Source organism: Pan paniscus, chromosome 18, assembly GCF_029289425.2.
Source record: "Pan paniscus chromosome 18, NHGRI_mPanPan1-v2.0_pri, whole genome shotgun sequence".
Taxonomy (NCBI): Eukaryota; Metazoa; Chordata; class Mammalia; order Primates; family Hominidae; genus Pan; species Pan paniscus.
Window position 1 is genome coordinate 5,298,209 of NC_073267.2, and position 279,404 is coordinate 5,577,612.

The following is a 279,404-nucleotide window of genomic DNA, read 5'->3' on the forward strand; positions in this document are numbered from 1 at the left end:
TCATCCAGGCATAATAAATGCATAAAGGCTGCACGTTGAGTCCTCCCAACTGCCCCCTTAACTAGGCGCTCGGGTGATGGAGTGGTGGCAGGTGCCTGCTTTCATGGAGCTTGCCATGAGAGGCATACAGTGGACAAAATTACCATGAGAGGCATACAGTGGACAAAATTGCACGAAGAATTGTTTAATCACTTCTTTGGCAAATGTTACCAAGCGGCGTAAAAGAGGGAACCTGATACCTTCAGGGTGGAAGTGACAGTTGAGCAGTCTAGGGTTAACCTGGGGAACCGGTGGGGAGGATTCCAGACAGCAGGAGTGAAAAGTGCAAAGGTCCTGGGGCCGGAGAGAACACGGTGCGTTTGAGGGACAGAATGGAGACCAGAGATTGGGAGATGTGGCTGGAGGGATGGGCAAGGCCTGACCATACTTGGAGACTCTGGTGAGGATTAAGGATTTTATCCTTGGAGTCAATAGAGTTTGGGGTTTTAAGTAGGATAGCATCGTGATCAGATAAGAAGCTTTGTGGAGTACAGATCTCAGAAAGACTGGAGAGGAGCAGTGAGACTAGCTGGAAGCTCCTGGAGTGGTCCAGAGTTGGGGTAACTAGTGATGGTGGTAGTCACTGACAAGGATCTGGCCAAGATTCCTGGAGCACATTCAACAGTGCTTGGTGGTTGATTAGCTTGGGGTGGAGGAGGGAGACAAGGATAAGTCCTTTGTAAAATGGGGATGGTAACATCACCTGCAGTAGGCACCATTATGGTTAAGAGACAGAACAGAACGTCAGACACATATAGGCTTAATATGTCCTAATTTTGTAAGTAATAAAGACTACCTCCATGTTCAGGGCAGTGTTGTTTGTAATGGCAAAACCGAAAACAGTCTAAATGTTAGTCAACAGGAGAATGATGGATAAATCTCACGGAGGCTATGCCAAGCAAAAAAAGGCAAGTGGCAATATGATACAATTTTCATAAATTTTGAAAATGCAAAACAATTCTACATATGATTTAGAGACATGTATGCGGTTCAAAGAAATGTTTGGGACTTGGATAAACACCAAATTCAGGATGGTGATGGGGCAAGAGTTGAAGAGGGATGTGATGGGGGGAAGGTTCAGGGGGCAAAAACTGCAAGTTTTAATGTGATTTTTATTTATTTTTAATTTATATATTTATGTATTTATATTTATTTATATTTTTTATATTTATTTTTACTTATTTTATTTTATATATTTTTTTTGAGACAGACTCTCACTGTTGCCCAGGCTGGAGTGCAGTGGCGCAATCTTGGCTCACTGAGACCTCCGCCTCCTGGGTTCAAGCGATTCTCCTGCCTCAGCCTCCCAAGTACCTGGGATTACAGGCATGCACCACCACACCCAGCTAATTTTTGTATTTTCAGTAGAGACGGGTCTTCACCATGTTGGCCAGGCTGGTCTTGAACTCCTGATCTCAGGTGATCCACCCTCCTTGGCCTCCCAAAGTGCTGGAATTACAGGTGTGAGCCACCGCGCCTGGCCATTAATGTGCTTTTAAAAAACAACAACAAAAGCCATTATTTTGAATTTGTATTCATGAAGTATTAAAACCTACCAAATGTTTTAATAAATAATCTTAAATAGGCCAGGTGCGGTGGCTCACGCCTGTAATCACAGCACTTTGGGAGGCCAAAGCAGGCAGATCACTTGAGGTCAGGAGTTCAAGACCAGCCTGGCCAACATGGCAAAACCCCGTCTCTATTAAAAATACAAAAAATTAGCCAGGCATAGTGGCACACACCTGTAATCCCAGCTACTAGGGAGGCTGAGGTAGAAGAACAGCTTGAACCGGGGAGGCGGAGGTTGCAGTGAGCCGAGATTGCACCACTGCACTCCAGCCTGGGCGACAGAGCCAGATTCCGTCTTAAAAAAAAAGCCAGGCACGGTGGCTCACACCTGTAATCCCAGCACTTTGGGAGGCCGAAGCAGGTGGGTCACGAGGTCAGGAGATCGAGACCATCGTGGCTAACACGGTGAAACCCCGTCTCTACTAAAAATACAAAAAATTAGCCGGGCGTGGTGGCAAGCGTCTGTAGTCCCAGCTACTTGGGAGGCTGAGGCAGGAGAATGGCGTGAACCCAGAAGGTGGAGCTTGCAGTGAGTCAAGATCGCGCCACTGCCCTCCAGCCTGGGTGACAAAGCGAGACTCCGTCTCAAAAAAAAGAAAAAAGAAAAATTAGAAGGCCAGGTGTGGTGGCTCACACTTGTAATCCTACCACTTTAGGAGGCCGAGGAGGGCAGATCGCTTGAGTCCAGGAGTTCAAGACCAGCCTGGGGCTGGGCGAAACCCCATCTCTACTAAAAATGCAAAAATTAGACAGGCAGGGTAGTACACGCCTCTAATCCCAGCTACTCGGGGGGCTGAGGCAGGAGGATTTCTTGAGCCTGGGAGGCGGAGGTTGTGATGAGCTGAGATTGTGCCACTGCACTCCAGCCTGGGTGACAAAGAGAGACCCTGTCTCAAAAATAAAATAATTAAATCTTCAAAAAGAGCCTCCAGAGGCTGCAGGGCTCTGTAGACACCTTGATTCTGGCCCAGTGATATTGATCTCATACTCCTGACCTCTGGAGCTATAGGAGGATAAACGTGTGTTGTTTTAAGCCTCTGCATTTGTGCTAATTTGTTACAGCAGCCACAAGAAGTGAAAACATATGGAATGTAGTGCTCTGGGTGGCCAGGGAGGCTGTTTCCCCTCCTTTACAACACTGGACAGCCTTGGGGGATCCCCTAACACATGCGCATAACAGTCAGTGGTGCACAATGTGGGGGTGCTATGCTTCCCCCAGGGGACATGTGACTTGTCCTGGATAATTTTTTTTTTTTTTTTTTTTTTGAGACAGAGTCGTGCTCTGTCACCCAGGCTGGAGTGCAATGGCACGATCTTGGCTCACTGCCACCTCTGCCTCCCGGGTTCAAGCAATTCTCCTGCCTCAGCCTCCCGAGTAGCTGGGATTACGGGCGCCTGCCACCACGTTCGGCTAATTTTTGTATTTTTACTAGAGACGGGGTTTCACCATTTTGGCCAGGCCAGTCTCAAACTCCTGACCTCAGGTGATCCACCCGCCTCGGCCTCCCAAAGTGCCAGGATTACAGACTTGAGCCACTGTGCCTGGCCCCAGGATAATTTTTAATTAGCAACAAAGTGAGAGTTGCTACTGGTGTCTGGTGGGTGGAGGCCAGGGATGCTGCTAAACATCCTACAGTGGACAGGACAGTCCCCACCACAAAGAATGATCTAGACTGGGTGAGGTGGCTCGTGCCTGTAATCCCAGCACTTTGGGAAGCTGCAGCAGGAGGATCTCTTGAGCCCAGGAGTTCATGACCAGCATCGGCATCATAGTGAGATTCTATCTCTACAACACCAGATAAAAATTAGCTGAGGGGCCCAGTGCGGTGGCTCAAGCCTGTAATCCCAGCATTTTCAGAGGCTGAGGCGGGCAGATGGCTTGAGCTCAGGAGGTCGAGACCAGCCTGGGCAACACTGTAAAACCCTGTTTCTACCAAAAATACAAAAAAAAAAAAAATTAGCGGGGCATGGTGGTATGCACCTGTGGTCCTAGCTACTTGGGAGGCTGAGGTGGGAGGATTGCTTGAGCCCAGGAGGCAGAGGTTGCAGTGAGCTGAGATCATGCCCACGGAATTCCAGGTTCAGTGACAGTTAGACCCCATCTCAAAAGAAGAAAAAAAATCTTTGGCTGCTTTGCCTGTGGAGTAGTCATTCTTTTATTCCTTTGCTTTCTTTCTTTCTTTTTTTTTTTTTTTTTTGAGACAGAGTTTCGTTCTCTCGCCCAGGCTGGAGCGCAGTGGCGTGATCTCCACTCACTGCAAGCTCCGCCTCCCAGGTTCACGCCATTCTCCTGCCTCAGCCTCCTGAGTAGCTGGGACTACAGGCGCCCGCCACCATGCCTGGCTAATTTTTTGTATTTTTAGTAGAGACGGGGTTTCACCATGTTAGCCAGGATGGTCTCGATCTCCTGACCTCGTGATCCACCCACCTTGGCCTCCCAAAGTGCTGGGATGACAGGCATAAGCTACCGCACCCGGCCCCTTTGCTTTCTTAATAAACTTTTTTTGAGGCAGAGTCTCACTCTATTGGCCAGGCAGGAGTGCAGTGGTGCGATCTTGGCTCACTGTAACCTCCATCTCCCAGGTTCAAGCGATTCTCCCGCCTCAGCCTCCCTAGTAGCTAGGATCACGGGTGCGTGCCACCATGTCCGGCTAATTTTTGTATTTTTAGTAGAGACAGGGTTTCACCATGTTGGCCAGGCTGGTCTTGAACTCCCGGCTTCAGGTGATCTGCCCACCTCAGCCTCTCGAAGTACTGGGATTACACAGGCATGACCCAGCCTTCTTGATTAACTTTCAAAAAAAAAAAAAAAAGCCTGGCACTGTGGCTCATGCCTGTAATCCCAGCACTTTGGGAGGCCGAGACGGGCGGATCATGAGGTCAGGAGTTTGAGACCAGCCTAGTCAACATGGTGAAACCCCGTCTCTACTAAAAATACAAAAATTAGCCGGGTGTGGTGGCGGGAGCCTGTAATCCCAGCTATTCAGGAGGCTGAGGTGGGCAGATCACCTGAAGCCAGGAGTTCAAGACCAGCCTGGCCAACATGGTGAAACCCTGTCTCTACTAAAAATACAAAAATTAGCCGGGCATGGTGGTACGCACCCATGATCCCAGCTAGTAGGGAGGCTGAGGCGGGACAATCTCTTGAACCCGGGAGGCAGAGTTGCAGTGAGCCGATATTGTGCCATTGCATTCCAGTCTGGGTGACAAGAGCGAAACTCCATCTCAAAAAAAAAAAAAAAAAAAATTAGCTGGGTGTGGTGGCATGTGCCTGTAGTCCCAGCTACTCAGGAGGCTGAGGTGGGAGGATCACTTGGGCCTGAGACGTTGAGGCTGCAGTGAACTATGATTGAGCCACCGCATTCCAACCTGGGCAGTAGAGCAAGACCCTGTCTCAAAAAGAAGAAGAAGAAGCGGAAGAAGAGGAAGAAGAAGGAGAAGAAATAGAATGATCTAGCACAAGTGCTGGTGGTGCAGAGGTTGAGAAACCTGGTCTGTGAGATGTATTCCTAGAAATGCAACGGCTGAGCCAAAGGGTGTGTGCTTTTGAAATGCTGTAGATGTTTCCATATTGCCCAGGGCTAATCTTAAACCTTGGGATGTGCTGTGACGTGGGCCAGTGTCTCAGCCAACTCAGATGTTGGTCGTGGGTGGTTTGAGTGCCCACGGGTTCTGGAAGCTCCCCAGTCCTGGAGTCAGCCTGCGGTGTGGGTGGAGAAGCTGGTTTGTGAATTCAACCAGCAGATCACTGTAGGGCAGGCAATGCAGGGTCCGTTCTGTTCAGTCAGCAGCCGTGTTCTTACCACCTGCCATGCACTGGATGCAGGGATGAAACTGACATATCTCTGCCCTCACTATGTTTCCAGCCTAATGGGGGAGACTGACCAGGAAACAAACTAGGTGACACACATTCAGAGGGGGCAGTGAGTGGGTTGCCTGGGGAAGGCAAGGAGGGCTTCAGGGAGAAGGTGACTTTTAGTTGGAACAAAACTGCTACTCATTGTTGTCATTTGTTGAAGGCTCACCTTGCACCCAGCTTCCTAGATTAGAGGGGTAGCCCCTTCTTTTATTACCAAACTAATGACTAACGTAGCTTTGGCCCCCATGGTGTGGGATTCTGTGAAATCCATTTATTTTCTAGCATTTTTGTTTTGTTTTGTTTTGTTTTTGAGATGGAGTCTCGCTCTGTTGCCCAGGCTGAAGTGCAATGGTGTGATCTCGGCTCACTGCAACCTCTACCTGCCAGGTTCAAGTGATTCTTCTGCCTCGGCCTCCTGAGTAGCTGGGATTACAGGCGCGTACCACCATGCCCGGCTAATTTTTATATTTTTAGGACAGACAGGGTTTCACCATGTTGGCCAGGCTGGTCTCGAACTCCTAACCTCAGGTGATCTGCCCGCCTCGGCCTCCCAAAGTGCTGGGATTTCAGGTGTGAGCACCGCGCCCGGCCTATTTTCTAGCTTTCTGGAGAGTCCCTGGGCTGTGGAGCTCACACATTCTGCAGTAGGTCCTCCACCCTGAACTGCTGCTCCATCTTGATCATGTAGCCTCTGTCTTCATGCCATTTCTCCAGGTTGTGGTCGGCACATCCTAGGGAGTATTTTATTTTGTCTGAACAACCGTGCTATGTGCTTGGTACCATGATCCCCATTTTACAGATGAGGAAAGTGAGGCAAGGGGAGCATATGTTACTGACTTGCCTGCTGGGATTTTCACACTGGCATTGCCAGGCTCCACAGTGGGAGCTGTTTGCTGGCCATGCTGGCCCCTGGGGCAGGGGAATGAGGAAGGTGGGGGATGGTGGAACACAGAGATCAGGTAAGACAGCCAGAGATCAGGCCACAAAGATAACGATTTTGAAAGTGTTCTTGGCCTGTGGGCCTAGCCCCGGGCCAGGAGTAAGGGGCTGGGACAGACGGGACAGCTGACTTTGTCACTTGGGTCTGGCTCTGGGGCAGAGGGGGCTGGTTGTCCAAGGCATGCCTTCCCAGGCCTTCAAGATTCCTAGGGCCTTGGGTCTCACACTATTCAAAAAGAAAGCTGGGTGCTGTGGCTCATGCCTGCAATCCCAGCACTTTGGGAGGCTGAGGCAGATGGATCACTTGAGATCAGGAATTCGAGACTAGCCTGGCCAACGTGTTGAAACCCCGTCTCCACTAAAAACACAAAATTAGCTGGGCGTGGTGGTGGGCACCTGTAATCCCAGCTATGCAGGAGGCTGAGGCAGAAGAATTTCTTAAACCCGGGAGGCAGAGGTTGCAATGAGCCCAGATCATGCCACTGCATTTCAGCTGGTGCGACAGAGTGAAACTCCATCTCAGAGGCTGAGTGCAGTGGCTCATGCCTGTAATCCCAGCACTTTGGGAGGCCGAGGCCGGTGGATCACTTGAGGTCAGTTCGAGACCAGCCTGGCCAGCATGGTGAAACCCCACCTCTACTAAAAATACAAAAATTAGCCAGGCATGGTGGTGTATGCCTGTAGTCCCCAGCTACCTGGGATGCTGAGGCAGGAGAATGACTCGAACCCAGGAGGCAGAGGTTGCAGCGAGCCGAGATCACGCCATCGCACTCCAGCCTGGGCAACAAGAGCGAAACTCCATCTCAAAAAACAAGACAAAACAAACAAAAAAAAACCCCAGAAAACTCCATCTCAGAAACAACAACCAACAACCACCACAAAAACATACTTGGTTGGCAGCAGTGTTAATCCCAGTGTTTTGGGAGGCTGAGGCGGAAGGATCACCTGAGGTCAGCTAAAGACCAGCCTGAGCAACCTAGTGAGGCCTTATCTCTACCAAAAAAAATGGTAAAAATCAGCCCATCAAGGTGGTGTCATGCCCATAGTCTTGGCTACTTGAGAGGCTGAGGCAGGAGGATCGCTTGAGCCCAGAAATTTGAGGCTGCAGTGAGTCATGATTGCGCCACTGTACTCCAGCCTGGGTAACAGAGTGAGACCCAGCCTTTTTATTTGTGGATAGTTCAAAGAAGTCATTTACAAAATGCCTTTTGTTTTCAAAGCACAGCTTTTCATAAAAAGCAAGGCTCACATTTAATAGATGCTCTGGTACATAGGTGTGTGTTGAGAGCCGCTGGGGACTCAGGAAGCCCAGCAGCCCCGGGATCCGCCGGTGGTCAGAACTCATCATCAGAATCGTCATGGGCCCCCCTGCAGACCTTGAAGGTCCGGGGGGTGGTCAGCTGTCCTGGGGAGGCCGGGGCCAGGTTCACCCAGCCGGGCCCGCGGGGCAGCAGGTGGCTTTCATTGAGTCTGATGACGCGGTAGTTCTCATAGTGGATGTTGTGGGTTATGTCCTTCAGGTCTTGGAGGTGGGAGCTGGGGGACCGGAGACGGTCAGCCCCGATGGTGGTGTCCCCAGGGCCCCTCGCCAGCCCCCTAGCCCCGGGCTCCCCACACCCTCACCGGATAAGCAGGTCTCTCAGGAGAGGAAATTCACAGTGCGCCATGTTCTCCACTGCAAGACATGGGACTCAGTATGGGACGGCTGCTTAGTGAGCACTGAGTAAGTGCCTACTATATGCACCACCTGACGCCACTTCCCTTAACCCTTTTTCCACATTTCTCTTTATCCTATCCTGCCTTCCCTTTGTTGGTTCATTCATTCATTCATCCACTGTTGTGTCCCCAGTGCCTGGTACAGGCGGCTCCCACAAATAGCTGTAGAATGAATGAATCCACCAATCATTATTGTATTATATGTACACTCGGCCTCTGTATCCATGGGTGCCCACTGTGGGACTTGAGCATCTGCCAATTTTGGTATCCCTGGGGGTCCTGGAACCACCCTCTGCAGATAGCATGGGTGCTATATCATAGGCAATAGTATAGTATATTTCTGGCTGGGCACGGTGGCTCACGCCTATAATCCCAGCAGTTTGGGAGGCTGAGTTGGGTGGATCACCTGAGGTCAGGAGTTTGAGACCAGCCTGGATGACATAGTGAAGCCCCGTCTCTACTAAAAATACAAAAATTAGCCGGGTGTGGTGGTATAATCTGTAGTCCCAGCTATTTGGGAGGCTGAGGCAGGAGAATTGCTTGAATCTGAGAGGCGGAAGTTGCAGTGAGCCAAGATCGCTCCACTGCACTCCAGCCTGGGTGACAAAGCAAGACTCTGTCTCAAAAAAATATATATATATAGTATAGAATATTTCTAATAATTATAATAATACATCATCTGACCGGGCGCGGTGGCACACGCCTGTAATCCCAGCACTTTGGGAGGCCGAGGCGGGCAGATCACGAGGTCAGGAGTTTGAGACCAGCCTGGCAACATAGTGAAACCCCGTCTCTCATAAACATACAAAAAATTAGCTGGGCGTGGTGGCAGGTGCCTGTAATCCCAGCTCTTTGGGAGGCTGAGACAGGAGAATCACTTGAACCCAGGAGGCGGAGGTTGCAGTGAGCCGAGATCACGCCACCGCCCTCCAGCTCGGGTGACACTGCGAGACTCCATCTCAAAAAAATAAAAATAAAAAAAAAATAATAATACATCAGGGGCTACATCCTGGCTGCCCCTCCTGTGTCACTTTCCCTAGCTCCCTAAGGCGGTCTCCTCTCCCTCCCGCCACAATCGCCTTCACTGTGCCTCCCCGACCTGTCCTTGTCCCGTCAGCTCTATGGGGACAGGGACCCTGTCAGTCCTCCCTTTACCGTGCACTGCAGTAAGTGCACATAGCGGTGGCTGATACACAGTAGGCCCATCGTAATTTCCGGCCAGCCACTAGGGCAGCCTTGGGTATTGGGCATTGTGCAAAATGGTGGTTCTCCCCGCTCCAACACCCTAGGAAGTTGATGCACTGTGATGCCCACTTTACTGTGAGGAAACTGAGGCCCAGAGGGTCCGGAAACTTGCCACAGCCTCCCAGCTGAAAGGAGGGACCGTTCCCCAGGGCTCTTTGTCCAGTGGGCTTCACCTCTCTGTGCCCTGTGATGGGTGCGAAGGTTGCCCAAGGCTGCTCTGGTTTCCAAACTGACCCCACCCGCATCCTACCCAGGGGCCCCGCACTGACCTTCAATGATGCCCCACTTGGTCTTCCGGCCCAGGACACACCTCCCGTTCACCAGGTGCTCTTGGTCAGCCCCTACCACGGCAAAAGGGATTCGGTCCTGGGAAAGGAGAAGACACAGAGACGGGAGGATTGACTTTGCTGGGGAGAAGAGAAGAAAAGTCAAGGCACCCAGGCAGGAGAGGGGAGTCCTATCCTTTTCGAGGAGGGAACATGGTAGAAAGTGCACAGAATTCCCAAGTTCAAAGACATAAAGTCTAATTGGTGCCTCTGGCTGAGTGAGGTAGCTCTTGCCTGTAATTTCAGCACTTTAGGAGGCCGAGGTGGGAGGATCACTTGAGCCCTAGGAGTTTGAGACCAGCCTGGGCAACATGGTGAAACGCCATCTCTGCAAAAAATAAAAAAATTAGCTGAGCGTATAATCCCATTATATTATATAGCGTATTATATAGCTCACACCTATAATCCCATAGCTCACTGCAGCCTTGACCTCCTGGGCTCAAGTGATATCCCCGCCTCAGTCCCCTGAGGAGTGAGGACCATAGGTGTGCACCACCATGCCTGGCTACTTTTTAAACATTTTTAGTAGAGATGAGTTCTCTGTGTTGCCCAGGCTGGTCTCTAACTCCTGGGCTCAAGTGATCCTCCTGCCTCTGCCTTCCAAAGTGGTGGGATTATAGGAGTGAGCTACCACACCCAGCCTGCCTGTCTTCCTATATATAAAGTTTTATTGGCACATAGTTGAGCCTATGAGTCATTTTTGTCTATGGCTGCTCTTGAACCATGACATCAGAGTTGAATCATCACAACAGAGACCCTATGGCCCAGAAAGTCTAAAACATTTACTACCTGACCCTTTGCAGAAAAGGTGGTTGAACCCTATCGTAAACTCCGGTTGTTTACTTGCTCATGGCCAGAAGCAGAAATTCAAACTTGTAAACTCCGAAGTGACATATATGGGTTTTTACTTCTGAATTCATCTGTGATGGGGAGTAATGTGGATGTTGATAATATTGGGCGTGGTGGCTCACACCTGTAATCCTAGCATTTTGGGAGGTGAAGGCAGGCAGATCACCTGAGGTCAGGACTTCAAGACCAGCCTGGTCAACATGGTGAAACCCTGTCTCTAGTAAAAATAAAAAATTAGCTGGGTGTGGTGGCTCATGCCTGTAATCCCAGCTACTCAGGAGGCTGAGGTGGGAGAATCACCTGAACCCAGGAGGTTGGAGGTTGCTGTGAGCTGAGATCCCGCCACTGCACTCCAGCCTGGGCCACAGAACAAGACCCTGTCTCTGCTGGGCACGGTGGCTCACGCCTACAATCCCAGCACTTTGGGAGGCTGAGATGGGTGGATCACAAGGTCAGGAGATCGAGATCACCCTGGCCAACATAGTGAAACCCCATCTCTACTAAAAATACAATAATTAGCCAGGCGTGGTATTGTGCACCTATAGTCCCAGCTACTCAGGAGGCTGAGGCAGGAGAATCGCTTGAACCCAGGAGGCAGGGGTTGCAGTGAGCGGAGATCACGCCACTATACTCCAGCTTGGGTGACAGAGGGAGACTCCATCTTAAAAAAAAAAAAGACCCTATCTCATAAAAAAAAACATTAAAAATAAAACAAACGAAACAAACAAAACATTGTACAGTACAGTGGTTTTTAGTATTTGACCAGGGTTATGCAACCATCATCACAATCTAATTTCACAACGTTTTCATCACACCCCCCAAAAAAACCCCATACCTTTTAGCAATCACTCCCCATTTCTCCCTTCCCCACAGCCCCTGACTACCACTAATCTACTTTCTGTCTCTATAGATTTGCCTATGCCTATTCGGGACATTTCATATAAATGGAATCCCATAATACGTGACCTTTTGTGTCTGATTGATTTTTGTCTGAGAAACATGTTTACAAAGTTCCCCCACGCTGTAGCAGGCAGGTGACAGGGTGACAGTGCTTCATTTTTTTTTTTTTTTTTTGAGACAGGGTCTCACTCCCTTGCCCAGGCTGGGGTGCAACGGCGTAATCTCAGCTCACTGCAATCTCCACCTCGGTTCAAGTGATTCTCCTGCCTCAGCCTCCTGAGTAGCTGGGATTACAGGCATGCACCACCACACCCGGCTAATTTTGTATTTTTAGGAGAGACGGGGTTTCTCCATGTCGGTCAGGCTGGTCTCGAACTCCCGACCTCAGGTAATCTGCCCACCTCAGCCGCCCAAAGTGCTGGGATTACAGGTGTGAGCCACCGTGCCCGGCCTTTTTTTTTTTTTTTTTTTTTTTTTGAGACAGGGTCTCACTCCCTTGCCCAGGCTGGAGTGCAGTGTCACAATCTCTGCTCACTGCAACCTTCACCTTCAAGGTTCAAGCAATTCTCCTGCCTCAGTCTCCCCAGTAGCTGGGATTACAGGTGCGTGCCACCACAAGTGGCTAATTTTGTATTTTTAGTAGAGACAGAGTTTCACCATGTTAGCCAGGCTGGTCTCGAACCCCTGGCCGCAAGTGATCTGCCCACTCAGCCTCCCAAAGTGCTGGGATTACAGGCATGAGCCACCGTGCCCAGCCTTGAACTGTACACTTTTAAAGGGTGAACTTCATTGCTTTTCATGGTTAACGGATAGTCCATGGTAGGGAATAGGCCGCAGTGTGTTTCCCCACTCATCTGTTGATGCATATTTGGGTTGCTTCCACTTTCGGGGCTAAAATAAATAATGCTGCTGTGAACATTCATGTACACATTTTTCTGTGAATGTACATTTTTGTTTCTTTTGGGTACACACGTAGGAATTCAGTTGCTGGGTCATAGAGTAACTGGATGTTTAAGCATTTGAGGAACCACCAGACTGTTTTCCAAAGTGGTTGAGCCATTTTACTTTCCCTCCAGCAGTAGGTGAGGGTTTCAGTTCCTCCACATCTTCCATAGCATTTTTTTTTTTTTAAGCTGGAGTTTTGCTCTTGTTGCCCAGGCTGGGGTGCAGTGGCGCTATCTCGGCTCACCGTAACCTCCACCTCCAAGATTCAACCGATTCTCCTGCCTCAGCCTCCTGAGTAGCTGGGCTTACAGGCACCCACCACCACGCCCGGCTGATTTTTTGTATTTTTAGTAAAGACGAGGTTTCGTCATGTTGGCCAGGCTGGTCTCGAACTCCTGACCTCAGGTGATCCACCCACCTCGGCCTCCCAAAGTGCAGGGATTAGAGGGCTAAGCCACTGCGCCCGGCCAACACATTTTTTTTTTCTGAGATGGAGTTTCACTCTTCTTGCCCAGGCTGGAGTGCAATGGCGCCATCTCAGCTCACTCACTGCAACCTCTGCCTCCCAGGTTCAAGCAATTCTCCCGCTTCAGCCTCCTGAGTAGGTGGGACTAAAGGCGTGCACCACCAAACCCAGCCAATTTTTTGCATTTTTGGCAGAGACGAGGTTTCACCATGTTGGCCAGGCTGGTCTCCAACTCCTGACCTCAAGCGATCTGCCTGCCTCGGCCTCCCAAACTGCTGGGATTACAGGCGTGAGCCACTGTGCCCAGCCCAATGTTCTCTATATATTCAGGATACAAGCCTCTTATTGGGTATGTGATTCACAGACATTTTCTCCGATTCTGTGGGTTGTTAGTGTGAGCTGTTATTTCTTGCTCACCTTGAGCTTGTGGATGCGTGGAGAATCATATCTGTTAGGAACATGTGCACATTTCCCTGAGATGTAGAGAAAGATGAGTCTTTGGATGGAAAGGATGTGTGGGAAGGAAATCACCTCGCCCGCCTCCCGCCCCACAGCCTCTCACCCGTAACTTGCTGTTGAGGATTTTGTCATTGATGTCCTCGTCAAAGCACATCTGGGGGTAGACGTCGATGCAGTGGGTCCTCAGGTTCTGCTGGATCTGGAGATCCCGCACAGGTGACCTCAGCCCACCCTGCCCACTCTGCCCTCTGCCCCCGCTGACCCCAGCCCTGCCCGGGCACCCAGATCACCCTGCGCCTGAAGGTCTCTCGCTCCTCCATGGTCAGGCTGTCGGCCCGGGCAATCACAGGAACCACATTCACAGTCCGGCACAGCCGCTGCAGGAACTCAATGTCCAGGGGCCGCAGGCTGCCGGAGGCAGGGCAGTGATGGGGGTGGCGGTGGTGGTGAGTGTATAAACGACAGCAGCAGGGCAGGGGGGTGGGGGCAGCCGGCAGCCCATGGTGGGGACCCCTTCTCCTCCTCCCTGCCCCATGCAGGTGGTCCTCGCCTTGCAGGTGCAGCCCCCTCACCAGTGCCCAGTGGGTGGTACAAAGTACACGCAGCAGTGCACCCGGGTGTCTGGGATGTGGCGCTGGCGGGTGATGAGGATCTCCTCCTGCAGGTACTGCTCGTATTGCTCGTTGATGTAGCCCAGGATGGGGTCCCAGCTGAGGCGGGAGGTGGACCCTCCCCTCAGAACTGTGCTGTGCCCAGAGAGCCCCACCCCTCTCCTCTGTGTCCTCTGGGCGGTCCTTCCTTGGGACGACGAATCGTCCCGGTTGGCCCGGGACCTCTGGGTCACCCCAGTACTTTCCCCCACTTCCCTGCATCATCAGAGAGACATAGGGAGACCTCCTGCCATTCTCGGCTTCACTGTCGGTAAAATGGAGACAATAGTAGCACCTACGTTGCAAGTAAGGGAGGGGTGAGCATTAACTGTGTTGAAGGGCCACAGCTGGGCCCAAACCACCAAGGACTCGCGCCTGATGGTTGCAGGGGTCTCCCTCCTCCTCTTCGAGTCCCTTCCCCTCTTGGGTATTGTCAACACTGTAAGTAGCCAAACAGATCCTTTTAAAAACAGGTGTCAGGCCAGGCCCGATGGCTCATGCCTGTAATCCCAGCACTTTGGGAGGCGGAGGCAGGAGGATCGCTCGAGCCCAGGAATTCGAGGCTAGCCCGGGCAACATGGGGAAATGCCAACTCTACAAAAAATACACAAATTAGCTGGGTGGGGTGGCACGTGCCTGTGGTCGCAGCTACTCAGGAGGCTGAGGCAGGAGGGTCCTTGAGCTTGGGGAGGTCAAGGCTGCAGTGAGCCATGATCTCGCCACTGCACTCCAGCCTGGGAAACAGAGTGAGACACTGTCTCTAAATAAATAAATAAATAAATAAATAAAATGAAACCAGGGCCAGGTGCGGTGGCTTATGCGTGTAATCCCAGTGCTTTGGGAGGCTGAGGCAAGTGGATCACCTGAGGTCAGTAGTTCGAGACCACCCTGGCCAACATGGGGAACTCCCCGTCTCTACTAAAAATACAAAAATTGAGCCGGGTGCGGTGGCTCACACCTGTAATCCCAGCACTTTGGGAGACTGAGGTGGGCGGACCACCCGAGGTCAGGAGTTTGAGACCAGCCTGGCCAACGTGGTGAAACCCCGTCTCTACTAAATAAATACAAAAAAGTAGCCGAGCGTGTTGGCGGATGCCTGTAATCCCAGCTACTTGGGAGGCTGAGGCAGGAGAATTGCTTGAACCCCGGGAGGCGGAGGTTGCAGTGAGCCGAGATTGTGCCACTGCACTCTGGCCTGGGTGACAAGAGCGAGTCTGTCTTAAAAAAAAAAAAAAAAATTAGCCGGAAATTGCTTGAACCCAGGAGGCAGAGGTTGCAGTGAGCCGAGATTGTGCCACTGCACTCTGGCCTGGGCGACAAGAGCTAGATTCTGTCTCAAAAAAAAAAAAAAGATCACACAGCCTGGCTGTTCCAGGTCTGGGGTGTTTCCCAAAGGTTGAAGGGGGAGGGGCAGGGACAGGAGGGGACAGCCATGGCTTGGCCCCCACCTTTGAGAACCTACCACTTGTCGCCGGGCACAGTGGCTCATGCCTGTAATCCCAGCACTTTGGGAGGCTGAGGTGGGTGGATCACCTGAGGTCGGGAGTTTGAGACCAGCCTGGCCAACATGGTGAAACCCCAACTCAACTAAAAATACAAAAAAAATTAGCTGGGCGTGGTGGCGGGCGCCTGTAATCCCAGCTACTTTGGGAGGCTGAGGCAGGAGAATCACTTGAACCTGGGAGGTGGAGGTTGCAGTGAGCCGAGATCATGCCATTGCACTCCAACCTGGGTGACAAGAGTGAAACTCTGCCTAAAAAAAAAAAAAAAAAAAGAGAGAACCTACCAGTTGTCATTGTTGATCTGGTCCCCGAAGCCGGGCGTGTCCGTCACCGTCAGCTTCAGCTTCACACCCTTCTCCTCTATGACTGTGGAGGGAGAGCAGAGTCGGGAGAGATTGGACCCGGGTGGGATGGGGTGGGGCAGGGTGGGGTGAGGTGTGGGCAGGGGCTCACTCACCATGGGTCAGTGAATGCAGCTGCAGCGTCTGGGGTGTGGGCACCCCCAAGCCCGGTGGGTTTGACTTCCACACTTTGGACTTGAACAGCGTGTTCACCATCGTGGACTTGCCCAGCCCGCTTTGCCCTGGGAGTGGCAACCGGATGACAGCAGTTAGGGTGGGCGTTTTAGGCAGTTTTTCTCTAACTCTTTACTTTTCTATTTTATTTTTGGAGACAGGGTCTCACTCTGTCACCCAGGCTGGAGTGCAATGATGCAATCCCCGTTCACTGCAGGCTCGACCTTCCCAGACTCTAGTGATTCTCGCACCTCGGCCTCCCTAGTAGCTGGGACTGTAGGCACACGCCACCACAGTCAGCTGATTTTTGCACTGTTTTTTTTATTTTTTGAGACGCAGTCTCGCTCTGTCACCCAGGCTGGAGCGCGATGGTGGGATCTCGGCTCACTGCAAGCTCCGCCTCCCAGATTCCCGCCATTCCCCTGTCTCAGCCTCCCAAGTAGCTGGGACTACAGGCGCCCGACACCACGCCCGGCTAATTTTTTTGTATTTTTAGTAGAGATGGGGTTTCACCGTGTTAGCCAGGATGGTCTCGATTTCCTGACCTCATGATCCGCCTGCCTCTGCCTCCCAAAGTGCTGGGATTACAGGCGTGAGCCACCACACCCGGCCTTGTACTGTTTTTTTATTTTTAAGACAGGGTCTCAATCTGTCACCCAGGCTCAAGTGATCGCAGCTCACTGCAACCTCCACCCTCAGGTTCAAACAATCCTCCCACCTCAGCCCCCCAAGTAGCTGGGATTCAGGTGCATGTCACCATGCCTGGCTAATTTAAAAAAATTTTTTGTACAGATGGGGTCTTGCTGTGTTGCCTAGGCTGGTCATGAACTCCTGGCCTCCAGGGATCCTTCTGCTTCAGTCTTGCTCTGTCACCCAGGCTGGAGTACAGTGGCGCAATCTCGGCTCACTACAACATCTGCCTCCCAGGTTCAAGCAATTCTCCTGCCTTAGCCTCCTAAGTAGCTCCTAAGTACAGGCGCCCACCACCACGCCTGGCAAATTTTTGTATTTTTAGTAGAGACGGGGTTTCCCCATGTTGGCCAGGCTGGTTTCAAACTCCTGACCTCAAGTGATCCTCCTGCCTTGGCCTTTCAAAGTGCTGGAATTACAGGCTTGAGCCACCACGCCCGGCCTCATTTTTGTACTTTTTGTAGACATGAGGTTTTGCTAGTCTCAAACTCCTGAGCTCAAGTGATGCACCCACCTCAGTCTCCCAAAACCCTGGATTATAGGTGTGAGCCACCGCTCCAGGCACATTTTTGTCTTTTAATGACTCAGCATTTCTTAAATTTTCAATGACAACATCCCTGTGAGGTGCTATTATCAGGCCCACCTAACAGATGGGGAGGGGCGACAGGCTGCCAAAGGTGAGGCCACACGCCCAGGCTTGCGTAGCACTGTGGGTCTGTCCTGCCGTGGGCCCTACCTCTCACTCACCCACCACCATGATGTTGAACTCAAACCCCATCTTCATAGCCTTGATCTTCAGCTGGTCCAGCACAGCCTCAATGCCCACAGGACCAAGCATCTCGCAGGGTGGTGTGCTGGGGCTGGAGGGCCGCGAGGACAGGCAGGGAGAGGGGGAGCGCCTCAGGGGGTCCATGGGGGCCGAGGGTTCGAGATGCCTGTCACCAGGTGGGTGGGGAGAAGGGGGTCACTGGGGCTCAGAGGAGCCCACATTGACCTCTCATATCTGAACCCCTATTTGAGCTTGGCCGTTGGCCAACCCCCTCCACACTTCACGCCTCTGGTGTACCCTAAGTGCCTGTAGTCCCAGGGGTATGGCAAGGGTGCCTGTGGGGAGCCGTTTCTCCAGGGTGCCTCAACACCCATCCAGAGAGGCTCCGCTGCCCAAGGGTCTGCCCTGTCCCCACCTACAGCCCAGGCAGGGGCTTCTCAGGTCGCTTCCCCCAGCAGAGCCTGGAGGGCCAGGCAAAGTCCAGGATGAGTGTTTGCAGCCAGGCTGGAGTCCTGGAGGGGCTTCAGGGAGTGTGTATGGGGTGAAGTGGCTCCCGTCCCAGCAGGGAACTTGGGCAGGGGGCTCAGGAGGAGGTGCCCCCACTTTCCCCAGGGGGACACACAGCAGAGTTGATAGAGAGCGAGAAAGACGGCACAGGCGTGAAGGTGACGGAGACAGAGAGAGAGAGACCAAGGCCAGGCAGGGAAGATGGCTGGGAGGGAGCGGAGCAAAGAGCCCACAGGGGGGCAGAGAGAGAGAGAAGCAGCCTGCTGTGACACCTGGTGGACGTGGGTCCTGGTGGAGCTTCCAGGAGCTGCCTTGTCCTGGCAGGGCCTGGTGTGTGTGATGGGGGAGGGGAGAGGGTGACAGTTAACCGAAGAATCTGAGCTCCATCTGCACTTGCTGTGACCCCCCCCCTGGAGGCTTCTCTGCAGCAGGAGCAGGAGCTATTACCCTTCTAATCCCCACAATGACCCCAGCCCAATAATACAATGATCCCCAAGTAGAACCAGGGGCCCAAGGCCCCCTCGTCAGCTGGGCTTCCACCTCCAAGCTGACGCCCTCAACCACTCTGCTGGGGTGAGCAAACCCAGGCCCCACAGCTGGCTAGCGGGACATCCGTGTCCACGATTGGCGCCATGTGTTTTAAGTTGCAGGGTCAAAAACATGAAGAGATTGCTTTAGCAAATATTTACCCAGTCCTGACTCTGCACATGGCATCGTTCTAGGAGCCCAAAGATGTTAACTTGTTTAATAATCAAGCCCTGTGAATTAAGTGCTGTTACTACCCCCAGCTGATAGATAAGAGAGGGTCAGGTGAGGAGGTGGCAGAGGTGGGACTTACCCGCTCTGAGTCTGTGTGCTCACCCTCTACTGACTTTTTCTGGTTTACAGAAACATCTAGATTTCCGGTGTATCTTAGAGATTATCACCCTGACTTGAGATGCCCTCTTTAAATAGGCCATGTGCTTTCCAGACTGTGGTCCTCACCCCTGCCTTACTGTCTCTCTGATAAGCTGTTTCTTTTTTGTTGTTTGTTTTTGAGACAGCCTCGCTCTGTTGCCCTTGCTGGAATTCAGTGGCGCGATCTCGGCTCACTGCAACCTCCGCCTCCTGGATTCAAGCAATTCTCTTGCCTCAGCTTCCCAAGTAGCTGGATTACCGGTGTGCACCACCACGCTAATTTTGTATTTTTAGTAGAGAAGGGGTTTCACCACGTTGGTCAGGCTAGTCATAAGCTTCTGACCTCAAGTGATCCACCAACCCTGGTCTCCCAAAGTGTTGGGATTACAGGCGTGAGCCACCATGCCTGGCCTTTTTTTTTTCTTTTTTCCTTTTTTTCTTTTTTTTTTGAGACGGAGTCTCGCTCTGTCACCCAGGCTGGAGTTTAGTGGCATGATCTCGGCTCACTGTAAGCTCTGCCTCCCGGGTTCACGCCGCTCTCCTGTCTCAGCCTCTTGAGTAGCTGGGACTACAGGCGCCCGCCACCACACCCGGCTAATTTTTTCGTATTTTTAGTAGAGACAGGGTTTCACTGTGTTAGCCAGGATGGTCTCGATCTCCTGATCTCGTGATCTGCCCTCCTCGGCCTCCCAAAGTGCTGGGATTACAGGCGTTAGCCCCTGCGCCCAGCCCTTTTTAAAATTTTTTTGAGACAGGGTCTCACTATGTTGCCCAGGCTGGTCTCAAACTCCTGGGTTCTAGTGATCCTCTCACCTCAGCCTCCCTAGATGCTGGGATTACAGACGTGAACCACCATGCCCAGCCTGATAAGCTGTTTCTTATACCAAGTTCATCTCACACAGTTAATTCTTTCTTGTTTCCTGGTACTTGACTTCACAAGGCTTAGGCATTCCTGTGTCGTTGGTATTGGCAAATGTTTTCTCTTTCTTTTTTCTTTCTTTTCTCCTTTCTTTTCTTTTTTTTTTTTTCTTTTTTGGGACAGGGTCTCACTTTGTCACCCAAGTTGGAGTGCAGAGGCACAATGACAGCTCACTGCAGCCTCGACTTCCTGGGTTCAAGTGATCCTCCTGCCCCAGCCTCCCTAGTAGCTGGGACTTCAGGTACGTAGACCATGCTGGGCTAAATTTTTTACTTTTTGTAGAGATGAGGTCTCCCTATGTTGCCCAGGATTGTCTTGAACTCCTGGGGTCAAGGGGTCCAGCTGCCTCAGCCTCCCAAAGCGCCACCACACTCAGGCTGGCAAGTGTTTTCTGTAAAGGGCCAGATGGTCCCTATTTTAGGCTTTGCTGGTCCTAAGTTCTCTGTTGCAACTACTATGCAACTTTTCATTGCAGTGAGAAAGTTGCCACAGACAATAGGTAAACAGATGGGCGTGGCTGTGTCTAAGTAAAACCGTATTCACAAAAGAAAGGTGGCCGTGGTTCCAGCTTTCCTGAGCCCCAGGCCGACTTCTGCCCTTTGCTGTCCACTACCTTCTGCCAGTTCTTCCTCCTGGGGAACTCCCGCTCCTTCTTGGAGGCTTAACCTTAAAGGCTTAGAGGCTAGGGGTCAGCCAGGTGCGTTGACTGATGTTTATAATCCCAGCACTTCAGGAGGCCGAGGTGGGCAGATCACTTGAGGTCTGGTTTGAGACCAGCCTGGCCAACATGGCGAAACCCCATCTCTATTAAAAATACAAGAACTAGCTGGGCTTGGTGGCGGGCACCTGTAGTCGCAGTTACTTGGGAGGCTGAGGCAGGAGAATAGCTTGAACCGAGGAGGTGGAGGTTGCAGTGAGCCGAGATCGTGCCATTGCACTCCAGCCTGGGCGACAGAGTAAGACCCTAGCTCAGTAAATAAATAAATAAATAAATAAATAAATAAGTAAATAAATAAAGGCTTAGAGGTTAAGGGTGGGTCAGGCAGGGCCCAGGGTGGCAGGGACGATGGGGCACAGCCTGTCCTGGAGCACAGTTTGTTGTCGAAGGTGAAATCTTAAAAGCCACAACTCCACAGCCCTTGAGGGATTCAGCACGGGGGCCTCCTCCCATAAGCAGCTGAGGATGTGGTTAGTGGATGAACAAACGGCTCTGGTGATGGTGACGTGGGGACTGCGTTTGAGCAGTAGACGTACCTCTGGGGATGTCCCCAAAGGAAATGCGCCTCTGTGCAGAGAAAACACTTTCTCCAGGAAAATCCTCCCATGTGAGCGATGGTCTAGTTCTGAAAATCGTGGCGGTGAGGGGAGGAGCCTCACTGGGTGCCAGTAGGGACTGCACCATGTAAGTGCCGTCAAAGGAGTAGTTTGCAGAAAGCGTGCTGTCATCTGGAAGGTGCTCCCGGTGGTGTTGACTGGCAAAAGCCAGGGAAAAAACGATCTATGCAGCGTGACTATGGTGGAAGAGGACAAAAGCCTGGAGGGAATCACACGTGGACACAGCGATAATAGCACAGGGCATTCAGCGCACGTTTCTGTGAGCCTTCCATCATGCTTCGACGGCTCTGACATCGATGATCAGTTCATTTCGTCCTCACGACACTGGAAGGAGGTGGATACTATTCACATACCCATTTTACAGAGGAGTATACTGAGGCAGAAGGGCTCAAGCTCACACATTGGTGGGTCTTATGGCATGCAATCGAACCTGGGTCCAGAAGTCTGACTCACCGGAACCACTCCCTGCCACAGCCTCCTCCTCCTGTTACTGTCCTGCCTGGGACTGGGCGGGGCTCTGTGACTTTTGTCTTTTTTTTTTCTGAGACGCAGTCTCACTCTGTCACCCAGGCTGGAGTGCAGTGGCGAGATCTTGGCTCCCTGCAACCTCTGCCTCCCGGGTTCAAGTGATTCTCCTGCCTCAGCTTCCTGAGTAGCTGGGATTACAGGCACCAACCACCACGCCCGGCTAATTTTTGTATTTTTAGTAGAGACAGGTGTCGCCATGTTGGCCAGGATGGTCTCGAATTTCTAACCTCAGGTGATCTGCCCACCTCGGCCTCCCAAAGTGCTTGGATTACTGGTGTGAGCCACCGCGCCTGGCCTGACTTTGTCTTTTAACAACTTGGTGGTTTCCAGATCTTCTTTAAGAGATAGATATGACTTTCATAATAGTAACAACAAACATTAGAAACAAGGTACCCAGAGAGACAGGAAGACTGAGGGCCAGAGGGGAGAGGAGGGGACAGTGTGCCTCCTGCCCACCCAGCCAGGCCAAGAGCTGGAGCAGGGGCCACAGTTGTTCCCCTGCATTTTTTTTTTTTTTTTTGAGACAGTGTCTCGCTCTGTCGCCCAGGCTGGAGTGCAGTGGCGTGATCTCAGCTCACTGCAAGCTCCGCCTCCCGGGTTCATGCCATTCTCCTGCCTCAGCCTCCCGAGTAGCTGGGACTACAGGCGCCCGCCACCATGCCTGGCTAATTTTTTGTATTTTTAGTAGAGACGGGGTTTCACCGTGTTAGCCAGGATGGTCTCGACATGCTGACCTCGTGATCTGCCCGCCTCGGCCTCCCAAAGTGCTGGGATTACAGGCATGAGCCACTGCGCCCAGCCTCCCTTGCACTTTAAAAATAGAAGTATGTCTGCTGGGCGCGGTGGCTCATGCCTGTAATTCCAGCATTTTGGGAGGCTGAGGGGGGAGCGGATTGCCAGAGCTCAGGAGTTCAAGACCAGCCTGACCAACATGGTGAAACCCCGTCTCTACTAAAAACACAAAAATCAGCTGGGTGTGGTGGTGCACGCTTGTAATCCCAGTGATTCAGGAGGCCAAGGCAGGAGAATCTCTTGAACCCAGGAAGCGGAGTTTGCAGTGAGCCGACATCGCGCCATTGCACTCCAGCCTGCCAGCCTGGGTGACAGCAAGACTCCGTCTCAAAAAAAAAAAAAAAAAAAGGCCAAGCATCGTGGCTCACACCTGTAATCCTAGCACTTTGGGAGGCCAAGGTGGGTGAATCACCTGAGGTCAGGAGTTTGAGACCAGCCTGGCCAACATGGTGAAACCCAGTCTCTACTAAAACACAAAAGTTAGCTGGGCGTGGTGGCAGGTGCCTGTAATCCCAGCTACTTAGGAGGCTGAGGCAGGAGAATCGCTTGAACCCGGGAGGCGGAGGTTGCAGTGAGCCGAGATGGCGCCACTGCACTCCAGCCTCAGCAAAAAGAGCGAAACTCTGTCTCAAAAAAAAAAAAAAAAAAAAAAAAAAAGGGAGGGAGGAGGATTAGAGTCAGAGGAGGAGACATGAGCCTGGAAGCAGAGGGTGGAGGGATGGGAGACCACAAGCCCAGGAATGCCACCACCCTCTAGAAGCTGGACAAGGCAAAAGATGGACTCTGCCCTAGAACCTTCAGGATGAACACAGCCTGGTCGACCCATTTTAGACTCTGACCTTCAGAACCATAGGGCAATACATTTGTGTTGTTTGAAGCCACAGAGTTTGTGGTAGTGTTACGGCAGCATTGGGACATGGATACATTAGGTGTGTGACGGGCTAATGGCTAAACTTCTCTAGGCCTCCGTTTCCTCATCTGTAAAATGGAAAAAGCAATAATACCCACTTTAGGATTGCTATGAGGAATAAACCAGGTGACACAGCACAGTGCTCGATGCAGAGCCCCACATTAGCTGATATTTTCAAGTAGTAAAATAGAGAAAATAAGGCGGTGAAGACTCCTAGTACAGCTGGCCTTCCGTATCCACAGGTTCCACATCTGTGGCTTCAGCCAACCACAGACAGAAAATATTTGGAAAAAAATCACATCTCTATTGGACATGTACAGACTTTTTTGCTTACTGTTCCCTATACAATGTAACAATTATTTACCTAGCATACATTATATTAAATAAATATATGTATATAATTTTTTTTTGAGATGGAGTCTTGCTCTGTCACCCAGGCTAGAGTGCAGTGGTGCCATCTTGGCTCACTGCAGCCTCTGCCTCCTGGGTTCAAGCGATTTTCCTGCCTCGGCCTCCCGATTAGCTGGGATTACAGGAGTGTGACACCGCACCCAGCCAATTTATTTTTTTTGAGATAGTCTTGCTCTGTCACTCAGGCTGGTGTGCCGTGACATGATCTTGGCTCACTACAGGCTCCGCCTCCTGGGTTCAAGCGATTCTCCTGCCTCAGCCTCCCAAGTAGCTGGGATTACAGGGGCCCGCCACCACAGCGGGGTAATTTTTGTATTATTATTATTTTTTGAGATGGAGTCTTGCTCTGTCACCCAGGCTGGAGTGCAGTGATGTGATCTCGGATCACTGCAATCTCTGCCTCCAGGGTTCAAGCAATTCTCCTGCCTCAGCCTCCTGAGTAGTTGGGACTATAGGTGCGTGCCACCATGGCCGGCTAATTTTTTGTATTTTTAGTAGAGATGGGGTTTTACCGTGTTACCCAGGATGGTCTTGATCTCCTGACCTTGTGATCCGCCCGCCTCGGCCTCCCAAAGTGCTGGGATTACAGGCATGAGCCACCACACCCGACCAATTTTTGTATTTTTATCTTTTTTTTTTTTGAGATGGAGTTTTGCTCGTTGCCCAGGCTGGAGTGCAATGGCGTGATCTCGGCTCACCGCAACCTCTGCCTCCCGGGTTCAAGTGATTCTCCTGCCTCAGCCTCCCTAGTAGCTGGGATTACAGGAATGTGCCACCACACGCCTGGCTAATTTTGTATTTTTAGTAGAGACATGGTTTCTCCATGTTGGTCAGGCTGGTCTCAAACTCCTGGCCTCAGGTGACCCGCCTCTGCCTCCCAAAGTGCTGGGATTACAGGCGTGAGCCACTGAGCCCGGCCCAATTTTTGTATTTTTAGTAGAGGTGGGGTTTCGCCATGTTGGCCAGGACGGTCTCAAGCTCCTGATCTTAAGTGATCTACCCAACTTGGCCTTCCAAAGTGGTGGGATTACAGGTGTGAGCCACAAGGCCAGGCCAAATATATTAAGTATTATAAGTAATCCAGAGATGATTTGAAGTACAGAGTATATGCACAGGTTATATGCAAATACTGCCTCATTTTATATCGGGGACTTTATAGCATCTGTGGATTTTGGTACCCACGGAGGTGCTGGAACCAATAGTTGAGGATTCCAAGGACAACTGTATGATGCAGGCACACCTGTCCTAGCTGCTCAAGGCTCGTTGGATGCAGGCAGTTTTTCTCCCCCTTCCCCCTCCCTCCCACCCACCTTCTCTCCCATCTCTCTCTCTTTCATTCACGAAGTCAGCAGTGGCCAAGCACACAGGTGTTCCCAGCTGCATATCTGGGATACTGAGGAAAGGTAGGAAGTCTCAGGAGTGAAGAAGCCACAGGCCGGCGTCTTCCTCCCTGGGCCTCCAGCAGTGGGGAGCCAGGGAGCGCACCTGCTGCGCCTGGGCCCTCTCCCCTGGGCTGGGCGGCCTCTGCTAGCCCTGGGGAGGGCGGGGCTGGTTGCCAAGGCCTCAGGTGGTGTGGAGCCGGAAGCAGGAAGCAGCCTGTGCTCCCCAGGACCTGCCTGGTTGGGGGAATCGGAGGCTTCTAGGAGGTAGGTGGGGGCCTGGGGGCTGGGCTGCCAGGGGGAGAGAGAGGGGAGATGACAGTGGCTGGGGAGAAGGTTGTCAGGGTAGGGACCACAGAGCTGGGCAAGGAGAGAAGCTGGGCCTGGGGCCGAGGGAGAAGTGGAATGGGAAGGGGTGGGGAAGCTGGCGCTGGGCCAGGAGCGGGCAGTGGCTGGGCTGTGGGAAGCCTGGATGTGGTCCCTGCTGAGCTGAGCCCAGGGTCCTGATGCAGCCTCTGGGGGACCGGGGCAGGTGGCACTGTGCACGCCAAGATGGCTGTGTCCACAGAGGAGCTGGAGGCCACGGTTCAGGAAGTCCTGGGGAGACTGAAGAGCCACCAGTTTTTCCAGTCCACATGGGACACTGTTGCCTTCATTGTTTTCCTCACCTTCATGGGTAAGTGTGGCTGTGGCCTCTGGGTCCTCCCAGCCCCCTGCCCTGGGCTCCAGGTTGGGGCCACACCTGGACGCCTGTCCTGTCCCCAGGCACCGTGCTGCTCCTGCTGCTGCTGGTCGTCGCCCACTGCTGCTGCTGCAGCTCCCCTGGGCCCCGCAGGGAAAGCCCCAGGAAGGTGAGCCCCTGGAAGGTGAGCCCTGCCGGCCTCCGGGACCTGCACGGAACTGTACTGGGGGTGGAGGCGGAAGGTGAGGGGAGTGGCGGGAAGGGTGCTCATCCCCCTAGGGAACAACGAGCGAACCTGCTCAGTCCCACTGTGCTTCTCGTGCAGGAAAGACCCAAGGGAGTGGATAACTTGGCCCTGGAACCCTGACCCTGTGTGTCCTGCCCGGTGGCAGTAACAAAGCCTTCTGTCTGCCCAGAGCCTGAGTCTGCAGTGTCTTCCAGTCCCCGTCTGGGTGGGTGACACGGGACTCGCCGCCCCACTCAGGTGGCCACCTGGCCTCTCCAAGCCTTCAGTCAGCACGACTGTGCCAGGTCATCCTGAGTCACCTAGCTGGGAGGGGAGCTGGTCTCAGGCCGGGCGCGGTGGCTCACGCCTATAATCCCAGTACTTTGGGAGGCCGAGGTGGGCGGATCACGAGGTCAGGAGATCGAGAACATCCTGGTTAACATGGTGAAACCCCGTCTCTACTAAAAATACAAAAAATTAGCCGGGCGTGGTGGCGGGCACCTGTAGTCCCAGCTACTCGGGAGGCTGAGGCAGGAGAATGGCATGAACCCTGGAGGCGGAGCTTGCAGTGAGCCGAGATCGCGCCACTGCACTCCAGCTTGGGCGATAGAGCGAGACTCCGTCTCAAAAAAAAAAAAAAAAGACTCGGTGGCCCAAAGTCCCAGGTACAGCTCTTGTCGCCACCCCATGGGCTTCTTGGCAGCCTGAGGGTCCCCTCTCGACAGTAGGTTCTGTGCCCTGCCGTGGCATGGCACAGGGAACGGGGAAGCCAGGCTCCGGGAATAGGGGAGACTGCTGGCTCCTGAAGCTCATGGCCACTAACTACCAGAGACCCCCTGCCTGGGTTCCCACTCAGACAGACAAGACAGGGGCTCCAGGTGGAGTCTGATGATCTTTATTTCTTAGACAGCCCTGGATTGGGGCTATGGAACACAGTCACCAGCACTATACTCACTCCTAGGGTGGCTCTGTCTGTGGCGTTCCTCACCATCCCCGGGACTCATAGCTCAGTGCCACCCCCCCACCCCATGCCCTCCAGGGGGAGGGGACAGCGAAGGGGAGAGGAGGGAGAGCCCTGGGCCTGGCCCTGTCCTGAGTCCAAAGATTCCCATGGTGATCAGAGGGCGGTGTTGGGAATGTGGGACACCCTTGGCCCTGCCTCCCTGACCTCCCCACTACCCCACCAAACCAGCCTTCCTTCCTCCTGGCACTTCCAGTGTCCATTCCCGGCAGTGCAAATGTGTTAGGTGGGGTAGGGGGTGGGATAGGGAGATAAATAGCAGCCTGGCGTTGGCACTGGCTGGTGCTCTGTGGTGGGTATGAGTAGGGGACGGGGCCGCCTTCCTGGAGACAAGCTCCTGGGTGCTGTGATCAGAAGGGTCTGTAGCTCCAGTAGCTGGAGAACACGGAGATCTGCAAGGGGAGAGGGTGTGGTGAGTTGCTGGAGGGGGATGGGGTAGCCCAGGGGAGATGTCAAGGTCACCCAAGGACAATATGTCAGGACAGGGCATTGCTGCCTAGCAGTACTGTGGGGTACACCAGACCCCAAGACTGGGGCGCTCTGAGGGTGTGGCAGGGCCCTCAGAACCCCTGCCCACTGTGGGGGTACACCAGACCCCAAGGTTGGGGCGCTCTGAGGGTGTGGCAAGGACCCTTAGAAGTCCTTCCCCTAATGAAGGCGCTCGGCCCGGGCCCCACCTTGTCCTTGAGCTGCTGGCAGAGCTGCAGGGAGACGGTGAAGTAGACCAGGGCGTCGTTGAGCCAGGGGATCACGCACTCCACTTTGTGCACGTGGCTCACCTCCAGGCGCTGAGAGCCCCACTCGCTGTGGGCAGTGAGAGGGTCCCTGAGGAGGGTCCCGGCCCTCCAGGTGTGGAGGGATGGGGTGGGCGTGCCTGGACCCCCCCCCCCCCCCGGCCTACTTACAACATGGCCCCGGGGCTATGCAGCACCGCGCCCCCAGCTGGGCGGAAGTTCTAGGGAGAACAGCACCAGACCCGTCAGGCCTTGCAGGGCGTGTGCATGGCGGGCAGTGGGCCAGGCAGGGGTCCCTCCTCACCTTGGTGGAGTTGGGCTGCAGGGCATGCAGCTGGTACACCGTGAGGCAGAGCTTGTTGAGGTTGATGTAGACGTTGACCAGCAGGTCGGATGGCAGGGCAGGGGCGAACATCCGCTGCGGGAGGCAGGTGGGATGAGGCCCACGCAAGCCCCCAGCCCAGGCTGGATGGAGCGGGGCTGTGCAGTCACTCATGGAGTCTGCAGGGGATCCCAGTCCCCACCCTAGAGATGCTCTTCTCATCAATGGGGGCTTCCAGACTTTTCCCAGGTGCCCCAAGTATCTCCTGTGCTGTCAGGTTTGGGAACCACTAACCCGAAACAGGGTTAACGTATTTTAGGGGCACAGGACAGAAGCCAAGGACCCCATCCCAGAAACCTGCCTAGACAGAATATTCCACCTATAATCTGGGAGTGGCACCCCTCGGCGTCCATCCTGAGGGCAAGCTGGGACCCACTGTGGGACCCCTCTCCTGGAGCAGGGACTGGCAGGGGCACTGACCGTGAGGCCGCTGGCGGCGATCTCGGGGAGGGTGAGGGTGGCGGGGGTGGTGAGCCGGTTTCGGGCTCTGGTCAGCTGCAGCATCACTGCGTCCATCAGCTGCAGGGAGAGGCGGGGTTGGCTCTGCTTCCTCCCGTGTCCCCATGCATTAAGGAACAACAGACATGGTAGCTCCCACTCCCACCCAGCCCAGTGGCTACTGTTCCCAGGTCCCGAAACTCAGCAGCAGGGGCCTGTTAAAGACAGGTAGTTGGGCTCCAGCTGGGTATGGAGGAGGGCAGGATGTCTGCACTAATGTCAATCAGGATGGGGCTGATTCACTGCACGGGGATCCCGGGCGCTGGATCAATGGGGAATGGAAGGTCCTGGGAGGTCAGTCCCAGGGGCACAGGCTTTGTGGACAGGGGTACAGGCAACAAAGGTTGGCTGCAAAGGGCCAGAGAGGGCTTCCTGGAGGAGGCGATGGATGACTGGGTTGAGGTTTTCAGGGGGGTAAGCCAGGGTCACGGCTGGTGGATGGTGGGACCACCTGGAGCCCATCCCTTCCCTTTGCCGTGGAGCAGAGCCCTGGCAGACTCCTCAGAGCCCCAGCTTTCGTGCCATTCAGCCGTGGCCATGAGTACCAGGGTGATGTGGCTCCCAGGAAACACGTAAGAGCTGACTGGGGGTATAGGGCCTGCAGCACCCTAGGGTGGTTACAGTTCTCGAAGGGATCTTAGTCTGTCTTGTCCTAAGTGTGAGGAAACAGAGGTCCAGAGAGGGCAGGTGAACCACCGGAGGACACACAGCAAGTCAGGGGCAGAACTCAAGCATGAGGTCAGGTGCCCAGGTCAGCTCTTCACATGTGCCACGCGGTTAATGTGAAGGCTTTCACTGCTGCTACCGGCAGTGGTGTGTGCCGAGTGCTTACTGGGGGCCCCGTGACCTGAATTATTATGGTGAACAGTCACTCCAGCTTGCCCCTGACCCCACAGGTAGAAATGGAGACACAGAGTCGGCAGGTAAGTGCTTACAGGTTGCACAGCTCAACGTGGAGGCCCTGGGATTGGAACCCAGGTGTGATTCCGGATCAAGGACGTGGGACTAGGCCCAGGAGTCAGGCCCGGGGGCAGCTCACCTTGAGGACCTCAGCGCCCGTCTTGAACTGGTAGCTCTGGTCCCGGCTGGTAAGCAGGTAAATGGCTTGGCTCACATGGTTTCTGGCATCCTGGATCTGGAAGCAGGGGTCATCCAGAGGGGTCACGCCAGCTTCCATGCGGCCAGGAGGGGAGAGTGGGTGCTGCCTGCCTGCCTGCCCCATGTCATTCCACTCTCCACACTGTCATCCCTGTGCCCCAGAGGGCCAGGTCCACGCCAGGTGATGGGCATCTGGCATCACCTGGGGCAGGCCTGGTCTCTGCCCAAGCTGACTGCCCCCTCCTTTCTAAGGGATGGACACACAGTAATGCCCAAGACAAGAGTCTGTGCGAGTTGCGGAGGGAAGCAAACAGGGCGACAAGGCAGGGGCAAGGGCGCTGAGATGGAGACAGTCGGGGTGGAGGGGGCAGGGGAGGAGGCTGGGGCCCATTGGTACAGGAGCTGCCAGGGAGCATGGGCCTCATCCCCAGAGCCATGGCAAGTCCCTGGAGGCTCTGGGCAAGGGAGTGACTTTTCAGAGGGCTTCTGAACCATCTCATCCAGCCAGCTGCTGTGGGGACTCCACAGTCCCGATGTGGCCCTCGGGGCTCTCAGGCCAGGTTCTCTACCTCCCCACATGGCGCAGCCTCCAGGGCTTCAGGAAACGCCTGCCCCCAGCTTTGCTGTTAGGAAACACCCTCCCAGGCTTGCTGTGGCCACAGATCCCCAGGGCTAGTCCCTCTCCACGGAGGCCCCGTGGCAGGCCTGCTGCCGCCTGTCCTTGTGGCTGAGCACTAGCCAGGAGGGGCGGGGTCACCTGCTGCAGCTTCCACTGCTTGTCCTCCCGGAAGGCGAAGTGCAGCAGCTGGTTGTTCCGGGGCATCTTCAGGTTCACATCCTGACAAGCAAGAGTGGGGTGAGCTGGGCAGTGAGGGGGCGCCTCCTGCCACAGCCACTCTGAGCCCTTAAGCCCAGGGCAGAAATGGGGTGTGTGGTGGCTCAGGCCTTGGCCGCTGTATAGGGCAGAGGGTCTCCCAATGCCTTGGCCGTTTGGGGGTTGAACAGGGAGGTCAGGAAACAGGAAACCAGGCCCAAGAAGAGCCACAAAGAAGTGAAATGGAAAGAGGTGAAGAAAGGGGAAGGGGAAGAGGAAAGGCAGCCTCTGTGAGGCTCTGTGCGAACGGGGTGCATCTAGTGTCTACAAAGGGCAACAGATGGAGCCCAGGAGGGGGGCCTCCCCCCACGCCTTGGTGCCTGGCACAGAGTCGGGTGCAGACTGGAGTTCAGGCATTGGCTGATTCAATTGTGATGTGTGGCCAGCCTAATCCACCAATGCCCATGTTTCACTGGTCCGGACGCCAGGCCAGGCCGTGTGCAAAGAACCCCTCTCCTGCACCTCTTACTGAATCTGCACACCGATCCCGGGAGGAGGTGTGAGGGTTGCTGTCATTTTCCAAAGGAGAAAACTGAGGCCAGAGAGATCAAGGGTCCCGCCCAGAGTCGCAGGGCTTGTACAGAGAGAAAGTGGGAGCTCCCATGCTCTTCCCCATTGGCAGGATGGGAGGGGACAGGGCCGGGGGACTCACCGCCTGGCTGAGGGCATCCCCCTGCAGAGTCAGCACACCCTTCACCTGGTCTGTGCTGTAACATGTGGCGTCAGAGCGGTGCCTGTGGTCACCCCCCCACCACCCAGCCCTCCCTCCCGGCGGGCTGCCCCTCCTGTCCCATTGCACAACCAGCTGGTCTGCAGGACAGGGCTATGGCCATGCCTCCTACCCCCCAAGGTACCCATTTCCCCGGTTTCCGCCTAGCCCAGGCTCACCCACAGCTGCCTAGGATGAAGTTCTCTTGCTTGGCGGGCCCCTCAGTGCCGGAGCCCGGCAGAGTGAAGCGCAGAGAGGCCTCCTGTGGAACAGAGAGAAGGAGGGGAGCTGGTAGCGCCCACTCAGGCCCGGCCCAGTGCTCCTTCCAGAAGCCCCCCTCCCTCCAAGTCAGCGGGGGTAAGGAACAACGTGGCCTGGCCTCACCTGGGTTCAGCTGGGGTGGGAAGACCCTGCCCAAGCCCCCAGGGCACCTAACCGTGAGCCCGATCTCTGCTTATCCCACATTCCCTGAACACCTCCTGTGTGCCCGCCTCGGGGAATACAAAACAGACAGGGGCAGCCTCCCAGCTTGGTTGAGGGGGAAAGGGGCAAGGGGCAGAGTCAGGGAACAAGGCAGTAGTTATGGTAACCCGCGGTCCTGGGCCACAGCAAGCACTACGCCGGTTACTTCTGTGAGCTGCCTGGCTCATTTATCTACACCCCAGCCTCGCGAAGCGGGTACTGTTATCTCCCTTTTGCCAATGAGAAAAGGGAGGCCCAGGGAGGTTCAGTGACTTGGCTGAAGTCACACTGCCAGGCAGAGGCAGAATTCTTCGGCTCCCAGATTGGATGCCGCTGCTCCCAAGGCGGCCTTCCCCGACCCAAGGCCGGGCGGGACTCAGGCCCTTGCTAGCACCCTCGTCGGGACTCGCCCCTGCCCGCACACAGGTACTTATATAATGAGGTCGGCTCGAGTTCGCGGAGGCGGGGCCCTGCCTGAAAGCCGCGGCAGCCGCACACTGTAGGCGCTCAGGACGCAGCCGCGCGGCCCCAGGTGGAGCCAGGGAGATGAGGAGGGAGGGTCGCCACGCCCGGCGGGGCAGGGCGCGGGTCGTTACCTTGAGGATGTCCTGCAGCTGCTTCAACACAGCGTGCACCTCGTCGTGCAGCAGCCAGCGGAACTCCTCCTCCTGCGGGACAGACCCGGCGGTCACCCCCGGCCCCGCCGCCCCGCCGGCCCGCCCGCTGGCCCGCGCGCCTTACCAGCACCGCCCGCTCCGCCGCCGTCGCTGCCATCACGGTGGCCATGGCCGCAGGCCGCCGCCGAGCGCCCTCCCCACCGGTCGCTGCTCCTGTCCACCAATCTTCCTGTCCTCGGTCCTCCAGTCCTCCCGTCCGCCCCCGGCGTCTGGCTCCGCCCCCACCCGATTGGCGGAGCGGGTACCACCCCGCCCCCAGGCCGGCTCCGTGCTCGCGATTGGCTAGCGCCTGTCGGTCCGCCTCGGCTCCCGAAACCTGCGGGAGCCCTGGAACGAGACTGGCGGCTGCGGGAGTGAGGCTCGCTCCGGCTGGCCAGGGACGCGGCCGGCGGCTGCACGAGTCAGGCTTGCTCCGGCTGGCCAGGGACGCGGCCGGCACCAGCCCGGGGCGCCCCCAGGATATGATAGGGCGCTCTGCTCCACTCGCGCTCACTCATTGGCCGGCAGGACAGTCTGTCCCCGCTCCTCCTCCCTATTGGCCCGCTTGGCTCCGTTGGTCGTGGTTCCAACCCTGCCGCGGACCTCGCCGCCACTCGCAAGTCCGTCTCACCCCGGACGTGGAGGTCCCGAAAACCCACCCCGGCCCCGCCGCTGCCTTCTCCTCCCACCCATCTCGCCGAGGACGAGGGAAGCAGGACTCCTGCGGCACAGCTGTGTTACCAAGAAGTGTTTTATTTTTCTTGCAGTAGCTTTGTTAATTGCACAAAATCATGTTTTGTTTTTGCCATTTAAACATTATCACACAATCCTATTCTGAAAGACAAATGTTCATTAAAAACAAAGCAAAAATAAAAATTCACAACCTTAATTACCTAGATTTGTCATTTAAAGGTTTAAAGAAAAAAGGGAGGGGCTTTCTTACAAGCTTTTTCACAAGTGTCACATTTTCTCCTTAAAAGGGAAGGATTTCAAAAGAAAGGTGAAATAGCTTAAACAGAAATATTCATAAAAAGGAACTTTACAGAATTGTCAACAATATTAAGACAACATTGACTAACCGGTTTCATTACCGCATCTTCCCCCGCCCCCACCCCCAGTGTGTTCCGCCAGGACTAGAACAGGCTTTGTGTTCAGACAGAAATGCTTCAAAATCCCAGTGAAATGAACTGTGCTAAAAACCCGACAGGCATCTTCCCTGCCCTCCCCCCACTCGTCTTCTGCAATCCTCTAACCCAGTTTCTAATCTCTGAAAGGGGCCAAAGCTGTGAGGGGGGAAGGACCCCGCCCTAGTGTGGCCACCCTATATATAATTACATATTGCATCATAAATGCTGGCCTTCCTTCTGCAAATTATGATTTTGGAAAATCCAACCCATGCAGAGGGATAAAAAACTGACACCCCTTGGGTAACTTTTTTTTTTTGCAACATCCCAAGCCCCCCCCGGTCCCCTATCCAAGGACAAATGTAGGGCCTCTAGGATGTCCCAGACCCACCTCGGAGGGCCAGTCAGTTCAGGTAGGTCAGGCCCAGTTCTCTTCCCTCCCGACAGACCCCGGGCCCGGGAAGCACCGAAGACCATGATGCTGGCTGGAGTGAAGACACTCGTTTCCGTATCAAGAGCTGAGCCTAAGAAATGCTCATCGTTGGTCAGGCTGGGTCTGGGCCAAAGGGACAGACAGAAAGAAATACTGTCTCCATGGAAGGAAGAGGGAGAGGAGGGAGGATGGAGAGCGGTGGGCATGCAGGGGACTTGGCAGGGCAGGCTGGAGAAGGTGGGACCACTGGGAGGGGACCGAGGTAAGAGTGGCTCTTCAGAGCCAGGTGAAGTCTGTGGCCTAACGGAAACAGAAAGGAGCGCCCCCAACCCCCACTCCTCTTGGCTCATCACTAGTGGCCCTGAGGACCCCCTCCCAAGGGATGGAATGCAAATCCAAATACTAAAACAGCCTAGGGAGGAGCGAGCGCCCGCTGTGGCAGTGGCATCTGGGGCATGGCTTCGAGGCGGTGAGGGCCGGGCCTCCATGCTCACCTGCAGGCCGGCTGCTTGCTGCACTCCCTGGAAAGCCAGGGCCCCATCTTCTCGGGACTCTGCCAGTCTCTTTTCAGTTCACAAAGGCGTCTATGGAGCGCTGGGTGCACACTGGACGCTTAGACGTGAACATCTTTCTCAGCTCATCACCTGAGGTTGGAGGGCCCCAAGGGCCCCTCTGTCTGGAGTCTGTACTGGCTCATCTGGGCCCAAGGCCTCTCCTTGTAGGGAATCCAGTGGGGGATGTGGACATGACTACAGCCTCTTCGCTCTGGGGGAAGCTGTGGGAAGGCTTCCAACTCTCGTTGCTGATTCTAGTTCCTTGACTGGAAGGGGTTTGAGATAAGACAAGCTCGGAAGAAAAAAAGCCAGGCAGCAGTTTCTGGGCAGCTTCTATCCTGGGGCGAGAGCCTGTGTGTGTGTGTGTGTGTGTGTGTGTGAACACACAGCCACCTCGTCCGGGGGGCCAGTGCCCAGCTCAAGAGCTTTCCCACACGCCAATCCTGCTGACACTTGTCCCCTCCCCACCGGCCTCAGGGGAAGGGTGCTGCTGTGTGCTGTGCTGATGGCAAGTCTCAAAGTCTGTATAAAAGGAAATGGAGATAGGTGGGCTGGTCCAGAATGAAGTCCCAGGCCCCTGACCCCATGTGAGGAAGAGGGGGTCAGAGGGGGGATTGGAGGGGTGAGGGCGGGGTGTCGACAGCTTAGTGTATGTAGGCTCGGTACACGGCGGACATATCGTTGTCGGACTGGTCCAGCGCCTTGGCTCTTTTGTACACCTGGAAAAAAAAGAGATGGCTCAGTCTCTGGCCCCAGAGCTGCCTTCAAGACCTAGACCTGATTCCTGGAGGCAGTGGTGGATGTGGCTAGCAGGCAGTGCTGGAGCCCAGGCTGTCTGGTTAGGAATCCTGTTTTGACCTTGCATGAAGCACCTCCGTTTCTCTGGACCTCAGCCACTGTGCTTCTTGCTCTGGGAGAAGGAACAGTACCCGGGGGATCTTGTGAGAATGAAGTACACTATGGGATATAAAACATTCAGCATTGGCTGGGCACTGCGGCTCATGCCTGTAAGACCGAGGCGGGTGGATCACCTGAGGTCAGGAGTTTGAGACCAGCCAGGCCAAAAAGGTGAAACCCCATCTCTACTAAAAATACAAAAATTAGGGCCAGGCGCAGTGGCTCATGCCTGTAATCTCAGCACTTTAGGAGGCCAAGGTGGGTGGATCACGAGGTCAGGAGATCAAGACCAGCCTGGTGACCATCGTGAAACCCCTTCTTTAAAAAAAAAAAAAAAAATTAGCCTGGCATGGTGGCAGGTGCCTGTAATCCCAGCTACTCAGGAGGTTGAGGCAGGAGAATAGCTTGAACCTGGGAGGCGGAGGTTGCAGTGAGCTGAGATCACAACACTGCACTCCAGTCTGGGCGACAGAGCGAGACTCTGTCTCAAAAACAAAAAAAGAGCAAAACTGTCTCAAATAAATAAATAAATGAATAAAAAATAAAACAAGGGCAGATGAAACACCCAGGACACCTATACCTCAGAGTGAGAGTTCTCACACCTGTGGTGCTTCTGCCCCCAGGGGACATCTGGTAATATCTGGAGACATTTTCTGTCACCTGAGGAGGAGCTATGTCACTGGCGTCTGGTGGGTGGGCCACCCAACATCCTGCAGTGCTTGGATAGCCCCCCCACACAGAATGGCAGCAGTGCCGAGGTTGAGAAACCCTGCCTTAAAGGATGAGGGAGAGGGAGGGGGAAAGAAATGCTTCTGTGTGGTTGCAAAGTTTTTACATTTAATGGGAAATGGTACAAGATTAACTGTTTTTTTTTTTTTTCTTGAGACAGGGTCTTGCTCTGTTGCCCAGGCTGGAGTGCAGTGGTAGGATCATGGCTCATTGCAGCCTCGAACTCCTGGGCTCAAGCAATCCTCCTGCCTCACCTGCCTCAGTCTCCCAAGTAGCTAGGAATAGGGTGCTCGCCACCACGCCCAGCTAGTTTTTTATTTTTATTTTTGTACAGATGGGGGTCTTGCTATGTTGCCCAGGCTGGTCTCAAACTCCTGGGCTTAAGCAATCCTGCCTCGACCTCCCAAAGTGCTAGGATTACAAGGATCACAAGTATAAGCCACTGTACCTGGCAAGATTAACTCTATCTTAAGGATTTATACCGCAATCTGTAGAGTAACCACTAAAAAAAGAATGCAGAGGCAAAGTAAAAAAGAAAATAGATAAATGAAACTGGAATTCTTTTTTTTTTTTTTTTGAGATGGAGTCTTGCTCTGTCGCCCAGGCTGGAGTGCAGTGGTGCGATCCCGGCTCACTGCCAGCTCTGCCTCCCGGGTTCACGCCATTCTCCTGCCTCAGCCTCCAGAGTAGCTGGGACTACAGGCGCCTGCCACCACACCTGGCTAATTTTTTGTATTTTTAGTAGAGGCACGGTTTCACCCTGTTAGCCAGGATGGTCTTGATCTCCTGACCTCGTGATCCACCCGCCTCGGCCTCCCAAAGTGCTGGGATTACAGGCGTGAGCCACTGCGCCTGGCCTCTTTTTTTTTTTTTTTGAGACGGGGTCTTGGTCTGTCGCCCAGGCTGGAGTGCAATGGCACGATCTTGGCTCACTGCAACCTCCGCCTCCTGGGTTCAAGTGATTCTCCTGTCCCAGCCTCCGGAGTAGCTGGGATTAATAGTGCCCGCCACTATGCCCGGCTAATTTTTGGTATTTTTAGTAGAGACTGGGTTTCACTATTTTGGCCAGGCTGATCTCGAACTCCTGACCTCAGGTGATCTGCCCGCCTCAGCCTCCCAAAGTGTTGAGATTATAGGTGTCAGCCACCGTGCCCAGCTGAAACTGGAATTCTAAAAAGAAAGTAAGAAAGGAGCAACAAACAAAAGACAAAGACAACCAACAGAAATCAAATGATAAAATGGCAGCCCCAAATCGAACCACATATCAATACAACTACTACAGGTCAATGCACCAGTTAACCTTCAGAACCTGACCTCTGAACTCCTAACAGTATAGAGCCTAAGCTCATACCATCCAAACGACCTGAAAGCAGCGAGCTGCATTGAGAAATTAACCTAAAACCTCTGCTTGCAAGCCAATGAATCCTGTAGTCAGGGTGGAGGCAACTTGGAAGTCACTTCAAAGAGAACCTTTCCCAGCCCAAGCCACATGAAACCCTTGGGAAATAACTATAGTCAGAAATGAGCTTTCATCAAAAAAGACTTATAAAATACACAACGAATTCTACTGTCCAGAGAGAATCCACTGGTAGAATGAACAGGGGGGACTTGAAATAGTAATGTAATCTGAAAAAGTCATGAAATAAGTACTCTGAAATGTTGAAACAGACAAGAGACAGAAGACAGAATTTAGGAACAAGGCTGCATGCGGTGGCTCATGCCTGTAATCCCAGCACTTTGGGAGGCCAAGGCAGGCGGATTACTTGAGGCCAGGAGTTCGAGTCCAGCCTGGTCAAAATAGTAAAACCCTGTCTCTACTACAAATACAAAAATTAGCCAGGTGTGGCGGTGCATGCCTGCGGTTCCAGCTACTTGGGAGGCTGAGGCAGGAGAATCACTTTAACCCAAGAGGTGGGGGCTGCAGTGAACTGAGATCATGTCACTGCACTCCAGCCTGGGCAACAGAGTGAGACTCTGTCTCAAAAAAAAAAAAAAATAGAATTCAGGAAGAGAGAATTATACTATGAAAAGCCAGGTGTCAAAAGAACAGTACTGGCTGGGTGCCATGGCTCACGCCTGTAATCCCAGCACTTAGGTAGGCTGAGGTGGGTGGATCACCTGAGGTCAGGAGTTTGAGACCAACCTGGCCAACATGGTGAAACCGTATCTCTACTAAAAATACAAAAAGTTAGCCAGGAGTACTGGCAGGCACCTGTAATCCCACCTACTGGGGAGGCTGAGGCAGGAGAATCACTTGAACCCAGGAGGCAGAGGTTGCAGTGAACCAAGATTACACTCCAGCTTGGGCAACAAGGGTGAAACTCTGTCTCTTAAATAAAATAAAATAACATAAAATAAAATAAAATAACATAACATAACATAAAATAACATAAAATAAAAGTGTATCAGCTGATAGTACTTTAAAAATACAGCTGCTGTTTCACAAAGTGTCATTTTTATTATAATAATATGGTAAAGACAAATGTTTTTCAGTTGTTTTTTTTTTAGATTCAAATTCTATGAAGATGAGCTAAGAAAGCGGAACTTCTACCCTAAAAAACTTTTCGAAAGTGTATGTGAAGTTGGATACAGTTGTGCACGCCTATAGTCCCAGCTACTCGGGAGGCTGAGGTGGGAGGATTGCTTGAGCCTAGGAAGTCAAGGCTGCAGTGAGCTATAATTGTGCCACTGCACTTCACCTGGGCAAGAGAGTGAGACTGTGTCTCAAATATAAAAAAAGTGCACGTGTTAAGTGCTTAAAACATCATTTGAAAAATGCTAATAGACATGCTAATTAAAAGGCAGATACCGTCAAAATGGATAAAAATCCAAACCCCAATTACATACTGTCTATCAAAGCCATAATTTAGACATAAATAAGAGAGGAAATGGATGGAAAAATATACATACCATGAAAACAATAAGCCTGAGAAGGCTGTAGCAGCTTTCTTTTTTTTTTTTTTTTTTTTTTTTTTGCGACGGAGTCTCACTCTGTTGCCCAGGCTGGAGTGCAGTGGTGCGATCTAGGCTCACTGCAACCTCCCGCCTCCCAGGTTCAAGCAATTCTCTGCCTCAGCCTCCTGAGTAGCTGAGATTAAAGGTGCCTGCCACCATGCCCAGCTAATTTTTTGTATTTTTAGTAGAGATAGGGGTTTCAACATCTTGGTCAGGAGAATGAGACCATCCTGGCTAACACAGTGGAACCCCGTCTTTACTAAAAATACAAAAAATTAGCCAGGCATGGTGGCAGGTGCCTGCAGTCCCAGCTACTCAGGAGGGTGAGGCAGGAGAATGGAGTGAACCTGGGAGACGAAGCTTGCAGTGAGCCGAGATCGTGCCACTGTAATCCAGCTTGGGCGACAGAGCGAAACTCCGTCTCAAAAAAAAAAAAAAAAAAAAAAAATCATACAGGCAGCTGGTTGTGGTGGTTCATGCCTGTCATCCCAGCACTTTGGGAGGCTGAGGTGGACGGATCACCTGAGGTCAGCAGTTCAAGCCCAGCCTGGCCAACATGGTGAAACCTCATCTCTACTAAAAATACAAAAATCAGTTGTGTATGGTGGTGTGTGCCTGTAATCCCAGCTACTCAAGAGGCTGAGGCATGAGAATCGCTTGAACTTGGGAGGCAGAGGTTGCGGTGAGCCGAGATCGCGACACTGCACTCCAGCCTGGGCGAAAGAGCAAAACTCTGTCTCCAAAAAAACCAAAAAAACAAAAAACAAAAAAACAAAAAAAAAACCAATACAGGGCAGGGCATGTTCTTTGATCATAGAGCAGTAAGTTAAAAATCAATAATCATTAGATATCTAGGAAGACCCAAACACTAGATAAACTTTTAAGTAATTCATGGGTCAAAGAAGAAATCAGAAAACAAATTAACATGGCTTAGCGGACATTTAAAGATTTATATACTCATGTTATAAAGAAAGCAGGTTTAAAATAAATGATTTAAGATTCCACTTTAAAGGGTTTGAAAAAGAACAAAGAGGCCAGACGCAGTGGCTCACACCTGTAATCCCAGCACTTTGAGAGGCTGAGGCAGGTGGCTCTCCTGAGGTCAGGAGTTGGAGAACAGCCTAGCCAACATGGCAAAACCCCATCTCTACCAAAAATACAAAAATTAGCCGGGCAGGTTGGGGCACACCTGTAATCCCAGCTACTTGGGAGGCCGAGGCACAAAAATCTATTGAACCTAGGAGGTAGAGGCTGCAGTGAGCTGAGCTCACATCACTGCACTCCAGCCTGGGCGACAGAGTGAGATTCTGTCTCAAAAAAAAGAAAAAGAACAAAGAAAAGCTAAACTAAGTAGAGGGAAGGAAACGATAAAAGAAAAAGAAACTTGGCCAGGTGTAGTGGCTCACACCTGTAATCCCAGCACTTTGGGAGGCCGAGGCGGGCAGATCACGAGGTCAGGAGATCGAGACCATCCTGGCTAACATGGTGAAACCCTGTCTCTACTAAAAAAAAAAAAAAAAAAAAAAAAAATTAGCCGGGCATGGTGGCGAGAGCCTGAGGCGACAGAGCAAGACTCTGTCTCAAAATAAAAGAAAAAGAAAAAGAAAAAGACACTGAATAGCTGGGCGTGGTAGCTCATGCCTGTAATCCCAGCACTCTGGGAGGCAGAGGCGGGTGGATCACCTGAGGTCAGGAGTTCGAGACCAGCCTGAACAACATGGAGAAACCCCGTCTCTGCTAAAAATACAAAAATTAGCTAGGCATGGTGGTGGGCACCTATAATCCCAACTACTCAGGAGGCTGAGGCAGGAGAATTGCTTGAAACCAGGAGGCGGAGGTTGCATTGAGCCGAGATCGCACCAGTGCACTCTAGCCTGGGTGACAGACAGAGCGAGACTCCGTCAAAAAAAAAAAAAAAAAGAAAGAAAAAGAAACTGAAGGGCCTTGGGGCTTGGGCCACATCTACCCTACCTCATTTGCTGCAGCTGCCATGGGAGTTGGATGGTTGACCGCATCACCCAGCGCAATGGCTAAGCGGAGATCCTTCTGAATGTATTTCAGGTAGAAATCAGGCTTAAAGTTTCCTTGCAGGATATCTGAGGAGAAAAAGCCAGTATCAGACAAAAGCCAAGGACCTGAAACTAAAAACTACCTACGGTCCACCAGGTGTCAGTACCTAAAACATACTCAGGGCTCAGTTCCACATAGCCTAGGCCTCTTGGCTCCTCACTCACCCTTAGACACCTGAGGGCTGGAGCTCCCAGCCTATATCCCCAAATTCCGCCCACTGTGTTTCTGAACCTCCTCTGGCCAGGGTCAGGGACTGACTGGGGAGGGGCACCTTTCACGCTCACTAAATCCCTGACCTAGTACCCTGCTCTAATCAAACACCAAATGCAAGAAGAGGGGCCAAAAACAACTCACTTTGGCACTTCTGGTCCAGGAAGATGCTGGCCAACTGTCCCTGATTGAGGATGTCCAAGAGTGTCTGCTGGGACTGGCCTGTCACCTGGGCCAGGGTCAGCCCCTCGGCAATAGTGGCCATGAAGCTCCCTTGGACCATGTTCACGATCAGCATCATCTTGGCTGCATTGCCCACTTCACCTGCCCAGGGTAAAGACTCACGGTCACAGCCCAAGAATGCCACAGACAGGGCTTCTCTGTCCACCCTCACCTCTGCTCAGACCCACCTCTCTCCAGGGGAGGCCCCCTTCACCTGCCCCCGACAGACTGGCTCTTCCTCCTTCCACGCACTGACTATGCAGGTGAAAGGAAACCTTCCCCAGGGTCCCCGGCAGAAAGGCCGTGTGGGACTGACGCTGTCATCAGTGTGAAACAGAGGAGATGTGGCCCCAGGCTCCAGGCCTGACAGGTGCAGGCGTGTTACCTAGGAAGAAGGAGGTCTTCCCCATCGCCTGGAAGCAGCTGCTGCAGTCCTCATATAAGCCCCTGTCTCCAGCCGCTAAGATCACCAACATCCCGTCATTAGACAGCTGCTGATTCCCTGAGACGGGGGCTTCCAGAAAGCGCCCCCCCCTGGACACAATCACCTGGAAAGAAAAGTCACAGCTTCTGGAGGCCTCCCCTCTCCCAGCGCTCTCTGGGCAGGACTCAAGGAGTGTTGCTGAGTGGCCACGGCTGCTCATCACCTTCCAGAGCTGGAGGGGACGGCCACCCATACCAAGGTCCTTTAGCTGACACCTAAACTCAGGAGCTAACCATGTGCAGGTCACACAGGCTGAATCACAGCAGTGATGAGACGCTGGGGTCTCCACACAGGAACCCAACTGACTTGGAATTTTTTTTTTTTTTTTTTTGAGGTGGAGTCTCACTGTTGCCCAGGCTGGAGTGCAGTGGAGCGATCTCAGATCACTGCAAGCTCCGCCTTGCGGGTTCATGCCATTCTCCTGCCTCAGCCTGCCAAGTAACTGGGACTACAGGCGTCCACCACCACGCCCGGCTAATTTTTTGTATTTTTAGTAGAGACAGGTTTCACCATATTAGCCAGGATGGTCTTGATCTCCTGACCTCGTGATCCGCCCGCCTCGGCCTCCCAAAGTGCTTGGATTACAGGAGTGAGCCACCACGCCTGGCCGGAATTTTTTTGTTTTGTTTTTTTGAGACAGAGTCTTGCTCTGTTGCCCAGGCTGGAGTGCAGTGGCGCAGTCTCAGCTCACTGCAAGCTCTGCCTCCCGGGTTCATGCCATTCTCCTGCATCAGCCTCCTTAGTAGCTGGGACTACAGGCACCCGCCACCATGCCTGGCTAATTATTTTTTTTTTTTGAGACGGAGTCTTGCTCTGTTGCCCAGGCTGAAGTGCAGTGGCACGATCTCAGCTCACTGCAAGCTCCGCCTCCTGGGTTCATGCCGCTCTCCTGCCTCAGCCTCCCAAGTAGCTGGGACTACAGGTGCCCGCCACCGCATCCGGCTAATTTTTTTGTATTTTTAGTAGAGATGGGGTCTCACCATGTTAGCCAGGATGGTCTCAATCTCCTGACCTCGTGATCCGCCCACCTCGGCCTCCCAAAGTGCTGGGATTACAGGCTTGAGCCACTGCGCCCAGCCACGCCTGGCTAATTTTTTCGTATTTTTGGTAGAGATGGGGTTTCACCATGTTAGGTAGGATGGTCTCAATCTCCTGACCTCGTGATCCGCCCGCCTCGGCCTCCCAAAGAGCTGGGATTACAGGCGTGAGCCACCGCGCCCGGACTGGAATTTCTTAGAGACCAACAACTAGAACCAGATGCGACCATGTCAATGGCTCGGCTGAACACACACCTCCCCTGTGGATGCTGCCCTCCCCTCAGAACATATGTGGGTCCCAAAGTCCCCACTCCCTTATTTGGGCCAGATGCTCGGGGAGGAGGGATGCTTTGCCAGTGTCAAATGCAGACAGCTGCTCAAACCCCAATGCCAGGCGGGCGGCCTGGGTTGCTTCTCATCATAAGTGGCAGCTCCAGGACTTGATGCCCATCCCAGCCATGCAGCGACTGCCCATGGCTGTTCAGACTAGCTGCGGTTTGAAGGTGGAGCACGGGATAGGCTAGTCCCAAGGCTACTCGCCTCTCCTCTTCCCTCTCTGGCTTTGGCTCTAGAGTAACTTAACTGCCCACTCTTGTAAGCCTGGGTCTTGGGCTCTGATAGAAAAGATGCTGGAGAGCCAGCCCAAGGAAGGCTGCTACCTGGGCCAGCTCAGTGACGGTGTCAGCGTCCACTGTTGACATGTCCACGTAGCACTTCCCAGGGCGGATCCCTTGCAGCACACCACTGGGGCCCAGCACCAGCTGTGGGGACACAAGGGAGAAGCAATAGCCCAGGCTCCCGGGCAGATGCTCAGGAGCCCTACAGACCTCAGATCAGAATCCTGCTGCTGTTTTGGCTCATTTCCTGATTTCTATCAAGCTGAAAAGGGAAGAACAATGAAATAAGCAAGGGATAGAAAAGTACTTCCTGCATGCTCCCATTTATCTTTAAAAAGAATCTATGTGAGTGTGTGCATTTCTTTTTATTTAAAAAAAACAAACAAACCCCATTTAAAAGAATGAACCTCAGCATTTACTTTGGGGACTTCTTTGGATTTACTTGGATTAGGCTAGTCACCAGTTTAATAAGATGACTACCGCACTTGAACTTCTAAAATATACAAATACAGTGACAGCTAAACATAGAAGCTTGGCACCTGGACCAAAGGCACATTCAGTTCCAAAGCTTCTAGTTCAACAAGAACACATGAAGCCTGTTCAAGACACATTTCAGCACAGACTTCAAGGGCCCTAGTAGTGTTCATTCTTTGATCTGAATTAAAGGAAGTCTGTATTCAATTAATGCAAACACCCTTCACAATGGGAGATGGCCCCTGATGGGAAATTCAGCCCCCCACATGTGGACACTCACTTGGTGTGCAGGGGAGGAGGGGAAGAGGCCAGCCAGCAATCCTGGCTGTGACCCGGAGTTGCTGAGGGGAGGGAGGGGGTCCTTACGTCCTTGGCCGCCTTGGGATCCGACACGCAGGCGAAAGTGATGTCGCAGGTTGAGACGACTTCAGCGGGGGTTCTTCCCAGACGGGCCCCCTCCTGGATGAACAAATCACACTGCAAAAGTCACAGATCCTAACGTGAGCTGCAGGCAGTGCACAACAAACATGCCAGCCAGGCCAGAGAATTGCTGACCAGGCCTCCTGGCTGGACTACCAAGGCAGGAGGCTGAGGCCGGGAGCCTGGGTCATGGAGATAGGAGCCCAACTTTTGGGGAAGTGCACGGGGCCTTTTACTGGCCATCTTCAGTTTTTGCATGACGAGTGCCTAGGATGATGAACTGCTTCACAAGTGTCTGCTGAAGGTATGCTGTTTCAAGAATGGGGTATCAACAGTACCTCTCCCCAGCCCCCGCTGTGCTGTCCTGGCTGTGGCCCTGAGCTATCAACACTCTGCTGGGAACGTGGGGATGTGGTTGGAAGCCTTCCGCCTGGTGGCCATTCGTTTTTGGGTTGTTTCTCAACACTGTTGTCAGGTTAGTAAGACTTCTGGAAGTGCCTAAAAACACTACCATTTTGGCTTTTTTTTTTTGAGACAAGGTTTTGCTCTGTCACCCAGGCTGGAGCACAGTGGTGCAATTATGGCTCACTGCAGCCTCAACCTCCTGGACTCAAGTGATCCTCCTGCCTCAGCCTCCTGAATAGCTGGGACTATAGGTGCATGCCCCATGTGTGATTTTTTTTTTTTTTCTGTAGAGACAGGGTTTCACCATGTTGCCCAGGCTGGATGGGCCTACTATTTTCTATCAGACTTTTAATGTTGTTTATGATTCACATTTATCTATATTGTTGTCTTTCATAATTCTGGCATAATTATGGTTTATAGTGGTTGACTATGGAAAACTTCACTGAGAGATATACTGTGATTTACCTAATGGCTGACCTGTAGTTTGACACTTAGCCCACTTTCAATTGTAAAATGACATCACCAAACATCTTTACGTACAAAACTTCTCTATGTTTTAAATTCAGGTCTCCACAAATAGAATAAAACAGGTTCTAAAAGTTTTAAGGCTCTCAACAAATGTAGACAGATGACTTCCCAATGACACTATGTCACTTCATAAAGATCACCAGCAAGCTCTCCTATTATGCCAGTACCAAGTATGTAATTTAAAAACTACAAATAAGTGCCCATAAATACATGTAAAATTCTTCCTACCTGATCATTTAACCAGTCAAAAAAGGCAACTGTTTGATTTTTTGAGACAGAGTCTCGCTGTCGCCCAGGATGGAGTGCAGTGGCACGATCTCAGCTCACTGCAAGCTCTGCCTCCCAGGTTCACGCCATTCTCCTGCCCCAGCCTCCAGAGTAGCTGGGACTACAGGCGCCCACCACTGTGCCCGGCTAATTTTTCGTATTTTTAGTAGAGACGGGGTTTCACCGTGGTCTCGATCTCCTGACCTCGTTATCCCCCAGTCTCTGCCTCCCAAAGTGCTGGGATTACAGGCATGAGCCACCGCACCCGGCCTTGTTTGATATATTTTAATTACTCCTGATTACTGAATATTTTTTATGCCTTTGTTTCCTCTTTTGTGAGCAATTTTTTTGTCCTTTTTCTTTTCTGAGACAGGGTCTTGCTGCTGCCTAGGTGGGAATGCAGTGGTATGATCACAGCTCACTGCAGCCTCTACCTCCTGGGCCCAAGAGATCTTCTGGCCTCAGCCTCCCAAGTAGCTGGGACTATAGTAGGCAGGTGCCACCTCACTCGGCTAATATTTTATTTTTTGTAGAGATGGAGTCTCATGTTGTCCAGGCCGGTCTCAAATTCCTGGACTCAAGCAATCCTCTTCCGTCAGCCTCCCAAGGTGCTAGGATTATAGGTGTGAGCCTATTCTTACATCTAAAATTATTAATTAGCACCCTACTAATTTTTTTGTCTTAATTATCAAACTATGTTTAATAAAATCAACATATTACCCTTCTTACGTATTTGCTACAAGTACTTCTAGTTGGTATTCCTTTGAATTTTATTTTTTTGTTGTTGGGGAGTATTATCAAAAAAAATCAACTGATCTTCTTGTGTGATTTTTATTAGTTCTAGATTTACAAAGATCTATGTTAGTATTTATTTTCTTCTGGCTTTCTTTTAAAAAATTACTTCTGGGCCAGGCACAGTGGCTCACACCCGTAATCCCAGTATTTTGGGAGGCCAAGGCGGGTGGATCACCTGAGGTCAGAAGTTCGAGACCAGCCTGGCTAACATGGTGAAACCCCTTCTCTACTAAAAATACAAAACATTAGCCAGGTGTGGTGGCGCACGCCTGTAATCCCAGCTACTTGGGAGTCTGAGGCAGGAGAATCACTTGAACCTGGGAGGCGGAGGTTGCAGTGAGCCGAGATTGTGCCATTTTTTTTTTTTTTGAGACGGAGTCTTCTTCTGTTGCCAGGCTGGAGTGCAGTGACACGATCTCAGCTCACTGCAACCTCTGCCTCCCACATTCAAGTTATTCTCCTGCCTCAGCCTCCTGAGTAACTGAGACTACAGGTGAACGCCACCATACCCAGCTAATTTTTGTATTTTGTATTTTTTTTTTTTGAGACGGAGTCTTGCTCTGTTGCCCAGGCTGGAGCGCAGTGGCGCGATCTCGGCTCACTGCAAGCTCTGCCTCCCGGGTTCACGCCATTCTCCTGCCTCAGCCTCTGGAGCAGCTGGGACTACAGGTGTCCGCCACCACGCCCGGCTAATTTTTTGTATTTTTAGTAGAGACGGGGTTTCACCGTGTTAGCCAGGATGGTCTCGATCTCCTGACCTCATGATCCGCCTGCCTCAGCCTCCCAAAGTGCTGGGATTACAGAGTCAGCCACCGCGCCAGGCAAATGTTTAGGTTTTATAATAACATCCTAAGTTTAGGCATCTACATCTCTACCTGCCTGGACTAAAAGCTTGGCTTCTATTCTATTGCACGCAGAACGCTGAGACAACAGGGGGAGATGTCCACTCTTAGGGTTACCCCAGACTCTGCCGATCCAACAGGCACCACCCCTGAATGCTTACTTTCTCTGCAGTGCGGTTCCAGACAGTCACTGTGTGACCCATTTTTAGCAAGTTGGAGACGATTCCACTTCCCATGAGACCAAGGCCCAAAAATCCTATCCTGAAACAGAGAGAGACTGATGAGTTCAGGGTGGAACGGGAGGGTCACGGTGATGATGATTCCATGCAGCACAAGGCTCGCACCCTTATACAGCTTGGGGTAGGGGAATTCAGACCGCCAGAAACAGCAGTGTGCCAATCTACCTGCAGAGCCAGGGGCGTCACGCACATGGGTCTTTTCTTATGCCATGGTCTAAAGCTGTCCCAGGATGTAAACAGGCATTTTGAAACCCCTGACTGTCACAGAAAAAAGTATGATGTGTATGGTTCAGGGCCAGTCTCCCAGGGCAAAGTCCCCTTGCTGCCCTTTTTTTTTTTTTTTTGAGACAGTCTTGCTGTGTTCCAGGCTGGAGTGCAATGGCGCGAACTCAGCTCACTGCAACCTCTGCCTCCTGGGTTCGAGCGATTCTCCTGCCTCAGCTTTCCGAGTAGCTGGGATTACAGGCGCACGCCACCATGCCCAGCTAATTTTTGTATTTTTAGTAGAGACAGGGTTTCACCATGTTGGCCAGGCTGGTCTCAAACTCCTGACCTCGTGATCTGCCCGTCTCAGCCTCCCAAAGTGCTGGGATTACAGGCGTGAGCCACCATGCCCGGCCTCACACTTTACTTATTTTTTGAGATAGTGTCTTGTTCTGTTGCCCAGGCTGCAGTGTAGTGGTGCAATCATGGCTCACTGCAGCTTCGACCTCCTGGGCTCAAGTAATCCTTCCCCCTCAGCCTCCTGGGTAGCTGAGACTACAGGCATCTGTCAGCACACCTAATTTTTTGTGGAGATGGGCTTTTGCCATGTTACCCAGGCTGGTCTTGGACTCCTGGGCTTAAGGGATCCGCCCACCTCAGCCTCCCAAAGTGCTGGGGTTGCAGGTGTGAACCACTGCACCCGGCCCTGGATACTACTTTAAAGCCCAACAGAATCCACCACAAGTCACTGAAGCACTGTGTTTAGAGCCAGGCAACTTCCTTGACTGCATGAACCGGGACGGCAATTTTCACCTCTCTTTCCCAATTTCAATTCTCTACCCACACCCTACCTTTCCCGTCTTCCCGTTATCAACAGAATGGGCCTTGCCTCTCCTCTCCAAAGCTAAGTCCTTCACCTGAGCTTGGAACCCAATCTTTCCCAGTCCACAAATCCTTCTCCCCATGCCTGCCTTCCCCCAAACCTCTCACTGCTCCCCCAGCCCTTCCTTCCACAGGTCCTTCCCAATCCTTGTGACAGAAGCACTCACTGGCCAGTCTCCTCCACACACATTCACATACTCCGCCTGCTCCTCCCTGCAACCCTGAGAGCTGGGGGCTGGATGCCACTGCTGCTATTTCAACATGCTTTTAAGGATGACTTTTAGCTTGCCAAAGTGTCTTTTCTTGATTCTTGTACTTCTTCACCTCTCTTTGCAAGTGACAATGGTGCAAAAGAATGCCTTTCCTCATTTCTGATCATATCATGTTCTTGTTTTTATAGTTTTTAATTTTTATTTATTTATTTATTTAAAAAGAGAGATGGGGGGGGTCTTGCTATGTTGGCTAGGCTGGTCTCGAACTTTTGGTATCAAGCAATCCTCTCACCTCAGCCTCCCAAAGTGTTAGGATTATGGGCGTGAGCCACTGCACCCAGCCTCTTTTCTTTTTTTAGAGAAAGCATTATGCTGTCTCCCAGGCTGGAGTGCAGGGGGGTGATCATAGCTCACTGCAGCCTCAAACTCCTGGGCTCAAGTGATCCTTCCACCTCAGTCCACCTGAGCAGCTAGGACTATAGGTGCATGCCACCATGCCCGGCTAAGTTTTAAAATTTTTTTGTAGAGACGGGGTCTTGCTGTATTTCCTAGGCTGGTCATGAACTCCTGGCCTCAAGGGATCCTTCTGCTTTGGTCTCTCAAAGTGTGGGGATTACAAGGATGAGCTACTGCGCTTGGCCATGTTTTCAATTCAGAATTTCTCTGACTGCTGGATGTCCCCTGCAGCTCCTCCACTTTGACCCTGTCATTCTTTCCATAGTTTTGGTCTTCTGGAACCATCTCTACAAATGGACCCCTAATCTCAGCTGGAATATCAGCTGCTCACATTCTCCCTGACCCAGCCTGTATTAAGTAATTTGAATCACATGTTGAAAATGGAACCCACCAACTTTCTCACCAAAATAGACCTCCTTGCTAACTGCTTCAAGTTGTGGCTTAAAAACAAGGAGGTACCTTTTTGTCACTCATTATTTGGGTAGTACAATATTCCCCCATGATTCTAAATCATGACAGGCGAATTCCCTTTCCTTTCTTGGTGTTCTAGGAAGTCCAGTAGACCTGGGATAAAGCTTCTGGATTTTTTTGAGACACAGTCTCGTTCTGTTGCCCAGGCTGGAGTGCAGTGGTGTGATCTTGGCTCACTGCAACCTCCACCTCCCGGGTTCAAGCGATTCTCCCACCTCAGCCTCCCAAGTAGCTGGGATTAAAGGCACCCACCATCATGCCTGGCTAATTTTTGTAGAGACAGGGTTTCACCATGTTGGCCAGGCTGGTCTTGAACTCCTGACCTCAGGTAATCCGCCCACCTTGGCCTCCCAAAGTGCTGGGATAACAGCCATGAGCCACCATGCCCAAGTCAAGGTTCTGGATTTTTAACATGGCAACTGAGAGTCCTTCACACTGTGTCTCAGACAAAATGGAAATGTGGATTAAGGTGGGTTGGGCAACAACAGAACTGGTTGGTTTTGATGCTGGCTTCATACTCTTTTATTAAAAGTTTGACTAATGGGCCAATAAATGTGTTGGGTAAAAACATCAGGACTCTGTCCTCACCCCATCCTGATCATTTTTTTATTTTTTTTTTTTTAACACAATCCTCCTCCCCTTTGTTTGCACCTAATATGCCCTTATCTCCTCCACTCTACAGAGACAAGTTCACCAAAAATAACTGGTAGCATTAGTGATTTAAACAGTACAAAAATATCACGTAAAAGATGCACTGTTTTTAGTCTGGGGAAGACCATGTGAAAGGTACAAACTGGAAACTGACTTTAGCTAACTTGCTCCAGAGAATGTGTTTTCCTAGAAAAGGTATCTTTTTGCCAACAAGACTCTGCGGAGGAGACAGGCCTACAGAGCAGGCACAGAGGCAAGGCTGGGTGCAAGTTGGGTCTGGGAGCATGTCCAGGATCGCCCCACCCACACCGGGCAGGGTGCAGGACAGCCAGCAAGTGCTCAGTGAGGATCCCCAAGCACTTTCATCTCCCTTCCCCCACCTGCCCCACCATGGCCAATTTTGGGGCTTCATCATGATTCTACTCAGCCAGTGGTTCTCACAGCGTAGCTCTGACCAGCAGCAGCAGTATACCTGGGAACTGGTTAAAAATACAAATTCTTGGGCCCCACCCGGACATATTGACTGAGAAGCCACCTTCCAGATGACTGTGAGGCACAGGAAAGTCTGAGAACCACTGAGCCAAGTGCTCCTTGCTCTTGAGTTCTGGAGCCAAAAAAATCCCTCAGCTTATGCCCAAGGGAGACCCGACCACAGATTTATACAGCTTTTGACTCCTGTCTTTATCGATAAGAGTTACAACATCCCCCCACCTTTTCCATTCAATGCCAGCAATGGCTGGGACACAACCCTTAAAGAACCCCCCTGGGGTCACCTTCTCCCCACCCTCAGCAGAACCAGAGCCACTGGAGGCCTTTTCATCAAAGGTCCTACTTTTTGTCTGTGGGTGTGATGCTGCCATTCACGGCTGTGCTGTCAGCTGCCTGGATGGAGGTGGAGCCAGTTTCCTACGGACAGGAAGCACACATCATCAAGTCAGTCTGCCTGCAGTTTAAGGCCCCAGGTGAAAATTAAAATGGGGAGGCATGGAGCCTACATACCTCTTCACATATTTTCAACTTCTTCGTGATTGCCTGGTAACAGACAGCTGGCTAATGAAGGAGGAGGAAAGAGACTACTTATGCTACTGCAGGCTTAACCAGTCTTCATAATAATCCCCTCAAAGGTTAGACCCAAAGCGGGAAGTTAACATCAAATATTTGTTTTATACTTTAGTGAACTCCAAATTTTACACTAGAAAGTTCATACACATTACCTCATTCAAGTCCCCATGCAATTCTACTAGGTCTTTTTGCTGACCATGGTGTTGAGAATAAGAGTCATAAGCTTGGAACCCACATCTATCCAACTCTAAAGCCACAAACTCTCATGAGATCCTAGCACGGCTCAGCCCACCCCATAACCTTGCAGACCTTGGGAGAACCTCCCTCTGCATCCGCAGGACTTGGAGACTACCTCTTGGAGTGAGCTTGAAGATGTGTCTGCCATGCAATTTCATGGGGTGCTGACAGCTTATGATGTTTGGTTTCTGCCCTAAACTCTAAAGGTCACTGTGACGGTCTCAACTACACAGCTGGCTGAGTTTTAAATGCTCTTTTTGTGTTATCTATTTATCTATCTGAGATGGAGTCTCGCTCTGTCGCCCAGGCTGGAGTGCAGTGGCACCATCTCGGCTTGCTGCAACCTCTACCTCCTGGGTTCAAGCGTTTCTACTGCCTCAGACTCCCAAGTAGCTGGGATTACAGGAATGCACCACCATGCCCAGCTAATTTTTGTATTTTCAGTAGAGATGGCGTTTCACCATGTTGGCCAGGCTGGTCTTGAACTCCTGACCTCAGGTGATCCACCCGCCTTGGCCTCCCAAAGTGCTGGGATTATAGGCATGAGCCACCATGCCCGGCCTTTGGGTTTATTTATCTTTTTTGAGACAGAGTCTTACGCTGTTGCCCAGTCTGGAGTGCAGTGACGCAATCTTGGCTCACTGCAACCTCTGCCTCCCGGGTTCAAGCAATTCTCCTGCCTCAGCCTCCTGAGTAGCTGGGATTACAGGCACGCGCCACCACGCCAAGCTAATTTTTGTATTTTTAGTAGAGATGAGGTTTCACCATGTTGGTCAGACTGGTCTTGAATCCCTAACCTCGTGATCCACCTGCCTTAGCCTCCCAAAGTACTGGGATGACAGGTGTGAGCCACCGCGCCCGGCCTGGATTTACTTTTAATCTTAACAATGCTTGGCTCATTAGCGGGCCCATATGGGGGTTTCTGGGCTAGTTGCTCTGGGCAATACACCGGCAGAGCCTAACTTTTCAGATGGCCAGGCCAGGACCCAGTGGAGGAGCACTCCTTGGCCAGTCCCTGACCAAGGGCCAAGAGCCTCAAAGGCAACTCACCTTCTCTGTTTGGCTTAGCAGGAAATGATGGAAATGAGGATCTGCATCTTTAACAGGCTGAAACCAGAAAACAGTGAAATAAAACCAGTTATCTGCCACCAAAGGTCACTTCCTTCTCCCTGGTAACTGGACTCTCCTCTGGCTGCAACACCTCTGGATTCTGGTCTCTTTTTCACAATTGTCTGGAAACTCTTTTCCCATTTTGGCCTAAGCCTTTTTATAAACAAGCCCCATTCCAGCTAGAGGAAAACTGGCTTTAAAGTGTAAAAGAATAGATGATTCTGCTAGGTTGGTACACAAATTATTCCAAGGAGCCTGTGGGAAAATATTAACAAGCATACTTGTGCTTTATAAATTCGGTACTTATCAGGCACAGCAGATAACCCAGCAAACTAAGTCACATCTATTCTGGAATTTCAGGGTTTTGGCCTACTTGTGTCTGGTACCAAGCCCTTGGCGATCTCATCTTACTGAGCATATTAACAGAAACAGAGTAGCCACGACAGTGGACCTTCATGGGCTTTCCATAATTATGCCCAGCAACAGGTGCAGCTGCACCAAGGATAATAAAACTAAACATAAAAGTTGTATTTATGGACAATAAGAGGGTGTTTATAAAATATTAGGGGAAAAAAACTTGTGGAATCATCCCACTTTTGTGAAAAAGAGCCCTGCCCAAAATAAAAAAAACTAGACATAGGTCTATAATCATGTAAATGAATGCTAAGTGGGCATCCCAAAGGACTAAAATCCGTCACCTCGAGCCTCACAGTGCTCACCCTAGAGGGAAATTTTTAATTTTTTATTTCATAGACTTCTGTACTGTTTTGTAATAATAAATTAAGCCTCACACACAAGAAAGGGACAAAAAAAAAAAAAAGGATCACACAGGAACCTCGCCCTAAGCCACAGCTTGTCCTGCCGGCAGGAGAGCTCCTTACCTCGCTTGCGGTTGGCTGCCATTTAAACGCGGCCATCGGTCCGGCCATCATCCCCTTCACGGTACTAGACTCCGGGATGGTGAGATCCTATAGAGGGAGGGGCAGGGCATTTTAAAATTACATTCAAACCCCAACAAAACCTCTTGCAAGCTCCACAGTCTAAGGGAAAGTTCAAGCCAATCCCCAACCACTGTTCTGATGACCGTCCCTCGGGAGAAACAAGCCAGTTCTTCCCATTAACACAAAGTGAGTCTTTCTTCTCAATTCTGGAAATAATAAAATGTGTGCTTATGTCTAAATTTCACAAAGATGGAGGTAATTAGAAAGCCCAAGTACGATCTGCAGTACTGTCTGCAAAGTTTCAGAGTAAATGCCTTATGGTGAATACCAAACATTAAGAAACAGTTGTGGTGGCTGGGCGTGGTGGCTCATGTCTGTAATCCCAGCACTTTGGGAGGCCGAGGCAGGCAGATCATGAGGTCAAGAGATCGAGACCAGCCTGGCCAACACGGTGAAACCCCGTCTCTACTAAAAAAATACAAAAATTAGCTGCACCTGTACTCCCAGCTACTCCAGAGGCTGAAGCAGAAGAATCGCTTGAACCGGGGAGGTGAAAGTTGCAGTGAGCCGAGACTGCGCCACCGCACTCCAGCCTGGAGACAGAGCAAGACTCCATCTCAAAAAAAAAAAAAAAAAAAAAAAAAGAAACAGTAGTGGCTTCAGAAGGAATCCACCATATTTCAAAGAAACGAATAAAACCACATGGGGCTGATGAGATCTGCCCACATTTTACAGCTATCATGACAAAGGCAGAATTAAACTCCAGGGTGGCCAGAGCCCAAGAGCCTGAGTTCTCCTGAGACGGACACAGGAGGACATGGTGAGATGAGAAGCTCCTCTTCATCGATGGCCCGGCTCACCTTCTTCCTGGGCAAAGGGTCCTCTTTCCAGTTTTAACACTGGTCTGGTCCCTCTCGACTGCTCTGATGTTACCTTGCACTCCCTTTCCCCAGTCACTCCCTTCCAGCCACAGTGGCCCTCTTGACACCCCCTGCCTAAACTACTCCTGAGGTTTTCTCAGTCTTAGAAAACGCCTGCTCCATTCTACTAGGCCGATATCTTTAGAGCCCTTCTTTACCCCTCTCTTCTCTAATCCACTGGCAATGAATGGGGCTTTACAGTTGGCGATCTGCCCAACCCCTTCTTCTCACCATCCCTGCTACTAATACCTAAGCTCAGGCCACCTGGACAATTGCAAAAATAAATCTCCCTGCTTCCACTCACAGTCCAGTCTCTACAAAGCAGCCAGAGTCAGCTACCAAAAGGGCCAATCAGATTATGATGCTTCTTTGCCTTAAACTGGCTTCCAGTCTCACATAGTAAAGCTACGGGCTTTATGAGCATGGTCTATAGGGAGGGTCTTGCAAGTTCTGCCGTCTCCCACCCATCCCATGCCAATCTCCAACCTCAAGTCCTATTTCTTCCCCCGTCACTGCTCTCTAGCTCGTTAGCACCCTGCTGGCTTTTCCCCCCCGCACCAAACACACCAAGCATGTGCCTGCCCTGGCACCCTTGTGCTACTTGGAACGTTCTTCTGACAGTTATCTCCTTGGCTCAGGCTCGCTTTGGGACTCTGTTGAAATGTCACCTTATCAGAGTGGCTTCACCTGACCTCTTTTTATGTTTGCCCATAGAACATGATGCTGATGTGGATTATAATGAGAACAAATGCCTTCATAGGGCTTACTATGAGTCCTATTTCATACATACATTCTCATGTAATTCTCGCCCCTTCATGAAACAGAATTATTATCATCTTCTTTTTTTTTTGAGACGGAGTCTTGCTCTGTAGCCCAGGCTGCAGTGCAGTGGCACAATCTTGGCTCACTGCAACCTCTGCCTCCTGGGTTCCAGCGATTCTCCTGCCTCAGCCTCCTGAGTAGCTGGGACCACAGGCGCGCGGCCACCATGCCCAGCTAATTTTTTGTATTTTTAGTAGAGACGGGGTTTCACCATGTTAGCCAGGATGGTCTCGATCTCCTGACCTCGTGATCCGCCCGCCTCGGCCTCCCAAAGTGCTGGGATTACAGGCGTGAGCCACTGCACCCAGCCCTATTATAATTTTCTTTTACAGAATAGAAAACTAAGGCACACAGAGCTTAAGTAACCTTGCTTAAGGTCACCGAGTCAGTCACTGGTGTGGTAGACACAACTTATTTATTTATTTGGAGGCACAGTCTAGCTGTCACGCAGGCTGGAGTGCAGTGACTCAATTATGGCTCACTGCAGCCTCAACCACTTGAGCTCAAGTGATCTTCCCACCTCAGCCTCCTGGGTAGCTGGGACTACAGGTGTGTGCCACTACGCCCAGCTAATTTTTTATTTTTATTTTTTGTAGATTATTTATTTGCAATTATTTGTTTTCTGTAATTTCTAATTTTTTGTTTTTTATAGGGTCTTGCTATGTTGGCCAGACTGGTCTCTAACTTCTGGCCTCAAGTGATCCCCCTACCTCGGCCTTCCAAAGTGCTGGGATTATGGGAGTGAGCCACTGTGCCTAGCAGACTGACAGAATTTGGCTCCAGGGTCTGTCATATTAGAAGCACATCCTAGAAAAGCAAGAACTCTGCCAGTTTGGCCTACTCTACAACCCATGCTGCCATACAGTCCAGGTTCAATTCTTACTGAAGGAGCCTCGTCTGACTTTTATGCTGCTTTCTCTCCAGGCATTTGGCCTATAGGAGAATTACTCAATAAACATTTGTTGAATGCAGAGGTTTTTGGGGGAAAAGAAAAGGCCCAGCCCAGAGCTGCCCAAAAGAATATTCTGCAATGATGGGCATGTACTCCATCTGCACTGTGTGATAGAGCAGGCGCCAGTCAAGCGTCACTGTGGAGCATCTCACACAATAGGGTGATGGAGAAGCTGCATTTTAATGTGCATTTAATTTCAATTTAAATGGCCAGTTGTGGCTGGGGCAGCACAGCTGTCTTGGGTGGTGCAGCCCTAGGGCTCACCTAAGGCCACAATGACCCAATGGAAACAAGGAGGAGGCAGCTTGTAGCTCTCAGTATGGCACTAAGGAAGGGCCCCAACTCCTAAACTTCTGCTCCTCGTGTGAGTATGGGATTTTGGGAGAGTCACAGAACTAACAGCGCTACTTTGATCCCGGTGGGCTGTGCCCAGAGTTCATCCCCAGAAAGAGGGTGGGTGGGCGCTGCTGGGGTGCAGCTCTTACATGCAGGTCCAGACGCAAACCCAGTCTTTCCCTGCCTGCCTCCGCCATCAAGGTCAGCTTTTTCCATTAATCCTCACGGGGCAGGAGATTATGTCCCGGAATGGCACTCAGCTGGGCTTTGCCCAGTTATCAGCCTATGTGACTGCTCAGTGTTTCTGAGAGGAGCTCGCCAGCCAAATGACAATTACTATAGCAACACACACACAAACACCCTCCTCTGAGACTACAGGATGTATCGCATTTAAAACACACCCAAATTCCAAAGCCCAGGCACCGATTCCCTACCTGTCTGAAGGTGCTGAACTGAAACGGCTATCTGTCCTGTACCACATGCCAGCTCTGTCCTCTCCTGCTCATACGTCCTTTCACTATGGGCCAGGCCAAGCACAAAGAACAGGCAGGAAGGACACCTCGAAGGGTCAATAGCAGCTAGAGCTCCTGGAGCACAGACACACCTCGTTTTATTATGCTTTGTTTTATTGTGCTTCGTAGGTGTTGCACTTAAAAACAAACAAACAAACAAACAAAAAAAACGGGCCGGGCGCGGTGGCTCACGCCTGTAATCCCAGCACTTTGGGAGGCCGAGGCAGGTGGATCATGAGGTCAGGAGATCGACACCATCCTGGCTAACATGATGAAACCCTGTCTCTACTAAAAACACAAAAAATTAGCCGGGCGTGGTGGCGGGCACCTGTAGTCCCAGCTGCTCCAGAGGCTGAGGCAGGAGAATGGCATTAACCCAGGAGGCGGAGCTTGCAGTGAGCCGAGATTGCGCCACTGCACCGCAGCCTGGGCGACAGAACGAGACTCCGTCTCAAAAAAAAAAAAAAAAAAAAAAAACCAAAAAACCAAAAAACGAATCGAAGGTTTGTGGCAACCCAGTTATCAATCAAATCTATGGGGGACATTTTCCCAACAGCATGTGTTCACTTTGTGTCTCTGTCAGCATTTTTTTTTTTTAAGCAATGAAGTATTTTTAACTTAAGGCATGTATATATATATATTTTTTTGAGATGGAGTCTCGCTCTGTCACCCAGGCTGGGGTGCAGTGGCATGATCTCGGCTCACTTCAAGCTCCTCTTCCCGGGTTCACGCCATTCTCCTACCTCAGCCTCCTGAGTAGCTGGGACTATAGGCGCCCACCACCATGCCCGGCTAATTTTTCGTATTTTTAGTAGAGACGGGGTTTCACCGTGTTAGCCAGGATCGTCCTCCATCTCCTGACCTCATGATCCGCCCGCCTTGGCCTCCCAAAGTGCTGGGATTACAGGTGTGAGCCACTGCGCCCGGCAAAGGTATGTACATTTTAAAAGGACATATTGCTATTGTGCCACTTAATAGACTACAGTATAAACCTAACTTTAACATGCAATGGGAAACCAAGACGTTTGTGTGACCTGCAATGATCTGGAATCGAACCTGCAGTATCTCCAACGTATGCCACACTACTCCCCAAATTAATAATTCAGACCCAAGGGCTGTCTGCAGTTTATTGGGAGCTTGTGAGACGAGTTCCTGTAAGCCTGGGCAGTGGCCTCTGGGGTTCTCACTGTACAAACGGCTACTGTCTGCGAAACAAACCTAAGAACTGATCAAATGCCTTGTACACAGGCACTGTTCTAAGTGCTGTGTCCATGTCACTCATTTAACTCACACAGTGAACCTATGAGGCACGTACTGTTGTAATTCCTAACGATGAGACAAGGAAACTGAGGCAAAGGTGCTTTGCTAAGGTCCTATATACGTGATTCAAACTCCAGGCCCTCGTCATAACCTCTCCTTTGTACTTCCCTTCATCCAACGAGAAGGTGTTTCTTTCCAGGGTGGCACAGGCACCGGTGAGATGCATGGCTTCACATACCAGACAATATCAATTTGGGAAATAGCATAAAATCTGACAGCCCAGATTCCTTTTGGATTCCAGGAAATAAACTCAGAAGTCACATTACATTTTTTGTGGGTCAATTTAGATCATGTTCCCTATAAAGTTCTCTCTGCACTGCAGCTGGCAGCTTTTCCAAACCTTGGGCTCACAGTATGCAGGGACAGCACTGCCACCCTTGCTCTCACCACTCCCTCAGCCTGAGGTCATCTAACAGTGAGAAGGGCTGTCTCTCACCAGAGGCCTCACACTGGCAGCCCACAGAGATGTTTCTATGGCCCCAAGACATATTTTTGAACTAAGCACATTTAAAATTGGGATATTTCACATAAAAACCTGTATTTCCAGCTTCTCTCTTTTTTTTGAGATAGGGTCTCACACTGTTGCCCAGGCTGGAGTGCAGTGGTGGAACTGTAGGTCACTACAGCCTTGACCTCCTGGGCTCAAGTGATCCTCCCACCCCAGCTTCCCAAGTAGGTGGGACTACAGGTGTGTACCACTATGCCCAACTAGTACTTTTTGTTTCTTTTTTTGTTGTTTTTTTTGAGACAGGGTCTCTCTGCGTCACCCAGACTAAAGTGCAGTGGCATAATCTTGGCTCACTGTAACCTCCACCTCCTGGGTTCAAGTGATCTTCTCATCTCAGCTTTCTGAGTAGGGGGGACTACAGGCACACACCACCAACCCCAGCTAATTTTTAATTCATTTATATTACATTTTTTTTTTTTCTTTGAGACGAAGTCTCACTCTGTCGCCCAGGCTGGAGTGCAGTGGCGCAATCTCGGCTCACTGCAACCTCTGCCTCCCGGGTTCACGTGATTCTCCTGCCTCAGCCTCCCGAGTAGTTGGAATTACAGGAGCGTGCCACCACACTTGGGTAATTTTTGTATTTTTAGTAGAGACGGGGTTTCTCCATGTTGGTCAGGCTGGTCTCGAACTCCCGACCTGAGGTGAACCACCTGCCTCGGCCTCCCAAAGTGCTGGGATTACAGGTGTGAGCCACTGCGCCCAGCAAAAAAAATTTTAATAGAGATGGGGTTTCCCTATGTTGCCCAGGCTGGTCTAGAACTCCTGGGCTCAGGGGATCCTCCTGAGCTGGCCTCCCAAAGTGCTAGGATTACAGGTGTGAGCTACCATGCCTGGCCAATTTTTTAGTTTTTGTAGAGCTAGTCTTCAACTCCTAAGCTCAAGCAATCTCTTCACCTCAGCCTCCGAAAATGCTGGGATTACAGGCTTAAGCCACTGCACCTGGCCAACTTTGTCTTTTTTTTTTTTAAGGGAAAGGGTCTTACTATGCTTCTCAGCCTGGTCTTGAACTCCTGGGCTCATGTGATCTTCCTGCCTCAGCCTCCCAAAGTGCTATGATTGCAGGTATGAGACACCACAACTGGCCTTCCCAGCTTCTCTTGAGAAAAAACAGACAATTTGGCAGAAGCTGGCTAGAACCCTGTGGACAGAGCATGACCACCCCAGACTCCCTGACCATGGCCAGCGCTGCTGCTCTGAGCACCAAGGCAGGTCAGCTGGGGTGCCTGGCACCCGCGCCACTGCTTCTTAGGTCCAGTCAGCTACAGTTGCTTCCATTACCTGCCTGGGCTCGCTGGTGTCTGAATTTTTGAGCCTTGATCCAAGGTCTAATGTTCCATCATGGCCTCATCACCCAACTGTTGCTGCCAGCCATCTGGCTTCTGTTCTCTTTATCCTGCTGTTGACAATCCTACCGCGTTCGTGACACAGGCCCCTTCACTTTGAAATTCTTCTCTGTGGCCTTCTAAGACCGGCCCCAAATCTTGTCAGCAAGAAGGCGAGAGAGGCACTGTCACTGCTTTATCTCATCTTGCTAGCTCCTCCCGCTCCTTCCTGCCCCAAGCACGGCATTCTTGTGGCAATGCAGGCCTCCGCGCTTCCCTCTTCTCCCTCTCTTCCTGAAACAAACCCATTCCACTGCCTGGACTCAACTACCCTTTTACAAATTCACCTCCCAAATCTACATTTCTAGTCCTGAGGTCACACCAAGCTCCCAGGCTGTCTAGGCCTTGCCTCAAGTTCTTGCCATTCCAAACAGAACTGGTACTCTTTCTCCACAAGCCACCTCTACATCCCCACTCCTCTACTTTTAAGAAAGTGATGACCACTTTCCCAGGAATGAAGATGGAAATCCTCTTTTCCTTTTTCTCATTCATCCTCTATATAACCAGTTATGGAATCTTAAGAACTCTTCCTCTGAAGTGCCTCTCACCTCTTTGCTTGCAATATTTGCAATTACCCCCTTATGAATGCACGCCTAGACTTACCTTCTAATTGGCTCTGAGACTTTCCCCTCTGCACTCTGTGACTACTGGTGCACACACGGGAAGCACACACTGCCACTGGCTCAATCACCTTCACGGGCCCCCACTGACTCCAAGACGCTTTAGTACCATGCTGCTTCAGTAGACCTTCAGGCCCTCCATGATCCAGGGACAAGCTTCCTTTTTCTCAGCTTTCCTCACTATCCTCTCCCTGTTCGAGAGTATCTCCACCAGCACCGAGCCTCACATGGGCTGTGCCCTCCATCTTTGGAATGCCTTCCCTTCTTTCTTGCTAAGCCCCTCCCAGGGCCAGCCCTTGTGCACCGGCTCAAGTGGACTGCTCTCCTGCCTCGCGCTCCTACTTTACACCTGCATGCAGGCCGTGTCTCTCACCTGGTCTATGGGATTCTTTATTTTTTAAGTTTTTAAATAAGAGTCGGGGTCTCACTCCATCACCCAGGCTAGAATGCAGTGGTGCAATCGGCTCAATGCAACTTTGAGCTCCAAGGCTCAAGCCATCTTCCTGCCTCAGCCTCCTGAGTTGCTGGGATAAAGCATGAGCCACCGCACCTGCCCTGCAGGATTCTTGAGCACAGAATTCTGCTCCCACTCCATGAGCAGAGTATAGATAAGCATACTACATAAGCATACTGTAGAGCTTAACTCTACCTTGTACTAAAAGGACATCACTAATCCCGGAAGCTGCAGAGAGAAAACAAACCTTCTCATCCTTTGGGGGCCGACCCCGCTTCCGGGGACTTTGCTCTTGGGCTCTTTTCAGAGGGGATTTGGAGCCTCTCTCTGAAGAGCCTGAAGACACCCTCTTCTTTCCTTCTCCCATGTTCTTCTTCACCTTCCCTTCAGACAGGCTAAGTTTGCGCTTCTCATCACCTGAGTTTGGCCTACTTCTCTCCTCACTGGAATTACGTCGATTCTTGTCATCAGAAGAATTGTGGGATGACGTCTGAAAGTTTAATAATAATAATGATAACTACCACCACAGCTGCTGCTGCCATCGCCACCATCATTTACAGGTGCCATGTGCTGCTACAGGCACTCTGTGTGGTCTCCTCACAATGACCCTAGAAATAGATTCTGCTGTCGTCCCAGACATTGGGAGAAGCAGATTTAAAAAAAATATATATCAAAAGTCACTTTCCCTATGTCCCAAAACTAGAAGAAAGGATTTAAATCTAGGCAGTATATGTATTTCAGAGGCTATGCTCCTAATCTGTGTGCTATGAAAGGAAGAAATGGCCTGTGCTAGACTCAAATGCTGAGATATTTCTCCTGGGTCCAAGCAATTTTCCTAAAAGCAACAACCTACTCCAGAAAGGTTAGCTGCATGGAGTTTCAAACTGATAAGCAAAACGCTGACACCTTAGAACTGAAGTAGCTTTCTCCAGTGGCATTTCAGAAGAACAAAGGTTTGCGTTTGGGTGACATTTAATCTGTTAGTTGCTATGCAAAAATCACCAGTCTGGCATTGGTAGAAAGTGAACATTGTGTCTCTCACCTGGTCTTTCCCTTTGGCTCTCCTGAGGAACTCTTCGACAGCATCTACCGCTTGCTGGAATCGTTTACCCTTGTTAATTTTTATCATTTCCTCTTTATGAGCATGATATGGCTTCAGCTGTTCCACTTTGATCCAGGCACTAGCAGAAAACAAACACAAAAAGGGTGTGATCCATATAGCATACGCCCTAAAGTATCAACAACCTCACTACGGCACGGTGTAAATATCCATTTGGTTTAACTGGACTTTGCAATAGGCCTTGCTATTTTTTTCAAAACATGCTATCAACCATCTCAGAGTCTTATGTCTAAAGTATATTTTCTTGAAACAAGTCAAGCAGAACAACCATCACCACCACTGCAGCAACCACAAATCAAGTTCCTCCAGTGAAAGCACTGTGTTATAGATTATTTATTTCCACAATCGTCTATCAGCCTCCAATGCCCAACCACATATACCCTGCCACTTGCTCAGGGCAGAAAGAAATCTGGAGACCCTTTCCCATTCTCACCAGGCAGCACAAATGGCCACACACAGATCCCTGGGAATCAGGGTACCTGGAAACGTGATAGATGATAGCAGCATTACTATGCAGGAAAATGCCTGCTGCCTGTCAACAATGGGAACCAGATTTATGATCTGTTGATCAACAGAGAGTCAGGGATGTTACAGAGCTGAAGAAATGCAACATCTTCTAAAATTTGTGGTTCCTATGGATATTCACAGCCACTGAGCCTATATTTGTTCATAAATGATGGTAACCATGGCTACTAAACCACACAAAACACGGAACACATGGTTTGGAATAAGGGCAGCAGTTACAAAAGGAGGCATTTAAAAACAAGATGGCATGCTGTTTTATGATGTCTCGAAAAAAAAAAATAGAAACAAGATGCTTGAGATTAAAGGTAGAAGAACATACACCTCCAATATGTACTTTTTAATTTCAACCATCAATGTGTAACACATGAAAGTGAAAGTAGTCAGCTGTCAATTCTGGGGTATCTGATCTGCCACACTAACCTCAACAAATCTGCTGCAGCTGGCTTTCTATGGCTTCCCTGAATGGCATGCAGCTTATAGAATCCAAGCACAAAATAATTTTATAGGCTTGACAAGGTATCAGTTAATTTACATGTTTTAGCCTGATACAGGTTTCACAGCATAACCTTCAGAAAAAGTAGGTCAGGTTAAGGATACAGAAACCCAGCTATCTCACAAGCTTCAGGTTGTTTTCTTCATAGAAAGCTAGAGAATATTCACTAACAGCAACAGTGTTAACCTTTGCACATAAAAATAATGTTACTAACCCTTCACCAGCTACCTGGACTTTGAGTGTGCTGCTGGTAGTTGTGATAATGGGGTCTGTGCAAAAACACAGACCTGGGATCATCGGCCTGCAGATGTCAGGCAGCGAACCACTATCAGGCATGCCACCATGGCTAAGTGAGACGATGAATGGAGATACAGAAGCTGGTCTCCCTGGCACAGCTCCAACTAGAGGAGTTAGGCAAATTCCTTTTTTTTTTTGAGACGGAGTTTCACTCTTGTTGCCCAGGCTGGAGTGCAATGGGGCGACCTTGGCTCACTGCAACCTCGCCTCCTAGGTTCAAGTGATTCTCCTGCCTCAGCCTCCCAAGTGCTGGGATTACAGGCGTGAGCCACCACACCTGGCCTTTTTTTTTCCTTTTTGAGACAGAGTCTCATTTTGTCACCTAGGATGAAGTGCAGTGGCACGATCTTAGCTCACTGCGACCTCCGCCTCCACCTCCCAGGTTCAAGCAATTCTGCCTCTATCTCCCGAGTTGCTGGGACTACAGGTATGCACCACCACACCCAGCTAATTTTTATGTTTCTAGTAGAGACGGGTTTCCCTGTGTTGGCCAGGCTGGTCTTGAACTTCTGGCCTCCAGTGATCCACCTGCCTTGGCCTCCCAAAGTGCTGGGATTACAGGTGTGAGCCAGCAAACTCCTTTCCAGTGACCAACTCATCTTAAAGTTTGAAATTCAACATGAGAGCGCCAATGAGTCCAATCTGCTGGGAGGAAAAGTGGAAGGAGATTTCGACCCCAGATTTTCTGGCAAGAATATCCCTGAACCAACTCCCTTCCCTCTCCTTACAGGGATGCTAATGACAAGCCAGAGCAATCAGATGCAAAGTCAGACCCAGCCCCAAAAGCCAGTGAAGCTACCATACTAACCCGTGGGTCTGAGATGACACAACCAGTATCAGGGATGAAGCTTAAGGAGTCGTGACCAGCCAGTTCTTCCTAGGAGCTTCTGGTCAGAAGCTGAGAACCACACAAGTTCCCAATATAGGACCAAAAAGGTGATTTTTATGGAACCCCTTGAGATGGGACAACAGACTCCGAGACTTGCTAATCCCACCCACGCCATCCTGTTACCTCCATCCCTGCCTCCCACTACCCAGCCTCACAAGAACCCGATTCTGAGGGAACAGAAAGGTGAGGATGTCTGTGAAGTGCCAAGGAATCAACCCCATTTTTTGTTGAAGCATCTTACAAGGTTTACTGATTTCTGCTAGAAGGAACTGTACAGTCAAAATTCCACTCACTTTAAAGCATTTGAGATACTGAAATTTTCCTCTTTACAACCATCTTCGAAACATTAAAATGGCTAAATGAACTGACAGTATGAATAGGATGGTAAATCCAAGAAATGTTAATCTATTTAAGGAATCAACTTATTGCTGGAGAAGCATCCTGTTACATCAAAAAACAGCCATAAAAAACCAGCTTGGCTGGGCACGGTGGCTCACACCTGTAATCCTAGCACTTTGGGAGGCCGAGGCAGGCAGATCACCTGAGGTTAGGAGTTTGAGACCAGCCTGGCCAACATGGTGAAATCTCGTCTCTACTGAAAATATAAAAATTAGCTGGGTGTAGTGGCACGCAGCTGTAATCCCAGCTACTCGGAAGGCTGAGACAGGAGAAACACTTGAACCCAGGAGGCGGAGGTTGCAGTGAGCCAGTATTGTGCCACTGCACTCCAGCCTGGGCAACAGAGTGAGACTCCACCTCAAAAACAGTAACAACAAAAAAAACCCAGCTTACCAGAGCTCTATGGGGATTACCTCTTGAAAGCAAACCAAACTTAAATCACTTTGGCTATCTGAATACAATTTTTTCTCTAAAGGTTACACTTCTTTCATCTTTTTTAAATTTATTTTTTATAGAGATGGGGTTCACCATGTTGCCCAGGTTGGTCTCAAACTCCTGAACTCAAGTAATCTGCCCACTTCAGCCACCCAAAGTGCTGGGATTACAGGTATGAGCCACTGCAACTGGCCTACCTCTGTCTTTTTAATGAGAATATGCTTTTCAGTTGGTGCTTCAACAATGCACCACTGTCTAATTCACGGAGGCACATCAGCCGGGCCTGGCACGCCACTGGTCCTCAATAAATAATCACTGGGTAAATTATTCCTTCCCAGATGTTCAGGAGGATGTACTGCTCACCAGTGAGTTAAAAGGTGCTACAATGCTCCAGTGCGTAAGGCTTTAGTGTTTTTGTTGTTGCTACTGTTGGTTTTTTAAGTGACTGTTTCTTTCCTTGATAGAAGCTGTAACTTTTGATTTTCCTATCATCCTCCCAAGACTTAGATGGAGCTATATCTTTCAGCCCAATTGTGGCTGGGAAGTCAGAAAAATCAAGCTTATTCAAGCTGTATTTAAAGTAGGAGGCTTTGCTTTTTATGTACAGTAGAATGAATGACACATTGTGATAGTAAATACCTGAAAACAGGCAAGGTCATTACAGAGAAGGAAAGCGGATGTCTCGTAAGATATCTGGCTACGTGGAGATGAGCAAGATAAAAAGCAATGCATGTTGTGTGCTACCACTCGTGCAAAGACAAGGAAAATGGACTGACCACACACTGATATCTCTGGAGGGACACACCATCAGAAACTGGTCTAACTGGGTGGCTGTGGGATGGGGATGAATGCAACTGTTTCAATGTTGACAGGTTTTTGTTTTTGAATGGTGAACACATATTATCTTGGAAAAAAAAAACAAAACAAATCAATACTAAAGGCCGCTGCCCTAGAACACAGGCTATTCCGACTGCCCAGAGGGTTTCCTCCATGACTTCCTGGTTTGCAGGTTTGCTCTGGTGGGTTGCTGCTGCCTGGCTGCTGGCATAACTGCACCTGTAACACAGCCAATTTACCCTGGTGACCTGACACTCTTCCTATAAAAAGTCTCTTCATCTATGAATACAGAACCGCCACTAAGCCACTCTCAGATTACTCCAATCAAAATGAATTAAAATCTGGTATTTTCAAAAACTTGCACACTTCTGATTTGCTTTCCTCTTAAATGAAAATCATACATGTAGGGCCCGGTGCGGTGGCTCATGCCTGTAATCCCAGCACTTTGGGAGACCGAGGCAGGTGGATTGAGGCCAGGAATTCGACACCAGCCTGGCCAACATGCCGAAACCCCATCTCTACCAGAAAACACAAAAATTAGCCAGTTGTGGTAGCACACGTCTGTAATCCCAGCTACTTAGGAGGCTGCGGCAGGAACTGCTTGAACCCGGGAGGTGGAGGTTGTAGTGAGTGGAGATCGTGCTACTGCACTCCAGCATGGGCAACAGAGCAAGACTTGGTCTTTAAAAAAAAAAAAAAAAGAAAATCATACATGTAGATACTGTATATTAAAGATGTCAGCCTATGACTAATCTTGAACGCTGTCACATGTGTTTTAGCCTTCACATAGACAGGTGACCCCGGCTGAAGCCGTGAAGCTAAGAGAAAGAGAAAAGGAGAAAGGACGGGGAGAAGATGGCAGGGGGAGGGAGACAGACAGAGAAAAAGCACACACACACAAGCATAGAGTATAAAGGTGAGAACAAGCCGGCATGGTAGCTCACGCCTATAATCCTAGCACTTTGGGAGGCCGAGGTCAAGAGATTGAGACCATCCTGGCCAACACGGTGAAACCCTGTCTCTACTAAAAATACAAAATTAGCTAGGTGCGGTGGCATGCGCCTGTAATCCCAGCTACTCCGGAGGCTGAGGCAGGAGAATCGCTTGAACCCAGGAGGCGGAGGTTGCAGTGAGCCAAGATCGTGCCACTGCACTCCAGCCTGGCGATAGAGCGAGACTCCGTCTCAAAATAAATAAATAAATAAATAAAGATAAGAATAAAAATACAGGTGAGAACAAAGATGGGGCCAGAAGGTGTGGGTTTGCTTCTCCATTTGGATTTGGTGAATACTTAGTAAACAATTTCTATGGGTGCCTTTTTAAAATAAATCCATCCAAAGGGGCTGAAGATTACTGAGGTGTTACAGGCCAAGTTCTTCAGAAATAAAGGCACCAGAAAAAAAACACAAATCAGGTGCCAGGTGAAACGAAAAAGGGATGCTTCCAAGCTGCTATGCTTCTAATTATTAACCACAAATTCTTCTAGAGCAGCTACTTTCAGTACTGACTCAGACACCTCACATCCAGCGAGACCTGTCCACCTTAGATGTGGCTTGGTGGAAAAGGACCACTGGTCTCTCAGTTTCCTCATCTGTGAAAAAATAAGAACCAGAAAGATGACCCTGTGCACTTCCTGAAAGGGCTGCTGTGAGGACTGGAGGGGAAGACTGCTACGGAAACTCGCAGGTAGGCACTTGCAGCTTCTCCACTGTTTGTCCACAATCTGTTGAACCGGTTGGTTTCTGGTGGCTTCTAAGCACCTGTAATTTAAATGAACACTCCCTCCATTCCATCATCATCCACAGCCACTGATGAAACTTTTCTCTCTTTTTTTTTTTGAGACAGAGTCTCACTCTGTTGCCCAGGCTGGAGTGCAGTGGCGCAATCTCGGCTTACAGCAAGCTCTGCCTCTGGGGTTCACGCCATTCTCCTGCCTCAGCCACCCGAGTAGCTGGGACTACAGGTGCCCGCCACCACGCCCAGCTAATTTTTTTGTATTTTTAGGAGAGATGGGGTTTCACCATGTTAGCCAGCATGGTCTTGATCTCCTGACCTCGTGATCCGCCTGACTTGCCCTTCGAAAGTTCTGGGATTACAGATGTGAGCCACCGTGCCTGGCCAAAACTTTTCTTTTTTAAAAGACAGGGTCCTGCTCTGTCACCCAGGCTGGAATGCAGTGCCTCAATCACAGTTCACTGTAGCCTTGACCTCCCAGGCTCAAGCGATCCTTCTGCTTCAGTCTCCCAAGTAGCTGAGACTACAGGTACATGCTACTACGCATGAACCCTCTCACCTGTGTTTCAGCCTTTGGATAGACAGGTGACCTGGGCTGAAGCCGTGAAGCTAAGAGAAAGAGAAAAGGAGAAAGGGCGGGGAGAAGATGGCAGGGGGAGGGAGACAGACAGAGAAAAAGCACACACACACACACACAAACACACACACAAGCATAGAGTATAAAGGTGAGAACAAGCCGGCATGGTAGCTTTAAATTTTTTTATTTTTAAATTTTTTGTAGAGATGGGTCTTGCCATGTTACCCAGGCTGGCCTTGAACTCTTAGGCTTGAGTGATGCTTCTGCCTCTGCCTCTTGAAGTGTTGGGATTACGGGTGTGAGCCATCACGCCTGGCCCCGATGAAACTTTTAAACCGTGAGCTCTGTCTCTACTCTGATGGGGGGGTCACCACTAATCAGACCTGTCAGAGAGGGACCCTCCTGCACTTGACACATAATCTTTGGTTGTAGTCACCAAGTGAAGCCGGCAGGGTTTTGCTGAAATTATATCCCCTTCGTATTTCCATGAAAATACAAAAATTACGTGGGCAGTTTTGTCTTGGCCATCTCGCTCAGGGAGCCGAATCCGTATAATGAAGTCCTCCTCTCACCAGGACACCTGATTAGGAAGGTCTGGCCCTCTCCTAACAGTGGGATGTCAACACAATTTGTTAGATATTTTGGCAGAGATGGGGAGAGAGAAAAATCAGGTTTCTAAAAGATTATAATCACTGATTATCTTGTCATAAGGAGCCGTTCTTTCTACTCTTTAATAAAAGACCTTGCAAATATTAAAAAGTATAACTACACTTTTTTTTGCCTAAGTAGTGTGTCAATTTTGAAACTGAACATCTTTGACCAAATCCTGTATTTCTCAGGAACGGAGGACACTCCACTGGGTCAGACCCTATCCACCTGGGCCAGGGTCCAGTAACCAATGGTGCCCCCACCCAGGATGTGCCTGGACCACATGCCCCCTCCCTGATGTCAAGTGTTAAAGGCGAGGTGCAGTCCAGCTTCTACAGGAGCCACTTATGGCTTTGTCTTCACAAGTTAGTTCTCATCCCTAAAAAATCCCCTTGCAATACCTGTCTACACCACCTCTTAAACGCCCATTTCATCCAGTGCTCCTCACCCTGGTCCTAACACAGTCATACCACAATCCACTTGCAGTGCCCATCGCCAAACTCCTCTAGGCCATTCGCTGTTTCCTACCTCCTGATCCCGTGATTCCTTCAGTCTTTGCTTTTCCACATTAAAGAGTCCTGCTCTTTTGTCTGACTCAGTTCCCTTTTCTGGATCTTGGCCAATTCTAAGAGATCCCTTTGAAAGCATGATCTGAAGTCCATAGAGTATTCCTGACGAGGCGCATACAGTTTTACATAAAGGTGGAATGATGCATGGTTTTGTACTCAAAGCCTTTTTGGTAAAAAGAGCAAACCTGGCTGACATCCTTTAGGAACTTCCAACTCTCATATTCCTTTCTTTTCAAACAAACACACACACACACACACACACTCTCTCTCTCTCTCTCATAGGGAGAGTCTCCATCTCTCTCAGTTTTCGATACTTAAAGGCATCCTGGACCAATGTGTGCTAATACCTGCTGTATGGCAAGCCACACTCTACACAAGAGATACTACTTTTCCTTCCTAACTATGAGGTAGGGGGTATCATCCCCTTATGTAGAGGACACAGAGGCTAAATCAGGGAGCAAGGTGGAACTGGTACCTGAATGCACATTAGGCTGGTAACCAATCCAGAGCTCTTTCCCCAAAGTAATCTGCTGCCACCAGCCAATCTGGAGATCTTACCTTCATAGAAAAACACAAAATAAAATCTGCCCCAGCACTGATCACTAAGGAAGTGTTCCTTCTTTAGAGAAGTACTGTACCTCTTTACCCTTCATTTCCTTTCTCTAAGTTAACTGCCTACCCACAAAAAGATAACATATTAGTACCACAGTGACTTCATTTTTATAGTTTAAAATGTAGAACTCTAGCAAAGGAGTTTAAAAGGTTAAAAATATTGCATTTAGCAGTTGCTTTGTATCCCACTTGTTTACAACCCTCCAAAGAACCTTAGTCAGTTAGAAATTATATCATCACCACCACCATCAGGCTATTTTTGTCTTGAGCAAGCACATCACCACTGGCTTCACCTGTTTGCCTGGTTAAGCTCTGAAATTAACTCAACTCCAATTTTCTGTGTCCTATTTCTAGCACTTGTTATAAACAAGGATCACAGTTTATTAATCTAGTCTTTTAGCATTAAAAAAAAAATCGGGGATCGGCGCTGTGGCTCATGCCCATAATGCCAGTACTTTGGGAGGCCGAGGCGGGAGGATCACTTGAGCCCAGGAGTTTGCGACCAGCCTGGGAAACATGGCAAGAACTTGTCTCTACAAAAAAAAAAAAAAAAAAAAAAAAAAAAAGTAAAAAATTTAGTAGGGCATGGTGGCACACAACTGTGGTCCCAGCTACTCGGACTGCTGAGGTGGGAGGATTACCTGAGCCTGGGAAGTCAAGGATGCAGTAAGCCATGTCCGTGATACTGCACTCCAACCCTTTCTCAAAAAAAAATCAAGAAACGAAAAAAGAACAACAACAGCAACAAAAAACAAAAGGAAACAATGGCTTTCAGGCTCCTTATGAGACTCAGTTCCCATTTTTGTTTAGACTTGTGTAATTATTCATTTAGCTAATGAAGTTTGGGCCAACCATATTGCCTCTGTTATTCCTAAGCACAAGTTACCTCAGGCAGGGAGCCTCTTCCTTTCCATAACACCCAGCTTAATGCCAATTGTTCATGGTATCCCCACTGTCTGAAATGCCCCTATAGTCCCCATCTATCCAGATTCTATGTATCTTCCAGAGCTGGATTCAAATCCCATCTCTGGCTGGGTGCGATGGCTCACGCCTGTAATCCCAGCACTTTGGGAGGCCGAGGTGGGCAGATCACGAGGTCAGGAGATCAAGACCATCTTGGCTAACATGGTGAAACCCTGCCTCTACTGAAAAATACAACAAAAATTAGCTGGGCATGGTGGTGTGTGCCTGTAGTCCCAGCTACTCGGGAGGCTGAGGCAGGAGAATGGCATGAACCCGGGAGGTGGAGCTTGTAGTGAGCCAAGATCGCGCCACTGCACTTCAGCCTGGGCAACAGAGCGAGACTCCACTTCAAAAAAAAAAAAACAAAAAAAAAAACAGAAAAACAAATCCCATCTCTTCAGTCAGTCTTCTTGGTTCTCATGGCTCTCCACTGAGCTCTCCCTCTTCTAGAATTCTTTTTCTTTTTAAGACAGGGTCTAGCTCTGTCACCCAGACTGGAGTGCAATATTGTGATCATGGCTCACTGCAGTTTTGACCTCCTGGGCTCAAGCAATCCTCCTGCCTTAGCCTTCTGCATACCTGGGACTACACTTGTGTGCCACCATGCCTGGCTACTGAAAAAAAAAATTTATTTTTTTAAGTAGAGACAAGGTCTTGCTATGTTGTCCAGGCTGGTCTCTGGCTCCTGGGCTCAAGCAATCCTCCTGTCTTGGCCTCCCAAAGTGCTGGGATTACAGGCATGAGCCACTGTGCCCAGCCTAGAATTAACAATTATCTGCCATCATTCATTCTGCACATAATCTTTATTTATTTTTTGAGACAGAGTCTCGCTCTGTCACCCAGACTGGAGTGCAGTGGTGCGATCTCAGCTCACTGCAACCTCCACTTCCCAGGTTCAACCAATTCTCCTGCCTCAGCTTCCTGAGTAGCTGGGATTATAGGTGTGCACCACCACGCCCGACTAATTTTTGTATTTTTAGTAGAGACAGGGTTTCACCATGTTGGCCAGGCTGTTCTCAAACTGCTGGCCTCAAGCAATCTGCCTGCCCCGGCTTCCCAAAGTGCTGGGGTTACAGGCATGAGCCACCATGCCTGACCATCATTGTGCACATCATCTTATCTGAAATGTTTACAACTTGTCACTTGACTGAGCATCTGGAAGGTGGGAACTATAATACTTGCTTTCTTATAAATTCCCTCAGTGTCAAGCAATTCAGAAAGTGGACACATAACACTGATGTTATGCATGAGGACAATCTTTCCTGTTTTTGTTTTGCTTTTCTGAGACATAGTCTCAGTCTGTCACCCATGCTGGAGTGCAGGGTCTCGAACAATCTCTGCCTCCTGGGTTCAGGCAATTCTCGAGCCTCAGCCTCCCAAGTAGCTGGGATTACAGGTACACGCCACCACTCCTGGCTAATTTTTGTATTTTTTGTAGAGACGGGGTTTTGCCATGTTGGCCAGGATGGTCTCGAACTCATGACCTCCAGTGATCCACCCACCTTGGCCTCCCAAAGTACTGGGATTGCAGGCCTGAGGCACCATGCCCGGCCAAATCTTCTTTTTAAATCCATGGAGTTCTAAGAACATTCCCTCTTCCAGAAGCTCTGGCTCCACAGCTCCAGGCCAGCGATCTCCTTGAAATACTGCCACCACAGGCTGCTAAGCTGGCTTGTGATAGAGAAATGGGGCTGGGTCTATCTGTAAACATGAAACCAGGAAGAGCATCTGACATATAAACTCCTGGATGAGTGAAGAATACTGTTTATAATATATCGCTTTCTAAGTAGAAATACTTTAACCATCAGAATTAGATTTACCAGAGAAGCCACAGACATTTTTTTCAAATCTAAGGCTGTATTTTCCTATAAGAATAATAAATAGAAATACAACTACTTAAAGAAATCAAACCGGCTGGGCATGGTGGCTCTTGCCTGTAATCCCAGCACTTTGGGAAGCTGAGGGGGTTGGCGGGGGGGGGGGGGGGGAGGGGCAGATGACTTGAGGTCAGGAGTTTGAGACCAGCCTGGCCAACATGGTGAAACCCCGTCTCTACTAAAAATATAAAAAAAATTAGCCGGGTGTGGTGGTGTGCGCCTGTAGTCCCAGCTACTCGGGAGGCTCAGGCACCAGAATCACTTGAACCCGAGAGGTGGAGGTTGCAGTGAGCTGAGATCATGCCACTGCACTCCAGCCTGGGTGACAGAGTGAAACTCCATCTCAAAAAAAAAAAAAAAAAAAAAATCAAACCATCTAGCTAGACCCAGGTAAGCAACTTGACATAGTGATGAAAAAGCTAAACAAATCACTAGTAACTCAAGTTAATACAGGTTCTTCACGTTCTTCCCCTCACTGTGACATGTTATATGGTCAAAGAGTCTCAGATTAATGGTCCTGGTTTCCCCAACTTAGGACAGATCTGGTAAAAAGACTTACTATAACAATGTCAAAGCAAATCACTTAGTTTTACAAATGAGAACATGATTGAACAATTACTTTTATTAACATAAATAAAAGTTTCCACTGTATACCCCAAGCATGAACCATAATGATATATGGCATTAAAAGAGAACTTAACATGGCTTTTATAAAAATAATTGCCAGCTGGGTGCAGTGGCTCACGCCTATAATCCAGCACTTTGGGAGGCCAAGGCAGGTGGATTGCTTGAGTCCAGGAGTTCGAGAACATCCTGGGCAACATGGTAAAACCCCCTCTACAAAAAATTAGCTGGGCATGGTGGTGCACACCTGTGGTCCCAGCTACTCGGGAGGCTGAGGTGAGAGGACCGCTTGAGTCAGTGAGGCAGAGGTTGCGGTGAACTGAGACTGCCTCTGCACTCCAGGCTGGGTGACAGAGTAAGTCTCTGTCTCAAAAATAAACAAAAAGGAACTGCCTTTGGAGTTGGGTAAAGAAACATGTGAGAAACTATTTCAATGTGATTGTTATAGTTAGAAGGTAAATGAACCTAGTTCTTGCCTGACTTAGTTATAGACCTAGGACAGTTGTCTAGGGCAATTTCTGCAAGAAATTGCACCTTTATTTAGGTATGAAGGCAGAATGAGATGCCAGTATTATACATTATAAGAAGACTGAACTAAGGATCCTTAGAATATTTTCAAAGCAGCTCAGACTCCAGGTAACACAGAAAGAAAGGCGAAGGGAGACTCCTGGTGAGTACTACTCACTGATCTTCTGTTCCAAAAAATTTCACAAAGAAGCATTTCTTTCCGCGAGGTTTCTTCAAGTCCTTTGGTGGATTAACAATCTGGAGGATAAAAGGGGGGAAAAAGTTTGGCTGGCAACACAGCAGCCCACTTTCTAGTGGCTCCACATTGCTCTACACAGTTCTACGTTGCTAAGAAAAAAGTAAATTAAAAGGACTTACTTACAAATAAATTTATTTATATACAAAACAGAACCCAAGGCCTAGTACTTGTCTAAATCTCCCATTTTTCTATTGAGGTGTATGGAAATGTGTAGATATTCTAGAAGTTCCCAATATTTAACATGTAGCACAGTGCTCAGTAGACACAATATCCCTTTTACTGCAGTGGCCCTGTTTTACAAGCAGTTAAAACTAAGATCAACAGCATCCCCTGCCCCCCACCACCCCACCCCTGCCCCAATGTGACCCCATCATTACTGAAAAAATGCAGACGACACTCTTTGAAATACTTCCTGTGCAGGAAGGGTTGACACAGGACATAGTGAAAACAAAGGACAACCGAGGCACAGAAAACACCATATTGCAAAGAGACCATCTAAAGACACTTCCCGGGCTCCAAGCAAGAATATAAAAACACAACATTTGGAAAGCAATGATGGATCACCTCATGCAAAATCTGGAATGCCAACTTCTGCAAAGAGGCACTGGAGTAGCACATATGGTAACATGGAAGAAGATTTAAACTTAGTTGGGACAAAAATACTTTGGCTTTTCACTAACCTACATTTAGACTTTCTTCCTGGATAATTTATATTTTCTTCTCCTTTTGTTACATTTAAGCATGAAGCTAAATTCAGACTAGGATTATTTCCGGGGTTAAAAAAGAAACTTCATAAACCTCCTCTAAATCAAGAAATAAGCGTTTAGAGCAGATTTAATGATCTGGTGTATACTGCATTGCCTTTTAAAAAATAACCGATACTAGGGGAAAAAAAATTCTAAGTGCCATCTGAATGAGCCCAATTTAACTCAATACTAGAAACTGAGAGGAATGCATCTTACATTCTCCACCTCCTCAAACCCAACTTCAGATATCTTCCTTTAGTAGCAAGACACTCACCTTTCCTGGCCAAGGAGGATATCGGCCGAGTTTCCCCCTAGAGAAAACACAAAGAGTCAACACTTGCCCTGGAAAAGCCAGTCCATCTCCTTCAACCCACTCAATACGCAATTTATTTTCCTAAATCTCTGCTGGCATCCTCAAATGCCGAAACAAAAGCTTTCACAGCTGGGCCCAACACCCTCAGAAGTAAAATGCAAAATTGTATATACTTATGTGCACAACGTATATCCATTCTTCTGTTGACAAGGAATACAGAACAACACAACTGTCAAAAGTCACTTGTCTAGAGCTTCTTAATGACGGGGGTGGGAAGACAGCTTCCTCTGTAAACACAGACTTTCCCTCCCTAAGTCTGGCTTAATTCAACAGGAGACCTGCCTGGCTTTGACAAATGCTAATGGAAGCCTTCCTCTGGGTGGAGAAACAAGCTACGCAGCTCGAGGGAGGCGGCGACAATCAGTCTTGGTTCGGGCGGTTGTCTGGGACACAGAAGCAGACCGCGGGAGGCACCCAAGCCTGCACTGGTCACTGCCAAGCCATCGGTTGTAAAGAACTCCCCCCGCCATTTCTTCGCGGGGCAACGCCAGCAGTCTGGCTTAGACACCCCCGGCTGAGCCGCCCGCACAGGTCGGCTGCATCGCAACCTGGGCTTTGACCGAATGGCACCGGCGAGATGGACTCGCAGGTCCGGTCCCCGGCGCTTCTGCTTTCTGGGAAGCCCCAGCAAGACCCCGGGGACCCGTCGTCCGGGGAAGCCTCGCGGCACCGGCGGCTCCCTTCACGGGGGCCGCCAGTATCTGGGCCCCGAGTGCAGACCCCACCCAGCCGGCCTCGGGGATCAAAGCCGGTGCCCGCCGTGGCCACCCTCGGCCTCGGTCCCCCGGGACTAGACTGCCCCTTCCGCCTGGCGCCGCTCGCAAGCGCCGGCACCTTCTCTTCCCCTCTCTCCGCGACCTGGAGCGCATAAAAAGGCAGCTCCGGGGCCGGCAGCGAACCCCGCGCCCAGGCGGGCAGCTCCCCGGCGCGTCTCGGTTGGCCCGGCCGCTCGGACTCACCACACCAAGTCGCCGAGCCGCAGACTCACAGCCGCCATCTTACCACCCAACCACCGCCGACGCACGGGCCGCCGGGAACAGCAAGTCGCCCCGGCGCCGCCCATTGGAGTGGGCCCGACCACGTGACGGGGGCCGGCTGTCACCGGCCACGCCGCTACTCTGACGTCACCGCGCCCGTCGGGGATCATTGGCCGACCGAGGGGCACGTGACGCGAGCGCCGCGGTCTCCGCGCGCCGGAGCGCAGAGACTCCCGGCTCCTTCCCCCTCCCTTCGGCTCGTGACAACGAAGCGCCCGCGGTCTGAGGCGGCGGCGGCGGCGACGGTGCGACCGGCTGAGCGCGAGAGGGAGCCGGCCGCGCGGCTCGCCCCGCCCCCGGGTCTTGGACTCCGCGCCCCTCCCCTCTCGGCGCTTCCGTTACGCCCGTTGGTCCGGCGCGGGCCCCGGGGCCATTCCCGAGCCCGAGGCGCTGGTCGGCCCCGTCGCAACGCCAGTGAGCTACCCTGACGGAGCTCGGCGCGGCCTGGAACTCAGTGTCCGCCGGGTCTGGGCTCCCGCGCCCGGCGACTCTGCTTGGCCGCAGGCCGGGAGGCCCCGGTATCCGCGCCCGTCCGCTCCCGCCGCCCGTGTTCTTTGGAGCGCTCCTCCCGACGGCCGCTTTCGGAGGCGCCGTCTGAGCGCGGGGTCCCGCGCCGCAAGTTCTCCTGGGGCGACCGGAGGCTGCTCCCCCGACCCCCTGGTGTCCCCGGAGTGGCTGCGCGGACGTCGAGTTGGCATTTCTTCGCTTCCTCCTGGGCTGGCGCGCGGCGCGGCACACCAGGCTCCCCTGGGCGCGGGGACCCGGCCATGGGCCGAGGCGCGGGCCGCCCGCCCGCTGGGAGCCACGGCTTAGGAGCCGACCGCTAGCTGCGCCGCCGCCCGGGGACCGGCATGAGGACCGCCGCGGGGGGACGTCTGCGGCCCGCGTCGGCGCTGGGGACAAAGGTGCGTGTCGTTGTCGGGTCCGGGCTCTCTCGTTAGCCTTGCCCTAGTTCTGCACTTTTGAAAAAGTTGTGACAACAGGAAGACAGATGCCGGGCGTAGTTTGGACACTTTAAAACTGAACCATGAACTGGGAAGTGTTAACTGCAGTTGAGCGCAGCGTCGGCCCAAACTTCAGCAGACCAGGTAGAATCACAATTTTGCAAAAGATCCCAGTCCCGATCACAGACTCCACAGTGTTAAGGATTGACTTAGACTTGGTGTCGGGCTCTTGTTGAGTCACCGCCAGCTGGCAAAGGTGGCGAGTCCACACGCATTTCCCCAAGACATTGTGGTGGTTAGAGATTTCGGTTGCAAGTCGGTGTTTAGCGTACTGGGTCGTCCTGCAGCCTGATTTTTCTTGGGAGATCAGTTTCCCTGAAGTACCAAGAATTAGCTGCACGGACTGTCATTTACTGCGTGTGTATTTTTAAGACAAAGTGATCTTTAAAGCGTATTTAAGATTCCAGGGAATAATTTGATAAAAATTTAACATATGTTCCTGTTTAAAAATTCTGAATTTGTGAGGAATTGAAGGAGATTTTAATAACTTAAATAAAAACATGAATCTTGGCCGGGCATGGTGGTATAAGCCTGTAATCCCAGCATTTTGGGATGCCGAGGCGGGCGGACCACCTGAGATCAGGAGTTCGAGACCAGCCTGGCCAACACAGTCAAACCCAGTCTCTACTAAAAATACAAAATTAGCCGGGCGTGGTGATGCATGCCTGTAGTCCCAGCTACTTGGGAGGCTGAGGCAGGAGAATCGCTTAACCCGGGAAGCGGAGGTTGCAGTGAGCCGAGATTATGTCACTGCACTCCAGCTAGGCGACAGAGCGAGCGAGACTCGTCCCCCCGCCAAAAAAAAAAAAAAAAGAAAAAAAAAATCTCAAATGAACATTGCACCAAAACCTAGAGGCATTCCCCTTAACATCAGAAACATGGTACATTTCTACCACTATTAGATAATAAGAATATATTGCCTAAAACCTGAAAGTTCTAGCCAGTGCAGTAAGACAGGAAACAAAAATAAGAAATGTAATTTTTGGAAAAGGGAAGACAGAATTCTCATTTCCGTGGATGATAGGTCTGCCTATTTTGAAAAAAAAAACAAAAAAAACAAAAACAAAAAACCAATTAAAATAAGAATTCAGGAAGGGTACTCATTATAAGTTGGAATGCACAATTTAGTTTTTCTGTTTCATCAATAACCAGTTTGAAAATACAATGTTTAGAAGGAGAAATATATATATATATATATAGTAAGAAAAAATAAAAAATCCCTGAGGATAACCAAGGGACAAGGAAGGCTAGTATTTTCTCAGTAACACCAACTGAGGTTTTTAAAGAGGGATCTTTGTTTTTTTCTTTTTTTTTTTTGTTTGAGACGGAGTTTCACTGTTGTCGCCCAGGCTGGAGTGCAGTGGCAGGATCACGGCTCACTGCAGCCTGGACCTTCCCAGTCTAAAGCCATCCTCCCACCTCAGCCTCCTTAGTAGCCAAGACTACAGGGGTGTGCCACCATACCTGGCTAATTTAAAAAAAATTTTTTTGTACAGATGAAGTCTCATCATGTTGTCCAGGCTGGTCTTAAACTCCTAGGCTCCAGCGATCATCCTGCCTTAGCCTCCCAAAGTGCTGGGTCCGGGAAGTTGAGGCTGCAGTGAGCTCTCATGGTGCCACTGCACTCCAGCCTGGGCAACAGGAGTGAGGCAACTGTCTCACAAAAAAAAAAAAAAACCACAAAAAAAACTAAAATCTTTCCAAGGACTTAGGCAACTCTCGTAAGTCTAATAGGTAAATGTAAGTCAGTTTTTTTTAAACATTCAAACATGTTTGAACTTAATTATATTTTCTTAAGCATTTTGAATTATGATTGTAAGTCTAACGTACCATTGTTTAATATATTGGATTCTCTTAAATGTTTCAAATGGCTTAGTAACAGCAGAACATTATAATGATTATAAAACAACCCCAAATCTAAGTGGTAATAGACTACAGATTTGACTCACTTTATCCCGTAGTCCTATTTTTTACCTTCTTGGGCTTGGAGAGTCACTTAAGCAACTGAAAGGAGCAGTTTTGCCATCTAGGATTGAAGCTGCAGTCTCTCAGACTTGGACTGAGATAAGGTTATGTGTTTACTGCCTGGACAGGGGGAGTAGGACCTGGTTGCCAATTCAAGGATGTCCTTCCTGCATCCCATTGGTTAACTTGCTGATTCCCTTCTCATAGTGAGACTGTTCCGGTTCTATCAGTGGGGGAATCTGTAAGCCTTCAGCTGGGATTTATTTCCACAACCCAGCGCATCACAAATATCCTGAGGGCCTTGGAGATTTCTTTTAGGGAAATCTCCTTTAACATCTTAGTACGTGTTGGGAGATGGTCTTTTGCAGCGCCAGCCTGTTACACTGCTAATCGTTTTGCCGCCTGATTAGAATTATTTTAACTCTTCATTTGTAGATATTTTGTTCCCTTATGTGATGTTATAAGTTGATTTTGTGATCATAATTCGACAAATGAATATTGGATATATACAAATACGTCTACATGTATGTGGATATATACGATATATGCTAATTTTCCTGAATTAACTCACATTTGTGATTGATTTACAACCAAAATACAGTGAGTTTTTTTGAAACCTGCCAAAATAATACATAGGCTGGAATGGCAAAGTATTATTTATAAAGAAGGATAATAAACATGAGCTTTAACTTTGCAACATTAAAGTATAAAACTTTACAAAACAGTGCAATACTGGTTAAAGAATCTCTAAATACCGTATTAATATGACACATGGACTTCAGAAACAGGCCTTAGATATCTATGATGTTGCTTTGCAATATATGCCAAATCAGCAGAGGAAGGAAGGATTGTTTAGTGATTGATGCTGGAAGAAACCAAGTTACAGCCTCTCCTCATACTTTATAGCATAGCAAATTCATCTGGGGTTAATGAAGTAAATGTGAAAAAATATCTATAAATGACCATATAGGCTGGGCTCAGTGGCTCACACCTGTAATCCCAGCAGGAGTTCAAAACCAGTCTGGGCAACATGGCAAAACAACGTCCCTACAAAAAATACAAAAATTAGCACGCCTGTAGTTCCAACTACTAGGGAGGCTGAGGTAGGAGGATCGCTTTAGCTTGGGAGGTTGAGGCCTCAGTGAGCTGAGATTGAGTCACTTTATTCCAGCCTGGGCAACAGAGTGAGACCTTGTCTCAAAAAACAAAAAACCTGTATACACAAGTTCTTCTATAAGATCTGGTTGGAGACGAACATTCTAGGCATAAAAGAAATGGGAGGAGTCTCAAAGGAAAAGAGCCTAGTTTTAACTGCATACAAAGTTATAATTTCCTTGGAAGCAGGGTCGCTTGAGGTTGTGAGCTTAAGACCAGCCTGGGCAACATAGTGGGTCAGCATCTCTACAAAAAAATAGAAAAAATTAGCCAGGATGGTGGGATATACCTGTAGTCTCAGCTACTCGAGAGGTTGAAGTGGTGAGAGGTTTGCTTGAGCCTGGGAGGTTGAGGCTGAAGTGGCTGTGATTGGGCCACTGCTCTCTAGCCTGGATATAACAGCGAGACCCTAGCTCAAAAAAAAAAAGAAAAAAGTTAACATTTCTTTCATCATACCTCACTCTAAGCAACACTAAACAGCAAATAACAAAACAAGAAGAAGTACTTATAAGGGATATGACAGATTTTGTATATCTATAATGTATAATAATTTATGTATAATATCAAGAGCACTTACAAGTCAATAAGAAAGTCACAATTTATTCAACCATTCCCTGATTGATTGTCATTTGATTGTCATTTTGGTTGCTTCCATCATTTTTCTTGTATAAACAAGGCTGCAATGAATATCTTTATTTATTGGTATGGTAGAAAGTTCACACTAGAATATGAACTCTTTTAAAAAGCAGGACACAAAATTATATACGAAGTAAGCAGAAAACATGTATGGCATGTATTAGCGTATTCATATTCTGTGAACATTTGGAATTCTGTATTCAAAATCTATTTTGACCATTCCCAAGTGATTTTGAAGGTCTTTGGCTTGTCATAATTTGTTATTTTGCCAAGGCCAGTGTTTGGGTGTGAGAGTGGTGCACAGGGCAGGAGTGTGTAACTTTGTTAGGAAGTGAGCCTAGCCACACCCTCCTGAGTCACTGGTTCTTTACTATCCTGGGGTAGGCAATATCTTTTGTTCAGCTGATAAAAGCTTTGTCATTGTGAAGATTGGCTCCCAATGATAGGAAACCGCTGGTGATGAAAATAAAGGGGTCTTAAAGATTATTATCAGCCAGAAGAAATAAGTGTTAGACAAATTAAATGGAAAATAATTAATATTTTAGTAGTCTTTACAATTTGGAGGTCTAAGGCTCTGTCAGCATAGGTTCTTTAAGGTCAAGGATCTAGGATACACATGCACAGGAAAAAAGACTGGAAGTATGCTAAGCAGTGACTATCTCTGAATGATTGTGAAAAAATTTTAGGATGAATAAGCAGAAAAAAACAATAAATGACAAAATATAACAGTGGAGTTTTCTTGACAATGAAATTCTCTTAAACTTAAATCTCTTTAATTAGGCAGGTAAACTATTTTATCATCTTCGTTTGACCTGGCCCTTCTTTTCAATGTTAACAGAAGCCATGCAGTGACACCCGCTAAGACTTGTTGGTAGCCATGTCGGAGCCCCACAGGGTCCAGTTCACCTCTCTCCCAGGTTCCCTGAATCCTGCGTTTTTGAAGAAGTCCCGGAAGGAGGAGGCTGGGGCAGGAGAACAGCATCAGGACTGTGAGCCGGCCGCAGCAGCTGTTCGGATTACACTCACCCTCTTTGAACCAGATCACAAACGCTGCCCAGAGTTCTTCTACCCAGAGCTGGTGAAGAATATCCGAGGGAAGGTAAAAGGCCTTCAGCCTGGAGATAAGGTACACCCCTTTTTTCCCAGAGGCGCTGCAGGTTTAACGCACAGGGGTCAGTGCATGCATGTGGGGCTTCCGTAGTGGGGAAGCAAGACTTAACTGAGGTTTTGGCTGCCCCAAGATCCTGTCACTCACTCACGGCAAGCACAAGATTTGCTTCTCTTACCTCTGTGCACAAAGGGAGAGGCCAATTTGAATTATGACTAATTAACATAAATGTTTAAAAACAATACATTTTTCTCTGCTAAGGTTATAAACGTTATGTGTAAATGAAACCAGTCCCTGACAGTTCTAGTGTTAGAATTTCATGCTGGACATTTTCCTCTTCCAACAGAATCTTGCTGTCTACCTAGTATAGGGGCAGACAAAAAAACACGTAGACTGCCTTTTTTTTTTTTTTCTTTTTTTTTTTCTCGAGACCGAGTCTCGCCCTGTCGTCCAGGCTGGAATGCAATGGGGCGATCTCGGCTCACTGTAACCTCCGCCTCCCGAGTTCAAGTGATTCTCCTGCCTCAACCTCCCGAGTACCTGGGACTGACTACAGGTGCACGCCACCACACCCAGCTAATTTCTGTATTTTTAGTAGAGATGGCGTTTCACTATGTTGGCCAGGCTGGTCTCAAACTCTTGGCCTCAGGTGATCTGCCTGCCTTGGCTTCCCAAAGTGCTGGGATTACAAACATGAGCCACTGCACCTAGCCACAACTTGATGGATTTTCATGAACTCAGTACCCCCATGTAACCTGCACGTAGGTCACAAAATATATTTATCAGGACCCCAGAAACCCTCCTTCTGCCCTGCCAGAAGACTACCTCAATACTTATGGGCAACCACTGCCCTGATTTCTAACAGCTTACATCTGCTTAGATTTGTGGGGTTTTTTTTGTTTTTTGTTTTTTGTTTTTGAGGCAGAGTCTTACTCTGTCGCCCAGGCTGGAGTGCAGTGGCACCATTTTGTCTCAGTGCAACCTCTGCCTCCCGGGTTCACGCCATTCTCCTGCCTCAGCCTCCCGAGTAGCTGGGAGTGCAGGCGTCCACCACCATGCCCGGCTAATTTTTTGTATTTTTAGTAGAGACAGCGTTTCAATGTGTTAGTCAGGATGGTCTCGATCTCCTGACCTTGTGATCCACCCACCTTGGCCTCTCAAAGTGCTGGGATTACAGGCATGAGCCACAGCACCTGGCCTCTCTTTTTTGTTGTTGTTGTTGTTTTTGTTTTTTGAGACCAAGTCTCACTCTGTCACCCAGGCTGGAGTGCAGTGACGCAATCTTGGCTCACTGCAACTTCCGCCTCCCAGGTTCAAATGTTTCTCCTGCCTCAGCCTCCCGAGTAGCTAGGATTACAGTTGCCAGCCACCACGCCTGGCTAATTTTTTTTTTTGTATTTTTAGTAGAGATGGGGTTTTACCATTTTAACCATGTAGGCCATGCTGGTCTCGAACTCCTGACCTCAAGTGATCCACCCACCTCCGCCTCCCAAAGTGTTAGGATTACAGGCGTGAGTCACCGCACCTGGCCGTGTTTTTGTATTTTATGTAGATGGAATTGTATGGTATTTGAGTACCACCTAGGTGAAAAGCTTTTTTTTTTTTTTTTTTTTTGAGACAGAGTCTCGCTCTGTCGCCCAGGCTGGCATGCAGTGGTGCAATCTCGGCTCACTGCAAGCTCCGCCTCCTGGGTTCATGCCGTTTTCCTGTCTCAGCCTCTCGAGTAGCTGGGACTACAGGCGCCCGCCACTACGTCTGGTTAATTTTTTGTATTTTTAGTAGAGACAGGGTTCCACCGTGTTAGCCAGGATGGTCTCGATCTCCTGACCTCGTGATCCGCCCGTCTCTGCCTCCCAAAGTGCTGGGATTACAGGCGTGAGCCACCGTGCCTGGCCCGTGAAAAGCATTTTTAAGCACCTGTGTCTACCTTTGCACTGTGCTAGGCTCTGAGGAAAAGATAAGTGGGCCCCACACTCGCAGCATTGTGGTCTCTAGCGTGGCTCTTAGTGAAATGGGGATGAGGCTGGTAATTGGCTCACAGTTGTCTGAGTGTGGAACGAGAATGAAATCATGTTGTGAATTTTCTAGCAGTATGCCTCAGTGCCAAGTGATCAGTCGGTCTTATTCACAGGTGTGCTGTTCGGAGGGTATTTTTGGTTAGAAGGATTAATCTTTTTTTCCTGAGATTAAAAAAATGTGTTTTCTTGGCCTGGCATAGTGGCTCACAGCTGTAATCCCAGCACTTTGGGAGTCTGAGACATGAGGATCACTTGACCACAGGAGTTCAAGACTAGCCTGGGCAACATAGTGAAACTCCATCTGTGCAAAATAATACAGAAATTAGCTGGGCATGATGGTGCATGCCTGAAGTTCCAGCTACTCAGAAAGCTGAGGTGGGAGGATTGCTTGAGCCTGGGAGGTCAAGGTTGCAGTGAGCCGTGATCACACCACCGCACTGGGTGAAAGCAAGACCCTGTGTCAAAAAAAAAAAAAAAAGGCTGGAAGGCCTGGCGCAGTGACTCATGCCTGTAATCCCCACACTTTGGGTGGCCGAGGCGGGCGGATCACTTGAGGTCAGGAGTTTGAGACCAGCCTGATCAACATGGCAAAAACCCATCTCTACTAAAAATACAAAAATTAGCCGGGTGTGGTAGTGCATGCATGTAATCCCAGCTACTCGGTAGGCTGAGGCAGGATAATTGCTTGAACCCAGGAGGCAGAGATTGCAGTGAGCTGAGATCATGCCACTGTACTCCAGCCTGGGTGATGGCGACTCCATCTCCCCCTACCAAAAAACACCAAACCAAAAAAGAAAAAGTGTTTCCTTGATTGAGATCTGATTGCCTGATTGCCAGAATGGAGGCCAGTGAGTCTGTACCAAGGGTCAGCCTGTTGGATGAGCACCACTGGGCAGAATGACAGAAAGTAAGTTCAAATCCCTTTATAATTCCTGTTTCAGGAAAATGGTAGCTTCTTCCTTTAGAGGAAGAGACAGGAGCAGGAGTTGGTTAATGTGTTTATTCATGGGTTCAAACCAAATCAGCAGGTCAACTGAAATTAGAACTCCAGTGCTCTGATGTCACCTTTTTGGGGACTACAGATGCCCTTCACCATTGCAGAAAAATGCATGGAGGATACACAGAGAATTTTGATCCAATTCAGAGGATTCAGTCCTGGACTTCGGGTTCAGAACTCCTAAATCGTCGTGGGTCTACTCTGCAGTGTTAAAAGTACAATAAAATCAGACACATTTGTGCAGCAGTTCTTTTAGTGTATAGTTCTTAATAGTATGAAGGCAGTGTGCTAGACTCAGAGGACTATAGAAAGTTAGAGAAAACACTGTACCAGCCTCAAAACAAACATCCTATAGATGTTTTGAGAGAATGGTACCACCGCAGGTAACAGAAATTACAATATGGTCATTGTTTAAGTCTGGTACGACACAGGCCCTGGAGGTCTTAGAAAGAAGAGAGCTTATATCCTGATTAGTGTTCGGGCAGAGCTGAACCTTCCGTCATACAGTCAGGAAATGGTAGTTATTGGAAGACTGCTGTTGGCAAGGCGTTCAGTAGTATACATAGAATCCAGTGCTGCTCAAGGTTGGTGGGATTTCTTACAGTTACATAACCACTCGTTATATGCGATCATTGTAGAAAAATTAGAAGATCCAGATAAGCATGTTTGAAAGACTCCCCATTTGAGGTATGATCGTTAGATGTGTGCTCTATAATATGCCATTGTATGTGTACACCACAAATCATTTAACTGATCCTTTGCAGGTGGTATTTCAGTAGGCAGAGATGGGAGGGTGAGATAAGAAAGTTTGTTTGAAACAGGCATACAGTCTTTAGTGTTTTCTGTCTACCTTGAAGTGTTAAACATACTTCGTACAGGAGTCTTATTAAAATTAGGATTCCTGGCTCCTGGCTGGGTGTGGTGGCTCTCGCCTGTAATCCCAGCACTTTGGGAGGCTGAGATGGGCAGATCATTTGAGCCCAGGAGCTTGAGACCAGCCTGGGCAACATGATGAAACCCTATCTATACAAAAAACTTAAAAAAAAAAAAATTTAGCTAGGCATAGTGTTGTATGCCTATAGTCCCAGCTATTCAGGAGGCTGAGGCAGGAGGATCACCCGAGCCTGGGGAGGTTGAGGCTACAGTGAGTCATGATTGTGCCACTGCACTGCAGCCTGAGTGACAGAGTGAGACTCTTATCTCAAAAAAAAAAAAAAAATTTTTTTTTTTTGGATTCCTTGCTCACAAAGCTTAAGGCTTATCTGTGGAAAATTTGCTTGATGAGAAAAGAATAAGCTTATAAAATGGAAATAAGCCTTGGAAGCCTGAGTTTAACTTTGGTAGCACCGAGAGAAGTGCAAATTCAGACCTTTCTAAACAGTATGGCAGAACGGCTCTCAAGAACTTGCACCACATTCAGTGGGATTTTCACGTTTTTGAGCCATTGACTGTTTTGGAAGTCAATGGACTCTTTCTTAGAATGTTTTTAAATGCCTGAAGAAAATTTTAGAGTTACAAAGGAAGTCCACTTTATTGAACGTGGTTGTGTAGCGACTGAGCATCTCCTTCTAAAGGCCCTTTGCTGTCTTTGAGTCCTGCAGTCCCTCATGCTGTGGTGGATGATTGCAGGCATTCAATCAAGTTTTATTAACCTTTTACTTTCTTAATTAAGATAAACATTGATGAGATGGTAGCATGTTTTCTACCTTGCCCTTTTCTGGAAAACATTGTTTTTATAGAGGTATTGAGTAATCAGTGAAGTTTCTATGAATAAGAACATGGGAATATTTTCTGACTTATTTTTTGTGGAACGATCTCTTTACAGAAGAAAGATCTGTCAGATCCTTTCAATGACGAAGAAAAGGAAAGGCATAAAGTAGAGGCCCTTGCCCGAAAATTTGAAGAAAAATACGTAAGATTTCTCTCTTGAATAACAAAACAACCTCATTGGGTGGGAGAGGTTTCCACACATTACTGTATTCCTTTAGTGGATCATCATGTAATAAACACTGATCTGGAAGTAAGCATTAAGCATGGAGAGAAGAGAAGCAGTTATTAAACCTAACGCATTAAGGTACAGAAAAGGGGCATGGCAGAGCTAGTGTGAAGAGCTAACTGGACAAATAACCGAGAAGGGCCTGTGGTCGCCTTAGAAGAAATATTTTGGTACAAAGCATAAGAAGCCATGTAGTTCATTTTTCTGTCCTAGGACATTTTATACAGGTACAAATATGTTCTATGTTAAAAGGTTTTCAGGAAAGGAGGTTTTGGGGTTTGTGTGTATGTGAGAGAGTGACTGTTTTAGTTAGTGCATTACCTCTTTGAGTCATAGCTGATGAAGTTCAAGGCCACAGTTAATTCTGTGTGTTTATTCAAAAAGCATGTAATCTATTGCTTTCACATTTTAGGGTGGAAAGAAACGTAGAAAAGACCGAATACAGGACTTGATCGATATGGGGTATGGTTATGATGAATCCGATTCCTTCATCGATAACTCTGAGGCGGTAAGTAGTTACTGAAAATGCCGTGTCAGACCCACTGTACCCGTAGCTCCTCCTGATACTGACCAGGAAGCTGGGGGTGGGGTCAGAGCAGTCGTGCCCTCTTCCCAGCATGAGGCAGTAGCAGCACTGATGAGAGACGAAATGACATTCTTTTTCCGGGTCTTAGTTCCCTCTTCAGAAAATGATGACCAGATCTGTCCAAAACACCTTGTAGCTCAGACATTCATGTTTGACCAGAGGATGTTTTAGCATGCTCTTGGAAGTGGCAGAGGAGCACAGTCACATCTCTCTCGAGACCCACTTTGCACCTTCGGACTGTAGAAGCAGAACTTGGAGCTGACAGTTTGTTTCCCCTCTTCAGTATGATGAGCTTGTTCCTGCTTCTTTGACTACGAAGTATGGAGGATTTTACATTAACTCGGGAACCCTGCAGTTTAGACAAGCATCAGAGTCTGAAGATGACTTCATTAAAGAAAAGAAGAAAAAATCTCCAAAGGTTAGAATGTGCTTGCTTTTGGATTTCAGAAACGCTTTTTGACGTGACCCTATCAGATCAGTAGGTGACTTGCCAGAATACGTGGCGCTTGGCCGGCTCAGGAGGATGGTGGAAAGGCAGAGCCGTGCCAGGTTGATGGCTCGCCTCTTACACGTGTGCCCTGATGAGGACACGTGCCCGTGGGGGCTCTGTTCAGCACTTGGTCATTATGTCCATGTCACATGACATCCCAGCAGGCTCAGCAGGGGTCGTTTCTGGAGGTGGCCTCAGGGTGGGAAGGCTGTGGAATGAGGGAATGTGTACCACTCTTGCTGACCCTCTTCTGTGGACATGTAGAGGACTTCAGTTCCCAGGGCTGCCATCCCACTGAAAACCAGTCAGCCTTAGGATCAGTGTGTTTAAAAACCTGTCTACCACTGCCTATGTGTTTAAGATGAGAGGTAGGGCCCACTTGTAACTTTCAAACTACAAAGGTTTCAGGCTCCAGAATGGTCACTGTTGTCTCAGCCCTGGGTGTTTCCAGGAGACACCGTCGGTGGGAATGCTGTGGGTTTGTGGTCCAGGGACTGATCTGAGAGCTTTTGTTCATGAAGGAAATGAGACAGGTCTCAGGATGTGCCCCGGGCGGAGCAAGGCCAGTGCCGTGTAGTGCACTTGCTCCCTGAGTTAGGGAGCCGTGTAACTGTGCCTTGTCTTTAATTCTCAGAAGCGGAAGTTGAAGGAAGGTGGTGAGAAGATAAAGAAGAAGAAAAAAGATGACACTTATGACAAGGAGAAGAAATCGAAAAAGTCCAAGTTTTCCAAAGCCGGGTGAGAGGCAGCAGCTTCTTTGCTAGGATAAAGCCTGAACTATTAGGGCAGGACGACTGGGAGCTGACTCACCTCCTCCCCACAGCTTCGGAAGAGGCAGCAGGGCCTGGCCTTCCTGTCCTCCCGCACGCCTCCCGCAGTGCCATTCTGGGCATAGACGCTCACCTCTCTGTGTGTCAGATAGTTCCACTGTCAGTGTTGGCAGCTATTCTTGTCGCTGTGTGACTGCTGATGTTTCTCGTCCTCTGGGGTGCTCCTCTCTGCCCCAGTTCTCCTTCTGTCTCCGCTGTTTTCCCTTGTTGTCTATGGTCATGCTTCCTTCTCCTCACTTGGTCTCACCCCAGCTGCTCTTCAAGTTGCTGCTGTTCTCTGCTGCTCCTGCTTTCTCCCTCTAAATACTTTTCTTGCTCTCCCCGCCCCTTTTTGCAACCTTTTATTTCAGCCTGGCAGTGGTTTCTAAAAACCCGTCGGAAATTTAGCATATGTGACACTGTGTTGCTAACCTGTATTAACTCTCAAGCTTTGGTCTCAGCAAGAACGAGCTCCATATGCCAAGAGGAGGGAGGAGGAATGACAGGGTGGACTGTGACAGGTTCTCCTGGAGACCATGACCCTGGGAGCAGGGGTGAAGGCCTCTGGAGTTCCCTTTGGAGGTGTCCTATAGTCTGAGTGACCAGTTTCCCTCTTGCTTGCAGCTTCACAGCCCTCAATGCCAGTAAGGAGAAGAAGAAGAAGAAATATTCTGGGGCTTTAAGCGTTAAAGAGATGCTAAAGAAATTTCAGAAAGAGAAAGAGGCTCAGAAAAAAAGGGAGGAGGAGCATAAGCCTGTTGCGGTCCCATCAGCGGAAGCTCAGGGCCTGCGGGAACTGGAGGGTGCCTCTGACCCCTTGCTCTCACTCTTTGGCTCTACTTCTGACAACGACTTGCTCCAGGCGGCCACTGCCATGGACTCGCTGACGGATTTGGACTTGGAGCATCTGCTCAGTGAGTCTCCAGAAGGAAGTCCCTTCCGAGATATGGATGATGGAAGTGATTCCCTTGGGGTGGGATTGGACCAGGAATTCAGGCAGCCCTCTTCTCTCCCCGAAGGCCTGCCAGCACCCCTGGAGAAGCGCGTTAAGGAGCTGGCTCAGGTATGGTGGCACAGTGCGGCTGGGCTTTCCTGGAAGCAGTTTGGGCAGATTGCTGTTGGTTCTGCACTGCGTGAAGCTCGCCCAGAGAAACCCTTAGTGAGTTGGCAGTTAAGGTGTCAGCTTTTTCCAAACCCTCTTCTCATCCTGAGGGAGAAAACAGTGTAAGCCTTGCCCGTCAGGCATCATTTTGGGCCTTTCTTGGTTTCTTCATTTCTGGAAAATTTGCTTTCTTCTGGGGAGATTGTTCTCTTTCTGTTTTCTGTCAGTTTGTTTTCCACACGGCATCTTTTCCTTCATGTGATAGACGGATGATGTTGGCAGCAGGCAGCTGAGGCAGAGATTAATCTTAGAATTCTTACAAAGGTTTTGCAAATTCACAAAAGTTTGTAAACATATAAGTTACACGTAGAGTAGATGCTTCGTTGCCACTAGGTTTCAGTCGCTCCCTTGCGTTGTGTATCCAGTGTTAGGTAGTGATTACAGGAATGCCTCAAATGTGATGAATGAAAAGCAGCTTAATTTTAAATGCTGTCCATGCCCCATTAAAACCCACCATCGGCAGGGTGCAGTGGCTCACGCCTGTAATCGCAGCACTTTGGGAGGCCGAGGCGGGCGGATCACCTGAGGTCAGGAGTTCGAGACCAGCCTGGCCAACATGGTGAAACCCTGTTTCTACTAAAAATACAAAAAATTAGCTGGGCATGGTGGCGCGCGCTGTAATCCCGGCTACTTGGGAGGCTGAGGCAGCAGAATCGCTTGAACCCAGGAGGCGGAGGTTGTGGTGAGTGGAGATTGCGCCAGTGCACTCTAGCCTGGGCCACAGAGCAAGATTCCATTAAAAAACAAACCAACCACTATTAGCACCTTTAGGATCTAGCAGCTCTTGCTGTTTTACTCCAGTGATTGGGAATTAAGCACTGAGAATTGTCTGTTCAAGTAATACATTTCTAACTGTAAACTAGGCATGGATCATTGGTTGTAATATCATTTACCTTTAAGTTAAAATAACATTTTACCTTAAGCATCAGGACTTGTGATGCAGCTCTAGTGGCAGTCATAATCTACAGCTGTAGATTTTAAATCAGTGATTCTTACAGTATTTCAGAAGCATTGTTACGTATAATATCCTTTGTGTTTTAGGGCAGGGTAAATTGTCAGCCACTGCTAAAATGATTTTCTCTCTTCCAAAAAATATTTGAACACCATATACAAAGCAAATAAAGTATCTATCCAAAGCTCTACCTCATCTTTGTCAGCTTGTGTCCAGCATTGGAAATTCAAGTATTGTATTTGAATGTAATGATTTAAGTGAATTGTACCATGTTGGGGTTTGGAGTATCTCTTAGTATGACATTGAGGTGGAAGTAGCTGAATCTGAACTTGGTGTTTTTGAGCCTGCTGTCCTATATTTGCTCTCAGAATTCATGTTAAACAAACATTACTCCTTGTTCTTTTTAATTCTCTGGTTCGTAATCAAATTGTTTCATAGCTTCTGAAAGTCTTGTTAAATCATTTAAGGTCTATATGACGATAGATGGTCGTTAGAGAAAAGTCAAAACCAGATTCTTGGCTGTGTCCCCACTCGTGCCATAGGTAGTGTTCTAGTGTGAAAACTTACTGTTTCACTTTCTTGGGAAAGATGGGGACAGATTTAGTGGCAACAAAATGACATAACCGGAAACAATGTTGGGCTGTGGTGCAAGAAAGCGGAGCTGAGTAAACACCTTGTTAGGCAAGCTGCCCCTCCTCAGTGATTGCCAAGTGTCAGTTAGCTCTTGGGCATAACAAACACAGGGTTCAGGATCCCATAGTCAAGGTGGGCCTGGGTCCCAGTGGGGAGCTGGTGACCAGGAGAGGCTGATGTTCTGATTGGAAAATACAGTATTCAAGTGTGAAGTTGATAATTCGAGTCTTCACATTGCCCTTCTCCTATAACAGCAACTTTGAAACTTTGAAAAATGGGGTGGAAGGTGTATGGAAATTACCCATCCGGCCAATATAAAAACAATTTCTAGTTGGATATTCTTTTCTAGCCTCTGTGTATATGTTTTTATGCAGCTGTAATTATAGTTGTGAATAACTGTTTTCTGCCTTTTTACATAATATTATAAAGCCCTCATGACTTTTTATGGTTGCATTAAAAAGGTGGCTTATTTTAAAAAGATGCTTAATGCTACTCCGAAGGGTCCTCAGGTGCGCTCTTCTGACCAGGGCCCTGCACTTGGGGCACTTGGAGTCCCTGCATGTGTGTGCAAATGCTCAGGACCCCTGATCCCACTGAGAATCTGCTGGGAAAGATAGTCTTCCCAGGGAAGGGGATGCACTGGTATACTCAAATTGCTTATGATTCCAAAAGCCACATGTGGATATTTGATATTTGGATCCTTAATAAGGGGTCCATCCTAGATCTTGAAATGGACATCGCATTTATAAAATTTAAAGTAAACCTGACGTATGTAACTGGGACATTAGTAGTGTTACGTGTTTCTCACTTTGTTTTTTATACCCCTGATTTTCCCCCCTTTTCCCTTTATTATAAGATTGGGTAGACTTGGCCCTAGGTGACACACAAATCAGTTTCTATCACTGTCTGCAAAACACCCCCCAAAATTTGCCTTGTCATAGCAGTTCGTTTCTCCTGACTCTGGGCCCACGCTCATGGCTGCATTCAGCTGGCAAGTTGGCCAGGTGCTGGCAGGGCTTTTCTTTCCTGGCCTTTCATCCTGCCTTCTTCAGGGCTTGGTGGTCTCAGGGCAACATCTCAAGAGGGGAAAGGTGGAAGCTGCAGGGCCCTTGAGAGCTAGCCTTAGAGGCTATGTGTATCACATGACTTCCACCACACTTTTGGTCAGAGCAAATCACAAGAGCCGCCCAGATCCAAGGATTAGGGAGCTAGGGTGCACCTTTTTGGGAGGAGAATTTCTTTGTGGGAGGAATCTGTGATCCTGGTTTGTTGTTGTTGCTTTTTTTTTTTTGAGACAGAGTCTGACTCCATCACCCAGGCTGGAGTGCAGTGGTGCAATCTCAGCTGACTGCAACATCCACCTCCGCCTTCTGGGTTCAAGTGATTCTTGTGCCTCAGCCTCCCGAGTAGCTGGGATTACAGGCGTGAGCCACTGCGCCTGGCCTGTGTTCCTGTTTTGTATTCTGCCTCAGTACATAGCAGATTCTCATCCCATGTGTATTGATCCCTTAGGGGAAAAAACTCTTTCTGGGAAGCAAAATTAGATATATCTTCTAACTAAATATGGTACTTAAAACTTTAAAAAGTGTCTTTGAAAACTTGTGTATGTTAAAGAGGTCCTCTGAGAGGGAACCTTGGTGATGCCTCTGCCACGTTCACTACATTCTCACATCAGCCTGTTTTTTGTTACTGATTTGTATTGTACATTTGTATAGGCCCCAGGGAATCCAGTGATTTGATGGCCTTACCCTGCCCTCTGTTAATATGCGTTGATGGCGTCTTTTGTCTTGCTTGTTGGCAGGTACAGGTGCTGACAAAGCTCAGGTTTGATGCTCCTTTGGGTTATTGTCTTGAGGTAGTTTGACAGCTACTCAGCCTTGGGCTGTACAAATAACCCAGATCTATTTTGGTTCTCTTTAGTCAAGCATAACATAGAGACAATATATTAAGAGCAGGAATCAAAGAGACCCCATGTCACCCATTCTGCTCTGCCCTCTATAGAATTAGAACCCCTCATCACAAGAAGTGCAGGGAGAGATGGATCCAAAGAGAATAAGGTAGGGGGAAAAAAAAACCAAAACAACTTGTTTGATCTTTTTAAAAAAAAATCATGCCCGATTTTCTCCTACTCAGCAAAAACAGATACAGTATATAAGATTTTGAGCTGGGTGCTAAAAGGCTACAAGTGACTTTTCTTAGAATAAATAAAACAGCTCATTAAAAGGCTGTTGGAACTCTTATAAATCAGCATGATTGGGATGTTTAACCTCATTTCCTAGTTAACTTAGGATTGATTAATTCACACAACTTCTGGGGTAAGAGTGTCTCTTTTTAGGGGTGAGGGACCCCATTTATTTTTGGAAGACTATCAGATATATATCCAATTGCTCTTTTAATTAGATTTACTTTAAAATGCCGCAGTCGACTCTTCAGTATAAAGCCAGACACTCAGAGATATTGTCTATGCAATTCAAAAGGTTTACAGAAAAGTACTTTCTAAAATTACATAATATTATTTAAAATATTTTTAAAGATTGCGTAAAGATTACATAGAAAGCTTCTGAAATATTGTACAAGTGGCTATCTAAACAGAAAATTTGGCAGGACGCGGTGGCTCATGCCTATAATCGCAGTACTTTGGGAGGCTGAGGTGGGAGGATCACCTGAGCCCAGGAGTTTCAGACCAGCCTGGGTAACAGAGTGAGAAAAAAAAAATCTAAAAATGAGTCAGGCGTGGTTGCGTGCAGCTGTAGTCCTAGCTGCTTGGGAAGCTGAGGCGGGAGGATTATTTGAGCCTGGGAGGTCAAGGCTGTATGAGCTATGATCACGTCACTGCACTCCAGAATGGGTGACAGAGTGAGACCATCTCAATAAAATAAGATGCTGGGCATGGTGGCTCACGCCTGTAATCCCAGCACTTTGGGTGGCTGAGGTGGGCGGATCACTTGGGGTCAGATGTTTGAGACCAGCCTGGCCAACATGGTGAAACCCCATCTCTACTAAAAATACAAAAAATTAGCCGAACGTGGTGGTGGGTGCCTGTAATCCCAGCTACTCAGGAGGCTGAGGCAGGAGAATCACTTGAACCCGGGAGGTGGAGGTTGCAGTGAGCTGAGATCACGCCATTGCACTCCAGCCTGGGCAACAGAACAAGACTCCGTCTCAAAAACTAAACTAAAATAAAAAAATAAAAAATAATAAGATAAAATCTGATTGGAAGTTTAAGCTGTAGATGGGTCTGAAAGTGTGGCATGTGAAATACATGTTAATTAGTTTGAATTAATGTAAGGGTGCTTCTGGATCTTAAAACTAGCAGTGTAAGCTTAAGCAAAAAAAGTTCAGTTTTATTTTTTCCCAGACTAATATAATTCTAGTACCTTCCAAGTGCCAAGGTAGAATTCTGAATGTTTCCAAGAGTGTAAGAAATTGGCACATGGCTGGGTGAAAAGTCATGCCCTTTTTTTCCATTATTCGTCTGTGGATTTCACCCCTCTGGGCTTTCCCCTAGCCAAGAGATCTGTAGAAGCTTGAGTTTTGCGCATTTTCTTCCGACTTAGTTTTGGTGGTTTGGTGTTAAGCTTTTCTTCCTGTGGCGTGCTGTTTTACAGTAGTATCTTCATTTGTTGATTCATTCACTCAGTCAACATTTAGTAAATATTACGTGACAGGCAGCCATGGGAAATATATTGATGAATAAGACTCAGTTCTATATTTTATTTTATTATTATTTTTTAAGACAGGGTCTTGCTCTGTCACCCAGGCTGGAGTGCAGTGGCACGATCTTGCCTCACTGCAACCTCCACGCCCAGGGCTCAAGTGATCCTCCCACCTCAGCCTCCAGAGTAGTTGGGACCACAGGCATGCACCACCATGCCCAGCTTTTTTTTGTATTTTTAGTAGAGACAGGGTCTCATCATGTGCCCAAGCTGGTCTGAAACTCCTGAGCTCGTGTGTTCTGCCCACCTTGGCCTCCCAATGTGTTAGGATTACAGGTGTGAGCCACTGCGCTGGGCCAAGGTTCCATTCTTGTCTTTCATGAGCTCGTTACATAAATGGACCCGATAGATATGCAGACAATGGACTGTAGTACAGAGCAGAATGAAGTAAGCTTTGTGATGTCTGGACGGCCAGATAGCCCGACTTAAGGGGTAAAAGAGAGACTCTTGGGGGGCATATAGGAAGCAGACTGGAGGCAACAGGCTTCGCCAGCCTCCTGGGGAAGATGCCCTAAGAGAAGGCAGGGAGCAGAGCTGAAGATGGGCGAGTTGGTGGATGGCTGGGCCAGATCGTGGAGGACCCCAAATGCCATGTGAAGGAGTTTGGGTTTGATACCAGGCTTGGAAAGAGCTGCTGAAGGGTTCTGAAGAAGGGAGTGGCGGTCTTAAGGTTGGAGTGCAATTATTAGAAGTGGGGAACACAGGGGAAGAGCAGAAGCCAGTGGGTCTGGTGTAAGTTGAGTTTGCAAACCAGAGGGTCATCCATCCACAGAAGTGCAGTTGACCCTTGAACAACACAGGGCTGAACTGCGTGGATCCACTTACACGCAGATGTTTTCTAACCAAATGTGGGTTGATTTGAGGGATGCTAAATCTGTGTATAGAGGGCTAACTTTTTGTATAGGCAGGTTCCTCAGGGCTGACTGTGCAGTTGGATTTTGGTATATACGGGGGTCCTGTAACCAATCCCCTGCCTATACCAGGCGTTGACTGTAATTGGGAAATTTCTCAGAGATAACTGGAAATTCTGGTCCAGAGCTTAGATGAGAGGATTTAGGGCTTAGTTTAGATTTGAGTGTACAATTGTCTGTGTTATTTTGAAGCCCTGAGGGGGAAAGAAGTTATTGGGAGAAGTGGGTTCTAGTGAGAATCCTGGGGTCCGCCTATGGAAAGGAGCTGGTGGAGGAGGCAGGTGGAGCAGTTAGAGTGGTTGGAAGGGGCCCCAGAGGATGCAGTGAGAGGAAGGTGAGTGGGGGAGATGATGGTGAGGGGTTAGCAGTGTCTGCAGTTTCAGAGGGGTTGATCCCTTCTTTCTAGATAGTCACCTTATCACCCTTGTTTGCTGTCGTTACTGTATATCGTGTCTGATTTCAGAAATTTTATTTCACCCAAAGCCTTCAGACCAGCAGCTCTTGGGTTGAGAGGAATGGTTCCCAGCCCTTTTTGCACATCAGTGTTCCCAGGGTTGCTTTGAAAGAGTACTTGGGCCACTTTTAAGAGAGTGCGCATTCCTGAATCTCCTTTCCAGAGACTGTGATTTGAGTGGCCTGAGTGGCTCCAAGCTGCCCAGGGAATTCCAATATGCAACCAAGTGTGAGAACCCTGATGCAGACTTCCACAGGGTCTGCTTTTTTGTGTTTCCGCTGTGTCGTGGCTGCCTGCCGTGGTTGCTTCAGGGGTCTCTTGAGCTTGCCATCCAGGGTGTGTGTTAACTGTGTTCTTTTCGAAAGCAAACTAAGACTGTACTGAAACTCCTATAATCTGGTGTTAATAGGTAATATGGTGGGTTAGTTATTCACATGGTCTGGCTAATAGAGAGCTCGTGGTATACCATAAGTAGATTAGGAATTGTCAAAGAGTTTTAATGTCCTTAAGTGCTAGAGCTACACATTATTATTATTTTTGTAGATAAAAAGGCCTTTAAATCCTATAGGCTGGTTGAAGTTCTTGAATATTTTTGTACTGTAGATACATGGAAATTCCAACTAATGGTGTAGTTGATGGTGTATGGGCGCAGGGGTTAGTTGGCCTTATTGGCCTCTGGCTAAGTGCATTGTGATGGCTTTGACTCTGATTTTCTTGTCTGTGACTGTTTTAAGTCCCAGGAAGAACTGGCAGCCCACAGATGCTGCAGCAGCATTTGAAAAGAGAATATGGATCGCAGGCGAACTTAACCCGGGACTAGGGTGGAGTTGGAAAGGTGGCGGTGTGACTGTATTGACAGGTGCTCTTTATGGAGCGATGACTCCTGTGCCTGTGGGTGAGCGTAAGGGACGTGTGGGGAAAGTGCACTAACGGCTGTTACTATCTGCTGTGCACCAGGCTGCCAGAGCTGCTGAGGGGGAGAGCAGACAGAAGTTCTTCACCCAGGATATTAATGGAATCCTATTAGAGTGAGTATCGTCTGTCTGTCTGTCTGTCTGTCTGTCTGTCTGTCTGTCTGTTTCTGCTATTACTGAGCTTGGGGCAAGCCAGCTAGGGGACAGTGGGAGTACAATTGAACTGCATAAAGGTGACCACCAAGGAGATAAAAGAAGAATTGGATTAACATGGTTTCATTGTTATTTTTCTTTTAAAAATCAAAACACAACAGGGACACCAAATACTTGTCTCCAGAAGCGATAGACCTCCCTGATCTTAGGCAGCAGGCATTACTAACATATGATAATCATGGCCTGTTATAGAAGAGGATTTCTTGGCAGGTATGAGACGAGGAGAGAGAGAAGGTGTTGCCTGACTGTCTCTGAGAATCCTGAAGAATGAGAGACAGCCTGGTGGCCTCGGGCCTGCTCTGCCTTGGGTGTTGCTTGGTGTCCCTGGCTGTTCCCCTCGCTGGCACTCCTGTTCCTAGTGCCACGTGCATCATCCCTAATGCTGTTCCCACACGCCTGAGCCTCTGAGACACCACGCTGTGTGAATCGGGTTAAAAAGCAGAAGAGCAAACATTTGTAAATCCAGACTGGGAAAAGTGAATCCTTGTGGCCTGGCCTGCAGTGTTGCCGCTTTTCTCCTGGTTGCAGTTTGTGGCAGGGGAAGCTTGTTGCTCAACAGCTGAGGAGTTTGTGTGTGTAAGAACAGTTGTCAAAATGTGGGTGTTCTACCACATGGCCTCGCCTGGCCAGGACCTGGATTGGCCCCTTGGGTCAGGAAGTGTGAGCTGCAGAGAGCACCTGAGCATTGGTGCGGACGATAGGATTGTGTCAACAAGGAACCTGCTTGAGCGTGCCAAATATGGACAGCTCAAGGCATTGAAGAGAAATATTTTTTTGCTTATCTAGGTGGAGAAACTGGAGGGGTGAGGCTTTCCCTGACCTCATAATGGTTGATAAAACTGGGGACTGGGGGAAAAAAAAGAAATGCTGCCGGGAAGTGTTTCCTTTTAACCCCAAGTAACTCATGATTTTCCACTTTGAAAGCTTTCATGTTTTCTCTATGAAATTTAGTGCTTCAGAGCTTGTTCTCCTGGGCTCCGTTTTCCTGGTATTGTGACCTAAGAGCCTTGGCCCTCATTACCTAGCCATGTTCATCAGGCTTGGGAGTTGTTGTTGTTTGTTGATTGCTTAGGATGTATTTCCCTGGGCATTCAGTTACATTGTGTGACCAACAAGACAGGGTCTGACTGCCTTTGGCTCCTAGCTTTCCTCTCCACGTACGGTGAGCTGATGAAGACAGGAGTTGCAGCGAGCTGCAGCCGGTGGTGACTGTGTTTTGTTCTTCAGCATAGAGGCGCAGACTCGGGAGCTGAGCAGTCAGGTCCGCTCTGGGGTGTATGCCTATCTTGCGTCATTCCTGCCCTGCAGCAAGGATGCCCTGCTCAAGCGTGCTCGGAAACTTCACCTCTATGAACAGGTGGGTGACTCTAGAGTGAAGCTCTTTGGCTTTGGGGTCCTGGCGGAGGGGTGACTGAGTCTTAAGCAATGATGCGTCTGCTGCCCCACTGCCTCCTTGTGATCACCCCGTCATGCGTCCTGAGCGTAAGAGCGATGTGTAAACCTGCCTTGAATTTTGTCCCGCTCTTCGCAGGGGGGCCGTCTGAAGGAGCCTCTCCAGAAGCTCAAGGAAGCCATTGGCAGGGCGATGCCAGAGCAGATGGCCAAGTACCAGGACGAATGCCAGGCACACACGCAGGCAAAGGTTGCCAAGTAAGTTTGTCCTGGCGCTTGCAGGTGCGACCCTCCCGTCTTGCCTCTTCCCCTCCCGTTTCTCGGTGTGTACTGCCGTTTCCCAAGGAGCCTCTTGGCTCTTCTTTGGCCTTTTCTCCTTCTCTGTGAAGTCCCAGTAGTGCAGAGGGTGAGGGGAGAGGCGGTGGGCAGGAGCACCTTGGGGCCCCATGTAATTCTGTTCACCCCTTAGGATGCTGGAAGAGGAGAAAGACAAGGAGCAGAGGGACCGGATTTGTTCGGATGAGGAAGAAGATGAAGAAAAAGGGGGCAGGAGGATAATGGGACCTCGGAAGAAGTTCCAATGGAATGATGAGATCAGGTGTGCCCACACTGGGACTTGGCCTCTTTGGAGGGTTGGTGGGGCAGTGTCTGAGTACGTCCCCTATTGCTGACAAAGGTTAGGCTCATTTACTTTCATCAGGGCTGCTGAAAGCACATGATTGGAACCTTGGAGCAGCATCTGAAGTAGTTTGGAGTTTCTGATTTCTGCCTCCTTCTCAGGGAGCTACTGTGCCAGGTGGTGAAGATCAAACTGGAGAGCCAGGACCTGGAGAGGAACAACAAAGCCCAGGCTTGGGAGGACTGTGTGAAGGGCTTTCTGGATGCGGAAGTCAAGCCCCTCTGGCCCAAAGGCTGGATGCAGGCCAGGTGAGGGCCGTGTGCTGAGATGGGCATCTGTGCAGTCAAGACACGTTTGAACACTGCTTTTGTGCCAGGCCAACAGGATCCTTGCCCACAGGGAGTCACTGTCTAGCTGCCTCAACTCTGATCTCACCTGAGTAACTGGGGGACATGCAGGTAGCTGGGAAAGGGTCTTCTGGATCTTCCCTGGAGGAAGGGAAGTTGCCTGCAGGGTTTTGTTTTTGTCATTTTTTGTCCCACTTCAGTTGATGTTTGGCCTCCCATCTCAATATGCACTTTCCTTTTTTTTTTTTTTTTTTTTTTTTTTGAGATGGAGTCTCGCTCTGTCGCCTGGGCTGGAGTGCAGTGGTATGATCTCAGCTCACTGCAAGCTCCACCTCCCAGGTTCACGCCGTTCTCCTGCCTCAACCTCCCGAGTAGCTGGGACTACAGGTGCCTGCCACCATGCCCGGCTAATTTTTTGTATTTTTAGTAGAAATGGGGTTTCACCATGTTAGCCAGGACGGTCTCAATCTCCTGACCTTGTGATCTGCCCACCTTGGCCTCCCTAAGTGCTGGGATTACAGGTGTGAGCCACCACACCCGGCCACACTTCCTGTTTTAACATACAGGCTGCTATGAGCATTTGAGAGATGGGTTCATCTTGGGTCTTTCCTGATGTTCCTGAAGAAATGTCATTTGCAGGTAGCAGGGCTGACTCCTTATTGGAACTAAGTGCCAGGCTTCCGTCTCAGAGGCTACCTTGTACGAAGTCACTTCCTGTGAATGAAGTATTTGTGTCATACATGGGACAGAGAAAGTTAGCTGGAGTGATTTTCTTGATTGGACCCGAATCATCTGTTGTGCGGATAGATCTTGGAACCTTTGAAATTGCTGTCCTCTCTACGTAGGCTGGACTCATACGAAGAACGTTTTTGTTGAGTTTCTCTGGACAAAGACATGCTGGGTCACTCCACATTTTATTCCTGGAATGGAGGGAATAGGCAATAAGGAAAGTGCTGTGCCCTTTAGGGAAGCATCACCATGATTGGTTTGAGGCAGAGCCATACATTTTCTTGGTAAAGGCCAGACTCAGCCTTTGGGCAGCCAGTGTGTCCCATTCAGATCCTCTCACCAGGAATTTGGCTCCCCAGTCCATTGACCTTTTTTGTGTGTGTGGGGGGGGGTGGGGGGCATGGTGGGAGGGCGGGGACAAAGTCTCACTCTGTTGCCCAGACTGGAGTGCAATGGCACGATCTCGGCTCACTGCAACCTCCGCCTCCCCGGTTTGAGCGAATCTCCTGCCTCAGCCTCCCGAGTAGCTGGGATTACAGGCGTGCGCCACCACGCCTGGCTAATTTTAGTATTTTTAGTAGAGACGGGGTTTCACCATGTTGGCCAGGCTGGTCTCGAACTCCTGACCTCAGGTGATCCACCTGCCTTGGCCTCCAAAACTGCTGGGATTACAGGCGTGAGCCACTGCGCCTGGCCAGTTGACATTTAATGAGGGATAGCTACTGAGGACCAGGGACACTAGCAAAGTTCTGGAAGCAGAGTCCCAGCTTTCTGGGGCATGTACAGATGCCTGGTGTTCTGTGTCTTTCAGAACTCTGTTTAAGGAGAGCAGACGAGGCCATGGGCACCTGACTTCAATCCTGTGAGTGTCTTGGTATTTTCACATCTCGGGACAAGTGTTGTTTTTGGTCTCCTCTGGATATTCTCTAAACTTTTCTGTGCTCATTCCTTTGAACAGGGCCAAGAAGAAAGTTATGGCCCCTTCTAAAATCAAGGTGAAGGTGAGTCAGTTTGCTCGGGTCACATGTCAGCTATGCCCATCTCCCTACAACTATGCTCTGGAAACAGTCAAGTGCTGTGGAAGCTCATTGATCTTTGCTCGTTTGGGGACAGCTGCTCAGGATGACATTCTTGAAGTCATAACAGGACAGAGACCCAAGCCACTTAACCCCCCTCTAGCCTTGGTTCTACAAACAGTACCCAGCTGGCCCAGTTCCTGGGGTTCATGTGGGATTAAGTGGGATCTTCTTGGCAGCCCTATGAGGAGTCAGTAGTCCCTGAAGGTGTGAACGTGTTACACTGTGATCTTTGTATGGAAGAAATACACTCTAGCCAAGTGCAGTTTAGCTTGGAGCCACAGCAGAAAGAAAAGGCGACTTTGCTGAGCTACCAGGCAGAAATGGAGGGCAATATAGTGGCTGGAGAATAGACACTGTGAAAATTACCTTAGATGTTGCAGAAACCTCTCAATGTAGTAAAAATTGCTGTTTATCAACATTTTTCCCAGTTCTTAGTGTGGTGCCCTTAGCCATCCCTAAGCAGACCGTGAGAATGAGATGTGCAAATCATTTACTCCTAAGTATCTGTTGAGCTCCCACAATGTCCCAGACACACTGTATTAAGCACCAGGGATGCAGGAGTGAAGGATTAGACCCCATTCCTGTTCCCATGAAAAGCTCACTCTTCTTTGAACCCAGTCTGAAGAGATGGGTGCTGGGAAAAATCAAGAAGGGAAAAATAGCTGCTTTAAGGCAATTCTCATGCCATGCCTTGGTCTGATTGCAGCTAGGAGTGCGCTGAGACGGTGGGAATGCCAGTAGGCAGAGTATCTCTTCACGAGAGTCTTAACACTTTTCAAAACAGAAGAAAATTTCTCCTGGCGGCTTGTTTGTACTTAGCAACGAGGCATGCCGGGGTAAACCCAGCCCTGGCCAACCAGATACTCACCAGGGGTGATGAAGTCATGGCATCTAAAGTCAAGGCGGGCACAGCTCCTGCTCTATCCCACCGGTTGTTTTGTAATTATACAGGAAGGCCCAGTTTTTTTGACTCGAGTTCACATGTTTGTATCCTCACAACAGGCCAATGTTGGCATCTTTGGACCTTTCTAAACATCAACATTTCTGTTTTCCTTTAGGAATCGTCTTCGAAGCCTGATAAAAAGGTTTCTGTCCCATCAGGACAGATTGGTGGCCCCATTGCTTTGCCCTCAGATCACCAAACAGGAGGCCTGAGTATTGGGGCCTCGAGCAGGGAGCTCCCATCCCAGGCTTCGGGCGGCCTTGCTAACCCTCCTCCTGTCAACCTGGAGGACTCATTGGATGAAGACTTGATCCGCAATCCAGCCTCCTCGGTGGAAGCCGTGTCCAAGGAATTGGCTGCATTGAATAGCAGAGCAGCTGGGAACTCTGAATTCACACTGCCTGCACCCTCAAAAGCACCTGCAGAAAAAGTTGGAGGCGTTTTATGTACAGAAGAAAAAAGGAACTTTGCGAAGCCTAGTCCTTCTGCTCCACCACCAGCTAGCTCTCTGCAGTCACCCCTCAATTTTCTGGCAGAACAGGCTCTGGCACTGGGGCAGTCCTCTCAGGAGAAAAAACCAGAGAGTTCTGGCTACAAAGAGCTGTCCTGCCAGGCTCCCCTCAATAAGGGCCTGCCAGAAGTACATCAGTCCAAAGCTAAGCACCACAGCTTGCCACGGACGTCTCACGGGCCCCAAGTGGCAGTTCCTGTGCCTGGCCCCCAGGTCAAAGTCTTTCATGCCGGCACTCAGCAGCAGAAAAACTTCACGCCCCCATCTCCATTTGCCAATAAGCTCCAAGGCCCAAAGGCTTCTCCCACACAGTGTCATCGTTCCCTCCTGCAGTTAGTGAAGACAGCGGCCAAAGGCCAGGGCTTCCATCCCTCTGCACCAGCCACCTCAGGAGGCCTGTCAGCCTCCAGCAGCAGCTCTCACAAGACCCCAGCCTCGTCCTCTTCTGCCCTGAGCCATCCAGCAAAGCCACATTCAGTCAGCTCTGCAGGCTCATCTTACAAGAATAATCCCTTTGCCAGCTCCATCTCCAAACATGGGGTTTCTTCTGGCAGCTCTTCCTCGGGAGGAACACCAGTCCAGAGTTCTGTTTCTGGGAGCCTGGTCCCTGGCATACAGCCTCCCTCCGTGGGACAGGCCACCAGCCGACCCATCCCAAGTTCAGCAGGGAAAAAAATGCCTGTTTCCCAGAAGTTGACCCTGGTAGCCCCTCCAGGCGGTCCAAACGGAGATTCCAGTGGTGGGACCCAGGGAGTGGCAAAGTTGCTGACCTCGCCGTCCCTAAAGCCCTCTGCAGTTAGTAGTGTGACATCGTCTACCTCCTTGTCAGTGAGTATCTGTCATAGCAGCCTGCCTTGCCCCACTCACAGGGGCCTTGGGGATGAGGTTGCTTGCCTTGCCCCGGGTGGAGAGTGAGATCTAAAACCACAGGTCAGGTAGGAACAGTGGGCTCAGACGTAGGAAGGGAGACTGGGCTCCCTGTTCCTAGGTATTCACTTTTCTGGTGACAGGAAGCCCAGGATGGCCTAAAGCTTCTTCTGAGGAGGGCAGAGGGAGCTAAAGGATGGCCGGCACCATGCCTCTTCGGAGGCTGAGTCTGTGTGGCACAGAATGAGCAACAGCACTTGCCTTCCGTGACCCCTTGCCTCTCCATCTCTCTAAACAAGGGGGCTGGAAATGCTGTCTTCTATCAGTTGAGTCATGTGGAGGTGTTCATGGACCAGGAATAGCAGGACCTTCTAAGAGTGATTCTGTTGGTTTTTGAAGGACAGAGTCCAATAATTAATGCATCTCGCTTGTGTGTAATCACAGCAGGTTCGGGAAGAGGGAGTGAGCATTTTTTTTTTCTTTTTTTCTTTTTTTTTTTTTTTTGAGACGAAGTCTTGCTCTTTCACCTAGGCTGGAGTGCAGTGGCGCTATCTCGGCTCAGTACAAGCTCCACCTCCCGGGTTCACGCCATTCTCCTGCCTCAGCTTCTCGAGTAGCTGGGACTACAGGCGCCCGCCACCACGCCCAGCTAATTTTTTGTGTTTTTAGTAGAGATGGAGTTTCACCATGTTAGCCAGGATAGTCTCGATCTCCTGACCTCGTGATCTGCCCGCCTCGGCCTTCCAAAGTGCTGGGATTACAGGTGTGAGCCACTGCACCCGGCCTCTTTTTCTAATATATAAATGAAGTGGTTGCAAAGACAAAACCATAGAAAGGTCTGTTGGAGGTCTCACCTCCTTTCCTGCACCCACCACCTCTGTAAGGTAACTAACTAAGCTCTTTAGTTTCTGGTTTATTTTCCTCTTTTTAAACAAAAGATTAATAAATATAAATAAAGGTATATATGTGTGTGTGTGTGTATGTATATAAATATATATACACATATAAATATACATGAACATTTATGGATATCTATATTACATTTTTCCCTTCACAAAGGAGGCTTTTTTTTTTTGAGACAGAGTCTGGCTCTGTCACCTAGGCTGGACTGCAGTAGCGCGATCACAGCTCACTGCAACCTCTGTAGGAGACATATTTAATATCCTTTTAAAAAAATTATGTTCCCTGGAATCCATTCCATGTTGGTTCATAAAGACTGTCCTGGGTCCTGTCTTTGGGGCTGCAGGGTCGGAGGGTGCCTCCCAGGGCCATCTGACATGGATGTGTATGTCCTCCTTTGTGGACACACAAGGAGGATCCTTTGTGTTGCCAGGTTTGGTGTGAGTGAGCCACGAACAGGACTGGAGTTCTTACCGCTTGCTGTGTTTCTTCCCTAGAAAGGAGCGAGTGGGACTGTGCTGCTGGCCGGCTCCTCTTTGATGGCTTCACCCTACAAATCCAGCAGCCCAAAGCTGTCTGGGGCCATGAGCTCGAACTCCTTGGGAATTATAACCCCTGTCCCTATTCCTGTCCACGTGCTCTCCTTCAGCGCTGACTCCTCTGCCAAAGCAGGGGTCTCCAAGGATGCCATCGTCACAGGCCCTGCCCCCGGGTCCTTCCACCATGGTCTTGGCCACAGTAAGTGCTTCTTTGCTGCCTCTGGTCACTCAGGAACCTCTAGATTGTGGCCAGGGGTCCTGCTGTTGTGTACTCTGGTTCCTGTGTTTGAGTCTGGTGTGTGACTGTGGGGAACATCTCCGGGAACTGTGCCAAGCCCCCACTGCCCCTTTGGGTGTGGTGCCCAGACTGGCCTGGCAGGTTATTGGGGGCTTTTGGCTGCTGGAGCTGCTTTCCTGTTCCTGTCTTCAATGTGTGTGTTTTGTTCTTTTCTCCCCTCCTGTTTTCTCTCAGGTCTTCTGGCTGGCTTGCACTCCAGCCCGCCCCATGCAGCGCCTCTCCCACACGCTGCGGTGCCCACCCATATCCCGCAGAGTCTGCCAGGTAATCACCCGACGGTCAGTGTGCCACGCGCACCGTGTGCCTTTGCCCTCTCCACCCCTAGGTGCTTTGCCGCTGCCAAGGGTCTTGGTGTCTTTGCCTTGTCGCTGCTGTTGTTTTGGTTTGTCCTTTGAGGCTGTGCTTTGTCAGTACTCAGGGTGACACGCACTTCTACTCTTGGGGTTTCCTCTGGTCCCCACTTGGAGCTGCCGCCAGGTCAGCCTCAGCCTGTGTGATCACAGGGAAAGTTGCGGGGGGCAGGGTGGTGCGCTTTTGTGTGCGGTGGAGGAGTTCCTAACCCTCGGCTTGTTTTTTTCTCTTCAGTTAAAAAAAAAAAAAAAGGGAAGGTAATGGTGCATCTTCTCCAAGGGCTAATTGGGTACAGCAAGGTCTTGGAATGCAAGCTGCTCCACTTTCAGATATGATTGCTTAACAGAAGGCTCTCTAAACTTTGTTTCCATTAAAGGGAAAATCCAGGTAGCAGCCAGAGGCCACAGTGCAAGACTTTGAGAGGAGCAGCTTTAAATCTTTCCAAGTGTGAAAACTCCATCAGAACAGATTTGTGGGAGCACAGCAGGCATGTGGTCGGCGCTCCCCTTAGCACCTTCTGAAATAGGGAACCTCTAAAAGCCTCAGGCTTGAGGCTGCTCTGGTAGCACCTGAGAAGAGGGCTCAGGTGCCCCGCGTTGGTACCTTTGCATTGAGTGCCTCTGCCTCACCCTATCCCGAGCCTGCGATTCTTGGGTACGCCTCCTGGAATTCTGGCATGGGAAGTCTCATGGTGTCTCAGCTTTGACCTGGCATTGTTCCTACTGTAGACCCGCTTCAGACATGACCAGGGTGCTACTTGGATAAGGGGAGAGCCACTCGTATGGAAGCCAGCCGAGGTAACCCAGGTGAACTGGTGCCAGGTGGAAGTAAGGACCCTGTGTGCTGCACGTCTCCCAAGTTACATCTGCCTCATGATGTGCTGTGGCTCCCTGGCACCATGGCGCATTATAGTAAACACCAGAGGCCATATGGGGCAAGACTAAATCTGTAAATCTCCACAATGGAAACTGTGCTTCTTTGAGGGGCTAAGCCTACAGCACTAGTGACTCCTCCTTTCCTTGGGAGGAGAAGTAAAGTGCAGTGACTTCTCTACAGACTAGAGGCTGCAGGGCCACCTTGGTGAGAGCAGGGGTCTTTCCAAAGTCAGGCTGCCCTGCCTTTGCTTACTCTCAGGAATGTTACTCTCAGAAAAGCAAAGTAATTGAGGCCGGACGCGGTGGCTATCACCTGTAATCCCAGCACTTTGGGAGGCCAAGGCAGGAGGGTTGCCTGAGTCCAGGAGTTCAAGACCGGCCTGGGCAACATGGCAAGACCCTATCTCTACATTTAAAGAAAAAAATTAGGTGTGGTGGCATGTGCCTGTAGTCCCAGCTCTTTAGGAGGCTGAGGCAGAAGGATCACTTGAGCCGAGGAGGTCGAGGCTGCAGCGAGCCATGGTCATGCTACTGTACTCCAGCCTGGGCAAGAGTGAGACCCTGTCTCAAAAGATTGCTTTCTGCTATATTTTCATTTTTCCTCTGGGTATGAAAAGGCTATCAGAATAGGAAGAATAAGTGCTAGTGTTCTATACCACTGTAGGGTGACTGTAGTTAACAGTAGTATGTAGTTTCAGTTAGGAGGAGGATATTGAACGTCGCCAACAAAAGGAGATGAAAAACGTTTGAGATGATGGATATGCTAATAACTCTAACGTGACACTACACATTTTAGATGTTGAAACATCACTATGTACCCCATAAAATATGTGTCATTATTATGAGTCAGTTTTTAAAACTGTTTAAGGCTCTCAGAGGCTGGATGTGGTGGCATTGAGAGGCAGGAGGATTGCTTGAACCCAGGAATCAGAGGGTATAGTGTGCTGTGATCATGCTTGTGAATAGCTGCTGTACTCCAGCCTGGGCAACATAGTGAGACCTCATCTCTAAAAAAATTTAATCAGTTTAAAAGTTCGAGGAAAAAGAAAATCAATCAGAAAAGCAACTATACGAAAACAGGGTTATCCAAGTGAGCTTCTCTCACTTCCTTAGATGGACTTCAGCTTATAGGATGACACGAGATGCGAGTAAGAAGCTATTTGTGCATTTCAGCTGCGTGACTTGTGTCTGCGTTGCTTTCCTTTCTTTCTTCTGTGGACTGAGAATGCTAGTGCCTTTGAATTTGTCTTTACAGGACCTGAGGGTCTTTTGATGGTAAGAGAATGAATGATCATTGCTGCCTTGAGTTCTGTGTGATCGTCAGGCCTCGCCTCAGGATGGCAATTGTAGCCTGAGATGACGTAGCCCAAGTTGCACAGCAGAGTTGCTGTTCTGGAAACACTGTGCTGAGTGACCACCGACCTTCACAGTGCTAGTGTGCTTGCAGGCTGTGGCCAGGAGCAGTGTACACGAATAACTGCTGGCTGGTGTCTCATGGCTTGTTTGAGCTCTAGGACACTCAGCATTTGGGGACTTTTGTTATTTAGGTGTTTCCCTTGAAGTTTGGTTACTACTGCCTTAAGGAAATCAGAGAGCATGAAAAACTTGCGTTCTAATTTTTCTTACTCTTTTCCAGGTGCTTCTCAGCTTCACGGGAAAGGGCCTGCTGTACCACGGAAATTGTGACCGCTTCAGAGGCAAGGCTTGCCACTTGGGTCTGGGTGGAATCAGAACGTGCAGGTCTCCCAGGATGTACACTCACTGCGCCCTTTCTGCTGCTTGGTGTTCTTCTGGAGGAGCGTGAGTTCTCAGTGGAGCGCTTCTCGGCACTTCTGGTGTGCCTCCCACGGAGGGAGCCGGGCCCTTGCTGCTCAGGAGGTGCAGACTGCCCCGTGCTCTGGGCCTTGCGGCTCTGTCACTAGACGGTTGTTAGAGGGGCAGCTCTAGGCTGGGGCTTGCGCTGGGCCGTGGTGGGAGGCACAGTGTTTACAGGCTCTGGTGGCAGAGCAGTTGGCACACCTGTGGGTGAATCTGCCTGATCCCCTGGCATTTGGTCAGAGTACCTCAGAGCACCCCACTGCTCAGGGGCTCCTTGTGGCTGCAGTAAGCTCCCTGGATGGTCACAGTGCCGCCCCATCCCCAGGCTGTGTGCTCAAGAGGACAAAACTCAGGCCAGAGCCACAGCTGGGAGACCTGCATTGTCCCTGCAAAATACTAAGAACACCTAGGGTGTGCTCACTGTGGGGGCCAGTTTCTCCTCGGAACATGACAATGAAGCTCTTTTAGAGAAAAGACCTTTGTAGATTCAACAATTATGATAGGATTTTTACAGACACCTATTTTGGGCTCAGTTTTCATCATTACCATTAAATGCATTGGATAGAAGGGGACTGTTCTTCACACATCATATTATAGGAAGACATAATTCCAGTGCCTTTATGGTGGAGCAGAATTCGACAACACATGTCCATTCAGCCCTCTGAATGGATCTGAGATGAAGACCTTTTTAAAGATATGTCTGTATTGAAGAGAAAGCCAGTTTTGAGTTTTTTACACTTGCACATCATTATCTGTGCCGTCCTGACTAGAAGGTTGTCTGGGCCCCCAAATTCCAAGTCCCAGTATAGCCAGGGCTCCCATTTTGTTTTTCCAGAGTTCGTGGAGTGGGACTGCAGAGCCCTTCATCTCTCTGAGGGTCAAGGATACCAGGGGTCCCAAGTCACAGATAGACATTCCAGTTTGTATTCTTAGGAATCATTCTTAGGCAGTGCGGCAGAAGCAGGCCTCTGTGAAGTGTCTGCCGGGTAGAAATAGGCCTTGAAGTCCTGGGGCTTTCCAGGCAGTGGGGTTATGTGTCGACTGCAGGGTGATGTGCAGAAGAGCTTGGAGAGTGGATCAGAGAGACTAGGACAGTTACTGCAGAGCTCCTAAGTCACCACTCAACCAGTGGCTGTTTCACAAGAATTTGAGGGCACTTGCCTGTCTTGTGAGGTCTGTGCCACAAGGTGAGTCTGAACTGACTGCTCCGGCTAAGTGATCTCAGGCACGTTGAGAGTAGACTGTGTCCTCAGCACATACACCTGTGGGAAAACGGACCGCTCTTGGCTCCTGACTCCCAGGGTACAGCGCCCAGTAACTCATCCTTCATTCAGAGGTTTGCTGGCCTTCCCGGTTTCCCAAGGAGCAAGAAAGACCTCTGTCCGCCCTTTGGCCCGGCCTCTGCTCTGACTCCTTTTTTACATAAGAACCAATCTGTGTTTCACATTGGGCTAAGTGGATTCCTTATCCCTTTGTTATATATATTTTTTGCAACTTGGATTTCCAGTTTGTTTACAGAGTAGTCTTAGGTAGTAGCAAAAGAGCCAAAGAAGAGATTTGTATTGCTGAGCTCAAAGCCAAGCAGAGGCCGGCAGTGGAGGCTGAGCAGGGACTCTCCAGGCTTCTCTGCCCATAAACACCCGGGTCCCAGCCCCTCCTTCCTTTCCCTTTGGTGCTCCCTCCTCCCCATGTACCATTGCGCGTGCAGCTGGAGCAGAATACCCTCATTTTTAGGAATCTAGTGATGCCTCTTGCCTCAGGGAAACGTTTCTTTGATGGGGAGTTTGAGATTTCTTTTCCTTGTTTATGCTTTATTTGTGGTAATGAAAGAGCGAATGACTGAACAGCCATGGCAAGGCAGATCTACAGGCGAGGCCGCAGCAGAGGGTGGGGCAGAGCAGCCTCGGGGTCTGGGGGCTGCAGGGGTTTCCCTGGCGCAGCGAAAGTCTCTGAGCACTTACCGGGCGTGGCCGTTTCTTAGGTGTGAGAGGGGCTGTGGCTTTTGTGCAGCGACTATGTTGGTGTTAGGGGTGGTGTGGAGATTGTTAATCTTGTATAAAGCAATTCAATAAATTGTTTCAAGGTTTCCAAAACACTTTTTCTCACTCTTTTCTTTCTACCATGTGGAAGTAGTTCTTCCTGTAGGAGCTGTTATAGATGGAATATCCATTTTGGCTGAAAGCCAAGAGCGGGGGTGGGGGAAATAAGCCTTGCATGCAAAAGAAGAAACATGTGGACCGTACAAGCAGACTCCAGCCACCAGGTTTATTTTCATGCTATAAATAAAGTTCCCTATTAGTTCCCATTTTCTTATGTTCTACATGAGATACAGAGACCCAGATATTCGCGTGGTGAATAATCAACTGTTTTGTATACCTAAATACCAGTGAGATAATAAGCGAGACTTGTAAAGCACTGAAACTAAGGCTAACAGCAGCACAATCCACTATCAAAGGATTTAAATGCCAGAACTGTGAAACATTCTCTGTAGGTGCCGGGACAGTCTGGCTGACCATTAACGTCCACTCCAGCACCGAGGGCTGGACACTTGTGGTTTCGGTTCACCTTTCCTGGCTTGGAGCCCAGATCTGTCTCATGAGCAGAGTAACTACTGAGGAGGCTTCTCGGATGGAAAGTTGGTTTTAAGCCAGAAATCTGGAGAGATGTCATGCCAGGCAGCAGCCCCCACGGGCCCAGGCCTTTGTGGGGCAGTGTCACTGTCTGGTGTGCCACCAGTACCCATGCTGCATGGAGTGGGCTTGGCTGCTGTGGTTGGCTTGTCCTTCAGTGGTTTTCAGATTGTGTGCAGTTGTCATGAGGAGTTTGTTGCTGGGAGTGTATAGGAAAAGGGAGGAAAAGGCATTGCAGTTGTCCAGTCATTGGAGGATGAAGTGGGTCACTCAGGGTGAATGATGGTTGGGACGAGAGTTGCCTGTCTTCAGCCAGTGCCTGTCTCATATGTGGGCTGGACTCTGAGCAGCCTGGCAGCGAGGGTATGTATAAAATGCTTGGCCTGCACCAGGGCTAGGGAGAGGACGACACCAAGGAGGTCACTGCGTCGTAGGAGAGGGCCAGCGTCTGCTGTTACGAAGAGTTGCAAGAGCTGTGCCTACTTCTGCCCAGATACCAAGACCGCCAGCTCCTGGATGGACATATCCTTGTTGACATAGCGGTCATACTGAGCAGGGGTCAGCCTGCCACTCTGCAGGGCCTCTTCGATGGAGAACTTCTTGCCAGACTTCCTGTCGTGTATCACTGAGGACTCCCCATTGGGACCCTTCACTGAGATCTCCTCCCAGTCGCACTCCTGGCTTCTGAGTTTCACGAACATGTTCCAGTCAATGAGCCCGGCACGGTGGGCTTCCTCCGGGGACAGCTCGCGGCCTGTGTCAGGGTGGATGACTACGATGGAGCGCCGCAGGTGGTTCTCCCGCTGCTCCCGCTTGACGGCCACGGAGCCCAGGCGCTTCTGCAGCTCGTCAATCTCGAGGTCTTTGTCCTTGGAGAGCCTCTTGAGGTCATCCAGTTCCCTCTCCAGGGACCACAGTCTGGAGTCATGGTTGGTCCCAGAGTCCGCCACGGTCATGTTCCGCAGGTCTCGTGTTTCCGTCGCTGCCATGTTGATTTCCGATTGGAGCCTTCGGGTCTCCAGCTGCAGGTTTTGCCTCTCCAGCTGTAATTTGTGGTTCTCTTCCCTTAGAAAGTCTAGTTCCTTGGATGACTTGGAGTTATGGAATTCCAGCTCCGAAAGCCTGGCTTCCAGCCGGCTCACCTCAACGTCCAGCTCGCACTTGCTGCGGCTCTCCTCCTCCAGGCTGCTCTTGAGCCTCTGGATCTCTTGCTCGGTGTCGCCCTTCTCCACCTGGACACTCTCGGAGAGCACCACCTTCTCCTTGACCTCCGCCTTCTCCAATGCAGCCAGTTTCCTCCGGAGGGTCTCGAGCTCACCCTCCAGGAGCTGCCGCCGGTGCTGCTCTTCTTCCAGCTGGAGTCGGAGCAGGGCATGCTCTCGCGCCTGCTGCGGGTCCTGCTGCAGCACCACCTTCTGCTTATGGGTTACCTTCTCACGGGCCTCAGCTTCTTCCTGCTCCAGCGCTGCCAGCCGCTGCTGCAACCGCTGTACCTCGCGCTCGGCCTCCCTGCGGGCCTGCCGCTCGCGCTCCAGCTCCTCCAGCTGCCGCTCAAGCTCGGTGCGCCGGCGCTGCAGCCGCCGCAGCTCTGCCCGCAGCTTGTCAATCTGCCGCAGCTCCACGTCGATGCTCTCGGCAAAGGCGCTCACCTCGGCCCGCAGGCCTGGCTCCTCCTCATACCTGACCACCTCCTGCTGCACCACCCTTTCCTTCACCCGCGAGAGCTCCTCCTCTTTCCGGGCGATCTGCTCTTCCTGGGAAACTCTTTCCCTCTCCAGATCCACTTGTTTCTTCTGCTCCTCTGAGAGCTTTGCCCTCAGAGACGCCACCTCCTCCTTGGTTTGAGGGTCTTCTTGGAATTGGAGGATCTCCTGGACCACCTCTTTGGTCTGGACCTGGGGTTTGGTGTCTTTCAGGGCCTGGATTTCCTTTTTCAGCTGGTAGATCTCTAAATCACACCTTTCGATCAGTCTGGTCTTGTCCACGATCTCCTCCCTGAGCCGCTGAAGCTCCTTCTCCATCTCAGGGTCAGTCTTGTACTTAATGACTTCCTTAGTCACCTCTTTGACTTCCACCTGGGGGCCTCGCCTCCTGAGGGCCTCCAGCTCACTCTGGTAGCTCCGGAGCTGCTCCTCGGCACCCCGGTACTTTCGCTCCTGCTCCACAAGCTCCAGGCGGAGGTTCGCCACTTCACTTTCCGCCTTGGGGTCTGGCCGCACGATCTCCCGCACCTTCTCCTGCACCACCACTTTGGCGTTCTCCTCCTCCAAGGCCCATATCTTTCGGAGCAGCTCCGTCTTCTCCCTCTGGCTAGCGCGAGCCTTGGCAGCCTCCTCCTCATATTGGCGGGTGAGATCGCTGACCTCCCTCTCGGTGGCCGCGTCCTTCTCCACCTTGAGCACCTCCTTGACGGTGATCTTGCCCTCGGCCATGGCCCGCTCCTTCTCTAGCCTCTTGAGCTTGTCCTGGAGGAAGCTCAGCTCCTCCTCCTGCTTCTCCCTGAGCTGGTCCTGGCGCTGGTGGTCCTCCTGCAGCTGCTGGTACTCTGCCTCCAGCTGGGGGTCATTCTGCAGTTTCACCACCTCTTTCTCCGTGACCTTCTCCTGCGCCCGGCTCTTCTCTTCAGCCAGGGCGGCCACACGCTGCTGCAGGAGGAGCACCTCTGCCTCCCGGGCGCCCTTCTGCCGCCTCAGTGCCTCCAGCTCCTCCCGCAGCTGCAAGACCTCATCCGCCTGGGCCCTGTCAGGCTCGATGCGCAGGACCTCCTTGACCACGTACTCCTGCCCCCCGTCCCTGGTCTCCTGCTCCAGGGCACGCAGCTGCAGCTGCAGTGCCTCCAGCTCCTCCTGCAGCAGCTGGTTCTTGTGCTGCTCCTCTGCCAGCGTCCGCTGCAGCTGCTGGAAGCTCTCCTCCAGCACGGGATCCGGCACCTTCTTGAGCACCTCCTTCCTCACCACCGATTCCTGAGGCCCCTGATTCCTCAAGGTCCAGATTTCTTCCTGGGTGCTCTTGACCTCGTTCTCCAGCTGCCGCCTCCGCTCAGTCTCCTCATCCAGTTCCTTCCTGATCTTCCACGCCTCCTCCACTCCAGAGTCCGGCCTGTTCCTTTGCAGGGTCTCATGGGTCACTTCTACTTCCGGCTGCTGTGATGGAGAAGACAAGACAAGGTTAAAGCCAGGCTCTGGCAGCACATGTAGGGCCTGTCCCCACCTGGTCAGAGTGGCTGTCCTGTGGTCCCCAAGGGACTCCCTCAGTGCCAGTTCATGTTAGTTGTAGAGTTCTAGGGTTACTTTCAAAAATGATCAAACAACTAGTTTGGGTTTTTTTTTAATCAGGTACAACATTTTTGAGCTGTGGAAGAGTTTAAAGTGAAACCACGGTCTCCCACCTCTGGTCCCCGTCCTAGGGCGTGTCTGTCAGCCTTGCAGATGCTATCTGTGCTCACACAAGAATATCTGTCTGTAGTATGTACCATGTGTTTATCTTTCCTGCACAAATGGTATTCTTGCTGTGTGCCCTGCTGCTCACTGCACTTACAGAGCTCATTCCAGCTCAGCACAGAGAGTGCTGCTTCAGGATTTACCAGCAGCATAGTTTCCACTCTCTGGACAGACCGCAGTTTAGCCCATTGCTGATGAAGAGTGAACTGCTTCCAGTGTCTTGCTATTAAAAAACAATGCTGTCATCAACATCGTGGACTTCAGAAAATAACATTCACTTTCTTTTGTTTCTTTCTTTTTTTTTGAGACAGAGTCTCGCTCTGTTGCCCAGGCTGGAGTGCAGTGGCACAGTCTCAGCTCCTTGCAACCTCCACCTCCTGGGTTCAAGCAATTCTCCTGCCTCAGTCTCCTGAGTAGCTGGGATTACAAGCATGCGCCAAGACGCCCAGCTAATTTTTGTATTTTTAGTAGAGACGGAGTTTTACCATGTTGGCCAGGCTGGTCTCGAACTCCTGACCTCAGGTGATCCGCCTGCCTCGGCCTCCCAAAGTGCTGGGATTACAAGCATGAGCCACCATGCCCAGCTGAAAATAGCATTCACTTTCAGCAGATGTTTATTGAGTTGAATAAGTTCTCATGTCAGTAGAAGCATTGGCTTGGGCCAGTCTTTGCATTGGCCCTGCCCAGAAACGTTAGCAAGGGGACACTTCCATCAATTCACAAACCATTTCTCTAAGACAGAGTCTGTATTTGTCACCTGTTAGAATAGCCTGAAGTAGAATTTCTTACTAAGATCAGTTACCTGTCTGAGGAGATTCAGAGCAAACTCCAGATTCTGCAGCCTCTGTCTGTTGATGGCATAAACTTCAGTGAACTTGGCGGCAAGTGCTGCTTCCTGCAGAGAAGAGGATTAGGAGAGCGGTCAACAAACAGGTGTCAACAGGGTAAGCAACAGAGAGCTAGACAGTGTGGACGTGGTTCTTGAGAAGTGTGGAATTTGGGGGTAGAGGCATAGCTCTTGCCCACTCCTGCCTGGAGTTAGACTGTAGCCTCACCGGTGGAGAGAAAAATGGATCTCGAGGCAGAAGATCCAGGCCAGGGTCTTGGCCACACTGACTTTGAGCAAGTCTTTCTGCCTCCTAGAGCACCAGTGTTCTCTCTTGTGTGTACAGGAGACTAATATCAGCCCTCCACTGTACTTACTGAGGTGAGCAAAACAGGAACTTCCCAGATCCATGGTTCTGACCCTGACACTTCTGTTCAGCTGCGTTTTCAAAAATTTTTGTTTCTTAAAGATAGAATCTCTTTCACTCAGACTGAAGTGCCATGGTGTGATTGTAGCTCACTGCAGCCTTGAACTCCTGGGCCCAAGTGATCCTCCCTCCTCAACCTCCCAAGTAGCTGGGACTACAGGTTTGCACCACCACGCCTGGCTAATATTTTTGTAGATATGGGGTCCTGCTTTGTTGCCCAGGCTGGTCTCCAACCCCTGGGCTCAAGCAGTTCTCCCACCTTGGCCTCCCAAAGTGCTAGGATTACAAGTGTGAGCCACTGCGCCCGGCCTTGCTGTCTTTCTAGGCATATTGATGTCACTGCCCTAGAACAAGTTCCTCATCTCTTACCAAACCTGTTTGCATGCAGGAGGGCTCTCAGTGGCTTCCCTGTTGTGTGTGCATCTCTGAGGCCAGCGTGTGACACCATGCTCCCTGGGGAGCAGGGCAGCTTGGCGTCCACCTCAGTCCCGAGGCCGCCTGGCCCATGGAACTCACCTCTTCCTTCACTTTGGTGGCAGGAGATTGGAGCCTGGCTCTCTTGCTCACGTGGCTGCTCCTTCCATTCTCCAAGTCGAGAAGAGACCTTAGTTTTTCTGCTTCTAACTCATAGTCCTGCATGAGGGAGAGACATGGCAGAGGGGAGATTAAAACAGCTGAGAAGAGACAGACATGTTCCTGTACCCCTTCAGGCTGACCCAGACCTGCCCTGTGCCATGTGCTGGTTTTATAATCTGCGTGGGTCTTCCTCACAGCTGTACCCTGCAGTGATTTCCAGGAGGTTTTGAGAATTACTGATACCTCAGCAGTACATAGCTCCATCACTCAGTAACATATGAGACAAGAAGTGCCCCCTGAATTCCCCTCCCAGCCTTTCTACATGCCTAGAGATTTTCACATCCTGCTGCTGCTTTGAACATCGTACCATAACCCTGTCTCACCTTGCCACCACCTCTTCTCATGTTTACCAGCTTGCTGACTTTATAATCCATCAGGTGGATGTGTGCTGATTCACGCAGCTTTCCCCTTCCACTGGACACCAGTCCTTTCCAGCGTACTAGTTTTGCTATTGTAAATAGTGCTGTTGCAACAATGTTGTTTATCCTGCATTTTTTTTTTGTATTTTTTCCTTAAGGATAAATTCCCCCAAAGAGTTTACTGCTTCAGAGTATAAAACCCTTTTACAGCATTCCATGTCTAGTACCTTGCTGTTTTCCCAAAAGCCTGTGCCAGTTTGCACAGCAGCCGGCAGTGCCTCGGATGGCCAGCTCCACCCCCATGTGCCAGGGCCGGTGCTTGCTGCTTCTCTGACCAGGGGACGGTGGAATAAGGCCCCTGCTGTTTGTGCTTTGGGCGGAAGTTTCCCGGCTCACCTTTACAGCTTGCTGGTACTGCTGGGAATTGGCACAGATCTTCTGTACTTCCTGCTCCCTACTTGCTATCTCATCTAGCAGGTTCTGTAAGACAGAGTTTAAAAATCAAAACTAACCAGAAAAAAAATTTAAAAAAGCAACCATGGATGCAGTAGCTGGAAATCTCAGAATCTGAATTTATTCTTCTCTAGCACAAAGTATGATGAATGGCTCCCTTGTATACATTTTTATTCATTGCAAAAGGCAGTTTTTTTTTTTTTTTTTTTTTTTGAGACAGTCTCACTGCATCGCCCAGGCTGGAGTACAGTGGCGTGATCTCGGCTCACTGCAGCCTAAGCCTCCTGGGTTCAAGCAATTCTCCTGCCTCAGCCTCCCAAGTAGCTGGGACTACAGGCTCCTGCCACCATACCCAGCTAATTTTTTTTTGTATTTTTAGTAGAGATTGGGTTTCACTATGTTGGCCAGGCTGGTCTTGAACTCCTGAACTTGTGATCCGCCTGCCTCAGCCTCCCAAAATGCTGGGATTACAGGTGTGAGCCACTGCGCCCAGCCACAAAAGGCAGTTCTAAGGCTCTGTGAAGAAGGGCCAAGATCATTATCTCTGCTAGGAAACAAATGTTTACTGATGAATTGGACCACCAGACACTGTTCTGCTGTCTGACTTAGATTATCTCATTTAATCTTCAGACGATGCCAGGAGGTAAGCATCATGACCTCCAGCTTATGAGTGAGGAAAGTAAAGCTTCCGAGGTGGGGATGTGGCTGATGGGGTGGACCCGGGATTTGCATCTCAGCCATTGGCTTCCCGTGTTCCTCCCTCACCCCAAGGCACTGCGTTGGGCATGGGGGAGGCAGGAGTCCCAACTTTGAAAATGGGATTTCCCCCACAAAGGCGGCTCCTCATTCTGTAGCTGTTCACTCACATAGCCAACCCACGCCAAGTGTCCATTCTGCACCAGGCCCTGTGCGGGGCACTGAGCTGGGAGAGGTGAGCAACACACTCGGTTCTTGTTCTCAGAGGGTTGGGTGTTGGGAGCTTGAGCTGAGGCCCAGGGAGGGCACAGCTGTGGCAGGCCTCTGCCCTGCTCCACCTCCCAAAGGCTTGGCTCCCCAGAAAGGGGCTTGTTGACCTCTGACCCTCCCTTGCCAGTGTGTGCCTGGGGCTGCGGAAGCGGCCATCTCACCTTCTGGTTCTTCAGCTTGGTCTCCATCTGGCTGAGGCTGTCTGTCTCCTGGGGCTCGTAACTGGGGATGCTGACTAGGAACTGCAGCACGTGGTCATGGCCGCGGTGGAAGTGCTCATAGGCCGCCTTGGCGCTCTGTAGGCTCTGCGCCCTGTCAAGGCAAAGCGTTCAGGCCTCAGCCACAGCAAACAGATGCCTCACCGAGCCCTCATTTTTTTTTTTAAAGTGGGAAACAACCAAATGTAACAACTAGAAATACCCCAAGTATCTCCCACACAGGGTGGGTGGTCATTAGGGAATGTCAGGTTGGACTGTGGAGAACAACGTGGGTCCATACACATTGACTTGCAGAGATGCCCATCGTGGATTACAGGACCCAGGTAAGCATGACTCAAAAGAGAGACCACAGGGCCGTCAGAGAATCTGACGAACTCACCAAAAAGAAAAACAGCAACATCTGTGGGACACGGCTAAAGCATTGCTTAGAGGGAATTAGATCGCATTCTCAGAAAACAAAAATGGCCACCACCCACCGCACCCTCACCTGTGTTCCACCTGCCGGCGCAGGTTGTTGAAACGCTGGCCCAGCTTGTGCACCTCGGCCTCCTGGCGCTCCAGGTCCGGGCAGTGCTCCTGGAAGCGGCTGGCCAGTGTGCTCGAGCACTGCTTGGCCGCCTGCAAGTTCTGCTCCACCTCACCCAGGAGGGACTTCTGGGCCTGTAACTCAGAGGCCATGGCCTGGCGGGGCAGAGGAGGAGACGGCGGTGCTACGGCCAGAGCTCCCAGAGCCAGGCGGCGACACCCCCCCGAAGCCCCTGGGCCACTGGCTGTAGGACGGTGGGCAAGGCCACAGGTAGGACGGACCGGAGCCTTGCTCTGTACATCCCAAACCTGGGTCACTTCTGCCATCTTCTGTTTTTTTACAATGAACAAAGCCCTGAAAAGCTAACTTTTAAAAACCCTGCAGCAGGCAGCTCGTGCCCTGCGCGAGAACAGCCTGCCACTGTCTGGTCGTGAGGCTGTGGCAAAAGCAAGTTGTGAGATGGGAGTGTGAATAAGGGGTTTCAGGTCACAGACTTGAATGTTTCCTGTGCTCAGGCAATGTGGGAAGGGGGCCCGTGGCAACTGCGAGGTAAGCAGGCCGAGAAGGCAGCTGCTTCTCTGCCCACTGACTTGCCCTCTGAGCTGCAGCCCAGGATGCCAGCCCTGCTCAGCAAGAGATACTGGGAACATGGATTGTTATGTGCTTTATGCTTTTTTTTTTTTCTTTTTTTAAGAGATAGGGTCTTTCAACGTTGTCCAGGTGGCTGGACTTAAACTCCAGGGCTCAAGCAATCCCGCCCCAGCCTCCTGAATGGCTGGTGTTACAGGCATGTGCCACTACACTGGCTATTGCAGATATTTGATCTTAAACTGCTGGCACCCGAAATCCCGTAAGTCACACAGATCCCGTGAATAGCTTGGATTTGTGCTGCGAGCCTCCATTTGCAGTTCCCAATTTGGGCATTCCAAACCCGGGGAGACTGGATGCTGGTGTCCTCGTCTGTCCAGACGGGCGGGTGGATGTGCCTGATGCTCTCACCTGCTCAGAGAAGGACTCCCAGGACTTGGGCCCTAGACTCACCGCCAGCTCCTGCCCCTTGCTGTCCAGGACACGGCTGCTCTCAGGCACTGTGTCATCCTGATTCAGATGGTTCTCGTGCGTGGCCAGCAACTCCCAGCTCTGCTGCAGGCTCTTCTCCAGGCGGTTGGCCACATCAACCCTGAGAGCACCAATCAGGCGTCGGGGGATGCCCACCTGGCCCCCTGACCCCACCCCAACCTCCATGCAGCCTGTCTGCCACCCACTTCTCCTGGGCCAAGTCCAGCAGCTGCAGGAGGTGCTCGTATTTCTGGTTGGTGTCCTCCACCCGGGTCCTCAGCAGGGGTGTGGTGCCACTGCCTGGGAGGGCCTGGATGAAGGCTTCGCCCTCAGCCGTGCTCCGCGTCTTCTCAGGTTCAATCCGCAGTAGCTCGTTGGTGATGTTCTGTGGGAACCAGGGGCCCTCAGTTTTGGACACAGCCAGGCAGCCCCTTTCCCTGAGGATGTGCCCAGGGTGAGCACAGATTCCCACATCAGGCACAGTGGAAGCAGCTGGAGAGGCCTGGCACACTCTGGGGCTCTGACCCGGCATCTGGACCCCAGCCTGAGGGCTGCATTTTTCACGAGCATCCCAGGGAACCGCTGAGGTGGAATGGACTAGTGACACCAGAAGCACCCAGGCAGCTGCCGGGCCTGTGCTGTCCTCAGCACTGCACGCGGACGCTTCTGTTTAATCTTTGCGGCAACCCTGGGAGGTGAGTACTACGACTCCACCCAGTCACGGGTGGGGGTGTGACGACTCCCAGCAGCTTAGGAAGGGACTTGTGGGGTCAGGCTACACCCGAGACCGGCATCCTCTCGCCCTGACTTGGCCCTCACTCTGAGGCCCCATCAGGGGCTATGGCACTTCTCCAATCCCAGATCCTTTTCTGTAAAATTGGAGTGCTACTCACTGCCTCAGAGGGCTGCCTTGAGGATGTGGGAGACTTTGTATAGGAAAGGAGGTGGGGGGAGGTGGCCCCTCCACGTCCCCCCTAGCATCAGCTCACCCTGTCCTCGCCACTGCCCTGTGAGCAGGGCCAACCCATCCTACTGAAGACACTGAGGCCTGGAGTTTATAAATATAAACGCTAACATGTGCGGTCAAGCCAGCCGGTGACCCAGTCCTGCGGAATTCCACAGCCCATGTGCCATGCCAGGTGTCAGATCGACAAGCCGTGCAGGAACAATGCAAGTCTTGCCAGCTCTTTCTCCTGGGGAGGTAATGACAGCAGCCCTGCCACCTCCATGACTCGGGACCCGGTTACATGCAGCAGGCTGTCCCTGTCAGACAGCTGCAGTGAATATCCCAAGACTCCATGGGGAAAAGACCTCAAATAGGGGCCCCAGGGGGCCAGTGCAGGGCTCCCCCGGCTCCACCTGTGCTCCTGACCCGCAGGTACCTTGAGGTCCTTGGCCCGCTCGGCACTGTCCTGCACAGCCCGGCCTTGCTCCAGTGGTGGCCGCAGGATCCCTGTGATGGCCTTCTCCTGCCGGTCCAGGTCGCTGGCCACCTTGTCCAAGCCAGCCAGCAGCTGCCGCCCCTGTAGGTCAGAGGCATCTGTGGAGGGAGGGAGGACACAGGCAGGTGTGACAACGGGCCAGGGGCGTGAGGCCCAGGGATGGACCTAGGCAGCCAGCCCCCCGCCGTCTCATCCACAGCACAGACCCTGGTCCAGCCCCTCCTCCCCGGTACCCCCAGAGCCTCAGGCGAGTGGCCCTGGCACCCACCTCCGGGATTCTCAGTCTTCAGCACCTCATACCGCTGCTGCAGCGTGCGTTTGCTCCCAGCTGCCTTCTGCCGCACGCTCCGGTACTGGCTGCCCAGGCTGTGAGGACAGAAATGAGCTGGGAACCTGGGCAGCCCACCACCCCCTGCACCCACAGAGGCGGGACTGCGGACTGTGGCTGGGCAGACACCCCAGAGGAGCCTGACAGCTCCTTAGATGCGGACAGCAAGTGCTCACTGTGGCACTGGCCTTTCTGTGCTCCTGGGCTCAGAGCTCTTCTCCCTCCTTCCCTCCTCTTTCGTAGGAAGTCTTACTACCTAAAATTGTCTGTCCAATATTCTCCACCAAGATGTTACCTCTGAGGGAGCATACACAGTAGGTGCTCAATAAATACTTAATAAATGAAGGCATTCCTTGAATCATCCACTCATTCAGTAAGGAGTTCCTGGGCACCTACTTTGTACCAGGTACTTAACTAGGCCCTGGAGAGAGGAAATTCAAGGAGCCCAGGCCCAACGAGACTGACGCATACGCTAGTCACTTAATAAAAAGCGGTGCGCGCAGTGGAAGAAGGTGCCTGGGAGCAAAGAGGAGGCAGCCCTTATCCCAGCTGAGTCCTCCAGCCAAGGGGCTGGGGTCTGCAGGTACAGGGAGCAGTGCGTGCGGGAGTCAGGGGCCCTTAGAAACTGCTTAGAAACTCGTCAGGGGGCCAGGACGAAGCCCAGAGCTGGACATTCATGTTTAGCAAGTCAGCTGGCCCACGATCTGCCCCTCTCCTGCATGAACTTCCAAGGGGGTGCAGATGGAGAGTGTCAGCGACCCCGCGCTCCCCACAGGCTGAGTCCAAATCCCCAGGGCTATGAATGGGGCCTGAGAAGCCCTGGGGGTGGGACTGGTCCATGCAGGCTCCCGCCTTTGCCCTCGTACCTGTCAGCCAGAGCCAGGGCCTCAGGGTCTGTGGGGGGGATCACAAAACAGACGGCCGGAGCAATCAGCTTGTTCCCAGCGCTGTCCATGAGCTCCCAGCTCTCCCCGTTGTTCTTCTGCAGGGTGTAGCTGTAGCCCCGCGAGATCAGGCCCTGGTGGGGGCAGGCTGGACAGTCAGGATCCCGGCAGGGCCTGAGGGCCTGGGAGCCCGGTTGCCATCTCACCCCCCGACTCTTGGACCTGGGGAGCCCCGGCTCATCACTTGGACCCTCCCCGTAGAGTGGGGAGGGGCATGCAGGAGAAGCACATGTGTTAAGGCTGCCGGCCCAGCAACCCATCTCCATTTCCCTTTGGGGAACTTTCCCTCCCAATTCCCAGTCCCTGTGGTCTCTCCTTCTCCATTCCCAAGCTCCAGATGGACACGTGACTTGGACCTGGCCAATGACTGGCATTCGCCAGCCACAGTCATTGGTATAGGGTGGACCCTGGCGTTCCCTGGCCACAGTGATTGGTGTAGGATGGACACGTGACTCACAGTGAGCCAATGAGAACCTGGCCTGGGACTTCTGAGGAGGGACTGGGGTTGCTAAGCTGGTGGAACACAAGGCCAGGGCAGCCGAGGTGGGGGTGGCATAGGGGTGCCAGTTGGCCTGCACGAGGGGAAGGGTTGGCAGAGTGACACCATGGAGACAGGCACAGGCTCCTGAGAACGGCACCTGAGGCCCTGGATCCAACCATGTTACCCCGAAGACTTTGTAGTGATGTGAACAGAGGAGCTGGCCCCGCGCACCTGCTCCCCCTCAAAGTCACAGAGTGCCTCCACGGGGATGGGCTTGAGCGGAGTCTCCCGGCGGTACTTAAGGGGCACCACCTGCTGACCTCGCTTCTGCAGTCCCCGCACCACGTCCTCATACTTGTCCAGCACCTTCTCCTGGTCCTGGAGAGAACGGGGTCAGGGGCCCAGGTGAGACCAACAGCCTTCCCCCTGGTGGGAGGACGCAGAGCAGGGGCTGGATTCAGCAGGTGGGGTGCTGTGGAGGGGCCAGTACAGGGCTGAGGGCAGGCATGGTGTAGAGGGGTCCCCCGCCCCCAGGGCCAGCAGGGGTCCTGGGCCATCGCTCACATCCAGCTCCCGCAGCAGCAGCTCAATCTGGTACCGGTCCTTGAAGTCAGGGCCATACTTCTGGTTCAGGTCCGAGTCCACCTTGCGCAGCAGCTCCTGAGCGTCCTTCACGTCTTTGTGAAACTAGGGGAGAAGGTGGCTCTGTTACAGCCAGGAAACCACTAGAAGCACCTGGGCTTCTGTCCGAGGCTTCAAGCTCATCCCTCAGGCGGGGCTGGGCCTCTGATTCACCTGGAGTTCAGCATGGGACCCTGAGCTGAGCCTGAGGCTCCTCTGCATGGAGACAGCCCCACCCTCCCTGAGCTGGCTCCTTAGGGGCCTCACTGGGAGAAGCCAGGTCCCTTCCCACCCATCCACGAGATGCCACCTCTGTGACATGTTTTCTTGGATATATCAGTAACTCTTGAGGTGTCTTTGATTCAGTTCCTCTCTCAGTACTAGGAACATCCAGACTTAATACTATAGCTTCTTTCTAGGTTTTGGTAATAGCCTCCCCTTTCTGTTCTCGAAAATTCTCTTGCCCATTCTTCAGTCTATCAACTCTTGGGTCACTGTCAGCTATCCCCTGGGCTGAGCACCTGGGCTGCAGCCATACACAGGACCTGAAGCCCCCACCATGCGGCTCAGACAGTGAATGAGGAGTGACACAGCGTCGCCCACATCCAGCTTTCCCCAGACACCTCAATCCTAAGAATTACCTGCAGCTTCTTAAGAACTCTCATTCCTCTGGAAACAGACAAGTGTCCAGCCACAGATGAGTGGATAAACACAGCGGTCTAGCCATACAATAGGATATGATTCAGCCATAAAAAGGGGTGAAGCACTGAAAATGCTACAACACGGATGAACCCGGAAAACATGATGCTCAGTGAGAGAAGCCAGACACAAAAGGGCAGAGATTGCATGATCCCACTGATTCTTCATATTCGTTCTAGGTGTGAAACTTCTGGAACAGGCAAGTCCATAGAGACAGCAAGAAGACCAGAGGTGACCCGGGGCTGGGGGAGTGGGAATGGAAAACTTACTGCCTAATGAGTACGGGGTTTTTTGTTTTTTTTTTTTTTTGAGGCGGAGTCTCACTCTGTCACTCAGGCTGGAGTGCAATGGCGCGATCTCAGCTCACTGCAACCTCTGCCTCCTGGGTTCAAGCAGTTCTCCTGCCTCAGCCTCCCATCTGGGACTACAGATATGGGCCACCACACCTGGCTAACTTTTGTATTTTAGTAGAGATGGGGTTTCATCATGTTGGCCAGGCTGGTCTTGAACTCCTGACCTCAGGTGATCCAGTCGCCTTGGCTTCCCAGAGTGCCGGAATTACAGGCATGAGCTACCGTGCCCAGCCAGGGTATAGGGTTTCTGTTTGGGGTGATGGAAAGTTTTGCAAGTAGATGGTGGTGATGGTTGCACAACATTGCGAATGCAATGAATGCCACTGAATTGTACACTTAAAAATGCAAACTGGCTGGGTGTGGTGGCTCACACCTGTAATCCCAGCACTTTAGGAGGCCGAGGCGCGAGGATCACCTGAGGTCAGGAGTTCGAGACCAACCTGACCAACATGGCGAAACCCCATCTTTACTGAAAATACAAAAATTAGCTGGGTGTGGTGGTGGGCACTTGTAATCCCAGCTGTTCAGGAGGCTGAGGCAGGAGAATCACTTGAACCCAGGAGGTGGAGGTTGCAGTGAGCCGAGATGGCACCACTGCACTCCAGCCTGGGTGACAGGGCAAGACTCTCCCTCAAAAAAAAAAAAAAAAAAAAAAGGCAAATTTTGTTTTATGTATCTGCATGTATATTATAGATTTTACCAAAATTAAAACCCCACACACTCACCCTGGGCCCCATGTGACCTGGGGAATCAGACTCTGGCCCTGGTCCCCAGGGAAGTTGGACAGGGGCCGGCAAGCTTGGGACATGTCTGCACACGCCATCAGAAGCACGGGTGCTGGGGCCCTGGGATGGCTGCCCCGCAAGGCTCCTGGACCAAGCAGCACGAGGCCACACATGAGCCAGGTAGGCACTGAGCGCTCTCAGAGAGTAGCACCCCCGGTGCTGGGGGGACTCCCAGGAAAGGTAAGTACCTGGTGGTAGTCCTCCATGTACTTGAGGTGGCTCTCCTCGCAGATGAGCAGGTTCAGGTACTCCTTCCAGTCTGCGTGCACAGCCTCCATGTGTGCCTGCCAGGAAGAGAAGGGGCTGGTCACCACTGGGCAGGTACTGCAGACACCAAGGGAGGGACTGCTGGGATATTGGGCTGGGGCATGGCGGGGGAGGGAGGCATCTGGCATCTGTCTGGGTGTGGCTACCACAGGGGTAGCCAGCTTCTGCTCAGGAGTGGGAGGAGGAGAGAGGGGTCACGTCAAGGAGCCAAACAGGGATGCCACATATGGATGCCCAGGCTGTGTGGTGCACAAGGGGCAAGTGGGGGCTGTGGTGCCTTCAGCAAATCTGTACAAAGGCACTGTCATGGACCGAACAGTGTCCCACCAAATCCATGACCCTGGCCAGGCATGGTGGCTCACACCTGTAATCGCAGCACTTTGGGAGGCCGAGGCGGGTGGATCACCTGAGGTCAGGAGTTTGAGACTAGCCTGGCCCACATGATGAGGCCCTGTCTCTACTAAAAATACAAAAATTAGCTGGGCGTGGTGGTGTGCGGCTGTAGTCCCAGCTACTCGGGAGGCTGAGGCAGGAGAGTTGCTTGAACCCGGGAGGTGGAGGTTGCAGTGAGCCAAGATTACACCATTGCACTCCAGCCTGGGCAACAACAGCGAAACTCCATCTCAGGCGGGGTTGGTGGGATTGTGGGGGTTGGGAAGAATGCGACCTTATTTGGGAATAAGATCTTTGCAGATGTCATTAGTTAAGGATCCTGAAATTAGGGTGAGCCCTAAATCCATTGACTGATATCCTTATAAGAAGAGAGGACACAGAGAGACATGGGGAGAGAAGGCCATGTGAAGACGGAGGAAGGAACTGGAATGATGCAGCCACAAGCCAAGGGCTGCTGGCAACCCCCAGAAGCCAGAAGAGCAAGGAAGGCACATGTCCTGGAGCTTCCAGAGGGAATGAGGCCCTAAGACACCTTGATTTCAGACTTACAGCCCACAGACCTCTGAGAGAATGAATTTCTGTTGTTTAAAGCCACTAAGTTTGTTTTAACTTGTTGCAGCAACTTTAGGAAACTAATACAGACCCCACAGGGGCTTCAGAAGTCCAGGGGCTGAGGGCAGAAGTGTCAACGGATCAGGATAAATGGAGGAGGCAGAGTCAGACATAGCAAGAAAGAGACAGACAGACACAAGATGCAGCTTGCAGGACCCCCAGCTCCGGGGTCTGCCCGAGCTCCAGGCGGCCCACAGGCAGCGGCCGACCAGAAGCCACCCTGGGGGAGGTGTCTGGTCTCGGGGTGCATGAACCTCAATGGAGTTCCTCCCAGGGTGCTCGGCCGCCAGCAGCTGGTCGCCCTCGCTGTGCAGTTTGTTGATTCTCTCCTCTTTGGCCTCCAGGTTCCGGTTGATGAAATTCTGCAGTGGGGGGCAGTGGAGGGGCCTCAGTGCCCAGCCTGGCGGTCCCGTGCTCCTTCCAGGGCTGCCTCCTCCCTGATGCCCCAGGCCCCCAGAACCCACCTCATACTGGCGCCGGCGGCTGGGGTAGTCGAGGTTGCGGTCACTCCAGTCGTACTGCATGCGGCCCTTGGCCTGCTGGTCCAGCCAGTACAGCTCATTGGTGCAGCGCTGCATGTAGTCCTGCAGCAAACTCAAGTGCTGCTGCCGGGCCTGTGATGCTGCCTGAAGGGGCCGGGGCAAGGACAGGGCTGCGTCCTCAGCCCGCTGCCACTGCTCGCTTCCTTCCCTACCTCCTGCAGGGCCCGGCTATGGCTGGCCTGAGGACAAGCCCAGCTATGGCTGGCCTGAGGACAAGCCCAGCTTAGCCACGTCCAGGCCAGGCCCCCTTAGACCAGTTACCTGAACCCCTGAAACTCATTCATTCATTCAGTAAATGTTTACTGAGCATCTACTACATGCTGGACATGGCTCCAGACACTGGGGATACAGCAGTGAACGAAACACACAAAACCCTTACGGAACTGACATTTTTGTGAAGGCTTAGTTCGCCCATCTGTAAATGGGGAAGATGACAGTCCTGACCTCACAGCGCACAGAGACTGGCATATAGTTGGTGCTCAACAAATATCAGTAACTATAGCTTCTACTTTTATCTGTATCATGATCGTCTTATAGAGGGCTGGAAGGAAAGCACCACTGTACGTCTGAGAAGCGGGGGTACAAGGGAAAGGAGGGATGTTTGCATTTTGGTACATGGGGCCCTCCACGCATGACGAACTTCTGCAACACTGACTCATTTCATCCTCAAAGCGACCCTATGAGACAGGAACACGTAGGAACTCCATTTCTCAGATGAGGAAACTGAGGCTCCCAGAGGCTAAGTAACTTGCTCAAGGTGTCACCACTAACACTAAGGAGCAGAGGAAGCATGGCTCCTTACAGCGACACAATGCTGCCTCTGTATTCTCTGAGATGTCCGAAACATTGGCAACAAGGAAGCATTTGCATAACACTCATGCAATTTTTAAAAGAATGCATTCTTTACAGGTTTGGGAAGGAAAATGGAAAGCTTTTGTATAGAAAGCAAGTGGCATCATACTTGGCACACAGCAGATAATAAAGAAATAAGCAGGACAGGCTGTACCCCTGGGGTCTGTTAGGGTTTTCCCTGCACAACCAGGGCAGACCTGGCAGCCGCTCGGGGCACGTCTCTTCCCACCTCAACCCCTCTCCTGATTGAAACGTTTACTGCACGCCTTTTTTTTTTTTTTTTTTTTTTTTAGACAGGGTTTTGCTCTGTTTCCCAGGCTGGAGTGGAGTGGCACGATCACAGCTCATTGCAGCCTCCACCTCCTGGGCTCAAGCGATCCTCCCACTTTAGCCTCCCAAGTAGCTGGGACCACAGGCATGCCACCAAGCCCAGCTAATTTTTAAATGTTTTGTAGAGCTGGAGTCTCACTATGTTGCCCAGGATGGTCTCAAACTCGTGGGCTCAAGTGATCCTCCTGCCTCTGCCTCCCAAAGTGCTAGGCGTGAGCCACCGTGCCCGGCTGCCTATGTCATTTCTAAAAGAATACATCCCTGTCCCCCCGACTCCAAGCTTCCCATCCTCTCCTATCCCCATGAGGCCTTTCCCCCAGGGAGCTCCTCACCAGCAGTTTCTGGTACTTGGCCCGGAGTTCGCTGTTCTGCTCCTGAGGACAGAGCCGAGGGCATGGGTCAGGGCCAGGACGCAGGCGCGGCCCCCTCCATCCCTGGGTCCCCACCACACCAGCACACGCCCCACCTTGTCCCCGTCCTTGGCCAGGTGGGGCCCGATGGCCTTGACCTCATTGTGGAAGATGTTATGCTCCTCCACTTGGTGGTCCACCAGCGGCAGGTCAGTCCCAAAGCTCTGGTTGCTCAGCTTGTCCTGGCCAGGAGGGCAGAGAAGCAATAGGGAGAGGGTGGGCTGAGGGCTGGGGATGTGTGGCCACCCCAGGAGCCTCGGGAGTGGGCATGATGGTGCTCTCTTTTTCACGGGGCCCTGCAGAGCCACAAGGAGATGCTGGCCACACCTTCAACCCTGAGGTTCTGTTTGCTGAGCACTGACCCATATCATCCTTCATCTCACAGAGCCTCAGGGGTCCACATGGTTACTTCCCATCTCTCAGATGAGGACACAGAGGCTGAGGCTGAATGAGGGCCAGTCACCTGCCCAGGGTCACACCACTAACATTGGGAAAGCTGGCCAGGCATGGTGATTGATGCCTGTCATCCAGGCACTTTGGGAGGCCAATGGGGGCGGATCGCTTGAGCCCAGGAGTTTGAGACCAGCCTGGCCAATGTAGCAAATCCCCGTCTCTATAAAAATACAAAAAATTAGCCAGGTATGGTGGCGTGCACCTGTAATTCCAGCTACTTGGGAGGCTGAGGTGGGAGGATCACCTAAGCCTGGGAAGTTGAGGCTGCAGTGAGCCGTGATCGTGCCACTGCACTCTAGCCTGTGCGACAGAGTGAGACCTTGTCTCAAAAATAAATAAATAAATAAATAAATAAATAAATAAAATTGGGGAAGCTCAGGAGTTTGAGACCAGCCTGGCCAATGTGGCAAAGCCCCGTCTCTATAAAAATACAAAAAATTAGCCAGGTATGGTGGCGTGCACCTGTAATTCCAGCTACTTGGGAGGCTGAGGTGAGAGGATCACCTAAGCCTGGGAAGTTGAGGCTGCAGTGAGCCGTGATCGTGCCACTGCACTCTAGCCTGTGCGATAGAGTGAGACCTTGTCTCAAAAATAAATAAATAAATAAATAAATAAATAAAATTGGGGAAGCTAAGGCTTGAACCCGGGACATCTAGCTGCAGTGGCTGTCTGCTTCTCTGTGGTGAGCGCCCAGGAAAGGGAGCAACAGGCCAGAAGCCTGGCTGCTTCCGCCCCAGCCTGCCCACAAAATGGCACCAGGACCCCAACATGCCAGGGTTGGAAAGTGGAACCCAGGAGCAGCAGCGAGGTGTGGCTGACAGGGGACAGAGTCTGAATCTCCACCGCTTGAGCTGTGTGACCCTGACTTCGTGCTGCACTTCTCTGAGCCTCACTCTTTTCATGGGCACATTGGAAAATCATCAGGACCATGACTGTCTCCCTGGTAAGACCCGGGATGCCCATTACATGGGTGGGCTCTCCCTGCACACGCACAGCCCCCTCCCCAGCTGAAACCCTGGAGCCGGCGGCCCCGTCCAGGCCATACCAGCTTCTCCTCCACCAGTGCCGCCCAGTTGACCTGTGGATCCACTTCCTTCACCGCCAGCCTGTAGATCTGCTTGTGTTTCCCGCGCAGGTTGGTCACACGCTCCTTCAGCTGGCGGATACTGATGGCAGAGAGGCTCCCACTTAGTGGGGCTGGTTGGCACTGCCTGCACCCCAGGAGGGGCCCCCCACCCAGACCCCGGCCTCAGTGTCCTGGAAGGACACAGTGACCATATGGCCTTGGGTTCCAGACAATCACGGCATCCTCTCACCCCTCCTCCCGTGCACTTTTTTTTTTTTTTTTGAGACCGAGTCTTGCTCTGTCACCCAGGCTGGAGTACAGTGACGTCATCTCAGCTCATGGCAGCCTCCGCCTCCCAGGTTCAAGCAATTCTCCTTCCTCAGCCTCCCGAGTAGCTGGGATTACAGGCATGTGCCACCTTGCCTGGGTAATTTTGTATTTTTAGTAGAGACGGGGTTTCACCATGTTGGTCAGGCTGGTCTCGAACTCCTGACCTCAGGTGATCCGTCCGCTTCGGCCTCCCGAAGTGCTGGGATCACAGGCGTGAGCCACCGCGCCTGGCCCCACCCACTTTCCCTCAACCTTCCTTCCCCCATCAGTTTCCTGAGGGCCTACTATGTGCCCAGAATGATAGAAAGTTCTGGAATAAGCAGGAAGGATCTTGTTTTCTGGAGTCTGCCATCCAGCAGGGCCCACAGTGTGGTGCATGCCATGCCAAGGACAAGTGCCAAGGGTCGTGGGGCACCGAGAGAGCCCTGCCCTTGCCGGGGTGGAGATGGGGCATGGGACAAGGCAGGAGTCAGGGGGGCTGATTCATCCACGATAAACTGAACCGGGAGTCGTGAGCCAAGGAAGCCAGGCACAGGGCACCAGGCAGCGGAAGAGCTCGCTCAAAAGCTCACAGGTCAGCCTGGTGGCTCCAGAACAAGGGATATCAACTCCCTAAGCCTCCATTTCCCCAACTGCAAAATAGGGTCATCAAGAGGATCATGTGAGGCTGGGCGCGGTGGCTCACATGTGTAATCCCAGCACTGTGTGTAATCCCAGCACTTTGGGAGGTCGAGGCAGGCGGATCACCTAAGGTCTGGAGTTTGAGACCAGCCTGGCCAACATGGAGAAACCCTGTCTCTACTAAAAATACAAAAATTAGCCGGGCGTGGCGGTGCATGCCTGTAATTCCAGCTACTTGGGAGGCTGAGGCATGAGAATAGCTTGAACTGGGGAGGCAGAGATTGCGCTGAGCCAAGATCATGCCATTGCAGTCCAGCCTGGGCAACAAGAGCAAAACTACGTCTCAAAAAAAAAAAAAAAAAAAGGATCATGTGAAGCCTTTGGCACGTGCCTGGCACCTAATTAGCCCTTGATAACCCCTGACTCGGGCTCCCAAATGCTGAACAGGACCCCCCGCCCTGGCCCATAGCCCCCGATGGCTCCGCTGGGGTAATAAGCAGAAGGGGCCTACTCCTCGGCGATCATGTCCCCCTGTGGGTGCTTCATGTGCTTGGCAATGGCCGCATCCGCCTCTAGCACATAGAGCAGCTTCTCAGAGTCCAACACCTTCTGCAGGGTCACGTCCTGGTGCTCAGGCTGCCGACCCTCCTGCAGCCGAGCCAGGTCCTGTGAGGGTCACAAGAGAGGGGACGATGAACAGGAGCCGAGAGCGGGCACGGTGGCAATGGGAGGGGTGGGAGGAAAGGGGTCAGCAGGGTGCTCCCCTTCTTTCCCTTTGAATAATGTCTTCCAGGCTTGTCCATATGGAGCGCAGTCAGTAGTTCCATCTCTTTGCTGCTACGTGGTATTTCTCAGTTCACTTTGCAAAGCAGGTATTTTTCTTATGCCCCCTCCAGCCTGTCCTCCAGCCACTCAGCAAACAGAGCTCAAGTACCTACTGTATGCAAGGTGTTGGGACACAGCTGTGAACAGAAGAGACATGGCCTCCCTGCCTGGCACTCACAGCCCAGTCTGCGAGGCCACCAGGAAGGCCAGTCAAAGGATGAGCCTCACGGAGGTGACTGCAAATCCCTCCAAGTCAGTGTTTATGAAAGAAATGCTCCAGAGGTGCAACGAGGGGACCTACTTCAGCTCTGGTGGTCAGGGAAGCCTCTCTGCAGTAGAGACACAGGCTAAGAACAAAGGATGAAAGGAACAGTGTTCCAGGCACAGGAACAGCCTGTGCAAAGGTCCTGAGGCAGGATAGAGAGAGCTACGACTGGGCCATAGTGAAAAGGTCTCTGTAGATAAGGAGGAAACAGGGCAGGCGGAGGGCGGGGAGGGTGAGCAGCTAGAACACAGAATGGCTGCAAGGAGGGATCCTGCACAGCTCCATTCATGCTTAAAGGCGATGCCTCCAGGGGCTCTGCAGAGAGGACAGCAAGGGTGTGGGCTGGGAGGGCAGGCAGTGGTCTGTGGCAGCAGCCAGGTGACAGCGAGGTGGCACCAGCAAGAAGGAACAGCCGGGGGGATATCTGGAAGGGGCCGTCGATGGTTGCTGATGAGTACAGGGCTTCTGTTCGTTTAGGGAAGAGCAATGAATGGCAGCCAGGACAGTAGGTTTCTAATCACAGCGGGTTAATTCACTGTGTCAATATTCGAGAAGCCTGGCTGTGAGTCTACACCATGCTAGGTCCTGGGGATGAATCCCTGAGGGATCCCCAGTCCCGCAGGGGAGGCAGTGACATGTCACTGAGGGGAATGAGTGCAGGTTGGCTGACGCTGGGGCATTCAGAGCCGGCCGCCGGTCCCTTCCCCTAGCTGGGTCTCAGCATTCCCATCTCTATAATGGGCATAAGGAAAATACCCGCTTATGAAGTGAACTGAGAAATACCACTTAGCAACAAACAGCAGGAACTACGGACCGTGCTCCATCTCAACAAGCCTGGAAGACGTTATTCAAAGGCAAAGAAGCCAGACAGAGCCCACATGGTGTGGGATCCATTGATGTGAAGTGACCCGAACAGGCAAGTCCAGAGAGATAGAAAGTCTCTATCTCTTAAGTGGTTGCCTGGGGCAGGGCTGGGAAGAGGCATTAACAGTAAACAGGCACAAGAGATCTTGCGCGGGATGAAAATATTCTGAAACTGATTCATGGGCGTGGTTCTGCCCCTTGCTAAAGTTACTCAAAATCATTGACTTGTACACTTGCAGTGGGAGCCTTTTTTGAGTGAAATATGTCTCCATACAGTTGTTTTTAAAAAAGAAAAAGCAAAAGGAAGAAAAACGAGAAATACACAGGGGTGACGTGGTGCCTGGTACGAAGTAAAGACTTGGCTTCTTCTTGGAGGAAGAAAATGTGTCAAGAGTGTCTTTGCCTGGCTAAGTCTGGAAGGGCTGAAGGGTGAACAGGCCTGACTCCCCAGGGGGTTGGAGGTGAGGCTGATGTCCCGAAAAGCCGCTGGAGGCCAGGCACAGTGGCTCATATCTGTAATCTTAACACTTTGGGAGGCTGAGGCAGGAGGATGGCTTGAGCCCAGGAGTGCAAGACCAGCCTGGGCAATATAGTGAGACCCCATTTATTAAAAAATATTTTTAAAAGATAGCTGGGTGTGATGGCATGCACCTATAGTCCTAGCTACTCAGGACGCTGGGGCAGGAGAATCATTTGAGTCCAGGAGTTCAAGGCTGCAATGAGCTAAGATTGCACCACTGCACTCCAGCCTTGGCGACAGAGCGAGACCCTACCTCAAACCAACCAATCCAAAAAGCCAATGGAACCAGGCATCCCCCAACCCTGGGGTAGGCTGGCCTGTTAATTACAACAAAACATCAGCTTCTTGACTTGGAGTGGAATTTTAAAATTTCTTTTGTTTTTTTATTTTTGAGATGGAGTCTCACTCTGTCGCCCAGGCTGGAGTGCAGTGGCACGATCTCGGCTCACTGCAAGCTCTGCCTCCCAGATTCACACCATTATCCTGCCTCAGCCTCCCAAGTAGCTGGGACTACAAGCGCCCGCCACCACGCCTGGCTAATTTTTTGTATTTTTAGTAGAGACGGGGTTTCACCATGTTAGCCAGGATGGTCTCGATCTCCTGACCTCGTGATCCACCCGCCTTGGCCTCCCAAAGTTCTGGGATTACAGGCGTGAGCCACCGCGCCCGGCCTGCTTGGAGTAGAATTTTATTCACTCCATTATCACCAGCTTCCCTGAGCTGCAGATCAAAGATTAATTTTGCAAAAGGAGGAAGTCCATTAATCATTGCCTAATTCGTGAAGGTGCCCGGTGGGAATGCAAGTTCTCTCAAAACACTGGCTGAGAGAGAAAGAGAACATCTAGCTGAGGGAGGCTAGTGTTTGAAAGTTCAAAGTCGGGCAGAACTGATCGATGGTGAGAGAGATCAGCATAGGGTTGACCCCTGAGGGATATCAACTGGGGAGATGGCCCGGGAGTTTTCTAGACAGTTACCCATCTTGCCACAGACAGTGGTTATCTGGGTACCTATTGATGCAAAAATTCACCCAGGTGAAGTCTGTGAATGTAGACACTTCTCTACAGTTTATATAAGTTATACCTTGATAAAAAAGTTTTTTAAAGTCATAGGGGCCAGGTGCAGTGGCTCACGCCTATAATCCCAGCACTCTGGGAGGCCCAGGCGGGAGGATTGCTTGAGCTCAGGAGTTGGAGACCAGCCCGGGCAATATAGTGAGACCCTATCTCTAAAAAAAAAAAAAAAAATACAAAAATGAGCCAGGCATAGTAGCATGCGCCTGTAGTCCCAGCTACTTGGGAGGTTGAGGTGGGAGGATTGCTTGAGCCCAGGAGGTTGAGGCTTCAGTGAGTCGTGATTGCGCCACTGCACTCCAGCCTGGGTGACAGAGCAAGACCCTGTCTCAATAAAAAATAAAAATAAAAAATTATAGGGACTGATATATCTAATCTCACACACACACACACACACACACACACACACACACACACACACACGGACAGATACATGATAAAGGCAATTCAGCAGACGTTCCTTGTAGGATCAGGTGGTGGGATATGGGTGTTCGCTGTACGGTTTTCTGCGTGTTTAGCATTTGAATAAATGTGTGATGCAGTGTATGATTCTGTTTATGTGAAATATCCAGAATAAATAAATCCACAGAGACAGAAAGCAGATTAGTTGCTGCCAGGGGGAAAGGGGAGGTGGGGAGTAACTGTTAAGGGTGCGGGGTTTCGCTCTGGGGTAAGGGAAATGTTTGGGAACTAGATCGAGGAGATGGTTGTGTAACATTGTGAATGTATGAAATGCCACTGACTTGTACACATTACATGGTTAATTTTATGTTATGTGAATCTCCCCTCAATTAAAAAAAATGGAAAATTCAACAGAACTGGGAAATGAAATAAATAGTAGTATCTTTAGCAAAAAGAACATAAGAAAAAGATTGTGTGATCCATGTAGTCTTCAAAGCCTAGCTTCTTTTTTCAAGTGGGTTCAGTTGAAGTTAAAAAAATAGGCCGGGTGCAGTGGCTCACACCTGTAATCCCAGCACTTTGGGAGGCTGAGGTGGGCAGATCACAAGGTCAGGAGTTTGAGACCAGCCTGGCCAATGTGATGAAACCCCATCTCTACTGAAAATAAATAAATAAATAAATTAGCTGGGCGTGGTGGTGCGTGCCTGTGGTCCCAGCTACTTGGGAGGCTGAGGCAGAAGAATCGCTTGAACCCGGGAGGTGGAGGTTGCAGTGAGCCGAGATAGCACCATTGCACTCCAGCCTGGACAACAGAGTGAGACTGTCTCCAAAAAAAAAGAAAGAAAGAAAGAAAAAATTGTTCAGGCCAAGCACACAGTGGCTCATGCCTGTAAATCCCAGCACTTTGGGAAGCTGAGGCAGGAGGATGGCTTGAGGCCAGGAGTTCAAGACCAGCCTGGACAACATAGCAAGGACCTCTGTCTCTGCAAAAAAATAAAATAAAAATGGTTCAAAATTACCTATTTTGAGTCAATACTTCAGGGAAATAAAATGAGAAGGTTAAACCCTCCTCCTTCTTTCTACCTCTCTCTCTCTCTCTCTCTCTCACACACACATACACAAAGGTCAAACAGATATACACCAATATGTTAATAGTCAGTAGATACCTCTGGTGGTGGAATTCTACATGACTGACTTTATTGATTGATTGATTGATTGATTGAGGCAGGGTCTCCCTCTGCTGCCCAGGCTGGAGTGCAGTGGTGTCATCTCTGCTCACCGCAGCCTCAACCTTCCGGGCTTAAGCGAGCCTCCCACCTCAGCCTCCCAAGGAGCTGGGACTACAGGCACACACACCACCAAACCTGGCAAATTTTTCATATTTTTTGTAGAGACGAGGTTTCACCATGTTGTTCAGGCTTGTCTGAAACTCCTGGGCTCAGGTGATCTGCCTGCCTAGGCCTCCCAAAGTGCTGAGATTACAGGCGCGAGCCACCGCACCCGGCTCATGATTTTAATTCACTTTGTTATGCTTGTTTATCCATCGTGAAATGTGTGTTATGAACACATTATTTTTGTTATGAGGAAAAAAGAGACACACCCCCAAAAGATGTTTTCCATTTAAGAAGGAAAAAAATCCACCACCACAGGGGGCCTCAGATGGCAGAGGATGTAACTGCAAATGACAAGGGGAGCTGATGGGAGGGAACAGGTGTGGGGTGGCCAGGCAGAGTCCAGGGAGGCAGGAGGTGGAGGCCCAGGGGGGCATGGAGGGCGGGGCCCCAGGCAGGAGGCCAGGGCAAGGCCCACTCCTGGGGCCCCTGCAGGGGACAGCTGGTGGCAGAGAACAGAGTCTCCACTTACCTGCCACCTACACCCCCATGGACTGTGCCCACCCCAGCCCACCTACCCGCTTGGGTCTCTTGGCTGCTGTGGACAGGCCTTCAGAGGGTGGGCAACTGGGCCATCAGGGGCAGCCAAGAGGGTTGGATACCTATGGCTGGGCCTGGGGACAGCAGCTTGGCGGGGCAGACCTTGAGCTCCCTCCTGACCTCCCCACCCTCAGCCTCCCACTCCTCTGGTCCCACCTTTTTTTTTTTTTTTGAGACAGTCTTACCTGTTGCCCAGGCTGGAGTGCAGTGGCACGATCTTGGCTCACTGCAACCTCCGCCTCCCGGGTTCAAGCAATTCTCCTGCCTCAGCCTCCTGAGTAGCTGGGATTATAGGTGTGCACCACCACGCCCAGCTAATTGTTGTATTTTTAGTAGAGATGAGGTTTCACCACATTGGCCAGTCTGGTCTCAAACTCCTGACCTCAAGTGATCTACCCACCTCGGCCTCCCAAAGTACTGGGATTACGGCCGTGTGAGCCATTATGCACCTGGCCTGGTCCCACCTCTTAGTCGCCCCCACATAGGGATGCCAGATGAAATACAGATCACCAGTTACACTTGATTTTCAGATAAACAATAAATAATGTTTTAGCATAAGCCTTTCCCTAATAATACATGGGCTTTCCTGCTACTAAAACATGATTTGTGTTCTGAAATTCAAATGTAACTGGGCATCTCGTATTTTATTTGCTAAATCTGGTAACTCCACCTGCAGGCCGATGCTGGCACCATCTCTGTCACTGACTCATCATCCAAGCCCCTTCTAAACCTCAGTTGCTCCAGGGTACAAAACAGGCATCAACCCTATCGCACCGGGCTGGCGCTGGTGGAAGGTTTAAAGAGAAGGTGACCATTCCAGCGGCTCGTGAGTCCCTCAGGGTACAGAGGCTTCATGCCGTTGAGTCCACTGGGCAGTTGTTATCCCCATGTTACAGAAAGGGAAACTGAGGCACAGAGAGGGGAAAGTGATTTGCCCAGCTATTTTATCTCTCTTCTCCAAAAAAGGTGGAGAAAGACCTGCACCCTGAGTGCTGGCAGCAGTAGGATGAGCAGTGAGAATGATATTGACGATAATAGCCCTGTCCTATACCTGCATAATCTCATTTAATCTTTACAACCACCCCGCCAAATGGGAACCATCACTCCTGCCTGCTTAGAGAGAATCTCGTTCATGGGGAGGTGGGACGACTCACTTGTCCAAGGTCACCCAGCAAGGACAAGGCTGGGCTGTTTCCCTAGAGCCTGACCCCATGGCACTCCTCCAGGCAGGAGACGCTTTGCACAGGGCCCAGGAAGCGGGAGGAACTTAGTATCCGGGAGGTACTAGTATTAACGACAATGACCAGGTTCCTCTCACAGAGCAGGGCTTCCTGACCTCGGCACCCCTGCCCTACAGTGCACGGTAGGGTGTTCAGCAGCATCCCTGTCTCCCCTCCCCAAGTGGACGCCAGGAGGACCTTCCTTCCAAGCAGTGACAACCAAAATGTCTCTGCATGTTCCCTCGGGGCCAGAATCACCCCTGGGTGAGAATCACCGATTCCAAACAGATCCTGGTCCTGAACAGGGCTGGCAGCACGGGGCACCCAGGTGGGAGTGGGGGCACTCACACTCTGCATCTTGGCCTCTGTGTCCACGATGTTCTTCTCCACCTGGTCGGCATTCTTCTGCAGCTGCTCGATCAGCTCCGAGAGCTCCTTGTTAGAGATGCTGCGGGCAGAAGCCGAGGGGAGATGGGCGGGGTGCCTGGTGGGTGGGGGCTGTGTCCCCACCAGCACCCCATCCTCTGGCTGGCCCCGGCCCCACGCTCTGAGCAGGAGCTGCCCACAGAGCCTTTGAGGTAGTTGGGCTGTTCCCATAGAGCAACATCACTAAAGCCACAGAGACAAGGCAGCGCCTGGCAGGCGGTCAGCCTCCATTTTTTTTTTTTTTTTTTGAGATGGAGTCTTGCTCTGTCACCCAGGCTAAAGTGCAGTGGCGTGATCTCAGCTTACTGCAACCTCCACTTCCTGGGTTCAAATGATTCTCATGCCTCAGCCTCCCCAGTAGCTGAGATTACAAGCATGCACCACCAAGCCTGGCTAATTTTTGTATTTTTAGTGGAGATGGGGTTCCACCATGTTGGCCAGGCTGGTCTTGAACTCCTGACCTCAAGTGATCCACCTACCTCGGCCTCCCAAAGTGCTGGGATTACAGGCGTGAGCCACCGCGCCCGGCCAGCCTCCACTTTGATCATTCTCTCTAATGCTTCTATTTTTTATTTTTATTCATTCATTCGTTCATTCATTCATTCATTCATTCATTTTATTGAGACGGAGTCTCACACTCTTGCCCAGGCTGGGGTGTAGCGGCACAGTCATGGCTCACTGCAGCCTCTATCTCCCAGGCTCAAGCAATCCTCCTAGCCCAGCCTCCCAAGTAGCTGGGACTACAGGCACATGCCACCACTCCTGCATAACTTTTACATTTCTTTTGGTAGAGAGGGGGTTTCACCATGTCACCCAGGCTGGTCTCGAACTCCTGAGCTCAAGCAATTCGTCCACCTTGGACTCCCAAAGTGCTGGGATTACAGATGTGAGCCACCAGGCCCTGACTACATATTTTTTTGTGAGAGATAGGGTCTCACTCTGTCACCCAGGCTGGAGTGTAGTGGCGTGATCATAGTTCACTATAGCCTCGAACTCCTGAGCTCAAGCAATCCTCCTACCTCCGCCTCCTGAGTAGCTGGGACCACTGGCACCACCAGCACACCCAGCTTCTAATGCTTCTATTTTGCCATGTTGGCAAAACGCACCATATTTGAAAAATTGGGAGATAACTCACATACCGTAAAATTCACCTGTTTAAAATACACAGTCACTGGTTTTTAGTACTACATATTCGGAATTGTGCAACCATCACCACTATCTCATTCCAGACATTTTTATCACCCCAAAGCTCCACACCCACAAGCTGTCACTCCCTATTCCCCATCCCCTCCAGCCCCTGGCAACCAGGAATTTACTTTCTCTCTTTATGGATTTGCCTATTCTGGACATTTCATATAAATAGAATCACACAACACGTGGCCTTTTGCGTCTGCCTTCTCTCAGCATAATGTTTTCAAGCTTCATGCATATTGTAGCATCTATTAGAACTTCATTCTTTTTATGGCTGAATAATATTCCATCACGTGGCTACTTCACATTTTGCTTATTCATTCAACAGCTGACAACCATCTGGGCCATTTCCACCTTTGGGCCATCATGAGAATCACGCTGCTATGAACGTTCGGGAACAAGCTTTTGTGTGAGCAGTCTTATTTTTAATTACCTGATATTTTTCTTTCAACCTACTCGTTTTATTTTAGAGTTAAATGTGTTTACAAAGGTAACTTCTCTCCCCATTTTAATCAGAAAATCAGAAGCCCTCACCGTGAGTGAATTAGCTGCCAAAATAAATTTCATGGGAACGCAGTGGCACTGGGTTCCGTGGTGACACTGGGCTGCCCGCTGTTACAAGTCAGGAGGTGTGACAGCCGTGGTGGCGTCAGGCCCAGCCTTTCTCCTGATCTTCTCAGAGAGCCTGAAAGAGACTTGAGGCCCGGTGTGGTGGCTCATACCTGTAATCCCAGCACTTTGGGAGGCCAAGGCGGGCGAATCACCCGAGATCAGGAGTTTGAGACCAGCCTGGCCAACATGGTGAAACCCCATCTCTACTAAACATACAAAAATTAGCTAGGTGTGGTGGCATGCGCCTGTAGTCCCAGCTACTCGGGAGGCTGAGGCAGGAGAATTGCTTGAACCTGGGAGGTGGAGGTGGCAGTGAGCTGAGATTGCACCACTGCACTCCAGCCTGGGTAACAGAGCGAGACTCCATCTCGAAAAAAAAAAACAAGAAAAGAAAAAAAAGTCTTGAAAGCAGACTGGCCCTCTCCCTCACTGTCTCTGTGTCCCCTCCTGTCACATTTGTCTACTGCCCCCCGTCCCCCAGAACCACAGACAGACCACTCTGGAAAATGCTCTAATGGGAGTTAGTTAAGACTTTGGCCCTGGGGTTAGCTGTGGGTTCAGATCTTGGCTCCCATCAGCCACTTAGTGGCTGTGTGACTTGGCCCAGCTCCCTTGCCTATCTGTGCCTCTGTCTCCCAATCCGATGGACTAGAGTAACAGTCCTTTCCCGGGGCCAGGGTGGCAGGGGTTATGAATGGAAGTGAGGTTACACTGCCAAAGGACTGTGCATAGAGCCGGGCACAGAATAAGTCTCAACAAAGGTTTGTGATTTTAGTTGTCAAGGAGCCTTAGAGGTCACCCAGCTCTGCCTCTGTGGTTTTGAGACGGAGTCTCACTCTGTCACCCAGGCTGGAAGTGCAGTGGTATGATCTTGGCTCGCTGCAACCTCCACCTCTTGGGGTCAAGTGATTCGGCTGCCTCAGCCTTTTGAGTAGCTGGGATTACAGGTGTGAGCCACCATGCCCAGCCTCCTTCTGTTGTTTTCTTTAAACAAAGAAAGAAAGGCAAACCAACTTGGCCATTGTCACCCAGTTAGCCAGCGATGATAGTTCCCCTGTCTCCACTGAAGACCCACAGTGGGGCCTGAGTGGCTAGGCACGCAGAAGTTGCCTTCTACTCACACTCATTAAGCACCTGCTGTGTGCGGGCCCTGCACCTCACAAAGACAAGCCTCTCCCTCCCTGATCCACTCCACAGACCAGGAGGAAATCAGTATTTATAGAAACAGTCATGAGACTGAGGCAGGCATGGAGGCTGGGGATGCCCAGGGGAACCTCTGGACTGGCTGGGTGGGGACAGTGGTGGTCACTGAAGGCTTCCTGGAGGAGGTGGTGTCGGCTGGGTGCTAAAGCAAAAGGAAGAATTTGGTGTTCCTGTGCAGAAGGCTCCAATGAGGACACGCCATAGAGAGGCAGGTCCTGGCACGTCCCGTGGGGTGGGCCAGGGCGGGGTTCTTGACTGTCAAGGCAGAGGGGACCACCAGCCCTTTACAGTGATGCTCCCCAGGTCAAGGTTCTGGGGCCTAGCATGAAAAATTCAGATTCCCGGCCACTAACCCAGACCTGCTGAACCCAGGTCTCCAGAGCTGGGCCCAGGAAGCTGTATTATTATTACTATTTTTGCAGGTTCCCCAGGGTACCTGGACACCTACTGAAGTCATGGACCAGCACTGCAGGTGCTGTTGATGTTGGGGGCATTGGGGGCAGAAATGGCAGCAGCCAACATGCTGGGGATCCATCCATCTAGGTTCCAAACCTTGCTTAAGGGCCAGCTTTGTGGCAGACCTGGATACACCAGAGCTGGGGGATCTTGAGGGAACAGGACCCAAGCCATACCTTCTGCAAGGTCAACTGGGGGCAGCCTGTCCCAAAGTGGGGTCCCAGGAACCCAACTCTTACAAGTCTTATTCTTCCTTGGTCAAGGCACTTAGGAAAACCCCATCCTTGATATGTTCATGAGCCAGCAAAGGCACTGACAAGTCCTGCAGTGGAGAAAGCCAGTGTTTGGCGGGGTGGCCAGGAAGGCTTAGCAGCGGGGGGCTTTGGATGGAGGATCTCGGTAAGAAGGGATAAGGTGGGCTTCTAGAACAGCCAGGTCAGGGGTCCACCCGACTCCTCCCTCATTCCCTAACCCCCCACTTCCTGGTTGGGCAGGCCACATGGAGAATGTGAGTTTCTGGGCCCCCACACTCCCACCCCAGTCACTGACCATCTGCCAGGCCAGCTGCACCTAGAGGCGGTGAGTCTCACCCCAAATATTTAACCCCTGACTCTGCAGTGCATCGTTAGGGTCTGTACTGTGGCTCAAGTGGGGGCCTTTGTCTCTCTTGGGCCCAGTCCCACCTCAGGCACAGGGCCAGCTCCCAAACCAGCCCTTTCATGGATTGTGGCAGATGCAAGAAAAGCCACCTTCTGGACTCTATCCTGGCTGGGCCTGTTGTTCCAGCCGAAGCCCCCCAGAGGACATGGAAGTTGTGGGGCAATGACCACTGCCTCAGGGACCTTGGACTCCTGATGGGACAAAGCTGTGAGCGGTAGCAGGAAGCTATGAGCAGACAGGCCAGGCCCAAGGCCCACTGGGCCGCTTGCTGCTTAGACAGCCTCAGGCAAGTGCCCTACCCTCGTACAGCCTCCGCTTCTCCATCTGTCCTCTGGCGATGACCACAAAGGCATCCTGGGCATTTGCCACTTGCTGTGGGCTTTGCCAGACCTCAGACATATTCACAGGCACCAGCTCAATATCATCCTTGCCCTAAGTCCCCGGGGAGGTTCGTGTGCCCCTTTGAAGAAGGGGATGAAGAAACCAAGACTCTGAGACATCAAAGCACTTGCTCAGGGTCACACAGCTGGTGAACCGCGATTCTCCCCGCAAGCAATCTCACTCCAGAGGCACGTGATCGACTGGGCTAGAAGTTACTCATGGGGATGCTAGGAAAATCACACCAATAACAATCTCCACCATCGTAATACGAGCTAATACTTACTCTCTACGTGCCAGGCTCCTCACTGTTTCTGACTCAATCTTCATGACAACCCTGAGAGCTGGGTGTTAGCATGGTAGGTAATTGTATTATTATCCCCGTTTATGGGTGTGGAAACTGAGGATCAGAGAGGTTAAATAACTCTCCCAAAGTCACCCAGCAATTAGATGGCAGAGCCAGGACTCTAGGCCCTTAACAATTCCATGTGACGATCTTACAGGGCTCCCAGCACACAGTAGGTACTTCACAGATTAATTTAAAATGCCAAGAGCCCAAAACCACACCGGGATGCCACTTTTCATCCACTACAATGGCTATAATAAAAAAGACAATAACAAGTGTTGGCAAAAATGTGGAGAAATTGGAACCCTCATGCCTTGCTGGTGGGGATGCAAAATGGTGCACAGTTGTGGAAAACAGTCTAGAAATTCCACAAAAAGTTAAGCAGTCACCATAAGACCCAGCAAGTCCACCCCTATGTATTTTTTTATTTTTATTACTTATTTATTTTTTTGAGACAGGGTCTCACCCTGTTGCCCAGGCTGGAGTGCACTGGCATGATCTTGGCTCACTCAGCCTCCACTTCCCAGACTCAAATGATTCTCCTACCTCAGCCTCCTGAGTAGCTAGGATTACAGGTGTGTGCCACCACACCCGGCTAACTTTTGTACTTTTAGTAGAGTTGGGGTTTTGCCATGTTGGCCAGGCTGGTCTCCAACTCCTGACCTCAGGTGATTCACTTGCCTTGGCCTCCCAAAGTGCTGGGATTACAGGTGTGAGCCATTGCGCCCAGCCTTATTATTTTTTGAGACAGGGTCTCACTCTGTTGCCCAGGCTGGACTGCAGTGGTGCAATCTTAGCCCACTGCAGCCTTGACCTCCCAGTCTCAAGCAATCTTTGTACCTCAGCCTCCAAGTAACTGCGACTACAGGCGCCTGGCACCGTGCCCAGCTAATTTTTTTTTTTTCAGAGACGGAGCTTTCGCCATGTTGCCCCAGCTGGTCTTGAACCCCTGGGCTCAAGCACTCTATCTGCCTCAGCCTCCCAAAATATTAGGATTACAGGCGTGAGCCACTGCACCCAGCCCACCCCTAAATATCTATCCAAGGGAAATGAAAACCTATGTCTGGGCTGGATGCGGTGACTCACGCCTGCAATCCCAGCACTTCGGGAGGCTGAGGCAGGTGGATCACCTGAGGTCAGGAGTTCGAGACCAGCCTGGCCAACATGGTGAAACCCCATCTCTACTAAAAGTACAAAAAAATTAGCTGGGCGTGGTGGTATGTGCCTGTAATCCCACCTATTCGGGAAGCTGAGACAAGAGAATCGCTTGAACCTGGGAGGTGGAGGTTGCAATGAGCTGAGATGGCGCCACTGCACTCCAGCCTGGGTGATGGAGCAAGACTCCATCTCAGAAAATAAAAAACAAAAAAACAAAAACAAAAAAACAAAAAAATCTACGCCTGCACAGAAACTTGTACATAGATGAATCATAGCAGCATGATTCATATTAGCCTTTTGGCCTCCACTTTTTAGTGGAAACAACTCAAATATTCATCAACTGATGAAAATATAAACCAAACGTGGTCTATCTGTATTATTCGGCCAAAGAATGAAGGCAGGACTGACAGCTGCTACAGCCTCAGGAACCTCGAGAATGTTATGCTCAGTGAGAGAAGCCAGACACAAAAGCTCACATATTATTCCATTGATAAGAAATGTCCAGAATGCAGAAATCTACAGGAGCAGAAAGTGGATGAGTGGTTGCCATGGCCCAGGAGGATGTAAAATAGACAGTGATTGCTACGGGGTATCAGATTTCTTTTTGGGGTGATAAAAATGTTCTAAAATCAATCGTGGGGATGGTTGTACAACTCTGTAACTATATTAATATCCACTGGGCTGGGCGTGGTGGCTCGCACCTATAATCCCAGCACTTTGGGAGGCCGAGGTGGGCAGATCGCTTGAGACCAGGAGTTTGAGAGCAGCCTGGGCAACATGGTGAAACCCCATGTCTACTGAAAATACAAAAAATTAGCTGGGCATGGTGATGCACACCTGTAGTCCCGGATACTCGGGAGGCTGAGGTAGGAGGATTGCTTGAGCCCAGGGGGTTGAGGCTGCAGTGAGCCGAGATTTCGCCACTGCATTCCAGCCTGGGCAATGAGAGTGAGACCCTGTCTCAAAACAAAAACAAAAACACTGAACTGAACACTTCAAATGAGTGAACTGGATGATATATGAATTATATCACAGTAAAGCTGCTACAAAAAAAAAAAAAAAAAAAAAAAAAGGCAGCTGGGCATGGTGGTTCAGGCCTGTAATCCCAGCACTTTGGGAGGCTGAGTCGGGCAGATCACCTGAGGTCAGGAGTTCAAGACCAGCCTGGCCAACATGGTGAAACCTCGTCTCTACTAAAAATACAAAAATTAGCCAGGCATGATGGCAGGTACCTGTAATCCCAGCTACTCGGGAGGCTAAGGTGGAAGAATTGCTTGAACCCGGGAGGTGGAGGTTGCAGTGAGCCGAGATTGCACCACTACACTCCAGCCTGGGCGACAGAGCAAGACTCCATTTCAAAGAAAAAAAAAAAAGGCAAGTGCCATTTAGAAATGATAGGGGTTTGTTTCTTCTCTCCTGAGTCAGGTCCTGCCTCTTGTCTCATTCTCCAGGGAAGCTGGCCAGCTGCAGGTAATCCCCCAGCAGCCTGGAAGACGCTAGTTAACTCCTAGAGAGCTATTTGTCCTGCCCACTGCGAAGCAAGTCACATATATATTAGCTCATCAATCCTACCAGCCTCTAAGTAAGTAGCATTGTTCTCAAAAGTTGGAGGATTACAACTTTAAGTGAGTGAATTGCATGGAATTCATATACCATGCAATTCACTCAGTTACAGATGGGGAAATTGAGGTACAAAGAAATTCCATCATTTGGCCAGAGTTCCACTGCCAGCAAGCAAGGCAGAGCTGGGATTGGAATCCAGGCCTCCAGAGGCACAGTCTCAGCGTTTTTGCCCTGTAGCTTTGCGGTCCTGTGTTCCCCCCACCATCCAGCTGGCCGCAGGAATCAACCATGTGTGCCCCTTGGAGAGCTATGGAGCCCCATGCTAGGAAGCCAGCAGGAATGTGGGTGGGGCAGGAACCTGCAGGAAAGGGGACGGGTCCCAGGAGTGCTGGGAAACCGGCTAGGCTGGTCCAGCTTTTCATCTCGGTAATGAGCCGCATCGGGGCAGCCAGACGTGGCACCCCTGGGCCATCAGCCCCACTGATGGAGGCCGAGACAGAGCCCTGTCCTGCCCATGCAGACACAGACAGCAGCCACCTGCCTGAGCCAGGAACACAAAGATATCCCCCCTCCCCACACACACACCGGAAAAGGGAAAGGGCCTGAGTGACAGCCGAGGGTACACGCCCAGCCCTCCCTTTTCTTACTCAGAGGGTAACACGGACACGCGTGCTGAGGGCAGTGGCCGCTGGCCCTCGAAGGGGCCTCAGAAGCCATCCAGCCCCACCTGCTCATTACCCAGATGAGCAAACCAAGGTCCCGGACGTGAAGTCACTACCCAGGATCACTTGGGAGGGCAGCCTGTGTAGGAGAAAGACTTCAGGTCTGGAGTCAGACAGGGTTCAGATCCTGACTGCACCAACCAGCAGTGTGACCCTGTGACAGTGTGACAGAGGAGCTACACACTCCTCTGTGTAGCTAAAAGATAAAAATATAATCTTTTTATATTTTCTTCAAATTTTTAAATAGAGATGGTTTCTCACTATGTTGACCAGGCTGGTCCCGAACTCCTGGCCTCAAGTGATCCTCCCATCTCGGCCTCCCAAAGTGCTAGGATTACAGGTATGAGCCACAATATGCCTGGCCAGCCACTCTGTATTTCTGAGTCTCAGTTTCATCATCTGTGAAATGTGAGCAAGAAATCCTCTCTAGTTATGTTTATGTATGGGCCCAGGCACAGGAGTGCACACCTGTAATCCCACCACTTTGGGAGGCTGAGGCAGGAGCATCTCTTGAGCCTAGGAGTTTGAGACCAACTTGGGCAAATAGGAAGACCTTGTCTCTACAAAAAATACAAAAATTAGCCAGATGTGGTAGTGTGCACCTGTAGTCCCAGTTACTTGAGAAGCTTAGGTGGGAGAATCGCTTGAGCCCAGGAGGTCAAGGCTGCAGTGAGCTGAGATCGCACCACTGCATTCCAGCCTGGGAGATGGAGAAAGACCCTGTCTCAAATTAAAACCAAAAAAAAGTGTATGTGTGGGGTGGGGGTAATCAGGGTCACTTTTAGAAACACCTCAGTCAGGCCAGGCACGGTGGCTCACACCTGTAATCCTAGCACTTTGGGAGGCCGAGGCAGGTGGATCACGAGGTCAGGAGATTGAGATCATCCTGGCCAACCTGGTGAAACTCCGTCTCTACTAAAATACAAAAAATTAGCTGGGCATGGTGGCACACACCTGTAGTCCCAGCTACTTGGGAGGCCGAGGCCGGGGAATTGCTTGAACCTGGGAGGTGGAGGTTGCAGTGAGCCGAGATTGAGTCACTGCACTCCAGCCTGGCAACAGAACAAGACTCTGTCTCAAAAAAAGAAAGAAAGAAAGAAGGAAAGAAGGAAAGAAAAGGAAGAAAGAAAGAAAGAGAGAGAGAGAGAGAGAGAGAAAGAAAGAAAGAAAGACACCTCAGTCAAATTTCAAAGACACCTTTGTGGTTCAAGGACTGAACTGGAGGTTCGGAGCAGCGTCCCTGAAACAGACTTCAGATCATTTATACTCTTTTTAAAATTTTGAAACAGTCTTGCTCTGTTGTCCAGGCTGCAGTGCAGTGGCAAAATCTTGGCTCACTGCAACCTCCGTCTCTGGGTTCAAGTGATTCTATTGCCTCAGCGTCCCGAGTAGCTGGGATTACAGGTGCACGCCACCATTCCTGGCTAATTTTTGTATTTTTAGTAGAGAAGGGTTTCGCCATGTTAGCCAGGATGGTCTTGAACTCCTGATCAGGTGATCTGCCTGCTTCTGCCTCTCAAAGTGCTGGGATTACAGGTGTCAACCACCATACTCGGCCTCAACTAATTTTTTAATTTTTTTGTAGACATGGAGTCTCTCTCTGTTGCCCAGGCTGGTCTTAAACTCCTGAGCTCAATGGATGCTCCTGACTTGGCCTCCTAAAGTACAGGGATTACAAGCATGAGCCACCGTGCCTGGCTCATTTACATTGTTTATACAATTCGGGCCTTTCTGGCTGTTTCACCAGTGGGCCTGAATGAGGACCCAGTACTTGGCTGGCAGCAGAAACAACCCCCTCAGCCTTGTCCACGCTGTGGGTCAGGGGCTGCCTGCTAGATGGGTTTTGCAAGCCTCTACGAGTCACCTCGAGTCGACTGAGGCTGTTTTTCCCTAGCTTTTTCCTTCTGGGCTGGGGATGCCAGAGTCTGGGACAATCCTGAGCAGTCTCACAGAGCCCCATTTTCTTGGCCTGGTCTGCATATGAGGCTCTTGATGCAAGCAAGGAAAAATGGAACCAGCAGGTCAGGAGGCTGCCTGGTTCCTCCTCAGAGTTCCAGGGCTGGGTTTGAGAGTACTCCCAGGGACCAGACAAGGGCTTCCTGGGTCTGAGCGCGCAGGCTTGAGCCTGAACAGCCATCTTTTTGTGTCCCAGGATGTACTCAGAGCAGAGGAACCACTAGGGAGGGGGCCTGGGGGCCTCAAATGGCATCAGGTCCCCCGGCTCTGTCGCCAGGAGTCAGAGCCTCAGTAGACACAGCCCGACCTGCTTTACTGATTGATTGAGACTAAGTCTCACTCTGTCACCCAGGCTGGAGTGCAGTGGCATGATCTCGGCTCACTGCAACCTCTACCTCCTGGGTTCAAGCAATTCTCGTGCCTCAGCCTCCCGAGCAGCTGGAATTACAGACATGCACCACCACGCCAGGCTACTTTTTGTATTTTTAATAGAGACAGGGTTTCGCCATGTTGGCCAGGCTGGTCTCGAACTCCTGGCCTCAAGTGATCTGCCCGCCTCGGCCTCCCAAAATGCTGGGATTACAGGTGTGAACCACTGTGCCTGGCCCCAGCCTGCATTAGAGGTGGCAACTCGAGGCTGAGGACCCAGTGGCTCAGTAAGCCCAGCTGCAAAGTGGGGAGCTGGGACTCGAACCTAGGGCTGTGTGCTGTCCTGGCCACCAGGACAGCACACAGTCCTCAGAGGGCCAGCAGGGATGCCCATGAGAGGAGCTGGGACAGAGGTAGCACCCTGGCCTTGACACACCACCGATGCTCCACGTGGGCAGAGAAAGATAACACAGGTGTCTCGGGGGACCCTCGCTCTCCACCTCGTGGGTCTCTCTTCCTGCTTTAATTTTGTGCAGGTGCCACTGGCACTTTCTTTCAGCTGGAAGGGCAGTGTGGCCCAGTGGTTAAGCACCCAGACCAAAGCCAGACAGCCCGGGGTCAAATCCTGCCTCTGCTCTTAATAAACTGTAAATTACTTAGCCTTTCTGAGCCTCAGTTTCCCCAGCTGTAAAATCAGAGTCATCACAGTATGCATGCCTCAGGGCTGTGGTGGCGGTGACTAAGAGAACAGATATGGGGTGCTGCCTCTGAGGAGCCCAGCTCTGCATTGACCTGGGTCCACCATCCAGGGATTTAGGCTCCTTTTAAGGAGCTGATAAAAGCCAGAAGCCGGCTGGGCGTGGTGGCTCATGCCTGTAATCCCAGCACTTTGGGAGGCTGAGGTGGGCAGATCACCTGAGGTCAGGAGTTCCAGACCAGCCTGGCCAACATAGTGAAACCCTGTCTCTACTAAAAATACAAAAATTAGCCAGGCATGGTGGTGGGCACCTATAATCCTAGCTACTGGAGAGACTGAGACAGGAGAATCGCTTGAACCTGGGAGGCGGAGGTTGTAGTGAGCCGAGATTGTGCCACTGCACTCCAGCCTGGGTGACAGAGCAAGACTCCATCTCAAAACAAAACAAAACAAAACAAAACAAAACAAAAAAACCCTAAAAACAAACAAAAAGCCAGAAGCCAAGGCCTGAAGTTAGAATCCTCCAGCACCTGGGAGATGAAAGCAGACCCCCGGCCGTCCACACTTTTCACGCTGATCCTGGTGCAAGCCCAGACGTGCTTTGCTTCCGCCCTGTGAATGTTGCCTTGCCGGGGCACGTGGAATTCGCAACTAACCTCAGAATTTGGAACCATCTCCTCCAACATCTGCAAGGAGAGGCTGGTGCCCATATATGGGTAATGAGGTGTCGGGAGGACAGGAGATCCTGGGTCCCAGATGCCCACTCCCTGGGCCTAGCTGGGGGACAAACGCACAGCCCACTTCAGCTGTCCTGGGTTTGGGCTAAGGATCTGAGTCAGTAGGTTTGGGGATTTGAAGGGTACAGGGTGTTCCCACTGCTCTGAGAACGTTCTTCCGTCCGCATAAGGGAAACCGCAGAAGGGGAGGGTGGGGAGGACCTGTCTACCCGGTTATGCCAACAGATCCCTGAGACCTGTCCCTGCTTCTCCCTCCACTGGTTCTACCTGGGAACACGTCTCCTGCGCATCCTCCTCCATCTGCCCCTCTGGCCTCACCTTGATCAAAGTCACCACTTCTCACCTGGCCCAATGCAACAGCCACCCACTCTCTTTTCTGAGAGCATTTGGGAGCACAGGTAAGTTTTAGTTTGGATGATGGGATGATCTGGTTGCATCATACAAAGACCTAAGAGTTGGGGAGATATGCTTCCCGGCCTCCTGCCCCCAGGAGAGACGCGGACCCTCCAAGGACACCATGAATGGCAACCTTCCAGCCACCAGCGACCTGGGAGAGGGCTCCCTGGGTGGGGGTGGCTTCAAGAGCCACCCTTGATGTCTTCAGCTGTACCTGTTCAAGTCACATGGCACCAACTGGCCCATTCTTTCTACCCTGCCTGCAGGGGAGGAAACTGAGGCAGCCTGGCCAGGGCAGGGAACGTAGCCTGTGTTGTGGCTCTAACCTAGGTGTGGGCTCGGGCAGGTTCCTTAGTCTCTCTGTGCCTCAGTTTCCTCATCTCTGAGACAGGGATAGGAATTGATCCCACTGCAGAGGGTTGAGATAATTCAAGGAGATAACCCTTATAAATGAAAGCGCTTTGGGTGTGGCCGCACCATGATTAGGATAACTGGGTTTCATCCTCTTCCTCCGTGTCACTGGTGGGGGCCCTGCCAGGGCAGGGCTCTTTGTCTGTTGTTCACTGCCATGTCCGTAGCGCCCATCAGACTGAATGAACTATGCTGGCTATTTGGAATAACAGCATGTATTACTCCACCTGTCTCAGCCTTAATTTCCTTCAACATAAATGGGGTTATCATGCCTGCTTGTCACGGAACGAGCAGAAAGACACTCAACAGCTGGAAAACATTCCCACAGGAGTTCAGGTATTAAGTTGCTTTGTATGCAAGGCCAGCACTGTTCAACAGAAACCGAACCTGAGCCACACAGAATTTACATTTTTCTAGTAGCCACGTGAAAAGAGTAAGAAGAAATGAGCGAATTTTTTTTTCTATTTTATTTAACCTAATATATCCAAAATATGATCAGTTTGACAGGTGGTCAACAGAACATTATTAACGGATATTTTACATTCTCTTTTTCATACTAAGTCTTCACACCCTGGCACACAGACATACGTGCACAGCCCATGTCACGGGGCCAGTAATTACTGAATAGGACTGCGAGATTCTAGGTAATTCTGGGGCACCCGGACCTGCTTTGCTCTAAGCCCGCAGTGACCACAGCCTGTCAGTTCTGCTGTAGGAAAGCTGATGGGCGCTCAGAGCATCTTCCAGTCTCACTCGGTGCCTGGTACCCAGGGACACCTAATAAATGCTCATTCTCTTTGAACCCCATGACTCCTCCTGCCCACACTCACTGATTAGATGTCTGCCCCAGGACAGGGTCCCCTCTGTGGGTCCCTCCCTGGCTGCCTGACTCCAAAACAACCTGGGGCTCCCCACTGTGACCAGTGGAGCCTGGTGCCTGGGTGTGGAGGACCCTGGCACGAAGACCGCAGCAAGACACCCTTCCCCAGGTCCCCAGAGCCCCTGCAACCCTGTCCATAGGCCACGGGGCTGAGCTGGAGGCACCTGGCCTGCTCACAGCCATCCCCTTCTCCAGGCTGCGAGAGCAGCCACCCCGGTAACAGATCATACTTTAGCAACATCGGAGGGGCCACGTTCCTGCCATCACCTCCGCCCCAGCTGTCCCTGTCACCCAGAACTGCTGTGTCCCCTGATGGCTCACAGCCCAGCCTGCACTCTCCTCCCATGTGTGGACACAGGTCCCTGCAGGCTCAGCACTCCCTGCCTGGCCAGGGCCACTGGCCTTTGATCACATCTGCAGTTCCTTCCTCTGGGGGTTAATTCTGTCTCAGTGGGTGTGTATTGGGGTTGCATTGCTGCTGGAATGTCTGGAACGCACAGGAGGGTACACCCCTCCCTGGAACCAGCCTCACCTGTCCCAGAGCCCAGAGAAGGGGCTGGGCCTCCTGCCACCACGGTCATCCTCTTCTGGCGTCCTGCCTGCCTGGAGGGCCAGCTGGGGGGAGGTGCACCTCCGGTGCCGAGTAGCCCTCTGCCCCTACCTTCTTTAAACACTGCCTGGCTCCTGAAACATCTGTCCTGGCTCTGACACAAAGGCAACCACCGTGGACACTCAGGAAATAACTGATGAATAGTAACAACACTGAGGGCACCTACTGGGTACCCAGCGACCGCTCAGTCCTTTTGTGCATCACCCATTGACGTCTCATAGCCCTAGGAAGTAGCCACCCTTAGTGTTACTGGGGCTCTTAATCCTACCTATTAGGCTATTAAACTTTTGGACAAAAAGAACTTACTCACCTTTTTGGGGGCCCTTCTATAACCCTTAATTCCACACCTTGCGTAGGGTTGGGCTCAATAAATAGGTGTTGAACTGAGCAGATGTTTTAATGTAATTCGGTAACTCTTATATCTCTGTGTTCTAGGTGAAGATAACTGAGGCTCACAGAAGTTAAGAAACTGGTCCGAGTTTACACAGCTGGGAAGTGGTGGTGCCAAGATTCGAACCCATGAAGATGGGCTTCAAAAAGCCACCTTTTCAGTACAAAGGGGACATCAATATCAATCCACACCCACCCCTTACAGACAAAGGGACAAGAGACATCGGAGAGACAGGATGATGGGACCAGGCATTCACCACCCAGGGAAGGCAGACTGATTTACAGTTTGTTGTCATTTTCATCAGTACAATTAATCCCAGTGGTTGGTTAGGTAAGGATTAGTGATGGTAAACGGAGACTGAGTCATTCTCCTAAGACGTCCCCACAAGGGACTCCCAGCCTGTCCCTCCAAACAGACCTTTCAGGCGGAAGCAACTGCCATTGAGTGAGCACCTTCCTGACCCACACCCTACCCTAGCACCGGAAGCAGGTTTCATCTCTGATCCTTATAACAACTAGTTGAGGTACGTGCTATCATAGCTCCATTGCAGATGAGGAAACTGAGCCTCAGGAAGGCCACTTGCTCAGGGTCAATAGGTTAGTAAAAGGTCTATGCTTATAACTGCTGCAGCCCCAGCTGGGCACTTTCTAGATATTCAGTAATTGCCAAATAAATTTTCGACCCCACCCCACCAACTCTTTGTCATCTCTCTGCCCTTTACAGGCCCTGGCAACAGGCCCTTCACCATTAACAAGCCCCCAGAGATATGAATTGTCCACATGCTATAAAATACCTGCTCAATTTCACACCTATTTATGGAGCCCCAAGCTATGTAAGGCCTGGAATTAAGGACAACAGAAGGCCCTCTCCCAAAAGATGAGTAAATCCCAACTATTCAAAAGCTTGTAAGCTAGTTGGTAGGTTAAGGAAAAACACCCCAATGGGTATAATTACAAAGATTTGGCCAGGCGCGGTGGCTCATGCCTGTAATCCCAGCACTTTGGGAGGCCGAGGCGGGCAGATCACGAGGTCAGGAGATCAAGACCATCCTGGCTAACATGGTGAAACCCCATCTCTATGATAAATACAAAAACAAAAATAGCCAGGCGTGGTGGCAGGCGTCTGTAGTCCCAGCTACTTGGGAGGCTGAGGCGGGAGAATGGCGTGAACCCGGGAGGTGGAACTTGCAGTGAGCTGAGATTGTGCCACTGCACTCCAGCCTGGGCAACAGAGCAAGACTCTGTCTCAAAAAAAAAAACAAAAAAAAAAAACAAAAAAAAAACCCAAAGATTTTAGATCACTTACATCAGGGTATTTTCATCCACTGTGTTCCATTTAGGCCTTATAATCTAACTTTAATGATGAAAATATACTCAATCCAGTAAAAACCAGGAAAAGAGCCAAATGGAAACAAAGGGAAAGCATGATAAATAGGGCACTATGGTGGAGTAGGTTCAAACACATTAGTCATTACAATAAATGTAAATGAGTTAATATTGCCTATTAAAAGATAAAAGACTCTCCGGTGAGATAACAAAACACACACCTTCCCCAAGCTATATGCCATTTTATAAGACACACACACTTGAAATTAAATGATACAGGAAGGTTGAGAATAAAGAAATGGAGAGTGACATACCAGGCAACTGATACTGAAGACAGAAAGCACTGTCCATATATCTCAAAGACAAGAGGGAGCGAGGCAATCCATGTAACTATGTGGTTCCCAACAGCTGCACATCAAAAGAATGATGTCTGGACCCATGTCCATGGAGATTTTGACTTAACTGGTCTTGGAAAGGGCTCTGACATGCTGTTCAAAGCTCCTCAGGTGATTCTAATGTGCAGCCAGGGATGAGAACAAGGAACTGAACCACAGCAAGGTTTAAAAAAAGCAAGATGTGGAAGAATCCTAGATCTCTATAGGAAGGAAGCCCTGTGAGAAAGCAGTACACAGAAGGTGCCCAATGAATACCAGATTGATTGGTCAACTGACTGATTCTCTCACTACTAGAAACTCCTGTGCTAATTAGACAGTAAATGTCCTCACACCCAGCTATTAATCCTGGGGAAATATATCCTAAGATGAGAGGGTTGCTGGTGTAGTAATTCCAGGTCTGTTTTTAAGGCCTAATCTGTTTCTGCCCAGGGAAGGCCACCCTGCCTCCAGGCCTCTGATGGGGCCTAGGGTTCTGTGTCAGGTGAGTGCTTTTGGGCTCCTTTTACAAACATACAGAAGTTCAAGCTGCTTCAGGTAACACCAAGGCAGGTCTTAAAGACAGGGCAACACAGCAAGACCCTATTTCTACCAAAAATAAATAAATAAATAAAATTAGCTGGGCATGGTTGTGCATGCCTCTAGTCCTAGCTGCTCAGGAGGCTGAGGTGGGAGGATTCATAGCTCACTGCAGCTTTGAATTCCTGGACTCGGGGGATAAACAGGGCTCAAGCCAACGTTGGTGCCCCAAGGCATTAGGATGTCACTCTGGGTTCAGGACCACTGGAGAAAGGGTACCAGCCTCCTTTTTCATTTTTTGAGGCAGAGTCTTGCTCTGTTATTCAGGCTGAAGTGCATTGCTGCACTTCACTCACTGCAGCCTTCAACTCTTGGGCTCAAACACAAAATACATTTTGTATTTTTAGTAGGGATGGGGTTTCACCATGTTGGCCAGGCTGGTCTCCAACACCTGACCTCAGGCCTCCCAGAGTGTTGGGATTACAGGCATGGGCCACTGTGCCCGGCCATCTCAGCAGTTCTTACCCAGACACTTTGAGAGGGCTGGCAGGGTGTCCTGGCCGCCCCGCCCATCCTTTCCTAGGCAGAGGGTTTCTGTCATGCTTTGTAAGATAAAACACACCAGAGCTGCTGGCTGAGCCTGCAAGGCCGCAGGGCTGTGGGAGAAATAGAACTTGCAGAATTTTTTGCTGCCCCCACTGCCTGGGCTAGGATTTCAGGCTGATACCTTTTAGGGTTTCAACTTCTCTGCCTTCGCCATGGGGATGGTTTGTTTCCCATCGAAGGGTGGGAAAGGATTCCAAGTTTGTACCACAAAGAAGAGACAGGGCTTCAACCCTGCTTCAATCCCAGATAAGAAACTCTATTTGGCCGGGAGCAGTGGCTCATGCCTGTAATCCCAGCACTTTAGGAGGCCGAGGCAGGTGCATCACCTGAGGTCAGGTGTTTGAGACCAGCCTGGCCAACATGGTGAAACCCCGTCTCTACTAAAAATACAAAATATAGCCGGGCGTGGTGGTGGGCGCCTGTAATCCCAGCTACTTGGGAGGCTGAGGCAGGAGAATCACTTGAACCCAGGAGGCGGAGGTTGCAGTGAGCTGAGATTGTGTCACTTCACTCCAGCCTGGGCAACAAAAGTGAAACTCTACCTAAAAAAAAAAAAAAAAAAAAAAAAAAAAAGATCTGCCGAGAGTCCTGGAGCAAGTCACTCAAACTCTCTGAGCCTCACTTGGAAAGAGAGCTGAGGGTATAATTTATCTCAGACAATGTAATAATCGTAATTTAGGGTGATCGTTTTAAGCTAGCACCCAACCTCAAGGCCTTTCTGTGTTCATACCTTTCCCAGTTCTGGTCCCCTCCCCTCTCACTTCCTCACAGAGACTCTCCATTTTTGTCTCCCCATCCAGAACCTGCCTGCTTGCCTTCAAGGACTGGGCCCCCTTTGCTTCCTGAGGCCCCTCTTCTTCCTCTCCCAGACCTTTTACTTTGCTCTGGACTGGACTCTGAGACCCAGCACTCAGGGCTTGCCTGCAGGCTCTTCCCACGCTGTGCCCCCCGCCAGCTGTGCCCCACGCCAGCTCGCCTTCTCTACTCCATCCTTCACCTAAACTGGAAAACTCGTGATCTACTCAGACATACAGAAAAGTACTGAAAAGAATCAGCCACGCATGTCCCCACCACCAGGGTTTGTTTGATGTTTTCACAGTACCATCTTTGCTGCAGATTTTTCTAAAAAGGAAGTGAAATGTTATTGTTCTTTATCCTTTCAGCCCCCTCCTTAGGAGTAGCAGAATTTTAGATTTACTGATTCTTCCTAAACCTGTTTTATTTTATTTATTTAGAGACAGGGTCTTGCTCTGTTGCCCAGGCTGGAGTGCAGTGGCACAATCACAGCTCACTGCAGTCTTGAATTCCTGGACTCAGGGATCCTCCTCTCTCAGCCTCCTGAGTAGCTAAGACTAGAGGCATGCACCACCATGCCCAGCTAATTTTTTTTTTTTTGGTAGAAATAGGGTCTCACTATGTTGCCCAGGCTCATCTTGAACTCCTGGCCTCAAGTCATCCTCCCGCCTTGGCCTCCCAAAGCACTGGGACAAGTGTGAACCACTGCACCTGGTTCCCTAAGCCTTCCAATACATAGACACATCTGCATTCAGGAAGAGTAAGTGGAATTGCTCTGTGTATGTTTCTAAAAATGTATATATGCAAGCATCATCTTTGCATCCTTCATCAACTTGCTTTGCTTGCTCACCGTCATGCCTTTTCGGGTCGTGGATACACACATCCCTGTCTCTTTCTGTCAACTGCACTCTCTTTATCCTCTCATCTCCAACTGATCCCCGGGTTCGGCTTGGAGGACCTCTCCTGCAGAAGCCTGTGTGGCTGGGTCAGGGCCCTCCTTTATCTCACTATCACTCCGCATTGCTGCCAGCTGCGGACTCAGCCAACTCTCTGCTCACCGTCCTGCACGCAGGAGGTGACTGGATGGGGACAGGGCAGGGGGCAGCCTGCTCGGGCCTCGCACTCCTTTCCACTAGCTGGAACCCCTGCCCTATTCATCCCCACCTCCGGGCTCTGCTGGTCCTGGGGTGTGAAGCACAGGGCAATGTATGCTGTCTTGAAATGCTGAGGGAAGGGGAGAATCTTAGCAGTCCCCCATGGCTTACCCTCATTCATTCATTCATTCATTCATTCAGCACATGTGTAACACCAGTCTCTGGGGGAAGGCAGCCACACAGCCACATGTGGCTACCCCACAGTCACATAGCTGCTGAGATAAGAGCTACCAAGGAGAAGGGGAGTCCATAGAATAGGTGGATCTACCCCAGCAGAGAGGTTGGGGAGGGCTTCCCTGAGGAACAGAAGGTAAACCTGGAAGTGGAAGAGAAGCAGTGAAAAGGGGTGGGAGGGGCATTCTGGGCAACAGGAATGGCAGAGGGAAAGGCCTTGTGGCCGGGCACAGTGTGGAAACAAGATGGTGACAGGCACATGTTGATGTGCAGGGCGCCAGCTCCCAGGGCCTAAGAGCAAAGGGATGTCTGGGGCAGGGGTTAAGCAGCTGGAGGTATGGTCAGATTTATGTCGTAAGGAGCTCCCTGGCTGCCATGGGGAGAAGGGACTGGAGCACTGGAGTGGAATAAGGAACAGTGGAGAGGGACTGGAGGCCTGCTGGGCTGCTGGCTCTGCAGGCAGGAAGAAGTGGGGATCCATTTAAAGGGAAAGGGCCCGCGTGCAGTGGCTCATGGCTGTAATCTCAGTGCTTTGGGAGGCTAAGGCAAGAGGCTCACTTGAGCCCAGGAGTTCAGGACCACAGTGGGCAATATAGTGAGAACCCATCTCTACAAATATTAAAAATTAGCGGGGCATGGTGGTGTGCACACCTGTAGTCCCAGCTACTTGGGAGGCTGAGGCATGAGGACTGCTTGAGCCCAGCAGTTCAAGGCTACAGTGAGCTATGATCGCACCACTGCACTCCAATCTGGGTGATACAGTGACAGCCTGTCTCTAAAGAATAAAGAAAGAACACTTAAAAAAAATAGGTTGGGGTAGGGAAGGGCAGGGCTGGGACCTGAAGAGAGCTTTGTCCCACCCGGAGGCAGAAAGGGGCACCAGGTGGCCTCCCGGGCTCCAGAGGCTGCAGCACAGTAACCCATCAGAAGCCGGGAGAACAAAGACCAGAGGCCGTTTCCCCATTCGCTCCCAAGACAGGCCGGGGCAGGCAGGCTGGGAGGATGGAAGGTGGTGCCAGTAACACCGGCACAGACCTGCCGGGAGCAGAGAGCAGCTGCACGCTGGGAAGCCAGGGTTCTCTTCCCTGGACGAGGAGCTTTGGAAGCTCTCTAAAGCAGCTTCTCCCCCAGGTCCCCTACTCCCAGGGCCTCCCCCAACCACACCCTTAGGGTATTGCCTAAAGGGTGTGGACGGAGCTGAGTCTCTCCCCCAAAATACCCTTTCCCCACATGATCCCCCCGACAATGCCTGAAATGCTATGATTAGCAGCTGTTCCTCCAGGTAAGCTCAGCTCTGTCCTGAATCGAATTTATCCAGTCTCATTCCTTCTTCCAAGAGAACTGGGCAAGGGATGGAGGGGCAAAGCTAGAGAGAAGAGAGGTAGAGGGGGTTGCTGGGGGTGGAGGCAGTGAGCACAAACACCAATGACTCTACCATCTGGCCTGGAGCAGTCCTCAGGCACAGATGCTGCCAGATCCAGGTACGAGTGGGGAGGCCTCATTTGCTTCCCCAGGCCCCCCTGGACTCCCAGCATCAGCCATTTGTGAGCTGTGAGCTCAAGGTGAATGTGAGTCCTCTGTGAAACAGGACACTTCCACCTGCATGGCAGGCCCGCTGTCAGAATGAGATGTAACATCCATGGCCTTGCTGGGCTCACAGTATGTGCCTGAGAAATGGCGGGGCGGCTCTCTCTAAGCTGTCACCCACATGGGTCCTCTCCCATATCGATCAGGCGTTCCTACCAACACTGATCGCTGGGTGCATGTGCGTGTCTGCTTGAGTCAGCTCCCTGGTCAGCTCTGGGCTTGGCTCAGTCATGAATCTTTTTTTTTTTTTTTTTTGAGACGGAGTCTCCTTCTGTCTCCCAGGCTGGAGTGCAGTGGTGTGATCTCGGCTCACTGCAATCTCTGCCTCCCAGGTTGAAGTGATTCTCCTGCCTCAGCCTCCCCAGTAGCTGGGATTACAGGTTTCCGCCACCACACCCAGCTAATTTTTAATATTTATTTTTGTAGAGATGGGATTTCACCATGTTGGCCAGGCTGGTCTTGAACTCCTGACCTCAAGTGATCCGTCCGCCTTAGCCTCTCAGAGTGCTGGGATTACAGGCGTGAGCTACCGCGCCCAGCCCGTCATGACTCTTAATAGCAGTGTGTGCTTCCTAGTATTGGCTGCTATGATTTGCCGGGCACTCGCTCTGAACCAGGTCATGGGCTGGACCCATCATGTGCATCCCCTCATTTGGTCTACGCAGCAGCCTCACCAACTGGGGGTTGCTGTTATCACCCCACCTCATAGATGAAGAAACTGAGGCTCGGAGACATTAAGTGACTTGCCCAAGATCAAACAGCTTAAGAGACCCAGAGCTGGGGCCTGAACTCATGCCCAGCTAGCATCAAACACTGTGTTCTTGCTTTTTTTTTTTTTCTTTTTGAGACAGAGTCTCACTCTTTTACCCAGGCTGGAGTGCAGTAGCAGAATCTCAGCTCACTGCAACCTCTGCCTCCCAGGTTCAAGTGATTCTCCTGCTTCAGCCTCCTGAGTAGCTGGGACTACAGGCACCCACCCCCATGCCCAGCTAATAAAACACTGTGTTCTTAACCACTAAGAGGCTCAGGGTACCCCAGGTGCCTCCCAGTAGAGCATGCTTCCCTTTTGCCAGTTCTCCCCTCAAAGCCTGGGGTCCTGCCTCCCATGCAGGAGCACTCCATCAGGGCAGGGCCAGTGTTGCAAGACCCGTCTAGGCAAGGCCAGGCTGCTGGGTGTTTACTGGGACCCAGGTCTGGGTGGAGGGGCAAGATTAATCCCATTCAACAAACTCAGAAGCGCTGGGGCTCAGGGACGCTATGTTTCTTTTCAAACAGAGGCAGAATTGAGCCTGACTGCAGAGCTGGGTCTTGGCCTCTCCATCCCACCCCGTGACAGGTCAGATGCCTCCTCTGGGAAGTCCTCCCTCACCTCCCAGCATCTGTGCTCTGACTGTGACAACTCTCACTTCAGGCCTGTCACAAAGTATCTGAGTGGCCAGGTTGGAGACCTCATCTGTCAGGCTCTATGCTCCATTGCTCCTGCCTGGCCCCATCAGTCCGATGCTCATGTAACCATACATGTACTGAAGCTTAACTCCATCTTATCTCTCTGATGTGACTGCCAGCGACTCAAGTGCAGGGAGGTTGTCCACGTCTCCTCCACGACCACCTGCTAAACCCCAGCAACAGTGCCTATGGAATTGTGCAGTGCACAGCCTGTCCACCATGATATAAAGTTTAACCCTGGGTACACCACAGCTAGCTTGCCCGCATTTGCTCAATAACTGTAATCGTCACAGATGCTATTACCTGAGGCCTCTTATCATTCACAACCTTTCCCCTGCATTATTTCATTTAATCCTGAGCCAATATCGCCAGGCAGGCACCGTGCTTATTCCCATCCCACAGGTGAGAAAACAGGCTCAGAGAAGCCAAGCAGCTCCTCTGAGGTCGCACAGCCAGGAGGGTGGCAGCGGGTCTCCTCCAGGGCCTCTCTACTAGGCTGGAGGCTGTCCTCGGTCACCTGCACCATCTGGCCTGACTCTGTCATTAGCTCAGGTGTGAACATCAACTCCCACACCTGTCATTAGGAACCCGGGCAACGGGAGCAACGGGGTTCACACCCTGTCCCGGCCCTCCCCAGCTTCAGCTGCTAAAAGGCAGACAAACTGGAAGGGGTGGCTTCCTCGGTGGGGTGTTCCGTTCACTCATCCACACTTTGTAGTCCAAAGGCCTGACTACCTTGGGTGTGAAAGTCACCACTTGGGGCTCCTGGGTCCCCTGGGCTCGCAAAGGGCTGCTACCCTCATCCGGGCACCTCCTGTGTGCTACAGCACTGCTCCTCCCAGCAGCCCTATGCATGAGACACTCAGTATTACCACCCGTGCTGTGCAGAAAGGGAAAACAAGGCTTCGAGAGGCTCCAGGGTGGAGATGCCAGGATCAACAGTGAGGCATTCTGCTCTCAGTGCTGGAGCTCCTACTGCCCCCCATGCTGAATCTCACCAGCAATTTTGTCCTCCCCCAGACAATGGAGCGGGCCCCTGGAAAACTCAGAGTGAAGGAATAACTTGGGGATCCACTCCCTGTGACCAGCGACCACAGCCTAGAGCCGCAAGTCTGTCCCCTCCACCCCCCCACCAAGACACTTGCTATGGGGCTAGCTAGGCATCAGGCAATGTTCAAGAGATGCGTTTGAGAGGACAGGGTACAGGGCTACCTCCACCCCACAATCCAGTCTGCGAACTAGTCCCCACTAAGGGGAGGGGGCAGAGGGATGCACTGGGCTTGGAGACCACCCGGGGAGCCATCTGACATCTGCTTAGGGCTGTGGCTGTGCTCATTCTGTGCTGGGGTGGCAAGGCTCAAAGGAATGGTCTTTCACCCCAGACTGGGGAGAGAATCAGGAGGGCTTCCTGGAGAAAGAGACGTCTAAATGGAGATCTGGGACCAATGTCTATCAGCCTAGGACAGACGGTGGCTGCCTTGGGCCAGATATACAGAGAGTGGCAGGACCCCAAATCTTTGCCACCCCAGACCCTCCCAGTCCCTGCAGCTATAAAGGATGGGATGCCTTTCATCCTCATGCTTCTGGGAAAGCCCGCACCCCTCCCAGCTTGTCTGGGTTCATTAGAACCTTTTGTTAGGTCCAAGCTGGGGCCTTCAGGGATGGAGAGCTGCAGGAAGGAGGGAGGCTGGGAGGAGGCAGAGGGTGGGGCGAGGCCTGGCCCCACCACTGGTATGTGGGTGTCTGCATGTGTGAAGGACTGGATGGGTCTAGTCTCTGGGGTGGAGAGGACAGAACGGTTCTCCACGGCTGGCACGGAGCATCCAATTGTGCAATGCCCCAGGGAACAGTGCAGGGACTGGACGGGCCTCTGGTTGGGTCTGAGTGCCAGCTGGACGCAGCCATGGAGGAGGGGTGTGCAGGCCCTGCCCAGTCTCTGGGGTTGTGAAAGATAGGGGAGGGGTGGGGAAATCTCTAAAGGTGGGTAATGCCTCTGAGCTTGAAAGAGCCCAAACGGAGATACGGGTGGGTGGGATCACAGGGCAGGGGGGTTTCTGAAAGGGCTGGAAGGCCCAGGAATGGAGTGTCGCACTCCAGCGTGCTAGGGCCCCGCCGCCTGCACCTGTCCGACTGGTCGGCCTAGGCCGGACTGCAGGGGTTGGGTGGGAGCCCTGGGCCCAGAGGCCTCTCCTTGCCTAGGGAAGAAGTGAGGAGCTGCTTGAGGGCACAGTGGGGGCTCCCAATGAGAGCAGCTTGGGGGCAGAACTCCCAGACAGGAGAGCCATGTAATGTGCGGGCCCCTCACCTGCCTGAAGCCTCTTGTCCGAGAAGCTGGAAAAATGGTCCTTGCTAGCCCAAAGCCCCCACTCTATTTTCCGAAGTGGGGATATAAGGCAGGGGCTGGATTCCCACCCCCTCCGTCAATCTCAGCATCTCCACCAGGCTCCCCCAAACCGGTTATTAAGTGAACACATTAGGCTTATCAAAAGGGACGTGGGCTGCTTCTCCCTGCAAACACATCAAGACATGCCATTCCCCTCCCAGGCCTCCCTGGGAACCCGCGGCTCAGAGACGCCGCCAGTTTCGGGGCTGGGGTGGGGGCAGGGAGCCACACCCCTGCGAAACCGAGCTTCGAAGAGGAGGCCCCGAAGCCGCCCAACCTCCGCTCAGAACCCAGAGGGTGGGGAGGTAAGGGGATGCCTCCCCCTGTGCCCCTCGACCCGACCCCACACCCCCCAGGGCCTCCGGGCGCGGCTCTGGCGCGCAGGGTGGCAGGTGCCGGGAAGTGCAGCGGCGGGTGGCCCGCCCCCTCCGGACACCCATCCCTCGCCTCCCCGACGCCAGGAACACTTGCGCGGTCTCAGAGGCGCTGGAGAGCGCCCCCCGACGCCAGCTCAGTTTCCCTGCCTCAGGGCGCCCCCTGGAGGGAGCTTCCTGGGTCGCCCGCAGCGACCCCGCCTTGAGTGCCCGGTCCTCCAAAAACTCCGCCCCCTCATCCAGGTGACTATTCCCGGTCCTGTGCGACCCTCTGCGCAAGAGCGACCCTGGGACACGGGGGTGCCCAGTACCCCCAGCTCAGCTGCCCGTGCCCTAGGCCCTCAAGGCAATGCTCCCGGAGTCCCCTGTGTTATGCTCCCCCTCGGGGACCCCAGCCAGTCCCCTCCCACCTGGCGGCGCTTCCCAGCTTCAGGGTGGCCTCGGTCCCGCGTTCCCGAGAGTCCCGCACTCCGGGTTCAGTTCCCGGTTCCTGGACCCCCGTACCCCCCATTCCTACACTGCCCGGGAGGTCTTCCCGGTCCTGTGCGCCCACAGGCGCAAGAGCGTCCCGCAGCGGAGCTGTGGGCGCCTCCTCACCTCCGGGTCTGCACAGTGGGGCTGTATTTGCCTTTGTTTCTCTTCCTGAAGAGCGAGTTCATGGTGGCGCTCGGGGTGCGGGCGGCGGCGGCTGGCGGGCCGGGCGCGCACCGAGGGGCGGGCGGGAGCGCAGGTGAGCGAGCGGCGGCGCGGGGAGCCCGGACTGCGGCGCGGCAGTGGCTCCGGGTCCCTACTCGCTGGGGGCGGGGCGCCCGCCGGCCACTGGCTCTGCGGGCCGCTCCCCGAGAAGGTGGTGCTTACCTTCCCGAGGAGGGGCCACCGCGCGGGCGGGGCTTGGACGCGGGGGTGGGGACACTGGGTCTTGGCCGGACGCCGCCCACCCCCAGCCGGGGGACTCCGGAGGCCGGGCAGGCACTGGGGCGCAAAGGCCGCCGGGGCGAGCGCTCGCAGCCCCACCCTCCTCGGGCCCGGCGCGCCTCTGGCCGAGGCTTTCACCTGGTTCTGCGCTGCCGCGGAACTCGGCGCTCCTGGTGCTTTGGCGGACACCCAGCTGGGCCCCGCAAGACAGGTGCGGCAGAGACCCGCACGGATTCATGTGCCCTAGTAGCTAGCGAATTGCACTCAGATGGTGGCAATTGAGGGAAGGGGGCTGAACTGCGGAGGGCGCCGGCCTGAGTTCAAGCCCTGCCACCCCCAGGTCGGCTGACACTCCTGGGCAAGGTGTTTTACTGCTCCCAGCCACAGTTTACTTCTTTGTCAAACGGTGATAACCACCACCCCATCCGAAAGGCCTGTGGGGATGTCCCTGCAGGTAATGCACGCAAAGCGCTGAGCGCAGTGCCCTGGCCTGAATCTGCTCTCCGCTTGCCATCTCGGGTGGACAAAAACTCCTTTGAAACTTCAATAACTCCAGGCCCTGGCACGAGAAGAGCGCTTCATAGCTGGTCATAAAAGCTGCTCGATTGCGGCTCAGAACAACGACGTTGCACAATTCTGCCAGCATGTCCTGGCCCAGACTGTGTGCCAGTGGAGGAGGCTGCCCTTAGACAGAAACCTAATCTGACCTGAAGCCCGGATGGCACTCACCACCACACCTGGCTAATTTTTAAAAATTTTTGTAGAGGCAGAGTTTCACCATGTTGCCCAGGCTGGTCTTGAACTCCTGTGCTCAAGTGATCTGCCAGCCTACAGCCTCCCAAAGTGCTGGGATTACAGATATTAGCCACAGTGCCCAGCCAACCTTATTCTTAATGGGGCTTCTATGGGTGGGCTTAACCCATTTATGCCTGAGGTTGCAATTTTTTGAATTGATAAATCAGACCTTGGCAGTGACCTTGAGCAGTAGGAGATAACTCCACAGGCGTCACGTTCCAATAATGGATCACTAGGCGTAAATAGAGGTGTGATTCCTCCTAAAGTTGTGCCTGCCTGCCTGCCTGCCTGCCTTCCTTCCTTCCTTCCTTCCTCTCTCTTTCCTTTCTTGCTTTCTTGCTTTCTTTCTTCTTTGAGACTCAGTTGCCCAGGCTGGAGTGCATTGGCACAATCATAGCTCACTGCAGCCTTGACTTTTGGGGCTCAAGCAATCCTCCCACCTCAGCTTCCCGAGTAGCTGGATCCACAGGTGTCCACCACCACACCTGGCTAATTTTTAAAACCTTTATATATGTTTTTTGTAGAGATGGGGTCTCGCTGTGTTGCCCAAGCTGATCTTGAATTCCTGGGCTCAAGCAGTCCTCCCACCTTGGCCTCCCAAAGTGCTGGGATTTCAGGTGTGAGCCACTGCACCCAGCCCTAAAGTTGCTTTCAAAATGTGTGTGTCCAAATGTGCATTTTTCTGGGGGAGGATGTATTGCTCAGTGGAGTCATTTACTCATTCAACATGTTTCCCATCACTCTCACAGCCTCAGTGTGCCTGGCTCTGCTTGTTGTACACGGATGAGAAAAGGGAAAAGAACAACACAAAAGGGGCTTTCTCTTTGGGAGCTTTCAGGTCCCGGGGCAGGGGACACATATTAAAAATGTTAACTTGGCTGGGTGCGGTGGCTCACTCCTGTAATCCCAGTACTTTGAGAGGTCGAGGCAGGGGGATCACCTGAGGTCAGGAGTTCAAGACCAGCCTGACCAACATGGTGAAACCCCGTCTCTCCTAAAAATAAAAAATTAGCTGGGCGTGGTGGCGCCTGCCTGTAGTCCCAGCTACTTGGGAAGCTGAGGCAGGAGAATCTCTTGAAACTGGGAAGGGGAGGTTGCAGTGAGCTCATATCACGCCACTGCACTCCAGCCTGGGAGGTCACAGTGAGCTGAGATCGTGCCACTGCACTCCAGCCTGGGCGACAGAGTGAGACTTCGTCAAAAAACAAAAACAAAAACAAAAACACGTTAACTTTTCTTTTTCTTTCTTTTTTTTTGGAGATAGGGTCTTGCTGTGTTGCTCCGGCTGGAGTGCAGTGGCGTGATCAGGGCTCACTGCAGCCTTCCTTGACCTCCCAGACGGAAGCCGTTGTCTCTTCTCAGCCTCCCTCTCAAGTAGCTGGGACCACAGGTGTGCACCACCATGCCTGGCTAATTTTTTATTTAATTAATTATTTTTTTTTTTTGACAGTCTGGCTCTTGTCGCTCAGGCTGGAGTGCAATGACACACTCTCGGCTCACTGCAACCTCTGCCTCCTGGATTCAAGCAACTCTCCTGCTGCCACCACGCCCTGCTAATTTTTGTATTTTTAGTAGAGACAGAGTTTTGCCATGTTGGCCAAGCTGGTCTTGAACTCCTGACCTTGTGATCTGCCTGCCTCAGCCTCCCAAAGTGCTGGGATTACAGGTATGAGCCACTGTGCCTGGCCTTTTTAAATTTTTTTAATTAATTAATTAATTATTTAATTTTTTTTGAGACGGAGTCTTGCTCTGTCGCCCAGGCTGGAGTGCAGTGGCATGATCTCGGCTCACTGCAAGCTCCGCCTCCTGGGTTCATGCCATTATCCTGCCTCAGCCTCCCAAGTAGCTGGGACTACAGGCGCCCGCCACAACGCCTGGCTAATTTTTTGTATTTTTTAGTAGAGACGGGGTTTCACCATGTTAGCCAGGATGGTCTTGATCTCCTGAACTTGTGATCCACCCGCCTCGGCCTCCCAAAGTGCTAGGATTACAGGCGTGAGCCACCACGCCCGGCCTTTAATTTATTTTTTTTAGAAGGAGTCTCACTCTACCACCGGGCTGGAGTGCAGTGGTGCAATCTCGGCTCACTGCAACCTCCGACTCCCTGGTTCAAGGGATTCTCCTGCCTCAGCCTCCCGAGTAGCTGAGATCACAGGCACGTGCCACCATGGCCAACTAAATTTTGTATTTTTAGTAGAGATGGCTCAAACTCTTGACCTCAGGTGACCTGCCTGCCTTGGTCTCCCAAAGTTCTGGGATTACAGGCGTGAGTCACTGCACCCGGCCGCCTGGCTAATTTTTAAAATTCTTTGTAGAGATGGGCTCTTACTATGTTGCCCAGGGTGGTCTTGAACTCCTACAGGCTCAAGCAATCCACCTGCGTCGGCCTCCCAAAGTGCTGGGATTGCAGGCGTCAGTCCCTGCGCCGGCCAAATTGTGAACTTCTTGAAGGGGTCTGGGGACATATGGGGGAGAAAGACCCTGGGAGAGGCGGTGGTTCTAACATTGTTGCACCTAAGAATCTCTACAGGAGTTTGTAAAAGGCATATTCTGGGGCCCTGGGACCCTTGACATCCTGATTGGGGGGGTCTGAAGAGGGACGGGCCCAGGAATCTGAAATCTGGACAAGCTTCCCTGGGTGGTCTGAGGCCTCAGTGTGTGCAGCCTCCCAGCTGCTCAGGCAGACAGCCCTGATCAGACCTCCCCACCAAACCCAGTCCTTCCCCAACTCGGCTCTGCCTGGCTCAGTTTCGGGTGCCGCCCCCAGGTGGGCATTTCTCATTGGCAGGTAAGGGCATGACAATGCCCTCCCTCGTCCAAAAGTGACTTCCTTGCCTAGATCTCAGGGCCCCGAAGGGATGCTTCCTCCAGCCAGCTGATATTGGGAGCAGGTGTTAGAGAGGAGCTGGGGTTTCAGAACACAGGTGTGCGGGGAGTCACCTTGCACCCGCAGAAGCCTGAACTCAACATGGAGCTGGCTCAGCACACAGACCCCTTCCCCACACCCCAAGAGGGGTTCCCAGGGAACTTGTCGGTCCTTGCTGTCGCCCCCTGGTCTGCGTATGCCTGGACACCCTCTCCTTTCTCCTTCCCCATACCTTTCCCCACAGGTGGGCTCTTACTCCGGGCTCAGCATGCCTCGAGGATGGTCACTGCAGCAGTGTTGCTGACATTGTACTAAGTGTGCATCCTGGGATGCTTTTGGCAACACAGTTGCTAATGGAGAAGCTCTGTAAAGAAACTGCTGCCTATTTGGAGGGGGATGGTCCGGTAACCAGGGCTGCCTACACCGGGAAGACCCTGCAGCTGGAAAAGGGGCAGATGTGGAGACCATATGTAGACTAACATGGAGTGGAGTGCCAGATGCAAAGTGCAAAAGAAAGAGGGAAAGACAGAGTGTGTGGTGTGTAACATGCTTGTCTATGCACAAAAAATTTCTGGAAGGATACATGAGAAACCGTTGCTGAATCTCCCCAAAAAGGACAAGAAAGAAGTTTGAATTTCTTTTCTTTTTGAGATGGAGTTTCACTCTCGTTGCTCAGGCTGGAGTGCAGTGGCGCGATCTTGGCTCACTGCAACCTTCGCCTCCCAGCCATTCTCCTACCTCAGCCTCCCAAGTAGCTGGGATTACAGGTGTGTGCCACCCTGCCCAGCTAATTTTGTATTTTTAGTAGAGATGGGGTTTCACCATGTTGGTCAGGCTGGTTTTGAACTCCGGACCTCAAGTGATCCACCGCCTTGGCCTCCCAAAGTGTGGGGATTACAGGTGTGAGCCACTGCGCCTGGCCATTTTTTTATTTTTTATTTTTTGAGATGGATGGAATCTTGCTCTGTCGCCCAGGCTAGAGTGCAGTGGCACGAACTCGCCTCACTGCAACCTCTACCTCCTGGAGTCAAGTGATTCTCCTGCCTCTGCCTCCCAAGTAGCTGGGACCGCAGGTGCATGAAACCACACCCGGCTAATTTTTGTATTTTTTATAGAGACGTGGTTTCGCCATGTTGGTCAGGCTGCTCTCTAACTCCTGACCTCAAGCAATCTGCCCGCCTTGGCTTCCCAAAGTGCTGGGATTACAGGCATGAGCCACCACGCCCGGCCCAGATCTCGGTTTGAATCCCCGCTCAGTCCCTTTCAGTTGTGTGAATATGGGCAAATCATTTTGCCTCTCTGAGCCTCAGTTTTCCTCATCTGGGAAGTGGGCGCAAACCTAGCATCAACTTCACAGGGTGAAAGGCTGTGTGTTAAGCATTCAGTATGTCCCCTGGCAGTTAGGTAGCCCCTAACGAAGGGGAGGGAATTCTCTCTGTAGCTAGAGACTGTGTGTTTGTGGGACTGACGGGCACAAGTGACTGCAGGAGCTCCAAACAGTGTCAAAACTCTGGGCTTCTCCAACCTGCCAAATCCCCTTTCCCTACAACTCCTAGGAAGGTTAAGAGTTGGTTTGCGGGAGGGAACCAGATCAGGGACCTCTAGGTCAGCAGTGAATTCTAGCTCAGCTGCTGAATAACAGTGACGGCATTGATAATAGTAATGTCACCTCTTGTTTATTGAGGGCTGACTCTGTGCCAGGCACCATGGCACGTGCCCAACCACCCCCACTGGGTGAAGCAGGGCAGTGCTCCCTGCCTGGGAGGTAGCCACTTCCTTGTCTTATTTTCTTTAATTAATTTTAAGACACAGGGTCTCATTCTGTCGCCCAGGCTGCAGTGCAGTGGTGTGATCATAGTTCACTGCAGCCTCGACCTCCTGGACTCAAGCGATTCTCCCACCTCGACCTCTTGAGTAGCTGGGACTACAGATGCACACCAGGAAGCCTGGGTAATTTTTAAATTTTTTGTAAATACAGGGTCTTGCTGTTGCCCAGGCTGGTTGAGAACTCCTGGGCTCAAGTGATCCTCCCACCTTGGCCTTCCAAACTGCTGGGAATACAGGCATGGGCCACGGTGCCTGGCCTCTCTTGTCTTACTTTTCAGGGAAGGAAATGGGCCCTGAGAAGCACAGGGCCCATTTGGGCTGGTACCTGGGTCAGCCTGCTCCTGGACTAAGCTCTTGAACCCCTGCCTCCCTCCACTCTTCAGAGTTCTAATTCCTGGGCTTGGGCTTGGGGCAGCTGGGCTGGTCTCCCGCTGACTCAGCTGAGCCTGGCCCAGGAGTGGCGGGTAGAATTAGCAGATTTAGGGAGGAATTTGAGTGGCGCTTCACCATCCCTCCCCTCTCCATTCTCTAGGAGCTGGGCTAGGAGCTCGCATGGCTGTGTGTGTGCGCACATGTGTACACACGTGCACACACCACACGTTTGTGGGCAGGCCGGATGGGGTGGGAGATCCGTTCTCACCCCATGCATCCTCCTCTGGGCAGATGGGATTTGTTTGGATCCGCGAAGCCCTCTCCTGCCAAGTGACTCATCCCCTCTGTTGCTGTGGGTGGAGGGCCAGCCTGCCGGGGTGGGGGAGGGTGCTTGCTTTCCTCGAGTTTGCTCGCACCTTCAGGGCCATTTGTTCCCTGGCAACCAGGCCACCCTCATCGACCCTGAAACCTGTGTTCCTGCAGCCAGACCAGGCAGCCAGCTCATGGGAGGCCACCAACTTCGGAAGGGTTGCTCACACCCGCCCTCCTTGTTTGCCATCACTGTTGCCCTAGCAGCTGGAGAGGTGTTTGGGGTATTCGCCTGTGAACCAGTTTGAAACAAGAGGGGCAGCATTCGCCCAGCCCGGGACAGAGGGACATGTGGGATACATCCCGAGCCCTCTCCGAGACAGCCATTCTCCCATCTGTGGCTGTATGCACCGCAACTTGGGATGCATTTACAAATGCAGATTCCAGGGTCCCTCCCTGGAAGAGATTACGGTTGGGTGAGTCTTGGCAGGGCCGAGAAATCTGCATTTATTTATTTATTAATTATAGAGATGAGGTCTTGCTGTGTTACCCAGGCTGGTCTTGAATGCCTGGGCTCAAGTCAATCTCTTGCCTCAGCCTCCCAAAGTGCTGGGATTACAGGCATGAGCCACCAAGGAATCTGCATTTTTTTTGAGACAGGGTCTCACTCTCTTGCCTAAACTGGAGTGCAGTGGTACAATCTCGGCTCACTGCAACATCCGCCTCCCAGGCTCAAGCAGTTCCCCTGCCTCAGCCTCCTGAGTAGCTGGGATTACAGGCATGCACCACCACACCTGGCTAATTTTTGTATTTTTAGTAGAGATGGGGTTTCACCCTGTTGGCCAGGCTGGTATCAAACTCCTGACCTCAAATGATCCACCAGCCTCAGCCTCCCAAAGTGCTGGTATTATAGGCATGAGCCACCGTGCCCAGCCAGGAATCTGCATTTTAACAAACACCTACTCCGTGGGATGCTGAGGCAGGTGAGTTTGGGGCCACCCTGAGAAACACGGCTGTGAACAGAAATAGATGTTGCAGTAACTCCGGCCCTGGTCTGCCCACAGCCTGAAACCTGGGTTTGAAACTTGGCTCCACCTCACACCTTAGCCATGTGACCTTGGGCAGGTGGCTCTCTTAACCTCTCTAGACCTCAGTTTCCCCATCTGTAAAATTGGGAAGAGCCGGTGGGCAGGGATGTGTGCACAGCCCCTGGCATGAAGGCCCTGCTCCTGTCCCTGCTCCGAGGGGACAGGAGGGGGCTGGCCCAGCTTCACCCCTGTTTTGTAACATGTGTTTACTTTTCTTACAGGACAATTCAAGGAGTGGAAAATTGTGCTGGCCCTCCAGCCCACATGGGCTGACTCACGCTCAGCTCTGGGCTGGGGGCCCTGTGAGCTCCCCACAGTTCTCCTGGGGCCAGAGGGGAGGCCAGGCCCTGGCAGCTGGAGCAGGAGAGGGTCTACGGTGAGTCATGCTCTGCCTGCCCCTGAGTCATCCCCTGAGAATGTGCCTCAGGCCCCTACCCGCCCGGGCCCCCTGGCAGAATGCCACTTCTCCCTGCCTGCCAGGCAGCCCCGCCCTCCTGCCGGCCCAGGGAGCCGCTGCTCCGATGACCGCCTCCTGGCTCTCTCCTGAATGCACCTGTACAGCCCTGTGTGTTATCAAAATATTGAAATAGCTCCCAACCGGTAGTTAAATAGCGGTTGCTCTGAGCCCCTGGCCACCCTGGTTTTTCCCCTCCCCAGCCACTGAGGGGTTAGCCGTGGGCTCAGCAAAGGGTTCTTCGACTCTGCCCCACCCATGGCTGGCGTCCACCGTGACTATGAAAAGCCCATCAGCCCATCTTGCAGATCCAGGTTTTTGGGATTTCAGACACTTCATCTTGAACCCTGGGCCACATTCCTTTTTCTTCTTCTCTTTGAGACAGGGTCTTGCTCTGTCACCAAGGCTGAAGTGCAGTGGCATGATCACAACTCACTGTAGCCTCAGACTCCTGGGCTCAAGCAATCCTCCCATCTCAGCCTCCTGAGTTGCTAGGACTACAGGGGTGCCACCACGCCTGGCTAATTTAAAAAACTTTTTTGTAGAGTTGGGGTCTCGCTATGTTGTCCAGGCTGGTCTCAAACTCCTGGGCTCAAATGATCCTCCTGCCTCTGCCACCCAAAGTGCTGGGATTATAGGTGTGAGTCACTGCGCCCAGCCCCCGGGGCACTTTCTGACACAACCTGCTACACATCTTGGATACCACTTGTCAAGCCTGGCCCTAGGCCTCTCAGGGGTGGGTACATTAAGTGAGGAAGTCACACTGTCAGGGCAGAAAGAGGGGCTGGGTGGGGCCGGACAGGCTCTGCTGGCTCAGGATCCCGGCAGGACAGGCTGCCCAACCCAGCCCCAAAACTCCCATCTTCTGTCCAACGCCCAAGCCTGCTTCCTCCCTGCCCCACCTCACCTCACACTGCCCAGACTGGTGGGGCTGCATTTTTGGGGCCGGTGTCAGGTGTGATAGAGGACAGCCCAGGTCAGGAGGTCAGGGCCCCGTTTCCTCCCAAGCCAGGATGACTCAGTGATGGACAGACTGGGCCACAAGGGGCAGAACACAAAGCCAAATTAGGGTTTAGTTTGAAGCCAACCTGGGTTTGAACCCTGGCTCTGCCATGCACCCAGCTGCGTGACTGTGGGCTGGTGGCTTAACTTCTCTGTAACATGGGGAAGAGCTAGTGAGCTGAGGTGTCAAATCTCAACTGACCTATTTCCTAGCTGTGTGACCCTGGGCAAATGTCTTCACCTCTCCTAACCTCAGTTTCCCCATCTGCAAAATGGGGACACTCTGATACCTGCTCTGTAGGGTCTTGAAAAGTCTCAATAAAGGAAGACATGGAATCATGGCAAATAATAACTTTTGTTGGGCATTTACTATAAACCAGGCCACGTGCTGAGTACCAGGCTTGGAGGCTGGCACTTTTTCTTCCAGCTTGATTGAGATGTGATGAACATGCAAGAAAGGGCACATTTTAAAAAATTTTAGGCTGGACACGGTGGCTCACGCCTGTCATCCCAGCACTTTGGGAGGCTGAAAAGGTTGGATCACCTGAGGTCAGGAGTTTGAGACCAGCTTGGCCAACATGGCGAAACCCTGTCTCTACTAAAAATATAAAAATTAGCCAGGCGTGGTGGCGGGTGCCTGTAATCCCAGCTACTCAGGAGGCTGAGGCAGGAGAATCACTTGAACCCAGGAGGTGGAGGTTGCAGTGAGCCGAGATTGTACTGCTGCACTCCAGCCTGGGCAACAGAGTGGGTGTTCAGTGTCATTGTTGAATGAATAAATGAATGAGTGGGAGGACCAGTGTACTGTTGTGATCCCGGGGAAGGTCCCCTTAGGGGAGGACCAGGAAAGGGTTAGTAGGTCCTAAGTTAAAACTATGATGGAAGAGAAGAGGTTCATTGGTTTGTCCATCCATCCATCCATCCATCCATCCATCCATCCATCCATCCATCCCTCCCTCCATCCATCCCTCCATCCATCCCTCCATCCATCCATCCCTCCATCCATCCATCCATCCCTCCATCCATCCATCTATCCATCCATTCATCCATCTATCCCTCCATCTCTCCATCCCTCCATCTCTCCTTCCCTCCCTCCCTTCCTTTCTCCATCCATTCATCCATCTCTTCATCCCTTCATCCCTCCATTCCTCCATCCATCTCTTCATCCCTCCATTCCTGCATCCATCCATCCATATATTCATCCCTCCATTCTTCCCTCTCTCCCTCCCTTCCTCCATCCATCCATCCATCCATCCCTTCATTTGTCAAATATTTACTAAGCACCTGCTACATGACACGTCCTGTTCTAGGCACTCAGAATTCAAGATCAAGTACAATAGACTCAGGTTCCTGCTCCCCGGGAGCTTGCTGTGGGAGACAGGAGTGGGAATGGACAAACAATGTAAATTTGAGGCCCCCTTGGGTGGATCATGGCGCCTCTTCTGTGTGCCCCAGGAGACAAAGTCTGCAGTCGGCACAGAGTCACCGTCAGGTGGGGGCCCAGGGACACTATGAGGAAAGTGGCCAGACTCCAGTCTGAGGGTGGTTGAGGACCCGGTGAGGAAGGGGAGGCCTTAGCTTGCAGGGCGTCAGGTTCCCTTATCGTGTTTTCTGCATCACTGACATTTCCCAGGAGCCAGGCTCCTCCTCTCCAACCCCCGTGGAGGATCTCGACCTCTTGCCCCCACAATACCTCCCACAAGTCACTCATCCATTTATTGAGCACCTACTGTGTACCCGGCTCTGAGGATATAGTAGCAAACACGATACATCCCCCACATCCTGGGGGCCCCCTGTCTTGGAAGGGAGGAGGGACAGAAAAGCAAACAGATAACTACATTTTTTACAAATGAAATAACCTAAGTGCCCATCAGTGGGGGAAGTGGTGGTAAATTACAAAACTGCCCTAGTCTGGGAGGAATTCGGGGAGGCCTGTGGGCCTCACAGGGAAGCTGAGGGCGTAGCAAGTGAAAAAAGGAAGCTGCCTGCTATTAGGTGTCGTGTTTTGCCATTTCCGCTTCAGAACGGAGCTGCCCTGTGTCTCCGTGAGCTCGTCCTCCACCTGCCTGCCTGCCTGGCTCTGCCTCCACTCTTTGTTCACGCTCTCTGCTGAGCTCAAACATTCCTGCTGGGCCCAGGCAGCCAAGCCCCCATCAGCCGCCTCCCAGGCCATTCTCTAATCACAAGCTCAGGCTTAATCCCCACACACGCCCAGGACTCCGCTCTGGGCAAATACTCCTCCTTTCAGCCCTGGAGTCCCTGACCTCCCCCTACCCAGACCATCCTGTCCCCAGCCCCCAGCCAAAGGGCCACCCTCCACTGGTTGGGGGTGGGGAGACCTCAGTGTAGCCTTGTCCAATAAAACTGCCTGTGACAATGGAAATATTCTGTATACATGGAGGCAACAAGCCACATGTGGCTATTGAGCACGTGAAATGTGACTAGTGCAACTGAGGAATTGAATTGTTAATTTTTAAAAATTCATTTTAATCCATTAATTTATATTTTGTAGAGATGGGAGATTCTCACTGTGTTGCCCAGGGTGTCTTGAACTCCCGAGCTCAAGCAATCCTCCGGACTAAGCCTCCCACAGTGCTGGGATGACAGTCGCCTGCCACCACGCCCAGCCTGAATTGTTAATTTTATTGTTTATGTGTAATGTTATTTATGTAAATATAGAACATATTCATATTTACAGAATTTAATTAATGCAAACGTAAGTAGCAGTGTGCATCTGGTGGCTGTCGCAGGGTCCACATGGGCCCAGGCATGGAGAAGAGGACAGCCTGGGTCCCTGGTCCTCTTCTTGGCAGGGGCAGCCTAGAGGGGCTGGGTGGCAGCTGAGGCCTCAGGCACTGAGCTGGAGGGTCCCTGGAGTCGCTGTGTTGATGTGGCTGAGCTTTGGGTGTTGGTGCCTGTGGCCCCTCCCCAGCGGCCAGTCCCTTGTTCTGACCCCTGCTTGGTGGTCAGAATCACACACTGAGAGCTCCTGAAGACCTGAGCTGACCTTCAGGTGGGACTGTCCGGCTCCAATGACAAGAGGTCGTTGTCCCCAGGTTCCTCTGTCTGCATCCGCTCCACGGATGCCCTCTCTAGGAACAGCTTCCCCTTCCTGGTTCTCCTGGGTCTCCCTTTCCATTCCTACAGCATCTATCTGGCCAAGAGATCTAGGATCTCACCCCCTCACCTCCAGATTCCTGAGGTCACTTTGGTGGCCTCCCTCCTCCTCCTGGCTCCTCCTCTGTGCTCTCTGCACCCTTCCCCCTCCTCCACCGTGGTCAACTACAATCTATTCCCAACACAGCAACCAGAGGGCTAAAGTGAAGTCAGCAGACTCCCCTGTCCCACACGTCCCAGACACTCTGAGTACCTCAGCATCAGAGCCAGATAACCCATGAGACCCCGTCCCTCAGGCTCCCCTCAGAGTCTGCTCTCTTCCCCGCCACTTCCCTCCCACTAACTCTACCCCCGATACACTGACCGCCTCCCCATTACTCAAACAGGCCAAGTATGCTCCTGCCTCAGGGCCTTTGCATCGGCTGCCCCCTTGGCCCCACTCTCTACGTGGACCCCCTGCTCTTCTTCCAAGCCTTTGTGCCAATTCACCTTCTCAGCGCAGCCCACCTGGTCCCTACATTGTAATCCGCCCTGCACTTCCCACCCTCTTTCCCTGCTCACCAATCATGGCACTCAGTGCAATCTAACCCACAACAGAAGCCACTCACGGATACAAAAAAATAAGCCAGGTGTGGTGGTGGGCGCCTGTAATCCCAGCTACTCGGGAGGCTGAGGCAGGAGAATCGCTTGAACCCGGGAGGCGGAGGTTGCAGTGAGCCGAGATCGCGATGCTGCACTCCAGCCTGGGTGACAGAGTGGGACTGTGTCTCAAAAAAAAAAAAAAAAAAAAAAGGGAGTGAAGGCCTGACATGCACTTCAGCATGGTTGACCATGAGCACATTAGGCTCAGTAAGAAAAGCCAGATACAAAATGGCACATATTATATGATCCTGCCTGTGAAATGTTCAGAGGTGAATTCGTAGGGATGGAAAGGAGACTGTGGCTACTGGGGAGAGGGGAGTGGGGAGTGACTGCTAAGGGGCACAGGTGATGATAGTGCTCTCAAATTGACCATGCTGATGGTTGTGCAACTCTGAAACTACCAAAACCGGCTGGAAGGCACACTTTATTTATTTATTTATTTTTTGACAGGGTCTTTCTCTCTCTCTCTCCTTTTTTTTTTTTTTTTTGAGATGGAGCTTTGCTCTTGTTGCCCAGGTTGGAGTGCAGTGGCGCGATCTCAGCTTACCGCAACCTCCGCCTCCCAGGTTCAAGTGATTCTCCTGCCTCAGCCTCCTGAGTAGCTGGGATTACAGGCATGCGTCACCACGCCCGGCTAATTTTGTATTTTTAGTAGAGACAGGGTTTCTCCATGTTGGTCAGGCTGGTCTTGAACTCCTGACCTCAGGTGATCTGCCCACTTCGGCCTCCCAAACTGTTGGGATTACAGGCGTGAGCCACCATGCCTGGCCCCTGTTTTTTATTTTTACTTTTTTTTTTTTTGAGACAGAGTCTTGCTGTGTTGCCTAGGCTGGAGTGCAGTGGCACGATCTCAGCTCACTGCAACCTCTGCCTCCCAGGTTCAAGCAATTTTCCTGCCTTAGCCTTCCAAGTAGCTGGGACTACAGGTGCCCGCCACCATGCCCGGCTAATTTTTTTTGTATTTTTAGTACAGATGGGGTTTCACTATGTTGGTCAGGCTGGTCTTGAACTCTTGACCTTGTGATCTGCCTGCCTCAGCCTTCCAAAGTGCTGGGATTATAGGCGTGAATCACCTCACCCGGCCTTAAAATTTTTTGTAGAGACTGGAGCCTTACTATTTTGCCCATGCTGGATTTGAACTCCTGGGCTAAACTGGTCCTCTCTCCTTGGCCTCTCAAAGGGCTGAGATTATAGGTGTGATCCCCTGTGCCCGGCCAAGGGTATTGCTGTACTGCTGAGGCTGGAGTGCAGTGGTGTGATCATTGCTCACTGCAGCCTGGAACTTCTGGCCTCAAGCAATCCTCCTGGCTTGGCCTCCCAAAGTTCGGGGATGATAGAGGTGAGCCACCAGACCCAGCTGAATTGCATACTTTAAATAAATGAATTCTGTATCTCCAAAAAGCAGAGTTATCATCTTCCTATACTGTGTTGGCCACCCCCTCAAATGTCCAACGTCAAGTCCCCACTCCCCTTCACCCTAAAGTCCCCTGGGAAATGCCCCTCCTTCTGAGCCTGCACAGTTACAAACATGTACCCGGGTCCTCTGGTGGTCCCTGTGCAATTACTTTTCCTCACGCAATTTCCACCACCCTTCAGGATAACACTACAGTTAACCCCATTAAAAAAAAAGTTTCCAACATGATTTTTTTTTTTTTTGAGATGGTGTTTCACTCTTGTCACCCAAGCTGAAGTGCAGTGGCGCAATCTCGCCTCATTGTGACCTCTGCCTCCAGGTTCAAGCGATTCTCAGCCTTCCGAGTGGCTGGGATTATAGGGGCCTGCCACCATGCCTGGTTAATTTTTGTATTTTTTTGTAGAGACAGGGTCTCGCCATGTTGTCCTGGCTGGTCTCGAACTCCTGACCTCAGATGATCTGCCCACCTTGGCCTACCAAAGTGCTGAGATTATAGGAGTGAGCCACTGTGCCTGGCCTCAATGTGATTTTTTTTAAAAAGGCTAATCAGGTGAAGCAGTGAGAGTGGAGAAAACAAAACAAAACAAAACAAAGACATCTGCAACTGGTTGAGACAATTAGTTGTAAACACCACTGCACTCAGACCAGCTCATGTTATTTTTTTTATTGCAGTAAGATATATATAAAACGTTGCCCATCTTAATTAATCATTTTTCAGTGTGCAGTTCAGTGGCATTCACATTGTTGTGTAACCATCACACCATCCATCTCCAAAACTCCTTTTTTTTTTTTTTTTTGAGAGTCTCGCTCTGTTGCCCAGGCTGGAGTGCAGTGGTGCGATCTTGGCTCACCATAACCTCCGCCTCCTGGGTTCAAGCGATTCTCCTGCCTCAGCCTCCCGAGTATCTGAGATTACAGGTGCGTGCCACCATGGCCGGCTAATTTTTGTATTTTTAGTAGAAATGGGGTTTCACTATGTTGGCCAGCCTGGTCTCAAACTCCTGACTCGTGATCTGCCCGCCTCGGGCTCCCAAAGTGCTGGGATTACAGGCGCGAGCCACTGTGCCCGGCCCAGAACTCTTCATCTTCTAAAACCCAAACTCTGTGTCCATTAATTAACTCCCCATGCCCCTCCCCCCAGCCCCTAGCACCCCCACCGTTCTTCTTTCTGTCCCTGTGGATTGGGCTCCTCTAGGTGACTCAGATGTGGAATCACTCAGTTCTTGCCCGTTCAGCATAATGTCCTCCAGGTTCATCCAAGTTGTAGTGCGTGTGGGTGCTTTATTCCTCTCTAATGCTGAATAATTTTCCATGTTACCCCTACTTTTTTTTTTTTTGAGATGGAGTCTCACTCTATTGCCCAGGCTGGAGTGCAGTGGCATGATCTCAGCTCACTGCAACCTCCACCTCCCGGGTTCAAGCAATTCTCCTGCCTCAGCCTCCCGAGTAGCTGGGATTACAGGTGTGCGCCACCACGCCAGCCAATTTTTGTATTTTTAGCAGAGACGGGTTTTGCCATGTTGGCCAGGCTGGTCTCAAACTCCCGACCTCAGGTGATCCACCCACCTCAGCCTCCCAAAGTGCTGGGATTACAGGCGTGAGCCACTGTGCACCGCCCATGTTACCCCATGTTAAAAGGAGGGGACATTGGCCGGGCGCAGTGGCTCATGCTTGTAATCCCAGCACTTTGGGAGGCCGAGGCGGGTGGATCACAAGGTCAGGAGATCGAGACCATCGTGGCTAACACGGTGAAACCCTGTCTCTACTAAAAATACAAAAAAATTAGCCGGGCGTGGTGGTGGGCGCCTGTAGTCCCAGCTACTTGGGAGGCTGAGGGAGGAGAATGGCGTGAACCTGGGAGGTGAAGCTTGCAGTGAGCTGAGATCACGCCATTGCCCTCCAGCCTGGGCGATACAGTGAGACTCTGTCTCAAAAAAAAAAAAAGGGGGGGGGACATTGAGGCAACAAAGCTGGGGGGTGGCAGGGTCAGAACGCACATCAAGGTTGGTCTGACTCCTGTACCCACCCCAAGTGCCCGGCCACCCGACCCCTCCCACAGGGCTACCCCTCCCATCCCCTGGGCCACCCTCCTCCCACTGTGTTCCATTCTCTCCTTTGGGCTTCATGTAGCAGTTGGTGGAGCCCAGAAGTCTTTGTAAAGTGAATGGACTTGGGTGCCTGGCTGGGGGTCAAGGTGGGTGGGTCCTGGCTGTGCAGCCCCCTGGGTCAGACTGCCTCAGACTCAGCCTCTGCTCAGTCAAAGCTGCTCCCATGACTAGGACTGTTCCACAGAGTTGTGCAGGTTACAACCTATACACCTGTACACAACGGCCCTGCCAACCATCCTGATAGCCCTGGAGATTCCCAAATCCCGGAGGCCTCAGGGCTCTGCTTCGAGAAGGGGCAAGAAACAACACAACGTAGAGGCCACCCGGGACGAATGAGATGTCCCCCAGGAAGCAGATAAACAGATGGATGGTTTCCAGGGGGCTGCGGGAAGGGAGGAAGGAGGAGTGACAGCTTCATGGGTATGAGTTTCCTTTTGGGGTGATGAAAATGTTCCAAAACTAGAAAGTGGTGCTGGCTGTACATGCATCTTGTGAATATACCAAAAGCCAGAGAATTGTACACTAAGAAATGGTTAAAATGGTAACTTTTGTGTTATGTGCATTTTTTTTTTTTTTTGAGATAGAGTCTCACTCTGTCACCCAGGCTGGAGTGCAATGACATGATCTTGGCTCACTGCAACCTTCACCTGCTGGGTTCAAGCGATTCTCCTGCCTCAGCCTCCTGAGTAGCGGGGATTATAGGCATGCACCACACTAAGAAATGCTTAAAATGGTAACTTTCGTGTTATGTGCTTTTTTTTTTTTTTTGAGATGGAGTTTCTCTCTTGTTGCCCAGGCTGGAGTGCAATGGCATGATCTTGACTCACCGTAACCTCTGCCTCCCGGGTTCAAGCGATCCTCCTGCCTCAGCCTCCCCAGTAGCTGGGATTTCAGGCATGCATCACCACACCCAGCTAATTTTGTATTTTTAGTAGAGATGAGGTTTGTTCATGTTGATCAGGCTGGTCTCGAACTCCCAACCTCAGGTGATCTGCCCACTTCGGTCTCCCAAAGTGCTGGGATTACAGGCATGAGTCATCGTGCCTGGCCGATTTTCTTTCTTTTTTTTTTTTTTTTTGAGATGGAGTCTCACTCTGTTGCCCAGGCTGGAGTGCAGTGGTGTGATCTCAGCTCACTGCACCCTCCGCCTCCCAGGTTCAAGTGATTCTCCTACCTCAGCCTCCCAAGTAGCTGGGATTACAGGCATGTGCTACCATGCCTGGCTAATTTTTTCATTTTTAGTAGAGACAGGTTTTTGCCATGTTGTCCAGGCTGGTCTCGAACTCCTGACCTCAGGTGATCCGCCCACCTCAGCCTCCCAAACTGTTGGGATTACAGGCATGAGCCACTGTGCTCGGACCATTTTGCCACAGTAAAATTAAGCTGGGGACAGTACCCTGCTTGCTGCATCTTCTACAGCTTCAGAGCCATCCCAGGGCCCATTATGTATTCCAGGGTCTTAACCCCCATTATCAATGTCACACTGAGCCATTCAATTCAGGACATTCCCAGCAGGATGCCTTTCAGGAACATCTGCCTTTGGATGGGGTCCAGAGTTTTACTCAAACAAATGCATCACTAATGGTTGAATCTTCTCTGGCAGTGGCCCATCTGCTGGGAAGACAATCAGAGACATGGGGTGGTTTCTGGGGTTCCCAAAACCCACCTCCTCAAAAGTCAGCATTGGCTGGGTCATTCTTGCAGGGCAGGTGGGAAGCAGCAGATAGAGGCTAAAGATCCTGCCCTGGGACTGAGTTCATGCCCAGCACCCCTGGGGAATCAGCCTATCCTTGCAGCGCCTTCTTGTCCTGGAGCCAGGGTGCCTGGAGATCTTGCAGTTCAGGGCTTGGAATTCACATCTTCCCGGAGCATCAGCTGCAGCTCTAGGAGAAGAAGTCATTGGAGAACGAGAGTCCTGGGTTTGAGTTCCTTACTAGCTGTGTGGCCTTGGGCAAGTTATTCAGTCTCTCTGTGCCTTGTGCCTTAGTTTCCTTACGTGTAAGATGAGGATTAAAATAGTTTTGACTGTATATGGGCTTTTAATTGAGATGAAAGCCACGTAACAGAAAATTAATCATTTTAATATTGTGGCCCTAATTCAGTGGCACGTGCATTTGCAACGTTGTGCAACCACCACCTCTATCACATTCCAAGACATTTTCATTGCTCTGGTGTTGCTTTGAGGATTAAATACATTCGTGTTCGTAAAGCTTTAGAATGGTGCTAGGTATAGTAAGCGCCAATGGAGTGTCAACAAGTGGTAGGAATAATTAGTAGAACAGTAATAATAGGCATCTGGGCCAGGTGTGGTGGCTCATGTCTGTAATCCCAGCACTTTGGGTGGCTGAGACGGGTGGATCACCTGAGGTCAGGAGTTTGAGGCCAGCCTGGCCAACATGATGAAACCTGTCTCTACTGAAAATACAAAAATTAGCCAGGTGTGGTGGCAAGCGCCTGTAATCCCAGCTACTCGGGAGGCTGAGGCAGGAGAATCGCTTGAACCTGGGAGGCGGAGGTTGTAGTGAGCCGAGATTGCGCCACTGCACTCCAGCCTGGGTGACAGAGCAAGACTCCATGTAAAAAAAAAAAAAAAACCCGCAAAACCCAAAAAAAGCTGGAGTGAGTGTTGGTGGCGTTATTAATTCCCTTCCCTGGGGCTGGAGGAGGAGGGAGTGGGGTTCTCACTCCCCTCCAGGCCCCAGTTTCCACTTTGAGCTCTCTGTACCCGCAGGGCTGTCACACCTCTGTCTCCCACGCAGAGTCATTGTCCTCCCTCAATGTTGGGCAGCAGGAGAGGCGGACTTAACGCCTTTCGTGGTGGTAACAGCAGCTAACGGTGTTAACGTTCACTTTGCTCTGTGGCGATGCCTGGGCAGAGCTGGGCATTTCCTGGATGAGCCCGGGTTAGGAGAGTCATCCCTGGATCCCATGTCCCCCACCTACTCACCCTTGTGTTACTCCAGGAGCCATGGGCTATCATTTGCTGCCACCTTGCGACAGGGATGGGAACTTTGTGTCCCATTTCCGCCCTTGATTACCCAAGCCAAGAGTGTGCTGGGCACCTGCTGCCTGCCTGCCAGGTCCCCAGTAAGATCCTTCCCAACATGCGGGCAGCTGAATAAGGCAGCCACTGCCCCTGCCCTCAGGGAGCTCACAGTCTCCTGAGAGAGACCTCCAGGAACCCACAGATACATAAAACGAATAAATGCAATATTAGAATGTGATGCAGGCTAGGAAGGGCAGAGAGGTGGTTTTCACAGGGTGCAGTGACATACTCTAAATATATCAGGGGTTGTCCATCTCCCTGGCCACCTCTGACTTCCCCTGCTTGAAGGGGTGAATTCACCCCACGCTGGCACGTAGTAGGTGCTCAGTAAATGTTGAATGAGTGAATACATGGATGACAGCACTGTCCAGAGCCAATTTCTTGGCTCTTGTAGGCTAAACAGATGAGGAGTGGCAAGGCAGGACTTCTGGGAGCAAGGTTGGTCCCCTGGGAGTCCTGGGAGGGCTGAAAGGGGTTAAGTGTGAGTTAAAATGAGAGTGATGGACAAATGTCACTCTCCCAAGGGAGGCCCCCTTACTCCCTGTTTTATTTATTTATTTACTTATTTATTTTGAGACAGAGTCTTGCTTTGTTGCCCAGGCTGGAGTGCAGTGGCCAGGTAACAGCTCACTGCAGCTTTGAACTTCTGGGCTCAAAGGATCCCCCTGCCTCAGCCTCTTGAGGAGCTGGGACCACAGGCACGTGCCAACACGCCTGGCTAATTTTTTTTTTTTTTGCGACCGAGCTTTGTTCTTCTTGCCCAGGCTGGAGTGCAATGGCGCAGTCTCGGCTCATTGCAACCTCCGCCTCCTTGATTCAAGCGATTCTCCTGCCTCAGCCTCCCGAGTAGCTGGGATTACAAGTATACGCCACCATGCCCGGCTAATTTTGTATTTTAGTAGAGACGGGGTTTCCTCATATTGGCCATGCTGTTCTCGAACTCCTGACCTCAGCTGATCTGCCCGCCTTGGCCTCTCAATGTGCTGGGATTACAGGCGTGAGCCACCGCGCCCTGCCTAAACTAAAAAAAATTTTTTTTGTAGAGATAGGGTCTTGCTATGTTACCCAGGTTGGTCTCCAACTCCTGGGTTCAAGCGGTCCTCCCGCTTCCGCCTCCTAAAGTGTTTGGATTACAGGCGTGAGACATGGCGCCCGGCTTCTTACCTGTTTTAAATTGTCCTTTCTCTCCGCTGGCTCCTTGAGCCCCTTTCCTGCTTATTTTTCTCTCGTGAGAGTTTTTCACCACCTCACACATCATATATTTGCCTTATTTATTGAGTGTCTGTCTCCCCACCGTAGTATAAACTCCACGAGGGCAGGGATTCGTGCGTGTGGCTCACCGGCGGCTCTCCAGCGCCTGGACAGGGCTGACCCCCAGCAGGCGCTCTGTGAAGGTGTGCAGAGTGGGCGAAGGTGCATGCGCGGGCCGTGGGGCGGGGACAGGTGGAGGAGCCAGTCAGACCCAAGTGCAGCGGGACGAGGGCGAGGTTAATCTGAGCAAGAAAAGCGTAAACTGTGCTTATCTACAAATGTAAACAGTACTGTCGGCCAGACGCAGGGTCCGGGGCGGATCGGCCCGGACTCAGGGTCCGCTTGGAGGCAGAGCTAGATTAGGGCGGGGTCGTCCTGTGGCCGACCATTCCAGAGGCTGAGGACCTTGGAGGGCGGGGCCAGTGAAGGGGGAGGGGACTTCCTGAGGTGTGACCAATCTAGAGAAAGGACTGGGCTGAGGGCGTGGTCAAACGAGAGACATCTAAAAACAAGGGGCGGGGCTAGAACCAGGGGGGAGTTCGCCTGGGGCGGGGCCAGAGTGGGGCGGGACAAGTTAGGGGGCGGGGCCAACCTGGGCGGGGCCATGGCCGGGGACGTGGGCGGGGCCCGGTCAGGGGCGGGGCCAGGCCAGGATCTCCGCTGTCCCGGGTCCTGGAGCTCTCTCGGCCCGGCAGGTCTCGCTCCCGCCCCTCCGGCCTTCCACAGCGTTCCTTGTTGCAGGGTGTTCAAGGCGGGACACACCAGGCTAGCGAGCCGCGATCGGGCCCCGCCTCAGGCGCTGCGCTCCAGGCCAGGCGGGCGCGGGAGCCCGTAAGCGCTCAGCTCGCGAGCCAGGCGGGCTTCCAGGGCACTTCCCCTAGGCTGCATTCCCAAAGGCTCCCGAGGGCGAGGGTGAGCAAAGCTGCGGGGACCTGTGTGTGCGAGTGCCTCTACGTGTGTGTACGTGTGTCTGCATGTGCGCACGGGTGTGTGTGCGTGTGTGCACGTCTGTGCACACCAGGGGAATTGCGTGCGTGGAGTTGGGCAGGTGCGTGTTTCAGGGTGTGTGTGCAAAGTTGGAGGCGTGTGCAAAAGCAGTCCCGTGTGGGAGGGAAACCTGCGTGTGTGCATGTGTGTGATAGAGACAGTGCTGTGAAATGTGGTGAAGGCTGTGTGTGTATTTCAGCGTGTCTGGGAGGAAAATGGGAGGGCAGGTGCAAGGAGACTTGGGGGTGGGCTGTAGGCCAGCAAGTCTGTGGCAAGCTGCGGGGTGCATGCGTGAAGAGAACCGTGGGAGTGTAAGAATTGCAAATGTGTGTGTGTCTGTGTGGGTGGCCGTAAGGCTTCTGGGGGCCCTCAGTGTGAAGGGGTGGGGGTAGAGGAAAGTTTGGGGGTGCTGACTGCTCTTGGAAGGCTGAGCGTGGTCTGGGGCCATGGCTAATGACAGGGAAGCTGTTGGGGCTTGGCCTGGGGTAATTTGGGGGTAATATCAGCCTTCTCAATTTGAAGGCTGGGGAGCTGTGTGGGTGGGGCCAGGGGCTGCCCCTTACACTTGGTGGGTGGTGTCCCTGCTTCCCGAGGTGGGAGCTGCAACCTCACCAGTCACTCCTCACCCCAGGCTCCGTGCACACCCCTGCCTGGTGACCTCCATTGGTGCTCCAGCGTGAACATGGTGCAGAGATACCAGTCTCCTGTCCGAGTCTACAAGTACCCGTTTGAGCTGGTCATGGCGGTGAGTGACTCCTGATTCTTGGGCCCCCATGTGACAGTTGGAGGGACTTGAGATCAGCTATGGCGGTAGGAAGACGGAGCTCCTTAGACTCCCAGATCAGAAGGAATTAGTGAGTTACTCAGCTGACGTGGTGGGTTTAACTTCTAACCAGTGACCCCTCTGTCCAACCATCCTATCCTCGGCCCAGTGACCAAAACACAAAGTCTTTCTTCCTTCTCCTTGTTGAAGCTGACCTGCTCCCTTACTTTAGACTCTCCTGATAGAAAGCAAAGGTATCAGGGGCCAAGCCACTGCCGTCATTTCATATAATGGCATATCACAGTGATAAATGGAATGGTGGTGATAATGACAACAGCTGTTTATTGAATGTTTACAGCACTGTCTTAACAGATGATGTTTCTTCCAATTCCCGATAGCTGTTATTTTCCCATTTAACCTCCATGAAACTGAGGCTTTGACAGGTGAAGGGATGACACCAAGTTCTATATCTACGCAGAAGTGGAGTCGGGGCTGAGATCCCCACAGAGGAGACTCTAGAACCTCACATTTGACCACAGAGCCCTCCTTCTGCTCACAGACCCCCTTCCCTCCCCTTCAAGGAAGCTGACACTGGGACGAGAGAGAGAATGAGTGGGTAGGTTTGCTTTGTGATGTACTCTGTGTTGTGCAGCAAGTCAGTTGGAGGCCTAGAATTGGCTGCCAGATCCTTGGCCCCCAGGATCACTGGTCTTTGCACCCTGGGGGCAGAAGCTGGACATAGGTGGACGTGGAATTCCTTCTTGGCTCCATCCCTCTGCCTCTCAGCTTCACTTCCCTGCTCAGTAACATGGGGACAATGCTATGAGGTTGCGGGGAGGAGTAAACGAAATAGTTCTTGGTGCTCCTTGCGGTGTGCCGGGCACACAGTAGGAGCTCACAAAATATGCTGTCGCTGTTATTACACCGAAGTCTTGTAAATTAATGTATTGAAAGTGTAAGAAACATTAGCATCCACCCCCATCTCTCCCACCCCAGCACCGACTGCTTAACCCCAGCCTTCTATCCAGGGACTTTCATATCTCTTGGTGGCTGTGTGTGCCTGTGTGTCCAGTCCTGTCTTATTCTATGAATCTACATGCATATATGTTTATTGTCACACAGAGGATTTAAAAGCATCACCAAAATCATCCACATACCTTGTGCTGTTACAGGCAGATGGTTCTAGGACAGCAAAGAGGCAGGAACTGGCTTAGGGTCATATTCTAGCTCCCAAATTGACTAGCTGAGTGACTGTGGGGCAAGTCACTTCACCTCCATGAGCCTCCACTCCCCATCACCAAAATGGGAATCTCCTGGCTTCCAAATCCTGGTGTCATGCTGTGGATTAAATGAATCAATGTGTATAAAGCTCCTGGTACAGGGCTGACGCAGACCAAATGCTCACTGAGATCCAGCTATGATTGTTACTGTTTTTGCAAGTGGCTGAGTGACTTTGCTTCTGCATAATGGGAGTGGAACACCAGGGGATGGTGAAGAGATCCAGGGATGTGAATTCAGATGCCTTAGGGTTCTGCTGTGCTCTGTCATGCTCTGGTTGTATGTTTTTAGAAAGTTGCTGAACTTAAGCCGGGTGCAGTGGCTCACACCTGTAATCCCAGGGCTTTGGGAGGCCGAGGTGCGTGGATCACAAGGTCAGGAGATCAAGACAATCCTGTCTAACACGGTGAAACCCCAACTCTACTAAAAATACAAAAAAAATTAGCCGGGCATGGTGGCATGCACCTGTAGTCCCAGCTACTCGGGAGGCTGAAGCAGGAGAATCTCTTGAACCCAGGAGGCAGAGGTTGTAGAGAGCCGAGATTGCACCGCAACACTCCAGCATGGGTGACAGAGCGAGACTCCTTCTCAACAACAACAACAACAACAAAAGTTGCTGAACTTTTCTGAGCCCCATTTTCTTTTACTTTTTCGAGACTGAGTCTCGCTCTGTTGCCCAGACTGGAGTGCAGTGGTGCCATCTTGGCTCACTGCAACCTCTGCCTCCCAGGTTCAAGCCATTCTCGTGCCTCAGCCCCCTGAGTAGCTGAGATTACAGATGCACACCAGCATGCCCAGGTAATTTTTGTATTTTCAGTATAGACGGGGTTTCATCATGTTGGCCACGCTGGTCTTGAACTCCTGACCTCAAGTGATCCACTAGCCTCGGCCTCCCAAAGTGCTGGGATTACAGGGGTGGCTCACTGCATCCGGCCCCTATTCATATAGCCTTAAGTGCTACATTCATGGGCATGGCTTATTTTCAAGTGCAATGATTGTAAATATTTTCAGAACCCTAAACGTGACAAATTAAGTTGGAATTTATTAAGCACATGCAGTATATGGTTTTCCATCCTATAGTTAATGTGTCTCAGATTCATGGCAGAGAACCATGGGTCCTTGGACTGTCAGAGAAGAATTTCTCTCTTCTTATGAATGAATGAACAAGTGCTTGGGTCTTAGAACATGTGAGCTGCCAGAGCCTTAAACTAAGGGTGATTATTTATGTTTATCGACCACTTATTGTCACTTGGTAGGACTGGGCCCTGTGCGAGGCAAACAGACACACACACACACACAATCACTTTTCATCTTCATGACAACCTTATGAGGCGCATATAGGCATACAGTCATCCCCATTTCACAAATAAAGAAAATGGCGGCTGGGTGCTTATTCATAGAATAAGACAGGACTGGACACACAGTCCTGCACTTGAGCCTGGGCAACAGAGCGAGACTCTGTCTCAAAAAAAAAAAAAAAAAAAAAAAAGAAAAAAAGAAAAGAAAACAAAAACAACAGAAAAACTATATGAATAGGACTAGTAATGTACTCGCATTGCCTGTATTGGGTATGTTAAACATATTTTGTAAGCTTCATGTTCCACAAATGAAGGCAGGGCTCCATTTACTCCCTTTGCTGTTGAGTCTCTAGGTACTGACACCTGTGGGTAAAGTGAAAAAAAGGCTTTCAAATCTATATTATCTGTGGCCAGATATGGTGGATCATGCCTGTAATCCCAACACATTGGGAGGCTAAGGCGGGCGGACCACCTTAGGTCAGGAGTTCGAGACCAGCTTGGCCAACATGGTAAAACCTTGTCTCTACTAAAAATACAAGAATTAGCTGGGCATGGTGGCAAGCACCTGTAATCCCAGCTATTCGGGAGGCTGAGAGAGGAGAATCACTTAAACCCGGGAGGCGGAGGTTGCAGGGAGCCGAGATCGTGCCATTGCACTCCAGCCTGGGGGAAGAGTTAAACTCTGTCTCAAAATAATAATAATAATAATAATAATCTTCCTTATCTGTACCTGCCTTAATTTAAGTCATTTGTATTTTTCAGAGGGACTGCCACAACCCTGTCATTCTATCTTCCATACAGTCCTTGTCTGTGAAATGGTCCCAAGCCACAGCAACACTGCCAACAAAGCCACTTTACCAACTGTTTACAAAACATTATTGTCCCCAAAATAGCTGCATAACTCAACGTAACTTGCACACTGTGGAGGCACAAAAGGGGTTTTCTATGCTTAATGTTCGTCTTTGTTTCTCAGTTAAACACTTGCCCTCAGATTGGGTCAGATGCCGGGGAAGTTTCAGATGAACTCAGCTATTTTCACTGCATCCGAGTGACCAGAAAAGCTGGCCTTTCAGTTTTTCTGTTTAACAAAACTGACTTCAGAATCAAAATGCTCCTGGCTTCTTCAAAAGTCCACTGACAATGACACAAATGACTGAAATTGGGCTTGAGTAGTTGATTACAAAATTGTGCTTTGAGGTAACCTTTCTAGACCTGGCTTTAAACATTTTTAAAAATTAATACTCTCACTTCAAAAATTTATCTAGTCAAATAAACGGAGATTTCTCTCCAAATCCCTTCTCACGAATTTTGCTTCTAAAGGGAAGGATTCTAGGGTATCTTTCCTCCTCCCAACTATTTTTTTTTTTAAGACGGAGTCTCGCTCGCTTTGTCATCTAGGTTGGAGTGCAGTGGCATGATCTTGGCTGACTGCAACCTCCGCCTTCTGGGTTCAAGTGATTCTCTAGCTTCAGCCCCCTGAGTAGCTGAGATTACAGGCATGCGCTACCACACTTGACTAATTTTTGTATTTTTAGTAGAGACGGGCTTTCACCATGCTGGCCAGACTGGTCTTGAACTCCTGACCTCAAGTGATCCGCCCGCCTTGGCCTCCCAAAGTGCTGGGATTAGAGGCGCGAGCCACTGGGCCCAGCCTTTTGCTCCCTTTTTTCTTTCTTTTTGAGACAGAGTCTTGCTCTGTTGCTGAGGTTGGAGTGCAGTGATGCAATCATGGCTCACTGCAGCCTTGAACTCCTGGGCTCAAGCCATCCTCCTGCCTTAGTCTCCAGAGTACAGCCTTAGCTGGGAGTACAAGCATGCACCACCATGCCCGGCTAGTTTTTAAATTCTACTATATAAAAATTTATATATACTTTTATAGAAATGAGGTCTCACTATGTTGCCCAGCCTGGTCTTGAACTCCTGGGCTCAAGTGATCCTCCCACCTTGGCCTCCCAAAGGGCTGGGATTATAGGCATGAGCCACTGCGCTCAGCCTTCCTTTCTTTCTTGATAGCATTCCGTATCATTGGGTTCAAAACAATGAGCTTTTATTATCTTGGTAAACAGAGAAAAACAATTAAGACAATGGAGGCAGCTGGAGTATCCAGTGTTGGAGAGGGTCCGTCAGTCCTTTGAATGCCCGGGTCCCAGAAGGTGTGTGGGGTGGTGGTGTCTTTGTGGAGGTCCTTGCATAGAGGACACAAAGGCCATGTGGCTCAGGTCGCCTGAGTCCCGAAGGCCATGCTCTGCCCAGTCCACTGTGAGTTGAGTCTAGGTTATTTGTCTCTTTTCTCAAGTGGGTGGTAAAGAACAAGGGCCGGGCATGGTGGCTCACACCTGTAATCCCAGCACTTTGGGAGGCCGAGGCAGGTGGATCATGAGGTTTGGAGATCAAGACCATCCTGACCAACATGGAGAAACTCCATCTCCACTAAAAATACAAAATTACCTAAGTGTGGTGGTGCATGCCTGTAATTCCAGCTAGTCGGGAGGGTGAGGCAGGAGAATCGCTTGAACCTGGGAGACAGGTTGCAGTGAGCCGAGTTCGCGCCATTGCACTCCAGCCTGGGTGACAGAGTGTGACCCCATCTCAAAAAAAAAGAACCAGACCCACAGGCTCTATCTCTGCTCCAGGCCTCAGCACATTCCCCAATTCTTCTTCACTCCCGACCTCAGGTGATCCTCCTGCTTCGGCCTCCCAAAATTCTGGGATTACAGGCGTGAGCCACTGTGCCCCGCCTCTTCTTCTTTTTTCGATACGGGGTCTCACTGTCACCCAGGCTGGGGTGCAGTGGCCTGATGTTGGCTCACTGCAACTTTTGTCTCCCAGGCTGAAGAGATTCTCCTGTCTCAGCCTCCTGAGTAGCTGGGATTACAGATGGGCACCACCACGCCTGGCTAATGTTTGTATTTTTAGTAGAGATGGGGTTTCACCGTGTTGGTCAGGCTGGTCTCGAACTCCTGGCCCCAGGTGATCTGCCCACCTTGGCCTCCCAAAGTGCTAGGATTACAGGTGTGAGCCACTGCGCCCAGCCAGTATAATATATATTTTTAAAACTACCTCATTCAGGTGTGATTGACACATTAAAAGCTATATGTCTTTAACGTACACATCTTGAATGTGTCTGGTGATAAGAAGACACCTGAGCGTACAATATTTTTAAGGTTCATCCACATCTTAGCATGTATAGATTCTGCCTTGTTTTTATGGCTAAATAAATACTTCACTGTGTATGAATAGACCACATTTTCTTTATCATTCATTAGTTGATGGATATTTAAGTTGTTTTCAGTTTGGGGGGACTATTATAAATAGTGCTGCTATAAATATTTATGCGCAAGTTTTTGCATGAACATAGTCTTTCCAAATAAATCTCTGTTGTTGGCCAGGCGCGGTGTCTCACGCTTGTAATCCCAGCACTTTGGGAGGCCGAGACGGGCGGATCACGAGGTCAGGAGATTGAGACCATCCTGGCTAACACGGTGAAACCCCGTCTCTACTAAAAATACAAAAAATTAGCCGGGCGTGGTGACGGGCGCCTGTAGTCCCAGCTACTCGGGAGGCTGAGGCAGGAGAATGGTGTGAACCCAGGAGGCAGAGCTTGCAGTGAGCCGAGATCGCGCCACTGCACTCCAGCCTGGGCAAAAGAGCAAGACTCCATCTCAAAAAAAAAAAAAAAAAAGAAATCTCTGTTGTGAATGGTACTGGTTATTCAATGGGTTTTTGAAGATTCTATTTTAAATTTTATTTAAGGCCAGCTGTGGTGGCTCATGCATGTAATCCCAGCACTTTAGGAGGCCGAAGCAGGAGGATTGCTTGAGCTGAGGAGTTTGAGACCAGCCTGGGCAACATAGGGAGACCCCATCTCTACCAAAAATAAAATAATTAGCTGGGTGTGATGGTGCACACCTGCAGTCCCAGCTACTTGGGAAACTGAGGCAGGAGGATCACTTGAGCCCAGGAGATTGAGGCTGCAGTGAGCTGTGATGTTGCCACTGCACTCCAGCCTAGGCAACAGAGTGAGACCCTGCCTCAAAAAATAAAATTAAAAAAAAATTAAAAAATTTTAAAAATATTTAACAAACTCATACACGACACTGAAGTTCCGCCACCATGCCTGGCTAATTTTTTCTATTTTTTAGTAGAGACGGGGTTTCACTGTGTTAGCCAGGATGGTCTCAATCTCCTGACCTCATAATCCACCCTCCTCTGCCTCCCAAAGTGCTGGGATTACAGGCGTGAGCCACCGCGCCCGGCCTCTTTTTTTTTTTTTTTTTTGAGATGGAGTCTTGCTCTGTCACCCAGGCTGGAGTGCAGTGGCATGGTCTCGGCTCACTGCAACATTCACCTCCTGGGTTCAAGTGATTCTCCTGCCTCAGCCTCCTGAGTAGCTGGGAGTACAAGTGCCCGCCACCATGCCCAGCTAAATTTTTGTATTTTTAGTAGAGGCAGGGTTTCATTATGTTGGCAAGGCTGGTCTTGAACTCCTGACCTCAGGTAATCACCCAATTTAGCCTCCCAAAATGCTGGGATTACAGGCATGAGCCACCGCGCCCGGCCCCAGACACTGCTCTGAGTCTATTCACTTATTAATTCTTCATAGCCACCCCATGAGATGAGTTCTGTGGGCAGCCCATTCGACAGAGGAGGAGACTAAGGAGAGGCTTATCCAGGGCTCCAAAGCAAACATGTAGCAGGTGGGGACTCAACTTCATGCAGTTCGGTCCCTCAATTTACACCCCAACTATGAGCTCTACCATTTTTCAGAGCTGGATGGAGGATCTGAAGTTACTGAGCTGGCATCTGGGCCAAGTGCATGGTCCCAGCAGAGGCAGTTACCATCAGGATGCCTTTACCCCTTCGGGACCCTGCAAGGGAGAATACAGCCCAAGCCGGCAGGCCCTGGCCCCTGGCACACCGGCCAAGCCCGGGAGTGTTTATTCAGCGCTACCTGTGGCCAGCCCTTTAGGCCAGCTCAGAGGCAGGTCAATTATAGCAGCCTGATCTGTAGCAGAAGAGGAAATTGAGGCTCAGCAAGGTCCAGGAGACTGTCCCTCAGTGACCAGTGTTTATGGTCCCACAGAGCCACAAACCGGGTGACTTAGAACAACATAAGTTCATTGCCTCACTGTTCTGGAGGCCAGATGCCTGAATTCAAGGTGTGGGCAGGCCCACACTCCCTCTGGAGGCTCTAGAAGGGCATCTGCTCCTGGCCTCTCTCCCAGCCTCGGACAGTTCCTTGACTTGGGACAGCAGAACTCCAGTCCTCACATAGTGACTCACTGTGTCCAGATTTCCATTTTTTATAAGGACACCAGTCGTATTGGATTTATAAGGACACTCCAATGGCCTCGCTTCAACTTGATTACTTGTAAAGACCTGTTCTCCAAATGAGGTCACATTCACAGGTACCAGGGCTTAGGACTTCAACATATCTATTTTAGGGGTTACATTTCACAGTTGGGATTTGAACTCAGGGAATCTGACCCCACAGCCAGAGCTCACAGCCAGACTTTCCGGATTCTGGCTCTGACTTTTCTTTCTTTCGTTTTTTTTTTTTTTTTTTGACAGAGTGTTGCTCTGTCGCCCAGACTAGAGTGCAGTGGTGCAATCTTGGCTCATTGAAGCTTCCACCTCCCAGGGTCAAGCGATTCTCCCACCTCAGCATCCTCAGTAGCTGGGATTACAGGTGCCCGCCACCATGCCTGGCTGATTTTTGTATTTTTAATAGAGATGAGGTTTCACCATGTTGGCCAGGCTGGTCTCCAACTCCTTACCTCAAGTGACCCCGAGGTCACTTGAACTCCTGACCTCAGGTGATCCACCTACCTCGGCCTCCCAAAGTGCTGTGATTACAGGCCTGACCACACCTGGCCTCCTTCCTGCCTTCCTTTCCTTCTTTCCTTCCTTCACCCCTCCCCCCTTCCCCTCCCGTCCCCTCCCCTCCCCTCCCATCCCCTCCCCCCCACCCCTTCCCCTCCCTTCCCCTCCCCTCCCCTCCCCTTCCCTTCCCTTTCTCCCTCTCTATTTTATTTTATTTTATTTCTTTTTTGAGACAGGGGCTTGCTCTGTTACTCAAGCTGGAGTGCAGTGGTGCAATCATGGCTCACTGCAGCCTTGATCTCCTGGGGGTCAAGTGATTCTCCCACCTCAGCCTTCTAAATAGCTGAGACCACAGGTGTTCACCACCACGCCTGGCTAATTTTTTTTTTTGAGACGAAGTTTCGCTCTTGTTGCCCAGGCTGGAGTGCAGTGGTGCAATCTTGGCTCACTGAAACCTCTGCCTCCCGGGTTCAAGCAATTCTTCTACCTCAGCCTCCTGAGTAGCTGTGGTTACAGGCATGCACCACCACGCCAGGCTAATTTTGTATTTTTAGCACAGATGGGGTTTCTCCATTTTGGTCAGGCTGGTCTCGAACTCCCTACCTCAGGTGATCCGCCTGCCCTGCCCTCCCAAAGTGTTAGGGTTACAGGCGTGAGCCACGGCGCCTGGCCGCACCTGGCTAATTTTAAAAAATATTTTTGTAAAGGTGAGCTCTCCCTATGTTGCCCATGCTAGTCTGAAATTCCTGGGCTCAAGCCATCCTCCTGCCTTGGTCTCCCAAAGTGCTGGGATCACAGATGTGAGCCACTATACCTGGCCTTGACTTTCCATAAACATTTGTGCACCAGCAGCAGTACTGTGGCTTTAGGAATGACCTGGTCCCCTTTTGTCCAGCCACTGCCCAGGTGTTCCTGTGGGGCCCCAAAGCCCAGTAGCGTCAGGTCATCTCTGTTTTGCAAACCTAAATAAGGAAGATGGCTTGGAGTAGAACTTCCTAAGCAAAAGGCTTTTCCTGTGGAGGAAGGGTTACGGAGGTAAGGTTCTGTCCTTCAGCAATTACATGTTAAAATATTTAAAGATCTGGCCTTGTTGTATTGTTAAACAGCTTGTAATTTAGCCAATGCGTTATTAATAAGAAGCAGCTTGTGAAGGTAAATTATTGTGGCTTAGGCCAAAAGCAGTTACAGTTGGATTCGCTGTTACGGAGGTAGTTTTAACAAAGCGGCAGGGGCCTTATTTAAATGAGTTTAAATTAGCTCCCTGGAGCCCGTCATCTGATCCTGTTGCTAACAGATTAAGGCAAGCAATGTTTTCTACCTTGAATGCTGCTCTGATTTGCGATGGGAGAACAGAGGTGATCCACTGCCCTGCATAGTTGTCTTCTGATTTCCGAGGGCCCTGAAATAAGTGTAAGGCCCTCGTGCATTCATTTCTGTGTGCATTTATTTATGCATTCATGCATGTGTGCATTCCACAAATATTTTTTGAGTTTTTGCTGTGTGCCGAAGGCTGTGCGAGGTGGATTCGTAGCACTTCTTTTTTTCTCCAATGTCAGAGGCTCAAATGTGCACTGATCTAGTACTTTTTTTTTTTTTTTGAGACAGAGTCTTGCTCTGTTGCCCAGGCTGGAATGCAATGGTGCCATCTCGCGCATGGCAACCTCCGCCTCCCAGGTTCAAGCCATTTTCCTGCCTTAGCTTCCCAAGTAGATGGGATTACAGGCGCCTGCCACCATGCTCGGCTAATTTTTGCATTTTTAGCAGAGATGGGGTTTCACCACATTGGTCAGGCTGGTCTTGAACTCCTGACCTCAGGTGATCCACCCACCTTGGCCTCCCAAAGTGCTGAGATTACAGGTGTGAGCCACTGTGAGCAGCCTGATCTGGTACTTTTTGAAATGCATTGTTATTCTGTTCATTTGTTTCCTTGTTTACTTGTTTATATGGGTATTTTTCATTAAGGGAAGCTCCAGGAAGAAAAGACTGTGTCTGTCTTGTCTGGTTCTTTTTCTTTTCTTTTTTTTTTTTTTTTTTGAGACTGGTCTCAGGTTGTCACCCAGGCTGGGGTGCAGCGGCACGATCACAGCTCACTGCAGCCTCAACCTTGCAGGCTCAAGCGATTGTCCCACCTCAGCCTCCCAAGTAGCTGGGACTACAGGCACACACAACCACGCCAGGCTAATGTTTGTATCTTTTGTATAGAAGGGTTTTTACCATGTTGCCCAGGCTGGTCTTGAACTGCTGGGCTCAAGTGAACTGACTGCCTCTCAAAGTGTTGGGATCACAGGCGTGAGCCACTGCACCTGGCCCATCTGGTTCTTTTGATGTGGTTCCTGCCCTTATCGAGCCCTCAGCATAGTCTATTGGGGGAGGGGGTGACAGACAAATGCCATGTAGAACCATTCATCATGGGGAAGAACAGGGCATTGTAGGAACACAAAGAAGGACCCACTGGAGGCCATAGGAGGGTCATTTGAGCCAGCCAGGCTGAGAGTTGCGGGGAAGCAGGGAGTGGGGAGGTGGGGGATGTTAGGCAGGGTTTAGCCTATGCAAAGGCCAATGAGGCAGAACTTGTCTCTCAAAGAAGTGAACTAGCTTAATGGGACCCCAGTGCAAGTTAGAAAGTGGCTGGCAGCGTCATCAGGGGCCAGGAAGCAGAGACGTTGGAGGTCTGGAGGCATTCCTGAGACACTTGGAAAATTTAAAATAGCGTTTCCCCTCTGCGCAAGATCCTGACATACCATGTAAATGTCAAGCTGCTCTAGGCTGGCCTCGCTAAGTCATCCGCCCTCCCGGAGCCGTCAGGGGAACCAGGTGATCCTAGGAGTCCCTGGGCCCCGCTCCTGACACGTGAGTGAGACTCTGCAGTGGGTTTGTGCACACATGGGTGGCACGGGCTGTCGTTCTCCCAGTGCCGGAGAGGCCAGTCATTCTGAGGGTGAGTCCTCATGTGGAGGGGACATGGCTTCCCAGCCCAAAGGTACATCCAAGTGTGCAGAAGCAGGAACCAGTAAGAACTAGACCTGGCTGGGTGCGGTGGCTCGTGCCTGTAATCCCAGCACTTTGGGAGGCCGAGGCGGGTGGATCACGAGGTCAGGAGTTTGAGACCAGCCTGGCCAACATGGTGAAACCCCGTCTCTACTAAAAATACAAAAATTAGCTGGGCCTGACGGTATGTGCCTGTAGTCCCAGCTACGCGGGAGGCTGAGGCAGGAGAATCGCTTGAACCGGGAGGTGGAGGATACAGAGCCGAGATTGCACCACTGCACTCCAGCCTGGTGACAGAGCCAAAAAAAAAAAAAAAAAAAAGAACTAGCTGACTTTGGTCCTGTTGCAGCCATGGGATAGGGAACTTGTTAAAAACAGGCAAAACTGGCCGGGGGCGGTGGCTTACGCCTATAATCGTAGCACTTTGGAATGCTAAGGCAGGAGGATTGTTTGAGCCTAGGAGTTTGAGAGACCAGCCTCGGCAACGTAGTGAGACCTTGTCTCTACAAAAAATTAAAATATGAACTGGGCATGGTGGTGTGTGCCTGTAATTCCAGCTACTTGGGAGGCTGAGGCAGGAGGATCAGTGGAGCCCAGGAGGTCGAGGCTGCAGTGAGCCGTGATCTTGCCACTGCACTCCAGCCTGGGTGATAAAGCAAGACCTTGTCTCAAAAACAAACAACAATAACAACAACAACCAAAAAAACTGGCAAAACTCTCCCTCTCCGGCTTTGTTGTTCATGGCTGATTCATTGTTTAATCCCTGTGGATAAACCCTGTTCTGACAACTGAGGGGGAGTTACTCATTTATTCACCTGCCCAATAAGTATCTTCCAGAACCTAGCTCTCTGAAGGTAGAGCTTTGGGCTGCGCACCTGCTGATGTCCCCTGGGAGTGTAGATGTAGGTCCACTCACTCTGAGACTAGGGAGACCGGTACTTATGTGACTTAATCTCCCAGGGATATATAGAAAGATGGTTCCATTTTCCTATTTTATTTCCCTGGCACCTGGCCGTTCACTCATTCCTTCCTCCTTTCATTCCTTTGAGAAATATTGGCTGAACGTCTACAATGTCCCAGGTGTTGTACAAGGCACCAGGGAATTCAGTGGTAAATGAAACCTACATAGAGATGGTGGCATTGAGACTGTAAACAAACAAACGCAGACATAATGTCCTATTCCAAACCATGACAAATGCTTCTGATAGGGCTGTAGACCATCTAGGAGGTGGCTTATTCTTTTTTTTTTTTTTTTAATTGCCCAGGCTGGAGTGCAGTGGTGCAATTATAGCTCACTACAGCCTCAACCTCCTGGGTTCAAGCGATTCTCCCAGCTCAGCTACCTGAGTAGCTGGGACTATAGGTGCCACCGAACCTGGCTAATTTTAAAATATTTTGTGGAGATAGGGGTTTTGCTGTGTTGCCCAGGCTGGTCTCAAACTCCCGGCTTCAAGTGATCCTCTTGCCTTGGCCTCCCAATGTGCTGGGATTATAGGTGTGAGCCACTGCACCTGGCCTCACTCTATATTTTTTTATTGTGATGAAATACACGTAACATAAAATTTCCCATTTAAGCATCTTAAGTGTACAGTTCAGTGGCATAAGTACATTCACGTTATTGTGCAACTGTCTCCACTGTCCATCTCCAGAACCCCTTCATCATCCCAAACCGGACTCTGTACCCATGAAACACTAACTCTCCACTCCCTGCTCCCCACTGCTGCTATTAACCACTATTCTATTTGCTGTCTCTGCAAATTTGACCATTCTAGGTACCTCATAGAAGAGGAATCATACAATAGTTATCCTTTTGTCTCTGGCTCGTTTCACTGGACACAATGTCTTCCAGGTTCAGCCGTGTCGTGGCAGGTGCCAGGTGCCTCACTCCTCTTTAAAGCTGAAGAATACGTCATTGTATGACTCCATCACCTTTCATTTATCTATTCATCTGTTGATGGACACGTGGGTGGTTTCCCCCTTTTGATCATTGTGTAAATGATGCTGCTGTGAACACTTGTGTACAAATATCTGTTTTAAGTCTCCATTGGTTTGCTCTTGTCCATTAAGAAAAAATCAACAATGTGGTACCTGGCATTGTCCCTTTAATTGCTGCAGCAACTCCAGAGCCCACACTCTTAATGGCAGTGCTATGCTGTTGCTCATTCATTCATCCTGTAAATGTCTATTGAGTGTTGACTATGTGCTAGGCATTTTTGCAAAGCACTGCAAATTCAGGGATGTCAGGGGCTGGTGATGCTACTTCAGCAGTTGTGATGTGTGAAGGAATAAAACAGGCATAAATGAGTCAGCATCCTTTTCCTCTTTTTTTCTGAGAAAAACTGAGCCTCAGAGAGGTTGCTTTGAGAGCATCCAGCTGTCAAGTGGCAGAGCTGGGGTCACATGTTGACCCTGTGCTGTGTCTCTGCCCCTCCCCCACGCTCCGCCCTTGTCCTGTCACTGAGTCCAGGTGCCCTGGCTGCAGACGCTGTTCTGACCCTGTGTCTCCATCTCATGTGTGTCCCAGGCTGGCTTTGCTGGGATGAGCAGTGGCTTTTCAGCTCCAGGGCCATCTGGGTATAGCTGCAATGATGGATTGTCTGCAACAGTCATGTCAGGCCTTCCGGAACAGTGTCAGCCTGGTTCTGCCAGGCCCACTTCCCTTCATCAGCTGGGTGACACTGCTGCCATTGGGTGGCTGATGACTCATTCAGCAAGCTCTAGTTGAGCACCCCTACGAAAAGTTGGGGGGTCTACCCCATGGCACAGTCTTCAGAAGTAAAAAGGAAGGAAGCACTGATGCATGATGCAACACAGATGGGCTGAAAACATTGTGCTGAGTGAGAGAGGTCAGAGGCAGAAGGCCATGTCTTATGTGATTTCTTTTTTTTTCTCTCTCTCTTTTTTTTTTTTTTTTTTTTTTTTGAGACAGAGCCTTGCTCTATTGTTCAGGCTGGAATGCAGTGAGGCAATCTCAGCTCACTGCAACCTCCACCTCCCGGGTTCAAACGACTGTTGTGCCTCAGCCTCCTGAGTAGCTGGGACTCCAGGTGCACGCCACCATGCCCAGCTAATGTTTTGTATTTTTAGTAGAGATGGGGTTTCGCCATGTTGACCAGGCTGGTCTTGAACTCCTGACCTCAGGTGATCTGCCCGCTGAGGCCTCCCAAAGTGCTGGGATTACAGGCGTGAGCCACCTCACCAGGCCTTATATGACTTCATTTCTTGGAACTATCCGGAGAAGGGAATATATAGACACAGAAAGTAGATGAGTCGGATGAGTGGTTGTCTAGGACTGGGGTGGCAGGGGAAGGGGCAGAGATGGGGGTGACTTCTGAAGGATACAGGGCTTCTTTTGAAGGTGATGAAAATATTCTGGATTAGGTATTGGTGATGGTTTTAAGTTCGTGAATGTACTGAATGAAACACACTGGACTGCATACTTTATATTTTATTTTTTGAGACAGGGTCTCTCTGTTACCCAGGCTGGAGTGCAGTGGCAGGATCATAGCTCACTGCAATCTTAAGCCATCCTCCCGCCCTAGCCTCCTGAGTAGCTGGGACCACAGGCACTCACCATCATGCCTGCCTAGTTTTTTATTTTTATTTTTAGAGATGCGTCTTGCTATGTTGCCCAGGCTGGTCTTGAACGCCTGGGCTTAAGCAATTCTCCCACCTCGACCTCCCAAAGTGCTGGGATTACAGGGTGAGCCACCATGCCTGGCCTGACCTGCATACTTAAAAAGGGTGAGTTATATGATATGATAATTATATTTTAATTTTTTAAAAAAACATTTATTTTTATTTAAACAGTTTTTGGGGTACAGCTTTTTTTTTTTTTTTTTTTTTAACATGGATAAGGTCTTTAGTGGTGATTTCTGAGATTTTAGTGCACCTGTCACACAAGCAGTGTACACTGTACCCAATGTGTAGTCTTTTATTCCTCACTCCCTCCCAGTCTTCCCCTCCCAAGTCCTCGAAATCCATTATATCATTCTTATGCCTTTGCATCCTCATATATATATATTTTGAGATGGAGTCTCACTCTGTCACCCAGGCTGGAGTGCAGTGGTGTAATCTCGGCTCACTGCAACCCCTGCCTCCTGTATTCAAGCGATTCTCCTGCCTCAGCCTCCTGAGTAGCTGGGATTACAGGTGTGTGCCACCATGCCTGGCTAATTTTTGTATTTTTAGTAAATATGGGGTTTCACCATGTTGGCCAGGCTGGTCTCAAACTCCTGACCTCAAGTAATCCGCCCACCTCAGCCTCCCAAAGTCCTGGGATTAGAGGTGTGAGCTACCGCGCCCAGCTTGCGTCCTCATATCTTAGCTCTCACTTATAAGTGAGAACATATGATATTTGGTTTTCCATTCCTGAGTTACTTCATTTAGAATAATGACCTCCAGCTCCATCCAAGTTGCTGCAAAAGACATTATTTTGTCACGCCTGTAATCCCAGCACTTTGGGAGGCGGAGGCGGGCGGATCACAAGGTCAGGAGATCAAGACTATCCTGGCTAACACGGTGAAACCCCGTCTCCACTAAAAGTACAAAAAAATTAGCTGGGCATGGTGGTGGGCGCCTGTAGTCCCAGCTACTTGGGAGGCTGAGGCAGAAGAATGACGTGAACCCGGGAGGCGGAGCTTGCAGTGAGTCGAGATCATGCCACTGCACTCCAGCCCGGGTGACAGAGCGAAACTCCATCTCAAAAAAAAAAAAAAAAAAAAAAGACATTATTTTGTTCCTTTTTATGGCTGAGTAGTATTCCATGGTGTATATATACCACGTTTCTAAAATCCACTCATTGGTTGATGGGCGTTTAGGTTGGCTCCATATTTTTGCAATTGTGAATTGTGCTGCTATAAACATACATGTGTATGTGTCTTTTTCACATAATGACTTCTTTTCCTTTGGGTAGATACCCATATTTCAATTTTTTAAAAAAGAGTTGGAGGAGGTGAGTAGATTGATATCACATCTGTGCTGAGGTCCCCTAGACTTGCAGGGGGAAGGAAAGGGGTTGATAGGGAGACTCCTGAAGAGTATTACAGGCGATGGGGGCACCTTACTCAGTGGCTGGAAGATGTTGGTGCAGCTTGGATATTCTTTCTGCATTCTTACTGGATGTTTTGGGGTAAGTGGCATTCCAGCTTCCTTTGAATTTGGATGAGGAAGAGCAGGAAGGAAGGAAGGAGGGGAGGAGGGATCATCTGTCAAGTGATTAGCAGAAATAGCTTTTTGTACTTTACAGAATCTCACTCATTTTTAAAATTTAAATTTACTTAAATGGTGATGTAGAATGAACCATGTGCCAGGCACTGCTCTAAGCACATTACATGAGCTGACTCCTTTATTCTTCTGACAAGTAGCAAGGTAGCTACTTTTCTTACTTCCCCTTTTACACACAAAGGAATTAAGGAACTGAGAGCTTGATGATTTTTTCACACAGCTGATGAGAGGCAGAGCAGAGATCCCAATCCAGGCCCCAGAGCCCACTCTCTTAAGGGCGGTGCTATGCTGTTGTTCATTCATTCATCCTGTAAATGTCTATTGAGTGTGGACTATGTGCTAGGCATTTTGCAAAGCACTGCAAATTCAGGGATGTCAGCGGCTGATGACCCTATTTCAGCAGTTGTGATGCATGAAGCAATAAAACAGGCCCACCTGAGTGCTAGTTGGGAGGTTCTATGATTATTGCACTTTACAAATGAAAGAGGGGTCACCCAGCCTGGAATTGGGCAAGTCTGGGTGGGAATTCAGGGCTATTTAACTCCAGCCTCCCATCTCCAGATGCTAATTGTGTCAATATGGATTTTCCAGGATGGGGACCCATAAGAGGCAGCCCTGCTTGGTCCCTGCCTGCCCCACTGTGGCCCTGCAGCTGTGGGCTCTGGGCTTTGGACCATCTCCTTTTCTGAGCAGGCAGGCTTGGATGTCCTCTCCAGCCACCTGGCAGAAGGGCTGTAACTGAATCCTTCTGTGGCCTTGTGTCCCTGAGAGCACCACACCATGTGTTTGTTTAGCAGGGAGAGGCTCAGATCTCATTTGTGGGTGGTCAAGCCAACTGTAGGGACAGGAGCCGGCAGCTGAGGCTCTTAGGCAGGGACAAAACTAGTGGTGTGAGCTGGTTTCCAACACAGAAAGGTCCCGTGAGCTGTTTGATCCCGTAGGACCTTGGGAGGTACCAAAGGCACAGGGGCCGGGCCCTGTTTGGTCTCTGCCGGGGCCTCTCCCAGGGCAGGGTGCCCGCGGCCCGCAGTTCCTCAAGGTCACAGCAATGTTTAACCAGGAAAGAAAATGAATGTAATTATTCCAGAATACAAAAAGAAACCTGCAGGCCCAGTACAAAAATTAGTTGGGTGTGGTGGTGGGTGCCTGTAATCCCAGGTACTTGGGAGGCCGAGGCAGGAGAATCGTTTGAACCCAGGAGGCGGAGGCTGCAGTGAGCCGAGATCGTGCCATTGCACTCCAGCCTAGGCGAAAGAGTGAGACTCCATCTCAAAAAAAAAAAAAAAAAAAAAGAAAAAAAAAGAAAAAAAGAAAAGAAAAAGAAACCTGCAGAGTTAAAATGAACACATGCTGAATTAAATGCCTACCAAGGGCAACTTCATGCCAGGCTGTCATCTGGACCTCAACTGTGATGAGCTCATGTATATGTAAATCACGGAAAGTGGATGCATTTTAATGTGTGTGATGTGATTGACATGGGTAGGGCCCAGGACCTGTGAAGGCCTCACAACCATCCTGCGAAGAGAGGTGCTCTATAACCTTCCAGGGCTCCCTGGTCCCTTCTAGGTAAGGTCCCTCTCCACTTGGCAGGCATTTGAATTTTATTCAGCCAGTGTTTTTATTTATTTATTATTATTATTATTTTTGAGATGGAGTCTCTGTCGCCCAGGCTGGAGTACAGTGGCATGATCTCGGCTCACTGCCATCTCCTCCTCTCAGGTTCAAGCAATTCTCATGCCTCAGCCTCCCGAGTAGCTGGGATTACAGGTGCGCACCACCACGCCTGGCTAATTTTTTGCATTTTTAGTAGAGACAGGGTTTCACTATGTTGTCCAGGCTTGTCTTGAACTCCTGGCCTCAAGTGATCCACCTGCCTCAGCCTCCCAAAGTGCTGGGAGGATAGGTGTGAGCCACTGTGCACAGCCTTTATTTTATTTTTTAAAGAAACAAGATCTTGCTCTGCCACCCAGGCTGGAGTGCAGTGGCATAATCATAGCTCACTGCAGCCTTGACCTTCTATGCTCAAGCAATTCTCCTGCCTCAGCCACCTGAGTAGCTGGTATTACAGGTACATGCCACCACACTTGGGTAATTTTCTTTTTTAAAAATATTTATGTATTTATTTTTGAGATGGAGTCTCGCTCTGTCACCCAGGCTGGAGTGCAGTGGTGCAATCTGGGCTCACTGCAAGCTCCGCCTCCTGGGTTCAGGCCATTTTCCTGCCTCAGCCTTCCGAGTAGCTGGAACTACAGGCGCCTGCCACCACGCTCGGCTAATCTTTTGTATTTTTAGTAGACACGGGTTTCACCGCATTAGCCAGGATGGTCTCGATCGCTTGACCTCGTGATCTGCCTGCCTTGGCCTCCCAAAGTGCTGGGATTACAGGCGTGAGCCACTACACCCGGTTAATTTTCTTATTTTATGTAGAGATGAGGGCTCACTATTTTGCCCATGCTGGTCTCGAACTCCTGGGCTCAAACAATCCTTCTGCCAGGATTACAAGTGTGAGCCACTTCACCCGACGTCAGCCAGTGTATTTAATGTCTTCTCCAAGTCAGATGCAGGAAGGGGATCTTCAGGCAAAGAGGCTGGACCCTCAGAGGTGCCCATGGTCAAGCTGGGGAGACAGACACATTTTCAAATACATGGGGGACTGTCCGAGGAACAAGGGCAGAGGGAGGGTCAGAAATGGGTTGAGCATGAGCTGAGGGTATGAACCAGGCTTCCGTCCTGTGTGGGAGTGTCTTGAGTGTTGGGCTGTCCTTCAGAGATCAAGGCACTGTTTGGTTCTAGAAGCAACACAGTGCACCAACCCCATGGTCTGACTGCAAGTGGGTCAAATTGCAGCTTGATCCCTCACAAGCTGTGCGACTATGGGCAAGTGACTTAAACTCTCTGAGTTTTGGCTTCTCCATCTGTCAAATGTGGAGGGTGAGCGCTACCTACTTCATCAGGAGCAGCACACGGTATGCAGTGAGCCCAGTGTATGCCTCGGCTGTTGCCGTTACTGCAATGATGGTTAGGCTTGGGCAGCTGAAAATTGTCCAAATGTGTCCTTTTGGTACTCATCGGCACCTTTTGGTCATCTGAAATTAAAGGAAAGTTTTCTGCCTGACCAGCCACCCGCTATAAACATTCACCCCAGGAGAAGGCAAGGCAGTTCTCCCGGGGCCTGGAGATGAAGCATTGATTGTCCCTGGAGAGCCCTTGGGCTGGGAGGAGCTGCTTTTCTTGCTCCTGTGGTCATTTTCCCTGCAGCAGGAGGATGAGGTTTGAAAGCAACAGACAGAACCTGAGGTTGGTTTCTGCCGAGGTCCCTCCATCCCCTTCCCTGCATCCCCTTCTCTGCCATCCAGGGAGGTGAACCTCCTTCTCATGCCCCACCGGCCCCATCCTCAGCCCACCCCGATCCTCACTTCTCCAGGTCCCCTGCTTTGCGAGTTACAGGCCAGTGGGACTCAGCATTTCCAAGCCACCGATGCTTGTGACGTAGCCAGAGATTCTGAGACACAGTGATTCAGGGTTGTCGTCTGGGTCAGACAGGCTCATGCGCCAATCCCACCACTCCCCGGCCATGTGCTGCTGGGCGAGTCACTCTGTCTTCCTGAGCCTCAACTTGCTCATCTGTAAAATGGGCAAATGCCAGTTCCCATCTCACCAGGGCATTGTAAGGATGAAGCGAGGCAGTTAACACTTTATAAAGTCCTTAACAACAGTGTCCAACAATCATGAAAGTCCTCTGATGCTGGACAACTGGCTCTGGGATGGACGCCTTCCAGACGGAGCCTCAGCTCGAGTGTCCCCCCGAAACATGTGGCTCTGTCATTGGATACTGGGAGAAGTACCTTCCTTCCCTTTCGAAGTCAGAGAAAGTCATGCCCAAGCAGACCAGCCTCCCCTCCGCGCCTGTTATCTGGGGGCTCCAGACCGGGCCTTTCTAACAAGAGGTTTGTTAGGATGGGAAGTGAGTCAGGAACTCTGGCCTTTGATTGGCTGCGTGTGCTGAGTCTGTGGCTTTATCCCCTCCCTGACACCCTCCTCAGGGCTATTTGGGCCAAGTGCGTGTTATGTTCTTCTTTGCTGGTTAGCATTGTTAGCGCCAAGGGTGTGCCGAGGACCAAGCCCGGCACAGGTATGAGGTTGTGCTTTGGAAAAGCAGGCGATCCTCCTTCACAAGTCTCCTGTTACAAGGCATGATAAACGCTTTCAAAGAAATAAAATGGTAAAAGGAAGGAGAACTGAGGAAGAGGCAGTTGTGCATAGGAGGGGGAAGGGAGGGTGTCCCAGGAAGAAGGACCAGCATGGATGAGGCCCTGAAGCCTGAGCGTCTCCTTGGCCCAAATCCAGGCCTCCTACCCCTCCAGAAAGCCCCATGTCTCATGCCTCCCATCCCCTTCACTGTCAAGGAAATTGATCAGCGTTCCAAGCATCTGGAACAGCAAGTGCAAAGTCCCCATGGCAGGGACACGTTGATGTATTGTTCTAAACGCAGCAAGGCTGGCGTGGCTGGAGCCAGATGAGGGGGCTGGGATGGGAGGTGGGTGGGCAGGGCAGATCACACAGGGCCTGAGGACCACCATAAAGAGTGCAGGGTTTATTCTCGGCATCAAGGCCCGTTCTTTATTTATTTATTTATTTTTTTGAGATGGAGTCTTGCTCTGTCGCCCACGCTGGAGTGCAGTGGTGCGATCTCTGCTCACTGCAATCTCTGCCTCCCTAGTAGCTGGGATTACAGGCATGCACCAGCACGCCTAGCTAATTGTTTTTTGTTTTTTGTTTTTTTTTGTATTTTTAGAAGAGATGGGGTTTCACCATATTGGCCAGGCTGGTCTTGAACTCCTGACCTCAAATGATCCATCCACCTCGGCCTCCCAAAGTGCTGGGATTACAGGCGTGAGCCACCGCGCCTGGTCTCGTCAAGGCCTGTTCTGTGTATATCCTCCCCCAAAATCATTTCGTTTGGGAAATAGGAGGGAGAATGAGCAGTAGAAGGAAGGGGAGAAGGTCAGGGGTGGTGTGGCCGCTGCCTGGCAGGATTCTGAAGGACAGAGGGTGGAAAAGGGAGGAGAAGATGTGACCGCTTGGCCCGGGGGGACAGTGCCTGGCTCTGTTTCTGAGCTGCCCGTGACAACAAGCCCAGCTGCTGAGCAAACAGTTCTTGGAGGGAGTGGGGACTGGGCCCAACTGGGATTCAAATCCAGGTTCACCATCCCGTGCTGTGTGACTTGGGGTAAATTAGTGAGCCTCTCTGGGCAAGTACATGAGACATATACGCACTTTCCAAATGATGAAACAGGCCCAGAGAAAGGAAGGGGCTTGCCTCGCTGGAAGGAGGTGGAGCTGGGCTTCTAACCAGGCAGCCTGAACCCCTCCAGCCTCCACTGGCTTTACTCTGCTCTCTGTCCTCCGTGGGGAGATGATTTCCTTTGAAAGTGGGTCCAGCGTGGCTGAGATCTACAGGGCAGACACAGTTCTCAGGGGCTCTCCTTGCCAGCTCGCTGAGTCCAGACCCCAGGATCCCCATGGTGCATTCTCTAGGGGAACGAGGCCTCCCTATTCCAACGCTGATGTGTTTGTCGCAGCAACTGACATGGAGATATGGCAGGAGGCAGCTCTGTCCTCCTGGCCCTGGCGGAGGACAGGCAGGCTGGCCTTGCCCAGCCTGGGGTGACACCAAGGGCTCCTGGGCATGTATCCGTTTCTTCCTCGGCTCCCCCCCCCCCGCCTCTCTTCCTGGGAGCCAGGAGGGAAGGGGGAGGAGGTGTCTGTCCTCAGATGCCGGCACTATTTTTGGAGCCTGCCTTGATCCCAATTCCGGGGCACGTGGGCTGTGACAGGCGCTAGGAGCAGACCCCGCTGGAATAAGGAATAAGGTCAGCCACAGATGCTGGAATACGCCCCCACCACCCTGACCCTGGCCCTTCTAGAAATGGGCACGGACTCTTGCCCTCCCTGAGCGTAGGTTCATGGGCTTGGGGGCCCCTCAAGCTACCTTCACCCAGCTCTACACCCCCGCCTGGGAGGACCTCCGCCCGCACAGAAGCAAGCAGCCCCAGCACAGAGCCTGGGGCTGACCTGAATTGGCTCCGAGGACAGTGAGGGGCCCTTCCCTGTGAAGGGCACAGTGGCATGGAATCCAGCTTAACCTCTTGTGCTCGTGGCCAAATCCTGTCTGAGACACACGGAGAGACTGTGGAGGAAATAATCCTGGCCATCCCTTCTCCAGCACCCACAGCAGTTTGCTCAGTTCTCAGGACGACTGTGTGCAACAGGGCACTGAGAGGTTAAGTAACCCATCCAAGGTCACACAGCTTGTAAGTGGTAGAGCTGGGATTTGTACCCAGGCAGGGCTAGAGTCTGTGCTGTCAGCCAGGGTGAGACCCTCTAATGGCTCACAGGAAGCACATTGCTGAATATTTACATGAACATATACAAAAAAAATTATGTAATAGATATATTCATATATAAAATAAACTCCTTAAATGACTCATATATTTATTTATATATTTATTTTTATTTTGAGATGGAGCCTGGCTCTGTTGCCCAGGCTGGAGTTCAGTGGCACGATCTCGGCTTACTGTAACCTCTGCTTCCTGGGTTCAAGCGATTCTCCTGCCTCAGCCTCCTGAGTAGCTGTGATTACAAGCATGTGCCACCATGCCCAGCTAATTTTTGTTGTTGTTGTTATTTTTTAGTAGAGACAGGGTTTCATCATGTTAGCCAGGCTGGTCTCAAACTCCTGACCTTAAATGATCTGCCTGCCTTGGCTTCCCAAAGTGTTGGGATTACAGGCATGAGCCACTGCTCACGGCATGCCCATATATTTATATATGGAATATATTATGTATCCATATATGAAATAATATATTTACATGGGTACATTTATATATACATTATATATTTATAGATATGTATAGATATGATCTATATTTATTTATATTCTATCTATATTTCTAAAATTATATTATATAGAACACCTTATATTTACATTGTGTATAGAAAGATATATGCACACTATATAAATTGTGTATATTTATATTAACATATATTCATATATATTTATATATACACTTAAATAATATATGTATACATGTGGCCAGGTGCGGTGGCTCACGCTTGTAATCCCAGCACTTTGGGAGGCTGAGGTGGACGGATCACCTGAAGTCAGGAGTTCAAGACCAACCTGACCAACATGGTGAAAGCCCGTCTCTACTAGAAATACAAAAATTAGCAGGGTGTAGTGGCGTGTGCCTGTAATCCCAGCTACTTGGGAGGCTAAGGCAGGAGAATCGCTTGAACCTGGGAGGTGGAGGTTGCAGTGAGCTGAGATCGTGCCATTGTACTCCACCGTGGGTGACAAGAACAAAACTCTGTCTCGAAAAATAAATAAATAAATAAATAAATAGTATATGTATACATGTGGATTCATATGTGTGTATGTGTATATATAAAGAGAAAGACACTTTTTTAAAGAAACAGTTTTATTGAGATACAATTCACATATCATACAACTCATTCATTTACAGCACATAATTCAGTGGCTTTCAGTAGATTCATAGTATTGTGCAAGCTTCACCACAATCAGCTTTAGAATAGTCTCATTACCTCGAAAGGAAGCTCTGTCTGCCTTAACCCTCATCCCTCAACACCCCCACCATCTCTTTCCTCACCACTCCTGGTCCCTGGCAACCACTAATCTACTTTCTGTCTCTCTCTATTTGCCCGTTCTGAACATTTCATATAAAAGGATTCATGCAATATATGGTATTTTGTGATTGGCTACTTGCACTCAGCATAATATTTTCACAGTTCATCCATGTTGTAGCATGAATCAGTACCTTGTTCCTTTTTAAGGCTGTATAATATTCCATTTTATGGCTAGACCACCACTGATTTATTCCCTCATCCATTGATGGACATTTGGGTTATTTCCACTTTGCCTATTATGAATAATGTTGCTATAAATATTTGTGTATTTTTTTGTGTGGACTTATGTTTTCATTTCTCTTGGGTACATACCTATGAGTGGAATTGCTGGATCATATGGTAACTCTTTGTTTAATTGTTTGAAGAACTGCCACACTGTTTTCCAAAGGGGTTGTATCATATTACATACACGTGGGAGGGTTTGGGGGGCTTCAATTTCTCCACATCCTCACCAGCACTAGCTATTATTATGTCTTTTAAAAGTTATTATAGTCATCCTAGTGGATGTGAAGTGGTATTTCATTGTGGTTTGGATTTGCATTTCCCTAGTGACTAATGATGTTGAACATAGTTTCATTTGCTTTTTTGTGTTGGTATATTTTCCTTGGGGAAATGTCTGTTGAGATCTTCTGCCATTTTAAAATTGGGTCATCTCTTTATTGTTGAATTCTAACACTCGTTTATACATTCTAGATGCAAATCCCCCATTTTCTACACACACATGTACACATATGTATGTATGTATAATTTGCAAAAATTTTCTCCCATTCTCTGGGTTACCTTTTCACTTTCTTGATTGTATCCTTTGAAACACAAAAGTTTTAAAATTTGATGATATCCAGTTTATTTTTTCTTTTATTGTTTGTGCTTTTGATGCCATAAGTAAAAAACCATTGCTTAATCCAAGTTCATAAAGATTTATTCATATGTTTTCTTCTAAGAGTTTTGTAGTTTTTAAAAAATGCTTTTAAAAAATTATTATTATTATTTTATTTGTTTATTTTTTTGAGATGGAGTTTTGCTCTTGTCGCCCAGGCTGGAGTGCAATGGCACAATCTCGCCTCACTGCAACCTCCGCCTCCCGGGTTCAAGTGATTCTCCTGCCTCAGCCTCCTGAGTAGCTGGGATTACAGGTGCATGCTACTATGCCCAGCTAATTTTTTTGTATTTTTAGGAGAGACAGGGTTTCACCATGTTGACCAGGCTGGTCTCTAGCTCCTGACCTTCGGTGATCCACCCGCCTCAGCCCCCCAAGGTTCTGGGATTAGAAGCGTGAGCCACCGCGCCCGGCTCCAACTTCATTCTGTTGCATGTGTATATCCGATTGTCCCGGCACCATTTGCTGAAGAGATTATTCTTTCCTCATCAGATTGTCTTGACACCTTTGTAAAAAATCAGTTGGTGATAAACGTAAGGGCTTATTTCTGGATGCTAAATTCTTTTCCACTGAGCTGTATGTCTCCCCTTATGCCAGTATCACACTGTTTTGATTACTGTAGCCTGATATATCTATATATTTATAGATACGATATATATTTATATACATACTATCTATATTTATAAAATTATATTATATAGAAACACCCTATATTTACATTGTGAGTAGATAGATATGTGCACAGTCTATATAAATTGTATTATTTTTTCTTTTATTGTTGAATAGCCTGATGTTGGTATAAATATTTGTGTATAATTTTTTTGTGTGGACTTATGTTTTCATTTATCTTGGGTATATACCTAGGAGTGGAATTGCTGGATCATAAGGTAATTCTGTGTTTAACTGTTTGAAGAACTGCCAAGCCATTTTCCAAAGGGGTTGTACCATATTACGTTCATATGACAGGGTTTGGGGGTTTCAATTTCTCCACATCCTCACCAACACGTGCTGTTATGTCTTCTTCTTCTTCTTTTTTTTTTTTTTTGAGACAGAGTTTCACTCTTGTCGCCCAGACTGGAGTGCAATGGTGTGATTTCAGCTCACTGAAACCTCTGCTTCCTGGTTTCAAGTGATTCTTCTGCCTCAGCTTCCCAAGTAGCTGGGATTACAGGCACCTGCCACCACGCCCGGCTGCTTTTTGTATTTTTAGTAGAGATGGGGTTTCACCATGTTGGCCAGGCTGGTCTCGAACTCCTGACCTCAGGTGATCCACCTGCCTTGGCCTCCCAAAGTGCTGGGATTGTATGCGTGAGCCACCACACCTGGCCTGCTACCATGTCTTTTAAAGTAAATCAGGAAATATGAGTTCTCCAATTTTGCTCTTTTTAGATTGCTTTTGGTTATCTTGGGTCTGTTGTATTTCCATATGAATTTTGGGATAAGCTTGTCAATTTCTGTAAAGAAGTCAACTGGGATGTGGATATTGTGTTGAATCTGTAGACTAGTTGGGGAATATTGCCATCTTAACAATGTTAAGTCTTCTGTTCCATGAATATGGGATGCCTTTCCATTTATTTAGGGCTTTAATTATTTTCAGCAAATGTTTTGTAGTGTTCAGAGTATACATTTTACACTTCTTTTTATTAAATATATTCCTAAGTATTTTATTCTTTTTGATGTTATAAAGAGAATTTTTTCATTTTATTTTCAGTTTGCTCATTGTTAGTACATAGAAATACAACTGATTTTTCTATATTGGTTTTATATCCTGCAACCTTGCTGAACTCATTGATTAGTTCTAATCTTTTTGTGTGTACGTGTGTGGATGCTTTAGGATTTTCTATATAAATGTTCATGTCATCTGCAAATACAGATAGTTTTACTTCTTCCTTTCCAACTGGATGGCTTTTATTTCTTTTACTTATCTAGAACCTCTAGCACAAGGTCGAATAGACACGAAGAATGCACATCGCTACCTTGTTCCTGATTTTAGGGGAAAGCACTCATTCACCAGGGATGTTAACTGTGGCTTTTAGCAGATGGCTTTACCAGGCGGAGGAAGTGCCCTTCTATTCCTAGTTTATTGAATCTTTTTTTTTTTTTTTTTTTTTTTTTATCATGAAGGGGTGTTGGATTTTTCTCAAATGCTTTTCCTGAGAAATACCTTATTTTAAAATGTCCCCGGAGTCCCTGTGCTTCCTTCTGAGGGCAAAAACTCAAATGCAGAGGCAAAACTTATGTGCCAAATCATTGTCCAGGCTCTGCTGTGTTGGGCTCTAACAGGTGCTAGCTGGTGGAACAATTGTTGGTAATGACTGCAAAATCCCTGCCCATTCCAGTGGCCAGGGCTGCCTTTCCCGTCTGATAAGTGACACAGCAGATAAGGAGGTCGCGCTGGGCGGGGGGGTCCCTCTGCCCCCCCACCACGGCCGCTCACTGCCGCTCTGCCCCCAGGCCTACGAGAAGCGTTTCCCCACGTGCCCACAGATCCCAGTCTTCCTGGGCAGCGAGGTCTTGCGCGAGTCCCGCAGCCCGGACGGGGCTGTGCACGTGGTGGAGCGGAGCTGCCGGCTGCGCGTGGACGCCCCGCGGCTGCTGCGGAAGGTGGGCGGCCCTGGGGCTGGGGGGCGGAGGAGGGGACCTGTTGCGGGGGTGCGGGAGGGCTGGGCGCGGGAGCTGGGGACCGGGGCGGCGGGGTCCAGGAGATGGAGCAGCGGCGTGTGAGTTGATATTTGGATGGAGGTTCCAGGATGAGGGTGGCGGGACCCTGGTCAGGGAACCAGGGCCCAGGAGGGGCGAGGGCTGGAAGGCTGGGCTGGGGAGTAGCGGGAACTGGGCGGGGTTCGCGGGGGCGAGGCCGGAGCTGGGTGGTGAAGATGGGTTGGCGACAGGGCGGAAGTCGGGGGTTGGTGTCCTGGGTCCGGGCTGGGTGGGCGGTGGCGCAAGGGACCTGGGACTCAGGGCAGGGGGTGACTGGGGCAGGCCCGCCGGACTCGCTCTCCATTCCTGTGTGCTCCACGCCGCCCACCCACCTCCGCCTCCCCGCCCCTTCCCTTGCAGATCGCAGGTGTTGAGCACGTGGTCTTCGTGCAGACAAACATCTTGAACTGGAAGGAGAGGACGCTCCTCATCGAAGCGCACAATGAGACCTTTGCCAACCGCGTGGTGGTGAACGAGCACTGCAGCTACACGGTGAGCCCAGGCCGCCCTCAGCGCCCACGCCCGGCACCCACCTGCTCCCGGCACCCACCTGCCCCTGGGACCCACCTGCCCCCGGCACCCACCTGTGCCCAGAGCTGTGTCCCCACATTCCTTGAGCCTCTGCCAAGCCCTCCCTCCTGGGGCATTGTCAAGTAAGATGCAGGATGCTTGGTTGCCTTTGCATTCAGATGAACAACCCATAAATTTTTTAGTATGTCTCAAATATTGCTTGGGATATACTTATACTCAAATGTTATTTGTTGTTTATTTGAAATTCAAACGTGACTGGACATCCTGTGTTTTATCTGCTAAATCTGACAACCCTATCCTCTCCCTCCTTTCCTTCCTTCTTTCATTAAATTATGCCTCAGTTTCCTCACGTGTGAAATGGGCTTAATAATCATGCCTACTACACAGGTAGTATGTGGCGCCTTTAGACCAGTGCCTGGCACATATTAAGTTCTACGTAAATGTTACCTTTGACTTTAATTAATAATAATAATAATTATTCTCTAGTATATACTGATTGAGCACCTACTATGTGCCAGGCACCCTGCCAAGTGATGAGCACCCAGCAGTGGACCAGGCTGCCTGACCACTGCCCTCACGGAGGGTCCATTCCAGTGGAACAAAAAGGAATGAGTGTGTGTGCATTTGTCACAGCTAAGTCTGGATCCAGCAGGGAGATGTGTGGGAGTCAGAGGAGGTGGTGGGGGCACTGAAGCTGAATGCTGAAGGATGAGAGGAGCTGCCCATGGAGGACTGGGAACAGCATTTTGGTGGTGGGAACAGCATGAGTGAGGTCTGCCAAGGTGAGGCCATGGGGCCTAGATCTTGATGACTTTAGAGGCTGGAATGAGGCACCTGCTGGAATGAGGCACCTGCAGGCATTCACTGATGGGACCCAGTTCTGCCACTTTCTTGCTGAGTGACGATGGGCCACACTGTCTGTATCTGTAAAATCGGGACATTGGCAGATCCTGCCTTGCTGGGTCGTTTTCACGATGATAACTCCAGGATAGCAATGATAGACCATTGTACGTGTTTTTTTTTTGTTGTTGTTGTTGTTTGTTTTTTTTTTTTTTGAGAGACAGTCTTGCTCTGTGGCCCAGGCTGGAGTGCATTGGCGTAATCTTGGCTCACTGCAACCTCCGCCTCCTTGTTAAAAGGATTCTCGTGCCTCGGATTCTCGTGCCTCGGATTCTCGCGCCTCAGATTCCCGTGTAGGTGGGATTACAGGCATGTGCCACCATATCCGGCTGATTTTTGTGTTTTTAGTAGAGATAGGGTTTCTCCATGTTGGCCAGGCTATTCTCAAACTCCTGGCTTCAAGTGATCCACCCACCTTGGCCTCCCAAAGTGCTGGGATTAGAGACATGAGCCACCGTACCCGGCTCCATTGCCTTTTCTTTCTACGCCTCCAACTCCTCTTGGGTCCTCCAGGAGCTTGGGCTCAGGGTGTTCAGATCCTCTGGGGAGGGGCGAGCAACAGTTGTTGAAACCCCTCTTAGTGTGTGTGGTGTTTCTCAGAATGAGTTCTATCAATAGCTGAGTCAGCAGCACCTGGGGCTGCTTGCGAAATGCAGATTCCTGGGCCCCAACCTGGACGTGTCTAGGGGCAGGCACAGGAATCTGCATATTTTAACAGACTCCTTGGTAATGTTTCTGCCCACAGACGTTTGAGGAGGACTAGGTCTGGGTCCATAAAGGAGCTCTGCCAATGAAGTTTTCTTTTTGCAAACATACAGATCTATAAATGTTTATTGATATATAAGGATATGTAATATATCTTTATATAGATAACATATAATATATAACTATTTTAAAAATCTATATCTAAATTTTATGTGTAATATTGATATATAATTTATTTATAGATTATATAAATGATACACTGAACAATTGTATTTATTTTATTATTTTTTTTTTGGAGATGGAGTCTTGCTCTATTACCCAGGCTGGAGTGCAGTGGCATGATCTTGGCTCACTGCAACCTCCGCCTCCCAGGTTCAAGCGATTCTCCTGCCTCAGCCTCCCGAGTAGCTGGGATTACAGGCACCCACCACCATCTCTGGCTAATTTTTGGATTTTTAGTAGAGATGGAGTTTCACCATGTTGGCCAGGCTGGTCTCCAACTCCTGACCCCAAATGATTCGCCCACCTTGGGCTCCCAAAGTGCTCGGATTACAGGCGTGAGCCGCCATGCCCGACCTAAACATAAGTATTTCTAACTAATTTTCTATGTATGTGTATAATATTGAAAGGGCAGGGCTGCAGATTTGAGACCCACATTCTCCCGGCCTCTCATGAGAAGGCTTTTTGTTCCCTGACAGTTTGAACTTTGCATCGTTCTCTGGGTGGGGGCCCCTTGGTCCTGCTACCCCATCCAGGGTTGCCAGGCTTGATCTGCTTTCCACTGCAGGCTCTGCCTGGGCCCAGGTCAGTGGGAGAGCCCTAGGGGAGGGCAGGGTGCCCCCGACATTAAGTCCCTGGCATGACCCCTGCCTGGCTTTCAGGTCCACCCTGAGAATGAAGACTGGACTTGCTTCGAGCAGTCTGCCTCACTGGACATTCGGTCTTTCTTTGGCTTTGAAAATGCCTTGGAGAAGATCGCCATGAAGCAGTACACCGCCAATGTCAAGAGGGTAAGGGGTGGGTTGCGTTAGTTACTGGAGGAAGGTGCACACACCTGCTCTGCCATCAACAGCTGCATGACCCCCGGCAAGACCCTTACCCTTCCTGGGCTCAGTCTTATCTGTTAAATGGGTACTCTAGTAATGACCAAATCACCACGAGATAATGGATGGAAAGTAACTGGTCTGTAACAGGGGCACCCTAATCCTTGCTCTGGCACCATGAGACGTCCAGGCTTATGTGGTGAATTATCTGGACAACAGATAATTCTGTGGTGCTTTTTTTTTTTTTTTTTTTTTAGATAAAATGATCATTGCTTGCTCTAAAGACCTCAGATCTATCCCTGAGTAAAAACCCGTTCTTGTGATGAAACAGATGAAATTAACTTTAATAACAAATTTTTAACCAATGTGTTATCAATATAAAACTTAATTCTCCGAGGTTGGAGGCCCAGTTGAGCCCAGGAATTTCAGAGCAGTCTAGGCAACATAGTGGACTCCATCTCTAAAAAAATAAAATAAAATAAAATTAGCTGGGTGTGGTGGTGTGTGCCTATAGTCCCAGCTGCTCAGGAGGCTGAGGCAGGAGGATCTCTTGATCCTGGGAGGTTGAGGCTGCAGTGTGCTGAGATGACACTACTGCACTCCAGCCTGGGCAACACAGCAAGACACTGTCTCAAAAAAAATAAACAAAAACAAAAACAACCCCCAACCCAAAAAACTGATTACTGAGCTATTTTGCATTCTTTGTTTCGTACCAAGCCTTGGAAATTAGGTGGGTGTTGGACACTCACAGCTTCTCTCCATCCTGACCAGACACATCCAGCCACTCAATAGCCACGTGTCGGGGCTGGGACCTGAGCCGGCTGGGGGTGACTCCCTGTGGTGACCCGGTGACCCCCCTCCATCCTGCCCCGTGCTCATTTGTCTTGGGTCTCTCTGGCTTCCAGGGGAAGGAGGTGATTGAGCATTACCTGAATGAGCTCATCTCCCAGGGTACCTCGCACATTCCGCGCTGGACACCTGCCCCAGTCCGTGAGGAGGATGCCCGCAACCAGGCTGGACCGAGGGACCCCAGCTCCCTGGAGGCCCACGGGCCCCGTAGCACCCTGGGGCCCGCTCTGGAGGCGGTCAGTATGGACGGTAGGTGGTACAGCCTAGGCCAGTCAGCCCTAGGAGGCTGCTGCAGGTCCTCTTGCTCCATGGGGGGCCCTGGGGCATGTTGGGGAGAATTGCCTCCCGTCCCCCCTGGGAATGGGTCTGGGTCTTGGAACGACACCGCCTCCTGCCTCCACTGAGTGCTTTTCTCTCTCTCCATCCTGGTCCAAGAGCAGAACTCATTTGTTTCTTTTGTTTTCTCTTTTCTTTTCTTTTCTTTTTTGAGACGGAGTCCCCCTGTGTCGCCCAGGCTGGAGCGCAGTAGCACGATCTCGGCTCCCTGCAACCTCCGCCTCCCGGGTTCAAGTGATTTTTCTGCCTCAGCCTCCCAAGTAGCTGGGATTACAGGCATCTGCCACCACACCCGGCCAATTTTTTGTATTTTTAGCAGAGATGGGGTTTCACCATGTTGGTCAGGCTGGTCTCAAACTCCTGAGCTCAAGTGATCTGCTCGCCTTGGCCTCCCAAAGTGCTGGGATTACAGGCGCGAGCCGTTGCACCCGGCAACAACTCTTATTTCTAGATCAGGAATTAACCTCTGGTGCCTTGACATTGCCTCTTTCTCTGGTTTTACTATTTACTAACTTACCAATTATTATGAATTTACTAATTATTACGATTGCTATTGCTATTTTAAATTATACGAGTAATGCATGATCATGGTAGAAAACAATTCAAACTGTAAGGAAGATGTAAGAAGTACGATTCTTTTCCTCTCCCTAAAGGCTAACAATAGTTTTGTGTTTCTATGTCCTGAAGCTGTTTAGGTGCATATATGCACGTAAAATGTATATATACCCACACACATATGTGTGTACATGCATACATACATGTGTGTCTTATGTTGAATACGTGAGAACATATACATTCCATTTGATATTTTGCTTTTTTTCACTTACTAATGTTGCCTGAAAAACTTTCTGTATCAGTGCCTATGTCTTCTTTTCATACTTCATAGTATGGTGTGGTTGCACCATAACTAATTTATTAATAAATATTAATTATTTATTTAGAGACAGGGTCTTGCTCTGTTGCCCAGGTTGGTATGCAGTGGTGCAATCGTGTCTCTCTGTAACCTTGAAATCCTGGGCTCAAATGATCCTCCTGCCCCAGCTTCCTGAGTAGCTGGGACTATATAGGCACAGGCCACCATGTCTAGATAATTTATTTTTACTTTTATTTTATTTTTAATTAATTAATTAATTATTTTTGAAGTGGAGTCTCACTCTGTCACCCAGGCTGGAGTTCAATGGCACGATCTCAGCTCAATGCAACCTCTGCCTCCCGGGTTCAAGCAATTCTCCTGCCTCAGCCTCCTGAGTAGCTGGGATTACAGGCATGTGCCACCACACCTGACTAATTTTTAAATCTTTAGTAGAGACAGGGTTTCACCATGTTGGCCAGGCTGGTCTTGAACTCCTGACCTCAGGTGATCCACCTGTCTTGGCTTCCCACAGTGCTGGAATTACATGTGACCCACTGCCCCTGGCCTTGATTATTTTGAATTAGTCTATTTAGCTAGTTTCCTATTGAAGGAAACAACCCTATTTAGGTTGTTTCAGTTTTTAAAAATACAAACAACATGGTACATGTGAGTACTTAAGAATTTTTTAAAAATGTATGTAAGTATATACAAAGCATAACATTTTAAAAGTGGAATTGCTGGTTCAAAGTTTACATGCAAGTAAAATTTTGGTAGATTTAACCATTAGGCTTCCAATGAGGTTGTACCAATCATTGTTCCCACTGAATGTGTAATTGCATCTATTCCTGACTTCACTGCAGCTCCCCACAAAAGTCTTAGTAAACATCTCAAACTTCTGAAAGGCAATAAAAGTAGTCACTTGTTGATTAGTGACAAGTTTTTTCATTATGAGCAAGATCAGGCATGATTTTTAATGTTTAGTGACCGTTTTCCTTTTTTTTTTTTTTTTAATAATACATACTTGTTCTTGTCCTTTGTCCATTTTCTTATTTGCCCATTGCTTTCTTATTGGTTTGTAAGAGCTCTTTGTATATGAAGGCAACTAGCCTTTTGTCACAGTTCAAGCTTTTATGGACATGGAAAATGTTTACAATATAATGTTAAAAGGAAAAATCCTAGGATACAAACTGTATGTACACCACAAATCCAGTTCTAGTACAAATCTAGTGTAAGATGTGTACTCAGGTTGATAATGTTTTTCCTTTAGGGCCACTGCCGTGCAGGGACTTCCCTGACTCTGACACACTTGGGTGGCAGTGCCATGGAACTAATAATACATCTGGGGCTCTGTTTAGGGAGAATGAAATTCATTCATACAACATGTATTATTCTTTTTCTTTTTTTTTTTTTCTGTCACCCAGGCTGGAGTGCAGTGGTGTGATCTCAGCTCACTGCAACCTCCGCCTCTTAGGTTCAAACGATTCTCCTGCCTCAGCCTCCCAAGGAGCTGGGACTACAGGCGTGCACCATCATTCCCGGCTAATTTTTGTATTTTTAGTAGAGACAGGGTTTCACCATGTTGGCCATGGTGGTCTCGAACTCCTGACCTCAAGTTATCCTCCTGCCTTGGTCTCCCAAAGTGCTGAAATTACATGCAACAAGTATTTATTCTGCACCGACTGTGTGTGCTGGTTGGCTGCTGTTGTACATGCACATATTTTTCTTTTTTTAAAACAGCGCCCGCTCCTGCCCCCTCCTGTGCACACTCTCTGTGGCCTCGTCCCCTGTACCTTCCCCATTTTGCACAGGTCGCTCTTTCCTTCTCCATCTTTGCTGTCCGCCAGCAGCACAGGCACTCAGGGTGGCTGGAAAAGGACATCCTCATGCCCCTTCTGCCCTCTCCTGAATCACTGAGTCTTTGTGCTCAGAAGTAGAAAAAGCCTTCACATCTGCCCGGAGCCGGAAGAATGCTGGGAGCTCCGGCCTCTCGTTTTTCTCCCTCATCCCATCCTCACTCCCTCCCTGATTCCAGCATCTCTGCCTCTGACCACACAAGGTCTGGACAATTCGCCCTCTGCCAACATTCTCCCACCTCTGTTTACCTAGATGGCTCCCGGCACAGCAGTTGGCATGACCCCCCACTGTGGGCTTTTCTGTTTTGGGGGTGCTGCTGGCCGTTCATTCAGCCTGTTTTCTTATTTAGCCACAAAGAACTGGCTCTGCCCACGGAGGCTGCTGCTTTGTGTGACATCTCCGCCCACTGCTGAGATGCCAAGAGGCCTCTGCACGCCAGCATCTGCCACCCTCATGGCTAAGAGTCAGGGAACAGGACTCAGGCTTGGGGCCTGGCCTCTGCACACTGGCAACATTCCGACTGCAACTGCCCAATTGTGGGGGACAAGGCTGCACAGTGGGAATGTTCCCTGTGGTTCCCAGGCTGCTAAAGAGAGCATGGCTGTGTGGCAAGGTCCAGGCTCTGTTAAAAGCTGCTGTCTGTCAAAACCCCACAATGGGGCCTGGGGATGGGGAAAAGCAAAGAGAACTGGTGTTTATCAGCCACTTCCTTTATGCTGGGCGCACAACATGCATTTACTCATTCGAATTACTCCACCTCTCTAGGCCTCAGTTTTATCTTCTCTCTCTCTTTTTTTTTTTTTTTTTTTAAGACGGAGTCTCACTCTGTTGCCCAGGCTGGAGTGCAGTGGTGCAATCTTGGCTCACTGCAACCTCCATCTCCCGGGTTCAAGCGATTCTCCTGACTCAGCCTCCTGAGTAGCTGGGATTACAGGTGTGTGCCACCACGCCTGGCTAATTTTTGTATTTTAATAGAGACCGGGTTTCACCATGTTGGCCAGGCTGGTCCCAAAATCCTGACTTCAAGTGATCTGCCTGCCGTGGGCTCCCAAAGTGCTGGGATTACAGTCGTGAGCCACCACTCACAGCAGTTTTATCTTCTCTAAAGTGGGGATAATAGTGACGCCTGCCTCACAGGGGTGTGGGGAGAGCTCAGTGAGACCAGGTGGCTTCTGAGAAGGTAGTGAGTGTAAGCCCATATTGTTAAGAATCCTTAGAACATCCCCAGAGGGTGGGAATTATCTTCAATTCCCAGGGTCAAAGAGGAGAAATCCCGTCTCACAGTGAGATCCAGGTTTGCCCGATGATGCGTTTTCAGAACCCCCTTGGACATGGGCTGGAGAAATGAATGCATTCAGAGTCCAGGTGGCTGCTGTCTGGGGCGGGGGCTTAGCCTGGTTTGGAACCACGTTTTAGAGTCAGTGAGGCAGCCAGTAAAGAATGGCACACAGACCACATGGTAAAGAGACGCAGCGTCTCCCTCTTGTCCTGAAGCTCCCCCTTCTCCTCCAAGGGGACAAGCTGGATGCGGACTACATTGAGAGGTGCCTGGGCCACCTCACGCCCATGCAGGAGAGCTGCCTGATCCAGCTTCGGCACTGGTTACAGGAGACCCACAAAGGCAAGGTGGGTGCAGGGGGTACCCTGGAGCAGTGGATGAATGGGCAATGACTGGTACTCAGCCTCCGTGCGTGGGAAGGAAAGGCGAGATGATAATGCTGACACATTATCTCTTGCTTATTTATTTATTTATTCATTTATTTCTGTGAGACAAAGTCCCACTCTGTCCCCCAGGCAGTGGTGTGATCCTCACTGCAACCTTCGCCTCCTGGGTTCAAGCAATTCTCCTGCCCTAGCCTCCTGAGTAGCTGGGGTTACAGGCGCACACCACCACGCCTAGCTAATTTCTGTACTTTTTGTAGAGATGGGGTCTCACCATGTTGCCCCGGCTGGTTCTGTAATTTTATCTGCTGGGTCAGGGGATACCGTTCTGTGGGCTTTTTACTTCTTTGTCTCTCAGATTCCCAAAGATGAGCACATCCTTCGGTTCCTGCGGGCTCGTGACTTCCACCTGGACAAGGCCCGGGAAATGCTGCGCCAGTCCTTGAGCTGGCGCAAGCAGCACCAGGTGGATCTCCTCCTTCAGACCTGGCAACCCCCTGCCCTGCTGGAGGAGTTCTATGCAGGGGGCTGGCATTACCAGGACATAGGTGCGTGCCTCCACCCACATCATGTATAGGGCATACTTTGGTCACTGCCAAATGCACTTTATTTATTATTTTGAGATGGGGTCTCACTCTGTCACCCAGGCTGGAGTGCAGTGGTGCCATCTCGGCTCACCATAATCTCCGCTTCCCGGGTTCAAGCAATTCTCCTGCCTCAGCCTCCCCAGCAGCTGGGATTACAGGCTCCCGCCACCACAGCTGGCTAATTTTTTGTATTTTTAGTAGAGATGAGGTTTTGCCATTTTGACCAGGCTGGTCCCAAATTCCTAATCTCAAGTGATCTACCTGCCTTAGCCTCCCAAACTGTTGGGATTACAGGCATGAGCCACCGCACCCGGCCCAAATGCACTTTAAATGCCATGCTTCATGCTAACATCTTACTATTTTTCCTTTTGACTCTTCCAGGCATCTAGAAATGCTTTGAAGTGACAACCTAGCTAGGAAGAACCAGAGCTGGAAGGCTTTGGGGCTTGAGGAGGAGGCATTTCTCCAGTGGGCTGAGTGAGCCCACAATTACTCACAATAATTGTGATCGTAAACGTAACAGGTGCATACATTTTGTATGCATTTCCAAGGGCAGTTGTAGCAAATTGGCACAAACTTGGTGGCTTAAAACAGTAGAAATGTGTTCTTTCACAGTTCTGGAGGCCAGAAGTCTGGAGTCAAGGCGTCACCAGGGCCGTGCTCCCTCTGAAAGTTCTAGGGGAGAATCCTTGCCTGCTTTTTCCAGCTTCTGGTGGACCCAGGTGTTCCTTGGCTGTGGCAGCTTCACTCCAGTCTCTGTCTCTCTCTTCACATGGCCTTCCCCTCTGTGTCTCTGTGTCCTCGCCTCTTCTCATAAGGACCCCAGGAGATTGGATTTAGGGCTCACCCCAAATCCAGTGTGATTTTATCTTGAGATCCTTAACTAATTACACCTGCACAGACTCTAGTTCCTTTTTTTTTCTTTTTTTGAGACAGAGTCTGGCTCTGTCACCCAGGCTGGAGTGCAATGGTGTGATCTCAGCTCACTGCAACTCCGCCCCCCGCCAGGTTCAAGCGATTCTCCTGCGTCAGCCTCCTGAGTAGCTGGGACTACAGGCGTGCACCACCATGCTTGGCTAATTTTTGTACTTTTAGTAGAGATGGGGTTTCACCATGTTGGCCAGGCTGTTCTTGGAACTCCTGACCTCAAGTGATCCGCCCGCCTTGGCCTCCTGAAGTCCTGGGATTACAGGAGTGAACCACTGCACGCAGGCATGGGTCACATTTTAATGTCCCCATGGATATGAGTTTTGGGGACACAATTCCACCCATTACAAATATCTTTTCTGGATTTTTAAGTTAAATTGCCACTGAAGCCTGTGCCTGCGACACTTTCCAATGTCCTTTATCTAAACGTTCATCTATATCAAGTAGGGTAAAGGCTTGACTCTCCTAAAGAACCGGCTGGCATGGTTTCTCTTAACGATCAATCTTCCTAATTTATGGAATCCAAATTTATGAACTCCCCTTATTGCTGAAATTTACTTGTAACCCCCAAATCAGTATTCACAGAACTTTTTCAGTCATGCTGAGACATATTCAGAGTGGCGAAGTATTGGAGTCGCCCATCACGCATGCTGTCTGCTGAAGTTCAATGACGCGGCTCCTGCCTTTTTGTTTCAGTTCTCATACCCTAAACGAGTGTCCTTTTTGTGGCCTATTTAATGCCACATTCTTGCATTTTTGGGCTTTTCTTTGGTGACTTTGCTGTTTAAAATGCCTCTTTGTGTAGTGCAGAATTGCGCCTAGCTTTCCTAAGGATGAGCAAGTGGCCACGTGCTCCATGCAGAAAACACCCAAAGTGCTCCACTAGCTTCAGGCAGGCACCAGCTACAGGGCTGCTGGCCGTGAGTTCAATGCTGACAGATCAGCAATATGCATTCAAGTGTCCTTAAATAGAAACAAGCCGGGCGCAGTGGCTCACACCTGTAATCACAGCTCTCTGGGAAGCCAAAGCTGGAGGATCGCTTAAGCCCAGGAGTTCGAGACCAGCCTGGGCAACATAGTGAGCTCGCCCCCCTCCACCACATCTCCACAAAAAATACAAAAAAATTATCTGGGCATGGTGCTGCATGCCTGTGGTCCCAGCTACTTGGGAGGCTGAGGTGGGAGGATTGTTTAAGCTGGGGAGGTTCAGGCTGCAGTGAGTCGAGATCATGCCACTGCACTCCAGCCTGGGTGACAGAGTGAAACCCTGTCTCAAAGAACAAAGAGGCCAGGCATGGTGGGCTCACATCTGTAATCCCAGCATTTTGGAAGGCCGAGGCGGCAGATCACTTGAGGCCAGGGGTTCGAGACCAGCCTGGCCAACATTGTGAAACCCTGTCTCTACTAAAAATACAAAAAATTAGCCAAGCGTGGTGGTGCATGCCGGTAGTCCCAGCTACCTGGGAGGCCGAGGTGTGAGAATCGCTTGAACCTGGGAGGCAGAGGTTGCAGTGAGCTGAGATTGCTCCACTGAACTCCAGCTTGGGTGATACAGTGAGACTCTGTCTCAAAAACCAACAAATCAACCAACTAACAAACCAACAGACAAAAAACACCACATAAAACAAGGTTATATATTGATTGGTTGACAAAAAGTATTATGGGGCCGGGTGCGGTGGCTCATGCCTGTGATCCCAACACTTTGGGAGGCTGAGGTGGGCGTACACCTGAGGTCAGGAGTTTGAGACCAGCCTGGCCAACATGGTGAAACCCCATTTCTACTAAAAATACAAAAATTAGCCGGGTGCGGTTTTGGGTGCCTGTAATCCCAGCTACTCGGGATGCTGAGGCAGGAAAATTGCTTGAACCTGGGAGGCCGAGGTTGCAGTGAGCCGAGATCGCACCACTGCACTCCAGTCTGGGTGACAGAGCAAGACTCTGTCTCAAATAAATAAATAAATAAATAAATAAATATGTTTTGTAGAGAAGGGGTCTCATTATGTTGCCCAGGCTGGTCTCAAAACTCCTGTGTTCAAGCAATCCTCCTGCCTCTGCCCCCCAAAATGCTGGGGTAATAGGTGTGAGCCACTGTGCTGGCCTTTATCCTCATTGTAACACTTCTGTTTTTCTGCCTTTCAAAATAAGGGGCGTCAGCCCCTCTTGGAAGCAGGCAGGGTGTTAGTAAGTGAAGGCTGGATCGGGCCTTGGTGGGTTGCAGCCTGAGGAGGTGAAGCTCTCACCTGCAGCTGTGACCTGCCCCTCGGAAGCAGTCCTCTAAATAACGGGCTCTTCTTTCTGCTTGGCCCCATCCACAAAGATGGCCGCCCCCTCTACATCCTCCGCCTGGGCCAGATGGACACCAAAGGCTTGATGAAGGCCGTGGGGGAGGAGGCGCTGCTGCGGCATGTGAGTCAGGGGCTTCGTTCCTGGACGCCGTGCCTGGGGCCGGGCCTGGGAAGGGCTGTGTGGGGTAAAGCAGCGAGTCGGACGTTGAGCAGCACTGTCTCTCCCTTCCAGGTTCTCTCCGTCAACGAGGAAGGACAGAAGCGGTGTGAGGGGAGCACAAGGCAGCTGGGCCGTCCCATCAGGCAAACACCTGGGCTGGGCACAAATCCCCCCTAAACAGCAAAGACGGAGGGTGGAGAGGGGTCCACTGTGCATATGTGCTGGGCTGGGCAGCGTGCCAGGGGCTTCATTCTCCCCCAGTGGTCTTCTGGGCCTTGAGGCAGGGCCCGTAAGCATCCCCGTTTTTTATGCATGGGGAAACTGAGACTCAGAATGGTGGCCCCCATCGAAGCTTGTGAGCCGGTCAGGACAGAGCTGGATTTGAACCTGGGGTCCTGTCTGGCTTCCGGCTCGAAGACTTTATCCTCCCACTCCACTCAACAGTCTCCTTGACTTTGCTTTTTTTTTTCTTTTTTGAGACGGAGTCTCGCTCTGTCGCCCAGGCTGGAGTGCAGCGGTGCAATCTCAGCTCACTGCAAGCTCTGCCTTCTGGGTTCAAGCGATTCTCCTGCTTCAGCCTCCAGAGTAGCTGGGACTACAGGCACCTGCCACCACGCCTGACTAATTTTTTTGTATTTTTAGTAGAGACAGGGTTTCACCGTGTTAGCCAGAATGGTCTGGGTCTCCTGACCTCGTGATCCGCCTGCCTCGGCCTCCCAAAGTGCTGGGATTACAGGTGTGAGCCGCCACGAACGGCCTGACTTTGCTTTTTGAGATCAGCTCTCCACCACGAGTTCTGCCTTGGCTCTGTCATGGCACATCCAGGAACCCACTGTCCTCTGACTCCCCCGCATTTCTGTTCCTGAACTGTTTCCCGGAGCCAGTACTTACGGTGGCATCGCCCCCAAAGGCAGCAAACCTTTCTGAGCAGCAGCTTCCTCTTCTGTAAAGTGGCTTTTTTTTTTTTTTTTTGAGACAGGCTCTCACTCTGTCACCCAAGCTGGGGTGCAGTGGTGCAATCACAGCTCACTGCGGCCTTGACCTGCTGGGCTCAAGCAATCCTCCCACCTCAGCCTCCCAAGTAGCGGGGACTATAAATGTGCACCACCTTGCCCAGCTAATTTTTTTTTTGGAGAGATGAGGTCTCACCCTGTTGCTCAGGCTGGTCTAAAACTCCTGGGCTGAAGTGATCCTCCCACCTTGGCCTTCCAAAGGGTTGGGATTACAGGTGTCAGCCTCTGTTCCCGGCCTGTAAAGTGGCTTTTACAAATGGATTCTCAAAAATAATAAGGGTTTAAAAATAATGCAAACACGGATCTTGCACTTGCTATGTAGCAGGTGCCTTTCTAAGCACCTTGATTCATTTCCTCCTCCTAAACAGCCCTGTGAGACACGGGCAGGCAGGAGCTGCTGCTTCAGCTTTTCAGCCCCAAATATCCAGATCTTTGTGAAAATTAAAGTTCCTTTGCTGTTTGCAGATTTTTTTTTTTTTTTTGACAGAGTCTCGTTCTGTCGCCCAGGCTGGAGTACAGTGGTGCAATCTTGGCTCACTCCAACCTCCACCTCCTGGGTTCAAGTGATTCTCGTGCCTCAGCCTCCCAAGTAGCTGGGATTACAGGTGCCCGCCACCACGCCTGGCTAATTTTTGTATTTTTAGTAGAGATGGGGTTTCACCATGTTGGCCAGGCTGGTCTCTAGAGATTTTCTAAGGACACGTATGTTGGGGTGGAAGTGAGAATCAATCCATTAGTGTCCTGGCTGGAAGCATAATTCACCCCAGATGGCTCAAATGAGGGAGTGTCGTGAAGGGATGCTTTGGAGAGGTGTGTGCAGGTTTAAGCGAACAAATCTGGGAGGTGGAGGCTCCCAGGCACCAGCCGCTGCAGTCAAACAGTTATTTTCCTAATGAATGAATACTAATGAAACGGAGGCACAGAGAGGTTCAGGACTTGACCAAGATCACACAGCAAGTGGCAGAACTGGGATTTGAACCTTGGCCATCTGACTGTGGAGTGCATGCTCTCAGCACCTCTGCTCTATTTAGTAGTTAGCATCTTTTCAACAATTAACTCATTTATGCCTGAGGTTGCAATGTTTTGAATTTTTGCAATCAGACCTTGGTGATGACCTTGGGCAGTAGGATAGAAGTAACTCCCACACGCTTAGCGTTGCAATAATGGAATGCTAGGCCTAAATGGCCACTTGTGATAACCAGCTATAATTGAGGGCATGTGGTGTGCCCGTCCTTGCAGAGAGCTTTGTATATACCATCTCACTTGATCCTAACAGCAGTTGCTTCAGATGAGGACTGTTACTACCTTTGCCACTGTCCTATGAGGAAGTGGGTCTGTGCCCTGACCTAAGGCTCTCAGGGGTGGAGGTGAGACTTGAATTTGGGCGCTCAGCCCTGAAGTCCACAGTCTGATCCTCTTCATCGCATGGGCTCCCTACTGTGGCAGGAGCCCCCATCTGCTCCCAGCCCTACCTCTCAGAGCCTCCCTGTTCATCCCCTGTGGGGAGGGTGTTGGTGGCCTTGGGAGGCAGCAGAGCCAGGTGGAGCTGGGGCTATTTCTGCCACAGCTCCTGGACCTGCCTGCTAGACCTGGAGGGACTCAACATGCGGCACCTGTGGCGGCCGGGGGTGAAGGCCCTGCTGCGGATGATTGAGGTGGTTGAGGACAATTACCCAGAGACCCTGGGTCGGCTGCTCATCGTGCGAGCCCCCCGAGTCTTCCCCGTGCTCTGGACACTGGTAAGAGTTGGAGCCTGGGCCAGGACTCTCCCTGGGGGTGGGTGGGATGGGAGGGGTTCCGTCTGCAAGCAGCTCTGCTCTCTTTTCCTGTTTCATTTCATTTAGTAACTTTTTGGAGATGAAACTCACATAGCATAAAGCTCACACTTTTTAAGTATAGACTCCAGTGGTCTTTACTGTATTCACTGAGTTAAGCAATTGTCACCACTAGCCAATCCCAGAACATTTCTGTCGCCCCAAAAAGAAACCCCATACCCATTATCGTGGGTCTCAAATTCCTGGGCTCAAGCAGTCCTCTTGCCTTGGCTTCCCAAAGTGTTCGTGTTATAGGTGTGAGCCACTGCGCCTGACCTGAAACATACTCTATATTGTAACCCGGTGAGTACACGCGTGCATGCACCCGTGTGCACGCACACATACACCCACGCCCACACACACACTCCTCTGAAACAAGGGCGCAGCCAGCCACTGCACAGTGTGGGCAAAAGCCTGGAGGCTGGACCCAGCTTGATGCTTTGGAGGAACTGAAGAAACAGTCCAGGGTGGCTGAGCAAAAAAGAGCAAAAGGGACGACAGCACCTGAGGAGGCTGGAAGACGTACAGGGGCAATAGGGACCCATGGAGGGTTCAGTAGCAGGGGAGGGTGGGGGACAGACTTAGGGGCCAGGAAGTTCTCTAGCTTTTGTGGGTGCTTCAAGGCTCTGTTCAGGTGAGGCTAGGGGGCAGGAGCTGCTTCTGAAGCTTTTTATCCTGAATTGTCCTAATCTCCGGGAAAATTAAGTCCACCTGCTGTTTGGGGTGGTTTTGGGAGTGCGAGCGCATCGGCCGGGGTCCTGGCTGGAAGTGGACCTCACCCAGATGGTTCAAATGAGGGGTGTCCTGAAGGGGCTCCTTGCAGAGGTGTGGGCAGGGGAAGGAGAGACCCCAAGCACCAGTGACTGCAGTAAGCCTGGCCACCCCCAAGAGGAGGGAATGTCCTTGCAGAATCCTGGGGAAAGCTGGGACAGGGGTGGGGGCAGGGAGCTACTGGGGGTCAGCCTCAGCCTCCTGGGGCCCAGCACAGCACAGAGCGCAGTGGGGCTGGGGACAGGAGAGGGCCCTGCACGGGGGGATTGCAGTTTCCTCATCTATCTCTTGCTTGTGGCATTCCCTGTAGAACTGGCCTGTTACCTGCCATGCCAAGGGCTCCTTCCTTCTCTCTCTCCCACTTCGTTCCTTATCAACATGTGGCTTAGAGCTCAGTGTTAAAATGGATTCCATCTGGAATAAACAAACTGTGGAATACTGTTCCATCCATGTAATGGAATAGCATTCGTCCATAAGAAGGAAGGAAGCACTGATCCTCCAACACGGAGGGACCTCGAAAACCTGATGCTCAGTGAAAGGGGCCAGACACGAAAGTCCATGTACTGTGTGATCTCCTTTATATGAAATGTGCAGAATAGGGCTGGGCGAGGTGGCTCACGCCTGTAATCCCAGTACTTTGAGAGGCCGAGGTGGGTGGATCACCTGAGGTCAGGAGTTCAAGACCAGCCTGGCCAACATGGTGAAAATACAAAAGTACAAAATTAAAATACAAAAATTAGCCAGGCATGGTGGTGGGAGCCTGTAATCCCAGCTACTTGGGAGGCTGAGGCAGGAGAATCACTTGAACCTGGGAGGTGCAGCTTGCAGTGAGCCAAGATTGCGCCATTGCACTCAAGCCTGGGAGACAGAGCGAGACTCTGTCTCCGAAACAAAAACAAAAAAGAAACGCGCAGAATAGGCAAATCTACAGAGACAGAGCGTAGATGGGTGGTTGCCCTGGGTTGGGGGAGGGGAGATGGGAAGTGACGGTGGGGTGGGAATGGGGTTTCCTTCTGGGGTGATGAACATGTCTAGGTAGAGGTGCTGGCTGCACAAGCTAGTGAGTGCACTGAAAGCCACTGAACTGTGCACTTTATAATGATTAATTCTATGTTGTATAAATTATATCTCAATAAAAAAATACATCCATGGTCAGGCGTGGTGGCTCACACCTGTAATCCCAGCACTTTGGGAGGCTGAGGCAGGTGGATCACGAGGTCAGGAGATCGAGACCATCCTGGCTAACATGGTGAAACCCCGTCTGTACTAAAAATACAAAAAAAAAATTAGCCGGGCATGGTGGTGGGTGCCTGTAGTCCCAGCTACTCGGGAGGCTGAGGCAGGAGAATGGCGTGAACCCAGGAGGTGGAGCTTGCGGTGAGCCAAGATCATGCCACTGCACTCCAGCCTGGGCGACTGAGCAAGACTCCGTCTCAAAAAAAAAAAAAAAAAAAAAAACCATCCATCTTGCCTTATGTCCTGGTTTCAGATCAGCCCCTTCATCAACGAGAACACCAGGCGGAAGTTCCTCATCTACAGTGGCAGCAACTACCAGGGACCCGGAGGCCTTGTGGACTATCTGGATAGAGAAGTGATCCCTGACTTCCTTGGGGGAGAGAGTGTGGTGAGGCTTCCATGTCCACAGACAGACCTGGGCTTGAGGAGGGGGCATGCCTGGCTGGGAGGCTGGGATTCCCGGAGTGGGGCTGGGAGGTGGAGGGGGGCTGGGTGCAGCATGTGCACTCTGCCTAGGGCGGATCTTGCTGGCTCTCAGCAGCCACAGGGCTTGCTTTAGAAGCTGCTTCAAAGAGAGGTGATGCTGTTCTGAGGTTGGGCCTTACTCTGGGTCCTTCAAACATAGTGAGTGAGATAGAAGTTTCTGGAAGCCTAAAGATTAGGCCAGTCAAAGGCTTACCCATTCTATATTCCCATCAAAGACATTGCCAAGCAGCAGTGAGTTTACCTGCTCACTCACTGCAGGGGAGGTGACTCGAATGTCTCTGCAGCTCTGGACCCTGGAGCTGGGACTAGCCTCCAACCCACAGCCACACAGCCTGAGACGATCAGGACCCCCCTTCAAGGGAGGCAGTGTCCAGGCCCCTTTTATTGCCTTCCCTGGGGTGAAATGACAGGCTGGGGTGATCCTAGGTCACAACTCTGTCATCTCATATGGCCCCCAGTGGCCCGGGCCCTCTTCGGTTCTAACAGAAATACCAGACAGTGAGCTTGCATCATTTCTGGATTTTAAAAAAGTCTTTTCCTAGGAATTTTTCCAGGCTTGCCTGTTCTCTCCATTTGTGATGTGCGGCACACACGACTTATTTTTAGCAAACGGTTCTGCAGATCTGAGAGTGGCTTATGGAAAGACACTGAACAGTGTCCTGCTAATCCCAGTGTTTCTACAAGTGAAACGGGGTGGGGGTAATCATTGTTTGGTGGTGGCAGGGGGAGTTCTGCCAAGGCCTGGCCATGCAGGGTGCCTTTGGTTTGGGGAAATCTCTCGATGAGCACGGTGCAGTGACTGTTCCACCCCCGCTTGTGACGGGGAGAGGCAGCTGCTATGGGGTGCGGTGTGGAGGGGCCCCCCAGCCTGTCAGTCCGGCACCGGGGTAAAGGGACATGAGCATGGGGCTGTGACGAACGTGGGTTTGTGCCCTGGCTCACTCACTTTCTGCTGTGTGATCGTGGGCGAGTGGCCTGACTTGCCCGAGCCTCCATTCCTTCCTCTGTGAAACGGGAAGAATAATAGTCTCTACTGCATTGGTGGACCTGGGGATTAAATGGGGTCATGGAAGCCCACAGCCCATTCAGTAAGGGGTTGCCATTATGAGTGGCTTTGGGGGTCACACAGCACCCTCCTGTGGGTCAGGCCAGCCAGGCCTCAACTGGCCCTGACCTGCTGCCCTTTATCTCTGACCTGCAGTGTAATGTCCCCGAAGGAGGGCTGGTCCCCAAGTCCCTCTACATGACAGAAGAGGAGCAGGAGCACACGGACCAGCTGTGGCAGTGGAGTGAGACCTACCATTCAGCCAGCGTGCTCCGCGGAGCCCCCCATGAGGTGCCAGGGCCTGGCCGGGGAGGGCCCGCTGGGCTGGAGTGTCTGTCGTCTTAGGTCAGGTGACCCCAAAACACAGCTTGAGATGAGGATTCTTTTTTCTTTTCTTTCTTTCTTTTTTTTTGGGGATGGAGTCTCGCTCTTTGCCCAGGCTGGAATGCAGTGGTGCAATCTTGGCTCACTGCAACCTCCACCTCCCAGGTTCAAGCAATTCTCGTGCCTCAGCCTCCCGAGTAGCTGGGATTATGGGCATATGCCGCTGCGTCCAGCTAATTTTTGTATTTTTAGTAGAGACGGGTTTTCGTCATGTTGGTCAGGCTGGTCTTGAAATCCTGACCTCAGGTGATCCACCCGCCTAGGCCTCCGAAAGTTCTGGGATTATAGGCGGGAGCCACGGCGCCTGGCCTCTTTTTTTTTTTTTTTTTTTTTGAGACCGAGTCTCACTCTGTCACTAAGGCTGGAGTGCAGTGGCGCAGTGTTGGCTCACTGCAACTTCTGCCTCCCAGGTTCAAGTGATTCTTCTGCCTCAGCCTCCCGAGTAGCTGGGATTACAGGTGCCAGCCAGCATGCCTGGCTATTTTTTTTTTTGTTTGTATTTTTAGTAGAGATGGGGTTTCACCATGTTGGCCAGACTGGTCTCGAACTCCTGACCTCAAGTGATCCACCCACCTCGGCCTCTCAAAGTGTTGGGATTATAGGCATGAGCCACCAAACCTGGCTGAGATAAGGATTCTTATGCCAGTGATCTGTTGCAGGCGAGGTCTCAGGAGAAAACTGAGGAGAGGAGGGCACTCCTGTAAGGAATGAGCGTGTGGCCTGGGAAAGGAGACCCCAGGGGGCACCCACAGCCCCTCCTGCCACTGTCTTCCCCACCCCAGCTCTACTGTCTTGGACGTGACTCTCAGACCTTGCCTGTCTCCACGCAGGTGGCCATGGAGATCCTGGAAGGGGAGTCGGTCATCACCTGGGACTTTGACATCCTGCGAGGGGACGTGGTGTTCAGCCTGTACCACACCAAGCAGGTGCCCAGGCTGGGCGCCCGGGAGCCGGGGACCAGGGCCAGCGGGCAGCTGATCGACAAAGGCTGGGTCCTGGGCAGGGATTACAGCCGTGTGGAGGCTCCCCTTGTCTGCCGGGAGGGGGAGAGCATCCAGGTTTGCATTTTCTGGACCACTCGTTCGCTCACCAAGCAGCACTGAGTGTCCACCGCGTGCCAGGCTTCTGGGCATACAGCGGAGGACAAACTGGGCTGCTGGTCCCCAGCCTCAGGGACCCTGCAGGACAGGGCAGAGGAAAGACACACAGGGTCTCATGTAATGAAGTGCTCACCTGCCCAATGGCAGCTGGTACAAAATCGAGAAAGCACGGGGTGCTCTGCTGAGAGGTGGCTGGTGTCTTGGGGAGGAGCACAGGGTCTGGAACCTCAGTTTCCCCATCTGGGAAATGGGACTTCTAACAGGATCCAACTGTATTTGTTTCTTGGGGCTGCAGTAATGAGTTACCACAAACTACATGGCCTAAAACAACAAAAATTTATTGTCTCAGTTCAGGAGGTCACAAGTCCAAAACCAAGGTGTTGGCAGGGCCACACTCCCCTGAAGGCTGTAGGGAGGAGTTCATTCTATGCCTCTGTCCTAGCCTTAGGTAGCTCCTGGCAATCCTGGGTGTCATTGGTGGGTAGATGCATCACCCCAATCTCTGCCTCTGTCCTTAAAGGGGTTTCTTCTCTGTCTGTCTCTCTTCTGAGTCTCAAATCTCCCTCCCCTCTCTCCTGTAAGGACACTGGCCATCGCATTTAGGCCCTACCTTAAATCCTGTTTTTTTTTGAGACAGGGTCTCACTCTATCCATGATCAGGGAACTGTTGCGGGACTGGGAATGTAGTGGTATGATCACAGCTCACTACAGCCTCTACCTCCTAGGCTCAAGCGATCCTCCCATCTCAGCCTTCTGAGTAGCTGGGACTACAGCTGCCTGCCACCATGTCCAGCTAACTTTTGTATTTTTTGTAGAGATGGGGTCTTGTTATGTTGCCCAGGATGATCTTGAATGCCTGAGCTCAAGCGATCCTCTTGCTTCAGCCTCCCAAAGTGCTGGGATTAGAGGCGTGAGCCACCATGGCTGGCCTCACCCTAAATCCTTAACCACAAAGACTCTATTTCCAAATAAGGTCACGTTCTGAGGTTCTGGCTGGACATGAATTTTGGGGGTACACTGTTCAACCCACTGCATTAACTCAAGCAGGGGGAAGGATGAGCATATTGGAATTTGAAGTTCAGGTTGCCTGCATACATTCAAGTGGCTTCAGTATGGATGAAGACCTTGAGTTGTGGCTGGATCTGGGAGGGGGTGAGAGGGGATGATGTTCCAGGTGGAAGGAACAGAAAGAACAAAATTGAAGCCGCAGGGAGAAGGCAGGTGGACACGAGGGTAGCTTGAGTGCTGGGGAGGGGTTGGAAGTTAGTTTGGATAGAAGGGGAGGTGCTAAGGTCCTGAGGTCAGTAGTCAGATTTCTGATGTACACTGCGGTTTCAGAACTGATGCAAAAGAAACTGTAGGTCTTGGGCCGGGTGCGGTGGCTCATGCCTATAATCCCAGCACTCTGGGAGGCCGAGGCAGGTGAATCATCTGAAGTCAGGAGTTCGAGACCAGCCTGGCCAACATGGTGAAACCCCATCTCTACTAAAAATACAAAAAAAAAAAAAAAAAAAAAAAGCAAGGTGTGGTGGCATGTGCCTGTAATCCCAGCTACTCGGGAGGCTAAGGCAGGAGAATCACTTGAACCTAGGAGGCAGAGGTTGCAGTGAGCTGAGATCGTGCCATTATACTCTAGTCTGGGTGAAAGAGTGAAACTCCGTCTCAGAAAAAAAAAAAAACTGTAGTCTTGGAACAGAACTTGAACGTGTAACCGGAATATGAGCTGCCCCTGTTGATCCCCACATTCTCCAGGAGGCTGACATTGCAGGTGGAATGTCACTCTCTGACTCCCGAAATGACACATGCACACACGCAGCACCAGCTCCACGAGCACTGGCAGTTGCTGTCGATCTCACTGAAGTTCCCGGTGGGGAGAGGGTGGAGGGCCGTCCTGCATGTCCCTCACAGCCACTGCTGGGTCCCACTGAACTTCTCAACCCAGAGCAACCCAAAGTGGCTCTTCTTGTAAAAACAAACACTTCCCTTTCTCACTCTCCCTGACCCCTCCACAAATTCTAAGCACCTGTGAGCTCCCAGCCCAAATCCCTTTCCTAATCCCCTTGGTTTGCAAATCTCACTCAGCAGAGCAAAAGCCCCACAAAATCCAGGTGTTTAAGCACCTCTGTTGTCCTGAAGTTGCGCCTCCACCCCCAGGCGTCAGCTCCTCTCCAGATTAAGAGGGAGGGTCTGGTCCCAGGGATATGGGGATAATAGCAAGGATGGTTTCCAGAGGCCCTGACAGGAGGAGTTGCTGGTGGACTGGAGAAAGGGACAGAGGGAGAAGAGCCCCAATTTCCAGGCCTAGTGATGAGAAGCCCACGAAGGCTCAGCCTCCTTGACCTGTCCTCTGGAGGGCCCAGGGCCTCAGGGCAGGGCTGCTGTGTTTCAGGGCTCCCATGTGACCCGGTGGCCCGGCGTCTACCTGCTCCAGTGGCAAATGCACAGCCCCCCCGGCAGCGTGGCCTGCAGCCTCCCGGGTGTGGACGATGTCCTGACGGCTCTGCACAGCCCCGGGCCCAAGTGCAAACTTCTCTACTACTGTGAGGTGCTCGCCTCTGAGGACTTCAGGTAGGAGGGCTCGGGAGCGGGGTCCTGGGCAGGAAGGACCCTGGGGCTGATTGACAATGCAGATGCCTGGCCTCTTGTCTCCCAGCTGGGTCAGCTTCTCCTGGGGTGGGAACCCAGCATGGGCATGGTTGGAGTTCTCAGGTGACACAACCCCGCACTAGGGTGTGAGGAGAGCCCAGCTCTGCGCGTCTAACTCTGCTTCTGAAACAGGATTTTTCCTTCAAATGAAACCTTGGGCAGAAGCTCAACTTTTTGGAGCAGTTGGAGGGGAGGAGAAGGGGAGTCTTAAACCCTTCCATGTGGGCCTCCCCTCACTCCTAGAATTCCATGGGAATATTTTAGAATATTCTAAAAGGGTGCCTTTTAGACAACCCTCCCCAAGTTGTTGCTTTCAGAGAGACAGGGAACTGTAATGGTTAAGACCTCCAGCACTTCCTGGTTGCTGTGTGACCTCGGGCAAATCACTTTTCCTCTCTGAGCCTCAGGTGCTTCATCCCTTAAATGGGAACCACTGGAGCCCCAGTCTTGTGGGTTTGTCATGAGGATGAGATGGCTGGGGGAAGCTGCCTGTCACCTGGGCATGCGGTGTGCATGCCACAGCAGAAATGAAGGAGAAGGTCTGGAGGCGGAGCAGGCAGTTTCTTCAAGGTTTTGCATTCTGTAAAAGCACTTATGATTTTGCACCCTGCTTCATGACGGATCTGCTCTGGTTTTCATCTAAAAATGATGCTTTAAATTCTTTCCCGTGGGGGTAAAATTAAGGCTCAAGGAAGGTGCTGAGTCTAGACCTCAAATTCCAGGTGGAGCTCCAAGGATCCCAGGAGCATGGGCAGCCCAGAGTGAGGAACACTGGGGCAGAGTCTTTATCCAAGGAGGGGTCCCATAGTTTGTCAGGGGGCTGGCGATTCACTCTTTGTGAAGCTGCATGTTTTGGCCATCGGTCCTCAGTGTGAGGGGACAGGCTGAGGCCCAGGGGGACACAGAGGAATAGACACAGGCATTGGAAGGTTGTCTCTGGGAGGGCTGATTCTGAGGCCGGGCATGTGGAGGCCAGAGGGGCGGGCTGGGCCAGACGCTGCACACCAACCTGTCAAGGGTGGTCACCATGAGAGGACCTTACTGCCCTGTCCTCTTGTAGCCTCATGAGAAAATCAGTTCAAAGGCTGTTTCCTGGTCGCCCTTAGGGGGCAGGTGGTGGCTCGGATCGTGGGGGGACCACACAGATAGGGTCTGCCATCATGAAGCAGAGACCAAAGGCTCACACCCAAGTATAACTATGGGCAGCGATGGATGCCATGGCCAAGGCCACGGTGTTAGTCCGTTTCCACACTGCGAGAAAGAACTACGTGAGGCCGGATGTGGTGGCTCACGCCTGTAATCCCAGCACTTTGGGAAGCCAAGGTGGGTGGATCACCTGTGGTCAAGAGTTTGAGACCAGCCTAGCCAACATGGCGAAACCCCGTCTTTACTAAAAATACAAAAATTAGCCGGGTGTGGTGGCGCATGCCTATAATCCCAGCTACTCAGGAGGCTGAAGCAGGAGAATGCCTTGAACCCAGGAGGTGGAGATTGCAGTGAGCTGAGATCGCGCCACTGCACTTCAGCCTTGGCGACAGAGCGAGACTGTCTCAAAAAGAAAAAGGAAAAAAAAAAAAACCTACCTGAGACTGGGTAATTTATAAAGAAAGGAGGTTTAATTGACTCACGGTTCTGCATGACTGGGGAAGCCTCAGGAAACTTACTATCATGGCGGAAGGCAAAGGGTCAGGAGAGAGAGAGAGCAGAGGAAGCCACACACGTTTACACCATCAGACCTCATGAGAACTCATTCACTATCGCGAGAACACCATGGGGGAAACTGCCCCCATGATCCCATCACCTCCCACCAGGTCCCTCCCTCAACACGTGGGGATTACAATTTGAGATGAGATTTACCTGGGCCATAGAGCCAAACCGTATCAGCCACCCAGCCAGGAGGCGCTCAGGGACGTAACCTAGAGCCTTGCCAGAGCACAGGACGGGCCTGGCCTAGGGTTGGGAGAGGGGGTGGGGGAAAGAATATGGAACGTGACATTGGACTGAGATCTGAGTAGTGTGGTGGTCACACAAGTCACCAGGGGGTCTTTTTATTTATTTATTTTTGGAGACAGAGTCTCGCTCTGTTACCCAGGCTGGAGTGCAGTGGTGCAATCCTAGCTTACTGTAGCCTTGAACTCCCGGGCTCAAGCAATCCTCCAACCTCAGCTTCCCAAGTAGCTGGGACTATAGGCATGGGCTAGCTTGCCTGGCTTTTTTTTTTTTTTTTTTTTTTTTGAGACAGGATTTCACTCTGTCACCCAGGCTGGAGTACAGTGGCACGATATCTACTCACTGCAACCTCCACCTCCTGGGTTCAAGCAATCCTCATGCCTCAGCCTCCTGAGTAGCTGGGATTACAGGTGCGTACCACCACCCCTGGCTAATTTTTATATTTTTAGTGGAGACGGGTTTCGCCATGTTAGCCAGGCTGGTGTCGAACTCCTGGCCTCAAGCAATCCACCCACTTCGGCCTCCCAAAGGGCTGGGATTACAGGCATGAGCCACTGTGCCTGGCCACTTTTAAAATTTTTTGTAGAGATGGGGTCTCACTATTTTGCCCAGGCTGGTCTCAAACTCCTGGCCTCAAGCGATCCCCCTGCCTCAGCCTTTCAAAGTGCTGGGATGACAGGCATAAGCCATGGCACCTGGCGAGGTTCTGCATCTCTAACAAGCTCCAGGCACTGCTGGTGCTGCCAGTTCCCAGACCATGCTTTGAGTAGCAAGGCCCTAAAGCTGCACTGTCCTATCCGGTCGCTGCTAGTCACCTGCAGCAATTTAACTTAGCAAGGAGAATGAAATAAAAGGAACAATTCAGTGCCTCAGTCGCATGGGCCACATTTCAAGTGATGAGCAGCCCATGTGGCCAGTGGCTTGTGTGTTGGACTGTGCAGGTGTACAGCATGTTCATCGCAGGAAGTTCTTGGAGGCTGGGCATGGTGCCTCATGCCTGTAATCCAAGTGCTTTGGGAGGCCGAGGCACGAGGATCTCTTGATCCCAGGAGTTTGAGACCAGCCTGGGCAGCATAGTGAGAGCCCCGTCTCTATACGAGAAAAGAAAGTTCTCGAGGATGGCGCTGCCCTGAGGTTTGGAGTAGGAGTTAACCAGACAGCTGGGGGAGGAGAGAATGGGCTTCTGCCTCAGGCTCAGTGCACACGAAGGCCACTGCAAGAGCTAGGAGGAGGACCATGGAATTTGAGTGCAAAGAGTAAGGAGGGAGTGAGACTGGAGACAGGGCCGGGGACTCCCTGGGCTGTGGCGGCCTTAGGGCCATGCAAGGGCCTCAGGCCAGGGGAGCCCCTGATGGGTCTGTGGCAGGCTGGGCTCCATCTGGGGAGATAGGAGTGTGGGGAATTGGGTAGTGCTTTTCTCTTCATGGCGTCACTTGCTTTTCCCTCTGCATCGGCCTGGGGCCCTGGGGCCTGATTTGCAGCATCAACAGCTTTTCCACTGCTGTGTGTCAGCCCAAGGGCCTTGTCACTGTGAGAGGGTAACGTGTGCCACGCCCTTCCTCCCCAGGGGCTCCATGTCCAGCCTGGAATCCTGCACCAGCGGCTTCTCCCAGCTCAGCGCCGCCACCTCGTCCTCCTCCTCCGGCCAGTCTCATAGCAGCTCCCTGGTCTCCAGATAGCCGGGCCCAGTGTTTCAGGGCCGCCCGCTCGCCTCCAGTGTCCAGAAATGTCCAGAATGAGAAGCCAGCTAACTGCAGGGCCTGGGACCATGTGGGCTGGAGCCCCAGGCCTAGATGCTGCCCAAGTTGGGGTGTCTGGAGCGGATGGCAAGGATCCAGAACTGGCCTGTGCATGGTGTCAGGGCTCTTGAAATTGCAAGGACAGAACCATCTCCTTCCGGCTTCGTGTAAGGAAGACCAAGCCAAGGCCAAGGTGTCTACCATACCACACCTTTGGGACATCCGGGCTTAGCAACGTCAGCCAGGCCCATCTCCTCTCTGTCCACCTCTTGCTCTGCTTTCGCCATGCAGGGGACCATCACTATTAGGTGCCCTTCTCCTCCCTGCAGCTTGCCTGCATAAGAGAGCCTCTTCCTCCCAAAGGCTCCAGCCCACTTCCCAGAGCTGAGTCTTAGCCTGGAATGGGGGCGATTGCCAGGTCAATTCCTGAACCAATCACAGTTGCCAGGCACACTGGAGAATGCTGATTGGCCAGCAGGGTCATGCCCAATCTGGACCAATCACTGTGATCCAGGGTTGCAGTGAGGTGCAGTGATTGGCCAGCCTGGATCACATGCACATCTCTGGAACCAACCACCTGCTCTCAAAAGCACTAGTGGGTGCCTCGAGGAGTACTGGGGTCCCCCCTAAGAAGAAGGGGGAAGGATGCTGGGGAGGCAGAAATGAAGGGTGTTTACCTTGGCATCTGATTGCATAACGTTCTGTTATGCAGTATCAAGATGTGCTTGGTGAGCAGTTAAGTGAGTTACAGGCGCTGCTCTTTGTGGGGAACAGCACATCCTGAACTGAAAATCCATGTCCCCTGCACTTGGCCAGCATGGCCTAACCCTGACCATCCCTGATTGGAGAGGGTGGGAGAGCCCTGGGTTTCTGCTAAGTCCCAGGCAGCGATGGGGTGACTGAGGCTGTCTGTATACCCCACTGGAGATGCCTTTCTCTCCTAGGGAACTGTTTAATTATGACTGTTTTTGGTTGTAAGCCACAGAGACCCATGCCCAGGTGCTTCAACACAAAAGCATGATCATTCATGGGTGCATAGAACTGGCCAGTCCAGGAGGGCTTGCTTCAGGTAAGGCTAGATCCAGGGTCTCAACATGGAGTCTCGATTCCCCCCGCGAGTGGAGGCTGCTGTGTCTGCCCTGGGGCAGATATGACTCTGGAACTAGGTTCAATATTGACATGAGTTCCCCTAGTTACTACACAGGAGCGTCTTGGGTCTCCTTGGGGCCTGAGGACATTTCTCCTTTCCTTTCCTGGACTCCCCAAAAGGCAGCCAGTCAGGGGTCACCAACTTGAAGCCTGATCTGGCCTGCTTTTAGTGTTGCTTTTTTGCCTTTAGAATGGTTTAAAAATTGAGGCATTTCGCATCGAAATCAGGATTTCTGGCTTCCCTTAGGCATTTGGGAGCACCAGCAGAATGGGGTCACTATTGTTGCATGAAGACAACACCTCTGCACCCCTGGATGCGGCCACGCCAGTCCCTACCCCATTGACTTGCGCCCAGCCCACATTACACATCCTCATGACCTGCGTGGCAGGAGCCTCACTGACATGGCTCTGTCAGCAGTGGCTGGTACCCTTGTCTCCTGGCCTTGCTTAGAGTTGGGGCTCATCTCTGCTGCAGTAACTGAGCCAAGGGGTGGTTTTGTGGCCACAAGAATCATCTTTATGCAGGCTCAGCAATGCAGGGCCAGGAAACTTACATCTACGCCAGTCTCAACCCCAAACCCAAGGAAGAGAGAAAGTGTCATCTTTTCAGATACATCCTTCTTCCTGCTGGGAGAGAGCCTTGCCCACCTTCCTGTTGGCTCTCTGTCCGCTTCTCAGGTATCTGAACAAAATAGGTTGCTTTGCACTCTGTGTCAAGGTGTGTGTGCACATGTGTGCATAAGAGACCGACTGATTGGAAGGAGACGTTCTCAAAACTAATTGCTCCCATATCACCAGGCATTTATTGCTGAGAGCAACTTGCAATATTTTCAACTATCTTTAAGTGAATTTCTAGCTTTTCTCTTAAAAACTAGGTGTTATCCTACAAGTATGCTGGGATAAGCTGCCCTGGCAGTCTTCATACATTTATTGTCTAGCCCCAGAGAAGGACACAGAAGCCTTTTACGGGAGGAAGCTGGAACTGCCTGTTCCAGAGGCGGGTGGGGGAAGGGGGGTCTGCTATCAGCTGTCCACCCTTAACAGTGGGGGTGAGGAACCTCAGGCCCTTTCAGTTCTGCTCTTGAGAGTGCTCTCTCCCTAGGGAAAACCAGCCCAAATTGGCTTAAGCAACAAAGCAAATTCCCTAGGTCCTGTACTGGGGATGGCTGGATCCAGCAGCTTAATGTCCTCAGGCCTCTCAACTGCACCCAGGCCTCTTGACTCTGCATCTCTTTGCATGCTGACCTCATTCTTTCTTCCACCTGGCGGGAAAGATGGCTGCCAGCAGCCCCAAGCCTATAACTTCAGGATTCACACTCTAAGAGACGCTTTTCCATCTCAAATCTCATGGAAGGCTCTGATTGGCCCAGCTCGAGTCACATGCTTATTCCTGTGGGCCACACTGGCAAGGAACTAGGGTCCCGTGATTGACATTCCCTGCAGAAGCCGCAGCAGGATTGGGGAGGGCCAGTCCCCCAATGGACAAGAGAAGCTGGACCACAGAACCAGCAGGTATCCATGGTGGCATCTGCTACGGCCGGCTCTCCTCCCATGTGGAGGTCTCGGGGACCCACGTGGAAGCATTATCAAGGTCATTCTTCTTGCCTTCGGGAGGCCTGGAATTAAAAATAATCCAAGGAAGGGATTGCCAAGCTTTTGGCTTTTGAATTTCCCCTGAGCCACAAAGGCTGGAAGTGCCTTGGCTTGGGCTTCTTGCATCATTAGTTCATTAATCCATTGTGACCAGGACAGAAGCAACCCACAAGCAGCATTACTGTTGGTGTTTGGGCACCTGGGCCTTGAATTTAGGCCAGGACTCAAACCTCAGCCTTCCTTTCACTAGCTGTGTAACCTTGACCAGGTGACTTAACCTCTCTGTGCCTCAGTTTCCTCATCTGTAAAGTGAGGATAGCAGTGCCTACCTCAATAGGTTGTAGTGGGACAAAATGAGGGAGTAGCTGTAAAGCTTTCAGCACAGCTCCCAGAACACAGAAAGCGCTCCATTAATGTCAGTGGTCATTCTGATTACTTAATGCTTCTCATCCAAAGACTCGTTTTCTTCCTGAGGTCGCCTATCCCTGTTTTTCGTTATTGCACCCAGAGAAAAGTAGGTGTCAAGAATTATTGCCCTCTGAGTTGGGTGTGCAGTCTTTCTCTTTTAGAAACTGCTTGTGTGGGCGGGGCGTGGTAGCTCATCCCAGCACTTTGGGAGGCTGAGGCCGGCTGATCGCTTGAGTGCAGGAGTTCAAGACCAGCCTGGGCAACATAGTGAGACCCTGTCTCTACAAAAAATTAAAAAATGAGCCAGGCGTGGTGGTGCGCGCCTATAGTCTCAGCTGCTCGGGAGGCTGAGGCAGAAGGATTGCTTGGAGGTCAAGGCTGGAGTGAGCCATGATCTCACCCCTGTACTTCATCCTGGGTGACAAAGCAAGACCCTGTCTCAAAAAAAGAAGAAAGAAGCTGCTTGTGTTTTCTGGGTAAGTCCACCCATCTGAGGGAGTGTATTCTGAGTGGTATTTCCCTTGGCAGTTAGAAAATGTTTTTTCCCAGAGGTTGAAATATGGAGAGTTTGAGACTCTTTTTTTCTATCCTGCACTCTCTGGAATTCCCCCTCCCTGCTGTAAAATTTATTGTCCAATGAGAATAGCATAATTCTTTTCAACAAAGTCTCTTTGAGCCAGTGAAACACGATGGGTTTTTTTGTTTGCCTGATCATTTGCTCCAACCAGCAGCATTAAATGTTTTCCATTTGGATAAACTTGCATCGTCAGCTTCCTAAAACCCTGGAGGTTTCCCGTGGGCTCGTTCAAGAATTTTCCAGCTGTTGTTTAAAAGACTTTAGAGAGAGCTTGTTCAGCCTGTGGCCTGCAGGCTGCACGCGGCCCCGGACTGCTTTGAATGTGCTCCAACACGAGTTCGTAAACTTTCTTAAAACACTGAGGGTTTTCTTGTGTGTGTTTTCTTTGTTTTTTCAGCTCATCAGCTATCATTAGTGTATTTTATGTGTGGCCCAAGACAATTCTTCTTGTTCCAATGTGGTCCAGGGAAGCCAAAAGATTGGACACCCTTGCTTTAGAGCATTTGAAACAGGAGTGATATCACCCCCAAGGGGCTGCATATCTGTTTAATGCAGGTATAATTGTGTATCATATATATTGTATACATATGTAATGGATTGGATAGCATGTCCCCAAATTCATGTCCACCTAGAACCTTAGAATGTGACCTCATTTGGAAATAAGGTTTTTGCAGGTATAATTAGTTAAGGTTCTCAAGATTGGTTATTGGGCCGTGTGAGGGAGGATCACAATTTTTATATATAAAGCAGAAATAGGCCGGGCGCAGTGGCTCACGCCTGTAATCCCAGCACTTTGGGAGGCCGAGGCAGGTGGATCACAAGATCAGGAGATCAAGACCATCCTGGCTAACATGGTGAAACCCTGTCTCTACTAAAAAATACCAAAAAATTAGCCAGGCGTGGTGGCGGGCGCCTGTAGTCCCAGCTACTCGGGAGGCTGAGGCAGGAGAGTGGCGTGAACCCGGGAGGCAGAGCTTACAGTGAGCCGAGATTATGTCACTGCACTCCAGCCTCGGGGACAGAGTGAGACTCCGTCTCAAAAAACAACAACAACAACAACAACAACAACAACAGGAATGTTCTGGAGGCTGGAAGTCCGGAATCAACATGGAGGTAGGGCCCTGCTCCTTCTGAAGGCTCCTTCCTTGCCTCTTCCAGCGTCTAGTGGCACGTCGTGGCTTGTGGTTGCATCACTCCAGTCTCTGCCTCCATCATCATATGGCCTTCCTCTCTCTCTGTGTCTCCTCTTCTTGTAGGGATGCCAGTCATTGGATTTAGGGCCCATCCTAAGTCCAGTATAACGTCTTGAGATCCTTAACTAATTCCACCTGCAAAGATCTTATTTCCAAGCGAGGTCACATTTTAAGTTTCTGGATGGACATGAATTTTGGGGCATGCTACTCAACTTATTATGTATGCATACAATAGCTAACCAGATACACAGTTATATCTGCATTAAACAGATATGAAAATCCCTGGTGCCCATCTCTCCTGGGCTGCCCTGCCCTCCCCCTGGGGTTTTACCAAAGTGCCAGACCTGGTGTCCTGGTGAGGTGCATCCCAAAACAGCCACAGTCCTGACGTCAGAAGGGTGTGATGAGCCCTGTCCAGGGTGCCAACTGTCCTTCCCGTGAGCTCTTTTGGGGCATGGAGAGTGGAGCGGGCTGCCACACAGATCCTGGGACTCTGAAAAGCCTTCGTCGTTTTGGAGCTGGTGGCTGGGGTTGTCATTTGTGAGAGCAGAGCAGGTGTGGTGTTTTGTGTGATGGCACGAGGGCCATCTGTCCACCCAGCACAGCTCGTCAGGGGAGAGGAGGCGGCTTGCACTTGCGTGTGTTCATGGGCGGTGACTCTTCCGTCGATTTCTCTGGAACTGTGGGTGGCGGGTTTCAAAGGAACAGCCAGCTGACTCGTGGGTGCGGCGGGTATCGAGAAAGAACAGCCCTGTGGGGGAAGATGGAGCTCCGGAGGGTGGGCGGGAGCTGGGATCAGGCCTGAGCTGTGGGGCCCTGCTGATGCCTGTCTCAGCCACAGCGCTTTCCTTGGAGGCCTCCTGGGGCCTGGACCCAGAGCGAGCAAAACATGCCCAGGGCTCCCTGTGGCCCAGAGGCTGCCTCTGGGATCAGTTCTTGGGGCACAGACCCCTGGGACCTCTGCGGAGCCAGGTTGGACGCAAGCAGCTGCAGTGGGAGCTGGGGTAGGGCCTGGGAGGAAGGGAGCCCAGGGCCTCCAGGGATGTCAGAGGCTGTGGCTACCAACTTCTCCCTCTCACTTCCCTGCCTCCCTTAGTGCCCAGCCCCCAACAAGGCATTTTGGAGGAATGCGGATCCCCAAAAGTCACATTTTTTTTTGAGACAGGGTCTCACTCTGTCACCCAGGCTGGAGTGCGGTGGCATGATCATGATTCACTGTAGCCTCACCCTGCTGGGCTCAAGCGACCCTCCCACCTCAGCCCCAAGTAGCTGGAACCACAGGTGTGCGCCACCATGCCTAATTCTTGTATTTTTTTGTAGCGGCGGGGCCATGTTGCCCAAGCTGGCAAAAAGCACAATTTGAAACCTCTGAGCCAGGATTTTTTTTTTTTCCGGACACAGACTGCTTGGAGAATCCCATGAAAACTCAGGACACACACATGAATTTCATTTGTTTTGGGGCCCCAAAGAGTCCTTGAAAGCCCACCCATTGACGCCAGGATGGGAACCTTTCTGGGGTCTTTCCGAATACTAAAGTTCTGTGCAGAGCACCCCAGAAGCTGAGACGTGTCACCATGGCGATGGCCCAGCATGTGGAACTCTCAGGGTTCCCAGTTGAGCTGCAGACTTCAGTGTGCAGTCCAAGACCCCCGTGCCTGTGCCTAGGGGTCTTGAGTCACTACTGTGGGTGGGGGAGGGGACCCTTATGCTGCTGGGATCGGAGCACATGAATCCCCAGCCGGCTTGCCTGCAGTTTGATGACTTTAGCTCTTGTATATTTGTGTCCCCACCAGCACCATAGGTTGGTACTGGAATCTCAGACACTTCTGCCTCCTGCTCCATGTCCTATCTAAGGTCTGCCGTCCAAAATCTAAATGCCTGAGTCGCAAAATGTGCCTCTCCTGTAACAATACAAGTGTCACACGTTTTGGGTTGCCGGAGACCCCAAAACCCAATACAAATTGCCTCAAGCAAAAAATAGGAATTTATGGGTTCATGTAATTCGGAAGTCCAAGAATGATCTGGCTGGCTTCAGGTATAGCTGGATCCAGGCATTCAAATCATGTCCCCCCACCCCCACCCCAACACCCTCATTCTAGTCGTTTTCCACACTGGCTCACCCGCTCCATCTCTTTGTTCTGATCAGGTCTTCTCCACACTGGAGAAGAGTTGGTTTCCGTTCCTCCTCCTTGTGGCCCACCTTGGCCCACCTTGTGGCCCTCCTTGTGTCTAACCTTGGAAGTTAGACAGTCCCAGCAGAGAGAGTTTCTTCTTCCAGCTGCAGCAGAAGTTCCACGATGGGCTCTGACTGGCTGACCCGGGGCAGGTGCCTAACTCTGGACCAATCTCTCAGGCCCACCTGCAACTTGGGGTGAGAAGACAGTGCCACCCAAACCACCTGGATGGAGAATGGGGGAGAGGTACTACCCTGATAGCAACACGCTAGAGGCTCACAGCCAGGGCTCCTGGGTTTTGGGGTCTCCGGCAACCCAAAACGTGTGACACTTGTACTGTTACAGGAGAGGCACATTTTGGGGCTCAGGCATTTAGATTTTGGACGGCAGACCTTAGATAGGACATGGAGCAGGAGGCAGAAGTGGCCACCTCCCCGGGCACTCTCATTACCATGGAAGGCTTCAGGTCGCAAGATGTTGCAACTTTCCCACAGCTCCCTGTGGTTGCCAGGGCACACTCGGTCTCTGGGTAGGGCAGACTGGCACTGCCAGGGAGTCAACCCCCAGGAGCGGCCCTCAACCAATGATGAATGGGTGTTGGCTGATAAATACCCCAGCTTCCTCGCCCTTGTGTGGTGCAACCGAGACCTGTTCTACCAACTGTCCCAGAGGCCCCCAGCAGGATTGAGCCCCTGTTGCCTACAGTATAGACCTGCTCACTCCTGCACCCTGCACAGGCTGCCTTCCCTCCCTGTCCTCTACCAGTGCTTCCTGGGGCCGCCTCCCCAATAAAGTACTTGCTCTCACCTCCTCGTCTTAGTTTCTGCATCTGGGGAATCCTAGCCTAAGACAGGGCTGTTGCTAGAAGAGAGACTGGATGTCGGGCAGGCAAAGAAAATCAATAACATGATGACAAATTAAAAAGAAATTACAGGCTGGGTGCGGCAGCTCATACCTGTAATCCCAGCACTTTGGGAGGCCCAGGCAGGTGGATCACTTTAGGCCAAGGGTTCGAGACCAGCCTGGCCAACATAGTGAAACCCCGCCTCTACTAAAAATACAAAAATTAGCCAGGCATGGTGGTGCATGCCTGAAATCCCAGCTACTTGGGAGGCTGAGGCATGAGAAACGCTTGAACCCGGGAGGCAGAGCTTGCAGTGAGCTGAGGTTGCACCATTGCTCTCCAGCCTGGGGAACAGAGTGAGACTGTCTCAAAAAAAAAAAAAAAAAAATTCCAGGGGCCACAGGACTCACACCACTCGGCATGTTTGAGTCACCTGACCTGGGACCCCTCTAACTTTGCTGTGACAGGCCCTCTTCAGGTACTGCTGCCTCTGGGCCTGGATTCCAGTGCACAGGACTGTCACTTTTCCAACTTAGCCACCAGCACAACAGAGATGTCCCCTCAGAAGTCATGGTTCTCAGGCCAAGGGTCATTTCAGGATGGCCATCATGGCCATCATCGTGGCCATGGCGTCAGACTGAGAGTGATCCCTGTAGATTCCAGGATCTGCAGCCAGGCTTGGGAACTGCTCTTAGGAATACACCTGAATGACTCTAAGGAGCCTGACTTTGCAGCTCCTTTTTAAGAGGCAGAGCCCGTTTCCCTTCTCCCTGAATCTGGGCTGGCCTGGTGACTGTGCAGGCGCCCACCAGAGCTGCCAGATCTTTAAAGAGAAACCAGCAAGCTGGAATTTTTGTCAATCTCTGGACTTTTTTTTTGAGATGGAGTCTTGCTCTGTTGCCCAGGCTGGAGTGCAGCAGTGCGATCTCAGTTCACTGCAACCTACACCTTCCGGGTTCAAGCGATTCTCCTGCCTCAGCCTCCTGAGTAACTGGGATTACAGGTTCCCACCACGCCTGTTTTGTATTTTTAGTAGAGACGGGTTTTTGCCATGTTGGCCAGGCTAGTCTCGAACTCCTGACCTCAGGTGATCCGCCCACCTCAGCCTCCCAAAGTGCTGGGATTACAGGCATGAGCCACTGCACCCCCGCCCTTATTTATTTTAAAATCTCTTGACTTTTAAACATGGGTAACTAATTTAAATTCTATAAAAATACTGTGAGGAAAAACTAAGCCCTGGTCATTCAAATTATGGTCAGGGGCCAGGCGCAGTGGCTCGAACCTGTAATCTCAGCACTTTGGGAGGCCAAGGCAGGAGGTTGACTTGAGGCCAGGAGCTTGAGACCAGCCTGGGCAACACAGTGACAACCCTTCTCTGCAAAAAAATTTTTAAAAATTAGCTGGGCATGGTGGCATGTGCCTATAGTCCCAGCTACTTGAGAGACTGAGGTGGGAGAATCACTTGAGCCCAGGAGGTCAAAGTTGCAGTGAGCCGAGATCGTGCCATTGCACTCCAGCCAGGGCAACAGAGCGAGACCCCGTTTCTAAGAAAGACAAGAAGTGTGGTCTGGGGACCTGAAGCATCAGCATCGTCAGTGAGCTTGTTGGAAACGCAGAATTGCTGGCCTCACCTCAGGCCCAAATCTGCATTTTAACAAGATCTCCTCGTGACCTGTGGCATATTAAAGTTTGATAAGCACTGGATTAAACAAGCAGTGAACAGGACTTGGCTCGAGGACGCCGTTGTGACTTCTGTTTCAGGATAAGCCACACCTGCTAAGCCCTAGCAGTGACCTAAGTCCATGATTCAGAATCCACACACCACCTGGTGGCTCCTTTTATTATATCAATTTATTCAAGTGATTAAAAAACTTCTTGGCAGCAGGATGACAAAACAGGTCCGTAAACATGATTTCATCCCCCCATCCCTTCTTCCAAGGAGCTTCCTATGACAGGAAATCAAATTCTAGTTGGCAAATCCAGTGATGAGGTCTGTAGAAAAGGGGTCCCGTGTCACAGCCAGGAAGGCAGACTTGTCCCTTTAACCCACTCCAGCCAGGGGTGCTGGCCAGGATGTGCTGTTCTGTCATGATGTGGTCACTGAGTCTGGTTCGTTGGCAGCCCCTTCCCCAGGAGGAGGGAGACTCTTTGGCAGTGCGGCAGCCCTCCCGGGGGCACGGGCTTCTCGGCAGCAGACACAGGCAGGCGGGAAGCAGGCGGCTGAGCCCCTCCAGCGAGCATGGTATTGCTAGGGTTGCAGGTGCTCTGGCAGGTGGCCAGGTGAGGGGCTGAGGCACAAGTGCTATCAGGAACTTGGCTGCCCCACAGGGGCTGAGGACACCCAGATGGTCCATGCCAGTGGCCTTGAAATTTCCCCTGCAGAAGCCAGACCGTGGGGAAACAAGCTTTCGCGACGTGCCACCCCGGGCAGCTTGAGGCTTCAGTCCTTGAAGGGGTTGTGGGCGCCCCCTGGCTGCTCCTTCTCTGCGGCCAGAGGCTCCCCGTTCATCTCCTGCAGCGGGAGGTATGCATAGTCCCCATGCAGGCGCCGGTTCCTCTCTGCTCTGGACAGGAGCAAGGACAGGTTTGCTGCAGTGCTGATCAGCAGGAGGAAGGCCAGTGCCAGGGTGAGGGCTAGCCAGGCGGTCCTGCAGACAGGAGAGAAGCCCCAAGTGGGGGACTGCTGGGTGGGCTCAGGGCTTGGGTAGCACTGGAGGGGCTTCCCTCTACCCGGCATAGATAGCACTAAATCAGGTGCCTCCAGGGACCACACAGGGAATGTTATGAGCAAAATGGACTAGGTGGGGATGGGGCAACATTTAAGACATGTGCAGGGAACAGCAGAGGCAGTCATGACGTACAATGCAGGTCCGTGCTGCCCCATCTCCTGATTTTTTTTTTTTTGAGACAGAGTCTCGCCCTGTCATCCAGGCTGGAGTGTAGTGGCATGATCTCAGCTCACTGCAATCTCCGCCTCCTGGCTTCAAACGATTCCCCTTCCTCGGACTCCCGAGTAGCTGGGACTACAGGCTCGAATCACCACGCCCGGCTAATTTTCGTATTTTTAGTAGAGACCAGGTTTCACCATGTTGGCCAGGCTGGTCTTGAACTCCTGACCTCAAGTGATCCACCTGCCTTGGCCTCCCAAAGTGCTAGGATTACAGGCGTGAGCCACCACGCCTGGCCTGATATTTTAAGAGAAGCCATTAAAAAAGTTTTTAAGGCTGGGCGTGGTGCTCATGCCTGCAATCCTAGCACTTTGTGAGGCTTAGGCGGGCGTATCACTTGAGGTCAGGAGTTCAAGACCAGTCTGGCCAACATGGCGAAATCCTGTCTCTACTAAAAATATGAAAATTAGCTGGGCACCTGTAATCCCAGCTACTCAGGAGACTGAGGCAGGAGAATTGCCTGAACCCAGGAGGCGGAGGTTGTGGTGAGCTGAGACCGCACCACTGCACTCCAGCCTAGGCAACGGAGTGAGACCCCGTCTCAAAAAAAAAGAAGTTTAAAAAAATGTGAATGTTACTGATTTTTAGATGCTGCTGATATATTTTAACTTTTTAAAAATTATGTAAGCCAAATAAAACACAGCTGGATGCTGGGCATGGGGGCTGGGAGGCCAAGGTGGGAGGATCACTTGAGCCCAGGACTGTGCACCTCGTCTGTGCAAAATAGTGAGATCCTATCTCTAAAAAACAGTAAGAAATAAAATTAGCCAGGCATGGGGGCATGTGCCTGTCGTCCTAGCTACTTGGGAAGCTGAGGCGGGAGGATCGCAGTGAGCTGATTGTACCACGGCACTTCCGCCTGGGTGACAGAATGAGGAAACCTCCTGCCCCCACCCTGGGATCTCATCTAGCCCAGTTTGCATTCTGAGCTCCAGGGGGGGATGCTGACAACAGACGATGGGCACTCAAAGGCCCTGAGCTCTGCTCCAGGGTCCCCAAAGCAGACAGTGGGGAGAGCTGGTCCCGCTTCCTCTAAGGCAGGGAGCTGGCAGGGGACAAGGGCAGAGATGGACCTCACAGGGGAAGGGTGTGGGAGAGAAGGGGGATTCCTCCCGCCCTGGCCCCAGCTCCCACAGAAGCACCTACCTGGTGAAAAAGGAGAGTTCTCCCGCCCTCAGGGTGGCTTCAGGTGGCTGGAGACACTGCTTTACTGTAACATACCAGAGACAGGCTGAAGGGGCTGGAGCAGGAGCATCTGCCCATACCCCCTCCCCTTGGAGGGACAGGTACCTCCGGAGACGCTGCAGTTGCCAGTCTTGGGGTCGCAGGGACAATGGTGCTCACACTTACAAGGCCTCTGGCAGCCCGGCCCATGCCAGCCAAGGGGACACTCTATGGAAAGGAGATGGGAGGAGGGAGGAGGGAGGAGAGAGGTTGGGGCCTCCAGTGTCAGAGCCTTTCTCGACAGGACAGGATACCTGCCCCGGCCCATGTGTACAGAGCCGGGCTAAAGGTGAAGCACCCCCTGCCCTCCCTGGACTAGCCCCTGAACGTGACCTTATTTGGAAGCAGAATGTCTACAGAGGCACTTCAGTTAGGATCTCAAGCTGAGACCGTTCCGGATTTAAGGTGGGCCCTGGAGCCAGAGCCTGGGGACCCTTGTTTTAGCCGAGCCCTTTGTGGAATGGGCCGTAGCAGCCACAGGGGAATCACGCAGTGATGTGCAGGTGAGGCCGGGGCAGAAGACAAGAGGCAAGCATTTCCCAGACCAGAAGGTGGAGACAGAAGCAGCAGAGGAGCAGTGGGGGCTGCCGGGGCCACCGTCTCCCCATCCGCTAGTGGCGTGGCGGCTCCTACCTTCACTGCAGTTGGACCCGGTCCATCCGGCATCACAGCGGCAGCCGGCTGCCGAGACAAGACCGGGGAGGCCAGGTGAGGGCCTAGGGCAAGGCAGGGCTGGGCAGAGCCCCCTCCCCAGAACCCCCACTCACTCTCCGTGCACAGTCCGTGCTGGCTGCAGTTAGAGGGACCACAGTCCAGCTCATCACAGCCGGGACCCCGCCAGAAGTGCCCGGTGCATTGGCAGTGCCCGTCCACGCAGGTCCCATGGCCGTGGCAGTCAGGCAGCTGGCAGCGGGGTTCGTGCACACACACCACGGTGGACACTTGGCGGGGACAGCGCCACATGTTGTCCTGGCTGTAGAGGGATGTGATGTGTGAGGAGAGGACACCCCCAGACGGCCCCTCAACTCCCTCCAGGCTGCCCCCAACCACCCCTCTCTCCATTCTCACCTGTCTACCTACCTACCTACAAGATGGCGTCTATCTATCTATTTTTGAGATGAGGTATTGCGATCCTTCCACCCGAGCCTCCTGAGCAGCTGTAACCATAAGGTGTGCACCATCACGCCTGCCTAATTTTTTTTTATTTTTTCATAAAGACGGGGTCTCACTATGTTGCCCACACTGGTCTTAAACTCCTGGGCCCAAGCGAACCTCCCACCTCGGCCTCCCAAAGCACTGGGATTCCAGGCGTGAGCCCCTGTGCCCAGCCCTCTCCAGTCTTTTATAGGTTCCTCCGCTCCCTACAATCCCTCCCAGCCCTGGGCCTTTCACATGTGGTGCCCTCTGCCCGGAAGGCTCTCCCACCCCCACCCAGCTACCACCTCCTTCAGATCTCAGTTCTTATTCTGTCATCCTCAGGGAGGTCTTTGCTGACCAACTGACCCTGCTCCTAGGCCTGGGTAGTACTGGCATCCTGGGGGAGGGACTGCAGCAATTTCTGCTCTCTTGAACCCCCGAGGCCTGGCACATAGCAGGCACTCAATATTGGCTGAATGAGACAGGCTGGGGCAGACCTGGACTTCAGCCCTCACGAAGGCGGCTCTCACGTGCTTACCAGTGATCTGACGGGTAACTGGCCAAGGTCCCATTGAGCACAAAGGTGGCAGAGCCACCCCCATCCAGGTTGATGGCGTTGACCACGTCCTGTTTCAGCAGGAACTCCGCCATTTCCCACAGGTTGATGCTGCGGCACAAAGCGGCGTTGCTCAGGCTCAGTGCCCACCATCATTTCTCATTTAACTCCTTTTCCTTCCACAGTGCACAGCATCACGCCCACAGTGCAGGCACATTTCTAAGTGGCCCCCGCCCCCAAGCATGTCTCATCCTAGCCCCCGGAAGCTGTGAACACGTGAGATCACACCCATGCCTGTGCTGTCACATGGCATAGGAATCCTTAAGGGAGGGGAAACGGCCCGGAGGATCTGGGTGCGGCCACTGGAATCACAGGAGCTGTTCAACACAGAGAACCTTCTCTGGCTGGTGACAGAATAGGAAGTGAGATTTGAAATACGAGGGGGATGAGAGGGTGGCCGGACAACTGGGGGAGAGGACACACATGGGAAGGAACCTGGGCAGCTTGAAGGAGCTGAGGCCCCAGATGGCGGCCAGCAGGGAAACCAAGACCTCAGTCACAACCGAGGAGGCGACGTGGATTCTTCCAACAACCTGAACAAGAGGATTCTTTCCAGATAAGAGAAGAGCCCTGCCTAACCAGCATCTTGGTTTTGTCCATGGGACACCCTGAACATAGAACATTCCAAGTTGACCAGCCTGGCCAACATGATGAAACCCTGTGTCTACTAAAAATACAAAAATTAGCCAGGTGCGGTGACTCATGCCTGTAATTCCAGCACTTTGGAAGGCCGAGGTAGATGGATCACCTGAGGTCAGGAGTTCGAGACCAGCCTGGCCAACATGATGAAACCCCATCTCTACTAAAAATACAAAAATTAGCCGGGTTTGGTGGCGGGTGCCCGTAATCCCAGTTACCTGGGAGGCTAAGGTGGGAGGATCACCTGAACCTGAGAGGTAGAGGTTGCAGTGAGCTGAGATTGCACCACTGCACTCTGGCCTGGGCGACGGAGTAAGACACTGTCTCAAAGAAACAAACAAACAAAAGAACATTCCCTGCTGAGTGTTGCTAAATTTGTGCCGGTTATGCAACCAGAGCAAACCAAAATACTCTCTTTACAGGGGCTAGAAATGCGGCTCAGGGAGGCTGAGGGACTTGTCTACGGCATAGGTGGGTAGACAAGTCATCGATGGCTAAGCTGGGATTGGAACCAAGATCTTCTCCCTGCTCACTTCATGACCATTTCCTTGTATCCTATCTAGGGTTCAGGAAAGGTGAGGCCTAAAGCTGAAGATGATGAGTTCTTGGAATCGGCAAAGATCTCAGGACCCTCATCCTGTGGGAAGGTGAGGGGGCCCTGGGAGGGGGGACAGATAGATGTCAACATCCCAGAAAGCAGGTAGAGTCAGAGGGTGGCTGTCATTGGGTCAACGTTCCTCCTAGCAGGACTGAGCCCTGGCCGGGGGGCCTCAGCTCCCAGGACTCACCCACGCTGCTCCGTTTGGCCGTCTGCATGAAAGAGCACCAGCTGCCCTTTCCGGTCGTGGCCAATGGCCGTCCTGGCTGATATCACATTCACAAATTTGCTAAAGGAACCTGAAGGAAAAGCAGCCTGGCTGATCACCGGCCCCTTGGGAGGTCTCCTGCTTCTTGCCTAACTCCACTTCCCACTGGTCTGAGCTACCTGGTACCTCCCTGGGAAGCACAGCAGCCTCCTTGCTCGTCTCCCTGCCTCCCCTCTGCACATCCCAGTCTCCCCAGGGCAGCCGGGGGGTCTCTTCTTACAGGTAAACCAAGCTATGCCAGCCTCCAGGTGAAGACCCTCTAATGGTTTCCCCTGTTCTTAGAACAAAATCCAAAGAGCCAGCATGCCCTCCCCAGCCTCTTCCTCCTCCTGCCTCAGCTCCTGGGTGTCCCCTCACCACCCTGCAGCCACTTTGCACTTCCTGTTCCCTCTGGCTGGGAACTGTGCTTTTCTCTAGCTTGCTCCTTTGTCAGATCACCTCCTTAGTGAGGCCTTCCTTGACCGCCCACTCTTTTTTTTTTTTTTTTTTTTTGAGACAAAGAGTCTCGCTGTGTTGCCCGGGCTGGAGTGCAGTGGCATGATCTCAGCTCACTGCAACCTCCGCCTCCCAGGTTCAAGCAATTCTTATGCTTCAGCCTCCCAAGTAGCTGGGACTACAGGCACACACCACCATGCCTGGCTAATTTTTGTATTTTTTTTTTGTAGAGATAGGTCTCACTATGTTGCCCAGGCAGGTCTTGAACTCCTGGGCTCAACCGATCCTCCCGCCTCGGCCTCCCAAAGTGCTGGGATTATAGGTGTTAGCCACCACACCTAGCTTACTGCCCACTCTAAAATGGTCATGGTATCCTGTCCCCATCCCAGTATTCCGCATCCCAGTGGTTCTCAACCTTGAGTGTCGGTCAGAGTCACCATGGAGGCCCGTTAAAACATAGACTCTTGGGCCTTGCCTCTGATTCTGCAGGTCTGAGGGTGTGGGGCTTTGGAACAAGCTCCTGGGCCACGCCGATGTTGCAGGTCCATGAAGATTTTTTTCTCTTCACTTTTCTCTTCCTGTACCCACAGCTCCGGTCCCCATCTCTCCCCTTTCCCCTAACTTTATTTTTGTTTCTGAGCACTTACCAATTCTTTTCAGCATATTCTATAACTATTTTTTGTCCTATATATTCAATATAAGCCTATCTTCATCCCCATGAATCCCCAGTACCCAGAATAGTGCTGGGCACAAAGTAGCTGCTCAATACTTGTTGAAAGACTTAAGAACAGCTCCGCCCAGCCCACTGGTCCTGGTTCTCGAGAGGGTTGTTGCCAACAGCCTCCCCATCCAACCTGTCTCCTGTGTCTCGTCACACTCTGTGGCTTGGCTCTCGTTGATGTAGATGCTTCCATTACGAATCAGCCACACGACCCCACTCAGCAGCTGCACAAATGGGTTCTCAGTGTCCAGCACCTCCTCCTCAGACAGGTACCTGGATCCGGGGAAGGTGGGAAGCTCACTCACCAGCAGGGGCAACTGCAGATAGTCAGGCTCTTTCTCCCTGGCCATCCCAATCTGGCTGCTAGATTCCCCCTCATGCCCCAGGAACCTCCTGGGGCCTGAGTGTAGCTGGGACAACTTAACAGCCCTAGGAATCTCCCTGTTGTCAGAGCTGAAGCTGGACAGGGTTCTGACAATACGATCCCCACGAGCCTTTGCAAACAGTCTAAGTTTCATTTAACAGAAATGACCATCCCCCAACAGAGCTCAAATCCATCTATGGCCCTCAATCCCCAGGCCATACCCAGCCCAACTACCACTTGATCCCTGTTACTGCCCTTCATTGGCTTCCTTGTTTCTCCACTGCTCTCTCCCACCTGGTCCCACTCAGGATCAGAACAAGCTTTATCATCAACAAATAATTTTTTTTTGAGACTCAAATAATTTTAAAGATAATTTTAAATAATTCAAATCATCAATCTTGCCAGGGCGTGGTGGCTCACACCTGTCATCCCAGCACTTTGGGAGGCTGAGGTGGGTGGATCACTTGAGGTCAGGAGTTCGAGACCGGCCGGGCCAATATGGTGAACCCACTCCCCCGCTCCCCCCACATCCCGTCTCTACTAAAAATACAAAAATTAGCCGGGCGTGGTGGCACACGTCCGTAGTCCCAGCTACTCCAGAGGCTGAGGCAGGAGAATCGCTTGAACCCGGGAGGCAGAGGTTGCAGTGAGCCGGTATCATGCCACTGCACTCCATCCTGGGCAACAGAGCAAGACTCTGTCTCAAAAAAAAAAAAAAAAAAAATCATCAGTCTTGATGAGTTGATGTTTCTAACACCCCACTCCTTTTTCAGTCCCTCATACACACAAGCCCCCCTGAGCCTCTGAGCCTTTGTGCGTGGGGTTCCTTTGGACTGAAACGCTCTTCCTCCAGTTCTGACCTTGGCTCACTTAGTGATTCATCTTCAAGTTCCCACTTAAAGGTCACCTCGGAGAGGCGTGTTCCAGATCACCCTCCCTAAAATCAACACTATTTACCACGGGTTCACCCCGTTGGTTGCTTTGCTGCACACACAGCAATCAGAATGTATGTTAGCTATTTACCCGGCTTTTGTTGATTTTTCTAGTAATGGGGGAGGGCTGTTAAGGCAAAGACTGTGTTGTTCACGGCTATCTCACCGGGGCGCGGCACATTGCCTGATACAAGCAAGTGCTCAGTGATACTGGATGATGAATAAACTCTGCAAGGAAGCGATTCCTATCCCCATTCTGCAGAGGAGGAAACAGGGGCTCAGCTTGGTTAAGTGACTTGAACACGGAGGCACGGCTACAACCCAAATCTCAGGCCCTCTGCCCTCGACAGCACGGGGCTCCCTGCCTCCTCACCCGGTGACCAGGGTCCCGTCGCGGCGGATCCCGAACTGCGCGTTCTGCAGCCCCCCGGAGCTGCTCACCCGCCGCTCGTCGCTCACCACGTTCCCCAGGCACTCGCCCGAGTTCATGCGGAAGAAGCCGCCGTTCTGAGCGACACGGCAGTCGGCCGCCCGCGCCGTCTCCTCCACGGTGGCGCGTCGTCTCGCCGCGCAGCCGCCGGGCCCACCGGGCTCCAGCACCGAGAAGGTGCGCAGGGGCTCAACGGCCCGCGTCAGGTGGCCGGCCACCGCGCGGTCCCTGAAGTGCGACACGAAGGTGCGCACGGCCAGACCGCCGGCGCCGGGGGTCGCGGGAGGCGGAGGCCAACTCTCGTGCTCGCGGCTGCCGGCGCGCACCCGTGTGCAGTCCCGGGGGAGGCGCGCGCGCGCGCGTGGATAGGGCAGTAGCAAGTCGTCGTCGCGGGAGGCCCTGCGGGGACGGGCGGCCGTGAGCTCAGGGGGCTGTCCTCGTGAGCTCGGAGGACAGGGGGGACCCCCCGAACCAGGCTGGCCGCGGGAGCTGCACTCACCCCGAGTCGAGGCCGCCGGACGCTTCCCAGAGGAAGCCGAATAGTGCAAGCCGGAGGAGAAGCCAGCGACCCGTGGAGGTCGCCATATTGGACCGGGACCTCGGGTCATGTGGGCTCGCCTCACGTGACTCAAGTCCCAGGGTGGCCGCTTTCAGCTCGGACTGAATTACCTGCGCTCTTTTCGGCTGGCGGGCTGGCGGGCGGTGCTGGTGATGTTAACTTTTTATCTCCAGGTAATCTCAAACCTACAGGAAGTTGCAAGGAGAGCATAAGGAACTCTCGTAGAATTGTTATTCATGTTTAGCAGTTGTTTAGGCTTGCCTGATTTACTCAATCATTTGTACTTTGTTTTTTTTTTTTCCTGAACAAATTGCAGATGTCATGATCCTTTACCCCATACCTTGCCATGAATCTCCTAAGAACAAGGGCATTTTCTTAACCACAGGGCAAATATCATTAGGACAACTCCCATTGACATTTCTGTGATCTCATCCACAGCTAACCTTCAATTGTCCCTCTAATGTCTTTTTTTTTTCCTTTCCTTTTTGTCCGCCCCTGACCCTGTAATCCAGGAGTTGCTTTTAGTTGTCATGTCTCTTTGATCTCTTAATCTGGAAGGCTCCTCAGCCTTTTGTCTTTTACTACCTTGACATTTTTGAAGACAGCCCAGCTACATAATTTGTGTGACTCAATGCAAAATGAAAACTTGGGGACACTTGCTAAAAAACCCAGAAAACTATTAAGAATTTCAAGATGATCAGAGCAAATGGTTGCAGCAAGCCAGGGACCTTCTGAGTGAGCCCATGAAGCTGGCCCTGAGTATAGAAGCCAGTTTATTTTGTAGCATGTACTTCAAGCTTCCTTTGAGAGGATTCTTCTCTTCAGGCCTCCTGTCCCAGTGCAGTGTCCAGGGTTGGGTGGTGTCTTGGTGCCAGTGCAGTGCATGGGCCATTCCAGGAGCCACGGTAAGTCTAGTTGGCTTGATACTGTTGCAGTCTTGCCAGTGCACCTTAATATAGCAGTTTCTCCTTGTCTGAACTAGTCCCGGGGTTCTTTGTCCTACCTCCAAGAAAACTAAGGAGCGTGGACACAAGGGTGGGGTTGGAGCGGAAGTTTAATAAGGGAAAGAAGAAAGCTCTCCAAAGTGGAGAGGGGAGTCCGAGTGGATTGTCGGGCTACAGCTGAATGCAAAAAGCTTTTTTTTTTTTTTTTTTTTTAAGACAGAGTTTTGCTCTTGTCGCCCAGGCTGGAGTGCAATGGTGCGATCTTGGCTCACTGCAACCTCAACAACCTCTGCCTCCTGGGTTCAAATGATTCTCCTGCCTCAGCCTCCCGAGTAGCTGGGATTACAGGCACACGTCACCGCGCCCTGCTAATTTTTGTATTTTGGGTAGAGACGAAATTTTACCATGTTGGCCAGGCTGGTTTCAAACTCCTGACCTCAGGTGATCCACCTCCTTCGGCCTCCCAAAGTGCTGGGATTACAGGCGTGAGCCACTGTGCCTGGCCGCAAAAAACTTTTATAGGACACTGCTCTCCTCCTGGTAACTGAGTAACTTCTTACCAGTAAAGCTGCCTATGCAGCTCCCCTTACGTTATGCAGCTGTAGGTATGTCTCTAGGCAAGTGCAAATCGGTGCTTCTCTTGTTTGTGTATCTGTGGGTTTGTTTTAGATAAGGCCCCCTCCTCCCTGTGCCGGTTTCCATGGAGCCCACTGTGTATATGCCTGAAAAGGAGAGGAAACTTTTTCCCGGGAGCCTGCTAATTATGCAAAGAACAAAGGGCTTCTGCGCTGGACCCTGTCTGCTTATCTCCGTGCAGGTCCACCCTGAGTTTTTTCCCAGGTTGCTTTATTTTTGCCAGTTGCTATGACTTTTCAGGCAGGCCACTTCTGAGGTCAGAATTTTCCCCAACGGATTTTTCTTTTCCTTCTCCCTCACTACCACAGGTATGGGGGGACACAGATAGGGGCCAGGCCAGCCCCTTTTCATCCACAGTCAGCACTTCTGGTGCTTGATCTCAGGCCCCTCTTTGAGCCGCTGCTCCTTTGAGCCAGTCCACGGTGAGGATTAGTGAACTCAGAGAGTGTCCCCCCAAACTCATGTCATTACCAGAACCTCAGAATGTGAACTTGTTTGGAAATTGGGTCTTTGCAGATGTAATTAGTTAAGATGAGGTCATTCTGGAGTCGGGTGGGCCCTGAATCCAATCTGACTGGTGTTCCTGTAAAAGACACAAATACACACGTAGGAAAGAAGCTCATATGAACACAGGCAGAGGTTGGACTGATGCAGTCATAAGTCAAAGAATGCAAAGAAGGCTAGCAGCCACCAAGAGCTAGGAGAGAGGCGTGGGAGAGACTCTTGAGCTTTGACAGAGAACATGGCCATGCTGATGCCTTGCTTTTGGAAACTAATACAATTCAGGGACCTCAAAGGGGTCCCGGGAACAGCTCTGACGCTCCTAGTTCACTTTAACCATGTACAAAATGACTGCTCCTCCTAGAGGCTTAAATGACCAATATATTGATGTGAAGGGAGTATATCTTTCTGAGCTTTGCATTGGGCTGCTAAAAATAACCAGCAGAGGAGCCCAGGCCTGACGCCTACTCCCTGCCTCCGGAAGCGCTCTTTTTTTCTGCCTCAGTTAGGAGTTGCAGAAACAGGCAGTCTTTGGCAAGTTCTGACTTTGGTTTTCTCCCTACTTGGAGGTTTGCTACTCCTTTGCCAAGTTTTTCTAAGCACATAACGGGTGCCACAGAAATTCTGCATTTGAACAGAGCAGCCCATATCCACAGTTCTAGCCAAAGCTGCTAACGAAGCCAAGGGTTTTCTTTTTTGCTCTTCAGCCTGGAATACTTTTCTCCCCTCTTAGCGTCCTCATTTGAGTTCTACCATCATTTGTGTGTTCAACAGGCTGAGCACCTCGTATGTGCTCCGTTGCAGCTGATCCCTGCCTTCCTGGAGCTTAGCTTTTCAAGGGGAAACAGACATGAAACAGTTATGTGATGAATGCAAGAAGCAAAGGGCAGGACTGCGAGAGAAGGATGTTGCAGGTGTGGCAGGGAAGCCTCTCCAAGCCCCTTTAGACTGTGATTGAAGGAAAGAAAAGATGCGGCTGTGTGCAGATCTGGGCCAGAGCCTGAAGTGGGAAACAGCTTGGGAGGTGCAGCAGGAAGAGCCACCTGGTGGGAGAGGAGGGCCGTGGGGGAGGGGTTGGAGGTGGTGAGCAGGGTTGAAGTGGGAGGGCCAAGGCAAGGCCAGATCGTACATGCAGGGATCCAGGGAAATGGGTATGGATTTCAGCCAAAGTGAAATAGTAAGCCATTGGAAGGTTTTTTTAAAACTTTATTAAGATATAATTTACATACTGTAAAATTCTCCTGTTTTAAGTGTACAATGCAATGATTTGTAGTAAATGCACAGCGATATTCCAGCATCATCATTATCCAGTTTTAGGATTTTTTTTATCACCCAAAAAAGTTTTGTTATGTAATTCTATTATTATTTAGAGACAGGATCTCATTCTGTTGCCCAGACTGGAGTACAGTGGTGCAATCATAGCTCACTGCAGCCTCGACTTCTTGGGCTCAAGCAGTCCTCCCACCTCAGCCTCCTGAGTAGCTGGGACTACAGGTGTGTACTACCACACCAGGCTAGTTTATTTATTTATTTTTAGATGGAGTCTCACTCTGTTGCCTAAGCTCGAGTGTAGATTGAAATGGCCTGATCTTGGCTCACTGCAACCTCAGCCTCCCAGGTTCAAGCGATTCTCCTGCCTCAGCCTCCTGAGTAGCTGGGATTACAGGGGTGTGCCAACACGCCCGGCTAATTTTTGTATTTTTAATAGACACAGGGTTTCACCATATTGGCCAGGCTGGTCTTGAACTCCTGACCTCAAGTGATCCACCCCCGTTGGCCTCCCAAAGTGTTAGGATTATAGGCGTGAGCCACTGTGCCCGGCCCGAAAGTCATTTTTATAAAACTCTTAGGAAATGTAAACGTCAAAGGATCAATTTCTTCTGTCCGTGCTGTGTAGAGTATCTGTTGTGTAAAGGGCTGGGAGGGCATTAACAGCATCCCAGAACCTGGCGTTGAGGTTCTGAGGGGCAGGAGATTCTATCATAGGCTGCGTGTCTGGTAGGTGGCCCCCACGTCCAGTTGGGTACATTAGGGGTGCCCCTCATCCCATGTGGACTTGCAGGGTGGTGTGGGGGCTGCCAGCTGGGCAGACCAGACTCAAGCACGCTCACAGCCCAAGGTCCCTTCCACCAGCTAAGACCTGGACAAAACATCTCCAGGTGCCTCTTTTTTCTTTTTCTTCATTTTTTCTATTTAATTCAGCAAATATTTTTAAAACATTTCTATGTTCCAGGCTGTATAGTAGGAGCCAGGCACCTGAAGAGGAGCAAGACATCGTCTGTGCCCTAAAGTCATTCACAATCTGAAAATAGAGTTGACAAGCACACAAACGAAGCCAGAGTGAGCTGCCACAGAGCAGTGTAGGGAATGAGATGGGCAAGTAGGTGTGAGGAGGGGAGGAGGCTTCACAGAACAAGGGACAACCTTGGGGAATCTTTTTTTTTTTGAGACGGAGTCTCGCTCTGCCGCCCAGGTTGGAGTGCAGTGGCGCCATCTCAGCTCACTGCAAGCTCCGCCTCCCAGGTTCATGCCATTCTCCTGCCTCAGTCTGCCAAGTAGCTGGGACTACAGGTGTGTGCCACTACGCCCGGCTAATTATTGTATTTTAGTAGAGAAGGGGTTTCACCATGTTGGTTGGCCAGGATGGTCTCAGTCTCTTGACCTCGTGATCTGCCTGCCTCGGCCTCCCAGAGTGCTGGGATTACAGGTGTGAACCACTGCACCCAGCCAATCTTGGGGAATCTTAAAGGACAAATCAAATTTAACCAGATTGGGGGTGGGGGCAGATTCGCAATTGCAAAAATGTGGAACCAGCCCAAACGCCAATCAGTCAATGAGTGGATAAACATCATATATATATGATGGAATACTACTCAGCCATAAAAAGAAATGAATTAATGGCATTCGCAGCCACCTGGATGGGATTGGAGGCTATTATTCTAAGTGAAGTAACTCAGGAATGGGAGACCAAACATCACACGTTCTCACTTATAAGTGGGAGCCAAACTGTGAGGATGCAAAGGCATAAGAATGATACAATGGGGCCAGGCGCGGTGGCTCACACTTGTAATCCTAGCATTTTGGGAAGCTGAGGTGGGTGGATCACCTGAAGTCAGGAGTTTGAGATTGGCCTGGTCAACATGGTGAAACACCGTGTCTATTAAAAATACAAAAATTAGGCCAGGTGCGGTAGCACATACCTGTAATCCCAGCACTTCGGGAGGCTCAGTTGGGTGGATTGACTGAGCTCAGGAGTTCGAGACCAGTCTGGGAAGCACGGTGAAACCCCGTCTGCTAAAGCACAAAAAATTAGCCAGGTGTGGCAGTGTGCAACTGTAGTCACAGCTACTCAGGAGGCTGAGGTAGGAGAATTGCTTGAAGCCGGGAGGCGGAGGTTGCAGTGAGCCCAGATCGCACCACTGCACTTCAGTCTGGGGGACAGAGCAAGACTCTGTTTCAAATAAACAAACAAACCAAAAAAACCCCAAAATTAGCCGGGTATGGTGGCGCATGCCTGTAATCCCAGCTACTCAGGAGGCTGAGGCACAAGAATTGCTTGAACCCAGGAGGCGGAGGTTGCAGTGAGCTGAGATCGCACCACCACTGCACTCCAGCCTCAAAAAAAAAAAAAAAAAAAAAAGTTACAATGGAATTTGGGAACTCGGGTGGGAAAGAATGGGAAGGAGGTGAGGGATAAAAGACTACAAATTGGTTTCAGTGTATACTGCTCAGGTCCTGGGTGTACCAAAATCTCTCAGATCACCACTCACGTAACCAAACACCACCTGTTCCCCAAAAATCTATGGAAATAAAAAATGAGAAAGAAAGAGAATAGGTGAAGACCCAGAAAAAGCAAGGATACTGGTGGGACGTTGCCCAAGTCAGTCTTCCTGGCTCTGGTGGGTGAGGGGGGGCAGAAGCTTAGCCGCTGAGAGATGGGAGTGGGGAAGCAGTCATGAAAGGGTGGCTTGAACTCGCCCCAGCTCTCACCAATCCCTTCCCCGCCCTCTCTTGCTCTCTCAGACCTCATTCCAAGCAACAGTTCTGCACATACTGTTCTCACAACTCCTTCACACTAAAGCTACATGATGGAGAAAGTCTTAACTCATTCCGTTTCCTGTGTATATTTACATCTTAAGAGGAAACGCTTTCAACCAGGTATGGTGGCTCATGGCTGTAATCCCAGCAGAGGCAAGAGGATTGCTTGAGCCCAGGAGTTCCAGGCCAGCCTGGGCAACACACCAAGATCCCCGTGTCTTAAAAAAAAAAAAAAAAAAAAAAAAAAAAAAAGGGCCAGGCGTGCTGGTTCATGCCTATAATCTCAGCTCTTTGGGACGCCAAGGCGGGCGGATCACCTGAGGTCAGGAGTTCGAGACCAGCCTGGCCAACATGGGGAAACACTGTCTCTACTAAAAATACAAAAATTAGCCGGGTGTGGTGGCACGTGCCTGTAATCCTAGCTACTCAAGAGGCTGAGGCAGGAGAACCGCTTGAACCCAGGAGGTGGCGGTTGTAGTGATCTGAGATTATGCTACTGCACTCCAGCGTGGGTGACAGAGTCAGACCCTGTCTCAAAGAAAAAGGAAAGACTTTAAGAACATCATGACTTAATGGAATTACTTGTTTACAGTAGGATTTTATACCCTGAGCCGGGAGCCAGAAGGAATGCACTTTTGACCAAGGATTGTGGCAGGGGCACATAGAGCCACCGTGGGCTGGGTGCTTCCACCAATGAGGGCCTCTCTCTCGGGGTGTGTATTTGGGGGGCAGGGAAAGAAGGCCTTGATGAAGCCCTGAGGTGGGGTTTGTGCCGGGGAACCTGCTTTTCCATCCCTCTCTCATTTAACTCCAAGTCCCAAGCCTCCTTTCCTCCCTGTCTTCCTCCCACCCGCTCCAAACAATCTGCCTGTGACTGGTTTTTCTGCTCTCTGTGCTACTTGAACAGGAGGCGGTCAGGAGCTGTTCTGCTCCAACGAGGAGAACCATTGACTCTCATTTGTGGGTGCTCCTTGTCTTGACCTCGAGTTTTGTTTCAAGCCCTTTGGAGGGTTCCTTCTTTTTTTCTTTTGAGACAAGTTCTCGCACTGTCACCCAGGCTGGGATGCAATGGCATGATCATAGCTCACTGCAGCCTCAATCTCCCAAGTCTCAAGTGGTCCTCCTGCCTCAGCCTCCCAAGTAGCTGGGACCACAGGCACGGGTCACCATGCCCAGCTGATTTTTGTGTTTTTTTGTGGAGATGGATTTTTGTCATGTTGCCCAGGCAGGTCTCCGAATCCTGAGCTCAAGCAATCCGCCCACCTCAGTCTCCCAAAGTGCTGGGATTCTAGGCATGAGCCACTGCGCCTGGTCATAGGAGAGGGCATTTGAGCAGAGACTGGGGCAAAGTGGAGTGTGAGCCACTTGGATGTCAGGGGAAAAGTATTCAGAAAGATAGGAGAGCCTTGCAAGGGACGTGAACTCCATGTGGGCTGGATGTGTGTGCTGAGTGGATAAATTCCAGGGAGTTTTTGGGCTACAGTTTGGCTGTGGCATGCCACTGAGAAAGTTCTTTTTGTGTTTGTTTGTTTTTCCTTTTTTGAGATGGAGTCTTGCTCTGTCACCCAGGCTGGAGTGCAGTGGCATGATCTTCCCTCACTGCAGTCTCTGCCTCCCAGGTGCAAGCGATTCTCCTGCTTCAGTTTCCCGAGTAGCTGGGATTACAGGCGAGAGCCACCACGCCTGGCTAATTTTTGTATTTTCAGTAGAGATGGGGTTTCACCATGTTAGCCAGGCTGGTCTTGAACTTCTGACCTCAAGAGATCCGCCCGCCTTGAGAACGTTCTTTTTAATTTTCGGTTTCACATCGGTCCTTTAAATAGAGGATCAGGCTGTGAACCAGGTCATCAGGACGGGTCATCTGCTTCCCCACGGGTGTGGTTGGGCTGCAGGGACCTTGTTGCTGAGACTAGGAACAGCTCCTTGAGGCAGGTGCTGCATTAGTTTGTGGGGCTGATGTAGCAAGGTGCCATCAACTGGGAGGCTTAAACCACAGAAATGTATGGTCTCACCGTTCAGGAGTGCTGGGATTATAGGCGTGAGCCAAGGATTGCCTTTCCTTGAAAGTGACTCATACGCTCCGCTTTCCTCCACAGTCATTTCACCCTCTCCCTGGTTTGGTAACTGAAGCCTTCTGAAATGAACCAGTGTTAGGCTCCAGTGAGGACTCCATCCCCAATTCAGGAAGCACAGAGGTGGAGTATAATCCCCCCGATTTGTTTATGTGCGGCTGACTTCTCTCAAGGTGGTGTGCCTGTTTGGGAAAACTTTTGTTTGCAAGACAATGTGAAAGAAATCCTTAAAGCTCACGGACTGCCGGGTGGATATGACATTCTGGCCCTTGGTTCCCCCAAGAAAACAGCAACTTGCAGAAAGCAAGTCAAACTTGTCAGCAGAATCCAGGGATGTTCCTCGAGGCCTGACAACTTAAGAGCAATCACGGGAAGGCATTCAGAGGACCACAGCAGAGGATCAGGTCAAGGGAAGCCTACCTCCTAAAGGAAAGATCGAGAAGAACCATGCGCCCCACTACCCACCGGGGCTGCTCAGCTGGGCACAGAAGCAGCCAAGGATATTTTCATTCGGATGCTCACATATGACTGAGTTGCCACATGAGGATGATCCGTGGCGATTTTCCACCTTGAGGCAAAGCAGGACAATGCGTGTAAAGAGGCTTGCAGCCCCGGGACCGGGTTTTCAGCTGGTTTTTCTACCCCAGGGTCTAATGTGTGCAGGCTGTCATCAGCACCACAGACAGCACCAGAACCCATAATAACGTCCCAGAAGGTTTTATTGCTAAATTAGTGTCAGAGCTCCAGGGAACACATTCAGATATAGTCACACTGAGTCAGAGCTCGAGGGAAGAGCTGTAAGCTGGGAACCAGAGAACCGATGACAAGGCAGCGGCCTCTTCTGGCAGCTTCCGGAGGAGCCCCCAGTTAATGGGACGTCATCACTTGAGGCAGCAGGTAACGTTTACTTGGCACTTAGTATGTTACGGGCACCATTTCCAGTATTCTAGAAACACAATACTCACAGCAGTGGAGGTAACATTGAGGTAGGGGCTGGGTTTTGTTTTTTTTTTGACTCCCACTCTGTTACCCAGGCTGGAGTGCAGTGGTGCAATCATACCTCACTGCAGCCTTGAACTCCTGGGCTCAAGTGATCCTCCCTCCTCAAGTGAGCCTCCCGAGTAGCTGGGACTACAGGTGTTCACTAGTGCACCCAGTGAGGGTTGGTGGGGAGGTGTCTCGTTATGTTGCCCAGGCTGGTCTCGAACTTCTGAATCCAAGCAATCCTCCCACCTCAGCCTCCCAAAGTGCTGGGATTATAGAGGCGGGCCACTGTGCCCCTCCAAGGTAGGGGTTATTATTATCACAATTTTACTGATGAGAAAACTGAGTCCCAGAGAAGTTGGTGACTGCTCAAGGACACAGACAGCTAGGACTTGAATTCGGGCAGCCTGGCCACAGAACCACACCATCAACCGCTATGCTATACTGTGTTTTGTAAAATGACATGATGGCCATGTGATGCAATGTAATGATACAGCAGAGTTTTGTGCTCAGGATGTAAAAATGAGTATGTGCTGCCTTTCATGGTTATCTGTTGAGTTCTGGCTCATGACCTGAACTATTTTTTCCAAGACCCTTCCTTCTCCCACTGGGAAAGATACTATATTTGGTATCTGAACAAATAGCCTTTAAGATATCAGTTTATGGGTCTTTTTAGAATTTGTGGCTGGGTGCAGTGGCTCATGCCTGTAATCCCAGCACTTTGGGAGGACAAGGCAAGAGGATCACTTGAGGCCGGGAGTTCGAGACCAGCCAAGTCCATGTAGTGAGACCCCCATCTCTACAAAAAATTTAAAAGTTAGCTTGGCATGGTGGCACACACCTGTTGTCCCAGCTACTCAGGAGGCGAGATGGGAAGATTGCTGAGCCCAGGAGTTTGAGGCTGCAGTGAGCCTAGGTGACAGAGCAGGACCTCACCTATTAATTAAAAAAAAAAAAAAGAAAGAAAAGAAAAAAGAATTTGTGTTGAGTGGGATTGGAGAGTCGAAACAGACCAAGAGGTTGTCCAAGGTTGTCCTCAAAGCTGAGAAACAAGACTCAACCCTGGGTCAGTTGCAGTTGAACTTTATTCATCCGTTCACACCTGGGTCCCTCCCGGCCCCCACCTACCCTGGCCCTGCCTACTCAGGGCTTCCAAGATGGGGTGTCGGGGTGGCTTTGCTTATCCTCCAGATGCCTTCTTCCCAGGATGTGATCCGTGCCCTCCAGGATCTAAGGGATGAGGACTAAAGGGGTCTGTTCCTCCTCCAGGTAGCAGGCGTGGAACCATCCGTCTCAGCGGCTGCTTGGTGGTGGCGGTGTGGATGGGTGTGGCTCTCTGTTTGCTGGGGGGTATTCTGCCAGGATGTACAGGAAGCCACCCAGGGCTGCCACTGCTGTGGCTGTGTTGTGGGAGGAGCAGCCATCTAGGGGAGAGAGCCCCCATGAGTGCTGGGTGGCAAGAACCTTGGCCCTTTATTCAACACAGTCCCATTGAAAGTGCTTTTCAGCCAGACGCGGTGGCTCACACCTATAATCCTACACTTTGGGAGCCTGAGGTGGGCGGATCACTTGAGATCAGGAGTTCGAGACCAGCGTGAGCAACATGATGAAACCCTGTCTCTACTAAAAAAATATAAAAATTAACCAAGTATGGTGGCATGCTCCTGTAGTCCCAGCTACTCGGGAGGATGAGGCAAGAGAATTGCTTGAACCCAGGAGGCAAAGGTTGCAGTGAGCCGAGATCGCGCCACTGTACTCCAGCCTGAGCAACAGAGCGAGAATCTGTCTCAAAAAAAACAAAAAGTGCTTTTCAGATGTCATTCCAGGCAACTTGCAAGACACTGAGTGGGTGCTTCGGTGCTCCCTTAGGCCCCTTTTGCTGGGCCGGGTGCTCTTCCGCCAGCTGCTAAGGGCTCCTTTCTCTGGGAGGTATGTCCCTCCCAAATAACTTACCAATACAGGGATACAAAAGCCTGGCCACCTTGTCCCAGGGGGATGACTCTGGTGCAATTTATGCTCCAAGGCATTCCCCTCCCACCCCTGCGGGGGTATCTGGCCTGAGGCCGCATCCTGTCTAGCTCCTGCCTGGCTTAGCCTGCTTCTCTGACTTACCTACCTCAATAAACCACACGCACCGGAGTCCTGTCCCAGGTCCCGTATAAGACCTTCTGAGATGGGGAAACTGAGGCTCGGGTAGCCGAGCAGAGCCCCTGGCCCTGGTGACTCCACAGCTCATTTCCTGACCCCAATGGCCTTCCTCTTAGTTGCCTCTGGTCTGCCTGGTCCCATGTGACCTCATGGCTCATGGAGTCAGAGTCTCAGGCCTGAGCACTTGCCTGAGATAATAACCCTTAGATGTAGTTAGTTCTTTGAGCTCAGAGTGGGCTGCACGCCTCTAGTCTCACAATCTGTCTGCTTGTGGAAGGGAGCCAGGAATTCTTTCCTCCCTACCCAGAGACTTTGGGAAGGGGAGGGGACCCCATCCAGGTCCGTTGAAGGGAGGGAGAATGCAGATTTCAAGATGCCGAATGACTAACCCTGGCAGTTCATGCCTCTCAGTGGCCTACTGTATGCCAAATACAATGGGGAGGGCTTTGCACGATGATCAGTTGTTAGCCCCCAACAGTTTGGTGCCCATTTTACAGATGAGGAAAATGAGGCTCAGAGAGGTTGTGTGACTTTTGCAGCAAGTTAGAGGCAGAAGCGGGACTCGAACCCACACAACCTGACCTCAAACCCTGTGCTCCTAATCTCTACACCAGCTGCCTCCTGCTCTGTGGGCTTGTGTCATAAATGCAACAATCAGCACACCCCTCCTGGGCAGTTTTCTAGGCTGCTGGTCAACCTGGAGGTGTCCCAGGAAAGGCCTTGGGCTCTGGAATTTCTGTGGCTTCCGCTCCAGTCCCTAGGACAGTCCTCGTGTTGGGCTCTAGGGACAGGCAGCTGACCGGGTAGTACACAGCAGGCCCCTACCACCCTAGCCATAGGCAGCCCCAGCCCCTCTGTGTCATAAAGGCCTAGCTAGGGCAGGACCTCTGGAAGTCTCCTGGGAACTTCTCTCCCTTCTCCTGCGTGACTTTTGGTGGCAGCTACGAAACTGACTCACTGGATTTCTGCTTTCACTCCTCTCTCCTGTCCACCTGTAGGTGGATGATGAGGCCACAGTGGGGTTGATGGAGAGATGTTTAGTTACTGGAATCATATACCCAAGTATGTTGGACATCCACTCTGTGAGCTGGCTATCCCATATCCCTTCCTGTTTTTGCCTGCAGTTATTTATTTTTTACTTTATTTTATTTTATTATAATTATTTTTGAGACAGAGTCTCACTCTGTCACCCAGGCTGCTGTGCAGTGGCACAATCTCAGCTCCCTGCAACCTCCGTCTCCTGGGTTCAAGCAGATCTCCTGTCTCAGCCTTCCAGGTAGCTGGGACTACAGGCATGCGCCACCACGCCTGGCTAATTTTTGCATTTTTAGTAGAGATGGGGTTTCACCATGTTGGCCAGGCTGGTCTCAAACTTCTGACCTCAGGTGATCCACCCTCCTTAGCCTCCCAAAGTGCTAGGATTACAGGCATGAGCCACTGTGCCTGGCCTATTTATTTTTTATTAATGAAAAATTGAAATCAAAGTCCTCTCTTTCTTCTTGGTTCCTCCCTTCCTGTGTCCCCCTCCTTCCCTTTCTTCTACGTTATTTCTTGCCTTTCTTCCCTTCCCAATATACTTATATCCTGTTCTCACTTTCTTTACATTGGCCAACTGACCATACAGTTTATTGTCGCAACCAGGACACTTTGGAGGAAAGAGGGCACTATTCATAATGGCCCCAAGACAACAGGTGTAAACTGGGGCAGCTCTGGGGGCTGTGTGGCCACCAAAACTGTTCTGGTCACTTGCCCATTCATTGGCTTTCGGGTCCCTTCTCTGCCTTTCCTTATTCCAAACTCCAGCACACAGACCCCTCCAAACTACATTTCGCAGGATGTCTTGCCTGCTGGTTTCAACCAACAGGAGGTGCAGGTGGAATGAGGGGAGAAGCCAGAATATTTCTCCCTTCCTCTCTCTGTCTCCCCCTTGTTCAGCCCCTGCAGGCTCTGTTAACACCGCCTCCTCCTGCCATTCTCCAGCTCTAGGGAGGGTAGTGGTTTCCTGCAACAGTAAAATCTCTGGGTTTTTCCACCTTTTCCGTTTTCAGCTCTTACAACACCTCTGAGATGAGTTTCCTCTAGTAAATTCCCTCTGTTGAAGTTCCTGACGCAGGTTCTATTTTCCTGACCAGACCTTGACTTAGAAGGGTTACTGTTACTATTTTTAACAACTGAAACTTCTCTTTTATGCTCCTTTAACAAAAGACAGTATCTCTTGGACTCCCCACTTTCTTTCTTTCTTTTTTTTTTTTGAGACAGGGTCTTGCTGTGTCACCTGGGCCGGAGTGCAGTGGTGCGATCTCAGCTCACTGAAGCCTCCACCTCCTGGGTTGAAGTAAATCTCATGCCTCAGCCTCCTGAGTAACTGGGACTACAGGCGTGTGCCACCATGCCCAGCTAAGTTTTGTATTTTTAGTAGAGACAGGGTTTTGTTATGTTGCCCAGGCTGTCTCCCCACTTTCTAAGAGGAGGCCATCAGGGACCCCCAGCCTCCCTTCCACCTCTCAACATGAAGGCCCTCTGATTAGTGCCCCTTTGGTGATGCCAAGTGCTTTTCTTCCATAGCAGAGAATAAACACAGGCCTCTGTTTTGCTGGGATATCTTAGTTTCATGTCAAGAAACTCCCTTGGGTATTTTCATTACCTGAAAATTGTTTTTCTCGCCTCTTCACTCTCCTCGAAAAATGCTGCTGATATTGAATAGCTTTAGATAATTCTTCATCTTCAGCATCTGGGAGAAGAGCAAAAGTTGAACTTCTCAACAGAGATTTTTATTTTTTACATTTTTATTTCTTTTTACTTCTTTTCTTTTATTTTAGAGACAGGGTCTCATTCTATTGGCCAGGCTGGGTGCAGTGACACAATCATAGCTCACCATAGCCTCGAACTCCCAAGCTCACACAATCGTTCCTGCCTCAGCCTACCAAGTAGCTGGGACTACAGGCATGGACTACCATGTCCAGCTATTTAAAAAAAAATTTTTTTTTGGTAGAGATGGGGTCTTGCTATGTTGCCCAGGCTGGACTTGAACTCCTGAGCTCAAGTGATCCTCCAGCCTTGGCCTCCCAAAGTACTGGATTATATGTGTGAGCCCCTGCAGCTGGTCTCAAGGTGAATTTTTAAATGTTACTCACTAAACCTCCTGCCCCCATAACATTTCAAGGAAGTTAGGTCTTCTCTTGAAACTTGAGGCTATTCCAGAAGTTTCCACCTGCACCTGTCTGCAGATCCTTTTGCATGGCCTAAACTTGTCATCTACTGATGCTTTTCCAAATTGTGGCTCCCCAAACACCCACCATCAGAACCACTGGAGGTGCCTGTTAAAAATGGAAGTCCCTCCAAGATAAGCAAAAAACTGAGGGAATTCATTACCACTAGACTGGCCTTACAAGAAGTGCTCAAGGGAATCCTACATCTGAAAAGAAAAAGACAATAATCACTGTCATGAAAACATGAAAAAGTATAAAAGTTACTGGTAGAGGAGAAACAGAAAGAAGAAAGAGAAAAGAAGCATAACTATCGCTAGAGAAAAGCCCAAACAGCAGTGATAACAATAAGAAAGGAAGAAAAAAAATCAAAGGATATAGAAGATAACCAGAAAACAATTAATGAAATGACAGGAGTAAGTCATCACAAGCCAATAATAACCTTGAATGCAAATTGATTCAGTCCCCCACTTAAAAGATATATAGAGTGGCTGAATGAATGAAAAAACATGACCCAACTATATGCTGCCTACTAGAATCTCACTTCACTGGTAAAGACACATATGGAATGAAAGTGAAAGAGTGAGAAAAGATCTTCCACATAAATGGAAACCAGAAGGAAGAAGGAGTAGCTATACTTAGATAAAACAGACTTTAAGTCAAAAACTGTAAAAAGAGACAAAGAAGGTCATTATATAATGATAAAAGAAAGAATTTAGCAACAGGACATAACAATTCAAAAAATATATGTATTAAACACTGGAGAACCCTAAAGCAAATGTTATTAGATATAAAGGGAGAGATAGACTCCAATACAATAATAGCTGAAGACATCAACACCTTGCTCTCAGCATTGGACAGATCATCTAGACAGAAACTCAACAAAGAAACACTGAATTTAAACTGCACTTAAGACCAAATGAATCTAACAGACATTTACAGAACATTTCATCTAACTGCTGCAGAATATATATTCTTCTCATCAGCACATGGAACAGTCTCCAAAATAGACCATATGTTAGGCCAAAAAACAAGTCTCAGCAAATTTAAAAGAATTTAAATCATAGCAAGTATCTTCTTGACCACAATGGAATAAAACTAGAAATCATTAACAAGAGGAACTTTCAAAATTGTACAAATACAGGGAAATTAAACAACATGTTCCTGAATGACCAATGAGCAAATGAAGAAATTAAGATGAACATTTAAAAATTTCTTAACACAAGTGAAAATAGAAACACAATATGCCAAAACCTATGGGATATAGCAAAACCAGTATTAAGAGGGAAATTTACATCAATAAATACCTACATCAAAAAAGCAGAAAGATTTCAAATAACGAACTAATGATACATCCCAAGGAACTAGAAAAGCAAGACCAAATCAAGCCCCAAATTAGTAGAAGGAAAGAAATTGTAAAGATCAGAGCAGAAATAAATAAGAGACTAAAGAAACAATACGAAAGATCAATGAAACAAAAAGTTGGTTTTTAAAAAAGATCAACAGATAAATTATTAACTAGACTAAGAAAAAAAGAGAAAAGACTCAAGTAAATGAAATCAGAAAGAAAAAGGAACTATTACAGCTGATACCACTGAAATACAAAGGATCATTAGAGACTATTATAAACAACAAATTAGAAAACCTAGTGGAGTGTGCTGGGTGTGGTGGCTCATGCCTGTAATCCCAGCACTTTGGGAGGCCAAGGTGGGCAGATCACTTGAGGTCAGGAGTTCGAGACCAGCCTGGTCAATATGATGAAACCCAGTCTTTACTAAAAATACAAAAATTAGCCAGGCATGGTGGCGGGCGCCTGTAATTCCAGCTACTTGGGAGGCTGAGGCAGGAGAATCACTTGAACCCGGGAGGTGGAGGTTGCAGTGAGCTGAGATTGCGCCACTGCACTCCAGCTTGGGTGACAGAGCAAGACTCTG

General features: G+C 50.8%; 9 protein-coding genes and 2 long non-coding RNA genes across 41 annotated transcripts in view; 5 read left to right on the top strand and 6 right to left on the bottom strand.

Moving 5' to 3' along the window:
* Positions 1–6,562: 6,562 nt before the first annotated feature.
* Positions 6,563–20,916, bottom strand: SEPTIN12 (septin 12). Of its 3 annotated transcripts, XM_055099523.2 has the most exons (12): positions 18,218–20,916; positions 17,417–17,604; positions 15,922–16,047; positions 15,749–15,830; positions 13,885–14,022; positions 13,603–13,720; positions 13,416–13,511; positions 13,271–13,326; positions 9,928–10,021; positions 9,637–9,733; positions 8,030–8,081; positions 6,563–7,942 (listed from the first exon to the last, which is right to left on the bottom strand). In XM_055099523.2, the coding sequence occupies exons 2-12, from the start codon at positions 17,580–17,582 to the stop codon at positions 7,741–7,743; spliced, it is 1,227 nt and encodes a 408-aa protein (XP_054955498.1). In that variant the 5' UTR covers positions 17,583–17,604; positions 18,218–20,916; the 3' UTR covers positions 6,563–7,740. The 3 variants fall into 3 exon arrangements, with proteins under 3 accessions (XP_054955498.1, XP_054955499.1, XP_003815156.1); XM_055099524.2 differs by lacking the exon at positions 18,218–20,916 and having other exon boundaries at positions 17,417–17,884; XM_003815108.5 differs by lacking the exons at positions 9,928–10,021; positions 13,271–13,326.
* A 4,276-nt stretch (positions 20,917–25,192) lies between these two features.
* SMIM22 (small integral membrane protein 22) lies at positions 25,193–26,771 on the top strand. 2 transcript variants are annotated; one of them, XM_063598319.1, is made up of 3 exons: positions 25,193–25,792; positions 25,882–25,967; positions 26,124–26,771. In XM_063598319.1, exons 1-3 carry the CDS (start codon positions 25,669–25,671, stop codon positions 26,163–26,165), a joined length of 252 nt encoding a protein of 83 aa, XP_063454389.1. In that variant the 5' UTR covers positions 25,193–25,668; the 3' UTR covers positions 26,166–26,771. The 2 variants fall into 2 exon arrangements, with proteins under 2 accessions (XP_063454389.1, XP_063454388.1); XM_063598318.1 differs by having other exon boundaries at positions 25,882–26,771.
* A 132-nt stretch (positions 26,772–26,903) lies between these two features.
* Positions 26,904–32,937, bottom strand: ROGDI (rogdi atypical leucine zipper). Of its 2 annotated transcripts, none has more exons than XM_034939747.3 (11): positions 32,544–32,937; positions 32,399–32,470; positions 31,520–31,602; positions 31,284–31,338; positions 30,515–30,595; positions 29,699–29,794; positions 28,582–28,680; positions 28,084–28,197; positions 27,951–28,000; positions 27,723–27,849; positions 26,904–27,437 (listed from the first exon to the last, which is right to left on the bottom strand). In XM_034939747.3, the coding sequence occupies exons 1-11, from the start codon at positions 32,586–32,588 to the stop codon at positions 27,396–27,398; spliced, it is 864 nt and encodes a 287-aa protein (XP_034795638.1). In that variant the 5' UTR covers positions 32,589–32,937; the 3' UTR covers positions 26,904–27,395. The 2 variants fall into 2 exon arrangements, with proteins under 2 accessions (XP_034795638.1, XP_054955503.1); XM_055099528.2 differs by having other exon boundaries at positions 27,723–27,870; positions 32,544–32,911.
* Positions 32,938–33,191: 254 nt separating this feature from the next.
* Positions 33,192–77,491, bottom strand: GLYR1 (glyoxylate reductase 1 homolog). Of its 9 annotated transcripts, none has more exons than XM_055099525.2 (17): positions 77,256–77,491; positions 76,198–76,234; positions 75,097–75,176; positions 62,855–62,993; positions 62,060–62,302; positions 53,927–54,013; positions 52,986–53,042; positions 51,636–51,686; positions 51,469–51,542; positions 47,683–47,782; positions 44,631–44,741; positions 43,833–43,934; positions 42,038–42,200; positions 41,575–41,754; positions 41,122–41,246; positions 34,510–35,288; positions 33,192–34,138 (listed from the first exon to the last, which is right to left on the bottom strand). In XM_055099525.2, the coding sequence occupies exons 1-16, from the start codon at positions 77,441–77,443 to the stop codon at positions 35,214–35,216; spliced, it is 1,812 nt and encodes a 603-aa protein (XP_054955500.1). In that variant the 5' UTR covers positions 77,444–77,491; the 3' UTR covers positions 33,192–34,138; positions 34,510–35,213. The 9 variants fall into 9 exon arrangements, with proteins under 9 accessions (XP_054955500.1, XP_054955501.1, XP_003815153.2 ...); XM_055099526.2 differs by having other exon boundaries at positions 44,631–44,723; positions 77,256–77,429; XM_003815105.5 differs by having other exon boundaries at positions 33,192–35,288; positions 77,256–77,411.
* Positions 77,492–77,633: 142 nt separating this feature from the next.
* Positions 77,634–112,413, top strand: UBN1 (ubinuclein 1). Of its 7 annotated transcripts, none has more exons than XM_003815103.5 (18): positions 77,634–78,238; positions 82,932–83,219; positions 88,042–88,128; positions 88,625–88,720; positions 89,082–89,216; positions 89,923–90,026; positions 90,722–91,160; positions 98,883–98,953; positions 100,280–100,409; positions 100,584–100,702; positions 100,914–101,042; positions 101,225–101,371; positions 102,951–103,001; positions 103,098–103,140; positions 104,277–105,500; positions 106,937–107,177; positions 107,451–107,540; positions 110,139–112,413. In XM_003815103.5, the coding sequence occupies exons 2-18, from the start codon at positions 82,971–82,973 to the stop codon at positions 110,186–110,188; spliced, it is 3,405 nt and encodes a 1,134-aa protein (XP_003815151.3). In that variant the 5' UTR covers positions 77,634–78,238; positions 82,932–82,970; the 3' UTR covers positions 110,189–112,413. The 7 variants fall into 7 exon arrangements, with proteins under 7 accessions (XP_003815151.3, XP_034795633.2, XP_034795636.2 ...); XM_034939745.3 differs by having other exon boundaries at positions 77,938–78,238; positions 83,011–83,219; XM_034939739.3 differs by lacking the exon at positions 77,634–78,238 and adding an exon at positions 78,246–78,421 and having other exon boundaries at positions 83,011–83,219.
* A 158-nt stretch (positions 112,414–112,571) lies between these two features.
* Positions 112,572–167,367, bottom strand: PPL (periplakin). The gene is made up of 22 exons (XM_003815101.5): positions 167,001–167,367; positions 140,835–140,934; positions 133,901–134,055; positions 132,418–132,538; positions 130,976–131,101; positions 130,842–130,883; positions 129,250–129,411; positions 129,040–129,147; positions 127,702–127,797; positions 125,620–125,742; positions 125,287–125,433; positions 124,497–124,648; positions 123,571–123,668; positions 123,243–123,400; positions 122,067–122,245; positions 121,843–121,981; positions 120,763–120,956; positions 120,219–120,369; positions 119,035–119,118; positions 118,160–118,276; positions 117,193–117,285; positions 112,572–116,093 (listed from the first exon to the last, which is right to left on the bottom strand). Exons 1-22 carry the CDS (start codon positions 167,060–167,062, stop codon positions 113,430–113,432), a joined length of 5,271 nt encoding a protein of 1,756 aa, XP_003815149.3. The 5' UTR covers positions 167,063–167,367; the 3' UTR covers positions 112,572–113,429.
* Positions 167,368–188,273: 20,906 nt separating this feature from the next.
* SEC14L5 (SEC14 like lipid binding 5) lies at positions 188,274–248,221 on the top strand. 4 transcript variants are annotated; one of them, XM_034939751.3, is made up of 16 exons: positions 188,274–188,521; positions 189,228–189,341; positions 217,011–217,160; positions 217,617–217,748; positions 220,274–220,402; positions 221,341–221,533; positions 225,841–225,953; positions 226,348–226,537; positions 229,821–229,909; positions 230,021–230,091; positions 232,529–232,700; positions 235,036–235,170; positions 236,470–236,604; positions 237,528–237,755; positions 240,187–240,365; positions 243,961–248,221. In XM_034939751.3, exons 2-16 carry the CDS (start codon positions 189,279–189,281, stop codon positions 244,070–244,072), a joined length of 2,091 nt encoding a protein of 696 aa, XP_034795642.3. In that variant the 5' UTR covers positions 188,274–188,521; positions 189,228–189,278; the 3' UTR covers positions 244,073–248,221. The 4 variants fall into 4 exon arrangements, with proteins under 4 accessions (XP_034795642.3, XP_034795639.3, XP_034795641.3 ...); XM_034939748.3 differs by lacking the exon at positions 188,274–188,521 and adding an exon at positions 188,810–188,907; XM_034939749.3 differs by lacking the exon at positions 188,274–188,521 and adding an exon at positions 189,058–189,081.
* On the top strand, positions 189,349–207,293 carry LOC129394234 (uncharacterized). Its single transcript, XR_008621392.2, has 2 exons — positions 189,349–189,975; positions 202,519–207,293. It is a non-coding gene; the product is annotated as an uncharacterized LOC129394234 (long non-coding RNA).
* Positions 248,222–253,903: 5,682 nt separating the features above from the next.
* On the bottom strand, positions 253,904–262,990 carry NAGPA (N-acetylglucosamine-1-phosphodiester alpha-N-acetylglucosaminidase). Of its 9 annotated transcripts, none has more exons than XM_003815100.7 (10): positions 262,882–262,986; positions 262,326–262,781; positions 260,790–260,929; positions 259,423–259,531; positions 257,918–258,046; positions 257,010–257,215; positions 256,876–256,923; positions 256,309–256,410; positions 256,165–256,228; positions 253,904–254,718 (listed from the first exon to the last, which is right to left on the bottom strand). In XM_003815100.7, the coding sequence occupies exons 1-10, from the start codon at positions 262,965–262,967 to the stop codon at positions 254,511–254,513; spliced, it is 1,548 nt and encodes a 515-aa protein (XP_003815148.2). In that variant the 5' UTR covers positions 262,968–262,986; the 3' UTR covers positions 253,904–254,510. The 9 variants fall into 9 exon arrangements, with proteins under 9 accessions (XP_003815148.2, XP_063454393.1, XP_063454390.1 ...); XM_063598323.1 differs by having other exon boundaries at positions 253,904–254,634; positions 262,882–262,985; XM_063598320.1 differs by having other exon boundaries at positions 253,904–254,634; positions 262,326–262,990.
* LOC134729401 (uncharacterized) lies at positions 262,976–276,899 on the top strand. Its single transcript, XR_010110472.1, has 3 exons — positions 262,976–263,114; positions 271,157–272,029; positions 276,524–276,899. It is a non-coding gene; the product is annotated as an uncharacterized LOC134729401 (long non-coding RNA).
* C18H16orf89 (chromosome 18 C16orf89 homolog) overlaps positions 273,184–279,404 on the bottom strand; it is a 22,610-nt gene continuing 16,389 nt past the window's right edge. The window contains exons 7-8 of one of the 2 annotated variants that reach the window (XM_008967976.5): positions 276,909–276,995; positions 273,184–273,898 (exon numbers count right to left, since the gene is read on the bottom strand). In XM_008967976.5, coding sequence (XP_008966224.4) covers positions 273,645–273,898; positions 276,909–276,995 — 341 coding nt within the window. In that variant the 3' untranslated portion in view covers positions 273,184–273,644. The remainder of the gene's footprint in view (positions 273,899–276,908; positions 276,996–279,404) is intronic. The other variant, XM_003815098.4, reaches the window with a different exon arrangement.

Coding starts and splice junctions, on each gene's coding strand:
- SEPTIN12 (XM_055099523.2), bottom strand. CDS start 17,582: ATGGACCCCCTGAGGCGCTCCCCCTCTCCCTGCCTGTCCTCGCGGCCC. Junction 14,023..15,748: donor CAGATCAACAATGACAACTG/GTAGGTTCTCTC, acceptor CTCCCGCCTCAG/CTGGGACCCCATCCTGGGCT. Junction 7,943..8,029: donor CTGAGAGACCTGCTTATCCG/GTGAGGGTGTGG, acceptor CCGGTCCCCCAG/CTCCCACCTCCAAGACCTGA.
- SMIM22 (XM_063598318.1), top strand. CDS start 25,669: ATGGCTGTGTCCACAGAGGAGCTGGAGGCCACGGTTCAGGAAGTCCTG. Junction 25,793..25,881: donor TGTTTTCCTCACCTTCATGG/GTAAGTGTGGCT, acceptor TCCTGTCCCCAG/GCACCGTGCTGCTCCTGCTG.
- ROGDI (XM_055099528.2), bottom strand. CDS start 32,588: ATGGCCACCGTGATGGCAGCGACGGCGGCGGAGCGGGCGGTGCTG. Junction 30,596..31,283: donor GGGATGCCCTCAGCCAGGCG/GTGAGTCCCCCG, acceptor CTTGCTTGTCAG/GATGTGAACCTGAAGATGCC. Junction 27,871..27,950: donor CATAGCCCCGGGGCCATGTT/GTAAGTAGGCCG, acceptor GACCCTCCTCAG/GGACCCTCTCACTGCCCACA.
- GLYR1 (XM_055099525.2), bottom strand. CDS start 77,443: ATGATCCCCGACGGGCGCGGTGACGTCAGAGTAGCGGCGTGGCCGGTG. Junction 54,014..62,059: donor GGCCCCCAAAGGATGAGAAG/GTTTGTTTTCTC, acceptor CTCCCTCTATAG/GATCTCACCATCCCGGAGTC. Junction 42,201..43,832: donor CCGTCACTGAGCTGGCCCAG/GTAGCAGCCTTC, acceptor TTTTCTTTCCAG/GTGATTGTGTCCAGGGGGGG.
- UBN1 (XM_034939739.3), top strand. CDS start 78,361: ATGAACTGGGAAGTGTTAACTGCAGTTGAGCGCAGCGTCGGCCCAAAC. Junction 83,220..88,041: donor GCCTTCAGCCTGGAGATAAG/GTACACCCCTTT, acceptor ATCTCTTTACAG/AAGAAAGATCTGTCAGATCC. Junction 105,501..106,936: donor CATCGTCTACCTCCTTGTCA/GTGAGTATCTGT, acceptor TTTCTTCCCTAG/AAAGGAGCGAGTGGGACTGT.
- PPL (XM_003815101.5), bottom strand. CDS start 167,062: ATGAACTCGCTCTTCAGGAAGAGAAACAAAGGCAAATACAGCCCCACT. Junction 132,539..133,900: donor GGGGACATGATCGCCGAGGA/GTAGGCCCCTTC, acceptor CTCTGCCATCAG/TATCCGCCAGCTGAAGGAGC. Junction 129,412..130,841: donor CCAAGTACCAGAAACTGCTG/GTGAGGAGCTCC, acceptor CGGCCCCTTCAG/GCAGCATCACAGGCCCGGCA.
- SEC14L5 (XM_034939748.3), top strand. CDS start 188,812: ATGGGAGGGCAGGTGCAAGGAGACTTGGGGGTGGGCTGTAGGCCAGCA. Junction 189,342..217,010: donor CGTTTGAGCTGGTCATGGCG/GTGAGTGACTCC, acceptor CTCTGCCCCCAG/GCCTACGAGAAGCGTTTCCC. Junction 226,538..229,820: donor CTGGCATTACCAGGACATAG/GTGCGTGCCTCC, acceptor CCATCCACAAAG/ATGGCCGCCCCCTCTACATC.
- NAGPA (XM_055099906.2), bottom strand. CDS start 262,990: ATGACCCGAGGTCCCGGTCCAATATGGCGACCTCCACGGGTCGCTGGC. Junction 260,930..262,325: donor GACGGGACCCTGGTCACCGG/GTGAGGAGGCAG, acceptor CCCCGGATCCAG/GTACCTGTCTGAGGAGGAGG. Junction 256,229..256,308: donor CAACTGCAGCGTCTCCGGAG/GTACCTGTCCCT, acceptor GGTATGTTACAG/TAAAGCAGTGTCTCCAGCCA.